The sequence below is a fragment of the Gopherus evgoodei genome, chromosome 1, assembly GCF_007399415.2.
Source record: "Gopherus evgoodei ecotype Sinaloan lineage chromosome 1, rGopEvg1_v1.p, whole genome shotgun sequence".
Taxonomy (NCBI): Eukaryota; Metazoa; Chordata; order Testudines; family Testudinidae; genus Gopherus; species Gopherus evgoodei.
The window spans coordinates 356,351,000-356,559,394 of NC_044322.1; the positions used below are offsets into that span (position 1 = coordinate 356,351,000).

General features: G+C 41.3%; 2 protein-coding genes across 7 annotated transcripts; both read right to left on the minus strand.

Annotated features, from left to right (window-relative positions):
- Positions 1-624: 624 nt before the first annotated feature.
- Positions 625-34,226, minus strand: GATA3 (GATA binding protein 3). Of its 6 annotated transcripts, none has more exons than XM_030571098.1 (6): positions 34,133-34,226; positions 23,200-23,690; positions 20,087-20,626; positions 15,399-15,544; positions 7,889-8,014; positions 625-1,841 (listed from the first exon to the last, which is right to left on the minus strand). In XM_030571098.1, exons 2-6 carry the CDS (start codon positions 23,438-23,440, stop codon positions 1,557-1,559), a joined length of 1,338 nt encoding a protein of 445 aa, XP_030426958.1. In that variant the 5' UTR covers positions 23,441-23,690; positions 34,133-34,226; the 3' UTR covers positions 625-1,556. The 6 variants fall into 6 exon arrangements, with proteins under 6 accessions (XP_030426958.1, XP_030427215.1, XP_030427038.1 ...); XM_030571355.1 differs by lacking the exon at positions 34,133-34,226 and adding an exon at positions 24,242-24,417 and having other exon boundaries at positions 15,399-15,541; positions 20,087-20,623; XM_030571178.1 differs by lacking the exon at positions 34,133-34,226 and adding an exon at positions 24,242-24,417 and having other exon boundaries at positions 20,087-20,623.
- Positions 34,227-66,408: 32,182 nt separating this feature from the next.
- Positions 66,409-205,227, minus strand: TAF3 (TATA-box binding protein associated factor 3). Its single transcript, XM_030571541.1, has 7 exons — positions 204,980-205,227; positions 196,586-196,828; positions 96,462-98,266; positions 89,964-90,046; positions 75,068-75,323; positions 69,104-69,210; positions 66,409-68,348 (listed from the first exon to the last, which is right to left on the minus strand). The coding sequence occupies exons 1-7, from the start codon at positions 205,143-205,145 to the stop codon at positions 68,234-68,236; spliced, it is 2,775 nt and encodes a 924-aa protein (XP_030427401.1). The 5' UTR covers positions 205,146-205,227; the 3' UTR covers positions 66,409-68,233.
- Between the last annotated feature and the right edge of the window lie 3,168 nt (positions 205,228-208,395).

Below are 208,395 nucleotides of genomic sequence, written 5' to 3' on the forward strand. Positions count from 1 at the left end.
CAATAAGATCCATCTACTTCTCTGAGGCTCAGCAGGAACGCAGGCTCTGTCCACGCAGAGCTCACTCTAGGATCTAGACTTTAGACTGTAAAAAATGTCTCACTGCATACGGAAGTGCTTTAGGGCAGCAATCACTAGCACAGAACATGAGGAAAGCTTATTACCATACAGGATTTTTTCCAAAGGTCTCGAGGCCTTTTTTTAAAGGCCTAAAGCAGAGTTAGATACCTCTCTGCTAGCGGTACCTTTGAAAACCTCCCCACTAAATTTCTCATTGTACATTTGTTATCATAGTTAGCACAGGGCTTGAATCTGCAACCTCAGCAGCATAAGCTTCTAAAGCATAAGTGAAAGGAATGATTCGCCTAGCTGGGAGCTGCAGCAGATTCATATGGTTTGCAAATGAGGGGATCTGTAACAGACACTGAACAGTGGGTCACTCTAACATGCACTTCATTTATTTTATTTTATTTTTAAACCATCGCAAACATTGCACTGGCCGTCCAAAGGAGCTGAAAAAGATACACATCACCCATACCCAGGAAAGCTATTTAATAAATATCATCAAAACAAAAATGAAAAGAATCCCCCTCCACACACCGCCAAGCACAAAATGCCTGTAAGTCAACAGAATTTAATCTAGTTTATTCTCAAAAAAAAAAAAGAGGGAAAAAATATGAAAACAAAACAAAACCAAAAAAAAAATAAAAACAGGTCTTAACACTAGCAGTAAATAAATTTATACAACCATTCAGTCTGTATTATAGGATGAAATAAATCTACATCTTTCTTAATTTGGTGCTTTGAATTATACATACAAACAACAATTACAGGAACTTGTTCACAATGCATATAGGCCTGAAGAATGGCTATCTGAAAACCCTCACTGGCAATATCCATATGTTAACACTGATTGCCCCAAAACCATTATTACTTCCTATGTAGAAGGCCTGGTGCCTTGAATGAATGATCTGCCTACAGCTTTTAGTTAGTTAGTTAGTTAGTTAATGCATCAAACAACTTGAGCCAGCCAGAGAGAGAGAGAGAGAGTGAGGACGTGACTGGCAGTTTGTCCATTCGTTCATTAGACCTGGTTCTTCTCAGTCAGCATTTTTATTCTCCTCCCCATCTGCCTTTAGAAAAATTTTCCTCTGAGTCGTTCATGCCTGTCTTTACAGCTTACCCAGATGCAATAAAGTCTTCCTCAAATGTACAGTATTCCTTACAATATAAGTTATATGCAATGTTCAGCTTTTTTTTTTTCACAGCACTAGAGACCCTGTTAAATAGGGAAGATGAGTCTGAATGGCTTATTCACAGATGGAGTCCAGATTCAGAGGCTGAGAATACAGACACCATAGTGAGTTCCTTTTAAAAGTGGCAAACATCACTTTTTTTTCCTTTTTTTTTCTTTTATGCCTTCAAATAACATTTTTTTTTAATTTTTATCCATTTGTTTTGGGCTTCAAATGGATAACCACACGCCTGCAAAAATGCAAGTATATAAAGTAAATCTCATTTTGAGACCGTAAGCATTCAGCAGGGGGAGTCTGTCTCTAACCCATGGCAGTGACCATGCTGGAAGGATGATGAGGTCCGAAAGAGAGGCTGGATGGCGGGTGCATCGGTGTCGGCGTAGTCAGCATGTGGCTAGAGTGACTAAAAGGTGAAATGTGGCTGATGGAGGACATGTGTCTGGAGAGGGCGGCGGGGTTAAAGGAGCTGCTCTTGGGGAAATCTTCCAGGCTGTCATGGACCTTTTTGCACTTTTTGGATTTGCTAGACATTTTTCGGTTTCTGGTCTGAATTCCTTCTTTCTTCATAGTCAGGGGTCTGTTAATCTAAACAAAAATCAATTATTTTTTTATTGTTTTTTTTGCTGCTGTCCCTCCTCCCCAGATCACCACGGAACTCATCACCGACACATCATTAAGACTTTGGAAACAGCCAACCAAATTCCAGATCCGAACGAGTCTTTTGGGGGCATGTGCAAAAAAAAGCTGGTAGGGTTTCACGGTTGCCAAGATTAATGTATGTAACTTCCAGTGACCAAAAGGTTTAGGTTACCATGTTCCAGGACACTAGGTAACTGGAGTGCATCTGCAAAACGAGCTAGGGAGTATCAACTCATATAGCCCTTAAAGGCACTATCTCAACCCTCAAGGCCTCTTGTTAAGGCAAATTTAAAATCATTAAAGCTAATATCCAGTGAGATAATTAAATCTCAATCTTGTCTACAAAGGAGCTAAAATACTCTTGTCACCATCATAGAACTGGGAAAATACTGCAAAACATGAGCAAAAAGTATTATTGGTATTTTTTTTTAAACAAATTTGCTTTCGACATGCTTACTCCTTTTTGTGTGTTCCTTTTCTGCAGACATTTCCTTGATCTGAGTTTTATTGGCAGGAAGCAAATTTAAAATTCACACACACAAATATTTGCAGAAAACCCAAACATTACATTCTCATGCATGAATATTTGCACCAGAAGTGAAATTCGCACATCCAATCAGGGAAGAGAAACAATACCATGTGACTTATCGAACCAACCACAACTAAGCACAAGAAGGAAACGTTGAATATCTAATTCTCACAGGCTGAAATTCATCTCTATTCAGAGGCCAGTATCAGACACATGTCCCACTTAAGTCCCACTTACGGCTTAAGGGCTTAGCTGGGACTTAAGTGATGCAAAGGCCTTTTCCCGACTTCTCTGCACAGGGATGAATTTCACCCACAGCAAACTATGCTCTATCCAGAGAGTTCAACAAAACCCTCAAAATATTAACCAGGTCACTTTGAATATTACTATTAATAGTATATTTGAGGGAATCACAATCAGCTGGTGGATATCATGCCAGCGGGAAAAGAGGCTAAATATATCTGATAAATTATCCATCGCAAATTATTCTCTCACCTCTAGCAAATGATGACAAATAAAGGTGCAAAAATATCATTCCTGCACCACTGTGACCATTATTTATGACTATAGGAAAATGTACCTTCTTGTTTGCAGGCTATCGCATGGTGCTCCCCACCATAGCATATGAGTTATTAATTAATGTATGCAATAGTCCACTCAGGTAGGGCAAGTATTATCTCCATTCTATAGAGGGGGATCTGAGGCCCAGATCAGCCAGGAAGCCTATGGAAAAGCCAGGAAAAGGACCATGCTTACATGGGTCCCAGTTTAGCACCTTTAATTACAAGACCAGCCTGCTTCTCAATTGCCTTTTGTAACTCAGAGGACTGGAACCTCTGAGAGATGAAGCTTTTCACCTGCAGAATGCTGGCTCAAATCCAGCCCAGGTCAGTAGTAATCAAAAGTTGCTATCATCCGAGTCTGTTTGATGGCCTATTTCAAATGAGTCAGTGGTGTCACCCCCAGTTCCTAGCGGAGAAGCATTCCCATTAGATTGCTAATGAGGCTGCCAATTGAAAATGGAGAGGCCTGGGACTGAACAAGCACAGAATGTGAGTTACCCATTTAGTTCTAAGGACACTCAGGTTTGAAGGGTATTGGGGACAGTTTGCACCATTCCTGACCACACCGTACGTGTTCGGTAGATATACAGACCACTGCCGTCAAGGTGGTCAATTCTGTACTTTCCACCAACACTGGGTGGGGGACACTAGAACATGTGGCCCCATTTCTCCCAGCAGAGTGAGTACTCATGAGTTCCTTGCGGCAAGATCATATGCAATATGCGCCATGTGGAAGCGCTATACACAGGTGCCCTCGGTGACCCGGCAAGGGAGAACCGAGGCTGAATTTTGCTGTGATCCCAATGGCAGGATAGAAAGAGATTTTGGTTTTCCACTGACTTTAAAATGTAGTTGCAGTATAATTAAAAGGTCACCCATAGGAACTGAACCCACGGATCTTTCTCTGTTTCCACTGCACATAAACATGAGGTTAGGATCCGGCTCCCTTTTCCACAAAATTACCTCTGCAGAAAAAGCTAAACACATGCTAAATAAGAGATTATTTCAAGTAGCATAATAACAGAAATGGGCCAAACACATGTACATGAAAAACATTCATTTCAGATGGATCCCATTAATAATGGGCAGGCCTGCAAGGAAATATGTTCTCTGCTTTAATTCTGTTCTTGGGACACACTGTTCTGCTGGCCTGTAGCTTCCACCTATTGCGAAATAAGGGTCAGAACTTGCGCCTTTTGAAGTCAGTGGCAGCTCACACATTTAAAAGGGTGCATGCTTGAGCTCTGTGAGCCCGATCCTGTGAGATGCAGAGGGCCTCCTGCAGGGTGCTCAGCATCCTCCACTCCCTTTGAAGTCAATCAGGCCTAATCCTACTTCTAGGGAATATTGCATGTAAGTTCAATGCGGCAAGATCGGCCCCAAAAGCCCCAAATTCAATACGTCAAACAGATAGAATAGTCAGAGATGACCCATGCCTGCCCATAGTGGGGGGGCAAAGTGAGGGCGGACAGCTTCAGCACTGTTACTGAGCATGCTCAGTCCATGTGAGCATGCTCAGTACAAGCCAAGCAGCAAACCTGGGGGGGTGGGAGGGTGCTGTGACTCTGCATGCTCCCCTCCCCGCACCTCAACCCCCACCTCCGCGCGTCACCTCTGGTCAGTCTTATATATTATAGGTCTGATCTTGCTCAGACTGAAGACAGTGGGATTTTTGCCATTGACTTCAATGGTGCTCTGTGGCTGCAGCAGATTTAGTCATTATAATGTTTAGTTCATCTCTAGGAGTCCCGGTATCTGAGAAAGCACTTGAGGATCCCAGAAGGATCCTATAAATGTGTAATATTAGTAATTATTAATATGATTGTTAATGGGTCCTATTAAAGTCAATAGGACATTTGCCAGTGACTTCAACAGAAACAGGAATGAGTCTCAAGACTATTATTACTAACATCCTCCAGGCAATTGGGTTTGCTTTACCGGCAGAAATCTAGTGGGACACTAAAAATAAATTAGCATAACCAGGAGGGTCAGGGAATAGCATCAATATTATTCCCTTGCTGTATTAGCCAGGACGCAGCCCTGCCGTCACGCCAGCCATGGAATTGGTCTCATTGAGAGTTTTCCCTACAGGTCATTTGCAGGAGTGGGCTCTAAACAGACAACAGTTTAAAGGTCTGAATGAAACTCATTAATAAAAACAAGAAAATGCAAGAACAATAAAAAACGTATTCCATATATTTGATCCATTATATTCTGTGACTATTCCTCAGAGTGCCCACACTAAAAGATGTTAAATGCTTCTTTGGAGGGACAGAGGGCCTTAAATTCATATTGATCACCACAGCTTACTAGAGACTCATAGCACCGGTTAAGAATGGACTTATCTGATGAGACCCAGAGACGTACAGACTTCTGTCTCACCACTCACTGGAAACTAGTGCTGGTTTCAAAATGCACATGGCCAGAATCTCAGCCTGTGCAAACTGGTGTTCCTACATCAACTTCAGTGATGTCCCTTTGCAGCACATGAGGATCTCTACACTTTCTTATAAATATATTTGCCTCTAGAGGAAGCCTGCCCACCTGCCATAACTGGCCCCCTCTGTAGCAAAGCATTGACTGAAGGATTAGTCTGGTGCTATTCACAAGACAGTTAACACAATCTTATCCATCCTGCCTCCCAGAAAGACCAAAGGAGGTGGCCTCCGCTTGAAGGCAATTCAACAAAACTCCAAATGCTTTACAGCACATCATGGAAATCAGTCACCACACAGGATGCTGCCTTCCTGCCCTCTTCCTCACCACACTCCCAGGTATCTGCTTTCACAGCCTGCCTTTTCCCACCTATGTTCCCTCTGCTTTGGTTTCTTTGCTGGTATTCACTTATCTCCCTAACCTCCACAACACGCTAGGGCCTTTGCAGTCAGAGGCTCTTACATTGTCTGGGCAGGAGAAAGGTGTTAATAAATAAAACCTTGATCTTTCACCTCGCAGTCAAAGATCTTTAGATCTGGGAGGGGGGGTGGTATTTTCAAGTGAAAAGCAGTGCTGGGAGTTGCTACCTTCCCTTTCCCATCAGGGCTAAAGACAGGAGCTGCAACTGGACATCATCCACAAGGAAAGAGGATCTTATTCATTAACAGCCAGTTTTGAAACTCTTGTTGGTCACTACTCCACTGGTCATCTTACTCCACCTACTCCACTGGTCATCTTACTCTTGCTGGTCATCTTACTCCACCAGCAGTCCCATTTAAGCCAATGGATCCACTGAGAGCAAGATGCCACTCGACTTGAGTAGAGGGTATCCGAATCTGGCCCATGTACTATAGCCACCACCTGGGTTGTTGTTGTCACCAGCTGAAGATGTTTTTAAAGAATGTGAAAGTGGTTCTAATCTGCTCAGCATGAGTGATGTGCCCCATGTCACAAATTTCACAGCTGAATCTGAACTTCCCCAAAATTTGGATCTGGTGGGGATGGCAGGGGCTGGATCAGGTCCACAACACACAGGATACATAGTCATAAAAAAATGAAGGGGTGAGTGAACCAGCAAAAGCCAGACAGGTTTGGATAGGAACCCGAGTGTTCAGATACACGTGACTGAATTGGAAACTTTGCAAGAATGAATTCTCTCCTGAGATCCCTGCTACTTTCTGATCCCTCTTGGACTGGAAATACCATGGGACCGTTCAGTGCTTTCACTCCAGATTCCTGGAGCCAGCTGCCATCGGAGGCAATGGAAGAAGGTGGTGCCCTTCATTCACTCCTTGAGACCAAATGAGGGTGGAGATACGTGAAAATGAAGATGAAAGGGGAAAGTTCACCAAACTTTGTTCCATGCTGAATAAGTGGGGCATGGCTAGGCTTCGGCAAAGATTTTGGTCATTTTTTATTTTACCCAAACTGGTTCTCTCATCTCTAAAGACAAAACAGCTTGAATATTAAATAGAAATGATGGCCCAGCTAATGCCCTCAGCTACACTCGGCTCAGTATTTCTAAATGAAACATACAGCAAACAACCACTCCAAAAAAATGTGACATCAAAGCAAAGCAATTGTAAGTCTTTGCCTTCTTTCTTACATTGTTGTTATTAATTTATTATTATTATTATTCCATGTATGTAATGAATGTAACCGTGTGACTCTTAAGAGTCTATTATTAATTAATAAAATAAAATAATAATAATAATAATAATAATTGGTATAATTCTTTCCAGATCCCTTTAGCGCTTTCCTTAGGGCATGCATCCCTGGTTTAGGTGAGCTGGCTTTGCATGAAGCTATTAGATTAAATCTACCAGACATTTCATTCATTTCCCCTTCCCTTCCACAAGCAGCGCTTTAAAATTCACAGCACAGGTTTAGCAGACTCTTCATCCCTCTAACTAAATCAAATCCTCTTCATTTTAGGAATTGAGTGTACCATCCCGACAATTATAGCTACCTTTTTGAGTGGGGGGGTTGGGGAGAAGGAAGCAAGGAGGGGCCTAAGAAATAATGTCTGGTGTGTTATTTTTGTCCTGAGTTCATATTTTCTCAAGGAACCGGACTTAGCATCCAAAGCATATCAGTTTGCAACATGGCATGTTGTCTTTTCCAGTGTGCGGAGTCCAACACAAAGTAGATAATATCACTCTGTGTTGATAAACTCCTCCTTTCTTGGCTTGAGCACGGGAAAGGTATATCGTTACTGATCTGTGGGCCTGTCTAATAAGGCTTCAAACCAGGTCCTGTTACACCAATTCTATTTTAATCAAAATCATTAAGGAGGGGACAGGGAGTGTTTCCTCATCCTGGCTAATGGTCCGATCCTGGCAGGTCCCAAAGGGATAAGCGGGCGTTCAGAACCTCTCAGGATGGGGGCCCTTTAAGTTCAGGAGAATTTTTAATGTACGTGCCTGAAACAGAAGCTTCCTTACAAGAGTTACAGTTACACTTACATTGTGCAGCTTGTAATAGAGCCCACAGGCGTTACAGACAGGATCACCATTGGCATTTCTCCTCCACAGCGTGGTGGTGGTGGTCTGACAGTTTGCACAGGATGTGCCGGCCCGTCTTGCTGCAGACTGAGGTAGGGTGGGAGAAAAAAAAAGCCCCCGTATTAAAAAGATTCAATCAGCAAAACCACTGAGCCAGCAAACAGAAACTGGACAAAACTATTGCATGATGCTAAATGACTCGTGAGAACAAATAGTAATTCTGAAAATCCCCAAGGTGCGTTCATCCCAAATTATATAGGAAGGGCACTGGGGGCCTACGATGAGTGCCAAACCTCCAGAAGAAATCATTCAAAACAGCAGCTCTAGCAGCTCACGTTTCAGAGGGGAAAACATTACTTAAATGCCATCAGGCTTTTCCATTTTAAAACTTTCAGGCGCCCATGGGTCTGATTCTGCATATAGGGCCCAAACTAACAATCACTGAAGTCAACAGAAAGCCTCATGTTGACCTCACTGGGTACTAGATCAGACCCTAAAGCACATTCAAAACTCAGACGTCACTGGGCATTTTGGATATGCAAAGAATGCAGGATGAGGCCCCAAATAATGCTCTGTCCTGTAGACTTAACTCACATTGAAGCACACAGAACTATTGCACAGGCTCCATCTTGTAGCTCCTATTTCAGCTAAGGGTGGCAGCAGCTGATTTATCAATCACGTAATTTTAAGCCAAACATTTCAGTTCATCTGAGTATTTATAGATCTGAAATAAGACTTCACCATTTTATAGAAGCCATATAAGAAAAGGAAAAAAAGAACCATTTTCATTACCTGTAAAATAAGAATGTAGAAGGACATTTGGGAATGTACTCCCTCTTTTATACATATGTTATAATTAACAATCACAACTTTTACCACTTTACTCCACTCCATCCATCTGCGATGGATAAACTGAGCTCCTTACACTTTGTCATGGGTTAGGGTATGGTTACACTATCCGCCAAATTGGCTGGTAGTAATCGATCTATTGGGGATCGATTCATCGCATCTAGTGTAGACACGATAAATTGATCCTCGATCAGTCTGCTGTTGACTCCTGTACTCCACCGTGGCGAGAGGTGGAAGCGAAGTCGACGGGGAGCGGTGGCAGTTGACCCTGCGCTCTGAGGACGCGAGGTAAGTCGACCTAAGATATGTTAACTTCAGCTACGCTATTCTCGTAGTGTAGATCAGGCCTTAGGCTTTCAAATAAGATCTTTAAAGCCAAAGTCCTTTCTACCCTCACAAACATTAAATGGTTACTGGGCTCTGATTCCACAATTATTCATTGGCTTCTAGGGGACTACTCATGAACTGAAAGTTAAGCATGTGCTTAAGTGCTTTGCTGGAGCTCGGCACCACTCAGCACCTCAAGAAACTGAGTTTTAATTCTCTTCTTTGTGCCACTAATCTAGCCATTTACCCCACTACCCACTCCAGCTGTCTATCGCAGCACGTGCAACATTTAAAAACCACTAAATTTCTGGACATTGTACAACAAATCTAAAACTCAAACGTGGACTTTAGGGGTAGTGTTCACTTTATCTGTGAATTTCCTGGCTTTTGGTAGGTCACGTTACAACTCAAATAATTGGGGGGAGTCAAGGGATGGGGATGTCCTTTGTTTATTGGCTGGTTGGGATTTTCATTAGTTCACTATTTAGACAAAAGAAGTGTGAAACATAAAGTAAATACACACACACACACAATAACATGCTTAGAACACTCGCCGTGCTTGAATACAAAGGAGCTGCCACGATCTGGGCCAATGGGAGCTTAGGGTATGTCAGGAATGCAAGGATCAGGTCCTAGTTGTGTATACAAAGTAGGGAAGATATGCAGCAATTTGTCTGTAGTTCAAGCTATTTAACTGTTAGTCTGCATGTGATGGGCTATAACTGGAAAAACACTGTGGGTGAAATCCTGGTCACATTGACTTCAAGGAGTCTTGACGTCCTCAACCTAGACTTTGCTCAGTGGAAACTCCCACAGATTAAAGAATCAAGCTCTGAAGACCTCATCCAAGCACCGAAAAGTTTCCAATTGGCTTTAGTGGGTTGTGGATTGGGACCTAAATGTGCTAAAACTAACACGCAAACATTACATTTTCTGCCAAGTCCAGGCTACCAAAAAAAGAAAAGAGTGAAGCCAAGGTGGGAGGCAAATATGGCTAGTGAGCATGATAAAGGAAAGGGTAGTTTTGCTCTGATCTCATTAAGGAAAATGAGGATTAATTAAGAGATCTGACTGGCAAACTTTTAAACAGGGGAGCCCATGCAGAGTAGTAGTATGTTAGGCAACATGTGAAGTAAACAATCAGTTGCAGTCTAGGGCCTTGTCTACACTACAGGGGGAGACCAATCTAAGTTGAGCAACTTCAGCAACGTGAATAATGTAGCTGAGGTCGACATACTTATATCTACTTACCGCGGGGTTCACACTACATAATGTCAACTGGAGACGTTCTCCCATCAACTCCCCTTGCGCTTCCCATTCAGGTAGAGTACAGCAGTCGACGGGATAGCAATCTGCTGTCAATTTAGCGGGTCTTCACTAGACTCGCTAAATCAACTGCTGATGCATCAATCGCCATGCATTGAACCCCCCGGTAAGTGTAGACAAGACCTAGGATTATTTTCTTAATGTGGGAATTCTCTTTAGCCCATCCTAACAGATTTTTCAATGCAAAAATTGCAAAGAAATTAAATGTTAACACTCCAAATCGTTTCAAAAATTATCCCAGGTGTCTGCATGCTCTGAAGTGAGTATATTCAGATTTACAAAAATATGAACTGCAGACACATACTTGCTAGGCAAAGGGAAAAGCGTGTGTGTGTGTGTGTGTGTTTGCGTGTGCGTGTGTGTTGATTTCTGATCCTGCAGTCCTTTCTTGGGCAAATCTAAAGCCCCAGTCCTGCAAATACTGAAGCATATGCTTAACTTCAAGCATATGAGGAATCTCACTGAAATCAAGTCAAGTTAAGCGTGTGTCAGCATTTGTAGGATCAGAGTTGAAAACTGACGTGGGGACTGATGCTTCTGTTTCTGCGTAGGCTCATTTCCCATTCTCTTCAATGGCCGTTCCATAAGTGGAGCAGGAGCAGCACCAGGCTCTAGGCTTTCAGCGGGAGTTTTACCCTTGTCAGGCCTGAAGTATTGGGCCCCTGGGAATATGTAAAACCAGTGATATTTGACTCAGCCCACGCAAGAGGAAATGTCTCCCTTGGAGACATTTTGCGGTTTTGTGCCCTATGCCACTGATGTTCACAATCAGTAATTCCACACGACACAAATATCCTCATGATAAATGTAATTTAAAGGCCAAAAAAAGCATTATTCTTGGACAATTATCTCTTTCTGAAAAGAAATACTAAAAAATAACAGAACTAAGGGTCTTATCCTACTCTCGTTGATGTCAATGAGAAAACTCTCACCGATTTCAATGGAAATGAGCAAGCTCAAAATTAATTGTACGTATTACAACTGGAGTGTGAGATTACCATGTCATGTCCTGCAGATACAAATCCTCCCTGGCAGAATGCACAACAATACTTTGCACTTATAGAGCTTCTCCTGGGGGAGGATCTCAAAGCGCTTTTCCATTTACTAGTGAATCCAGCTACCCTCTGAAACTAAGTAGATCTGGTTTTAGGCGCTATGGCTCACAAAGGTGATTAGTCTGATCCAACTCTCATAAATGAAGCCTGTATTTATTTTAGTCAGAGCTGGGTGGGGGTGTTCTATCTTTGCCTTCAATGGGCTTTAGATGAGACCCTCTGAAACTAGCCCAGGGTCATACAGGAAGCTTGCCAGAGCGAGAGAAATACATCCTAGATCCTGTGCCTTAACCACAGGCCCAGCCTGTCTCTCTCACTCTCCTTTTGAAAGTTAGAACAAATCAAGTTGAGCCACAGATGCCTTTTTTTTTTAAATACATGATGAAGTGCAAATATAAGTGACAGCTCTGTTGACATCTGCCTTCTTGGGGAAATTTGGCAAAAGCAATGTGGTATCAAATGGAGGCAGAGTGCTTACTTTGTTCAGTTTATACAGAAAAGGGAAAGGCAAAAATCTAGAAATCTAACATTTATAAATGTCACCAGTTAGTACAGACCGTGTTCAAACTGCAGGGACTTTTTTTGGAGGGGAGGAAGGCGACTTCATTTTAAGGGCACAACACAGGATATATATATATTTTTTTGTAAGTGCAGCTTTGGGGTGATTCAGAGCGGTCTTTGATGTGTGATCACACTTGCTTTGAGAGCACACCTTGCAGCTGCCTGGGGTTTTGTTTTGGGGGTTTTTTCAAGCCCCCCTTCTCCTTCTAATACATTTAATCTCCTCAGTGTTTGGGTTGGGGAAGCAGAGCTGTTGTTTATGGGTTATCTCCAGTGCTCAGATATCCGGCAGCTTTTTCCTAGGAAGTTAGCTTTACACATGAAGAGAGAAAGAAAAAAAATAATAAAGACAGAAAAATATGTGTGTGTTTAAGACAGGGGAATGGAAAGGGGGGAAGGGCATGGAGGCTGGAGCTTCCCAAAATCAAAAGCCTACAAGCACTTCCCTCCCTAGAAAGTTTTTCCTTTTTCTAATAAGGGCAGGAAAGAGACTCCATTAAGTAGGACCAACAGTTTCTTTTAAGGGAAAAGTTCATTGTAAGCAGTGGAGCAGTATTGCCTGTACTGTGCAGCATTTGAGAGAGGAGGATATACTGGGGAATTTACCCCTTCGTCCCCAAACCTACACGTCCAGTCCAAGACAACTGCATTTCTCCTTGCAGTCTTATCTTTCCTCTGGTCATTTAGAACTTGATCCCAAAAAAGACATAGTATTTGCATATGTGAACAGTCCTATTCACTTCAATGAGATGAGTCATAGGCATAAAGTTAAGCAGCGCCTTAGGCCTTCTCTACACTATGGAGGGGAGATCAATCTAAGTTACACAACTTCAGCTATGTGAGTATTTACCTCGGGGTCCACCCTACCCCATGTCGACTGGAGACCCTCTCCTGTCAACTCCCTTTGCGCTTCTCATACAGGAGTCAATAGGAGAACGATTCGGTCAATTTAGCGGGTCTTCACTAGACCCACTAAATTGACCACCGATGCATCGATTGCCACATGTCAAACCCCCAATAAGTGTACACAAGGTCTTAGCGTTTTCAGGACTGGGGCCGTAGGTGCGTGTGTAACTCTACTCATGTGAGTAATCCCACTGGAATCAATGGGACTAGTCACTTGAGCAAAACTACGCACATGCCCTGCACAGACCCATTGGCTTACTCGCTGTGCATAAAATTAAGCATGATTTGCAGGATACAGGCCCAAGTGTTTGCAGGATCTGGGCTTTAAGGAGAGTTGTATTATTCTGTCTGTTAATTCTGCTGTTAAGTACCATGGGGCAGGAATCACACTTTCCTCTGTGTTTTGGACAGCAGTCAGCATACTGTCAGCATTTTTAATAATAATAACGAGACTAAATGTTCCTTCATTCTAAACATGCAGTCACTTCCCAGGGAGGGAACATAATTTTGTCCCACTCCCCCCCGCCAGCCTTGTTGCTTGCATGATCATTAGCCATGCCTTCCAGACTTTTTGTGGCTTCCCAGGAAATCCACAGACAGATCACTGGGGATGCTAAACATATGATGTGTATTACAGTTACAAGACCTGAAACCATTATTTAATGGAATGATGCATTTATTTAGGTGCCCTCGGAGGGGGCAGAGGCACAGACTTAACTTTACACACACCATTCACTTCAGTGCCATTACTCACAGATTCTGCCTTACACCCTGCATCCTCGTTTACACCCGTGGGTGTAAAACTCCTACCGGACTGGAACGGTAGCATTTTACACCCACACTTTACTGATGCAAATGACTATTCCAGGGCGGTGGAGGATGGGGCCCAACTTGAAGCATGGGTGCAATCCTTTGTGGGATTGGGGCCTAATTTATGCAGGATTGTGGTGGATTCTCCATCACTGACCATTTTTAAATCAAGAGGGGTTGTTTTTTTCTAAAAGATTTGCCCTGGGACTTCTTTTGGGGATGTTCACTGGCCTGTTTTCCAGGAGGTCAGACCAGATCAGTGGTTCCCAAACTGGGGTTCTTGGGAAAAAGTTCCCTAATGGCGGACAGAACTGTCCCTAGGGACCCCGGGCAGCATGGGGCCAGCAGCACGGAGTCCCTGGACTTCCAAGAGTAAGCAGATCAAAGCAAGTATATCTATCACACTGAAGAGATTTAAATTTCAAGACTTCTTATAAGAAATGGAAAGGGAGGTGGATATTTTTTGCTGTTTTTTAAATTAAATAGGCAGCTACTATTGTTTTTAAAATTATTATGAAGAACAAGTTTAAGCTTTGTTGTAACGTGCGTTGTTTGCCTGGACTGCTCAAGACCTGAATGCTTCAGTAGGAGGAACTCTTTGAATTGGCTTCTTAAATACCTTCATGCTGTTTCATCTGATACTCCTTGATGAAACATAGGAGCCTTTTCTCATAACAGGCTTATTCAAAGTGATACAAGCTATGAAAGTGAGCTGTGGAAGAGTGTTGCCGTTTTCCTAATGTAATAAAAATACTGTAATTATAAATAATAATAAATAGTGTGTAATAAGCATGTCATAAAAACAAATTTTATATTTCCAAGATCACCGCTTTTACAATTTATATTCAGGTAAAAGAGAAAATCCCTGGAAATATTCATTTTTTAGGAGAGGGTTCGCGAGACTTGAAATTTTAGTGAAAGGGGTTCACAGGTTGTTAAAGTTTGGGAACCGCTGGACTAGATGATTGCTATGGCCTCTTCCAGCCTTAGATTCTAAGAATCTATCAGTGTCAATTACCAAGGCGATCTGTTGTCCAACCAGCAGAAGTTGACCATAGTGGATAACATGCTCCATCCTAAATACCGCAATAAATAAACTTGAAAACTCTTTTGAGTTCAGAAAGGGAAGGAAGGAAAGGATAAGTCCCTGTGTTCCTTTAAAACCCAGCTGTCCCTGTAATGTCTCTTGGGTGGAGGAGAAAGAAACGCACAAATTTCCCCCATGAGGGTTTCAAATTTTAAAAAAAAATGGGTTTCAAAATCTCACTCTTTCAAGGTGAGGCCTCTCAGACCTTGTGCTCTGCCACACTTCTCCTCCAGCCGCTATTCCCAACCCAAGACCCATGTAAGAAAATCAACATCCCTTAAAGTAATTCCTATACATAGAGATTTGTAAAGGCACAAATATAAAAAAAAAAATGGTACGTAACTTGGCAGGCACAGTGTAATGTGGGGGATGGGCTGAGAGTCTCTCTATAGCTCGTACTTTAAAACCCCTCTTCAGTACAGACTGACATGTCTGTGGGCTCTCCTGCCCTTTCCCTGCAGAAAGCTCGCCATCCTGGGCTGAGGAAATCAAACACAACAACGACAGAAAGTTAGTGCTGTCTGGCTCGAAGCTCCGGAAAGGGACTTACCAGCCTTCTCTTGGGCTTAATCAGGGGCCGGTTCTGCCCGTTCATTTTGTGATAGAGTCCACAGGCGTTACACAGATAATGCCCGGTGCCATCTCTCCTCCACAGGGGGGTTGAGGTAGCGCCACAGTTTACACACTCCCTGCCTTCTGGAAACAAGAGGGCACATAGTTCACTTATGAAAAGCAAAGGGGTGGGGGGCGACAAGTGTGAAAGGCCTCTGATCTAGCTCAGCTCCCTTTCCCCCAAGCATCACCTCCCCCCAGGCCCTCTGCAAAGCCCTGGACATCGCTTTGGGCAGGGCTGTTTGTTCATTATTTCACACGCGAGTTGTCGTTCTGGTGGCCAAACAAACCACAACCCCAAAGCTTTAGGGGCCCGATCCTTCCCCACCTTCCCCATCACTGTAGGCAGGATCAGCCCCTTGCTTGTTTCGTTTGCGCCACTGGAAACTGTTCACTAGCCTGCTTGGAGATCATTACAGTTAGCAAGGAAAATAAAGAGGGGCCTGATCCTGCAGGACTGGCGAGCACCAGCTGCAGTGAGTTACATGGGACTGCTTCTCTCACACGCTAATGTCAATCAAACCACAGGGGGCCCACCCTGTAACTCTTCCTCACATTAGAGGGCCTTACTTAGGGAGCGGTTCCATTGAAACTAATGAAGCTAGTCCTGCCAGCAAAGGGCTAATTACTCCTTTGAATAAAGGCTCCATAGAATTCCTAACTCCCTCTATCCCTGGCCTCGGCGGGCAGGCCAGAAGGTTTTGGTATATTCCAATGAGTTAGGGCTTCGGCGAAATCATGTCGATTTGGCTTGACAACACCAATCGATCTTTAAAGTCTGAATGAAAGCCCTAGCCCAGCCTCTGTGCTGCCTATGCCTACGTCCACACTACAGCTTTAAATCGATATTAGTAAAATCGATTTTATAAAACAGGTTTTATAAAATCGATTTTACACATCCACACTAGGGCACATTACTTCGTTGGTGTGCGTCCATGGTCCCAGGGTACCATCGATTTCCGGAGCGGTGCACTCTGGGTAGCTCAGTAAAAGAATAGGACCAATAACTTCGATATCCGTCCACACTAACCCTAAATCGATTTAGTAATATCGATTTTAGGGTTACTCCTTTCGTTTAGCTGGAGTACAGAAATCGATTTTAAGACCCCTTAAAATCGATTTTAAGTGCCTTGTAGTGTGGACGGTTACAGCGTTAAATCGATTTAACGCTGTTTAAATCAATTTAATGCTGTAGTGTGGACCTGGCCTATGAGGAGTTCCTAGAGGGCTATATTTTCTTCTAAGCCAGGCAGCAAAGCAAAAGCTTCAGCAACCGGTTCAGTGAAGAGAGAGATTCTGTCGATTTCTGGCGTATTCAATTAAGAGGGACAGTATTTCACTGGACCGGTGGAAAACAAACTCAGATTCGGTGCCTCACCCCCACAGGTGCTTTGTAACTCTCCCCTGTTGATGAGGCTTTTAATTAAGCCTTCCAACAGAGAGGACCCCGCAATGCACATTTGGGGCCAGTGCTGTGGCTCTAAAATATTTTGTTTTCTCTCCTTCTTATCAACCTGTTTCCCAACCTGTTTCTTTTCTTTCTCAAGCGGGGAGGGAAAGAGGTTGTCAGCTGTCTACTATTTTAATGTTGATCCTGTATTACTGCCATTTGTTTAACCTAAATAAGCAATACCTTTAATATTGGCCTGGCTTACAGTCTCCATTGCCTCCTTTATCCCCGCCCTGCTAAAGTCAGGATGAAATTAAGACAAGAAACATTAGGCTTTACTGCTGGCTTTGGTTCAGACAAACCATTTTTAAATCTAACCAGGCATCCCCAGAGCTTTCAATAATAAAATATCCTGGTGATCGTGCTTATTAGTTTGGTTAAAGATGATCGCCTACAAACTAATATATGTGCTCAGAGAGCAAAAAGGAGGATGATCGAAGTTGATCACTGCACACAGAAGGGTTATGGCCCAATGCTTACTTTTAGGCATTTGGGAACAGGAAATATTTGGGTTTTTTTGCTACAGTCACAGGAGTGGTTTTTGTGCTAAGGGCTTTGTTGAACCAACCCAGCCACTAACAGTACAGGACCCACCCTCCCGCACTGAAACAATTCATTTCCATTCGTTCTTTGAAAGAAAAGAAGAGCTCGTTTGTAAACCTCAGAGCTGCTTGCGAACAGAGCCCCGGACGGCTTTAAACGCCTTCGATTTCAAAATCAAACGCGTTGGGGTTAATCACAAAGTAGGGGCCCGATCCTGCCATCCACACAGCAGATCCAGAAAGGGGCAGGCGCTAGCCCGCCAAGGGGGTCCTGCCCCTGGGGAAATGGCTGCGGGGTTCAGGTCCTCACCGAGAACTCAGCTCAGGCAAGCCGGCAGCCAGGGCGAGCCTGTGGGGATCCGATCGCGCTTAGCACGGGCCCCAGGGTAATTAACTCGCGCTTGTGCCCGGCTACACCGCGTTCTAGGGCCGCGCCGCCACGTTCCAAACAACCCGTCGCCTCCCGAGCAGGGCTCGAGCCCGTGGCCCCGGCCCGGGCCCAGCCGTGGGGGGGAAGCGTTGCGCTCCGCGGCTCGCTTGCTGAGAGGCCCCGCTGCAGGGGGAATGGGAAACGGGGTCTTTGCGGGAGCCGAGGGGGGTGGCTCGCTCTGTGTAGCCACCCGGGTGACAGCGTGACAACCTTAAACATGGCAGCAGCCGCTTGCAAAGCCCCCAGCGCGCTGCTCTAAGGACACTCGCTCCCTGAGCAGCCAGGCTGGACTGGGGGCCGCTGGCGCAGCGAGGAGATGCTGCCGGCTTATTTGATTCACACCGTGCCTTTGGGGCCCATTACAATCCGTGCATTAAAGAAAAAGAATTAAAAAAAAAATGAGGCATCCGCACCCTAACCACAAACTTCAACCGTTTTTCCAAAACGCTGCCGCCTGGTCTGCCTGTTGTAGAGCATTTGCAAACAGCAAAACCCCACAAAGGTAGCAGCCGTTTCTCCCTCCTTCACCTGCGCCACCTCCAGTCCCTTTGCCCACCCACCTCCCCGGCTTCCCAGCTCGCTGAGGTTGAAATGGCAACCCCACCACAAAGCCGGCTCTGCTTTTGGTGCTGCAAACCGCAGCTGCCTCTCTAGAAGTAACAGAGAATGGCAGCAGGACAACAAAAACAAACAACAAGGGGGCGGGGGGGAGCTTTGGAAATGACGGGTCGGGCGCGCACAACGGGCAGGCGGGTTGCGGCACGGCTGCTGCTGCAAACGCCACCTCTCTAGCATCTCCTGGGCACCCTCTTTCCTGAGCTGCCGGTCCGGGTCTCAGGGCTGGGGGCTCGCCTTTCAGAACAGGTAGGAGGCGCATGGGCTGTCTAAAATCAAGCCAAGAATGAACCGGACTTGGTTCCCCTTCGAGTCCATTTGCTTTCCTTCCCCCCCGATACACGGATCAGTTTGTTCCCCTTAACACTGGACATCACCAGTAAGTTCCCTTTCCTGTTCTATTCTCTTTCCCTCTCTTTTGTTTCACTCCATCTCTCTCTTTCTCTCTCTCACCCGCCGCCCCCAGTCTGCTTTCATGTACAGAACATGCAGGTCTGGGGTTTTTTGTCACTCTAACCGCATCCGGACCCTATTAAAGTTCCTGGCGTTGGATAAACAATGCAACTGTCGCGTGCAGCAGTCTGAAAATAATTGGATTAGCTCGAACATATCAGCTAAATAGAGACAGTCCCTGCCCAGACAGTCAGAGTAAATGTCACCCTGGAAAAACCCTGAAAACGGATCGCGATCCTGCCAAGCAGCAGCCTCCACAGAAGGCGGGGTGGGAGCTTTGACTAATCGTGCCCTGCTGCACACAGAGGGAGAGAGCATGGGATATATTGGTTTTCAAAGTCCAGCTCTGTGAAATCTTTGGGAGTGAGACCCCAGCCGCCCAATCTAAACAAAACTCCCTTTGCAGAACGCTTTCCCAGCGCTGCTACAAACTGGCATCTGGGCTGGTGGGGGGGATGAGCCTGGGAAGTGGGCTCTTTGTGGGGGGGGGGGATAAATCCTAGCTGATCTGTTTGCCTCTTTGCCCAGCAAGTCACTGAACCGATATATGCACGTCAGGGTTCTGTGACAGCTCCCCGGGAGAAAAAAAGTAAAGCTGAAGTCCCCTGTTGTCCCAGGCCACTTCAAGCCCACCAGTTACAGAGCCCCTGGTTTTAGCAGCTTTGGGGTGGATTGAGAGCTGCAAACGAGACTGGTACAATTCCTTCTAGTTCTCCTCCTTGCTGGAAGCAAGGAAGGGCCGGGACTTCAACCAGATTCATGTCCACGAACTGGTAGGTAGATTCGCCGCCCTCCAATTAATCTCGGGATGCAAACTTCGGCTGGGACTTTGTACAGCCTTTAGGGCAGCTGTGATGTCCTGTCCACCCCTTCACACACACCTTTGTTTTATTACAAAGTCCTGTTGCATATGGCTTCCCACCCTCCTCTCCTAACTCAGTGTTTCTTGTGGGGGGGGGGCTGATCTGGCCAGTAGGGAGGCCAATATAATATGCCCCGGAGGAGATTGAAAACACGGTCTCCAGGGGCTGCGCGTGTCTGTAGGACTGGACACAGCTGAGCCTTGATCACGTAAATTCAGGGCCTCTCCCAACTTCACCTCCCTCTCCCGGGGGTTAATAATCCAAGAACCCTACCTGTACTGGAGCGCGCTTTTGGTCTTGATTTGCACCCAAACCCGGTAGGCGAGCCCCCTAGGAGGCTGCTGGGGGGGAAGAGTCCAGAGCCATATTCTGGGACGTAGGGCGGGTAGGTGGTGATGGGGTGGTGGGCGGAAGAGGAGGCCCCTCCTAGCGATGCCATGGTGCTGCGGGAGTGAGAGGACTCCAGCTTCATGGTGTCAGCCAGGGACACCTGGTACTTGATGCATTCCTTCTCGTCCTGCCGGCTGGAGCCGGTGGATCCCGGGGTGGAGATGGAGGGATCCGGGGAGACATCTTTGGGAGGGGTCGGAGGGAAGGTGAAAAGGTGCGGACTGGAGTGACCGGCGGATAAAGCGGAGGAGGAAGCCGGCGGGTAGACGGAGAGGGGTCCTGGGGAGCTGTGATGGATCGAGGTCTTGGAGAAGGGACTCAGGTTCCAAGGAGACGCGCTGTGGTGGCCCCCCAGGGGTTTGCTCCCATCCAGCCAAGGGAGAGATCCGTGGAGAAGCGGTGGGCGACACACCTGGCTCCCTGCTAGGAGAGAACAGAAGCAGGCCAGGTTACATTCCCTCAGGGATGGGCCAGCACCTGCAGGGCCCCCAGACTAGCTCTCTTTGTCTCTCATCGAAGCCCTCCTGGTGATAACCTCAAGAAACAGCTCACACGGCGCTCTGCTCCCGGGTGTCAAACCAGGAGAGAAAAGTGCAGCTGCCAGGGACCCGCTGGCCTGAGCAAAACTGAGCTTAGAGCCGCGATCCTGCAAAAAAGTACCCACTGGTTTAACTGCACACCCCGCTCCCCAGTCCCTTTGGCATCAGCCCTATGCCTAAAAGTAAGAGGCTATAAGTAAAAGCTATTGCCGGATCGAGGCCCAGAGCGGTGCTCAGGTGTGGTTGGCTGGATGGCAAAAGGGATTCAAGTCTTCGGATATTGCTTATGGATTTGTCAATCCCTTATTAAATTTCCCTCTCCAATCAATCGTACAAGGCCTCTCCAGTGAAAATCCCACACGAAACTGCAAACCCTCGAGGAGAATCCATTCTTGCGAGTTTCGAGCTATCATTGGGTTCTTCATTCCCTGCTCTTAAGTAACCGTGAACTACGAGACACGGAGATATTCTGTCCACACGAAGAGAGCCAGGAGAAGACACTGATGTGTTAATAACCTGTTTTTTTTTCACCATTAGTCTGTTTTCGCACATGGACTTGTGTGTCTTTGACTCGGCCAGCTTCATAAGGACAATATCACACACACAACGTGTCACTGGTTCCAAAACATCTTTACATTAGATAGGTTCAAACCTTATCTTAAAATATACAGCTACACTTCCTAATATTGCACTGGAGTTTTGCAGTTGACGTTGATCATTTTATCCTTTTATGTGCTTGCAAAAAAAATGAAATTTACATTTTTTAGAATATGATGGAAAACACTGAACCCAAGGAGAGCAGCCAAATTTTGCTTTTTGAGATATTTCTAACGATATATTGATCTCTACAGGAGGCATTCAAATCTATAGCCAGATATTTTTATAATTCTAACTATAGAAAGCTACAGAGATCGACATAGACACAGATATTTAGAGACACAGATAGCTAGCTAGAATGAGATACAGTCTCTCTCTATATATATATGATCTCTATGCATGTGTCTGATCATGTTAGCCATTTGTGAACAATATTGAAAGTCAATGTGCTAAAGGAAGGGGAGGTGGATTAAATGAACATGAACGGTCAAAATTCATTATCTTATCCAGGAAGTAACGTAGTAAATAATATTCAGGCTACATCCGAGAGACCGCATTTCCACTTTCTGCTGATCAATCGGGGCGGGGAGGGGGATAAAAGCTGCTGATCCTTAGCAATAATTATTCTACAGACTTTAAAAGCAGAACAATGCATTTACTGAACAGCGAGTAACGCTTGGCAGCTCACTCAACAAGTAGGTGAGGTCCTGGGCGCAGCTCAGTGAATCCGGACTAGCTCCGATGCCGTTTCCATTCCGATCATCCCTTTCCAGTCAATTTTGTTTTATTTTAGGGTGGGCTTTTTTTCCTAATTAATTTCAAATCTAGGGCTTCTGCAGAGTGCGCCACAACGGGGATCGCTCCCAGGCTCACGAGGTTATGCCCTGCTTTTTAATCCTAAAGAAAACTCCAGGGCTACAGGCTGAACCGCTTGAATTATTCTTTTTAAACGGGGGTAAGCAGATGATTCATCCTGAACTGTATTTAGGCCCCGTAAAAACAGTACATGTGTCTCTTCGGCATAGCTGTGTACGAGGCTATGTGTTTGAATTATGATCTAGACAGTAAATTCCCATTATATACGGCTACATACATGATTACATGTATGTGATGTATCATAACCCAACACGAGATGTATACGTATATGGACAGTAATATATAAAATACACTATAATGTGGCACAAGGTTAGAAAGCCAGGCTTTAATATCAAATGTATTATTTTCACATCCAGGGTGAATTTAACATCCCAGCTGTGAACACACACATATGTCACTCTTCCATCTCTTCCCCCCCCCACCCCTAATATTAACTGATAATGCTACAAAGAATTCTAATGTAAAGGCAAAATCAAATTAACAAACAAATCCAAATGGCGTTTAACTCTTGAGAGTGGGGGGAGGGGGAGACTTGCACCGACTCCTATTTCTTTAGCCCTTATTTGGGACAAGCCAACTGGAAAAATCAGCAGCGGCATAGTTTTGCCACCTATGACAACGAGGTTGGGATTTTTATTGTATGGGTTGGTTGGAGAAATAAATACAATCTCGCTGCTTCTGGCAGGATTTATCAGTAATAGATAGCTAGTAATAGGCCCGTACCAAAAAGGCCATGCCTGCGTTTTACGCAACACGAGGGCATTTTGCAGATGACAGTGCTCCTGGGATTAACTCAAGGCGCCCTTGTTAGTTGCTAACAGCTACTGGCTGCCTGCCCCTGTTGCTTATACTGCTTTAAATGAGCAGTTTATACGATGAGACACACAAACGCAGCCCTGTTTCCGGCGCGAAAGCCTGCCCACTGTCAGCCTGAGCGCAGCTAGCGGGGGTCCCCACACGAGGGCAAGGCAGGGGAGAACTCACCGTGATGGGCCGGCGGGTACCTCTGCACCGTGGCTCGGACCGAGTTGCTGTAATAGGAAGGGACGTGATTCCCTTGTCCGTCGATGTTAAAAAGTACATCCACCTCCTCGGCCAGCGGGTACTGAGTTGGATCCATGTAGGAATGACCGAGCCCTGGGTGGTGTGAGTCCGGATGCTGCCCATTCAGCACCGCGGGGTGATGGTGGCTTACCCACCGCGGCTGGTCGGTAGTCACCTCCATCTGGGTGCGGGGCTGCCTCTCTTCCTCCTCCCCAAAGCTGGGCAGACTTTCAACGGGAAGGTTGGCGGTGAGTTTATACACAGAGAGATATTGTCGTGGGTTTTTTTTAAAAAAAGATAAATAAATAAAATAATAATAATAATCGATTCCAAAAAGATGAAAAAATAGTAGGGAAAACAAACAAAAATCTGAGAAGCGAGATCCGAACAGTATCTTCCGCTCTTTGCAGATGTTTCTCTTCTTTGATCACCTGCAGTGAGAGAGAGGAAAGGGGAACGAGAGAGAGAGAAACTTGTTTGAGTACTTCTCTGCTTTATCACCTGACTTTTAGGCAAGCGAAAACAAGCCCCTCCATAAACGGCGAGCTCTTTGAAAGCCCACCTATTGTCCTAGGCATAGACCCACCTATTCTACCAGGACACACACACTCCCTTTCTCTTTCGATCTCTTTCGAGTGCAGCGGGGGAATGAAACAGACCAGAGTTACAGAAGCAGGCGTTGCTGCGGGCTTGCTGCTGCGGCGGCGCTTTTCCTTTTCTTTTCTTTTTTTAAATGTTTGGTCAGTTTCACCAGCGATGCGCCAGTTCAGAAGCAGAGCAGATTGCGGCCGCGGAGAGCCTGAAGCATTTTCAGGGCTTATTCATTATTGTGCAATCGAAAGAAAGAAAGAAAGAAAGAAAGAAAGAAAGAAAGAAAGAAAGAAAGAAAGAAAGAAAGAAAGAAAGAAAGAAAGAAAGAAAGAAAGAAAGAAAGAAAGAAAGAAAGAAAGAAAGAAAGTTGTTAAAGAAATTCAGCACAAACCTTGGTGGAGGAGTATGTGACCCAGGCGAGATGAAGCTGAAACTGCTTGATCAGATCAGATTGTGCTTTCTCTCTCTCTCTGTCCCCCCCCCCCTTTTTTTCTTTTTTTTTACAGGGAAGGCATTCTTTCTGAAAGGAGCAGGATGGCGCCAGCCGGCTCAATGCTCACAGACAGCTGTGGCGAGACGCAACTTAAGGAGGTTCTACTGTCATCAGCACTGGAGTGGGAGGAGCCTGTCATGGGATAAGGAGGGGACAGGGCACGAAACACAAGGAAACTGCAACCCAGCTTTACTCCTGTCTACTTTACCCCCCCTCCCCCAATATCCCTTCACCCCCGTGACCGGAAAGTCTTTGAAAGCATCCCCTCGTTAGGCTGGAAATACTGAGAAAGGGTTAACACGACTTTTTAAGGGGGATAATATTCTAATGCACGTGAAACAGAAATATTATTAAGGGCGTATCCAATACGTGTGTCTTATTATATGATGTTATCAATTATTATTATTTTCTTTCATTCCTATGCACCATCCCTACTCTTACTTACAGTACTTACTTTGTTCAGGAGATAACACAGAATCTGAAGACACAACCCGGTCATCAAGAAATGATTTTCTGTGGTGACTTCAGGCCACTCTCGGAAGAGTTTCAGAGAGCAGGTGAAAGATCCGTGTAGAACTCTACGTTCTTTGCCGAGCTACTAATGTATCATTTTAAAGCATTACCCCTTCCAGGTCAATTAGTTAATTCTAAGTAGGACTAATCTGGGGAGACAGTTGTACTTTAGAATGTGTGTGAGAGGGGTTTGTTCCTCCAATGTGTCAACGTGCTGGAACAACACGGAGACACATTTCAAAAATACCCATTCTTTCGGAGTTGTTCCTTTCTTACATCCGATTCCATTCAGTTAAGAAGAAAAAGAGATCCAGGAAACAGAGCTCAAGCAGAGCGTAGTTTAACGTACCGTTAAAATAGTGAAGGAGGCTTGGGGGGTGTTGTTTGGGGGAGTTTTGCTTTTGTTCTGTTGGTTTGTTTTCTGGTTGCGAAACCAAGCTACAAAGTTGCAGCTGCACATGCCTGCTGCGATCTCCTCTCTGGGGCTCGAGCTCCACGAGCGAGAAGGAGAAAGTTCCTGTTTCTGTCAGCGCTCATCTGACCACTTTCATTTCCACAGCCGGCACAAATCATAATTAAAACATTCATGCCCCATTAGGACCCATGCGGCCCGGGCGTGCAAAGGGAGCGCCCAGAGCCAGCTCCGGGGGTACAAGAGGGCTCACCATTCATGCCCCATTAGGACCCATGCGGCCCGGGCGTGCAAAGGGAGCGCCCAGAGCCAGCTCCGGGGGTACAAGAGGGCTCACCATTCATGCCCCATTAGGACCCATGCGGCCCGGGCGTGCAAAGGGAGCGCCCAGAGCCAGCTCCGGGGGTACAAGAGGGCTCACCATTCATGCCCCATTAGGACCCATGCGGCCCGGGCGTGCAAAGGGAGCGCCCAGAGCCAGCTCCGGGGGTGCAAGAGGGCTCGGGGCGAGCCGGGCAGGGACTGGCTCCTGCCAAGGGGGGGTGCACCAATCAGGAAGGAGCAGGACGTGGGCGCTTGTGAAAGCCTTCCCTGATTGGCTGGCAGCTTTCGAACCGGCTCTGGCGCTTCGGTCTATTGAGCCATTGCATCCCCTAGTGGCTCCGAGGCAGGCGCAGCCTCTGGCTTTTTCAAGTCTGTAGCAAGTCCCGCGGCTTCCCCTGTGGAGGTTGCAAAATAGCAACGGGTCGAGCAAATAAATAATTTAATGAAAGTGCGCACGGATCGGGAGGGGCTTCAAAGGCGAGAGCGCAATAAACCAACACTATATGCAGGGAGGGATATACGTATGGGCAGCAGATTGATCCTGTAGTGTGAGTGCAAGCCCCAGCGCTTTAAGGAGCCTTTCATTCATGCAAAAGGCGACCCGCGCAGTCCACTCCCCAGCGCTACACGGCTAGCTGGCAAACGGCGTGCTGTTCAACGGATAGTCTCTTCATGCAGCCTTGCGCACTGTCCCGGCTTCATTTCATCAGGCCAACACCTTGATCTGGGCCGCAGCAGCAGCAAACGAGGCATAAAAACATTCCGCACACGTCAGTCCTCCAAAGCTTTAATTAGTCAGCCTTATGTTTAATATGCAAACTGGAAATTGCTCCGCACAAAGCCGACAGAGAGAGAGAGAGAGAGAGATTTAATGATAAAATAGTAATGGGAATTTATTATGCGCATATCTGCATGTAAGCCAATTGAATTGTTTTTATTACAAAAATGCTATATTCTAATTTGTCTAATTTGGACCAACTCTTCAATCTCTTCGTAGCGATAAATTGCTATCTACATTCAGTTACTTTTCTGAGTTGGGCAGTTCTGAGGCGTAGAGACAGAAAACATACCGCAGAACTGTTGTGCTCGCCGGAGTAAACGGATAAATATCGGTTTATCCATGCAGGTTTGAAGATGAACTGTGGGGATGCCAGACTTTTAAAAGAGGGGTGGGCGGTCACAGCTATAAACAAGTCCAAGGGCTTTTAACTAATGCAATAAAACGAGATGAGCTAATCACTCAATAGCTAATCTCCCGGGCTCTCATTCGGATCTGCTGAGTGTACAGCTCCGAGCACCGCGCTAGTGATTTCTGGGCGCGCTGGCACGGCTTGTTTGTTGCCTACAGGAAGGTTGAGCGTGCCCTCGCTGCAGTCAGGTAGCTACCTGGGCTGAGTTGAAGGGGGTGCTCTGTGTAATGAAGCGGGGGCTGCAAGGAGGGGTATTCAGTGTCTGCTTCCCAGCTTCTCCCCCCGCCTCCCTTTGACTCCTGGATTGACAGGGCGTAATTGGGAAATGGGAGGTTGCTCTTTTGATGCTCTCTGCATTGCCCTTCGCTGGCCAGCCTAGCCGACGCCACTGGGCATTGACGTCAGGGGCCGAGCTCAGAGCCATGCTGCCGATGGAAGCCATGCTGCGTGCCAGGGAGCCCATTAGCGGGGCAAGAGGCAGGCCGGCAAGGGGCTGCAGAGAGAGAGAGAGAGAGAGGCGCTACTCGGGGCTGGAGGGGGGCTTACGCACACACACACATTCGACACGAATCAGGCGCTCAAGGAGCCCCGGGCATTAATTAATCTGAGACGCATTAGGTTTGGACCAACTCTTCCATCCTTATGCAGAGTAACGGTGCCAGTGTGTCCACACTATTCTCTTTTCCTGCTGATCTTTCTCTCTCCATCCCCGCTTCTCCCCCCCGCCCCCCCTTCCACCTCGCTCTGGACTGGGATGGAGGGAGGGACATGGGCAGGATCCCCCCGTAACATTTGCTGGCCTCTCGGGTTCTCTTTCTTAGCCTGTTTTCTACATTAGTCAATTTCACCATCGAAGAGTGGATACTGCAAAAAGCGTGGTCTCTCTCCCCAGACACACAGCTGTCTCCTATAGGTAAGAGAGATTCTACTTTTTTATTTACTGTCGTTATTTATTGCTTAAAGCGATCTCAGAAGGGGGAATCCTGCCGGACTCCATCAATTTCAAGGGAAATTCTCTTTTGGGGGCCGAGGGGGAGGCGGGCAGAGCGTCATTTTAAAGGCAACCCCTTCTCCCTTCTCTGTCTGAACAATGTGGCAGTGCGTCTTATGATGAGACAAGGAAAATTTTATGAAGATCCCTTATACAGACCGAACGCCCTCGAGGGAAACACGAGATTTCTAGAGCAGATTGCCTTGGAAGTTGAACCCCCAACCCCCCGCCAAAAAAAAAAGTGAATGAAGATGAGAATGAAAACGATTCGTTCCTTGTGGTTATAGGATGATCATCAAAGCGCAGATGTTAAGATGCCATGACAGCTTAGGTGAGATAAAACTGTATTTAGAAAGAGTTATAGCCAAGCCCACATAAACTTGCAGGCGTTCAGCGAGACAGTAAGAACGAATATCCATGCAGAAGTCGTAAAGTTACTATTCCCAGCAAAGAAAACTTGTGTTTCTGGGAGCTTTGGGCGATCATTAAAGTGGTTTACATAAGTGATTTGGAGAAGAAATGTTTCAATTTACTGCAAAAACATAAATATGTGCGTTAGGGCAAATATGGATCATATCCGGCACGAGGCTAGAACTGGAAATATGCACTTTATGGCACAGTTTTACACTGATTAGGGCATGGACCAGAATGGCCTAACAGATATATAGCTCTAGGACCGATCTCTGCTTTGTAAAGGGCCCTGGACTAATTCCACCCGCATCCCCCAACCCTTCTGTTACAAATCTGTCACTTTCACTTCAAAATGTCTGTCTTCTCTGTGCAACTCTTGAGACAGAGTACGGAGGGGGTGAAAACAAAAGGTGATCGAAAAAACGCTGGGGATTTGGGGCTGGTGGGTTGAAAGCAAACCCCTCTGAGGACACGTGTATTAGTGGTTATGCTGAGGAAAATAATCATGACGTGTTTCTTCATTAGTCCTAAATACTCCGGACACAGTGCGGGGATAGAGTCTAAGGACAGCATCAATAACAAAATAACAGCAATGATAATGACACGACGATCTAGTCATCGATGGTGGCTCCCTGAATATTAACATCATCCTTATCATTACTGGGGAGCTAGGAGAGTTAGGGTTCCCCTTTGAAACCCTTAATCGCCCCCCCCCCCGCGTCCAGACAGCACTGGCTACAAACACGTTAGACTCAGCCTGGACTGTCCCTTCCCCATCCTTGTCCAGCTGAGTACGGTGCAGTTGACATAATTCCTCCCACCCCAGTGGGGGCCTTAATTGACAGCTCGGCTCTGACAGGGGCCCATTGTTGGAGCAATTAGCAAAAAAACTATAGAGGTTGCGTTGTGGGGGGGCGTTTAATTCGATTTGAAGGTGAGGAACATGGCACTGAAATCATACAGGGCCGGCTGTATATCTTTTCCAGCTGAGAGAGCGAGAAAGGAGCCAGAAATCACAGGTGCTTGGGGCAGGCAGGAACTGGAGCGGGGGCTGGGGGGGGGAGAGGCAGTATTTTGGGGAGGGCTCCCTGGCTGGAAAAGGTCCCTCACACACAAAACAGGCAAACCAAAAGGTCCCCCGCGCGATCACAACCCCTCCCTTCCCCTCCAGAAGGTTTCTCTAATACCCCATGCTCCCCAACCAACCGGGGATGCCCGCCCCAAAGCCACCCGTGTCTCTGCAGGTTGCTGGGCCGCTGTAACCGGAATGGAGTTCGCGGAACAAAGCCAGACCAGTCCCTGTAACCGTGTGAACAGCTTGGGAGAGTGAGATCCAGCCGTTAACAGCTGGGAAACCACTTCCCCGAAAAGTCTCTCTCACTCTCGAAGCCTCAGTGGCGTGGGTTAGGTCGGTGCCCATCATTATTACCAGCACCTGGTCCGAATTTCGACGTCTCCTTGGGACAGGGAAAGGAAGAAGCAGCCCCACCACCCGCCCCTTTAAATTGACTACAATTGACTGAAAGCGGATTAAATTACGTGCGCCGGGTTGGGATTTTTACAGGGAACGAGACGAGTACAGGTAAAGCTGTCTAAACAGCCTGAGGCTACAGATCGGAGGGTTATGCAAAGGACACGGCCCAGGGCAGAGCTCAGAAGACTTTTTCCCGTGTAAAACAACTTGGGCTCTGTCCAGGTGGGTGGGGGCGGGGAAGGGGGGAGTGGGGGAGCCCCATCTTCCAGCCTCCGCCGGGGGTGGGGAAGTAGAAAGCAGCCTAATGTCAGTTCTGCGTTGTTACCCCCTAGGATGAAGACAACTGAAGACACAAGCTCTTAAAGCGAAATAAATCAACCCCCTAAAGCCCGGCGTGTGAGCACTAGAGAGCTGGGGATGAGGCTGGATTTGCTGAACTGTTCTGTTTAAACAAAGAACTAGAAAGGGGAAAGCTCCCCCCTCCCGTCCCCTCCCGCAATGAATCAGCCAGAAATTATCTGGTCTCCCCCACCCGCTTTATCTGCGAAAAGGAGCCATAAGCAGGAAGCGTTGCTCGCTTAAGATTTTTTTTGTTTTGTTTTATTTTATTTGTAAAGCAAGCCTGCCCTAAATGGACACGGAGCTGCTGCCTCGCGTCCTGGGCTCTGAAAGGAGCCACATGGTTTCTCGAACAATTTCATCTCTCTTTTGCAAACAGGGAGGAAACACAGACACACACCAGACAGAAAGAGAGAAACGATCAACTGCTGATTACACCGTTTCCCATTATCTTTCCCCTTCCCCTATCTGATCCTAACCCCACAGCCCACCCCACAAAGAAAAAATGAATTGTAGCTGGGTGGGTGGGTGAAGAGAGGGGGAAATCCCTCTTCTGCCGTAGGAAAACAAATTCCAAGAATGAAAATTGGGGGAGGGGTTGGGCCTTTTCCTGCGGGGGGGAACCCCCCCTCCCGCTTTGAAGCTGAGAAGAAGGGCTACTGCCCCGGGACACAAAGTCTGAGAAAGGATCAAAACCGGCTCCGCGAGTCCCGGAGGCGCCCTCTTTGCCCCTTGCACATTCCCAAACTGCACCGCAGAGACAGAGAGAGAGGAGCCCGGGGAAAGAAGAGCTTCTCCTGTCAGGGTTAGTGGTACCCCTGGCTCCGCTCTAGGACGGGTGATGACACCCACATAGAGCAGGGCTTGCTGTCCAGGCAGGTCACTTTCAAGCTCCGACCTGGTAAGTTCCACTTCCGTTTGTTCTTCAGCATCTCTCTCGCACACGCACACACACATACACACATACTCTCTCTCTCTCTTATAATATTATTATATAATAAACCTCCCCCCCATCTTTCAAACGTAGCTGCTTCGAGATTTAACACGAATCAGTCCATCTTTTGGAAAGATGTCTGGAGAGAGAAAAGAAATCCGAAGATACAGCAAGATAATTCACTGCCCTGAGCAAATGTCCGAGACAGTCTTGCAGCAAATAAAGCGACCTTCTCTCTTCGAGTCATCACTTAGACGTAGAAAAAAACAAATCTATCCAACCCCTGCCTCCCCACCCCAGCTCATCCGATTGATCTTAATGGCGAGAGTTGAAAAGAAGTTAATTTACAAACGAGTCCTGCATTAAACCCACTGACCCTTGCTCGGGTGCTATCGGGGGCTCCATTCGCCTTGAAAGGGGAGTGAATGCTCATATCTAGTTAGGAATCCATCGTTTCCTTTTAAGCAGCCAAATATTCCCTGTCCCCGCCACCCCAATGAAGTCTACGTGCGTAAGGGTGGATTTATCGCCTCTCCATCATTCATCGTTTAGGACAATTTGGATCTGTAGATTTAAAGGTGAATTTAAACGACTCTTGAGGGCAGCTAGGAACCCGGCGGGTTTTTAATTCCAAACGACACATTATTTACCCTGGGAGTCTCATGAAATGGCTACGAATGAAACTATAACCAGGTTTAAAAACTACAAAAATACTCTTGTCAGCCCCGCATCTGGCCAAGGGCCCACAACGAAGCAAAACACAATGAAAGTACACGGAGGTAAGACGCCAGGGCAGGAGGACACACGAATGAATTAGCAGCACAATTTCCTTGTGAGGGTGAAAATATTTCGCTTTTTCCTTTACTGAGCAGAGCGTTTGGAATAAAAATAGAAGCGACCTTCTTTGAAGGAACGGCTCATTCTCGCTACTGGAAGAGAATCAAGAGCTGTATGTATCCCCTAAGCTAAACTATGCATTCCCTAAAATAAATCCCTATGTCCTTCTATGCATATATATTCGGTGACATGGGTGGGTATTTTTGGTGTGACATACACAAAATTGCAGACACCGCCCGATGCACACACACACACATCATACACTTCTCCAGATACACACACATCGATCCGTACGGACACACACACATAGCGAATGGGTTCTTTTTTTTTTTTTTTCATTAAAACAGAAGCTGAAATCTGGTTTAATTTGTCCTTTGCTAAATGTAACCTAGCTGCGGATGGATCGTTTAATGTCCCTGCTCTCGAGACAGCTGTTTTGTCCTGTGATGTTCCATTGCTGTCCCTGTTCGGTGGGACGCTGGATCTGAAAGAGATTGTCAGACTGAAGACATATTATCTGCCCTAGTTAAACGCTCTCACTTGGGGCTTTTCCTCTCCAAAATCTCCCGGACAGAAGCGGGCGTTTGCCAGATAAGTCCGTAGTTCTCGAGGCCGGTCATTGCTGCGAAGTGATCTCCGGCTGGTGTCTAAACAGCGACTCTCCTAAGGTCTCTTCGGGCCTTTTAGGGGATCTTGAGAACATTTGAGTTTCATTGGATCGATTCTGTCCCCCTATCTACGGGCCCCGCAACTTAACACAAAGACTGAAACACGGACACCCAGGCTGCAGAACGAACCCGCTAACACAACACAAAGCTGACACACGTTAACACAATCCCCCTATTAAACTACACGCTAACACGGCCTGGGAATTGAAAGCCCCATGGGAACCGAAAGACACACAAGCTCACACACTACACAGTTGACAACACACATTAACCACAAACTCATACAACACAGAGAGGGAAACACACATTAACAATGCCCAGGCTCGCACAACACACGGATGGAAACAAACTTAATATCCTAAGTAACGCAGTGAAACACAAGTAGCATAAAGCCTAATTAACAACACACACATAAAGGCATAAACCTCGAAATACTCAAACTTCACATTCTCTCGGACAGGTCTACAGCTTGAAATACACACACACCCCCCACACCAAATGACACGAGCCTTTCACAAAAGACCCGCTCTATCTAGATTTACAACTGCCGTTCATAAATAATGAAGAAAACAAGTATATCCAAAGAGTATTAATTATCCGGTTACAGTAAAATCCATCGCCTAATGCTCCCGCTCCTATTTATGGACAAATGAAGGTAAAAGGAGCTGACATGTCTGAATGAGCTCCATTACAGCTAATGCTCATTTCTTAACACTCAAATACAATTCCAAGGCACCCAATTACTAGTTTAAATACCCTACATGAGCTAGCGGATGGCTAGTTTGGGGAGGGAGGGAGATGGGATCCAGACACGCCTTAGGATGTAGTGAAATCATCATTCTCCATTATATAGGTACCAGTCCCTTCAAGAAACCTGTCTTCAAACACCCCACACGTCCAGCCAGACCCTCTACCGTTCTTTAGAAACCAGAGAGCAGGATCTAAATGGATCGTCGGTGCGCTCCGAATACAGCCACGGAGATTGTGGAGTGACAATATGTGTGTGGAGGTGAGATCTGATGCAGTCTGGTAGAAAACAGCGCAGGATTTTATGTATACGCACATGCAGACGTGTGTGACAGAGATGGGCTATTTCTGTTCCTGGTACACGTATCCGTAGGTGTACTTTGATTGCTACCTAATACATGCAAGTGTGTGCGCGAGAGAGATTAGATATATTAAAAATAATCTATATTTAGGGGAGAGTGTGTACACACCTCTTCGCTCATTCATCAATTACAGTCTAGCAGTCTGTCACGTCATTATTCGCACATACCTGTCTAACATCATTACCCACGCATCTAGAATACACACCGCAGTAAACACTTCTCTCATGCCCTCCGTCTACACATGCCGATGTGCGATGCCATCTGTGAAAGCAGCCCCTGTCCCCGGCTACCCGGCTGTATGCTCTAGCACCTACAGGCAAAGCAGTTGTTGTCAACCTCTTCCAATACTTTGCCCTCCCACCCCCAGCTTTGAGAGGTAACACGCTCTCGGGCAAGTTGTGTCTTCCCCCAAGGTCACTGAGAAAAATCCAACTCGCTCCAGGGACTGAAGGCAAATAAGAGCGGGGTCGTGTTACATTTCAGCCAGCGCCTGCTGCCCCTGTGAGCCGAGATCCCTTCTAATTCTCTCCACGTGGAGAAGGGAACGAGTGAGGGGCATGGGGGGCAGAATCTCAATATTCACTGACCTGGGCAGCTGCTTTTTATTTTTTCCTCGTCTGCTGAAGATCTAAAGGCAGCAATGACAGGCAGACTCGACTGCTCCGGCTGCTGCTGGCATCTCTCGAGCTCCCAGCGAGAAGTAAAACGTGGGTGATCCACATCCTCTGAACACCCACCCAAATCTCTGACCTCCTCCTCTCCTCCTCCTGGCTGTCTAGAGATCAGAGCTCTTCCGGGTTGGAAAAGGGCAGAGAAAGAGTGAGAGAAATATGATGGGCAAGCCACTACACACCCAGCCTGCGAATCACATGGGATGGGGAAGAGGGAGGGTGGGGGGAAGAGGCAGGTATCGGGGCTGGAAATCGATTGGAACGGGATGTAACCTGTGCTAGGCACAATTGTCGTCGCCTATAGCGCCTGTAAAGCTTGTGGGTTTTGTTGTTGTTATTTTGTTTTTGTTTGGTTGTTTTTTTGTTAAGGGTACCGTGGTATAAATACCACTGGGGTTTGTTCCATTTAGATCAAAAGCTTTCGAGGAAAAGTGACCACAGTCACCGCGTTGATTCTTGTTGTTGTTGTTGTTGTTGTTGTTGTGTGTGTTTTTGGTTGTTTGTTTTTGGGTTTTTTTTGTTTGTTTTTTTTTGGTGAGGCACTTATGAGCACGAGTCAAACACCTGGAGAGAAAATAAACACGCACCGATCTGGAAAGAAAACTCTCCTGTCATACAGAACTAGAGAGAAAACACAAATCCTCTAACACGCTCATACGTGGAGATCTGCAGAGAAAACGCACACACACACACAGAGCTCTGCAGAGACAACACAAAGACGCGAAGAGAAAACACACACTTTCACACGAAGTCACAAACACACCATCCCGCAGAGAAAACTCTCAGGCGCACACTCCCAAACCGATGGCGGATTTTTAATTCCACAGGCACCTTCTCATGAAAACTGTTCAAAGGGGGAAACAGACTTGCTAAAGTTCTTTCTGCCGGGAGGAGAGATACCTCAGCCATTGTCAAAAGCCGACGGTGAACTTCCTAAAAGGCAACAGGGCCAGATTCAGCCCCCGTCCACAGCAGAGGAGGGCAGACAGATTTAGAATCTAGCTCTGCACCCAGGAAATTAGACTATGTAAACATTAAAAGATGCACGAATCACCTAGATTTTCCTTCCCCAGAACGATACAGTCAAATGCCGTCTCTGGTGATTTTTAAACATGGTGTGTGTGTGTGTGTGTGTGTGTGTGTGTGTGTGTGTGTGTGTGTTGTTAAATAGACCTCTGTTCTTGTGCCAGTTAGTTAGTACAAGACCAAAAAAAAAAAAAAAAGACTCTTGATCTTAACTCAGCTCTGAAAGGGGGACGCGGGGAAAGCACCTTTTGCATTAATCATACCTAGGAAAACATGCAGCTTCTAAGCTGGTAGCTGCATTTCAAACGTAACCGTGGGCTCTCCGTGCCCAGAGAGCAGTAAGTAGCTAATGCAGAGGTGCAGCATTACTGTGAAATCCTCCTTCACTGCTGCAGTTGTTGGCCAGGTTAAAACCCAGCAATAACCCACTGCACTAGTCCACTTCCATGCCCTCCTAGTTCGGGTAGTTCTGGGAGCTACGAAACGTGCTAATGTTAACCCTAAACCTTCGGACAGTTAGGAACCATCACGTGTCTATTTCAATCAGGCGCCTCCCGAAAGATCATGTTTAGAATCGTTTCTGTTTCTCCGAACTGGGGAGGGGAGGAGAATCGTTTACACCTTGGGAGTGGGTGCACAGCTTTGGCCACAGAAAGGCTCTGCCCGGGCGATCCAGCTGTAACGCTGGAGATCACGTAGCTGGAGCGTAGTTTAAATGGAGACTGAAGTGAGGGTCCAAATCGGATTGAGAAAGGAGAGCACCGGGCCATTTTCCCGGGGCACGTTTTATGTCCCTACAATCCAAACCTCACGGGGTGAGGGGGAGAGGAGGAATAAACAAAAGTAAAACCAAGTCGCCGATTTCTGCTCCCTGATGCAACTGATCTGGCCAGGCAGCGGCTCAGGGCGGAAGGGAAGGTTATTCTCCCGTCAGAGTATTTGTACAGAAGAGAGCGAACCCCTCGCCCGAGATGCTTCTTTTGTTGGTGGAAGGATCATAAGGAATCACTTGAGAATGTTGCTCCTAAAAAAAAAGCCCAGGGCAGCTAGATTGTATTTTTTTTCCATGATTCCTATTTCAGTTTTAGTATCAGAGAACAGAGGGCTGGGGGTGGGGGCAAACCTCCACTGGAGTTTCGAGGTAATCGCTCGGTGCTACACTCCACCACATGATCCGGTGCCTACGAGGGTGATGTGGTCCCCTGTATAGTTTGGTCATTGATTTCAACGGGCTTTGGCTCCAGTCTTATGTCACCGGACAGAAAATGCACCTTTCCTGCTCTGCCGCTGGCTCTTCAGCCGAGCAAGGGTGCCCGGCCTGACCGCTAGCAGTGGGGCGTGAGAGAAGCGGGTTTGGTTTAGTTTTACCCCAGCTGAAGTAAATCAGGGGTAAAACTAAACAGGGGTAAAACAGTTGATCATTTAAAAAAAAATCCACTCCAAGCTCTGGGCTATTTCTTTCTGCTGACGCTGGCAATTTGCTGTCTCCCTTTCTAAAGTGACTCTTTGTAAGGAGAAAAGTAACCTGATCGCTCCCCCAGTTCCATCCTTGGCGAGCAGATTCAGTTAAGGCGATAAATTAAAGATAATTAGGACGGCGGAGGGGAGTCGCTTCTCAATGAAATACAAATAAAAACAGGCAAGCGATCCCGCTGGCATTGTTAATTCGGATCCCGTAGAAACGGATGGAGAGCAGGTAGAGGGAACACAGGAATATATGGGCTCGCTGTTCAACGTCGTGTTAAAACCACAAGGCGCGCGAGTTTTAAAAAGCTCGTATTAAGCCGATAGGAAGAGCCTAGGCTAAATTCTTGAATAATAATAATAAAGAGCGAAGTGGGAATAAACTGAATGAATGGATCGTTTCCCCCATTATTAACCGGTAGAATTATTTGCTGCGGTCTATTTGGGTTCTATTGTGGTTGGTCAAATGGTTGTAAGTTCAACAATTAAAGCTGGTGTCTACAGAAGCTCGTCCCAAACTAAGTTGTCTGCTTGGAAATAGGTAGGCACAAGGAACATGACGGTGCAGTACTGTGGGGCTATCCAGGACTGCAGATATTACGGGAAGGGGGTGGGATTTTGAGCTTCATTGGATCTAGCTGGATCCGACTTCCCATGGGCAAGTGAGCAGCCTGCGAAATTGTCAAAGACAATCCAGAGACCTTCTCTTTTGTTTCAATATTCAGCCTGTATCAAGCCCTTTTCTGCAGCAGGGACTGGTAGCTAGACACACACACAAGTTCATTTCCAGAGAGGCGGACCGGCGATTCAAAGGTTAAACATCACTAATGAGGTTTTAAATGGCACGCAGGGTTTATCACAAATATCGCAGCCCTCGATGTCTGCAGTTTCCTTCTCAAAATACATGAGCGCAATATTCAGCTAGCGAAGGGTTTTTTAAAATAGGAATTGTATTTTCAAAATAAGCCAGCGTTCAGCGATTCGCAGCTTGCAGCGTGTGTCAGAAAACCATACAAAAGCAGGCCTGGGATACAGGTGTAGATCCACCCGTTTTATATTCGTAGCCATAGGAATCAAGGACCTAAATAAACAAGATCTATCTAGGACCCAGCAAAACAAAGATTTGCAGTCGGTTCCTCAGTAAATACAATCTGCATGGCGTGGTTATTGATAGCCACTCCGCCCTAAGGAATGGGGTGGTTAGCAAAGCGCAGGAATGTTTTATTCTCTATAATTCAAGTTCCTTCTGCTTCTCTTTTTTAAAATGGATCTTTCTCGCCCGCCCCCCAAAAATCAATAACACCCCAAATGAAAGAAATATTCTCATCTGATATTTTTTAAAAAACCATCATTAGGATCTTTATTTTCCAAACTGAACAGCTTCATCTGATGTTGCCAAGCCAGACGCTTCGGCTTTGATTCTGTGCTCTGCGTATTCCCTTTAAAACGATTCTCATCCGCTTTAGCTTTATACATTCAAATGATCGACCTAATGATATCGTGTTAAAAGTGGAGAGGGGAAAGCTTCGGAACTGAAAATTCAAAGTTCATTCCCGAATCAAGGGCTTCGGGAGTAAAGTCAGAGCTAGAGCCCAACAAATAACCCCGATTGCAAATTCCTATCAATTATAGACGCCATGGAAAAAAAAATAGAAACTATATAAAGCACGTGGAAGTGGAGAATTTTAATTAAATCTTACAGCGACTATAACAACGTAGAAGTGATTTTTCATTCGGAGCTCGCCTCTTGCTTGTGTTTTATAGCGGCTTCTTGCCTCTGACTTTATTTTAAAATATTAGACGAGGTGCAGAATTATAAATGACTCTTTCCTTATCTGTGCTGCTCACATATCCAGGATCAGAGGAGCTGATTAAGAAAGAAGTCAGAGGCACCGTTGGATTCATAATGATTCGGAATAATGAATCCTTATCTCTGCTTTCCAGATTATCAGCCTTTCAGCTCTCAATGTTTTGTTACACGGGATAATTTATTGCATCTAATACATCACAATGAATCTGATGGCAGAAAGCGATGGGCAATGTTGTGAAAGGGGGGCTTTTTTTATCCTGGGGGCAGTGCAACTGCCTTTTTTAACAGTTTTTAATTGGGAAAATATAAGGTAGATCTGATAAAGAAGAAGAAGGAGAAGGGTGTATGCGGCGCTTTAATTAGTGTGTCAATTTCAGGCTGAAATTAACAAAATCGACCTCAAACTAGGGCTTGCTTATTTTCTCATAAGCAGCGAGATCCTAATTTTACATGATTTATTTTTTATGAAAAAAAGGAGATAATTAATCATAGACATTGAATAAAGCACGGAGCCAAGTTAAGATAAAACGTAATTTGCATCTTTTTTTTTAAAGAGGGAGCCGCCAATAACATTCAATTCTGTCTCCGCCCCTTTTTCCAAACAAACACACATACAAGAAAAAAATCGATTAGACACTTCTGTTATCAATCGCCTTGCTCGTTTAAAAAAAAAGGAAAGGAAAAAAAAAGCATTTATCATAAAGTGGAGAAACACTTCTGGTTTCATTGTGTGCAAATGAACGTTGAATTGTGTTTGTTTCTCATTGCAGAAATTAAGGGGGGGGGTGTTCACCTGAAATTATTTCTCTGTTTGTGGGTGTGTGTTTCAGAAGAGGGCAGGATCTGATATTTTGTTGCAGCTGAAGGTGTTCGTTTTGATCCTTTAAAGACATAGCCATTCAAATGTCTGCCTCTCGCCCTCCATACTGATAGGATGGGATGCAGATCTGATTTCCTGCAGGCTGCCGCAACTCACCTTCTAGTGCCAGGGGCTGGGAATCACATTGCAATAAAAACGCATCAGAAAAATGCATCTCGGTTTAATTTGGCTTTGTTCTAGCGAAGGAACCAGCCCAACTACTCTCATTGGGGCACCTAGATAAGGTTGCTCTGCTAGACTTGACGTTAGATGATAATTTGATCTTGATTGCTTGGATCGGATCAGAGAAGATGGTGGCTAAAATCCACCCTCCCTCATAGTCCATTTAATATGAGGTGGATGTTTCTCTGCATCCACTTTTATTATCTTTTTATATACCCCGTGGGAGTTGTATATTAGCCTCAGCATTTAGAAAACACAACTACTTTGGTGCTCAGCCTTCTGCTACGAGGTCTGAGTTGCTCCGGCCCTTTCAGTGTCTAAACATGAATCAGGTGGAATATGGTCCTTTTCCCAGGGAAACGCTTCTCAAATGGGATCGAATGATAACTCACTCCCCCTTCCCATCGCATCTCTTAAGGGAAACGGCCATGTGTCTTTGATGCCTTCAGATGGACAGGGGGCTCCCTACACCGGTTCATCTGCTAAACATCTGATCATAGTTTTCTACCTGGTGGTGTTTTCCTAGCTACCTTCCAACGGGAATCTCTGTTTCCCTCCTATTTCTGCACAGGGCATTTCGTGCAACGTTTGTCAAGAGATTTCAAGTATCAATCATTTCCCAGCACCCAACGTGCAGCTGATTGGATAGGAATATAGATCTATGTATCCACAAACCGGTTCTGCCCTAGATGAAACAGGGTTGGACCAGGTCCCATGGCCAGATGAACATTCCATTTGCCAGCATTATCTCCGCACTTAAACTCGCTTTCCTAGCCGCGGTGCCAAGAATAATTTGCATAATATTTGCAGTTGTAATTAGCTGATGAACATCTTCCAGCCTTCTCCTTTGTTTTCTCTGCGTTTGGTCTTCCATTGATGCCAGTTTTGATCTTTAATATTACAGTATCCCGATAGAGTATTTTATACCTGATCTGCAGCGCATGAAAGTCTCACAAAAGGGGGGGGAGGGGCTGAAGACGAACTGAGGGCGTCGGGGAGGGGGGGACGACAGGCAGCTTTTAACTAATCGCAGTTTCAAACGGTTGCTTGAGAAGCCGGAATCTAGAGCTGCAGAGCAAAGGAGATAAACATTGGGTCCGATCCGTTTCAAATAATATTGGGCTTGCTCAGCTTAAAAAAAAAAGATCCGCATTTGTGCATCAGATAACAAACTGCAGTTGGCGATGGCTAAAAATCTAGTCTCGCTCCTTGGGTTCCCTTCCCCTGCCACGGCAGCCCTGGGAGAGCCTGCGAGTGGAGGCGTCGCCCGGTCCCACCAGCAGATTTGGGGGAGGGAGGGGAACAGACAACAGATCTAGTTCGCCCCTTATTTGGGTGACCCCCCCACACTGGATCTGGCTGCTGGGCTGAAGGTTTGGGAGCAGGTGATTTCACCTGGGGGGGGCACACTCCTCGATCAAGCTGCCTCCTGAGGGCAGATCGCGACTGCGCCCCCAATCGCCCCAAACAAACGGGGGGGGGGGCAGCGCACACACCCTCTCCAGGGTGACCAGACAGCAAGTGTAAAAAATTGGGACCCAGGTTGGGGGGGTAATAGGAGCCTATATAAGAAAAAGCCCCCAAAATCAGGACTGTCCCTATAAAATTAGGACATCTGGTCACCCCTACCCCCAAGCCCTGCGAACTGCCCTGACAAGGGCCAGGCAGAAGCCTGGGGAAGGCAGCTGGAGAGCTGACTGCTCAGTGGGGCGGGGGCCAGGGGGTCCTAGGGGTGATTAGCTGGAAGGGTTATTAAACCGCGTAATGAATGAGGGCCTGTGGGCCGCTGGAAGGGGCCGGGGGAGCGGGGACTCGGTTTTCAGGCCGAGCCCGGGAACAAATAGCGACCATTTAACGTTTACACCCTGCCTGGCGACGAGCTGGCGCTCCACGGCCGCCTGATCCGGGCTAAGAGCTCCGGCGAGCCTTTGGAGAGACCGAGTTTCCAGCTATCAGGTTCTCCCGATCTCGCTCCCCCTTTCACCGGGCTTCGGTTTCAGGCTGGGCTTGTCCCGTGGCCGCTTTACCGCTGCGCGCTCCTAAATGAGTGTCAAGGAGGCAGGGATCGAATGGCAGCGGGGTCAATGCGATTTGGTTAACCAGGCGCTGGGCTGGTGGCTTGAAACTTGGGTGGGACCCAGCCAGGCAGGGAGGGGGAGCAAAGGGCTGAATGGAGAGGAACTAAACCGGTAAGAAAGGAAAGGAGGAACAGAAATAAGAGGAGACCCCAGGAAAAGGGACAGACAAGGGGCAGCTTAGCCCAGGCCTGGCTCAGGCAAAGCTCCCTGGGTCTCTGAACTGTTTGAAAGTGGGTGGGAGATGGGAAAGCTCCCCCCATGGCCCCTACACCCAGGGCTGGGACTGTGTGTGTGTGTGAGAGAGAGAGAGATGTAGGGGGGTGGCATTTGTGTGCACATGTTAGGTAGGGAAGATGTCAATTGTGTAGAGTGTGTGCCCTGTGTTATATAGGTGTACACACATGTGGTGGGTGGGCGCTCTATAGGTGTGCATAGGTGGGGTGTTATGGGGGGGGTGTAGTGGTTTGTGTGATGTGGTACATAGATGTATATATATGTGGTATGTGTGTTATATAGGGCATGTGTTGTGGGTGTGTTATTAAGATGCCTGTGTGTTATACAGGTGTGCATATGTGTGGTGTGTGTGTTATATAGGGGCGTTTTATTCAGATGCTTGTGTGTAATATAGGTGTGCATATGTGTGGCATGTGTGTTATATAGGGCGTGTGTGCAGAGCTACAATTCATTTGCAAACTTAACTCCATTAATTTGGGCTTGAATAGAGACTGGGAGTGGCTGGCTCACTACAAATGCCACTTTCCCTCTCTTGGTATTGACATCTCCTCATCAATTATTGGGCGTGGACCACATCCACCCTGACTGAATTGGCCTTGTCAGCACTGGTTCTCCACTTGTGAGGTAACTCCCTTCTCTTCATGTGTCAGTATATTTATGCCTGTATCTGTAACTTTCACTCCATGCATCTGAAGAAGTGGGTTTTTTACCCATGAAAGCTTATGCCCAGATAAGTCTGTTAGTCTTTACAGTGCCACCGGTCTCCTTGTTGCTTTTGTGGATACGAACTAACACAGCTATCCCCTGATACTTGTGTATGTGTGGTGTGTTATATAGGGATGTGTGTGTGTGGTATTTAGGTATGTGTATGTGTGTAGTGTGTTATACAGGTTCATGTGTGTTATGTAGCTGTGTATATGTGTGGTGTGTGTGTTATATAGGGGGTGGGTGTGTACATGTAGTGTGTTTTATAGGGATGTGTGTAGTGGTGTAGTATATAGGTGTGTGTATGTGTATACAGGTATATAGGGGTGTGTATGTGTGTAGTATGTGCTATGCAGGTACATGTGTGTTATATAAGTGTGGGGGGGTGTGCTACAAAGGCTGTGCACATCATATAGATGGGTGCACTATACAGGAGTGTGTATTACATAGTTGTGTGTGTTATTGTGCAGGTGTTATAAAGGCATATATGTGTTATATAGGAGTTTGTGAGTTAGCTGGGATATGCGTGCTATCTAGGAGTATGTACAGTGTGTGCGAAAGAGGTCTGTGTATTAACCGAGGGTGTGTGAGCATGTGAAGGGAGTGTGTCTGTGGAACAGATGTGTTTGTATAAGTGTAATGTGTGTCAGCGGCAGGGGGTATGTACAGCTCTATAGTGTGTGAGTGTGTAGGGAGGGTGTGTTGTGTGAGGGAGGCTTTCAGGTGGCGCAGAAGGATCAGGAGCAATGCCCAGGTATATTGTACAAGGGTGTTCAGCTGGGAGCGTGTGTGTGAGAGACGGCTCTGTGTAGGGGCAAGGCATGGGAGACAGGGGTGGCTATGGTCTGTATGGATGTGTGAGAGAGAGGTGTGGATGGGTGTGCGGGGGTTCCAGTGATGGAGGATGTATTTGTGTGTGCGAATAGGTGGAAACTGCTGGGGTGCCTGTGTCTGTATCTGGGGTGTGCACGGGGGTCGTGAGTAGGTTGGGATGCATGGAGCCTGTGAGCTGTGTGTGTATAGGGCGTGAGTACAGAGTGTGCGTTGTGCAGTGGGATGCGTGGACAGGGGTTGAGTGTAGGCCATGAGTGCTGTTCGCGTTTATGTTTTGAATTGGTACTTTGGAGACGTGAATTTTCTGTTCCCGCACATGACGAGGGTCTAATCTCCCAAACTCAAAGCAGGTTTGAGCCAACCTCTCCCCACATGTAGAGGCCCGGCTGGGTTTGATTTTTATCACAAGGATCACTGGATTTTTAAAATGTATTTCCTTTAAGAGAAAGTTTCCTATTATTGAGTGGTCAAGGAGCAGCATTCAAACTTCTCCACTCAGATTCTCCACTCCTCCTTCCAAAGAAATGCTTTATACCACTCACCTTCTTCTTCCAACATTAGGAGAAAAATCCACATGAATCCCCGGTAATGTAAACCTTAGAAAGGACTCACACTAAGAAAGTGAATGGACACAGAGAGCTTTGTAATTTCTGGATCGCTTTCCGATATCTCAATTCAAATGCTGTTAAAATGTTTTTAATGGCCACACCCCAAACTTTTGTAAAAGCAGCAAAGAATCCTGTGGCACCTTATAGACTAACAGACGTTTTGGAGCATGAGCTTTCGTGGGTGAATACCCACTTCCTCAGATGCATGTAATGGAAATATCCAGGGGCAGGTATATAGATGTGTGCTAGCAAGCAAGCTAGAGATAACGAGGTCAATTCAATCAGGGGGGATGAGGCCCTGTTCTAGCAGTTGAGGTGTGAAAACCAAGAGAGGAGAAACTGGTTCTGTAATTGGCAAGCCATTCACAGTCTTTGTTCAATCCTGAGCTGATGGTGTCAAATTTGCAGATGAACTGAAGCTCAGCAGTTTCTCTTTGAAGTCTGGTCCTGAAGTTTTTTTGCTGCAGGATGGCCACCTTAAGGTCTGCTATAGTGTGGCCAGGGAGGTTGAAGTGCTCTCCTACAGGTTTTTGTATATTGCCATTCCTAATGTCTGATTTGTGTCCATTTATCCTTTTCCGTAGAGACTGTCCAATTTGGCCGATGTACATAGCAGAGGGGCATTGCTGGCATATGATGGCGTATATTACATTGGTGGATGTGCAGGTGAATGAACCAGTGATGGTGTGGCTGATCTGGTTAGGTCCTGTGATGGTGTCGCTGGTGTAGATATGTGGGCAGAGTTGGCATCGAGGTTTGTTGCATGGATTGGTTCCTGAGCTAGAGTTATTATGGTGTGGTGTGCAGTTACTGGTGAGAATATGTTTCAGGTTGGCAGGTTGTCTGTGGGCAAGGATTGGCCTGCCACCCAAGGCCTGTGAAAGTGTGGGATCATTGTCCAGGATGGGTTGTAGATCCTTGATGATGCGTTGGAGGGGTTTTAGCTGGGGGCTGTATGTGATGGCCAGTGGAGTCCTGTTGGTTTCTCTCTTGGGTTTGTCTTGCAGTAGGAGGCTTCTGGGTACACGTCTGGCTCTGTTGATCTGTTTCCTTATTTCCTCGTGTGGGTAATGTAGTTTTGAGAATGCTTGGTGGAGATTTTGTAGGTGTTGGTCTCTGTCTGAGGGGTCAGAGCAGATGCGGTTGTACCTCAGTGCTTGGCTGTAGACAATGGATCGTGTGATGTGCCCGGGATGGAAGCTGGAGGCATGAAGGTAGGCATAGCGGTCGGTAGGTTTTCGATATAGGGTGGTGTTAATGTGACCATCACTTATTTGCACCGTGGTGTCAAGAAAGTGGACCTCCCGTGTAGATTGGTCCAGGCTGAGGTTGATGGTGGGGTGGAAGCTGTTGAAATCATGGTGGAATTTTTCCAGAGTCTCCTTCCCATGGGTCCAGATGATGAAGATGTCATCAATGTAGCGTAGGTAGAGAAGAGGTGTGAGTGGACGAGAGCTGAGGAAGCGTTGTTCCAGGTCGGCCATGAAGATATTGGCATATTGTGGGGCCATGCGGGTGCCCATAGCAGTGCCACTGATCTGGAGATATATATTGTCATCAAATTTGAAATAGTTGTGTGTAAGTATAAAGGCACAGAGCTCAGCAGCCAGTTGTGCTGTGGCATCATCGGGGATAGTGTTCCTGACAGCTTGTATTCCGTCTGTGTGTGGGATGTTTGTGTAGAGAGCCTCTACATCCATGGTGGCTAGGATGGTGTTTTCTGGGAGGTCACCAATGCATTGTAGTTTCCTCAGGAAATCAGTGGTGTCACGGAGATAGGTGGGAGTGCTGGTGGCATAGGGTCTGAGTAGAGAGTCCATATATCCAGACAGTCCTTCAGTGAGAGTGCCAATGCCCGAGATGATGGGGCGTCCAGGATTTCCGGGTTTGTGGATCTTGGGTAGTAGATAGAATAACCCTGGTCGGGGCTCTAGGGGTATGTTGATTTCTTCTGGTGTTAGTGTAGGGAGTGTCCTGAGTAGATGCTGTAGTTTCTTAGTGTATTCCTCAGTGGGATCTGAGGGAAGTGGCCTGTAGAATTTGGTATTGGAGAGTTGTCTGGCTGCCTCCTTTTGATAGTCAGACCTGTTCATGATGACAACGGCACCTCCTTTATCCGCCTCTTTGATGATAATGTCAGGGTGGTTTCTGAGGCTGTGGATGGCATTGCGTTCTGCACGACTTAGATTGTGAGGCAAGCGATGTTGTTGTTCCACGATTTCTGCCTGTGCACGCCGGCGGAAGCATTCAATGTATAGGTCCAGGCTGTCATTTCGACCCTCAGGAGGAGTCCATGTGGAGTTCTTTTTCTTGTGCTGTTGGTGGGAGGGCACCCGTGTATCAGTGCACTGTTCAGTGTTGTCCTGGAAGTATTCTTTGAGTCGGAGACGGCGAAAGTAGGCTTCCAGATCGCCACAGAACTGTATCATGTTGGTGGGGGTGGCAGGGCAGAAAGAGAGTCCCCGAGATAGGACAGACTTTTCTTCTGGGCTGAGTGTGTAGTTGGATAGATTGACGATATTGCTGGGTGGATTAGGGGTACCACTGTTGTGGCCCCATGTGGCAGGTAGGAGTTTAGACAGCTTACAGTCCTTTTTCCTTTGAAGAGAGGTGAAGTGAGTAATGTAGATCTCCTGTCTTATTCTAGTGAAGTCCGTTTGTATAGAAGTTTGGTTATTAATGAGAGTCTCCAGGTTGGAGAGCTCTTTTTTGATGTTTTCCTGTTGCTGTATAGGATGCTGATCAGGTGGTTCCTCAGTTTTTTTGATAGAGTATGACATAATCTCTCACTGTGGTCTGTGTAGTATGTAGATAGCAGTGGATTTTTTACCTTTAGTCCATTTGGTATGATGTCCATCCGTTTGCATTTGGAAAGGAAGATGATATCTGTCTGTATTTGTGCAAGTTTCTTCATGAGGTTGATGGATTTCCATTCCATACGGCTAAATGCAGTGCCTTGCATGGTGTCAAGTATCAGAGGGTAGCCGTGTTAGTCTGGATCTGTAAAAGCAGCAAAGAATCCTGTGGCACCTTATAGACTAACAGACGTTTTGGAGCATGAGCTTTCGTGGGTGGCCTTTTGTGTTCCATGAACTAGGATAGGAAAAGTGAGCCAAGAGCTGTCCAAAATCACCAAGGTTATCCAAGAGATGTCATGACATTGAAATGTCACAATTATGCATGTATAAGTTGCCATAGGGGATCAATTCCCTATATTGGCCTCCTATGGGTGCTGCACACAAATGACTTCATTTCATAGATGCTACTGTACTTACAAAAGGTAATTCACGTGTTTGCGCTGCATGGGACACTTAATGACTCCCCAGATAAAGCACAATCAGGGGCATTTGCACATTAGGTGCGGGAGAAAGTGAATAGAGAGGAAAAGGAGTGTGTGGGTCAGTTAGGAGATTTAAGAAATAAACACACAGAATCATTTTGGATTGTTTTCATTTGCACCATGGTATTCTGATAATGAGTACAATGTTTCTCTCTAGTGTGTGTAGGTGTACTTGTGCTTTTATATACCTATGCATATATAGAGGTGAGCAGAAGTGTGTGCATTTATATGTATGGGGTGAGAGTTAGGTGTGAGGTATGTATGTATGGTGTGTGTGAATTAATAAACTGATGTGTACGTGTGTATATATGTGTGTGAACATATAGGCTTGTATGCACATTGCCGTGTTTCAATCTATACCTACGTATATATTACGTAGCTATATTTTCACGTGTGTGTGTCTCTCTCTATATCTCCACTAAGGCTGTGTTTCCGGAGAAATTCTCAAATAGAGCAGTGTAATTTCTCCGCTGCTTTTGATTGACATGCTGTCCCTGGGATCATGTGTTAATCCCTTCTTCACTCAAGCCTTTTCATAACTCATTTCTCTCTGCTAGATGGAGACTCTGATGGTTACCGAGGCAACGATGATAGCACTAAGCCATTTCCCTCTCTGCAAGGAGACCATTATTCCGCATGCATAGGCCATTTGCAACAAAGGTCGCCACAAAGTCATCCACAACCCAGCACACGTTTATTAAACTTTTATTCTTTTTTTCCCTCTCCCCAACAGGGAAACTCATCGGCACGTGTACATTTTGTGGGAGGGGAGGGGTAAATCATTGTAATATAGCTAATAAGAACTGGAGCAGATATTATTGTATCCACGCTGCAATATCATACAAATCAGGAGCTTAGAGCTCCTGCTCCAGAAAGATCATGTTTAGATGGTTAGGTTTTGCATCAATGATTTCTATTTGTCTTTTGTTCTCCTCTCAGATAGCAACTTTTATAGCTGTTGGAGAAAACACACACACGGGAGAGCTGGATGTGAATGTTTGATATAAAAGCCACATAGAGATTCAAACCTCTCTTGAGCTGTTTGTTAACTATCTTCCTCTCTATACATTGTGTATATATCGTAGAAAGAGCTCACTCCATCTGCCTATCGCTCTTTCTACAATCATCTTTCCTCCAACATGTTTGTCTTTTAATTAAATACAAATTCCACCTTGGCTCCATACCTGTGTTCACTGGAGCTGGCTATAAATAACTGGGGAGGAGTCTTCTCTCAGTCTTACCAATTGCATAACAGTGGTAAAGTGTCCCCTGCTTATAATAGAACAGTATGTTAATATAGTACCTGAGAGAGGCCCACTGGGAGCTGATGCACTTCACTTTTGTCCAGCAAGGCATTCAGGTATTTCCATTTTACATATGCTGTCAAGCTCTTCTCTTCTATTGCTTGCTAGTTCTTTGCAGCCTTTCAATTCGACTTAGAAAGATGTTCCTTAGCTTTTATATAGCTCTTTCGCTCCATAGATCTCAAAGCACTCGATAAAGGCAAGTTAAAATTATCAGTCCTGTTTCCCAGATGGGGAAACAGAGGGATGGAGAGTTACCAAAGTGGTAGGGCCAGGAAAAGACCCTAGATCTTCTGAGTCTCAAGCTAGCTGCCTTAGCCGCTTTCCCATGCTGCCAACAGGAAAAGATGCTGTTGCAAACCTTAGTTTGGAAATGTGGAAGTAATTTTATGTACACATATAATGTCACCGTTTTTATGTCTTTCTTCCAAGAGAGTCTTGACTCTAATCTCAAATTCAGCAAATAGAAGGAGCAAGGTGTAATATAATCCACAGCGTATCATTCAAGCTGATTTTTCTGTAGTTCACAAAGTTGATGGCTTTGTTCAAACAAGTTGGTGAAAGTTTTCTGCCCACTCGTATTGGCTTTCTGGACATACTTCTGCATCCCCATGTACCTGATGTGACGTCTTCACCTCTGTCTCCTTTATCTCACTGGATACTCATCAAGATTTATCAACAGAGACCAACATCTAAAAATGTCAGGCTGATTTCTATAACCACTGGCCATCAGCTTTACGTATCAGTGACAGTAAGGCCTCAGATGGCAGGTATATACCATCTCTCTCTGGCTCTGTTTTAAGATTATTATAAAATTAGACCTACAAAGATTTTATCAATCTCATGACCCTTTTTCCCCAGAACAAAGGGCTCTTTATGGCTTCGGTAGTTTTCTATGTAGCGCCATCCTTGAAATAATCCACTAAAACTTTTCGTGGTTTAGGAAGACAACATGGTCATTCCAATAGCTGCCTTGAAATCAGCCTCAGTTCAAAGGCGGGACGTAAGTGTGAGGATGTGCACAACACACATTACGCACTGAATAGGAAGAACAATCGCCCCATTTGCACTCCCTGCTGAATTCCTAAGATAATTCCTTTTCTTTTTGTCCAGATAGCCACAATACCAGTCCAGGACCTTCTCCTTTCTCATTCTGATTCCTGCACCTCTCTGGCCTCCCTCCCACTCAGCTTCATACACAGCTGCTAAGGCCATCTGTCTGGCCCATCACTCTGACCACAACGCTCACCTATTCAAATCCCTCCACTAGCTGCCTGGATTTCACAGGCCAGAAGAAATGACCAGATCATCTAATCTGACCTCCTGTCTAGCACAGGCCACCAATGCTCCCTCAGCTCCCCTAAACCCCAGCCAACAAAATGAGACCAAAGCATTACAGCCCATAAGAGCTCAAGCTATGGTGTGCCACAGGCAATGACTAGGCAGGACCGAGGCGCACAAGTGTCTGAGGCCCCCTCAACGACAAAGAAATTGGTTGCGGGAGACATACCCAGCTGACCTAGCAAGTGGCCCACACCCCGTGCTGCAGAGGAAGGCAAAACTACCCCAAGGTCACAAGGTTTCACCGTATCCAGACCGAGATTTTGGTCCTCATCTTCAAAGCTCTGCACAGTTTGTCCCCACTCGTCTTGTCCTGCCTACTCTCCAGCAGTGATGACACTCTCATGGGCCTGTGCGTCAACTTCTCATACAAACACCTCTGCGCTTTCTTCCCTAGCCCAGGGGCGGCTCCAGGCACCAGCACGCAAAGTGCGTGCTTGGGGCGGCAAGCCACTGGGGGCACTCTGCTGGTCGCCCCGAGGGCGGCAGGCAGGCTCCCTTCAGCAGCTTGCCTGCGAGGATCTGCTGGTCCCACGGCTTTGGCGGACTACGGAAGGTCCACTGAAGTCGCGGGACCAGCGGACCCTCCATAGGCAAGCTGCCGAAGGCAGCCTGTCTGCAGTGCTTGGGGCTGCAAAATGCCTAGAGCTGCCCCTGCCTGGGCTGCTGTGAACGGTCACTACCCTCTCCTCCCAGTCTCTGCTGGGCTTCCTATGAGAAAGCAGCCAATTAATGGTGGCTTGAGGGGCCAGCGGGATGAGTTAATCTGTCTATTTATAATGATCAGAAAGGCAAAGGTATACGAGTACATTCTTACAAGTGTGTGCATCTGGTTATAGCCACCTCCGCTGACTCTTCATATATCACTAGATATCTTAGACACCAATCCTGAAGCATGTGAGACCACTCACGTATTATAACTTGCTGCTCCCAGGCCCGCATGTCATCGGAGGGGAGGACTCTGTTCCCATTGAAGTCATGGGGTTTTTCCATTGTCGTCGGGGAGAGTTGAATCTGGCCTGTAACATCACATTCTATTGGGAGCAGCTACCAAGAAGACACCCATATGACTTGGAAAGCAGTTTCTAGCTTCCCCAGCACCTACATCGAATCCAAATCCTAAACCCAAATGACTTGAGGATCATGATCATCAGGGGCTGTCTGCGTCCAACTGTTTTGGTTTGTAAATGGAATGAAATAATAAAACAAAAATGATGACTCATAATGCGTTTTACTTACACGCCAACCATGAAACATAACCCCATTTCTTTTTCCTCTTCTTGCTTTTAGTTTGCTTTGGAATTTTTAATCCAGAAAATCAACAGTTTAATAACAGCAACGTCTGCTTTTTCTTCTGCCACCGTAGGTCCTGACTCAGCAAAGCCCTAAAACAAAGTGCTTATGTCCCATTGACTTCACATTACGTAAGGGCTTTAAGTACTTTCCTGAACCTGGGCCTGTCAGAGGAAAGTCACTTCAAGAGTGAGGTGAAACAGGTTTAAAACAGGCAATATATTTATTTGCAAAGGAGAGTCTGTTTTGCAAGTTCTAAATTGCCCCCTGGGGTAAAGAAATCCCTTGAGACAACCAGAAGTTTGGGTTAAACCTTAAGATTTGCCACGTACCTGAAGAATTTCCATCCCACAAGCTAATTTAGGATTCCCCCACTTTCTGCTGGAGAGGGGGAGTGGGTTGATCCATTTTATAGATGACACCTTGCATCCCAATTTACCTCTTGGGATCAAATGGGGCCTGCACTGCGATCGATCCAGTTGTCTGAAAAAGCAGCTTCCCAGGATTCTAGATGCCACTGCTAAAGAGTTGGTGTCTCAGCCTTTCTCGGGCTGAGGTGACACTAGTGAAAGTGAGAATCGCTGCTGGCAGCGTGCACCCACTGTGGAAGGTGGGGGAAAGCCTGTTATTTTAAACTATGGGGGCGCCCCTGCGGAAATTGTGCTGCTTTGCTGGCTAGTAAAAATCGTCTGCAAATGACGTCTCTGCACAGAACAGCAGGAAAAATGCAGCCATTCACTGGGGAGTCTAGCTGTAGCCCCACAGCAATGGCTCAGGGCTTGAAAACAAAAATTTGGGCCTGACTCCCTCTCCCTCGGGCTTGATTGTCAGTATGCCGAGATCTAAGCTCCAAAGGGGGAAGCAGGGGAACGTTCCTACTAAGATCTTGAGCCATTAGAAAGAGAAAGTTTCCTGATAGGGGAGCAGTCACTGGATAGCCAAGAGCCAGGTAGCCCTGCAGACACTGAGAGCTGGGAATAAAGAGAGCATGAGCAGGTGGGTGGGGAGAACAAAGAATGAAAATTGCCCCTCCTAAAGCTAGGGGAGGTGACTGTGCTTGGGGAGAAATCCAAGGCAGCAGGTATTTAGTAGCTATAGGGCCCACCAGAGAGGAGACGAGGAAGAGACAGCAAAATCCAGGCCCAATGAAGGTCATTAGCAAAATTCCCGTTGACCTCACTGGGGCTGGCATTTCACTGCTGGTGTCAACTCTGCTGTATTATTGGTGCATGCTGATGACTTGAGATTTCCAGGTGTGTGGGGTCTACTCCTTAGTAAACGTCATCATGGGCCAATTTGGTCCTCGCCTCATAACACTCATGTGTTACTATGTCCCAGGACTCAGAACAAGCCTGCACCCCAGGACACGCTTACCTGACCTACTGGTTCAAAGCTGGGAACATTTTCTCAGTCTGGGTTTTTATTAACACGTATTCGTCATTCCTGACATTATGATGATTAAAACAGGATCTTCTAGCTCCAAACACAAGTAGCCGAGGCCCATAAAATGCAGTGATATCATTCGTGAAATAAGCCAGGGAAGCAACTGTGGGTTTGGAGAGAATATATGGCAGGTATCTACAAACCTTTTGCACTAATTGATGGGTTCTCTATATATCATCCTAGATAAAGGGCTCTTGTGCAGTAAATGCTGATGTTTAGAACATCCTGATAGTGTTTTGTTAACAAGAAGATAACAGAAGAGCAAGATACGTTTGTTTAGCTGCCTATAGATAAACCCAATAGCGTCTTTGTTAAGTTTTCATGACTGATGGCAAGCACTAAATGCGATAAAAAATACCTCAGATCCTGATTGGGTACTACTGTAATACAAATAATAAATAACAGTGTCGAGCCAGAGAACTGACCTTTTAGTGCATGGGATCGAGGGGGAGGGCGAGAGTTTTTGATTCCTTAGATTGAAGGCTAGTGATTTTATAATATATATAATAACCCAAAGTTTCTACACTCATACTGATCTTATAAAAATTTTACATACATACACATTTTATATGTAATATACACACTGCATTTCAAATATACTATACACATGGCATATTTATCCACTTACAGCCTAAGATTTTAATAATCCAGTTGTTACTGGTGTGTGTTTGTGTGTGTGTGTGTGGGGAAAAACCTGTCACAAATATTTGGCTGCCTTTTATAAATGACTGTCTACTAATCCACCAGGAGAAGTAATGTAAAGCTTTAAACTAGAGAAAGTGTCTCCCCAAACACACAGAAGCAAGGAAGAAGATCATTTACCTCCTTGCAGGCAGACAAGTCCAAACATTAATGTTTCCCCCTAAAGGGAGAAAGCTGAGTCAAGGAATAGCTGAAACTCCCTTCTCTGACTTTCTTTAGCTAGCGTGGTTATTATTTCTCATATCACAATTTGCTAATTGCCAGGGCTGTTGTATGGGACCTGTTACCAACTGAGTGTTATTATTTAAAGGGTCAAATTGTTCCCTGACTCATTTCCAGTGCAAGGCTGGTAAGTTGCAGGTTTTTCTGAATGTGTCTGTTTTACCTTCAAACACTTCCACCATCTCCTTTTTGCAGGGTAAATAAGCAGCTCTTCTCTGACTTGGTTGGGACTAAACAGGAAGGGGGAAAAAAAGAGCTGATTACAAGCGACCAGCAGAGGGAGGCATGCCCAGAAAAGACCTGTCCCGGTCCCTCAAGGTTGCAAACACATCAAGCTTCTAGAGTCAGGCTGTGAAACACCAAAACTCCTTTCATTTGTTGCTGGGGGTCGTAATTATGACAGTCACAACACTGGGATCTTTTCCAACAGATCAGTTATTTGCATTTATTTTGTGTGTTTATTTTTGATCTGTTGAATGAATAGAAGGGAAAGTTCACTCCATCCAGGGCACTCACACTTACCCTCCACCCCAACTGCCACCAGGAGGGATATTAAAGGCCCTAGCAAGCCAGGGGCTAGCAAATTCCCAGGCAGAGAATGACAGGAGGTTTACCAGATAGCAAATGGAATACATGCTAAAAAAGGGGAAATAACTAGCGGCAAATAGCACAGGTTAAAATGTGCCTTCATTGCCTTTCTTTTCCAGCACTAAGGTTGGAGGGGATCAGTAATTTCTTTTTGTCAGTTTCTTGCCTTAAGTAAGTCCTTAGATTGTCAGCCCCCCGTAAGTCTAGGCAGCCCCCTCCTATTTAGGTTCCCGGGGTTGAATCATGAGAAAGCTGGAGCAGGACCTGGATTTGTGATCTGCTCCTACTGAAGTACCATAGGGTTGGCCGTGTCAGTGTTTGATCCAGCCACCAACAGACTCTGCTGACTCTTTTTTTTTCTCTCTTTTCCAGTGGTGGCAAAAAAAAAAAAAAAAAAAAGTGGCTGCATCCGAAGTGTTTCTTTGCTCTGTTTGCAAGAGAACTGGTGGCATGAGCTGACGTTATGTTCCAGCTGTTGAATTACCGGCAGTGGCTAAAGTTAAGATTTCCACAGTTCATGTAAAAGAGGCCTCACCCTGAGACAAACTGGGTCTTTTAGGGTTTTTACACCAGTTATTAGTCTATTTTTTTCTTTTTACAGAGGAGTGAAGAGCCAGGTCTCTCAGTGGGAGAGAAAAGAGCAGAAAATGACAGCAAAGACACCCAAACCCCTGGGTTCTGAATTGTTTGCTTTAAGCACAGGGATTATCGCTGTTCCTCTCTCCTCAAGGAGATGTTGAAGGAAAGATGCACCCTGTCAGCTCTCACCTCATTATTGAAGCATTCCTCTTCATATATAGCCAAAGCATTAAACATCAAGCACTCTGCCAACCCCTCAAGCCAGTTGGGCAAAGCTCATTCAGTGTGTAATAACGATAAAGATCTCACACTGGGATCCACCTGGATGAAAGGTGTCAGAGTATTTTACATCCTGAGTCTGTGTGTATTATATATTTTTTACACACACACACACACACACACACACACACACACACACACACACACACACACACACACACACACACACACACACACACTCTTCCATGCAAAAGTAAAATGGTATTCGTGCAACCACCAGCGCTGAGAAAACAAGTTCTTCAAAGTGGAGTTGGTTGGAAAATTTGGAACTAAAGAAGCAGAGATATTTCTAAACACAGGTGTTTGCAATTTAAAAAAAAAAAAAAAAGAAAGGAATTGAATGTTTTCTGATCAGTTGGTTGGAACATAATTGTGGAAGAATGCCCTCATCTTCTGACCAACTCCACTTAGAAGTCAGGAAGTGCAGTTGCAGGACTGAGAACGAACCTTCCTCTTGTATTGATGCCTTAAATCTCTCTGGGCTATATGGACACTATCTCTGGGTCTGCTGTACACTTCAAATTTTGGTCAACATAACTATGGCCCTCAGGATGTGAAAAATCCACACCCTTGAGTGCCATAGCTATCTGAAATAATCCCCAGTGTAGACACAGCGAGGTGGATGGCAGAATGTTTCCATTGACCACCTGGGGAGGCAGGGGTGGAGTTCCTACAGTGATGGAAAAACTCCTTCGGTCACTGTAGATTGTGTCTACACTATGGGGTTAGGCCGGGATAGCTGCAGTGTCATAGCTATACCACTATAGTCCCTGTACCGTAATCAGGGCCTTAAATTTAAGCTTATTTCAATCTCTGGCTTCTCTCATACTGGAGAGATTAAGAGAGGAGATCACACACTAATCCAGACTCTGGATCATTCAAATTTAAACTTGAAAACCACTGAAGTGGTCTTTTCTCCCCTACCCCCCTCAAATCTTGGCTTGTTTTATAGATCTCATGAAGACTTTTTAAAAACCCAATGAAGCTCGAAGACTGTATGTGCCCTACTGTATTTTAAGGCATAGAATATAAAAATCCTATTCTCTCTTGCGCTGACATCACACAATAATGACAAAGATTTCATATGCTAAAGCACATGAGGGAAAAGTGTTAAGGCTGACCTTTCAATTCTTCATTTCCTGACTTCTGAGTGCTTGATTCCTCCCCTCCTACCCCCAGGAATTTAGTTTCAAAATAAAATCAGGAAAAGGTGGAGTGAGTCATGAAACTTGTAAGTTCCATGACCTGGAACTATTTGGCTTGATGGTACTTTAATCCAGCGAGGCCTAGATTCTTTTCAGGTCATTCACTGGGTTCTGCAAACAGGCCCTGAACCATCGGTACTACTGCTTATTTGGCCCCTTACCGTCTCTCCCCAATCGTCTAAGGCCTGTTGGAGGGGATCAGCTTAGGAGCTGCTCTGTGCCTACACCCATTCTGGTCCAACCTCTAAAAGCTCAGCAGAGGATCTCACCCCATTTCTGAAAGGTCTAAGCAGGTTCCAGAGCCTCCTCTTGGCTTCTTGGCTACTATTGTCATTCGACAAAGGCTTCCTCCACTTGGCCTTGCCAAGACTAAGTGTTGCTTTTAAAAAAACCTTGTTTGCTAACATTTGAATTAAGTGCTTTTTAACATCAAATCATAGAAATGTGGCTGGGAGGGACCTTGAGAGGTCATTTAGTCCAACCGCATGCGCTGAGGCAGGATCCAGTAAACTAGACCATCCCTGACAGGTGTCTGTCTAACCTGTCCTTAAAATCCTCCAATGACGGGGATTCCACAGTCATAGACTTGTAGGACAGGAAGGAATCTTGAGAGGTCATCTAGTCCAGTCCCCTGCACTCAAGGCAGGACTGAATACGGTCTAGACCTCCCACTCTCTCTTGGAAGCCTAGTCCAGTGCTTTAGATCATTTGGCCTAATATCTAAACTAAATCTCCTTTGCTGCAGATTTAGCCAATTATTTCTTGTTCTGTCTTCAGTGGACATGGAGACCAATCGATCATTGTCCTCTTTATAATAGGCCTTAACATATTTGAAGACTTATGTTGCAACTCAGTCATCTTTTCCCAATACAAAGCAAGCCCAATTTTTTAACCTTTTCTCATAGGTCAGGTTTTTTAATCTTTCATCATTTTTGTTGCTCTCCTCTGGACTCTCTCCAGTTTGTCTATGTGTTTCTTAAAGTGGGGCATCAAGAACTGGACACGATATGCCAACTGAGGCCAAGTCGACTGTAACAGTTACCTCCCATGTTTTACATACAGCACTCCTGTTAATGCACTCCAGAATTATATTAGCCTTTTTCCCAGCTGTGTTCAAGGCATATGACACAAAAACTATTAAAGAAATTTTCATGCGGCTGAAAAACTCATCTCTGGGCAGAGATTAAACAGAGAAACTGAAAACAGACATTTGTGAGTCTGTCTATAACAACAGTGGCCAGAACTCTAATTAAAATAATAGCTTTACTTCCAAAAGCTATTAAATATAATTATATTAATTTAACATATTTTTGGTCTGGGAATACATTAAACTAGAGTTCAGGTTGAGTGTAAATATAAGTAATTTAAGGGTAAAAAGATCAGGAATGTTGCAATTTTCCCATAAACATGTGTTATAAATCTGAGAAAATGCACAGCTAAGGTGAGACTTTTAAAAGAAATCCAAACATGGTAGATATGGACATTAAAAGTGGAAATGCAGCCAAATGACCTTTACTGGTGTCCCGCTGGGAAAAAAATGGAGGGAAAATCAAATGTACTTTTAAAAATCAAGTTTAATATGATCTGGGATCACAAACACTGAAATGCTACTTAATTGTATGGCTATTGAATGGCATCACTTCCAGCAGAGGTTAGTAGCAACTAATCAGGGAGCCTGCACCTCCATGTGAAATCATTAGATTGAGGCTTTGCCCACTCACAAACTTGCAATGGATTTAGTTAATCTGACACAACTCCCAAGGTGGACCCTTATTTTGATGTGTGTGGTTTATTTTAAATCTGTTCCAGTCAACTTAAACTAACCTGAATCACATCTCAAAGTACGCTGGTACAACTCTGTATGTTGGCAAATCCTGAATACAATCTGGCCATCTGGGTAAGTTCTAGCGATGACATTTTACTGCGTCACAGAGCTTTGGATGGATCCTTGAAGGGATTCCTGAGGGCTGCACTGATAAAAGCTGAGACCGCACATTTAGGCTCAACACTCTGAATGTGCGAGAAGGAATCCTTGATGTTCCGTTAATAATAAGATGCCTACAGAGGTAACACCAGCTTTACCAAGCAGGAACATATAGCTAAAACCAGCAACCGCCATCACAATTAAAACAGTTGTTAGCTGCAAATATGGATATGAAGGGCCAAAAAAAGCAGAACCCAGTTTTTGGATGGTTAACATTTCAGAGATTTATTCTGGTTTTGGATACGGTTGAACTGCAAATGCAAGGCCATTATTTTTACCTAAAGCTTTTCCAGGACTAGAATAATCTGGTTAGTTTAGAGACCAGTCTGGAAGTCAGAAGCTCTGAACTGTAGCCTCGACTTTGCTACCTGGGACAAATCACATTAGAACTTCTGCCTCATTGTCTCCATTTGTAATACACGTATTAAACAAATTAGTCCTTGGTCATACAAAGTAAGCAATTCTAATGGATTCCCATGCTCTCTACAGGTGGGACTGATGGGAACTATCATACCTTTAGAGTTCTGAAGCCATTAAACTAACACAAGGGATGGCAACAGATCCTTGCCTTGCTGAGGATATAGCAGCTCTGACTGCCGCTAACCACCAGTTAATTTGTTGCAATAAGTTGGTAGCAAGCAAAGAATTACTCAATGGAGCTCCACTTCTGTGGAGATAACTGGGTGTGGAATGTAGTATGGTAGCAGATAAGCAATGTTCTTTTCTTCAAAAAGGTATGACTCACAATAGAGCCCATTCTAGGACACCGAAAAGCTCGAAAGGTGTCTCTCCAGAAGATGACTAATTGTAGTCCGTTGTGTTTCACACAAAGGAAACTGGCAGGTCTCAGACTAGTAAACGTGTGCTACTGGCAATCTTTCACAGCAGCAGCAGTAGCAAAGAAATAAAGTTTTGATAATGATAAGCAGACACAGCTAAATTGTACAGTCATCCCAGAAAATTAAAATAGCTAAGGGGAGAAAAAGTTACGAGCACACAACTCAAACAGCTTGTGCAACCTATGAGGCCAAAGCTGGATTAACGCCAGAATTCTAAGCAATAACATTCTGTAAGTGTGTAACTTCACAACCAACATATGCAACCCAAAAGTTGCAGAGCGCATAAAGTGAAATAATGCAATCAGCCAGCCATTTAACCATGGCTCTGGTAAAGACAGACCTGTTGGACCAAGGTCAAGTGAAATGAAAAGTTGGATGGACATCAAGATCTGCAGCCAGCTGCAGATAAAGGCCTGGGGATCTTTGGTAGCCTCAAAATTGCAAACCAAGGTCTTGCAACAATGGGCATTTGGGCGTGGGAAAAAATTGGCAGGATGATTAAGTCATTAAGGTGGAGTTCTGTCACCACCTTGGGAAGGAATCTTGTCTGAGTCCACAGTGCCATCTTATCCTTGCAAAATTTAGTGTAGGATGGATCAGACACTAGACCCTGAGGTGCCCTTGCTCTACAAACAGAAGCCACAGCCATTGGAAAGAAAAACTTTCCATGCAAGAAACCTGAGCTGGCAGGAATCAAATGGCTTTGAAAGAGGCTTCAGTAGCTTAGGTAGACCACAATGATACTCTATAACTAGGGTGACCAGATGTCCCGATTTTATAGAGGGAGTCCTGATTTTTGGGTCTTTTTCTTATATAGGCTCCTATTACACTCCACCACCCCCTGACCTGATTTTTCACACTTGCTGTCTGGTCACCCTACCTATAACACAAGGAGCTTCTGGACTTGAAAGGGGGATTTGAAATACAAAAGGCCCCTCATGAACCTGACCACTGTTAAGTAAAACCTGCCCTGCCCTTGAACATGGGCACCAAAAAAATAAAATAAAACCTATATTAACTCTGATGAATTAAGAGTCAAATTTTCAGAGGTGCTGGGCACCTGCAGCTCCCATCCACTTGAGTTGGAGTTGTGGGTACTGAGCCCTTCTGAAGAGAATCAGGTCCTATATCTGCAACTTAGACTAAGACAGGTGAAGGGGAACTCCACTTGGGAATTATTTGCTTCAGCAATCTCCGATCCACAGGGTCTTTTAGTAGTTGGCCCATCTTTTGGGATCAGCCTCACCCTTTCCTTGCTAAGTGAATAATGACCAGGAAAATCCTTGCTGACCACTGCTTGAAATGAGAGAAATACCAGCACCCCACTACTTGTTGTTGAATAACAATGATCTGAATTTCATCAGAATTGGAGCCACCATTGGGATACACAGCCCCTGAATGTGAGCTCAATCCTTGAGGGGGTCATAGGGAACTGGGATAAAACTCTGTCTGGGGATTGGTCCTGCTTTGAGCAGGGAGTTGGAATAGATGACCTCCTGAGGTCCTTTCCAACCCTAATAGTCTATGAATTGGCACTGGGCTTAGAAGATGATTCAGGGAAGCACTGTCTGTCTTTACAATGCTCTCACCTATGTACCTAGCAACTCAGAGTGCTATCTGAGAGATTACACAGCCAACAGAGCCACAAAAGGCAGCGATCATGCTCATCTGTGAGGGATATATTTTGACAGACCTCACAGAAGCAACCGCAGGCAAGGAGCAGCTTTTCAGATATGCCTCAAAAAACAAAAAAATAGCAGTGGAAGATAAAACCATCACTAACAAATCGAAGAGCTCAGTGTGGAGCTTAGTCCTACCTGCCTTATTCCACACAAAGTATCTGAATAAACAGATCTGAAGCACAGGGCCGGCTCCAGGCACCAGCTCAGCAAGTAGGTGCTTGGGGTGGCCAAGGGGAAGGGGCGGCACGTTGGGCTCTTCAGAGGCAATTCGGCGACTGATCTCTCAGTCCCTGCAGCCGAAGAAGAAAGCGGCGCGGTGGAGCTTCCGCTGATCATGATCGCAGCTTTCTCCCTCCCACTCCTCACTGCTTGGGGCAGCAAAAACCCTGGAGCCGGCCCTGATGAAGCAGCAGGACTGATGGATACAAATTCTGAGGAAACCTGATGGAAGATGTCCAGGTATAATCTGAAAAGACACAGGGTTCCACTACCATCAGAAGTGAAAATGGAACTAACAACACACCCAGTGATGAGCTGGTTCAGACACAGAGTTCTAAAGCGAGGCGAGTTCCTAACAGTCACACAAACAGGGAGCCAGAAGGCATGGGCATATCTAACTGAATATTGTACCCACAGGAGGCTTTGGGCATCCATCACAAATTTGAGATCAGGGCTCAAATGAGTTAGGCATTGTACAAACACATAGTAAGAGCCAGTTCCCAATCCTGAGGTGTTTACAATCTTAGTAGACAAAACACAGTGGGGACAAGGAAATATTATACTCTGTGCCGGTGTGTCCATCCCACACAAGGCCTGAAGGGGTTAAGGTGGCCAGCAGGCCAATTAATTGTCCAGGCTCCACCTGGAGGAAAAGCCAAGGAGCAGGGATTAATTAGATGAGGCTCAGATGGATGGGAACAGGAGGGAATTGTATAAAGTCCAGAAACTGAGAGCAGTTAGGGGCTGCAGAGAAGGAGTCTGCAGTCACTCCCTGGGAAAACGGTGGTGTTTTGGGGACTACAGAGGGTAGTTTACAGTTACTTCCTGGGAAGAGGGAGTTTGGACTGGCAAATCCAGAGAAAGGAGAGCTGGAAAGGCTCATGGGAAAAGCAGCAAGGCATAGAGTATACAGATCTTGTCTGCTGCTGAGAGGTCCCTCAGCTAAAACCCCAAGTAGAGGCGTGCCCAGGTTCCCCTACCAGTCATGGAGGAAGTGACATAGACCAGGCAGAGGAGAGCAGACTGCCTGGGACAGTTTGCCCCAAAAGGCTTTGTTAGTCCAGAAGAGGAGGAAGCACAGTGACCTGGCTGGAGGGCCAAGTTGCTAAGGAGCTCCAGACATTGCAAAGATGGGTGGAGAGACTGCCAGAGGATGGTGCAGCACCTCTGGAAGGAGCTAATCCCCAGATCTGCCAGGAGGAGGCACTCTAGCCTTGTGGGCTCCATGACATCCCCATTCTATAGATGAGGAAACTGGGGAGCAGAGAGATTACGTGCTACGGTCACCTGTAAATCTGTAACAGAGGCAAGGATGAAGTCAGATTTGCTGAGTGCTATCCTTATGAAATAATATATAAATAAATAAATAAATAATTGGCAATATACCAATCTCCTAGAACTGGAAGGGACCTTGAAAGGTCATCGAGTCCAGCCCCCTGCCTTCACTAGCAGGACCTTCCTCCTCTGTAGACACTGCTAAAAGAGAACATTTACCAGCAGTCACCACGTTTAGTATTAAGATAGAGCTTGTCCGGTAAAAGAAATTTGGATTAAAAATGGGAATAATTTTGTGCAATCCCCTTCCCACTCCTATTTTCTTTCCAGCTCTTGTATCAGGAAATATTGTGGCGGTGCTGCTGCATTATTTGGCTCCCACAGATAATGCAGACATTAAACTGAAAAATCTGAAAGTTTAATAAAACAAACATTGATTGGTCCTGAACATGTGGAAGGATGACCCTGGTAACACACCAGGAATTAGTTTAGTTTTCTTATTAGCAGAGCCACTGCAGTTAACAGTTGTGTATCCAAGACCTCTTGCACACAACCCACTACCAGCACTGCTGGAGTTCTTGGGTTACAACAGTACAGTGGTCCAACAATATGCCATCACACATCTCACCACAAGAACAGTAAACAACGACAGAGGGGTAACAGCTTGTAATCTAATATGTTGTTAAAACTACATTTTAAAGGAACATTGCCAGGCAACGGTTTTTACTTTATAAAACAAATCCCCTCACATTTTATATTATTAAAACTGAAGTTTAAAAATAAAATTCAATTTTCACTAGTCAGACTGGTTATTTTTTGTAGCCTCCCCCCAGTTTAGGCAATATAATAGGCTCATTAATTTAAAGTTTTTTTTGTTTGTTTTTAGTCAGTTTCTGCTGATTTTGCTTTCAGGTTTCTACGTAACAGCACAACACTGAAAAATGCTTCAGTTGACAACACAGCAAGAAAATATCTACTCATTAGTAACAACTTTCAATTTGAACTTTTAAAAGGATCATAGAAAATTTTCTGCTTACATTTTCCCAATAGCTTTGTTTTACGAAGCCTGTACAGTGGGCAACATTTTGACATCCCATTACATCTTGAGCAATGCTAACATCCTTGAACACAATCATCATTTGCATAAGGTACAAACACAGGTACAAATCCACAATATCTCTGAGCCCACTGTAGGCTTGTGCTTATGCATCAGCCATGAGTGTTTAGTCATCAGCCACTAACAAAAATGAAATAATATTTTACATATGTTTCCAGGAACATAGAATTCCATATTCAAAATCAATGTTCCAGGAAAAGCAAAATGAAGCCTGGGGGATTTAAAGTAATTATAAAAGTAATAACCTTCGTGTACAAAAAGCCCAGTCCTCAGCAGGTGTAAACAAATATAGCTCCATGGATTCCAATGGATCTATGTCACTTTACATCAACTGTGGATCTGGCCCAAAGACTGCATCCCAGGGACAGTTGTATGAAGAATCACAGCTGCACCTTGGCTTGTCCCAAGTGAAAGAGCCAAACTGCCAGCTGAAATATTTCATATTTAAATGAAATGCCTCTGCTTACACCAATCAAGTACAAGCTGTTTGGCTGTCTTAAATCTCCCATTACAGCATCCTCTGCTGTACTCCACACTTGGATTAATAGATGCTTTATACTTTTTAGGATACAGCTGATCTAAGATTCCAAAAGAAGAAAGAGAGTTTCCTAAATAGAATGACTGACACGATTGTGAAGAGACTTTATTCAGAACATTATCTAATTCATTCTACAGTCAAGGAAACGCAGCTACTTTGAGACAAACTTCTAAAGAGAACTGCTATGAACTAAAGAGATTGGCCATAAAACTATTTGTATTGAAAACTTAGTCAGCATGCCTTTAGAGAACTTCATTCATTAACATGCTTTCTGGCAAGGTTTCCATATATCAGTGTTCATTTTATACTTTAATTTGGTTAGTAGGTCTTTGTTTAATCGTCCTATTGAAAGGAGAACAAAGAAGGTTTAGGTGATACAGTGAAGTAATGCTGTATATTTTATCTCTGGAAAGCCCAGGACAAAGTCACAAGCTCTGATACCTTCACAAATCACAACTCAGCTGCGGCGCATAAAGATCCTCACTGTACTTAACTGCAGACACCTTCAGAAGAGAAACACCTTGTCAACCATAGAAATTATGCTGTGTGTGCTAAATACAGTTCTGAAGTTAGATTATCTGGGTACAAGAACGTCTATATAAATCCCCTTCAATAAAATTGCTAGGCAAGCATTTTCTTCATACAAGCTTTTCCACAAGATCTTGCTACTAGGTCACAGATTTTTCTGGGTGCAAAATGTGATTACACAGTTAATGAGTGTGGTTAATTACAAACATCCTGGGAGCTAGTTTTTCAGGATTCTCCACTAGCTTTCAGGCACATCTTACATTACTGATGAACACACTACCCACCTGAAATATTTCTGTGTGACTTCATTCAGGTAGAGATCCAAAAAGTGGGGCTTTAAAGCACAAAAGGGCAGGTTCTCAGCTGCTGTAAGATGAAACAGGCTCCCTGACTTAAGTGGAGCTCTGCAGATTTACATAATATCAGCACCTGGCCCAGTACCGGCAGTGAGTCTCAATAGGTTTTCTCCTACTACCTAACTTTTATAAAGTTTTCCTTAATTTTACTCTTAGTATTCCCTGCAGTGGCTTAAATCTATTACCTGTTCCAATTAATGGAAAAAATAATACCCTCGTCTTGTTTTTTACATACACCTCTACCCTGATATAACACGAATTCGGATATAATGCAGTAAAGCAGCACTCGGGGTGGGGCTGCGCACTCCGGTGGATCAAAGCAAGTTCGATATAATGTGGTTTCAGCTATAATGTGGTAAGATTTTTTGGCTCCTGAGGACAGCGTTATATGGGGGTAGAGGTGTATATGTAGAGTTCTCATTGTCTTCTCTATATACTGAAAATTATTTCTTTCTTCATAGGTCCTTACTTTCCAAACCTTTGGCTATGTTTATTTTGTACTCTGAATAGTCTAATTTACAAGACAGAAACTTGTCCTCCAAAGACAAAGACCAGCAAACTTTCCTTTTGATAAAGTCTTTCCAACATAACACGACATTCACCACATGGACACCTCTCTATCAATAGAAATAAAATTGAAAGCCCCAAAACCACAAGAAAAAAAAAATCAAACTACAAAACACAGCGGAGAAGACTCCCAAACAAACATACAGATCAAACACCCAACTTAAAAAAAAAAACAAACGAACTTCACACCATTAGAGTTTCTATATCCTGAAAAGGGATAATAGCCAGAAATTCCATGAGGTCTATTTGAGACTTTGCTATTGTCAATCTCTTACATGGAAGGAATTAAAATAATCCATTTAGGGGTGGACTACAGAATGCTAAAGTAGGTAATTTTAAAATGGCCACTCAACAGCAGTCAGATTGTAGCCATTTTTGGATCCTGATTCTTCTCTTACAATCAGTACTAACGCCCTTGACTTCTGATCTAGTCCAGAGCAAATGAAAGGAGAATCAGGCTGCTCATTTCTACTGTCCAAGGCTGGATTCAACCTTGTGACCTGGTGAAAGGCTTTATCTCCCCTTCTTAAGCTCATGAGCCATTCAAGCCTCCTGATAATGATTCTTTGATGATATTACTGCAAAGATAATTCATAAAAAAAATGATCCGAGTTTAGGAAAACAACCCTGAAATAGCAATGAACAAACACACAAATTCCTGAAATGCAGGAGAAGTGGCAAATGTGAGACTTTTCCATTTGTATCTGAGTTGCATAATTTAATCATTTAAATGTGAAAAGTTCTGATTCACCGAACACAGGGGGTAAATGATAAACAAGTTACCAAAAGCTAAGTTCTTTATTGTGCACCCAAAGCGAAGAGACCAAAGACAGTATATTTTGTGTGCGTCTATGATACAGGAAAAACAAGAATAAGTTTTAAAACATCGAATGATCCAAAATTAGAAATTAAAACCAAGAACAGTCTTGGCTAATGTGTTGACTGGTAATTAGGGATAGAATATAAATGAGGTGGCATGGAACAAAGAAGGTAACAGTGCACTTTTAATAAACCAATTTCATCCATATCTCCACTGATTTGCAATTTAACAGTCATATCAGGAAAACCTAATTTCTTTAACTAGACAAGAGGTTTTAGAAAACATGACTAATTCAGTCTCATTAATATCAATTTAGATGGCATTTAAAAAAAAAGTAATTTGTAATATCTGTGCAACAGGTTAAATGCTTGCATTCTAAAACTCAAGATGCTTATCACTGTCCAGAGTAGGAGCACCCGAGAATTAAATGATGACAGCTGGATTTATCCTATAGCTTTTGAAACGTAAGGCATAATACTTAAGATGTAATGCTATATACTTGATTTACCTCTCAGACACACTGTACTAAAATATCTCATACTGTCACAGTTCCGTGGCATTCTAGAGAATTATTCCTTTGTTTAAAATGGAGAATAAAACATACATTTCCATAGCATACTTTATTTGTCTTTGCAAGGTAATACTGATTAAAAGATACACTAAAAGAAAACATCACAACAAACACAAAATGGCACAGTATGCTTTCTAGTCTTTATGGAATACGAACGACACTTCCTTTTTCTAAATGCGAGCGCAATCATTTTGACAAATACAGAAAACTTGCAAATAAAAGGAGCCGCTCCAGCTATAAATTAAAACTCAATTGCTACCATTAAAACTGGTTGAGCCCATTGCCTTAGGTCCCGATTCAGAAAGACACTTCAGTACCTGTCTCACTAGGCATAAGAACAGTCCCAATTCCATGCACTGGGATTACTCCCCTCTTAGAGTTACACGTACCCTTAAGTACCTTCCTGAATCAGGGCCTTAAGCAGAAGGTTGGTTGGTTTCATTAGTGGGCCACTTGGAAAGCTCCTTTTGGGGGTGAGTCTATCACGATCCTTTAAAGCCACAGTAATGGCCATAAATCATACAGAATTTTCACACCTGCTAGGATTAGACACTCAAAAAAACCCCAAACCCATAAACCTTAAAAAAAAAAAACTTTATAAATATCAGGTATTTACATGAGAGAACGTCTTTTAATGAGAAGTGTTTTTACACGCTGATGAAATATACAAGCAATGAAAAGGTACACTGACACTGACTAAAAACAAAAAGTATAAAATATATTACAGGTCCACTGAAAACAATTCACATGGAAGAAAAAAAAACCTGACACAATAGAAACTTTCTTTTAAAAAATAGAAGATATTTCACAAAAGCTTGAACATGTTTATTTTATGTTAGTACTAAAAATCAAGGAAAAAAGCTTCATATATTCTTATCACAAAAATATTTACCAGCCACTTGTTTGATGTTCATGTTATGATTATCTGGCTATGCAGGGATAGAGCTTTGAAAACTGTATTCTGACTACAGACATCATTCCAGTAGGCCTCCTTAGATTACAGTTACTGCAATTTACATATTTCTCCTCTCTTTTAACACCTTAATGCAAAGGCTCAGGAGAGAATAAAAACAAATAAAAAAGGACAGATGAGATATCTTTATTTACAATATTTGCCGTTGCTGATGCCGATCTGCAAGAGCGGGAACTGTATCGTTAACTATTTAACCCTCAGTGAGGGTTTCCTTCAGTAAGTGAAAGCCAGTGACAGAACATACTAAAATCTAAGCCACTGCGGCTCACGCACAGTTTGGAAAAAACAACAGTCCAGAATGGACAGTGTATTTTTGTTCCTGATTCATTCAGGAGTCAATCCATAAAACCTGATGACGGATGATGAGGCAGAAGCACAATAAATCCGTCTACCAAGGCGTCAGGGCAGAAGTGCTGAAGTGACTGTACAACTTAAATCCATCACGAAGACTTCAATGTGCTCTGTGCTTCCGCTTCTTATGTTTTTTATCTTTCTTTTTGCTGGCACACTTAGAACAGAACCACTGCATTTCTTCTGGGGGTGCAGTCGTAATTCCAACACAAAGCCTATAAATTTGACAAAAAACCCACAGGCTCTCAGTAAATCAACACGTTACTTTTCTTTCTTATCCATACAGGATGAACTTTTCAGACAGGAAACAGAATCTGACTAAATTTTTTAGCCCCAAACCCCACAGCTTGGAAATTTAAACTCTCCTGTTTTGAAACAATGAATTTCTTAGAATGCCACTTAGATAAGAAACTGTTTTTTTTTTTGGTAAAATAATATGAGAAGTCTACTGCTTTGGGGTGTAATAGGCCAGATTTAAAAAGATGCCACATCATCGTTTAAATCATTTGTGGAAATGCCTTTTGATTTTGTTTAGCTGTCTCAAAAAATACCTATAGTGATTCACTTAAAAAAAAAATTACTTCAAAATGTGTTTTTTTCCATATAATAAACCCATAACTTGAAACTTTATAGCTATGTTCATGGTGTTTACAGTCCTATTGTTCTTAGAGTATGTACTTGTATCTGACATTATAACAGTTTCAAAACTATTAGTATTGGTTTTAGCAGAATATTTTCCTATGAATTCTAATGGTAACAAAGAAGAAAGATGGGCACCCTTACAACTTAAAATTTACTTTTGCAGACTTCCAAAGTAACAAAGATAGAAGTAAAATCTTCCAAATTACTAGCTGAAATGAAAAGTAACTGCCCAAATACGATTCTAGCTTTTTGTGAATAACTAGGTGGTTTCTAGGACAGCAGCAAGGTGTGAAAGAATGGCACAAAAGAAGAGGTTACAACAACTTACCAGTGATACCAATCATCACAGTCATCACAGCCTATCATTGGACTGCCATCATCAGCTTTGTTGCAGCCAGGACAGATCCAGATCTGGTTACCCCATTCATCTCGGATCTGGTATAAAAAGAGAGGAAAAAGTTGATTCTTTTTAATGCCAAGTAAGCAAACATAACTGATTTCCTTAAAGTTACATTTCCTGTTTATCAGTCAAAGCTATCTAATGTTCTCTCTACTCCTAGAAAGTATACCTAAGAATACTCTAACAACAAGTGCTTGGCAATACCATTTTAATTGATTTTGCTATACTGGATTCAGATGGTAAAAACAAACACTGTTTTTACACTGCTCTATAAACCAATAAAGCCAGTTAAACCTCTTGACCCAAGAGAATAGTCATTCACTTATAGCAATCACCATGGCTTAACAGTACACAGTCTTAGCTGTTGATACTCTCCCAGTGATCTGAAGACTGATTTCTTTTTTAATTTTACACTGCTTATGGATAGAACAATGGTAGCCCATATGATAATACTCTTACACGTATGTAATAAATACAGCGCAACGTGCATATATTGCCTTATTACTTATTAGCCAAACTCAACTAGCTGATAAGATCAAGGATATAAAAAAGTTGTTACTGAGTAACTTTCCATTCCTTTTATGACATTGATGTCACAGTACAATTTACTAAAGGGTAAATGCAATGAGAGAGGCAGATCATTTACAATATTAAGTAATTGTTTACTAAATTCATCTCATTCAATGTCGTATGATGAATTTTTGGGGGGTATTATTTCCAGTTTAAACCACATTTAAAAATGGTAATTTCAAGATTGTTTCATTAAATAGGTCTTTTGTATTGTTTGGTAAAATCTAAACATTCACAAAACCAATTTAATAAAATGCAATTTAATAATAATAAGTTCATATGCAACTGTCAGAGGATCTAGACTGATTTAATCACTTCTGTGACTTAAAAGTATTTAGAACAGGACTTCACGTATTTTCCTTTCAGTATTTGCCAGAAGACATGGTCATATATCCTGTGTAATACAGAGAATAACTTTTCTTGTTACCTGCAAGAGGCTTATAAGGATGACATTAAAAATAAGTCGTTTAAAAATAACAAAGGGTATTAAAAAGAAAAACTAAGCACATTTTGGTCTGGAAATCTCAGATTCACCATCCAAGGAAATCAGTGAAAATGCACAAGGGCTGCATTCAGTTTATAATTCATGACTGACATGTCTTAGCTTCTAGGAAAGCCCTGTAGTTTTTTGTCATTCAAAACTAGATTGCAGAAAGCACAGGGAAATATGAGGAGGGCACTATTCTATACTGACAGAGAGCTGGAGTTTGGTTTGAATGATTGTAATGATCATCCAGCTCTATGTATCAAATCCTACTCTGAAAAGTCATTTCGTGTTGGTGCAAAAATGTTTGCTTCTCATGTAAACTGGCTGTTTGGACTTTTGGATGTTAGGGTCACACAATATATTTTCTCTGAAGGAATCAAAGCTAAGAAAGAATCACACACCGTCACTCTGCTGCAAACAAACAATGCTACAGCCTACGGGAATGCAGATTACAACCAATTATAACCTGGCTGACCAGTCTTGGCAATAAAATGCCTAGCAAAAGTAGCACTGCCCTTCCAAGATAGGCACCAATTCTTTGTAGGAGTCTAATCTGGGAACTTCACTGTCTTCTTATATGAATCACCACTGCGATCACCTAGTGTGACCTCCTGGATAATACAGGCCATAAGATTTCTCTGAATTAATTTCTCATTGAACGAGGACACACCTTTTAGGAAAACACCCAATCTTGATTTAAATTTGCCAGTGATGGAGACAGCACCACACCCTTTGATAAATTATTCCAATGGTTAAATACTCTCACTGCTAATAATCTATACCTTATTTCTAGTCTGAATTTGTCTATTGTCAACCTCTATCCACTGGATCTTGTTATATTTTTGTCTGCTACAATGAAGCGTCATAACCTTAGTCCCAGATTTGGACCTTAGCGTCCAAAATATGGGGGTTAGCATGAAAACCTCCAAGCTTAGCTACCAGCTTGGACCTGGTACTTGCTGCCACCACCCAAAAAATTAGAGTGTTTTGGGGCACTCTGGTCCCCCTGAAAAACCTTCCCTGGGGACCCCAAGACCCAAATCCCTTGAGTCTCACAACAAAGGGAAATAATCCTTTTTCCCTTCCCCCCTCCAGGTGCTCCTGGAGAGATACACAGACACAAGCTCTGTGAATCCAAACAGAGTGACTCCCCCTCTCCGTTTCCAGTCCTGGAAACAAAAGCACTTTCCTCTTCACCCAGAGGGAATGCAAAATCAGGCTAGCAAATCCAACACACACAGATTTCCCCCCTGATTTCTTCCTCCCCCCAATTCCCTGGTGAGTACAGACTCAATTTCCCTGAAGTAAAGAAAAACTCCAACAGGTCTTAAAAGAAAGCTTTATATAAAAAGAAAGAAAAATACATACAAATGGTCTCTCTGTATTAAGGTGACACAATACAGGGTCAATTGCTTAAAAGAATATTGAATAAACAGCCTTATTCAAAAAGAAGACAAATCCAAGCACTCCAGCACTTATATTCATGCAAATACCAAAGAAAAGAAACCATATAACTTACTATCTGATCTCTTTGTCCTTACACTTAGAAACAGAAGATTAGAAAACAGAACTACTTCTCCAAAGCTCAGAGAAAGCAGGCAGCCAGAAAACAAAGACTCAGACACAAACTTCCCTCCACCCAGAGTTGAAAAAATCCGGTTTCCTGATTGGTCCTCTGGTCAGGTGCTTCAGGTGGAAGAGACATTAACCCTTAGCTATCTGTTTATGACAGAAGAGCCCTCTATTATCATACCCATGTAGGTACTATAGATTGTGATCAACCTCCTCTTTGTTAAATTAAGCAGATTAATCCCCTGGAGTCTCGCACTATAAAGTATGTTGTCTAATCCTTTCATCATTCTCGTGGCTCTTCTCTGAACCCTCTCCAATTATAAACATCTTTCTTGAACTGTGGACACCAGAACTGGACACAATATTCCAGTAGCCTAATACAGAGGTAACAATCTCCCTATTCCTACCTGATAGTCCCATTTATATATCCAAGGATCACTTTAGCTCTTTTAGTCAGCATTGCAATGGGTGCTCATGTTCAGCTGATTATTCACCATGACCCCAAGTCCTTCTCAGAGTCAGCGCTTCCCAGGATAGTCCTCCATCATATAAGTGCGACCTACACTCTTTGTTCCTAGATATATGACTTTACTTTTGGCTGTATTAAAATACGTATTGCTTGCTTGTGTCCAGCTTACAATATGATCCAGATCAGGCAGCGTCAGTAACCTGTCCTCTTCATTGTTTACAACTCTCCCAATCTCTCTCATCTGCAAATTTTATTAGTAATGATTTTGTGTTTCTTCCAGGTCATTGATAAAAGTGGTCAGTAGTGCAGTGATTTTCAAACTTCTGTTCTGGCAACCCAATTGAAGAAAATTGTTGATGCCTGCGACCCAGTGGAGCTGGGGATGAGGGCTTTGGGGTGTGGGAGGGGCTCAAGGCTGGGACAGAGGGTTGGGGTGTGGGGATGAGGGCTATGGTCAGGAATGAGGGGTTCAGGGTATGGGAGGGTGCTCAGGGTTGGGGCAGGAGCTGCAGGCTCTAGGGTGGAGCCAGGGATGAGGGGTTTGGAGTGAAGGAGGCGGCTCAGGGCTGGGGTAGGTGTGTGGGAGGGGGTGCAGGCTCTGGGGTGGGGATGTGGGGTTTGGGGTGCAGTAAGGGCTGCTCAGGGCTGGGGCATGGGGTTACCTCGGACGGCTCCTGGTCAGTGGTGCAGCAGGGGTCTTAAGCCAGGCTTCCTGACTGTCCTGGCACTGTGGACTGCGCTGCACCCCAGGAGCAGCCAGCAACAGGTCTGTCTCCTAGGCGGAGGTGCACAAGCAGCTCTGCGTGGCTTTCGCCTGCAGCACCCGCCGCCCCCCAGCTCCCACTGGCCTGTTCCTGGCCAATGGGAGTGCGGAGCCAATCCTCAGAACAGGAGCAGCGCACGGAGCCCCGTGGGCCCCCCGCCTAGGAGCCGGACCTGCTGCTGGCTGCTTCCAGGGCGCAGCATCGTGTCAGAACAGGCAGGGACTAGCCTGCCTTAGCCAGGCAGCACCACCGATAGGACTTTTAATGGCCCTGCCAGCGGTGCTGACCAGAGCCACCACGACCCAGTGCCTTACATTCCTGGGTTGCGAACTGCAGTTTGAAAACCACTGCAATAGTGTATAGCCAAGATCTGATCCCTGAAGGACCCCACTAGAAAAATGCCCACTTAATGATTCTCTGTTTACAATTCCATTTTGAGACTTATCCATTAGCCATTTTTTAATCCATTTAATGTGTGTCATTTTGCACCATTTTAGTTTCTTAATCAAAATGTCATGCAGTACCAATCAAATGTCATGCAGAAGTCTATGTATGTTACATCAGAACAATTACCTTTTTCAACCAAGTCTGTAATCTCATCAAAAAAAATATCAAATTAGTTTGACAAGGTCTATTTCCCACAAGCGTATGTTGACTGGCATTAATCATATTATCCTCTTTTACGTCTTTATTACACTGAGTCACGTATCAGCTGTTCCATTATTTTGCTTGTGATCAGTGTCAGGCTGACAGGCCCATAACATCCTGGGTTATCCCGTTTAATATTGATGCAACATTAGCTTTCTTACAGTCTTCTGGAATTTCCCCAGTGTTCCAAGACTTAATGAAAATCAATATTGACAGTTTACAGAGCTCCTTGGCCAGCTCTTTAAAATTCTTGAATACAAGTTATCTGGACCTGCTGATTTCAAAATATTTAACTTTAGTAGCTCTGTTTAACATCCTCCTTAGTTACTGTTAGAATGGAAAGTATTTAATCATCTGATATGACTACAATATCTGGCTTTTCCCAAAGAGAGAACAGAAATATTTATTGAACACTTCTGCCTTTTCTGCATTATTATTTATAATTCTGCCATTTCCATCTATTAATGGCCTATTACTGTTAGGATTTCTTTTGTTCCTAGTATACTCGGGCAAATCCTTAATGCCTTTAACAATGCTGGCCATAGTTTTTTCCTTGAGTCCTTTTGCTTCCCTTATAAATTTTCTACAATTCCTAGCTTCTGATTTATAGTCATTATCATCAACTTCTCATTTCTTCCATTTGTTATATATATGTATTTTTAATATCTGATTTCACTATCCCCTAAGCCAGGTTAGTTTTTTAACATTCTTTCTTGATGGTGGCTTTTGAGCATATAGTAAAATGTTCTTAAGCAGTTGCCAATTATTCAAATTTTTCTGATTGTAATGGGAACACTTTAAGGAACATTCAAGTTTTAACCCCAGCTGAGATATACCAAGCTCACAGCACATGCTGGATTGGCTACAAGCCATATGCAGGAAGTGTGCACAGCTTCAGAGTTGCACAAGTATCTGCAACCTTGGTACATTGATAAAAAAAATTAGTAAATAATAGTGTACTGCACAAACTGGAAATTACTGCTAAGTGCTAATTCTAACTTCTGCTATGTGAGCAGTTCTTTTCTTCACTGAAGGCTTGATCTATGGTAAGCATTAAAAGAGAGTCTGAAAGATCTCAATGAGAAAAATATTCATGCTCAGACAACTAGAAAATACCCATATGGAACTGTAGTAGACGTTCCAGAAGAGAGACAATCTTTGGCTGAGAATAAGCATAAGAAGTTTCAGTACAAGCAACTTTTTGAATAAGTTATCAACCCCTGAAAATAGGTGCACAAATAAAAGGGGCCGTATACATGTGACTAACACATGACACTCTATTAGCATGGCACCTTTACTTTGAAAATGAAAAGTCGTCATAAAGAGTTCTCAAAAGACTGATCTCAGTAGCATTAAGATACACACTGAAGTATATCACATACCACGTAGGTACTGACAGTCTCCGTCACCACACTTCTGACTGGCGCTTTGGAGCCTCCTGCTGCAGAGACCGCAGGAGAAGGTGGTGGAATTAGAGCAGGCGAGATGGTAGCTTGTGGAGGAGGAGGAGCTGGAGCAGGAGGAGGGGTCACGTGGACAGGAGCTGGTAGTGGGGATGGCACGGGTGGTGGTGTTTTGGGCCGATTCACAGGAGTAGATGGTTTAACCTCTGGGGCTGACACCACTTTGCTGATGACTCTGCCAGACAAAAAAGACCGACACAGATGAGTTGTTATAAAACAGTAAAATGTTATCGGCTAAATATAAGAAAATACAAAATGGACAATTCACTTTGCCTTTCAAAAAGCAAAAAGGTTGCTTCAGCACAGCATTAGGACAGTTTTCATTGCACATCGCTGCCTATCAAACAGGTTGAAATAGACGACGGCCATTACAAACTGAACTTCAGTGCAGGACACAGCCACAACTGCTCTATAGCTCACGGTATAGAAATACTCTCTATGGCTTTACAGAACCTAAGCTCGCTAAAGAAATTGGGATTCCCAGTTAGTGGCAAACATTAGAAAGGGAAGTTAATCGGCTGTGGGCAGCACTGGTTTTAATCTTCAAGCTGAGGGACAATACCACTCTCTAGGAGTCTACATTAGAGGTTCTACAAATATTTGAACATTTGGTACTTCTTTTTTCAAATGTTTACAGAATGAGTGGTGGTTTAAGTTAAGATAAATAAATGAGACCCACATAATATTCTTAGCGGCTAGCATTATCTGCTACCTTCTTTAGTAGTTGAAGTAGTAGACAGGATGTGGCTCTAATAAATATACACTAGGTGACAATCATGCAGAGGCAGGAGGATGGACTAGATAATCTGATTATTACTGAGTAAAACTTGCTTATAATGCTCTAAGAGTGCACGGCATTTTACAGAAAGACTAAAGACAAGGTTGCTGGTGTAAGAATCTTACAACCTACGTTAGAAATGAAGTAAAGTTGAAACAGAAAGATGGTATCATGAAAGGGAGAGGGGTGGTTCATGCAAAAAAGGTTACAAGACTGCTTGTTTTCACAAGGGCACATCTTGTTAGATCATTTCTTTAATTCATTTTTACTTTGCAAGGTTAGTATGGGAATGTGGGCCACTGCTGGAGAGACTGTGCAAAGAAGTAGGTTTCGAATAAAGAAGGTCACATGGCATACAGGATCAAGGTGAGCATTTCAGGTATGGGGGAAGCAATGGAAAATGGAATGGAGATATTTGTGACTGAATACAAGAGCAGGGCGGTGGCTGGAGACAAGAGACAAAGGGCGAAATCCTGGCCCTACTGAAGTCAAGGGGAGTTTTGTCATTGACGTCAATGGGCCTACAATTTCAACAAAAATTCAGACAACTCAGAGATGAGTACAGCCTCAAACTCATCAGGGGGAGCGACTCCCGCACTAATTTCCACAGTAATAGCAATAGGAAATGATGGTAGATCATCACCTGATCACCAGCACAAACAGAGACAAAAAGTAGCGACAATGAAAATATCTCTTTCTAGGAAATATGTTGTTAAAAAATACTTAGCATCCTACACTTAAACATTTTCATTAAAAGGGGATAAAGCATTCTTTAATGTCACAACTGATTCCTGTTGACAAGAATGCCCTAAGAGTACACTGCTGCTATTCTCCTGCGATCGTCAAAATGCAGTGTGGCTAGGACTGGGGCCATGTCTGCATTCAGCGCATAATCAAAGTTAAATTGTACAAAACGAATGAAACTGTAAAATATTTAATGCTATGCTGAGGTATTAAAACAAAAAGATGTATTGTTCTTCTATTGCGATAGCCTATCTGCAATACTAAATTCTTGCAATTATTATGACAAGAATCACAGTAAAATATATATATAGCTCACAAAACTAGTTTTGATCTAATTAATTACCATACCGACTATATTACTATGTATTGTATTGCCTAAACGTGAGAGGCAATACAAAAAGGAACAACCAAAGAGGAGAAACATTAGAAAACTAGCAACAAGGTAATGACGTGGGGTTAATTCCTCCAGCATCAGTACTATGGTTTACAGCTTCAGCCTCATGACTGTATTTCTGATGTAAACAACCTGACAATAATAAAAATGAGATGAGAGACAGAGGGCGAATCAACGCAGAAGATAAATTATTTGGCACAGCAAAAGTTCTTTGGCTAGTCCACTGGAACATCTTTATTCTTCCTTTTGTAGGTTTTTTTTTAGTCATATTAAAAGCTCTTCAGGGCACCACCTTTGCTCTAATCTGTTCTATACAGGTTTTTATATGAGGCTCATCACCATAGCATCTAAGACTATTCCAGTAGTGCATCAGCAGCGTGACTGCACATCTGTCCTGTGCCGTTTGTTCTCTCACCTCTCCCGTAAGGGAGAAGCACCTGCAGTGGAAGGCCTTATTTTGGTAAGGTTTTTATTATTATTAAAAATATAACTGTTGTTATGTGTTTATATTAGAGAAGGCAAGGTCAAAGAAATGCACCTTACGCTCGGAGTGGGAAGTGGTGAGGGTGTTGTGATTGTTCTTAGGTCCTGGGGGAGTTCATTCCAGTCTCATACCACCCCTGGAGAAAGTTCTGTCTTTGGACTTGTCCAGAGAAGCAAATAGGTTGCATTTGAAAATGGGAGAGCTAACATGATTTTAAATACAGCTTTGCACCTAACATAAACAAAGTTTAGCCACTTTTAATAAATGCATTAGCTGGTCATGATCAGCCTTACTTAAAATTGTGTTAGCTCACCTGTTTCCAAACAACGTATTTCCCTAGTGTACACAAAGCCAGGCGATGACCCGGAATGGGGCCGTAAGAACTACTATAATAAAACTAAGTAATAATAATACTGCAGAAACTCATTACATGGGTATGTGAGGAATAAACCAACACAACTTAAAATATTCACTGATGAGTGCCAAATATTAATCAATTTACTTATTTGTTTGAAGTGTGTCATCAGAACATGTACCTAGTACAAGACTGGCCTCTATGTCTTGGCACAAGTGCTCAGGTATTACACAGAAAAGCTGCATTCTGGAGCACACTGGGGCTTACCACTCCCTTGGGCTAATGAAGTTCAGAGGCAGAAGAGAAATGAATTTTTTAGGCTTATGCCACTTGAAGAGATCATAAGGTAATTTCAGAGAGGGTGGAGAGCCTTGTCCTCCCATATGAAGACAGGGCTGCATAAGTGGCAATATGTAGGTAGGGAGAACCCAGGGTAAAATGACAGCCCCAGGACCTAATAATTAATATTGCTTCAGACTTATACAGAACCATAAACACAAAGATCTCAAACCACTTTATAAATGAGGGCAAGAATTACCGGTCCCATTTTACAGGTGAGGAAGATGCTTGTGAGGGTCACACAGCAAATTAGCAGCACAGACCAGAATCAAAGCCAGTCCTCCTGGTAGTCAGGTCTGTTCTCTTAGACACTAGAGCACACATTAGGCCATCATAAATTGGAAGATAATATTTCACTTTAATGTGTTTACCACATAATTCCAAATAAAGTAGGACTTCATAAACTACAATGTACCCTTAGTTTCAGGATTAAATTATTTAAATGTGAATGATTCTTAGCAGGACTCAGATCAAAAGGAACATCAGCCAAGTGAACAAAAAATGCCTAGAGCCTTGAGATCAGAGTTACGTTTCTCTGTGGGCTGCTCTCCTGGCAACATGTTATCACAATTATTTTCTATCTTAAAAGATAAAAATCAATTGTTAAAGGTCTTAAGCAAATGGCTGCACCAGAATTAAGAAGTGTGAGAAAACCCTTCGACTAGATGTGGTAATGGGAGTCTACATCAACCACATAAATATAAAGTAAAAATTATCACCATTCCCTTCCCCAAAGAAAGCAGAATTATTGCAGAGACTTTGTAGTACAGCTGTTTTTACCCCAAGTTTAAATATTCTTTCCACTCTTTTTTACGCCAGCAGGAAATATTTTTCTTACAAAATGTCATAATGTATTTATAATGGAATGGAATACACGTATTTATAACTGTAATACTAGAATGTACTTAAAATATGCAGTGGAATCTTTTTATAAAGGTAGATTTGGTCAATCCCCACTCTGATCATTGCTTTGGATTGATCACTACATTCAGATCACAAAACTAAACTTCCCAAACCAGACATGTGCACAGAAGCAAAGTGTTGATCTTGCAAACACAGAGCAAGTTCTACCAGGCTTTTTAATGCCAAGGCAGGTTGGTCAGGTTATAATTGGCTCTAACTGTCACAAGTTGTAACATGCTGCATCTGGAGCACAGTAAGACTCAATGGTGTGAAATAATTTCCTATCTCTAGAAGTAATTGATTTGATTTCAATCTGTTCCTTACAGATGAAAGCCCCATTGACTGATTAGTATAAACAAAGGGAAACCAAAAGGAAATGGCTTTTAAAAGTATGATTTGAACCACAGATTGCTCCAAGTTCCGATCACAAAAAATGTCATTGTACTGAGAGATATAATAGTCTAGTCAGAAATCACAGTCTGATGATCTTTGTTTTTATAGAGGGTACAGTTCCAAACATGCAGTCCCCTCAAAAGCCCTGTCTAAAAACTATGGGTGATATTTTCAAAAATTCTAAATAACTTAGGAACTTAATTCCCATTTTCAAACGTGATGTAGGAACATAAGGTCTTGCCTATAAGGGAAAGTTGGGCCACTTTTAACTATACTGATATAGTATCCTATAAATAGATACATCTAACAAAGTCCCTTCCTAGAAAAATGCACATCTAAACAGATTTTGAGAGCTCGGACACAAAAAACTGTATAATAAAAGTATTTTCAAATAAGCAAATATTTCCATCTGTCTGTTCTCTCCGTGTATGTCTACACTGCAATTAAACACCCATGGCTGGCCTGTATCAGCTGACTTGGGCTCGTGGGGCTCAGACCATAAGGCTGTTCAATTGCAGTGCAGTTCTGGGACCCCGCAAGCTGGGGCCTCTACACTGCAACTAAACAGCTCCACAGCCCAAGCCCTGTGAGCCCAAGCCAGTTGACTCCAGTCCCTATTGCTTTCCCTTGTTTTAGCAAATATACCCAGATACTATGCTCAGGAACATCTTACAGGGAAGGGAAAATTTCTGTTCCATCATCTATAATGGGAATCAAAATAGGGCTTTAAGTACCTACAGCTATCAGAAAGTGACCCTAGTGCAGCACAGGGCTTGTCTACCTTTACAGTGCAGCTGTGCTGCTGTAGCACCTAGTGAAGATGCTACCTATGTTAACAGGAGAGCTTCTCCTGTTGGCCTAGATAGTCCATCTTCCCGAGAGGCGGTAGCTATGTTAACAAGAGAAGCTCTCATGTCACCTAGACTGGGGCTTAAGTCGATATAGCTGTGCGGCTCAAGGGTATGGATTCTCTGCACGCCTAGGGCGACCAGAGAGCAAATATGAAAAATTGGAACAGGGGGTGGGAGGCAATAGGAGTCTACATAAGAAAAAGACCCCAAAATCGGGACTGTCGCTATGAAATCGGGACATCTCGTCATCCTATGCACGTCTGAGCGACACAGTTATACCGACATAAGTCTGGAGTGTAGACCAGGGTGCAGACAGGCCTCCTCTTGAATAATGAATATTATTTCCACTTTGTCACTGGCTCCTATCTATGCCAAAACTGAGTGATGTGGTCTGTCCGAAACCCTTATCTTTTGCCCGATGATACACTGAGCTATCAGATGAACTACTTGCCTAACAACTTTACTTAGACTGCAAGCTTTTTGGGGCAGGGATCACCTTTTTGTTCTGTGTTTGTATAGTGCCTAACACAATGGCCCTGGACCATGTCTGGGCTCCGAGGCACTAAATAATAATAATACCTCAAATTTTTGGCTCTATGCAAGCTACTTATTTTTGTTTTAATTTCATTTTGAAACAAGTGAGACTTTGGTAACAAAACAATAGGTATATTTAAGGGAAAAACTGAGATATCAAAGTTCTTTTCTTTTACACTAATTTTGTGGCAAAGCCAAGCCTTTTTGTGTGTGTGTGTAATGAAGAAGCACTTGCCTTCAATTCTGTTGGGTACATTTGATCAGTTTCTGTTTTGCCACAAAGGGAGACTGCCATTTCCACATGCAACCCTGCTGAAGCAGATGTGTGTCTAAATCTGCCTGAAGTCCCCCCCCCCCTTTTTAATTGAGGTACAAAACACATGCATTTTTACTCTTGTGCAACAAACGGCAAAATAAAAATAATTTCACATACAGTAGGTGGTTTGTTTTTTAATGACTCAAACCTTTTTATAGATTCACATTTGGAGTCACCATTGAGTGTGATTCAAGTGCAAAATGAAAATAATTTTGCATGAACCTTCCAACAACCAAAACCATGGTGATTAATTGGTGGGGTGGCTTCTGTAATTAAAGGAGAGGCTAGGACTAAGCTTGAGGTTTGAACTAACTCTTACGCTCAAGGAAAAACAATTCTAGGTCAGCTTTAAAAGCACACTGGAAAAAGCAACGTTTCACCCAATCTGGCAATGGGGTCTTATTACCTTCAGAAGCATAGATACTTGCACACAAGGGCCTCAACCCTACAATTAGGTAGACCCTTGTGGAGCCAGAACAAAATCAACAGGACTCTGTATGGATGCCAGGGTCCAGGTATGGGGGTTTGAGTGCAGGACTGGGGCCAAATATATTATCCCTTTGCCAAATGTTCCTTTGAGTATATGAACCACACCCTAGACAATGTCTTCAATAAAGAACACACCCATTCTGCATTTAAAAAAGAATAGCTTACTGGAGAAGTCCTCCAGCTCTTTATTATAATTATAATTTAAATGTAGCGATTCCAGGGAAGAAAACATATAAAGAGGTAGACTTGGTCTACTCTTAAAAGTTAGAAGGGGTGTGAAAAATGTTTCTGTTGATGCAGCTACCGTCATTTGGGGAACTGGTGTTCCCAAACTGATGGAATACCCGCTTATCAGTGTAGGCTATGAGGATATGCTTGCATAGCTACGGTGACATAGCTATGCCAGTATAGTCTCCATAGTGTAGACATATCCTTAGCAAAACTGTAAAGTTCACTGGAGTTCCTAAATCCTACATTACACTTATTACTTGGCTGGAAATTAGATAATTTTTCACTTCTCTCCCTCCTCTCTCTTAGGTGGTCCATTAATTATATCAGGAGTTGATTTAACCAGCGTATGTTCTTTTTGGTTTTGTAGAAAAAGTTGATGGAGCAACACAAAGTGTAAATTCTAGTATCACACTGTTAACATATAGCCTTTCACTGCTAAGTGCTACATTGTAAAATAATTGGGATACCCATTAGTACTGTAATAAACATAGACATTCACTGCCAGGACTCTATTGTTTGATTTTCCAAACAGTGGTTTACCCTTCTACATTTTTCTCCCTGAAGTATCACTTTTTCCCTCCTATTTAATTCCACAGTAAGTTCTCCTCCAGAGCTTTCTGTTGAATAAGCAACGTCTCACAGGGTAACCAACACCGCCCACAGCTGTGTCCCACAATAGCCCCATGCTGCTTGCATTACATCTTTTGGAGGATTTGGTCACGGTGCCTTAACTGCTACAAACACTGGACTCATTCATAAAAACGTGCAGAAGGAGGGGCTTCCAGCAGGATTCCTTTACCTGTTTCCCCACCACAAACCAGTGAAATAAATGGAACGGGTCATGAGCTGGTTGGCCTGTAATGCAAACCTATGGCTTGACAAGTCAATAAAGAGCCAATCCTTCCCTCCTCAGCCACACTGAGAGCCAAGGTTAAAGGCAAACACAATTTGGATATACCTACACAGGGAGTTTAATGATCCCCATTATTCAGCTATTGTGGGCAAACACTATGAAGCCAGTAATCTAAATTATCAACGTTTGAATAACTTGCCACTAAATGGCACACAAAGTTCAAAAGTTCCTTCACAATGGCTTACTTATTTATCATTAAAAGGAGAGCAACCATCCTTAAAAAGCCTACACATTCCATTAAAGAAGATACCATGTAAAAATTGTAAGTATTGTACAAAATTGTATGGGGAAAATCGTAGTCTCACTGAAGTCTGTGGCAAACTCCTATTCTCTCTCTCTAGGTGCTTTTACAACTCCCATTGCTGTAGTGTTTGAGCATCTGACATTTAAAAAAAATGTTTATTTTACAGTAGCAATTAGTCTCAATCGAGATAAGGGCCTCAATGAGCAAGGCATTACACCAACACGGAGACAGTCCCTGTTTTCAAGAACTTCCAGTGCTGGCAGGAGGGGAAAAAATCTGTAGCCTTATTTCTACGTTTCTCTTTTGGTTCTCTGATTTCTCTCAATTCTCCTACTTTTTGTGCAACTTTTCATAGAGATTTTGACTTCACTTGGAGGTCATGTGAGCTCAGCTGATTTGTAAGTCAGGCCAACACTTAGGAGCCTAACTGTATGCACCCCATTTTTGGAAATCTTGACCTATGGTAATTTTGGTACTTGTCTGTATGCTGCATGACAAAAGATGAAACCATATGAAAATACAAAAGCTACATAAATATATAACACAGAGGTATTCTAGTGGGCATTAATATGCTAATATATATGTATTTAAAATAATTTACAAGTGAATATGTATACAGATTGGTAGGAAAACCCCCCTCTATCTTTGCTTAAAAATGAATTTCGGCGATAATCTAGCTGTGCTGCAGATAGCCACGGTAGGTTTCCACTTGTTGATCCTTGTAGTACTCCACCAGAATGTTTTCCCATCCATGCTATCTCATTCCTATGCCTTTTCAGGCAGATGCCATTTGTGCCAGTTTACATAGACGTGAGTGTGTTATGTGAGCTTCTCGTGGATGGTGTTGGACTGACAGTCATGGAACATGAACAGTAACAGACTCGAAAATAGCAAAATAGGCTTTCCCTCTTTGTTCCACCAGCATGCTTCCAGGTCACCACTGCTTGGCAGAGAGATTACATCTAGTGGTGAGTGAATAATTCAGTCTCTACTGCCAGTCAGTCCTTAGCCTCTATTGAGATTTCCTACCAGGGTGTCAATCAGTGCCAGTTATGGCAGTGGGTTTGGTGATATGGACATTTATCCATTACGCTAAGCAGTGGAATGAGCCCACCAACCATTTTAGTTAGGTCACTGAATGTCTCTCTGACAGTATTTGGGATGAAGCTTCAGTGAATCAACAAAATACCTAGGGGCAAAAATTTCTTCTTTTCATCCATCAATTCTTTTAAGATTTTAGTTCAACAAATAATACTCTTAGATGATATACATACACATTTATATTCTAAAAAAAAAAAGTCACATCTACCCACTTCAAAAATTTCAAGATAAATGGCAATTTAATTAGACTGGGCACATCAAATTACAAGTTAAATCAGTGCTAAAACAGCTATCTTCCACTCACGACTAGCATCAAGGTCCCCTACTGAAAGTAGAGCTAAAATACAATACTGTAAGCCTGGAGTAAGAAGCCTGACATTTTAAGATACAGATTAAAGACTTGATTTCACAAAAATATGTGCCTTGCTTCTAAACCACAGAAGCCCCGAAAAAAATCAGTTGTACATTGTTGAAGCCCCGCACTGAAGCTACATGTTGGTATTTTTGTTTTTTATTTGGCTGTAAACATAAAATGAATTTATTGCAAATATCAGGAATTACAGCACATAATTAATTTGAAGTTCATGTCAGTTGCATCAGTAAATAGCATGTCAATGCATCATCAGTAGATTAGCATTCTTAGACACCATAGCCGTGAAATATGATTTTGTTTGGGAAAATAACTGGACAACGGACGAACAAGCCACCACACGATGATTCAACAAAACAGCTAATTACAGGAGACTTAAATTCAGGAAGGGTCCACACCAGCTTTCTCTACATGACAAATTTTAAATGCCTTCCTACACTGACTCAATTAGCGATCTTGTGCCTTGATAGCACTGCAGGAAAACAACAATAACAACAACTTTCCAACTTATCATTCAAATCATCACTAAAAAGGTGGTCATAAATATTTTAAAACCCAAGCAAACTAATAAGACCTAGGCCCATTAAGGATAAGATCTTTTACAGCAAATTAAATAAAACAATTTATTGAAGTCTGTACTCAAGATAAACTAGATTTACTAGCTGACCTTTTATTCATTTAAAGAACAAAATTAGCTCTAATTGCATTAGAATGGAATCCACTAAATTTCTTTTAATGTGGCATCCATGCAAGTATTGCTGCAATTGTTTACTACTAAGATGGAAATGTTTTGATTATAATCTACTTTCCACTTGTTTTATTGTGCAGTTAAAACACTTGCAAAAACCTAACGTATAGCAGCCTTTCCTACTGTTCTATTTATCCTTCAGTAATGGCTACATTTTAATTTGTACTACCCTGACATTATACCCCATATTTATTTAGGGTACTATGAAGACCTGTATTCTTGGGACTGACAACATATGCTTATGCAGGGCAAACATGAAATGCAGAGATCACTTTTATATCTAGGACCAGCCAATATTAGCATTCACAGAAATAGAAAGAATTAAAATTCACTGTCACAATTAACTCTGACTTGCATCTTGACTGTCAATCTCAGCAGAGACTAAGGACTGAATAGGTAGAGAGAATGAGATAACTTCTCACCCATACAGGTAAATCAGGATTAAGGCACATGAGTGAAAGCTTGCACAGCTACTGTTTTGCTGTACTTGCTCTGTGCATAGAGTTTCCATTCCAGCAGATGACTCAGCAGCCACGCCAGAAGCTGTCTTTACATCACAGCCTGGCCTCACCACCTCACCCTCAGTGGGGACGAATGTTGAGGTGTCTCTACTCGGGGCATGTCTACATGAACACTTACCGTGTGGCAAGCTGAAGTGTAAATCTACAGTGAGCTCCAGCTAACTACTGTATGGACACTGCTGTTGTGCATGTGCCTCAGCAGGGTCCACATGGACCGTTAGTGAGCAGCTCGCTGGAGTGCTGTAGATTTACACCCCAGCTTGCTGTGCAGTAAATGTTCGGGTAGACATGCCCTCAGTATGTGAGCCCCAGGAGAGGATTACGACGGGACTGGTCTTAGTGTACCATTCTTCATGGGCCTATACCTTCTGCTCCTTCTGTCTCTGAATGAACATAGCATCTAACTGCTTCTTGCTGGGAACAAACAGTACCAGTGTTCCAGGATTTGCACTGGCTGCCCATTGGACTCTAGACAGACTTTAAGGATGTTGGTTAAGGCTTAGAACTGCTCACCTGAGGGATCGCCTCTCTCCCTGTGACATACTGTCAAAGATGCGGTCAGCAAAGGTGCTGAAGAGGCATCCCCTTGTTATAAAAGAGGGGGTGGCTGGCCAGGTATTCTCTGTGGGGCCTCCAAGACGATGGAACATGCTCCTCCTTGTTCCACAATAGCCCACATTCGGAGACTTTCCAGGCATGCTGCAAAAGTCACTATTTGATGGTTGGGGTCGTTGGAGAAAGTGGAGAGTATTCTTCTGAGATGCTGAAAGGGATAGCTGGCTGGCTGGCTGGCCAGCCAAGTACCTGTGGAACGTATTTCAATGCTGCTGAAGTTCAATTTAATGGTGTTTACTATATGATTAACTACAGTGAGGTGCACAGACCTTGAACAGGCATCATATTTAAAAAAAAATTCTAAAACAAAACAAAAGAAAGTCCAGTGGCATATTTCCCAAGCCTTATTTCTTTATAGCCCTATCTCTTTCTGAAATTACACCCATTCAACATAGTATTTTATATAAAACTTCCTCAAACACACACCAACTGTTAACTGTTACAGAGCTAAACTGCTTGTATATCTCAGAAAGAAAAACTGTAAAAACCAAGATAGCAAGTAAGCATCTAAAATAATTCAAGACCGTGTCTACTTATCACTCACCAGTTCCCCTTCTCAACCTGAAATAAGTCCCTTGCACATTGTGGCTCATGGTGTCCCCTTCTAGTTGCTGGAGAACATAGAGGCTGATGTGCCTCCTGCAGCCTTTGAGCTAACAGAGCAGAGCGTTTTATCTCAGGCGGTAGAGACTTACAGCTTTAGACCCACAGATCCAATCTCTGCTACTAGGTGACTGAACATAGAACTAAAAACATGGTCTGAATTAAGACTAAATATTGTTCTTCAGGAGGAGGAAAGCGGTATTATTTGTATTGGAATAACTCCTAGAAGACCCAGTCATGGACTGAGGCCTCACTGTGTTAAGATGCGGAAGAATACAGTATACAGGGGTGGCTGTATGTATTTTGCTGCCCCAAGCACGGCAGTCAGGCGGCTTTTGGCGGCGCGCCTGCGGCAGGTCCGCTGGTAACGCCAATTTGGTGGTGGTTCTGCAGGCTGTCCGCCGGTCCTGTGCCTTCAGCATACCCACCTCCAAATTACCACTGAAACCGCGGACCTCCCACAGGCACGCCGCCGAAGCCTGGAGCCGCCCCTGACAGTATACAAAAGACAATCCCATGCCCCGAAGAGTTTACACGTGTGCTGTGGAAGGGAGATTGTTGAAACTGAATAAGGATAACAGTGAGTGGAATGTAAATGGAGTGCTAATTTTTTTTTTCTTTTTTTTTACTTAAAATCTAATGTGGTTTACATCGATGGGACCAGCAGTCTATAGGAACCTTGACTAATCAAACTTAGTATATGTATGAAGAAATTGCCCAGGTTTTTAAATATCTGCGTACCGGCAATGATAGTTACTCACAAGGTTAGCTATCAATACTAATACTGTACGCACTCCATATAGGGTTAGGGAGGAATGAAGGAATATTTCCCCTCTCCCCCGATAAGTTTGGCAGAGACCCTGGGGGCTTTTTGCCTTCCTGCGTAGCATGGGGAATGGGTCACTTGCAGTTTAAACTAGTATAAATGGTGAATTCTCTGTAACTTGAAGTCCTAATGATCTGAGGACTTCAGTAATCAAGCCTGAGGGTAGGGGTCTACTACAAGAGTGGGTGGGTGAGGTTCTGTAGCCTGCAATGTGCAGGAGGTCAGACTAGATGATCATGATGGTCCCTTTTGAACTTAAAGTTTGAGTCTAAAATCATCTTCCTTGTATCTATAAGGAAAGTGCATTGGTAGACTTTAAAAGGACATTGTGTCCAACTGTCTTCAGTCAAGTCATACTTAAGGGGATAGAGAATATTTTTGAAAACATAATGCCTGTCATAAAATATGACATGACACATGAACTTTGGGTCAGATTCAAACATTATGAAGGGAAAAAAGGCAGAGAAGATTAGGGAACATTAAAAAGTAGAGGGGAAAATATACTACGTATAACTTTTTAGGTCCCATAGGAACTGAAATTACTTAACTCAAAAAAATTCCCACAGCAACTTCATAATAAATTAGCTCCCAGCTAACATAACCCCCACTCTTCCAGTATTAGAATAAGCTTTTGTCTAGGCTTTTCTGGTTGAGGGGGAAACACTATCAGGCTGAACTCAGTCTTTCAAGACTGCAACAGGTAAGCTTCCAAGTTAAAATAAATCTTTCAGGGCTGGAGCAAATCTTTCAAGTTGGGAAGGCCCCTACCTAAACAAGGCATCCAGACTGAAGGCCTCTGACTAACCCAAGCTTCCAGGATACATTGATTCTTTCAAACTATGGAAAAGCTTTTTAGTTCCTTTCCTCCACCCCACTGAGTCAGCAATCATCTCCGAGATAGACCACTCCATCACAATGCCATTTTGTAAATGGATGGCAGGTAAGATGACACATTGAATACTGTGTTCAGCACAAGATACCCCATCTCAAATCAGATGTGTCAGAAAAGGTCAAGTAAAGGACAAAGAAAATGACAAGTGGCATGGAAAGACTGGCATACAATAGTAATAATAATAATACAACTTAGCTCATACATCAAGAGAGATTAAAAAAAGATTAGACTATTTAGTTTGGCTATGACACAAAGAAGAAGCAACATGTCAGAGGTACATAAAATAATGAGTGGCAGGGAGAAGATCTGTTGGGCGCTAATATTTACCATTTCTTAACGTAAGAAACCTGTAACTAAAAAGCAACACATTTTGAAAACTGATTAAAGAAAATACTTTCACACAATACAAAGCCAACCCATGGAATTTGATGTCACTTGTTCCCCCCCTCCACACACTCTTTTCCCGCTTGTGCTCTACACCCACCTGTTGCATCTTGTCCTTATTTAGATCATATGCGTTTTGGGGCAAGGATTGTCTTATTTATTTATGTTTGTACAACACCCAGCACAAAAGGACTATTAGGTCCTTTTGTATTACTGTACAAGTAGTAATAATTAGTGAGCTAATGAACAAAACCAGGATTTAAAAAGGATTAGGCACCTAGATGAATAACCACTACCAACAGTTTATACTAGCTAAGATAAAAATGTATAAAGGGATGTCAACCATCATGTTTCAATGCACAAAGCTGCTAACTGCCTGGGGCTTTGAAACTTCTCCCTGGGGTACGGTATGGATTATGAAAGTTTTCATTGGCTACTGTTGAAGATTGGACATTACTCTAAATTGACCAGTGATTTAAGACTATGTTCCTAGAAGAACATTAGTGGGGAATGCAGCAGGACAGATAATGGAGCAATTCAGAGGGCTTTCCTTGGAAATGCTGAGGTGTTTCGTTAAGAGATTAAGAAATAAATTGGGTGAGATTTCTTTAATGGCAAGTATTTTGATTTATACTTTGTAATATTGGGAGTAGGTTTCACAGATGCACACCTTTATCAGCCAATAATTTTTAAAGTTTCCTTTATGAAAACAGGATTTATTAAAAGTGGTAAGCAATGAATCTCTGACAAGCATGCACCCCTTTCCACTCGATTTCTTTGTACTTACATCTTGTCTTGGCCAGCACCCACTCTCAGCGTCAGCCTGGGAATAACCGGTGATGGAGCTGGAACAACAGGTTCCACTTTTATCTGTTCAAGGGAATACATTCAACAATAAATACACTGCTTCTCTAAACAGAGATTTAACACTTCTTTACTAATTACACTGGAGCTGAGTTAAATTGACAAAAGGAAGTTTAGATTATCACTCTTCCCCATATTACATGCCACAGCATGTAAGGACACTGTTTGTTGGGGGAGTCCTGCAATATCTCATCACAAATCAGTTATGGGCTGAAAAGTCAATTTGGAAGTTCATTGTGTTTGTAAATGTACGTGAAGTATGTTAATTACTGCTTTAATATTCTTGTAGAGTTATGAAAAGATTAAGTTGGTCTCAACACAATGAGGTTATCTCTGCATTGTGCTGCAGTATGGACTACAGAGGTGTGAATTGCAGAGCACACCAAAGTGTTGCAATCTAACTGGCTGCTGATGGTGTGAACTGAAAGGTACCTTGTTTGCATTAATGCTTTCAAACTACACTATATTAATGCGAACTAGTTATCTTTCAGTTTGCACCAGCAGTGTCCACATGCGGCAGTTACTGTAACACTTTAATGTGCACTGCAATTCATACCATAGTCCACACTGTGATGCACTGTAGACAAGCCCCGAGACTGATACGATATGACAAATGTGAACTGTGAGTCAGACTCTAACATTGTACAGATATTCTCATTGTACTCAGTAGGCCCTCAAGAGAAGCATCTTCACACCCAATTATTACGAATCCATCTCGGTATTGGGGCATACTTCACATAGTTTAGATTAAAGCAAATATTTCCCAAAACAGCAAGCAAACACACGACCCCTTGCGGAATCAAAACTTTGAACATAGAAAAGGGAAAAAACCTAACTAAGACCCTTACCTGCTAACACTTAATTATATGGTTTCAACGGGATTACTGACATGTGCAAAGTTAAGCACATGCATAAGTGTTTGCAGCCTTGGGACCACGGTCAGGATGCTCTGCAATATTGTGAAGAATGAGTTACTAAGGACTAGTGTCTGTTGTGCATCCTAAATTCCAAACCAATGGCAGTTTATGGTGCTCAGCGCCCAAGAGGATCAGCTTTTCAACTCAGTTTTTAGAGGGGGAGCTACAGCAACCCCTATATTTAGGCTGCCCAACACTTCCCACAATAAAATATTCTTGTGATTTTTTCTTGACGAGTTCTCACTTTAAATGCATGCTTACATCCATCACTGTTCAACAAAGCACTTTAACACAAGCTTAAGCACTGTGTTGATTTGGGGCCTTGGAATCCAAACGAGAAAAAACAGTTCACACAACAATTCACTGCACAATCAGCTGGACTGATTTAAAGAAAAAGCGCCACAATTCTTGAGGGAAGAAGCATGTTTTAAAAGAAGTGTTTTAAGGAGGAAAGAGGGGACTAACTGTCAACATGATAAGAGGGCAGGATGGAAAAAGGCAAAGGCCAGAGTAGGAGGACTTGGAAGGGCAATTAGGTGTAATAATCATATATTCCCATATATAGAGACACAGAGATACATGACTAAGAAAGTTGGACTATATATAAAAAGCTGCAACTTCCACCAAAAAAACCCCCCAAAACCAAAACCAACCCCAGCTAAAATCTGACTCTACATTTCGTTTTTTTAACACTGATAACTAAGCTATACCAAAGAGCTCTCCATGGACTAGCTTCAGACTAGATGATCCTTGCGGTCCCTTCTAAACGCTATGATTTTATGCTTCTACCTCAGACGTCTCTCCATTCCTTTATATACCACAAATCTCCTTTCTGCCATTCCTCACAAGTTGGTACAAGGCATTTTCTTCTCTGCAGTTCCTGCTGTGTGGAATGGCCTTGCTCTCTCTCTCTCTCTCTCCCCCGTATGTCTCTCTTAATTGCATTTTATCTGTCTCTGTTAAATGCAATTTGGTCCAGTGAACAGGGAACTGGACTGGACTCAGGAGACTTGGGTACTGTTCCTAGCTCAGCCACAGATTTGCTGTGTGACACTGCATAAATCATTTCACGTCCCCCATGCCTATCATTTGTCTGTCTTGACTAGTTAGACTGTAGCCTGTTTGGGGCAGGGACTGTCTCTGTGTGTGCACAGCATCCAGTACAAGAGGGTTCAAATCTTCGTTGGGGTCTTTGGGTGCTACTGTAACAAATAAATAAGGGCCAAATCATGGCCTGGATTCTGTGACAGCATGGTGGGGCGAACAGAGTCCCCTTACTCCTTTGTGCCAGCTACCAGTATCACAGGTAGCTGTGAGGGAGGGGAAGCAGGCTCCACAGAGCTCCACCTCCATACTACATAGATCTGTTAGTGTGCAGGATCCATACACAATGCAGGTTACTCCTAGGGTGACTAGATGTCCCAATTTTATAGGGACAGTCCTGATATTTGAGGCTTTTTCTTATATAGAAGCCTATTACCCCCACCCCCTGTACCAATTTTTCACACTTGCTGTCTGGTCACCCTAGTTACTCCTCCCTCGAGCAGTGGGGAAACTAAATCACAATCTCCCTCCTGGGTTACTCCAGGGGTAAAATAACAATGCTGCTGGCAGATCCAAAGTCTCAATCTAGTCCTGAATAATCATCATCATTCCCCCTCTTCCTCTTAGGTCTTGTGACTGAATGCCTTAATTTATTAAGCATGCCAAGGTTTCATGCTGCGACTTTTTTTGTGTCCTATATGCACTATATTGTGGACTGCCCTGCATTTATCTGCCAACCATTTTGGCATACAGTTGCAGGAAATACATCAACAAAACATATTTAAAAACATAAATCAAAACTAAGGTATGAAATCACACTTACTTAACAGAACCTGGTCATAACAAAACAGTACTCTAAATTAGAAATGTTACTCACTGCCACATATTGTCTAGTGCTAACAGTGTTTTTCTAAACACACAAACATTCACTAACTTCTTTATTACATTATCTAACACATTTGACATTTAAAAAAAAAATCAAGTTTATAATCTGGAGAGACTTCCTAGGACCACCACTTATCTTTCAGGTTATTCTTATGTCTCTTAAATTGACACGTCATGGAATGTTAAGTGTCCAGGCAGTAACTTGATCATTTGCACTTACAGGACAACTGCTGGTTAAGTAAGCCATTGTGTGATCTAAAAGCTAAATTAAGGAAATGTGCTTTTAGGGGTTAAAATGAAAAAGCAGCATTCTGGAGTAATACTGGGAATTGGGGCCAGCAGAAGAGTATTTACAGTGGATTACTAAGCTTCCCAAATCACCAAAGAGGTAAAGTCCAGCAATATAAGACTCCTTTGTAGCTAACTAAAAATACATTGTCAGTGGATTTGTCCAGTTTTATGTATAAGCAATACTTCTTTCACCTGAACTAATACTAGTAGTCATATAAGCCCCTTATTGCCATGTGCTGCATTTTTTTTGCTAATCTTCAAGGATTTAGCTTCTTTGCCACATACCTCAGGGCACCAACTGATAAAGCTCTAACTCTCCATTTTTCCAGGACACCAGCAGTGCGGCCTTGCAAAAAATGAAAATCGCTCAAGAGATTTAAAGGGGAAATTTATTTTTAAAATCCTGACTTGTAGCAAAGAGGTGGATTTAAAAAAAGCTTATCTATCAAAAATCAATTTAAATTTTAATTCTATCTAGGAAGTCTTTCATGCATTCTAGCTTTAAAGTTTATCTTCTGACAGGGACTTTTTGCCAAGGTAATGGGCAGCTTTGTCAATTTAATCTGACCAAGTTTTTATTACCATTGAACTCCTTTCATTAAAATATATATTATATTTGAGACTATAACAAATCTTTAATAGTTCAGACTCCTTTGTGTATACATTCTATTGCTCTAAAGTAAATTAAGAACAGAAATAAGCAGAAAACATAATAGTTATGCATTTATTAGACCATGTAATGTGTTAAGAATGGTCAACATCTTTTTTGTCTGCGTTTGACTCATTAAAATCTTTGGGGGCAATAGGGCCAAAATGTCCCAGATTTACAGAGGAAGAGGTGTCATGCACACAGACTAAAGAATCCATGGAATGTATTCTGTGTATGTTGCAGTAGCCCGAACGTCAGATAAATGAATATGGACAGGTAGAACAAAACCGTGACCATCATCAAGTACTCCATGACGCAGGGGACTGGACTAGATGACCTCTCGAGGTCCCTTCCTCTCCGATGATTCTATGAGGGAAGTTAATTCTCCAGAATGTCTGGGGTCTAAACTGAGAAGCTATGTTTGCCAATTTTTGCAAGATTTATTGCTCAAAAACTAGACAGAAGACAACAGACTATAATCTCTTGCAATGGAAGGGGGTGGACTCCCAAGATCACGCATTTATGCTGACTGTGTATTTGCTGCAAAGCTGGGCACATTTAAAGCTAGTCAGTGTAGACAAGGAGAAGAGCAAAATTAATTGTGTGTGTGTGTGTGTGTGTGTGTGTGTGTGTGTACATATATATAAAATCAAGAGTAGGCTGTAACCTGATCTACATCAATTAGCAAAACTAAGGTGGGTAGAAAGTGGCTTTAATGGGGCAGTGCCCTGCATTTCTATGATTCTATAGACTTTCCTAAGTCAATAGGAGGTGTGGGTGCTCAGCCCTTTGAAAATCAGGCTCTAGTGACTAAAATAAAGCACTCAAAATGAGGCTACTTTTGAACATTTAGGCCATAATGACTATGTTTTGAAAAAAAATATATTACTGTGCTTGATCAATGGGGAAAACAAGTTTGGTGTCTTGCTAAGAGAGAAACTTGTGGCCACACTGTACAATTGGGATGATCAGTAGGAAGGAACCTGAGGCTTATTTAGAAATATTTTTTGCCTTCAGAAGAACAACTAGAGCTTGGATAGGTAAGTAATGACTAAATCCATAATTCAAGCTAACACTGCTTATCATTATATCTTATATCTACCAATTTTTCCAGCAAGCTGTGGAATTTTACTAACTCCAAAAAACAAAAACTGAATTTAGAGCGCATGAGAATGCTGTTGGATTGATAGTCCTACAACCAGAAGTCTATTCATCTGTAGAACAAATGTGCAGCAATGACTATATAAGCTTCAAAAGGAATAGGAGTATTAGTGGCACCTTAGAGACTAGCAAATTCATTGTAGCATTGTCATAAACACATTGTTAAGGGTTAATGTCTCTTCTAGCTGTAAAGTGTTACAAGCAGGGAACTGGATACCTGACCAGAAGACCAATCAGAAGACAAAATACTTTTAAATTTGGGTGGAGGGAAGCTTTTGTGTGTGTTCTTTGTCCGTTGTGTCTTCTTCTCTTGGAGGGTCTGAGAGAGACCAGACATTACTACAGGCTCTCTTAAGTCTCTTTCCAAATAGTAAGTAAAAACAGGCGGTTTAGGCTTTTTGATTGTTTTACTCTATTTGCAATTGTGGATCTGGCTGGTTAACGTTATATGTGTAGTTGCTGGGAATATTTTGATTTGTACTGGTACTGGGGGAAAGTCTCTTTCTGGTGTCTGTAAGCTATAGGACCCTGTAACAGTTACATCTTGAAATTACAGAGATAATTCTTTACTTTTTCCTTTCTTTTATTAAAAGATTTCTTTTTAGAGAACCTGATTGATTTTTTTTTCTTGTTTCCCTTGTTTTATTCCAGGGGATTGAGATAACTCACCAAGATGGGACGGGGGAGACGGGAAGGGGGAGAGATAGAATCTCTCTCTCTTTTCCTTGAATCTGTTTGCCTCTTTGTGGAGGGGAAGGGAGATGCTTCTCTGTATGGTGATTTAAGAGGTTGGATCAGTATCTCTCAGGATAGCCCAGGGAGGGAAATTCTGGGAGGGGGAAAGGTGGGGGAATGGTTTATTTCTCCTTATTTTAAGAACCCAAGGGATCTGGGTTCTTGGGGTCCCCAGGGAAGGCTGGGGAGGTCAGAGTGCCCCAAACCACTACATTTTTGGGTGGTGGCAGTGCTATCAGATCTAAGCTGGTAATTAAGCTTAGAGGATTCAGGTGCTAGTATCTCATTTTCTGAACTCTAAGGTTCAGATCTGAGAGGGAATGCTATGACATATAAGCTTCCTTACACAGTGCTGTAAATCTGTCTAAACTCTGACCCTAGAGGAGTCACCTTTATCAGTGAAGGCCAGTTAGTCAATGTTGGAACCCTGTTAGCTCAGGTGGGTCAGATGTAAATTGATCTCAGACAATCCCAAATTTCAGTTTTGCAAAACTGAATTCAACAAACATTCAGCAAATCTAAAACTAAAGAGGATCTGTCTGGTACTGTTGGACAAACCCAGAAATTTACATCACACTCTGTTTTAACTTAGGTGTCTTGTCATAAAATAAAGCCAGGTCATCTATTAGCACTTTTCCATTACATTTTCCTAGAAAGCAAAATTTTGTGATGAGAAGTGTGAGAGCAAATGTAAACAATTTCTTACATGTAACATGTTAATACCATCTAAACAGCTTACTTTGTCATGTTTGTGTTTTTCTTTTTCTTTGTCTTTCTTTTCTTTCTCCTTTCTCTCCTTTTCCTTCTCCTTCTTTTCCTTTTCTTTGTCCTTCTCCCTTTCCTTTTTCTTCTTCTTCTCTTTTTTGTCTTTCTTCTTCTCTTTAGGCTTCTCTTTGTCCTCAAACAGTTTTTCAGGAAGCATTGTGGACAAGGAAGTCAACATGGTAGGAAGTCTCATGGCGGTAGGGGTGCTAAACAAAGGCAAAGGCATTTCTTTGGGGGGCAACAGAAGAGGTGCTGAGGGACCCTTTATCTTATCTTCCCTACCTTTATCTTTAATTTTCTCTTTGTCTTTCTTATCTTTATCTTTCTTGCCTTTTTCTTTATCTTTCTTCTTATCCTTATGCTTCTCTCTCTCTTTTTTGGTATTGCCATCTTTCAACTTCATTTTTGTATCAACATCATCAAAGTCCTTCATTTTGAACTTATAGGGATCGAGGTCATCATCTTTGAGTAGGTCTTTCCATTGAAACTTTGCTTCCTTGGTTCCTATGTCTTTATCCTTCTCCTTGTTTTTATCCTTATCTTTGCTTTTGTCTTTATTTTTCTCTTTGTCTTTTTGTTTTTCTTTCTTTTTCATTTTTGTCTTCAGCTCTTTTTTCAGCTTCTTTTTCACTTCTACTGATGATGCCAGCTTGGTTTTCTCCTCATAGACTTTGAGTAGAGGTTCCGGTGTTGGTGGTGAAGCAGAAGGAGAGGAGAAATAAGGAAAGTTTGGAGGCGGATTAGAAGGTGACCCCATCTTTGCTTTTCGAATGACCTCATCAATTGAGTCATCCATTGTCCATGAAATGTCTGAGCTTGAAGTCCCACCCGAGGGAGGCATTGGGGTGGCTCCTACCTTATTTAGGCTGTTAGCAGAAACAGAAGCTTTAGGAGTTGGAGTTTCTGAAACAGAAAGTCTTTTAGGGCTGGTAAAAATTTCCCCCTCTGATTCTGAACCAGACGAAAACTCAAATGGATCAGGTTCTCGTTCTGCACATGCACGGGCAATCACAGCATCAATTGAATCATCAATAGTCTTGTCCATCACTGCCACTTTCTTAGATGGATTTTCACAATTTTGTTTCCCAGGCTCAGGTGGTGTTTGCCCTTGTTTTACTTGGATGTTCTCTTTTCCCATCTTTTCACTTAATGCAGCCAAAGGGGTTCTACTTAGGGTTTCGGGCTTGACTGCCACTTGGGAAACATGAGCGGGAACCTTTGGACTTTTCGGACTTTTGGGACTTTTGGCACGACTTGGTGATTTTTTCTCTTTGGATCCAGTTTTTGGTGAACGTATGGGACTTCCAATAACTACTGGTGCTGGAGGAGCTTTAGGCAATTTAGTCTTCTGTCCTGGAGAACCACTTTTGGCCTTTGTTTTAGGTGCAAATGGTTTTGATTCTAATGTTTTAGGAGCTGGCGTTTGTGATTTTGCAATGGGAGCCAACATCGGTGGTTCTGGTGAAGTAGGGGCTAAATCTGTACTATCTTGAACATGAACTGGAGAAAGCATTGGTGGCACCTTTTGAGTGTTTATTGAACTGAGAGGTTCACGTGGCTCCAATGCTCCATCATTGATGTCCCCTTTAGTGATAGCTAGTTTTGGTCGTTTCATAGCAGGCATTTCCTCAGCTTCAGGACTTTCTAAGGGTCTCTTGCTCAAGAAGTTTTCATCATTAACTGCCTCATCCTCTTCCATCTCTCCTTCCTCTTCCAAGGGAACCTGCATGGCTTCTGCTGATGTACCTCCATCAGTGGGTACCTGTTCCTCTTCCTCCTCTGTTATAAGAAATAAAAAAAAAAGTTACTGGAATACTTTAAAAATATGTTATACAGGAACAATAAATTATTGGAAATTAATAAGCATCAAGACAGCATTCAAACTTTATTTGGCTCAATATTATCATCATCTGCTACCTGTTCAGTGACCTACATGAAGCGACTGAAGCAATTACATTTAGTGACTGGCAGACGTCTGTCTGCAATACAAAATCCATCTTCACAACTGACACTAACTGGAACCCTTGTTGGAAGTCTAAAACCAAGGATCAAATGGGCTTGAAGGTATGTCTCACCCATAAAGAAAGACCCTCCAGAACAGGTTTGAGGCACATTGACAGGGCACCAAAGGGAATTTCTCCTGCTGCTGTAGTTTGCTTCACCTGTTCTATGACTAGGACTTGGTCAATTTGTCAGGACTTTGGACATTTCATGAGTGCTAAAAGCTCACCCAAAAATATAGTGAAATGATACGGGCCATTTAATATGAATGATATTGCATCCAAACATTTTGTATACCATAAGAGGAAAGTTCTCAATCACATATTAGTCTCTCTCACTCTCTCGGAATCTCACTGTAACCCATTCAAGTTGCTTGGGTTACAAACACACACAAGCACCTGGCTGATTCATTTTAAAAAAAAGTGAAGGGGAATAGTAACAAGGTTTTCTATTATAATAAAATAAATCATAAAGTGTACATCCAATTAAATAAAATGTGGTACATTTTAAATGTATACCTTATTTGTACGCCCACAGACTTCTGAGTGTCAGTTAAATAATAAGAGTAACATATGATTTTCTTTCATACTTTTAGAGAAACTATTTGTACACTTCTTGTTCATCATGAATACAGCTCTCAACATGAGACCTTTTGTCCACTTAAACATACTTTCTCCATGTTTTTCTTGCAACACCATAGCCTAATGGTTAAAACAGAGGACTAAGCTCTACCCATACTGTTTATTGTTCTTCCAGTAAGGGTTTGTGTATATGGGGAAATGTTACCAGCATAACTATACTGATATGATTATACATTTACAATTATACCAGTATAACACGCCAGGTGGACACTCTTAAATAAGTACATTTTCCCCATGTACACAAGCACTAAGTCACTTAACCTCCATGCCTCAGTTTATGCACCTGCAAAAATGGCACATTTACCTTTTCTCACAGGGGTGTGGTGAGGTTTATATTATATTTGGAAGGTATTTTAGAACTCTTGGATGAAGGACACAGTACAATAGGGTGACCAGATAGAAAGTGTAAAAAATCGGGACAGGAGGGGAGGGGGGGTAATAAGTGTCTATATAAGAAAAAGTCCCCAAAATCGGGACTGTCCCTATAAAATCGGAACATCTAGTCACCCGACAGTACAAATTGTTTGTTGTGAGCAGGCTGTCTTTTTAATAAATATTTAAAAACTGAAGTAAAATGAGGAAATTGTTTAAAGCCATTTAATAAGATGCTCTTAAAAAAAATCTTTTGGAAGAGTTTATTTTCAGGTTTTCTGAGCTGATGTTTCTCTACTGTAATGTGTCAATATCCTGATTTAGGAGAGTTGAGTCAAGAGTCCTGGGCTGAAGCTTGAATCTTGCCAGCATCACAAATTAAGTAAAATAAGCTGGCAATTCTGGCTTTTGCCAGGGCCCAGAGGATTTACAGCAGCCAGCCCAGAGTGGAAACTTTGCTCGAGTATAAAGCCTTCCATGAAAAACAGAAAGTGTTAGGAGTTAGGTTTGCTTGGCTGGGCATTCACATCCTATTTTTAAAATATTAGAAGGGAAAAGTGACAGATCACTGTTGACTGAGTCTGCACCGGCTACAAATAGATCTAACTGATGGTTTATGTTTCAGGATCATCAAATCAGTTTCAATCTTGGTCTGCCTTGCTGTATGAATAAGCTCTGCCCTTATGTTCCAAACTGGCATGAGATGAATGTGGGGTGCTGTGTCTATTTCCTCCCAGCCTTATTATGCATGGGTCCCCATCAGCAGTTTATTTTTGTTTTAAATACCCTAAGTAAAAAGAAAACAAGATGAAGTTCAACAGCACCATTGCAATTTAAAGTCAAAACTATCTACTTATCAAGGTTACAAGAGTGAAAACACAACACAGCCAAATCCAAAATGATATGAGAGGCAAGGAATGTTATCATTCTCCTTTTAGGGTGGACATAAAATGTTTTATATGGATAAAATGAGGTATGTGGAGGTATATTTTGAATTAATTAAAAAGAAGAAAAAAAGCTGCAGTAACCAACATTGCTCATAGTCTGAAAAGGGTTTTGAAAGATATTTACATTTACTAGGAAAACCAAACATTCCCGTGCCAAAGATTTCCACTCGGTGCCCCAATTAAACAGTTGATATAGCATGCCCTAACAGAGAATAGTGGAATATTTTACATTGACAGAACTTCTTTCATCCCAGGCACCTCTCACATTATATCCATACAGCACCATGGAATACAACAGCTTCTGGAATTAAAGGGAATAGTCATGCTGCACAGGGTTCTGCATAACATTTTAGGGAATGTAGGCAGGAATTTTGTACAATGAGCAAACCCCTACTCCTACAAGACACATTAAGTCCACACGCAGCCAAAGGAGCTTCCGTTTTTGAAATCCTGTCTGGAAAGCCAATAAATGGAACTCAGATGGAGATGAAGGTCTGAGACAACCTACCCATCTTAGGGTCTTCTTTAGCATACATCAGAGCAGTACCTAAGCATTTCCAACCTTCTACATATTGAATTTGAATCCTTCAGTCCATCACATCAGATATCTGGGATCTAGCTAGAGCTTTCTATGTGTCCTTGTGTGACTCACTTAACCCCTTGGCACTTTTGTTGCCTTATCTGTAAAATAGGGTGATGATATTTTATCGCCACTGGGGTTTGAGTGACATCTCAATAAATGAGGTTTGGGAAGTGCAGACTATTAAAGCTCAGTCTGCAAAAGCAAGACTAGAACTGAGAGCCTCTTGGCTCCTAGCCTCATGCACATTGTTGTAAACCACAAAGCCAACTTGGTAACAGAGTAACCCACCAGCCTTTTTAGAAGAACCATTGTAAGATTCCCCTGGAAAATTGTACAGGCAAGTTCACAGTCCCCTGAATTGTTCTGGAGGTTCATAACCATTTAACTAATAACTCGGGCTGGTTGGGAATTTTTCTGACAAAAGGTTTCTCATTGGAAAATACTGGTTTGTTGGTATCGGAGGGGTAGCCGTGTTAGTCTGGATCTGTAAAAGCAGCAAAGAGTCCTGTGGCACCTTATAGACTAACAGACGTTTTGGAGCATGAGCTTTCGTGGGTGAATACCCACTTCGTCAGATGCATGTAGTGGAAATTTCCAGGGGAAGGTATATATATGCAGACAAGCTAGAGATAACGAGGTTAGTTCAATCAGGGAGGATGAGGCCCTCTTCTAGCAGTTGAGGTGTGAAAACCAAGGGAGGGGAAACTGGTTTTGTAATTGGCAAGCCATTCACAGTCTGGATTGTTGGAACAATCTTTTTGTGGAAATGGCCAGTTTCAACACAACTTTTCAGGAAGGTTTCTCAGATACAATGTGGAATTTCTGGTTAGAACCAAACAGAGAGAGAATGATCTCCACCCCGGAACAGCCAGTAGCCAAATGTTTATGGCCATTGCCTGGGATGTGAGAGTAAAAGATTCAAGTCCCTGCTCTGCTTGATTTGGAGTACACGTTTGGACCTGGGTCTCCCACATCAATGCCTTAACTACTGAGCTATTGGCTTTCTGGGATGGGTCAGTCTCTTTTCGTGAACATTTTAAAAAAGCTCTCATTTTTGTTCCACCATGGAATAAAAACTTATGTCAGAACCTCAAATTTTCTTTTGTAAAATGGAAGTGTGGTTTTCCAGCCAGCCCTACTATTGACACACACAGTGATCTTTGGATATGCTCAGGTCGCAATTTGGAAACACCCATATTTCAAAGAAAATAAAACCCAAATTTCACTTGGAACAAAGCCATCTAATGATCCTCCATAAGGGCTATTTTCCTGCCAGTTGGCAACTTTCAGACCTGAGCCACTTTACTGTGGGCTGGTTGGAAAATAAGCTATGATTTTTTTTAATAGAGAAAGTCTGATCTCTCAACTCTCCTCTAACTCAAAAACTACTGGACCATTTTCCTTCACACAAATTCACAATGGGGCAAAGACCAAAGTATGGAAAAATGTCACCCTGAAAAGGTAATTTGCTTGACAATATTATGAGTATTTGAAAATGTGGAGGGATGGATTATAATGCAACTATTTTTCACCCTTAGCTATATCAGTCACTACCAGGCACATTCACTGTGCAATCCTTTGTAAACTGAACTGCTTTTAACTCTCTTTCACTGTGATCTCCCCCTATCTTCAACCACCTTATGAACGGTACTACTCCTGAGTCAGCATCTACAGGTCAAATGGATATCACCTCAGCCATCTGCCCTAATAACTCTCTGCTGCACTGAAAGGAGACTAGAGCTGTTTGGGAGGTTTTTCAAGATTACAGATATTTTTGTAAGTCAAGGGAGTGCTGAATCAATATTAGTACACACATTACTAAGGCTATACTGAGAAACTGTTTATTACACTAGCTGTTCACATCTATAGTATCTTGGGCCTGGTCTACAGTACACGTTTAAACAGATGTTAGCAGCGTTAAACTGATTTCATGCTGCACCCGTCCACACTACGAGGCCCTTTATATTGATATAAAGGGCTCTTTAAATCGGTTTCTGTACTCCTCCCTGACGAGAGGAGTAGCGCTAAAATCGGTATTACCATATCGGATTAGGGTTAGTGTGGCCGCAAATCGACGGTATTGGCCTCCGGGCGGTATCCCACAGTGCACCACTGTGATCGCTCTGGACAGCAATCTGAAATCGGATGCAGTGGCCAGGTAAACAGAAAAAGCCCCGCGAAATTTTGATTTTCATTTCCTGTTTGCCCAGCGTGGAGCTCTGATCAGCACGGGTGGCAATGCAGTCCCAAATCCAAAAAGAGCTCCAGCATGGACCTTACGGGAGATACTGGATCTGATCGCTGTATGGGGAAACAAATCTGTTCTATCAAAGCTCCGTTACAAAAGACGAAATGCCAAAGCGTTTGAAAAAAAATCTACAGGCTACACAGTGCTGCGTGACAAGCATAACGGGAAGCCAGAGACTCAAATGGATGCTCATGGAGGGAGGAAGGGGGTACTGAGGACTCCAGCTATCCCACAGTCCCGAGCAGTCTCCGAAAAGTATTTGCATTCTTGGCTGAGCTCCCAATGCCTGTAGGTTCAAACACATTGTCCGGCATGGTTCAGGGAATAGCTTGTCAATTTACTCCCCTCCCCAATGTGAAAGAAAAGGGAAAGAAATTGTTTCTTGACTTCTTTCAATGTCACCCTATGTCTACTGAATGCTGCTGGTAGACGTGATGCTGCAGCAGTGAAGAGCAGTATCCACTCCTCTCCCCTGCCCGGTGGCAGACGGTGCAGTAGGACTGGTAGCTGTCCTTGTTATCAACCCGTGAGTGCTCCTGGCTGGCTTCAGGTGAGGCTGGCCGGGGGCGCCTGGGTGAAAATAGGAATGATTCTCGGTCATTCCCAGTAGATGGTACAGAACGGCTGGTAACCGTCCTCATCATAGAAACTAGGGGCTGAGCTCCATCGGCCCCCTCCCTTTTCTGTGTAAAGAAAAGATTCTGTCCTGCCTGGACTGTCACAGCACCGGGAGGCTGCCTCCCCCTCATTTTATCTCACTAACAAGTCATTGTTTCTTATTCCTGCATTCTTTATAACTTCATGACACAAATGGAGGGGACACTGCCACAGTAGCCCAGGAAGGTTGGGGGAGGAGGAAAGCAATGGGTGGGCTTGTTGCAGGAGCACCCCCTGTGAATGGCATGTAACTCATCATTTCTGCGGGATCTGGCACAGAGCAGCTGTGCTCTTTGATACACTGGTTCTCTAGTACACTTGCCCCATATTCTAGGCAGGACTGACTATTTTTAGAAACCATAAAGGAGGGATTGACTCGGGGAGTCATTCCCAGTTTTGCCTTTGTGCCCCCGGCCAATCTCAGCCGGGGCACCCATGATAGCAGCAGACATTACAGGAGGACAGATAACCGTAATCTCATTGCCAATTTACACCGGCAGCAGACGGTACAGAACTACTGATAATCGTCTCTGCTATCATGCAAAAGCAAATGAATGCTGCTGTGTAGCGCTGGAGTATCGCCTCTGTCCGCGGCATCCAGTACACATACGGTGACTGTAAAAAAAAAAAAAAAAAAGCTGAATGGGCTCCATGGTTGCCGTGCTATGACGTCTGCCAGGGCAATCCAGGGAAAAAGGGTGCGAAATGATTGTCTGCCGTTGCTTTCAAGGAGGAAGGAATGAGTGATGACATTTACCCAGAACCACCCGCGACAATGATTTTTGCCCCATCAGCCACTGGGCTCTCAACCCAGAATTCTAAGGGGGGAGACTGCAGGAATTATGGGATAGCTACGGAATAGCTACCCACAGTGCAACGCTCCAGAAATCGACGCTAGCCTCAGACCATGGACGCACACAGCTGAATTAATGTGCTTAGTGTGGCCGCGTGCACTCGACTTTATACAATCCATTTTATAAAACCGGTTTATGTAAAATTGGAATAATCCCGTAGTGCAGACGTACCCTTGGTTTAAATGTCGCTTAGTACTCTCAGTCTGACTGTGAATGTGGATTTCTCCACTACCCAAGTCAAACAATCAGACAGCAGTCAGCCCACCACTCTTGTGAAGTCCACTATTAGGACAGCAATTCTGAATGTAGTGTATTAGAAGATGAGGGAAGCTTGTGCAGTGCCTGATCCTACCTAATGTGGTCAGTCTCTCACACTCATGAAAGGTAAGGATGGATTATCTTTAGTTTAAGGAACATGGAAGCCAGGGGATCTGAGCTCTATTTTGGCTCTGCCACAAAACTGCTCTCTGACCTTGGGCAGGTCACCATCTCTATGTACCTTGGTTTCCCCATCTGTAAAATAAGGATAATTTCACCTACTTCCCAGTCATGTTGTAAGGCTCAGCTTAAACGTAATTATCTGAGATCCTTGGATAGAAGGTACTAGAGAAGTGTCAGTACAAGCAGTAAGAATGTGTCAACATTTTTACATGGTGGTCTCATTTACTGAATGTTGGCATTTTTTATTTAAGTTGAACAGTTTTAAATCAACAAAAAGATGAAAGCTGCTGAACCTTATCTAACAAAAGCATTTAAAGAGGCACAACGTTTTTTCCTTTGTGCACCATGTTTCTGTACAGCAACATGGACTATTAGGATATGTCTACAGAGCAGCTGGGGGGAATGCTTCCCAGCATGGGTAGACAGACATGCATTGGCTCAGCTCAAGTGAAAAGAGCAGCATGGCTGGTGGCTTGGGGTAGTTGCCCACGTACAAATCCCTCTGGCAGCTAGCTTGTGCTGCTGCAGCCATACTGGTATTTTTAGCACTTAGCCTGAGCAGAGCTAGCATGCGTCTGTTTCCCTCTCAACTGCTGTTTTGACCTACTCTTAAAGGCCAAGTGGTTATTGAATACATAACTTGGTAATTTGGCTGTGGGTCGGTCGTAGGACAGCAGCTCTCAGCACTTCTATGATGAGTTTCCAAGATCACGGTAAAGTTAGGACTATTAGTCCTTAAAGTTGACACAAAGGCACAGTAGCACCGAAACTGCCTTGATTTCTGAGACAGGGCTAATGGTAGGGCTAGTTGCATTCCTCTTTCAGCAATCCCTGGCTGCCTAACACAGAGAAGGCAGAGTTTTATTCTTTCAGGTGAAGGGAAGATGAAAAGGTGGCAGGCAGCTATCAAATGGGGAGGCAGGAGATTGAGGGGAGAATGCACTGAACTCAGGAATTAAGAGGTATGCATCAGCCTACATTCATACTTCAAGTAGAGAAAATAATTACATGCATATATAATTACCATACTTTTGGACATAACCAGCTATTACACTTAGGAACTCCAGAGCTCAGAGCACAAGCTCACAACTTGAAGACAGGAGAATCTAGTGGACATACCACTGGACCGGGACACAAGACTCTGTTCAGCTCCTGGCTCAGTTACATACTTACTAGGTGACAGTGGGTAAGTCATTTAACCTATCCTGTGTCTCAGTTCCCTTTTCTCAAATGGAGAATCAAACATCGTTCAATTATTGTGAAAAGCTCAGATATTGTGGTGAAAAAAGCCAAATAAGTACCTATGTAGAACAGAAGGAAGTCCCTCAGCTGAGAGCCGTAGCAGAGTCATATAATCTGAAATTGGCTCAGAGGTGGACAGACAATACACTCTGAACAGAACATACCCACAATGCTTTTACTATTTTACTATTATGAACAAAAACAAACTGATGCAATGTTACTGTTAAGATATTAAATGCAAAAAGGCCAGGTGGTTAGTTTCCACATAAACTAACACTGCTTATTTGCATGAATTTAATATTTTGTCTTATTGTATTTAATGATAGCTTTAAACTCCCAAATACCATACCAGCTATAATACCAGACCCAGTAAGATAAATTAAAATACAGTGAAACTCTGCTATAACGCGATGTTTGGGGTCCAAAAACTTTGATCGTGCTAAATGCAGGGTCGCAGTATAGCGGGATTTGTCAGTGGTCCCCAACGCGGTGCCTGCCGGGGACAGAGAACTCCAGGACTGCAGATGCCGGTTCTCTCTGTCCCCAGCAGGCAGGGAGCCGCGGCTCCTCTTGAAGCTGGAGAGAAGCCGCGGCCCCGCGTCTGCCAGGACAGAGAGCACCGGCGCCCGCAGCCCTGGAGTTCTCTGTCCCTGGCAGGTGTGGGACTGCAGCTTCTCTCCCCTGCCATGGTGTTAGGGACCACTGGTACAGTACCATACTGGATTATACCTTAAAGGGGAGCCAACCTGTGATCGCATTATATGCGATTTCACGTTATGGCGGGGTGCATTATTGCGACGGTTGACTGTATGTTAAAGAGATCAGATAGTTTCTATGAGATCGGTAAGTGCTTGTCTTTTTTATATTTAAAAACTTTACCCACAACATTTTAGCAGAGTTTGCAAAAGATGTCAAATAAAGGCACATTTATTTTACATACTGGACTGTTCGCTGGGAGTATTTCCCACTGCGTAGTGCACTCTGGGGAGCACCCAAATGTTGAGATTGCAAATGTCAGAGTTTGGCAATAAGGCCTTGTTGAGCTCTTTCTGCTCCTTCTTTCAAGGGGCTACATAGGAGGATCAGCTGGCTGTGTGCAGGGAGTCTCAAGGTTGAAGCAGCATGCAGCTCTATTCAGAGTTGCACTTTGATTAGTAAGGTAGACAGCAGACCCTACATGTCTGGATTGCTATTTTCACTTGAACATTTCTTAATTTTCAGTGAATTTAGTATTCATGAATGGAGAATAATTTAGCAGACCTGAAACAGAAACACTCACTATCTATTTCCTAATCATTTTCCTTTAACCTGACAAAGCACACATTCCTCACTGAGGACCAGATACAGGTCAAGATTTAAATCTTATATTCTGAAGCAAGAGCAAGAAAGAAGCTGGCAATTTTTCCTAAAAAGTGAAAAACATTTTTTCATGCCCTGACTCAACAATGGCTGAACGATTTTCTTCAAACTCATGCACGTGCGCACACACACACACACACACTCACCTATTGCCCGAGATAAAGCATGAGATTAAACCAAAAGATAATTTTGGAGAAAAGTTTTAAGCTATTGAAGACAAGGACTTCGAATGAATTGTAACTATAACATCCCAACCACTATATTATCTAAATCGAAGAACCAGACTTTTGTTAAAAGTTGAATGTTGTTTTCTTATGGCACAATAGCTTTTATCTAACTTGTAATAAGTATGGCACTTTCCCAAAGTAACTAGAAAATGTGCTTGTACTCACTAAGAGAAATTGATAGAAGAGTAGCAAAATAATATCCTGACTTCCTAAAGGCATATTAAATCTAAAACTTCCTCACCAAGATTCTTACTGTGCAATATGAACTTAAAATGATGCCATGTTTACTCCTGTGAATTTTGTACATTTCAGTATCTATCAAAAGTACCAAGTGACCAGAATTAAAGACCGAAGCCAACAATTTATATATAAAACAGACACACTGTTGGTACATTTCTCTCACACCACATCACTAGTGTTACTCAATCTCTCATTCCTGGGACCACCTTTGGGGGCAGGGAAGAAGGGAAGTTTGTTTTCCTTGAGACTTTGAGCTTTGTGCTGAGCCTGCCAGTAAGTTCATTCTGTCTGTGATAACAGTTGTTATAATGTAGACATATGTACACTGAACTGAAACGACACATTTATTTACAGAAATCAAGATTTTTCAAGAGTGGCTAGTGATTCTGGGTGCCTACCGTAAACAGCTTAAAGGGACCTGATTTTCAGAGAGTAGGTGCTCAACACTTTCTGTAAATCAGCCTCTCTTTGAAGTCTATCAGTTAAATAACCAAAATATTGGGGCATCCAAAATCAATAGTCACATTTGAAAATCTTGGCCCAAAATGTTTACATGTTACCTTTCTGTCACTAGTATTAATCTAGGCTGGACTGGAAGCTGTTCAATAGAGGTGACAGGCTTCACATTCCTTTGTCAATCCTCTACCCATGGTACTCAAGTTGTCAAAGCACTTCCAGGTGGTCTGAGGAGCCCCTTCTGTCAAAGTGGTGAAACACCCATCAGTCTTCAAATATTGAAGCTAACTGTAACCCAGTCCATGACTTATGAATTTCCAGACCAATTAAGATAAAAACCAGCATCACTTTTCACCCTACATGCCTTCTTTGTGTTCTCCGTCAGTCCTCTATATGTTTCTTTGGTATAAACAGAAAGAATAGATTTTTGTTGGTAAATGTCAATTTCACTGTACAGACAACCCAATTCCATCAATAATAATTGAAATTTACAGATAGGCAAAGTAAGAAAAATGCAGCTTGAGAACTTATTGGAACTCCATTTAAGGACATTTACTTTGTATATTTTGACATGTGAAGTTGACCATTTGTGTTTTAACTGTTATAAAGATTAACTTTCTGAATGTCAATGTCTATTGTAATTAAATAATTATTTTCTGACCCCTCTCATAATTTCTCGCAACTGTAAAAATTTAAATTAACAAAAGTTGAAAAAAAATGCTTAACATTGATATATGTCAAAATTATTTTAAAAAATGGAATCTGCGAAGCCTAGGAATACAATCAAGCACAATCAAATTTGTGGAGACCAAAGGAGGAGTAGCAGCAAATACACAGTAAACCAGAAATAAACTGCAATGGCTAAGAGCTTAGACCATCGGGAGCTTCCAGCTGTAAGTATAATATGTGCACGTAGTTTTTTTGAATGCCCACTAGTGGTGGTTCTAATTATAAATATTTCACACAACAGGAAATGTTTGTCAGACTACATTACCCAGACTTCTTAAATGACACACCCAATTTCCTAGTAAGGAGTGAAAAACAAAGTATGGCAGATTGTTATCAGTGAAGTTCACAATCTCTACCTAACCTTACAAAATAAACATCCTACATTTGTGCAATATACTGCAGGCAAAAATATGAGAATTTGTAATAAAAACTGAAAAGGTCCCAGAGAGGAAAGAATTTACTTTTACTTTGCCCCCATAATGTAGGCCTTATATACACATAATATATACATAATATTAATCAGGCCCATAGCTGTTATGGATTGGAAGGGAAAGGAGCCATAAAAAGATGTCTATCTTAAGAAGTGACCCACAGAATGAAGAGCTTGGGCACAGTCTCCATATATATAACATGATATTGTACTAGATTCTCTCTTTATTTTTTTTTTTGGTCTGTTTGACATCATTTCAAATAATTTTTGATAATGTTTCTTCCCTGCGATAGCCAAGCTACAGTGTACTCTGAAAGTCCCCTTGTTTGGCGGCAATTACTAAAATACACAGCATTGGAGCCAAAGGCCTCAGTGATAAATTACAAATACAAACAGATTTTGCGTGCTTTTTATAATAGCTTAATTCCCTCACTACATTGTCCTACCTATGCTCCAATAGAAAGACACTGCACACAACTCAGCATGGTATATGCACATGGGTGTACATTTTCTTTCTTTAAAAGAACATATTTGACTTTTTAAAAATGAAATTATTAGCAAAGACAAGGTAATTAGGCAATGACAATTCAGACAGTACAACCAATCAATAACAGAGTACATTAGCAGGACTGACAAAGGTGTGAAGCTGATGTGTTATAAATGGCTATATACTGACCTGTAAAAATGCAGTGTTTCCTTAACATTCTGCACAATAAAAAACTAAAATGCTATATAAGCAAGCCAACTTGAAATGACACCTAGTATTATAAATGGCCTAATCTATATGTTAATATTGTTGTATCACATAACTGCAGCAAGAGGAAGATAACAATATGACTTTGGGGTTTCTATGGCTACATCCTGGGCTAACGCGCCTGAAAGGCCTTGCTGCTGACACCACACAAGCTTTCTGAGTGCTTCTCTTTGGTTATTTATGATATGATTTATGATAACGACAACATCTCCTATTTTCTCCCCTCGTCAGATACAATAAATTGCCATCGTTAATCACCGCTCTTGGTTAAGCTATGATTACAATAGTATAATAGGGCCTAGCTATGGTAATATTGTGTATTAAGGCTTTTTTTTTTTCCTTTAAAGAAATATGCACAAGTAGATCTCTTTAGACAATGTCAATATCTGGAGTATTTTAATAATCTTCCTGTAAGTATTGCTGGAAGAGAATTCTATTACATCTAAGATTCTGTACTGTTCCTCTTGCAAAGATCAAATTTATGATCTAAAGACTTGAAACCCACAGAGTATTATTTGTATCTTACAATTCTCAGAAGTAATACCAGGGTTTTATATGTATTTTTCTTGACAAAGAGAAGCATATGGTCAGCCTTTTCACCTACATTTCTAATCTTATTGGATGAACTTTTAAAATGAGGAATAAGTATCACAGATCTCACTAAAAACAAATACACTGACTTCATATACATATTTTTAAAGAGCTTTAAACATACATTCCCTTAAATTCTCTATGCCATTGTAGCTGAAAATACAATATTTTATGTCAGACTCTTATTACTATACAGTATTAAGGATATCCATTAATTAACATTATAATATTTCATATGCAAACTTCTTATTCTTGCTAGCCCAGAAACAAATGGGCTATTCTAGCAATAGCGAAGCTAGCCAAATAATTTTTATCTGACACTGTTGAATTTCCTAGGTTTCATTCACAAATGAGTTCCTAACCTACCTGCAGGCATTCAGGTGCTCTGAATATTGAAGAGACAAACTATTATTGAATATAGCAGTAGAGCTAAGAAGCCCCAGTCAGGATCAGGGCTCGATTGTGTAAGACACTATATAAATGCATGCAAAGTCTGTCCCAAAGAGTTTATACCCTGTTAAGACAAACAGAGGGTAGGAGAGATGATACAGTCCAAGGCATGCACTTATTAGACAGTATTTGGTCCTGCCATGAGGGCAGGGGACTGGACTCGATGACCTCTCGAGGTCCCTTCCAGTCCTAGAGTCTATGAATCTATATTAAGGAACATATTTGCATTTTCTTTATTTTACTATTATAAATATTTGAAGTAAGAGTCAGCTAGGCCCAATCTGTCCTTCATCCCAGGCATCATTATTTAGCTGATTTCCTATAGGTGATATGACAGACGTGGGTCTTAAGGACAGATCTGAAGAAGGAGATGCTGGCAGCATTATCATGATCAAAAGAACAGACATACAGGGTCAGATCAATAGTCCATCTAGCCCAGTATCTTGTCTCTAACAGTGGCCAGTGCCAGAAGCTTTAGAGGAAATGAACAGACAGGATAATTTACGGAGTGATCCATCCCCTGTTGTCCAGTCCAGCTTCTGGCAGTTGGAGGTTAAGGGACACCCAGACCATGGGGTTGTGTCCCTGACCATCTTGGCTAATAGCCATTGATGAACCTGCCCTCCATGTACTTATCTAATTGTTTTAAATCAGTTATACTTTTTGCTTCAAAACATCCCATGGCAACGAATTCTACATGTTGACTGCATGTTGTGTGAAGAAATATTTCCTTTTGCTTATTTTGCCTACGTTTCAAAATTCTGCTGTCAGCACCAATGGCAAAGTGCTACAAGATCATGGGGCGATCGTGCTGAGTAATAACTCTAAGGGGCCATTTTCTTGCTTGAGTGAGTAGAAAAATATAGCATATTCTAAGATGAACTATCCCAGCCTTTTTAATCTCTCCTCATATGGAAGCTGTTCCATACCTCTAATCATTTTTGTTACCCTTCTCTACGTCTTTTCCAATTCAAATATTTTTTTTTTTGAAGAGGCAACCGAAACTGCACACAGTATTCAAGGTGTGGGCATACCATGGATTTATATAGTGGAATTATGATATTTTCTGTTTCATTATCTATCCCTTTTCTAAAGATTCCTAATTTTGTTAGCTTTTTTGACTGCCCTGCACACTGAATAGATGTTCTCAGAGAACTAGCCACAATAATTCCAAGATCTCTTCCATGAGCAGTAACAGTTAATTTAGACCCCATTACTTTGCATGTATAGTTGGGATTATATTTTCCAATGTGCATTATTTTGCACTTATCAACAACAAATTTCATCTGCCATTTTGTCACCAGTCACCCAGTTTAATGAAATTCCTGCGTAGCTCTTCAGCGTCAGCTTTGCACTTAATTATCTAAAGTAATTTTGCATTGTTTGCAAATTTGCCACCCCACTGTTCACCTCTTTTTCCAGATCATTTATGAACAGCACAGATCAGTTAAAAAAAGATGTTCCACATTTCAGGGGGAGCATGGAAGAGATCAGAATCTGAAACCACTGACCTATTTCTACACTGTTTTAACAACTAACTTCAAAATTCAGATACCATGGTGATAGGTGTGGTATGAGAACCTAGATCTAAAGACAGAATACTGGGAAGCACACCTCTACCGGATGCTCTTGGAAATTGGTAACGAAGGACAAGTTATTTACACTTATGTAAGGCTTCCTCTCACTAAAGTAAACTCAAGATACTTGAATATTAACCTATCTAAGCACAGACTTCAATAATGCAGCTTCTGCACATTGAATCAGAAGAAGGTATTCAAAGCTCTGTTAGATAACTAAAGCAACAGTTAGACCTGCACTTCACTTATCCTGAGAGATTATAAATAAAACATTGCAATACACTGAACAGTTTCTTTTTGACCTAGACCTTAAAAAATTGTAAAAAGTCGACCATATCAACTCTTCAGTGAGAGGGAAAGAAGTATCCTTATCACCGTCAAAGATTTTGACTTGGGTTCAACAATTCTCACTTTCAAGTTAATCATCTATATGTCCTTCTCCCTATTGTTTGTTATCCTCACTTGCTGTGTCACATGGAAAACTAGAAGGAAGTTGTTTGAGGGCAAGGACAACATCTTTATTTGTTCTTTAAAGCACTTGGCTCACTTTTGGGCACTGGAAGAAACAAGGACGTCCACATGCCTAGAGACATCGCCAATCCTCCAGGATTGTCCTGGACTCTCCAGGAATTAAAATTTATTTTTAATTAAAGATTATGTCATGTGATGAAACCTCCAGGAATACGTCCAGCCAAAACTGGCAACACTAGTCTCTCCATCAGACAAACAAATGAAACAATGAATAAGGTGGTACTGCCCAAACAGATCTCAAGCAGACTTCATAAAGCCTAGAAAGTCAGACAGGGGAGATTATTTTTAATATATGAATTGAATGAGACACAAAAATCAAGGACTTGATCCTCAACTCGTGAAAACTGGCAAAGCTCCATTGACTGTATGGATTAAGACAAGTGAAGCTTCAGTGCCTTTTCAAATTGCCGCAGATGGAGACATGTCATGGAAATTTCAAAAACTGTTTCCATTGACTAGAAGTTCTCATTTCATTCTCCTGTATAAAGCAAGCAAACAAGTCATCATTTTCCCCAGAGGGAAAGCAGCCTTTTATCTAAACCAAATCCAGCAGGGTTTATTGTGTACTCCAGTTGTTGGCAACAGGTACACTGAGTAGTTTCTTTAAAGACATCAGCAGCCCATCAACAACACTTTGGGATTTTTTGTGTGCCATCCAAGGCAATGTCCTTAATCAACCAATTGTCAACACAGAATTATACATGCAAGTCCAGTTTGTGACTACACACCATAGAAGTCAGTATTCTGCACCAAAAGTGATGTGTTCCTACTATGAATATGAAAACTCTTTCATTCACTGGGATGTAGCCGAAGAAGCAATATGCCCCATGAACAAAAGCAATCTTCTTGATCTGGCATAGAAGGAAATAACTGTTGATAAAGGTTTAATAAAGCTTGACAGGCCTTAAAATTAAACTGGTCTGTTTTAGGATGGGAATCCCCTTCTCAGCACTTTCAAATGGGACTTGGCCGACTAAGCGGAAGAAAAACTTCAATAAAGGAAAGGGTTTATTTCAGAAGGTTTTTTTTTAAAGTTACAAATCCTATTACCACTTCTCTCCCTGTCATTTGGTCTGCCCTCTGCCTTCCTCCCTTCCCTCTAACCCTTCCCTGCAAAGTGCCTGTAGGAAAACAATCAGGCAGTGATTACCTATACATCTACACAGTAGCACTTCTCAGGCAGCACTCAACAGCCATTTGAAACTGGATAGGAAAGCCCTACTCTAAGTCAGTTTCAAAATGCTGCTGTCAGCACCGCTGGCAAAGTGCTACAAGAGCATGGGGCGATCATGCTGAGTAATAATTCTGCGGGCAGTTTCTCACTTGAGTGAGTAGCAAAATACAGGAGGGCATGGGAAAATTTAAACCACATCCAATTTAAAACCTCTGCTTCTTATGTTGACCTTATAATTTTTCAGAAATGTCTACTACAATCTACTGTTTCTATTTCCAGGACCTCATGGATCACAGCAACACCCTCAAATAAATCTCACTTCCAAGCGAGTTCAAAGGCTGAAAATGGAGCAATCAGTGCAGTCTGTTAGACACACTCCGAGCTGCAGAGCTGTTACCAAGCACAAAAAGGTGAAAGGCCTTTGCAAGCCCACTGTTTTAGTAGCTATATTTACAAAACTATGCAAAAAATATATTCTTATACTGCTGCAGCTATCGCAACATCTTTTAACATCACAATTAAATTAACTGTCAATCAGCGGAGTAACTGGAGAAAACAGACTCAAAGATGTGGGAATCCTACCAATGCCAGGAGAGAGAAGGGGTGACAGCTGTCTGAAGCAGGATGATATGAAGACACATAACATAAAGCTACTGCATAAATGTTGTGTAATGAAGTAAAAACAAATTTTTAATATAGTGTTTTCTGGCCATGTACCTGGGAACACAGATCCACAGAAATTAATTATCTCTGTGAAAGTCTCACATATATATGCTTCAATCTATCCTCTCATTCCAGGACCATGAAAATCCTAGGTGAATAACAGCAATTGCTACAAGCCTCTCATAAACAATGTGTGAGGTTGCACTTTCTACTCAACTCACTCTTACACATGTAGCACTCAACAGTCACTTATAGCCAGCCGTCTTCATTTTTGATGCAGTGTCTGCCCCCAGTGTGCAGAATGACCTTGACAAAATTCTGAAAAAAATCTCAGGACCTCGGGCTCTAAAGTGGTTTTAGAATTAGGTTTGAATAATTGTCCCACAATATGAGTTCCTTGATTAATTGCTTAAGATAAGGTCTCCTTTCCCTTGCTGGCCTCCAGTGGCTCCCTCTACTTCCCATAATCACTTTTGTCTCATTCTTCTGTACATTGGGAACTGCTAAGAGAAAAATCAGAGATACACCAATTCCATTACTTGAGGATTAGCCAAGAGATAACCCTATGTATTCCATTACTGCCCATTATTTGAGTAATTATTCAATCAGTTTAGTCCACGTGAAAGATGCACTAATTGTTTTTTAAGGCTTGCGCAAGCTGTATATCAAACTAAGGGAAGTTAGTTATGTCCTTTAACAACAAAACTATGTTCAGGTTGCAAAAGAAAGATGAGACGTTACTTGCATTGAATTCTGTGGCTATTTTTTTTTTTAACTAATTAGTTTGCTAAAGTTCTGGCTGCATGATGAGAAAGGTGGGGGATCTATTCCGACCAGGTTTCCACTCAAACCAATCAAATTGTGAGCATAATGTAGACAGAAAATTGGCAGGAATGTGGCCCTTCCCATCTAAATTATACAAAATTGGTATTCAGCAACTAGGATTTTTGGCAGCAAATCAGAACACACATCCAGTGTGCAGTGGAAGGAGGGCTAGAGAGAGGAAAAAATAAACAAACAAAAATACTAACAAGCAGCAGGTTTTATCTAAACAAGCAACTTGCTCACATTTATAAAACACAAACGTTACTGTTCTGTGCTCCAAATTAATGCTGCATTATCTTCTAGTAAAAGAGTTTTCTTTTCTTAAACACATGGGAACATCCAGAAAATTAGGAAAATAATACACTGATTAGTAAATAATTTACCTTCACTGAGCAATTAAGTAAATCTGACTTATGGCCCAGTCTTATTTTTAAATCCTCCTCCACCATCCAGAGATTTCAGATCCCTACATAATCTTTCATTGTCTTGGCGTTGAGTATCATCCACTGACTACGTACAGAGTACCATTTACTGACTGTGTCAGAGAGATTCTGCTCTGATTGAAGTCAATGAGAACGTTGGGCCCAAGACCTCAATGGAAGCAGTAGTGGTCCTTGTTTGTAGCCAGAATTTATTTTCCTCTTGATGCGCAATAATTTTCTTAACTCACAGGTGTGTTGTGCACACAAATAACAGCCCTATATTCTCAAAACTCTGACTGCTTCACTAGAATGCATATGATGCCTGGAATCAGCAGTTTAATGCATTGTTTTCTTATAATAATCAGTGCTGTTGTTGTAGACAGAAACAACCAAAGGCTTTTCTGGTACCCTGACGGGTAGCATGGATATTCTAACCATTTTGAGAACAAGTTAACATAATTTTGCAATTTAAACCATGTTAAATTGTTTTCTAAACTCACTGAAATTTTTGCTAATGCAGATTTCACACCGGCTTCTAGAAAGCCAGTTTTTGTTTGTTTGTATACTGCACGAATGAGGGATTTATCTATGGGAGAGCGCATGAACTACTGGTATTCTCAGGATTCAGTTAGGATGAAGAGTGAATCTTCTCAGGCATAGCAAGGGAGAGCCTTCCAAGTTAGGATTAAAGCCATTGGTAGAGAAGCCTCTGTTTTAATGGATCAACTGTCGAAGAGAACACTCAGCCAAACTCCTTTGCTGCCTTACAATTGGTTTATGAACAGGACTTGAAATTCATTGGGGAGGGGATTATCTTCCCGCAGTGGCACGTAATTTTTAAGAACACTCACCCTATTTACCTAGTTACATACCAAACAGTATGCAGCCTTTTGACCCAAATCCTATTAGCAACAATCTGTCATTACTTCCTTTACCCCAAAATGAACTATATTCTGGGATGTGTCACAGAGAAATAAATTAAAATGCAGGAGAGAAAATGTATTCACAATCTCTTCCACAATTCAGACTGTAAATACCTGGGGCAGAGACCTGAGTTGTGTTTGATAAAAAGCTGTGTGCTGCACTGAGAGACACACGTGATTAACAAACCACAAACGTAAATGTTTATGATTTTCTTTCCCATTCCTTTGTTTCTTCCTCTTGTTCTGACTCTTGACATTTTTGTTCACCTTTATATTTACTTATTTCTTTTGTTTATTCCCCTCTCTGTGTATCTCTTCTTCTGAAAGGCTTACAAGCTGGTGGCTGGTTCCTGTCCCTTCCCTGTACTTCATTCTTAGGTCTCTCCCCTGCTAGGATTTAGCAGGAAGTTTAGAATATTTTAGAGACAATAACATTTTTTCTTATTCAGGCTGCTGCTGAGGATATTTTGGGAGCTACTGAATGAGGGCAAGAGTGGACAGGCAGAAGAGAGAAAAGAGTGTAAAGGACAGGAAATATTGAACAAGGTCACGATGCACTGAATCTAAAAAAGAATAAGGGAAAGAAGAGAAAACACAGAGAAGGAACGGTAAGTAAATATTAAGAGGGTGAGCAAAAGCTGGGAGAGACAGATGAGAGGAAGAAAAAATATGGAAAGCAAAAGACACAGATCAGAGCCCTGCCACGTTCAGTGCACAAAGAGCAAAACCAATGAGGCAGGAGCCCTTACCTCTGAGTGAGCACCTAGAGCAAGACAGTGGTAAGAATGGGATACCTTTGCTTACATTGAATCTGAATCTTTCCCATACTGTCAAATGCTGCTTAGGGCCCGAACCAGGCTCTGCCATCCCTATCTATGATGGGCTGCTCCTTCTATATCCTCTATGTTAAGTCCTGTATTTTCCCTTTCTAAGGGCTTGTCTTCACTACAGGCATAAGTCGACCTAAGTTACGCTATATAACGTAGCTGGAGTCGATGTAGCTTAGGTCGACTTACCCCGGTGTCTTTGCAGTGCTGTGTCAATGGGAGATGCTCTCCAGTTGACTTCCCTTTCTCTTCTCAGAGAGGTGGAGTACTGCAGTTGACCGGAGATCGCTCTGCCGTCGATTTAGCACGCCTTCACTAGACCCACTGAATCGAGCTCGATTGCAGCAGTGTTGATCTTTCTATACTGGAGACAAGCCCTAAATGTTGTGGGACCGAGGGACTGCTTTGGACAGCCCCTTTTACATGCTCCTCTAGCTGGTCAACAGCATACCTGCCATAGTGGACACTATGCCTTCATTCTTAACACACGTCCCAGACATTTCTGTCTTTTCTGGATAACTGTGGAGATAAGGAATTGTTGAAATCTCTGATAAATCTTGGCATTTGTTATAAATTAATTCCATTTTGTACCTGATATCTTCCTGAGTCATTTGCTTTGCATGGCTTTTAGTCATCTGTTTGTGGATCTTTCCCATCCACACGGTAAGGTGTAAATAACATCTGACTTGAAGATTCATAGTTTGGTCTTTATCTTGTAGATTTTTGATGACCAAATTTTACTTAAGCTAGTGAAAGCAGCTGTTGCCTGCAATTTCTTATATTATTATTTCCTTCTGGAGATCCCCACTGGCTTACATGCTACTGCCAAAGCATGTGAACTGACTCAGCTTTTGTATTCCTTTGCCTTCTAACGTAATGCTTGAGCTGGGTGTTGCTCACAACGAGTAGCACCTTATTCCACAAGTTGACCTCTTGACTTCAGTAGGCCTGCTTACCATGTAAGGTACTATTCAACAAGACCGCGGATATCATAATCTGAAGGAATGAGTTCTAGTGCCATCCAGGAAGAGTCCACACAGAACTTTGTTTTCCATTCTTTCCTTAAACCTAGACGGCATTACCTTAGAAAGTATGCACTTATTCTCCCTTTCCACTGCATGGTGGACTTTCCTCCTGTTCTCATTTATACATATATTTGTGTGTACACTGATACAGTCCTCTCCTGTGTAGAGTATGGGACTGGTGGCTTCTTTCACCAGAAAGAGAAGAGCCTTCCCTATGTCGGTTCTTCCTACAAACAGCTCTGACAGGAGCTAACTTTTTCCCTCAGTAGCAGCAGTGGATCATCTCTGTACCCTGAACCTGATCCAACAGAGCTCACTTTTCAATTTACCTTCCAACTCTTTCGCTTTCTACTCCCTTTCACGATGTTGCTCTCTAATGGAAAGGTGAAAAGAGAGGGAGTTTCCTGAGCTGGAAGTTAGGGGAAGGAAGATACAGCAGGGAGAAGAACTTACTGACTTAGTGCGATGTCCCAGCTTCTCTCCAAGAGGAACTCCCACCAATATGCGTGAGAAAGAGACCTCCCACCACCTTTCTCAAAGGCTCCTTGACCAATAAGTTTAGATCCACACCGGTGTACGCTGTGTTTAAATGGCTGACAAGTGTTCAGGAGACAGTGGGTTCCCCTCTTTTTTTTTACTGGTTCACCTATTCTTGGTTTCTGAGCTATGTATGAAAGTATGAACAAGGCTGTCAGGATATGTCACCCGTGACTGCTGCAATTTTATACAGTTTTAACTATGGAGAGAAGTAAAAGAGAACTAGGAAGAGGGAAGATGGGGGAAAATACGTTTTAGTAGGGTATTTGAGAAACTTTGTAAACAAATTACTGCCACTTTTAATGTGTAGCAGAGAACTTCAACACTCTTGTCCTTTATCTCTCATGCTGGTTCACATCAGAGTAGCAAAAAATATAAATCACTAATTTTCTTCAACTTCCTCAATTACTATAGGTAAGATGATCATTAACAATCTGTATGTATGTAGAAGAATTACACACATTTTGCAAATGAAGAGCATTACCTTCATTAGGCTAAAAATGGAAATTCATTCTTGCCCTGAAATAATATCCTCACCAAGCCATTATTTTGCCTAAGTTCCACTTCCAAGAAGTACCAGAAGCAGATGTATCAGAACAGCACGAACAATTTTTCTAACAAAGCTTTCACCAGCACAATGAATTTGCAGTCCTTCAATCCACAGATTTCAAAGTAATTTGCAAAGGTGAACAAATACTGTCCCCATTTTACGGACGGTGAAATTGAGGCTCAGGAAAGGTAAATGACTTGCCCAGGGATGCACAACAAATCACTGGCAGAGCTAGAAATAAAATCCAGATTTCCTGACTCCCAGTCCTATGCCCTGCCCACTGGCGCGCACACTCACTTATTTACATTTTGGCTAATAAGGTGTAGTTAGTATACAAGCAAACGTACTATATATAGGGACTGTATATTGCACAGGCAGGGGAAGAAGTAGATACAACAAGTCTTTCCCATTTGCCACTTCTGTGATTTGTAGGAATATGTGAAAAATCCAGCTTTGGGGGTATGAATGCTCACCGACACGTGTCCTGCATTTCTCTTCCGTAGAAGCATATGTTTTTCCTGCTCAAGAGGAAGCCATAGGTAGGGTGTTTTTGTTTGTTTGTGGAGAGTGCACTTTAAGTCCTTTGATTTATAAGCTTCTTGAACAATTTCTTAGCCACTGAGTTATGTATGATTTGGAAATGACCAGCACTCTCACTAGTACAGTTGGGTGAAGTACCACGTAGAGAGGTGTTTTCCTGAATTTTACAATTCTTTTGCTGCAAGTTTTAATAGCTGTAACATCAAATTTTTGTGCCACCTCACTTTTTTTTCTTGCTGAGGATTAGGAAGGAGAGAGGGAAGAATTATCTCTGGAGAACTATAAAAGATAGAATTGATTTTTGGTAAGAACTTTTTGGAAGTTCTTAATACCACCTTATCTTTGTGAATAGTACAGAACAGATAGATCTCCGAAACTATCCTCACCATGTTATCTCTATCAGAAAAGTAGCTTTGAGGGATGGAAAATAATATACATTCCTCATTGGTTCAAATGGAGTTATGTCAAAACCTTGTAATACAGAGTTCAGGTTCCACATTGGGTAGTTCCATAATGTAGGTGGATTCAACAGGTTTGCTGCTATGAGAAACTACCATGAAGCAAAAGATTAATTGTTCCTATGCTGAGTTATGGAATTTAATCAATACCACTTACACGTCAGTGTACTGACAGAAACCCAACAAAATGCCATCTTGCAAAACACCCAAAGAATGCAAAATCTTAGATGTTAATATTTTTATTAACACACAAGTTTTTTAAAACTATCCAAATCCTGAAATAAAAGTCCAGCATTTTGAATGATTCCTTGATGGTGGCATACTGGTTTGTACTACTTATTCAGAGTAGTTCTTTTCAACAGCCGTCAACCTCAAATTGTCCATTTGGGGTGGAAAACAAGTCCCTGGCTTATAAGGTCTTTCTCATATGACAGTCTCATTGAAATATGTATCAACCTCTGAAAAGCATCTTCTTGCCATTGTGGGGCTATTTGTATGACTAACACCTTCCTTTTTATTTTCAGGGTTACCTTGGCAACTAACAGAAGGAACATATAACAAAAGTATCCTGCAGCTCCTCAATAAAGAATCTACTGCTTTTGCTATGCCATCTCTCTTGAGAAAGAGAAGAACTTTTTGGTCAGCTGTTAATAATAATATATGGAGATATACATATCTTATAGAGCTGGGAGGGACCTTGAAAGGTCATTGAGTCCAGTCCCCTACCTTCACTAGCAGGACGAAGTACTGTCCCTGACAGGGTTTCCTCCCCCCCAGATCCCTAAATGGCTCCTCAAAGACTGAACTCACAACCCTGAGTTTAGCAGGCCAATGCTCAAACCACTGAGCTATTCCTCCCCACCTGCAAATAACTGAGGCAAACAATTCTATTTTTAGGACTTCCAGGATTTCTGCTATCTGATCGAATATTTAAACTGAGTCTGCATTCCCTCTGGTGTATTGACTAACAGCTTAGCCAGTCCACTCTGGTGTTCAATAAGCTCTTGTGTTCTGTTACAGAAGAAGCATGATTTTCTGTCCTGCTGAAAAGAGATACTTTTTCCTAGTGCTGAGATTTGAACCCCCTCTAACCAGCTCAAATAGGACACAGTTATGTTTTCACAATATCAGTAATATGCTCTTACCCAGTTGTGCAAAAGCTTACTGTACCTGGGCCAATACAGAAATAACCAAATAACAGTTAATACAGAGTATAGCAGACAGTCTCCTTAGCTGGAAAAAAATAAAGCTGAGAACATGGCACACCCATATAAGAATCTTCTCTTCCTCAGATTCTGCTGTTTGGAATAGTCTTCCTATGTCTTTTTGTGATCTTGTTTCAGCTCCTGATTAGATACTAATGCCTGGCTCTGGCACTTACCTGCTCTGTGGCCTCTGACAAGTCACTTAGCTGTTGTACTTCAGTTTCACCATGTCAAATGGGGATAATGATTCTTACCCTTTTTTATAAGTGCTTTGAGATCTCAGTGTGAAAAGCACTGGGTGTTATTAATTATTGCAGTTAATCACCTGTCCAAAAGAAGCTATGTAAATGAAGTGTGAATTATTAATTAATTCTCTTGTGTCAGACTTTAAAACATTACTATTCCATATGCCACAAATTTCTCAAAGGATTAGCACTGATGTCAATATATCCTGGAGAGCAGAGGTCTAAGAGGAAATTGGAGAAACAATTCAAAATGACTACAATTTGTTTCAATTTAATTTCTTCCTCAGATTTCCTGTATTTTTGTTTTGGTTATACTGCTTTATAGGTTTAAAAAATTATCATTAAACATTGGTCGCTAACATTTTCTTTCCCTGAAAGCTACGGGGCCCTGATTCTGTTCTCAGTATCAGTATCAAGTAAAACGTGGGAGAGCAGATGTAGACACTAAGCATCAAAATACATTTGAAACAAAATGAATAAAAAGTGGGAGAAAGAGGATGCTCAGAATTGATTTTTCTAACAAGGCATTTACAGGCACTCAAAACATGATCTCCACTTAAAACATAAAATAGTCATTGTGTTGATTTGTTACAGTATGACTTGCTAAAGTATTTGTTTCCACATTATCTGAAACTAGGTAGTTATCTGAAGTCTCATCTTCTTAATGGAATAGAACGTAGAAAAGCTGAGCATTCAGTTTAACACACGATATATTATCTATACAAATTGGTACTTATTCAACAGACAAACTTAAAAACCAAATTATGGTAGTCTACCAATTTGTTACTCTCTTCCAGAAAACACTATGTACAACTTGATAGCTTATAGAGCTTTTTAACTATTTTTTTTTTTGGTTAACGTGTCTGTGTTCATTACAGACTGTGAGGCTCTGTCTAGATCATGCCAAAAGCAAGTAAGAAAGCTCCTGTCTAAATAGAACTTTTGCTAGCCGGTCAAGGCCGGCCCACAACATTTTGGCACCTGAGGCGGGGAGCTGAAATGACGCCCCCATGTCCCCCCACTTGGGCCAAAACTTTGACAGGTCTCAATTCTGCTTTCTTCCTGTTCTACTCCTCTCATGGTACTGCTCTGCTACCTACCCCAATAAAGGAGAACTAACAACTTAAAATGCCTTGTTCAAAAATTTTAAGTAACACTTAACTTTCAAATGCCTGAACAGCAAATGTAACTTTTCTTGTCTGAATAGTAAACACTGGCATTTTTATCTGTTTGAATAATCAAAGTGGTGCTTTCCATGCCTTTGGTTGCAATGATTTCAACAACTTCTTGAAGGTCCACAGTCTGGACCAGCTCATGCTCTGCTGAGATGGTTGCAAGGCGGACTGGCCTCCCCTGTGTCAATGTGGAGAGTAGATGTGTTCTCATTAACTTCAGCTTGGAGAAGCTGCCTTCTCCACTGGTAACTGTTAGAAGAAGTGTTCGAAGTATGCGCAGAGCAACAAAAGCATTTGGAAAGAGGGTGGTCATCTTATTTGTGCACATATATTCCAGAACAGCCTTTGGAGTTGATCTTGCTGAAATGTATCTTGAAAGGGCTTTCAGTTCATCACCTAAATCACTTGCATCAATATCATGCATGTCATCATGTGTCAACACTGGCTCTAGTGCCCTGCATTGCTGGTGTAGGGCTTCAGGTATAGTGAGGAATCTTGGAATATCATACAACATCCCAAATATTGCTGTGTTCCTTGAGTTGCATGGAACGTTCTTCAACTGATTGTATTGCACAATCTAGCACCTGGTTAAAGAATTCAACTTTGAATTGTTCTTTGGGGTCTCTTACAGGATTATCCTGTGCCTCGTAATCAAAATGTCTTCTTCTTTGGTGACTCTTGTATTCTTAAATTGGTGGGAAAATAGCTTCAATGTGAAGTTCCTCCGCCAACTTCTGTGCACTCTTCAGAATGTTTTGAAATCCCCCATCTGACCAGTAAGACTGTAAGTATGACTTTGCTTTGTCCAGTTGTTCCATTGCTCCAGATATATCAAGGTCAACACCTTGGAGTCTTTTGCTTACAACATTATTTCAAACAGTTTGTCATGCCACAACCCTAAGCCACACAGAAATTTGAAGTTATGTTTGTTTCTGGTGATTCCATTTCCCGCTGCCACTGTTTTCCCATGAACAGTTCCTGTCACAGCATTATCCTCCATAACGGCAACTATGGCATCATCTATCTTCCCAATGTGGTGTTTGATAGGCTTTATCGCCACCACTCGACTTTCTCATCATGTGGCACTCAGTGGTTTCAGTGTCAGAGAGGATGTTCCCAGATGTTGCTTCAAAATTTGCCATCAATAAGAAATAATACATAGATGCTTTGAATTACATTAAAAAAATCAGCAGCCTCACTAGAAGCTGATGCTGCATCACTGACCACCAAATTCAATGAATGAGAACTGCAAAGGACAAAAAAAGCTCGAAGGTTTAATTCTTGGATCTGTGTCTGCATTCCTCTCTTCTTTCCTCTCATGTTGGCACCATTATTGTAGCCCTGACCTCTCATTTCAGCTATCGCAATTCCCATATTTTCGAGCTTTTTTAAGAAGCACATTTGTCATACCAGATCCTATAGTATCATCAATGTCAATAAATTCTAGAAAACGCTCTTTGACAGTCACCACCGCAGAGACATTTTCACTAGGGTCTGTTGTTGTTACAAAACGCACCATTAAAGTAATTTGTTCTGTATGGCTGATGTCAGGTGTGCAATCCAGAACAACAGAGTAATATCTTGCTGACTTCGGATCTGCCACAATCTTCTGTTTGACTTTTGTTGCTAGTAACTGTATGATCTCATTTTGAATTGTTTTTCCAAGGTAGTGGCATGTGTACATTTCTTGGGTGGCGACTCTTCTTAGATGCTCCTGGAGTACAGCATCAAACTCGGCCATCAGCTCCACAATTTTAAGGACGTTTCCATTGTTTGGCACATACAGCTGATCTGAAGTGCCACGCAGTGGTAGGTTTTGGGTAGTAAGCATTCTCACAGTGGCAATGAGCCTTTTCAGAACATTTTGCCAGTAAAGAGACTCTGATGCAATCGTCTCTTGATGCTGATCATCTATGGTGGCCTTTAATCATAGACTCATCTCAAGCTCTTTCCACCTATGGAATGCTATCTGGTGACTTGCTGCCTTCTCATGGCATGCCAGATTTCTAGCCAGATTTTTCCAGTCCTTTGTTCCTGCAGAATCCAATGTGGCTGGAACATTAGACTGGAAGAGTTTGCAACAAAAACAGTATGCAGCATTCTGGGTTTTTGAGTACATAAGCCATGGCCTCTCCACTTTGTCACTATTGGGGGATTTCATGCCAGTAATGTGTTGGATGGAAACTTCTATTTTAATTGCCTTTGGGGAACGTGAAGTTTTTCACTTGCTGTGGCCCATGCAGTACAAGGAAGTCCCTCAGGCTTCTGCTCAAGTGGGTCCACAGTCCTGGATCATCTAGACTGCTTAGACAGAAAAGCTTCCTTTGCTTGCTTTCTTTTTCTGAATGTTGCCTCAGAGGGGCGCTTTCTTCTTTCACGTGTGACTGCTGTTCTGTGCCAGCTATAGTGGCTCTCAACAATCAATTGAAGGGGACAAATAAGCAGGCCCTGAGTGAGGGAAGATATCAGCGTCTTAAGGGCCTAACTGGCTCCTACTACTTCAGTTGACTGCCTGTTCTCCTCAAGTGGGTTCAGGGAAGCAGCAAGAAACAGGAAGCTCCCTGAGAAGATCGTGTTAATCAATCCAGGCTCTTGGGGGTGCCAGAGAGGTACAGAAGAGGCTCCTCCTCCTCTCTCTCCCTGCAGCTCCTGCTGCTTTCTGTTATTCCCTCTCACCTTTTCTCCTGCCTGCATGTTATGTCTTTTGTGTACTCCTTCCTCCAGCCCAGCACTCCACCATCTCTGTGCATCTAGAGCAGAGAGAATAAATATGCACCAGCAGCAGACGCAATTTTCAACACTCTGGGTCCTTGTAGCCAGACTGGGCGGGGGGGAGGGGCACCTGAGGCGGCCGCTTCAGTTCGCCTCATGGTAAGGCCAGCCCTGTAGTTGGTTGATAACTTGGTTCCTCTGATCTGTGCATACAGGGATGTTATAAAACATTTTACAAAACCAATCTCCTACAGAATAGGGTCTAATAACGCAACATTCTAAAACTATTTGTGAGCACAGTGGCCAGGAAAGTCACGTCAGAAACCTGATAAAATGTCAAATTTTGACTCTTGCTACAACAGTTTTAACTGAAGGATCTCAGAAAAAATATTATGGAACTAACCTCCATTTATGGTCTTGTGGATACAGGTCTTGCAGCCAGCACTACTGTATTTTAGTCTCTCCTCTGTCACAAACACCTTTTGACCTTGGACAACTTAGTTTGCAGTTCTGCCTCAGTTTTCTTACCTATAAAACTGGGCTAACTCCTTCCTCATAGGGGTACAGATACACCTCGTCACACTAATTTGTTAAGAGTTTTGAAATCCTCTGACAGAAGTATAAATTATTTTGTAATTACGTAGCCATATTGTGTTATCTATCTATATTTACTGTATTTTAAATACTTATTCATTTTAAGAAAATCAGTCATTTTTAATTTCAGACAATTTAGAATTAACAGCTGTTAATCAAAGTATTGTTTTATATCAGGCCTTTGTCTAAATGGTTATACAGTCATTGTACATGTTAACTGAATTAAGAGTGAGATTTTCAAAAGTATTTCAGTAATTTAGGAGCAAACATCCCATTAACTTTCAAAGGAAAACTATTCCCAAATCACACAAATGTTTGTGAAAATGCCACCCTAAACTGGTCAACCTCAAATTAAAAACTGTTAAACATCCTAACTGTGATGTAAATTATATAATAAAAATGGTCCAAAACAGTGCTGCTTTTAATTGGAATATAAAAGGGACCCGATGTATATAGTATTGTACATGCTATCATCAATCTAATACACTGCACAGTGTACCAAGTTAAAAATATTCAAGCCTGTAGCTCAGTGACAGATATCTGGATGCTGCTGGGAACTGTGTGTTATAAACAAAGGCATTTCTCTTGAAAGTTCAATAAGGTTGAAAGCCAAAACAAGTGATACTGCATCAGGGATTTATCATCTAATAATAAGAGTATTTGTTCCTTTGGAGCTGCTTCTAACAAGTGGAGTTTCATGCTGAAAGAGCAGGCTCAGTAGGCATGCAAGCTTTTCAATTGCACTCCTTATTTTATGCTTAATATTAAAGAAAGCAATTTAACTTTTGAGTACAAGAAAATTATCTTGAAACTGAAGCCCTGTTTAAGCTTAAGGCCAAGCTAGAAAAGAACATATACAAATATTTAAAAGTCTTCAGTTATTTCTACAGCTAGAGTACTTGTGACAATTTATGTTGCCTATGGATTTTAATCATAACCTCCCATTTTCAGTAGCTTATAGCTTTCCTCTATCAGGCTGAAATTTATCCGGTGTGGTCTACCAGAGGGTGATTTTTTATTTAAGTTGTGCATCATAGTTCAGTCCTGTTTCAAATGAGGGGAAAATAAAACATAACCCAACATATTTTTTGAAATATTACAAGTGAATTGCCACAATGGGTGGAAGTAGAAAGATTAAATCTGGGCAAGCAATAGTCCTCACTGAGAAGTGCCTTTGCAAGGTCTGGCAAAAACTGGGCATTGGTTTAGCTGCATTTGTGCAGGTGCTGTAAAATAAATATAAAAAAATAAAAGTGGTATCTTAATGGTAGCCAAAGCCAGGCTGGATTGGCAAATAACATCCATAAGGAAGCCGTGTTGCACCTAATGTATGTACAGCTAATTTAACTGCATACGCAGATGTGCAAACAAGTTTTGCTCCACAGGTCCTTGCCTCATTCATTGTCCAGAAAAGCAGACAATGAATGAAGCAGGACTCCTCAGAAGCATTCATTCAGGGCACATTAGTTTATCCAGCTAAACTTTGTGCCAAGACAAAGTTTCTTCACAACATTGAAAATTTCTGATCAGTGAATAGAGCTTTCAGTGATGCAAGATACACACTCGGTAAAGTAAAAGAGAAACCACTTTGCTGGAGTGTAGACAGATTATGGAATGTCTTTCTCTTTTAAAATAACCTAGGACATTTAATCAAAAATTACATTAAAAGAATGTTAGGATAGAGGAGGCATATGTCTTCCCCTTGTATATTTTACAGTCTTATTTATGTGATCTCACGGTATCTTTTACACACAACATACAGTTTTTGTCAACAACTCTGTAAGGTGTGCAGTGAATGAAGAAAGGGTGCTCTTGCCTAATTTACTGTACACCTTGTACCTGTATTACTTCCATGGGTTGTGTCTGGCGCACACACACTGTAGTACAGGATGTTAGGAGTTAATCTAGAACTAAGTTAAATACTAAGTCTGATATATCTGATACCATAACCTTCTACCCATTCAAATCTATCCTGTATAACTATTTCTGCTGTGACATCGACAAAACTAGCTGACCGACAATGGCAAGGACAGTCTAGCAAAACTGAAATACTATTATCAAGACACAGCCAATCACTACTCTGGCCATTTTATTTATACGCTGTGCCATTTCCCCCTTCATTTGTGGAGCACTGAAAACCAATTAGTAATATATTGTATTTGAGATGTACACAACAATCACATAATTAAAAACCACCATAAAGCCTATGCACAAGAAGTGTAAGTGTAAGATTTTAGATCCAACTTCAAAGATGGAATTTCCTGAGTTTGGGGTAATTAAAAGGTGTATCCTCAATGGTATCTTAATATAGCATTTTTAATACTGTAATGTAATACTTGTTTACAGGAGGGAATTTATGATAATTTGAATTAGAGTAGCGTCTAGAGCAGGGGTGGGCAAACTATGACCCACGGGCCACATCCAGCCCATCAGTCATTTTAATCTGACTCTCAAGCTCCTGCCGGTGTGGTCTGTTCCGCTCCAGCACTCCAGCCAGGGATCGGGGTTGGGGGCTGGCCCCACTCCACATGTGCCGTGGCTCCGTGCGGCTCCCAGAAGCAGCAGCATATCCTCTCTCTGGCTCCTATGTGTAGGGGCAGCCAGGGGACTCCACACGTTGCCCCAGCACCAGCAAGTTCCGCTCCCACAGCTCCCATTGGCCAGGAACCACGGCCACTGGGAGCTGCAAAAGCAGCACCTGCAGACGGGGCAGCGCGCAGAGCCGCCTGACCGCGCCTCTGCATAGGAGCCGGAGAGGGGACATGCCACTGCTTCTGGGGGCTGCTTTAGATAAGCGCCTCCCAGAGCCTGCACCCCTGGCCCCCTCCTGGGCCCCAACCTACTGCCCCAGCCCTCATCCCGCTCCTGCACCCCAGCCCCCTGCCACATCCTGAACTCCTCATTTCTGGCCCCACCCCAGAGCCTGAACCTCTCACTCCCTCCTGAACCCCAACCCCAATTTCATGAGCATTCATGGTCCACCATATAATTTCTATACCCAGATGTAGCCCTCAGCCCAAAAAGTTTGCCCACCCCCGTCTAGAGGCCCCAAATGAAATGGGTGCTTCATTGTGCTAGGCATTGTGTACATAGATTTAGTAAAAGACAGTCCCTGCCCAGAAGCACTTACAATCCAAGTAGACAAGACATACAAAGGGTAAGAGAAAAGAAGAATTATTATGCTCATTATACAGACCGAGAATTGAGACACAGAGTATGTGACCTTCCCAAGGAAGTTTGACCCAGATATTCTGAATCGATCCAGTTCTTTAACCACAAAGCTATTCTGAATCTTGCATACAAAGCAAAAATTGACAGAGCAATTCGAATGTGATATTAACAGATCTGTTAATTATTCAGGGCTAACATCAAAGTAATAAAATATCCATATTTATGGTGATAGGCAGTAATTGGGATTCTCCTGGCTCTTGGGAAAAAAGACTCTCTTTACCCTCCCCCTTCCATTGTCATACCATGTGGTCTACATCTCTGATAACTGCGGCCCCAACTCTTCTCATTCCATGGGGCAACTGGGTGGCTCTCAAAGGGATTCCCATTGTGGTGTGGGCACTTCCATGGTGGACTGAGAATTTTGTCCCTGAACAACACCCAGAAAAAATCATGCATGCAAGACACGACTACACTGCATCTCCTCTACTTCTGAGTGCCTGGAAACCAAAATTCCAGGATATACAGTTCTCTCTAGCACACAGAAATAAAGTTTCTTTGCCCTTAAGGTATTTTATAGAAGGATCTCAAAGCATTTTACCATCTTGAATCAGTTAAACCCAACAGCCCTATCAGTTAGTTATTACTTGTTTTACCTGTATATAAACTAAGGTACAGAGGTTCAATGACTTGTCCAGACTCACTCAGTGCGTCAAATGTGGATCTGGCAAGAGACCACAAGGAGTATTTACTTAATTACCTATTACAACAACAAAGTTGAGCCAAGGGACCCAGGGAGAACGCCCTCAGGAACTTGACCACATTTTCTAGAAAAGAATCACCATGAAAACACTGACACTGGAAAGCTGTGTCTGATTTGAGTCCTCCCCCCAGTCTGTAGTTGCATCAGCCTGGGTTGACATAATTCAATGTGAAAGTTAATGTTAACAATTCAGTGAAATGGATCATTTACGGACCATTACAGAAATCAACACATAGACTCATAGGTCAGAAGGGACCAATATGATCATCTAGTCTGACCTCCTGCACAAGGCAGGCCACAGAACCCTACCCGTCCACTTTTATAACAACCCCTAACCCAGGACTGAGTTATTGAAATCCTCAAAATTGGTTTGAAGACCTCAAGCTGCAGAGAATCCACCAGCAAGCGACCCATTCCCCACGCTGCAGGGGAAGGCGAAAAACCTCCAGGGCCCCTGCCAATCCACCCTGGAGGAAAATTCCTTCCCGACCCCAAATATGGCAATCAGCTAAACCCTGAGCATGTGGGCAAGACTCACCAGCCAGCACCCAAGAAGGAATTCTCTGCAGTAACTCAGTTCCCATCCCATCCAACATCTCCCCGCAGACCATTGAGCAGACTTATCTGGTGATAATCCAAGATCAATTGCCCAAATTAAACTATCCTATCATAACATCCCCTCCATATACTTATCAAGCTTAGTCTTAAAGCCAGATAAATCTTTTACCCCCACTACTTCCCTCGGAAGGCTGTTCCAGAACTTCACTCCCCTAATGCTTAGAAACCTTCGTCTAATTTCAAGTCTAAACTTCCTAATATCCAGTTTGTACCCATTCGTCCTTGTGCCTACATTAGTACTAAACTTAAATAATTCCTCTCCCTCCATAACGTTAACCCCCCTGATATATTTATATAGAGCAAGCATATCCCCCCGCAGCCTTCTTTTGGCCAGGCTAAACAAGCTAAGCTCTTTGAGTCTCCTTTCATAAGGCAGGTTTTCCATTCCTCGGATCATCCTAGTAGCCCGTCTCTGGACCTGTTCCAGTTTGAATTCATCCTTCTTGAACATGGGACACCAGAACTGCACACAATATTCCAGATGGGGTCTCACCAGCGCCTTATATAACGGTACTAACACCTCCTTATCCTTGCTGGAAATACCTCGCCTGATGCATCCTAAAATCGCATTTGCTTTTTTAACAGCCGTATCACATTGGCGGCTCATAGTCATCCTGCTATCAACCAATATCCCAAGGTCCTTCCCCTCCTCTGTCGCTTCCAACTGATGCGTCCCCAACGTATATCTAAAGTTCTTATTATTAATCCCTAAGTGCATGACCTTGCACTTTTCACTATTGTATTTCATCCTATTACTATTACTCCAGTTTACAAGGTGGTCCAGATCTTCCTGAATAGTATCCCTGTCCTTCTCCATGTTAGCAATACCCCCCAGCTTTGTGTCATCCGCAAACTTTATTAGCACATTCCCGCTCTTTGTGCCAAGGTCAGTAATAAAAAGGTTAAATAAGATCGGTCCCCAAACCGTTCCTTGAGGGACTCCACTAATAACCTCCTTCCAGCCTGACAGTTCACCCTTCAATACGACCCGCTGGAGTCTCCCCTTTAACCAGTTCCTTATCCACCTTACAACTTTCATATTCATCCCCATCTTTTCCAATTTAACTAACTGTTCCCCATGTGGAACCGTGTCAAATGCCTTACTGAAATCGAGGTTAATTAGATCTACCGCATTTCCTTTATCTAAGTAATCCGTCACCTTCTCAAAGAAGGAGATCAGATTGGTTTGGCACGATCTACCTTTAGTAAATCCATGTTGCAATTCATCCCAATTACCATTGACCTCTATGTCCTTTACTACTTTCTCCCTTAAAATTTTTTCCAAGACCTTACATACTACAGATGTCAAGCTAACAGGCCTATAATTACCCGGATCACTTTTATTCCTTTTCTTAAAAATAGGAACTACGTTAGCAATTCTCCAGTCGTACGGCACAACCCCCGAGTTTATCGATTGCTTAAAAATTCTCGCTAACAGGCTCGCAATTTCACGTGTCAGTTCCTTTAATATCCTCGGATGGAGATTGTCCGGGCCCTCCGATTTTGTCCCATTAAGCTGTTCAAGTTTGGCCTCTACCTCAGTTGCGGTAATATCCACCTCCATATCCACATTCCCATTTATCATCCCTCCATCATCGCTAAACTCCTCACTAGTCTTATTAAAAACTGAGGCAAAGTACTTATTTAGATTTGGGCCATGCCTAGGTTATCCTTAACCTCCATTCCATCCTCAGTGTATAGCGGCCCCACTTCTTCTTTCTTTGTTTTCTTCTTATTTATGTGGCTGTAGAACCTTTTACTATTGGTTTTGATTCCCTTTGCAAGGTCCAGTTCAATGCGGCTTTTAGCCTTCCTCACTTTATCCCTACATGTTCTGACCTCACCAAGGTAGCTTCCCTTGCTAATCTCGCCTTTCTTCCACTCCCTGTAAGCTTTCTGCTTTTTCCTAATCCCCTCTCTGAGCTGCTTGCTCATCCAGCTTGGCCTACAACTCCTGCCCATGGTTTTTTTTCCCTTTCTTGGGATGCAGGCTTCCGACAATTTCCGCAGATGCGACAAAGTAATTCCAGGCCTCCTCCGCATTTAATGGACTCTTCCAACTCTGAAGCATTTTAAATACTGCCTTCCACAGACCTGAAATGTATTTTGGGCTAGTTCTGAGGGACAAGTGCACAGCCAACTCACATGGCATACTAGTGTCTTCCAGCTGCTAGAGAGTAAATGCTTACTGTTTAATTTGGTATGTGGAATATTCCTCTGTCAGAAGGTTTATAGCTTCCTTCCAGCAGATGGAGTCTGAAAAAACTGAAGCCAAGCAGCCAACAAACCTCAAGTTTAGGGACAGTGTCCTCATCACTGTTGATTTTTTCTTGTCTCCATCTACAGGACGGGAAATGCGAAGCTCCCAGTTTGGGCTGGCAAAAGATTACTACTAAGAATGGGCCTCAGTTAAAATATGATGATGATAAGAATTCTTTTAGTGGGTGTTTGTTTAGGAAAGTTTCAGGGTATATACACAGGATCTGGATAGTCTCACATGTCATATCTTAATTGCCATGCCACACCAAAATTTTATTTAAGATGGTTTCTACATATCTTTAAACTTTTAATTTAGCACATTAAAAACAATTAAGAGGTCAGTTCCTTAGAAACAGATGTCATGTTAAAAAAGGGCATTTGGCCATTTATATGGGTCACAACAAAGATAACGACTTGAACTTCCACCATCAACAATGAAAGGGAATGAGGTGAACAGTGAGAAAGTCGCAGGCAGTTTTCATATCAAACTTCTAAATGACCTGCATACTTGACACTTGTGTTTGTTATTGTTTGATAGGCAGAAAATCAGACTCAACAAGCAAAGCTCACAGGGATTCAAATAACTGCTGAAAAACCTTATGAAATACAGGCCTGAGTCAGAGCGGCTCCACTGGAAGACACTGGTATGCAGTAGGGAAAAGGGCTGTGATGGCCAGGACCCAAAGAGCATGCAAAGCCTATACTTTACTGCCAAAGGTTTGCCAAACATGCAGCTAAAAAAGGGAAGTACCATGCTGCCCCTCTAATGTCATTTGCACTAAAAGTCCTCTTGACTAGGGCCATTAGAAAACATATAATTTTTACATCCTCCAACCTGCCTTCCCACTCCTCTCTGCCCCCGCCCGCATAAAATATTTTTATCTTCTCTTTTCTCCTGTTCCCCCCTTGTCGCAGCCTGGCGCCAGGCTCAGAACAGTAAACAAAACATGTTGTAACAACTGACATTTTCAGACACGTACCCATTGATGACATGCAGCTATGAATGCCTTCTCCATTTACTGTATGGAATGAAGAGTGGTCGGGTGGCATTATTGTTTTTACCAAGTTACATCCTCAAGTCTGTCATTAGCTACAGAAGAAGCCTTTATGGAGCCGTTGTCCTGTCCCACTTCCTGGCTTCTGTCAAGCTTAACAAAACCAAGTACTAAACACATTTTATGCTGTGGAGTATCAAATGTTCTTCGCTATCAGGCGAAATGGAACTCTGTTCATTTTCATTATTGCTTCATATGAAAATGTTAGCTCTATTCATATTCCATATTCAAGATGTTTAACCTGGGTTCGCTGTATGAAAAGTCAATCATGTGTGCATAAATTCAATATTTTCCCCATTTATTTCAATACAATGAATATCTTACAGACAGCAATGTTTGTATATTGATTCAAAAATATTATCTTTTTCTTTTGCCCAAGTTATTTCATGTGTATTTGAGGTGAAGTCATGTATATTTGGGTTAAATAATAGTTTTATCATCATTCACAGTCTATTATGTTTAGCACAAGAAAGAAAGCTAGCACCACAGAAAAAAAAAATCCACCTCAAAGTCATGCCGGAGGGGGGGCATTTTGCTGATAAACAGGAAACATTTTATTTCTAAAGTTAACATTCTTAAATAAGAAAACAAACACTTCAGCTAAATTTGTGGGTTTTAAACAAACTGTGGCAAACACTAAGGGAACTAAACAGAAATCATCTTTCAAGCTGGTAAAACTAGGACAATGCGAACACAAGGTATAAAATGAGCCGTGACGAAGAAAGTACGTATCAGCCAATTTTAACACCATTTTAAAAATACCAGCCACGGGAAAGAGAGTAAGTGCACTGAGAACTCCACTTACGTTACTAAGTTTTGACACAAACTCACAAAATTATTTATATTGCAGTACTGCACAGGTGCCCTAACTAGGGTCCCATTGTTCTAGGGCTATATATACCTCTACCCCAAAATATCGAAACCAGATATAACACAAATTCGGATATAACTCACTCAGTAAAGCAGTGCTCCTGGGGGGCGGGGCTGCACACTCCGGCGGATCAAACCAAGTTTGATATAGCGCGGTATTACCTATAGCGCAATAATATTTTTTGGCTCCCGAGGACAGCGTTATATCAGGGTAAAGGTGTAACTTAGGCCATGGCTATACTACCGCTTATGTTGGCAAAACTTATGTCGCTCAGGGGTATCAAAGAAACACCCTCTGAGCAACATAAGTTGTAGTATGCACAGCACTATGTCGGCGGGAGAGTAGCTACTGCCGCTCGTGTAGGTGCTTTTATTATGCCAATGGCATAGAGCAGCTATACAAGCGATCATGCAGCTGTAAGCTCGCTAATGCAGACATGGCTTAAGTCAAAAGGAGTCCCCTGCCCCAGAGAAATCACACTCTAGGATTAAGATACAATGCAACAGATGATAAACAGATCATTGGAAGAGGGGCAAACTATGTCACAGATGATAAATTACATAAATTAGGAATCTCAGCAAAATAAATCAAATCACTTCACAGTTACTGCTGATGTTCTGTTCTAATCTTGTTGGCCTTTTATTTTTGTTCACAGCAATGTGATTTCTCTTCAGGGCACAGACCATCTCTTGCTATGTGACTGTACAACACACAGCGTTACAGGGAGCCAGTACTGACTGAGACCTATAGGTGCTAATGAAATACAAATTAATAGCTCAAGTATAGCAACTGTCAGTTTTCAAACAAAATGACTGTTTTTGTGGGTTTGTATCATAAATGTCCTGGAGATCTAGATGGAGTTTTTCCATAGATGAGATCTTGTTCTGAGAAGTAAAAACAGGAGAATAGAAAGTCTTTCATGGAAGTTTTTTTAAGGTGCCTTGTTGACCAAACAGTTTGTGTTATCAGATTTTCACTTTTTTTTTAAATTGGCTAAATACATATCTCGGAACATAAATTATATGTACTCCGTGGTGTTATTTACTCAATAGATTAACTGATCTAATATAAACAAATTTTTGGTACACATATTAATATGAAAAATGCACGAGTAGCAAATAACCTACAATAGTTTTTGTAGACCTGTTACATGTAATGATACAGTTGGTTAACTGGCAAGGGATTTTCACATATAAATATACCTTTTTGTGTGAACAAAATTAACATTTATAGTCACTGTAATACAATCCAGTATATGTGTTATCATGGGATAAACATCAGGGGGTAGCCATGTTAGCCTGTATCCACAAATAAATCTGTTAGTCTTTAAGGTGCCACCAGACTCCTTGTTGTTCATTTGATAAACACATGCCTAAGTGATTGATGTCCTTCTGACTTCAGGACCTCCTGCCGAACAGTGCGCCTACTGTAGGCATGTTATTGTACTGTAACAAATGCTTTGCATGCAGGGGTGTTGCAAGGATCAATTAAAGTGCTTTGAAGTTGAAAAGTGCTAAGCAAGTGCTAAGTATTATGTCCTGTTTTATCTCATCACGTGTACTGAGTAGGTGACACAAACATATGAAATTTGTTTCTTTTTTTCTGCCTTTTAAAAAAAAGACAACATTATGTATGTAAACAATATTTAAAAAAGTCTATGGAGATTTTAGCCCCAGAATACCTACAATGATGAGGCAACACAAATGAATTGTTTGACAATTTTCATCTTTTAAGTGCAATTCATGTCATACAGAATATGCACATCAGAGCATCTTGAATGGGTATATTATTCACTTTTAAGTGCCTCAAAAGGTAAGAAGAAAAAGAAAAATCCACTTTAAAATACTAGTCCCAAATTAGTAATTTAGATGGCTTGTTTCAGCTTGGAGCATTAAGGGAAAGTTATCAATTCTTGAAAAGAGAGGTGTTCTGAAGGAAGCAGGAAGCATTATTTATATTTTCTGTTCTGTTAGGGCTCTTATACCTATGCTGAAAAAACCTCAATAAAGCAACAGGAATATTGCACATGGCTTACCTATGGTGGGGGGGAAGATAAGAGTTTATCATGGAGCTAAACCAAGTTAAAAAAATCCCTGCTTCAAAGTAAAACTAATTATGTATTTTACTAATTACATTTTTAAAAGATACACAAGGCATTACCAACGAACCCTACAAAACTGAAAACAAAGCTATGTCTAAGGCAGCTCTGGCCTGGAAAAGAGCTCCTGAGAATTATCCAGGGATTCCAACTTCCCTCAAACACAGCGCCACTAATATTCTCCAGATTTGCTGGCCCAGCTTCGAACCATCTCGAGAAAATGTTTACATTAAACTTGGGTTCAGTTAGAAGGTTAGCTAACTTTCAGGCTTTAGAAATCAGCAGCAGTCTCGTCTCCCCAAAGGGGGCGGGGGATGGGGAAAAATTAAAAAAGAAAATCATTAACTTGCAACATCAATGAAACCTAATTTCACTATTTCAATTGCTACCAGAGGCCGGGTTTATTTTTTAACCCCCTTCGGTAAAACCACCAGCTTTACGTCCCAAAATTTTCATCTGCATTTCAAAAGCTCCTTTTAGACTCAGACACAACATCTTATGTTTTAAATCCATAATGAAATAATAAGTACTATCTCACACAATTAGCTGCGATTTTTATCCGTTTTTGGCTTTGAAACTGCACATGTATATGAAGTAAACAAGATAAGGAATTTATATTGTACATATTCAGACTTTATTCTTCAAAAATTGCTTCGGTGAACACCAAGTAGATGGCAGGAGATTATTTTCCAGTTCATTATGTACCACACAAGAATCAATACAATCTGGCTTTATTTGGGTCAGACTGCTAAGACTACATCTTATCATTTACATCTTGCAACTGATAAATGACTGCAATAAAAGTGGGGTATTCTACAGGAAGAAAGTGTGAGTGCAGATCATCTAATTGTTTAAAGTAGCTAAAGTAATCTGGGGAAGAAACAGTATTTTCCAGTCTGAAATAAATATTTTAAAGGATTTAGCTAATGTAACTGCCTGGAAAAGATGGAACAAAATTAAGTTCAGCAAAAGGGCATCAAACAAAATCAAATTGTTTTTTTTCAGATGACTGTGATATATCTGAAATATGTCAGATGCAAGTAAATTTGATAATCAAACCACATTTATGGTTTTAAAAAAAACACCTCAAAGACCTTATTTAAAAAAGTGCTACTATTGTTCTATTCTTTAAAAAACACATTTAAAAATAGCTTGCATGCTTGCAGCCAATTGTGGGCCTGAATAGGAGAAGAATTCCCATTTGCTTTTAAATGAGGTTAAATGTACACTGCTGGAGAGCAACAAGTAAGGCAACTGAATAGTGAATATCAAAAGCAACATCTGAAATATTTCTTTTATAAATAAAATATTTTTAGCAACTGAGGAGTACATTATGCATGCAGCCCACAGTGTAAAAACAGTAATGACAATGTACCTTAAAAACATTTGCTCAGCAGACGTTACTATGCATTAAAGTTGATCCAATTCTTTGAAAGTTTCAAACAGATTTATTAAGACGACGCTGTAATGAGGGTAGAGTAATATCTACATCATATTCTGGTTCTTGTAGATGTTTTCTTAAATTTATACTTTTTACGGACATGACTGTACTTTACCCGAAACAGTGTGGGTATACATGTTTAAACTACACATGCAAAATTAGGAATAAGCTCCAGCTCAGTAAATTTAGACTTAATCTGTGTACTGCATTAGTCTGAAAAAGTTAAAATCTCAGTTCCAACAAACAACAACAAATGGCATCAAGCTTATAAGGTGCATTTAATGCGGAAGATGTGCAAATTTTAACATGAGACGTACCAATTATGAATGGTCTAAATAATCTTTTAAGAAACCTGTTTTCCTGCTAAGCGAATGCACTGCAATGGAAATCATTTCCAAAGCTTTCACTCATTTCGACACAAAGGATACAGGAGACTGTTTAGACTCCTAATAAGACAGGAGCCTTTAAAGCTATGCAGCACTATTAAACTGTGGATGGCGGCAGTCAAGAAAACAATTCCTTTGAGAGGAAAATAACCAGCATGTGCCCTCATGTAGGAATCGCATACCAGAGGAAAAGAACTTTTTTTGAGTTGTGTGTGATGTGACTGTAAGATGCTTATTGTGCAAAAAAAGCTGAGTTTGTCTGTGCTTCTGTGATTCATTTGTAACTACAAGACTGGCATTAATATCAGCAGCCCAAACTGACTGCCACCTGCCATTTTAAACCCACTTTAAAAAAAATGTATTTGGCAATATAGTATTTGAATCACTTGGCATTTACTGGCATATGTCGTCGAAGTGATGTATTAACATCTTATCCTCAAAAAGTTACATGAAAAGATTTTTTTTAAATTTGGAGTTGAGCTTTAATTCTATTAGTAATTTTATGCATTTTTCCATTTTAACAGGAAAAGTAGGACACCTCCAGAGTGCCCCTTATAGATGCATACGAAATTGCCATAATCTAAAATCCTGTGATCTATACCATGACCATTGTAAGGGAAAGAACATGGTATGGAAATTAACACATCACTACTATATTTTTCCAATTCAGCAAATTTACAGCTGAAAACAATTCCATGTAACTCAATTTAATTACATTAAAAATGATGTATTTTATTAAAATGGAATTGTTTGCTCTACAAAGAATTTAGATCCAACAATGAACCTTTCTGTGTTACTTTAAAAGGTGTTCAAAAACCAATGAACATACAATGAAAGCTCTAAACCAGAAAGTAATTAGCTCACATACAAAATATTAAATCTGTTTCACAAATTATGTAAATCATATAAAAATGAGGTATAATACCAATGGCAAACTTTATAGTGCCAAAATGGAATAAGCTGTATGTATACCTGCCTTCAAATGAGCTAAAGCAATTATACTGTAAAATCATTAGCTCAAGATATAGTTTAAAGTCTAGCTTTAATAACTTAATGCTATATGCATTTTCCAGGCACAGAAACAGCATTATGTGCATTTACATTTCCCTCTAAATTTAGAGGTTATGCTGCATTAAATGCAGCAACAAATATAAAACAAAAAAAGGGAAAGCTGAAAATGTTTATTACACAAAATATGCATGTAACTAGACCAGCACTTCCTTGGGAGCTTCATTTCCTCATAAAAACAAGAACTTATTATGCTTTTTGAAACACTAGTGTGTTTACTCTAACTGCCATAGTCAAGAAATTTGTTTAAATAAACAACTCTCCTGCATGACAAGGAAACAGAATACAATTTCACATGATCCTGCTGATACTTAAAAAATACATGTTATCCGGCCTGGTAGCTCTGTGTATACTGTGGCCAACCAGTCTTACTGCTCTGAAACCAGGATGCGAGGGAATGACAGCTACTCACTGCACAAGTGCCTTTGTTCTGCAAGGAGTGTATTACTGACTTCCCAAACCCTCACAGAGGATGGCTTGGAAGCTTCAGGTATGGAATGCTCAGACACCTTGAACTCACAGGTTCAAATCCCACCAGGGATGACACAGCTCTTCTTCCTTGTAAGATAGAGTGAGTTCCATGTGGTTTACTGTGGGAGAGGATGGGGGAATTTGATAAAGACTAAAAAAAGTAGGTCTTCCTTGTTATGCCTGGCTAGTAAAGATCCTATTGTGATTTTCATAACGTTATGGAGCTTGCTCCACTCTCTTTTGTGCTACAGTTGTAGGGACAGTACGTTTAGAGAGTTGTGCTCCATCCACCTGTTCCATTCCACCACAGAGGTGACTGCACTTTACGCCTAAGTGGCAACAGGCATACACAGCTTGTAGTGATTTGGGATTCCTTCAGGAACAAAGGCACAGGAAACTGCATGTGTTTTATATGTGAGACAGAGCACACACGTGATGGTCTGGGATAAGGCTTTCCTGGCATGAATGTGGGATGACCACATTCTTTAAATGGTGAAACTAGGAGTATGTCATGGAAATCAAACTGTATATGTCACATACTATTATAGATTTTTATATATATGGTTTAGTTTAAAAATTATTGGGACTTTGTTTTTCTACCTGTACAGCCAAATTCTCTCACTACTGGCCTCCGAGGGAGAGAAAAACTCCACCTAATCAATTTTTAAAGCCTCAACAAGTTACCTAAAATAGCTTGTTTGCACATCAGAATTCAAGTCTGATATTTTAGGAGCTACAAGAGCTCAAACAGTGCTATGTATCCTATTGGGAGCCAGGAATCTCTCCTAACTAATTATAAAAGCTCCTTTTTCCAGTGCTAAAGGGTCATTAGATTGGATCTTTAACTCACCACTAGTGAGGATATTTTTGTCCATCTTTGGGCCCCTAGTCAAAGTCATTATTTTGGGGGGGGGGGTGAAGAGAGAAGGAATTCTACAAATAGATCATGTGGGAAAGAAGGAAACATTTGTCTGACAGGTGGATTTTTTAAAAAAGCATCTGTTTTGACGCGATTGAGTGGCTGAATGTTAGAAAAGGTCCTGGTGGAGATGTTCTGATGTGCATGATAAACATCACTTATATGGAAATACCACCACATATGCTGTAAATACCCCACCACACACTTATCTATAGTTATGCATATTGATTAGATATCAGAGTTTCAAGCACATGAGTACAGATGACTGTGGTCATCTATTGGGGAGAAGTATTTGGGGTGCAAGGCAATCTGAGTGGGAGCGACTATGATCCAAATATAAAATGCTGCGAGACTTTCAGAGCTGGATTTGGGCTGACCTTTGGTCAGATCCAATAATAGCAATCCACACTACCGTGAGGGAGTCATCTCTATGTGTGATCACCAAATTAAAGCTCTAATACGTTTCTTTGACTTGTAAAAAGGATTTCCTTTGTAGAATTCATCAGCAGAGTAATATACAGCAGGGGTCCTCAAAAGATTTTCACAGCGAACACATTGTAAGAGGAACTGTTTACTGGACCACCTACTGTCTTATTTGTGATGGCACAGACCATCTCCCCTCATTAGCAATCAAACAACAGCCTTGTGGCAACTATGGTGATTGAGAACATGAAAGTATTTAATACATTTTTCATTTAAAAAATTAATTTTACAGCAAAAAGCAAACCACAAACCACAATTTTGGAACCACTGATATACAGTAATATAAGTTAAAAAGACAACACTCAGGTACTTTAATTAGTTTTGTCTGCCTGGCACTCTAAAAATAAGGAATAAAGCTTCTACATGCACATTGCATATTTAATTTAACAGAATAATTCAAAATTAGATCTTTGCCATCAAAACAGGTACAACAAAGCCAATTCTCTGACAATATATTTTATCTAGGTATTTTTGACTTATTGTTTGAATCTGTACGTGTGCCAAAAGCCACAGTACCTGCTAACCACTTAATTTGTTTCCTTTGAAACTCATCATCAAATACTCATTTTGTATAGTTAATAGCAGGGAATTTGCAATGTGTTTTCTTTTAAAAATGTAAATCCAGTGTCTTGGGATGGCAGTGTTTTTTGTTTTTTTTTTAAAACTATGAAGTCCGATTCCCCTAATTAAAAAAGGTAAAAAACAAGCAGTGTTAAGTGTAACATATAAAGCAAAAAGATGCTACTGATCTGAAAATTCCTCAGAGCCAGATTTCTCTTTACAGAAAGCTCTGATATTGTTTTACATATTTTCTGAAAGAAAAATAAATAAAATTATTTCCTTTGTAACGCCTGATTAAGCAGCCCAAATATCCTCTTTATGTTTGGCTTTGAGAGACTTATATTTTTGAGGGGGAAAAACTTGGCAAACAGCCTATGAAATATCCTTAAAAAAATAGCTAAAAGAATATTTCACTTGTATATCAGTTCCAACTACCATCTATGCCACATTCTAGGATTACAATTAGGATGACCAGATGTCCCGATTTTATAGGGGCAGTCTCAATATTTGGGGCTTTGTCTCCCCCATCCTGTCTCAATTTTTCACACTTGTTACAGTGTATTCTTGACCAATGATACCCAGTCTGGATTTAGTGGAAAAAGTTTCCATTTCTGTCTATACTAACGGTGTCAATGATAAACAGGGAGGAAAACAGTGCATTTACAGTAGAACTGAAACTATGAAAGCGAATGGGCTTTTCGTTTCTTAAATGTGGAAACGCTTCAGAAAGGGTGGCATAAAAATAAATTTACTAGCAGAATGATCTGCATTTTGGAGCAGAGAGAATCTGAAATGGGACCGCAAATTTTACTTATCTATGCAGTGAACAAAAGGACATCTTGGTAAAGTTCAATGAAAAGAGCCACTAAAGCTGGGGCTACGTAACAAAAACAATATTAAAACTTCTGGTTAACACAGTTAATATTACACTGCAGCACATACATCTACAGCATCAGAAACCTCTGCAAAATTAGACAAACAAGAATGACTTACAGCAAAGCCCCAGCATGGACTAAGTTTTTTAGGTTTGTATCACCATACTGATGAGATTAAAACATTGATTGTTTTAGCCAATTCCTCACTTTCTTTTTTTCCTGCATTCTATTTAGTTGCTATTCAGATTTACAATGGAGTGCAAGTGCAAAAATACAGCACTGGAAATACATCACGTCAATGGGACATTTTCTCTTACTGGTCCCGCAAAACTACTTCCAGCTGTATGGAGAGAGGAGGCATGCCTGGAGTGAAGAAGCCAAGGAATAGCTATTTTAAGCACCATGTTCCTCTTCTATGCAAATTAAAATCATTATCAAGTCAAAGACGTTTGCCATCTGGGGCACTCAGAGTGCAAGTGTATAGGTCCAAAACCAATAAGAGCATAGTCATAGACCTGTTGTGCTAACATTGCTGAACAGGGGACCTGGAAAGAACCTTTGCCCATCTGCCCATGAAGTTGCAGGGTTTATTTTATCCTATCTCCTGCCTATAACTCATACCAGAAGTGGAGGGGAAAGAATGCAGTCTAATACCTACATATTAAACCCATACGTGCTTCTGCTTATGTTGTTTTCCACATGTATTGAGTTTGGGGAAGAACGCATTGCCTTTGTTTGGAAAACTGTACATAGATTATTCAGGTAATTTATCACAGAAAACCAGAATTATTATTTTTTTTAATGTCCTGCTAGTGTAAGTTTAAAGAAGAAACAATGGAGGAACCTGAAGCAAAGATCTAGATACAAGTAACAACTTTTAAGGTAGGTCCATTTTTAAGCCTGATTATCTTGACAGTATCCTTTTAAAATTCACATTCATCTTCCAAGTGAAGAAGTTCTGGCAATATGGAATCAACAAGCTATATTGTAACTGGGTACTTGTGTGTTCTTAAAATAAACACTTCTTCCCTTTGTGTGGAAATGTCATCCTTTGCAATTCACATCTTTAGAAACAAAAGCGTTTGGAAAAGTATACATAAAAACCTAGAGAACCCTATACAAGTTTGCACAACTCATGTAAGATATACAAAGGAAATGAACCTGCAATGCTTTTGCTGTAATGCAAACATTCACTGTCTACTATCACAATTTCATTCATATTACAGCTTTCTTTAGACCTAGACCTTTCAATTAAAGATGGTGGATATAACACATTACACAGAAAAGATTAAATAATTTTGTTTTTGTAGATAATGTTGCTACCTAAAGTCATAATATCAATTGAATTTTGTTAATAGTATATTACTATAAACCATGGTTGGGAGAGAGGGGTGGAGAAACAAAACGTATATATTTAAACATAAGTGTGAACCAGGACCCCAGATTGGAACACCTTTGAACTCTGAAGTTTTTGAAATCTAGGTCCAAATTTGTGGGGTTGAGTTTATCTCCACTATTCAATCTAAAAACCCAAAGAAATAAAACACTATGATCAAGCAATTATACAAAAAAGTTCTGAAAATAAATGGTTCTCAGAGAAAAAAGACAGTTTAGGTCCCATTGTTCATCTGTAGTATATCACTGTATATAAGCAGTTATACAGGCAACATTTCCCTATATGGTGAAAGCAGCATATTGGAATAGATCATATGCACAGTTCTCACACTGACATCGATGGTCCTTCTGTACATGCACAGAGAACAGAATATCAGGATCTGCCCTATGATTACAGCACAGAATTTTCCTGTGAGGCACTTAATGTGCTCAGTAAATAAATTACAATAGCTACAGTAAACAAGCTTAATTTCCTGTCTTTTGTGTTTAAGTTTTCAACCAAAGCATTATATTAATACACCTCTACCTTGATATAACGCTGTCCTTGGAAGCCAAAAAATCTTACTGTATTATAGGTGAAAACATGTTATATTGAACTTGCTTTGATCCACCAGAGTGCGCAGCTCCCCCACCCCCGGAGCACTGCTTTACCGCATTATATCCAAATTCTTGTTATATTGGGTGGCGTTATATCAAGGTAGTGGTGTATTGATATTTTTTTCCATTGGATTTCTCTGGGTTTAAGAAAGGCAACAAACTGCAATTGATCACCCATTTGAACATACACAGTTTATTTCAATGTGCAATGTGAGATTCAAATAAAGGCCTGAATGTGTCTGAATGTTCTCACATACATACAAGATCCCACACTGAAACAAACACAGCTGGGTTTAATTTCAGTGTGTTGAACTCTGTAGATATACGCACCACCATGCCCGGGGCCAAAGATCTGGATTTCCACACCTTGCTACATGAACAACTATTGGGCAAAGGGAAATATGTGTAGTATGTGCTTTGTAAATAAGTCATTTAGAGTTTTTGAGAAACTTCTTAACGTGGAAAAATGCCACTTTTCATGGCCAGACAATAAGTGATCAATCAATTTATCAAGCTTCCAAGAGGGAGTCACTTCTGAGTTCAGAATAAGGAAATAAAGCCCAAATACTTGTTTTTTGGCTTTTAGGGAAGTTATAAGTTCCTGAAATCAATTTACAATGAAAGGGTTTTCTCAACTATAACTATAAGGCTGTATTACTTAGGTGTAGTGGGACTGAGAACAAGGCTGCCATGGCATCACTAAAATAATCTCCTCACTAATAAATCAATCTTACTGCAAAGGTTTTGGAGTTTTCTAACTTTGTGTCGTATGTCTGGTACCAGTACAGGAAATATAGCTTGCATCTATATAGCTTTTCTATTATCCAGATATCATGACAAGCTCAAAAGCCCAATAAGGACTTCATTTAGATGATAATGTGACATACCTATCTAGGTATTTTTACTGTGCCATTCATTATGGTAATAGAGCAATAACAAAATACACACTTCACCAAAATTTGCCATCATCCACCATTATGACTATAACGCTATAGGTGGCTGTCACACTTTGAAAATTGTCAATAAATATTTATGCAAGTTAAAATACCCTGACTAAGCAGAACTTCAATTATCTGAGAGGTAAGATGGTTTACTTTAAAAGATCAATTAGGAGGCAGGGAGCCTAGAAATCTTTAGTTCTAATCCAAGCTCTGCCACTGATTTGCTGTGTGCCTCTATTTTAGATTCCCCATCTGTATATTGGGAATAATACTGAGCACATAGGTCTGTTGTAACAATGAATATTTGTGAAGCACTTTGTAAGTGATGTATTATGTGCTTGACATTACATTACCCCAAATACATTTAACACCGCACAGTATACTGAAGTCTAATGGACTAGCGCACAAGCTGGCAAATGCAGGGTACATTAAATATTATTGGGAACACAAGATTTTTGACTAGAAGCCTTGATTCTGCAGTGTGATAGCTATAATTAAAATTTTTAAGAAGTATGTTCCTGCTGCTCACAAATGAACACAATTCAAAGGTTTATATTGGTTTTGCCATGAAACCAAGTTGTCTCAATCTCATTACTAGGGTTGGTCAAAAATGTTCTGTCAAAACGGTTGACAGAAAATTGCGTGTTTGGCAAAATGAAATTCTCCTCTTCCCTGTATGGGGAAAAACAGGGAGAGGGTAAGAAGAAACATCCTTCTGATTTAAAGTAAATCTCACACAATGCTGAAAATTTATGTTTGAATTGCCTTGAAAATAATTAGAAAATTATAATGAAGTTTATATATTTATTAGAGCAGAAAATGGATTTTTTTTCCTGTGGAAAAATTCAACTTTTCCTTAAAAAAACTGATTTTTTTTTAATTTTGTTTTTGGGTTTCTCCAAAGAAACTAGAAACTTTCCATGAAAATGTTCATTTATTTGAAAAAACTATTTTCTGTTGCAAAACAGTTTAATGGAAAATTATCAACCAGTCTGAACATATATATACACACACACACATACACTCACACCACCTACAATTATCATATTGTCCCATACTCGATTTTGTGTATTAGACAAACTTCCTCTGTCTGTCTCTTAGTAGGAACCTGTAAAATGCCTAGCACAATGGGGATCAGATTTCTGCTGGGACATTTAATTATTCCCATAATTCAAATAATAATTATGAAGGCTGAGAAAATATTAGGGTTTTGTAGGCTAAAACTGCCATTTAACTTTTCTACCCCTCACACAAATATTAGAATTGTATATTATGTATAAACAAATATACTTAATCCTATTCATTTTTTTCTACAGTAAAAAAAGAGGGGATCTACCTGAGTGAGGAAATTTATGAAACAGTAACATTTGCACCACTGAGACTTAATTCTCATTAAATATCTAATTTTCTATGAAGAAATACCTTTTCTACTATCTATAAACAAATACAGTTAATTTACTTTTATTTTACTGTCACACCATGAAAAATCTCACAGAATGTAATTTGTGATCACATTAATGCACTAATATCTCAGAGCCCAAACTCTTCTTTGCCAGGTTTTCTTGGCCTATTTAAAAAGCCTAGGAAACCTGAACTCCTAAAGAATGTATTTGTCATCATCTTGCTGATATTATCAGATTAGTACTGAAGATTCAGTCTCACAAGTATATTTAGGGCCACATTATACCGTTCAGTAGTAAAACCCAAGGGTAGGAGCAGGGCCGGCTCCAGGCTTATCAAACTCCGGAGCAGGGCGGCACTTTCAAGTATTCGGTGGCAATTCGGCGGAGGGTCCCTCACTCTCGCTCAGAGCGAAGGACCTCCCGCTGAATTGCGGCAGATCGTGGCCTTTTTTTTTTTTTGGCTGCTTGGGGTGGCAAAACCCCTGGAGCCGGCCCTGGGCAATAGCTAGTGGCCCAAACTCTGCAAGGAAGGCAGCATTTTAGTGGATGCATCCATGTCCCATAGATTCCTGAGACATGCAAAGAAAACCAGCCTCTTTCCAGCGAAGTGCTGGCTTCTCTGCTATACCACCTGGTCTCCTCCTCTCACCTGGCTGCACGACTCCATTTGGCTGTTCCCACTGTGTCTGGGCAATCCAAGGGATGTGCAGGCACAGAGAGGAAGATAATCCTGTTAAGAGTAGCTTTCACTTCCACTGGATAGTCACACTTGTAAGAAAGTGACCTACTATGAAGAGTGACTGCTCCTTGGCCCAATCCTATCTGCCCCTAGAAACTCAAGGAGCCCCTACAGCATGGTGTTGCCATGAAAGAGATTGTGGGAGCCTGGGGAAGATGCTGTTTGGCTCTGCTCCCTCCTCCTGCTGCTGCTTTTCCAACTCATTTCACTTTCATTTGTTCCCCTCTGTGCCTGAGTAGAGGGGAGCGGAGGAGCCTGAACCTACATTTAGGTCACTACTTCAAAGAGCATCCACAAAATAAACAGTTATCAAACACAGCTCTAATACATTTCAAGCTGTGAAAATAATTAGTTCGTGCTACGATTGTTACAAAGAATCATGAGAGAATAACTGGCCAAATATATCTATGCAATACATGGTGCTCAAATAAATGTAATCAGGGAAAATGCACTATTTATAGTCCTTAATCTAGCATCATTTCACCAGAAGAAAAGTCAAAACTGTGTGCCTGTTAAACATTTTTAAGTGTAAGGAGGAAATAAGCTCCATTGAACTATTTATGTTGTCATGTTCTTCCGTAATGAAGTTATTTTTGTTAGATTAAAAAACCCTTTTTATCATCGGATCATTTAAATATCTGTCACTTATGCAAACTGAAGCAAAACAACTAGACTCAGAAATTCATAGGCTATTGATTTGCCCTGATAATTTTTTTAAGACATTTGTTAGACTGCAAGCTTTTTCAGGGCAGAATCCAAGTCTGCATGTACATCAGCAAGTAGAATGAGGCCCTGATCCTGACTGAAGCTTTAGGTACTTCTGTAATAAACTAATGTTCAGAAAGGAAAGTAAAAACTGGAAAGATTTCAATTACCTTCCAGTTTGTTGTCCAATACTCATGAGGCCAAAGGCCCCTAAAGTAATGCTAGGAACATTAAGTCAACACCAACAATATTTCGATTTGGACAGAAACAGTTATGCCTCTTGAGCTATTTGTTATCACTGCTATTTTAGTGTAATTTACTTTAACAGGCTAGAAAAATCATTTGTTGCAGATAAAGTGTTTGTTTTAATTAACAAAGGCATTAAAAAGGTCTCCCTAAGGGAAGCTCTAAGCCCACATGGCTTTTGTGTACGTGCTGTGTGCATATGCAGGGGCCTGGTTTTTCCCCTACTGGAAAAGCACATTTCTGAATATGTTTCAACTAATCTTTAAAGTTTACTTCTGTACAGAGAAATCACTAAGATAGCATTCCAGCCACTAGTGCTTCATTAAAGATCTGCTAGCAATTAGGTATCAGAAAATTCTCAGGATTTGTCAGTAGCTTAATTTTAAGATTAGAGATGGACTCGAACCAAAACCACGGATCCGAACACTTAGGCTTTGGGGAGACTTTAGATCCAGTCCCAAACTTTTCGGCTCAGGCCCATTTAATTAAAAGGAAACAGAGCTGGGGTTACAAAGGTCAGCCTTTCCAAATTGTTTATTGTATCTCAAGGCTAGAAAGCCTATGACTGCTACACATTCAGTCTTAAACCCCAAATCAAATAATTAAAGAACTGCAAAACTAATAGCACTCTATCAGTAAGTGGGAAAGTAGTGTCCACTGCATTTGGACTAACTCATTCTGGTTCTTTTAAGGTAGGGTGCTGACACCATGGTCCTGCTGAAGCAGCACTGGTATTAACTCTAGAGAAAGTTACCCAAGAGACTGGGATAAGGAGCACAACACAATGATCAAAGGGAATAGGGATGGGAGAGGGGCAAGAAGTTAGAGGAAATCAGTGGAAGAGAAAAAAACAAAAACAGATATGCCGAGTGGGTGATGCACTTACTGAAGTGGCTTCAGAGAAAAGTGATCACCATTTTTCCCCAGAAGCACCTTTAATCATCCTTGATGCAATTTCACTAAAGCAAATTCTATTTAATTTCATTGTGCCTGACCAAGCAATGCAATTCCTACTAACTGGACACTTTCTAGCCTTCATCAAGCTTTCGCAATAGCACTCATTCCCTTGAATTTATCAGTGCATTTATCACAGCATTTCCAAAAGCGACAGCTCCATGAGGCAGAACATTGAGCTCAATACTTTATTTGTATTCAGCAGATCAACCTTTGCATTCTGTACTGTTACTCTGATAATTTTCCCTGTTTCCAAGAGAACTCCTATTGCCTTGCAACGTAATCACCCCCTCAACTGAACAGAGCACTTTCCTTCACATAAGCTCGGATCACTTGCATATTTATAGAGATTTTTTATAACTGAGTCAAGCCAGTCTTAAATTTGAGCCTGAAAGATCCTTGATGTGCAGTAACAGTTTTCTTTTTGTTACAAAATCAGTCAGGATTCTAGATACTGGATACTCAGGTAACTAGATACTAAATTTAAACTCAATTAATTTTATGGAACCTTAGGAGAAAAAGAAAACTTACATTGTCACTTGAATAAAACAATCATGTGGACATCAATTTAAGAATCACTAAATATTACAGCCAATGAAGAACCAGTATATTTTGTTGTGGTGCAACATTATAGCATCATCTCAAACGACACACTAGTCAACGAAAAAGAAAATCACACAATCAAGTTTTTTCTCCTCCAATTGTTTTGGAATGGATGATCACTTGCTAACAAAGGACCACTGGATTCATGGCTAAAGAGATTATAATCTGTGTTTCTGTTACTAAACTACATTTCTATAATGAAATGTACAAAATTCTACAAAGAGCATGTTTTTAAGAAAGTCTGTGCCAAATTCTTTTATGGATAACAACTTATTACTACCAAATCATTTTGTAAGGTTGGTGGCCACACATGGTCATTATTTCTAAAAGTGAAGTTTTGCGTTTACCCCTTTATTCCATAAAATAATATAATGAGAGACTGGGGAAAATGTAGACGTAAGCTTATCTTCAGATTGGATTCAAATCAGTTCAAAAATGTTCTCCATATTTTCAGCCCAACTGACATGGGAATTAATTACAAGTATTATATTCTTTCAATGTTTTAGCACGAACTATTAAAATTAATCCAGTCTGACTGCAAAAACTAGCTAAATTATATTCTAAATAAAACAGTCAGCATATAAAAGAGCCTTCCCAAAGCAAACTACATCTCACATGCACGAGTAAAATATAACTAGTTCCACACTCAAAGATCATGGGAAAAATGTTGATGACCAGCAATAACTGACCATCTAAACAAAGTTGCAATGCAATACTGTGTTCCACTCAGGCCCAGTTTCAAAGGAAAGTCGTTCTCAATGGTTGGCTGGTCAAACACAACATTAAATAGCAAGCACTAAAAAGTTAATTGAATGTTTGCCAGGAGACGTATGACCCATTTTTATACTGGATAATTAATTTCTTTGTTTTTATAAGAATTTTAAAGAGTGACCAACATGCGCCCTGAGGGTAATTAGCTTCATTCAAGGGAGACTTCTGACTTCTTGTGACACAGGCCTTGCTTCTATTTGGAAATACTCCTAGAATATACTCACACAGGTACATATTTTAGCATTTTATTGCTAAATCTATTTTACATCATGTTATCTTAAATCACTAATACCTTAATAATAATCCTTTGCATTTATATAGGAAGAACAGATCTTTCAACCCAAGAATCTTAACACGCTTAAGAATGAATTCATCCTCTATATCCGTCATACTGGTAAACATCCCTGTTTTAGAGACAAGGAAAGTGAGGCACAATGAGACTAAGTGACTTGGGCAGCGTCACTCAGGAAGTCAGTGTCAGACCAAGTAGTCTTGTCTCCTCACTTCCAGTTCATTACTTAAATCTCAAGACCTGTCCTTCTGCATTGTGAGTCTTCAAATCCAATTTATAATAATGCAGCTTGCTGTTGACGTCAGCCACTCATTAAGATAAACTGCACTACTTCTTTTTCTTAGCAACCTCAGAAAATGTGTAATCAACCCCTGTCAAGATTAAGTTTTAAGTATACTTAAACTGCCAAGATCACCAGCTCCATGCTCTGAATCTGAAGAGAGATAGGAACTATTAGCATCTCAGAATAGATGCCAAGGCACTAAAATATCTGTAGAATTCTGTTTTATGGCTTGCAATATTACTATTTCAAAAAAAAAATCTTGAATCATCTACTACCACTATGTTGCTAATTGTACTAAACAGAATACTAAATTCAGTAGTAATTAAATAAATTAAACTTCTTATTAAAGAAGAAAACATCTGCAGATCAATACGTGTTTTGAATAATTTTTGTTGTTTCAGAAGACAAACGCTTTATTGAAAGGACAATAGATGTCTAACATATGCAAGAAATTTATAGTAAATCATCAATACTGAGCCTTTTTGGTACAAAAAAAAGTCACTCTCTTCAAACACTCCCTTGGATAATCTTATAAACTGTAAGAACAACATTTTTAAAAAAAGAGAGAAAAATATATCAGTTATGTACACAGCATGTAACTTCCATAATCTTAGCATTAACCACCACTAGCCATCACTAGCATCCATCACTGGAATGCTGAACCCTTAAACCTGAACTCTTAAATAAAACAGACTAAGATTTAAATAATTTTAAAAGTAGAGCTATCAAAACTGCTGTACAAACTGAGAATATAAAATGACTCTAGTCGGCATAGGTAAAAGGTCTTGAAACCTTAAAAAGGGAGCTTGAGCAATAAGAACGAGCAAATGCCAAATCTGGGGAATACAAGGGCTCAGGCAACAGGACAAATCTCGTTTTACTCGTAGCCTCCTGTGCTATCTTTAGGACTGGTTCCTGCAAAACTCATACAGCTCCACTCTGAATTAATTGAGTGGAGTTGTGTCTGCATGAGCAGGCCCAAAGGAGGTTTTGTGGCCACCACACTATTACTAGAACATTTTTAAAGAAGCGTTTTTTAACTGCCTGCATATCTACAGTGGTGGCTTTTTAAATCACAATATGCAAAATTATTCAAGATGTATTATACATCTGGGTACAATGAAACTCAAGGGCAGTCTAAATAGCTGTGAACAGCTACAACAACAACAACAAAGTTATATAAAGTTTAATTAAGTTGAAAGGAGGAGCAAAAGCCCTCTCAGTACCTTAATCTGACCATTATGAAGTCAAGCATTCAATAGGGAGGGGGAAAATGTGCTAATTCCCGGGACAGTCAAACAAAATACGCAGACAATATTCCTGGTTACATGTCCATCATACTAATCTTTAGATTGGTACTAAACTCCTTGATTTTGAAACCAGCTCTCAGTGAAAAAATATGTATATTGCTATACAAAGCACCCACAGACTATGTAAACAAACTGCAAAACAACAAAATATTTACTGTAAACATTGCCTTAAATACTGGAATAAACAAGATAAGGTAGATATGCACCATGGCCCTCTACTGAACAGCATTAGAGGGGCTTATTTTTGACCCTATATACTGACCCTATATACACCTCCACCCTGATATAACACTGTCTTCGGGAGCCAAAAAATCTTACCACGTTGTAGGTGAAACCGCGTTATATCGAACTTGCTTTGATCCACCAGAGTGTGCAGCCCGGCCCCCCTGGAGTACTGCTTTACCAAGTTATATCTGAATTCATGTTATATCGAGTTGCGTTATACCAGGGTAGAGGTGTACTAAGAGTTGATATATTCTGCTTAGTTCAAGTGGTAGAGTCTATACTTTTAGACTTCACAACATCTCACGGCAATAAGTTCCACAGGTTGTCTGTATGTTGTGTGAAGAATACTTTCTTATGTTTGTTTAAAACCTGCTGCCTATTAATCTTATCAGGTGACCACTGGTTCATGTGTTATGTCAAGGGGTAAATAACACTTTAGTACTCACTTTCTCCATACTATTCATGATTTTATAGATCCCTATCATATCAACCCGTTAGGTTCTAGGATGAACAGTTCCAGTCTTTTTGATCTCATTTCATAGGAAAGCTGTTCCATACGCCTAATCATTTTTGTTGCCATCCCCTGCACCTTTTCCAATTCTAATACATCTTTTCTGAGATGAGATCACCAGAACTGCACACAGTATTCAAGTGGATTTATATAGTGACATTATGGTATTTTCAGTCTTCTTATCTATCTTTTCCTCACAGTTCCTAACTTTCTGTTAGTTTTTTTGACTGCCGCTGCACATTGAGCAGATGTTTTCAGAGAATTATCTACAATGATTCCAAGATCTCTTGCTTGAGTAGTAACAGCTAATTTGGACCCATAATTTTGAATGTACAGTTGGGATTACATTTTCCAATGTGCATTACTTCACACTTATCAACACTGAATTTTATCTGCCATTTTGTCGCCCACTCACTCAGGTTTGTGAAATCCCTTTGTAACTCTTTGCAGTCTCTTTGTATCATGTGCAAACTTTGCCACTTCACTGTTTATCCCCTTTTCCAGATTATTTATGAACATGCTGAACAGCACTGGTCCCAGCAGAGATCCCGGGTCCTGATGGACCCAGCTATTTACCTTTCTCCATTGTGAAAACTGGTCATTTATTCCTACTCATTGTTTCCTATCTTTTACCCAGTTATTGATCTGTAAGAAAACCTCTATCTTATTCCATGACTCCTTGCTTTGCTTAACAGCTTTTAGTATGGGGCCTTATCAAAGGCTTCCTGAAAATCCAAGTACACTTTAATGACTGGATCACCCATGTCCACATGCTTAACAACTCCCTCAAAGATCTCTAATAGCCGGGTGAGGTATGGTTTCCCCTTTACAAAAGTTACGTTAACTCTTCTCCAACATACTGTGATCATTTGTGTGTCTGATAATTCTGTTTTTTCCTATAGTTTCAACCAATTTGCCTGGTACTGAATTTAGGCTCACTGGCCTATAATTGCTCGGATCATCTCTGGAGGCTTTTTGAAAAATCGGCATTACATTAGCTATCCTCCAGCCATCTCTTACAGAGGTTGATTTAAATGACAGATCACATACCACAGTTAGTAGTTCTGCAATTTCACATTGGAGTTCCTTCAGAACTCTTGAATACCATCTGGTCCTGGTGACTTATTAGTTTTTAATTTAGTAATTTGTTCCAAACCAACCTCTACTGATGTCTCAATCTGGGACAGTTCCTCAGATTTGTCACCTAAAAAGAATGGCTCAGGTGTAGGAATTTCCCCTCACATTCTCTGCAGTGAAGACTGACTGATGCAAATAATTCAGTTGGCTTCTCTTCAACGGTCTTGTCTTCCTTGAGTTCTCCTTTAGCACTTGGAGCATTCAGTGGCCCCCACTCAGGGCCGCCCAGAGGGGGAGGCAAATGGGGCAATTTGCCCCAGACCTGGCAGGGGTCCCCATGAGAGTTTTTCAGGGCCCCTGGAGCGGGGTCCTTCACTCGCTCCGGAGGCCCCGGAAAACTCTCGCGGGGCCCAGGTCCCGCAGCTTCTTCCGTGGCCGAATTACTGTCAAAGCGGGACCCGCCGCCGAAGTGCCAGGTCTTCTGTGGTGATTCAGCAGTGGGGGGCCCCCACCATGGGTCTTCAGGGCACTTTGGCAGCGGGTCCTGGAGCGGAGGGACCCCCCACCGCTGAATTACCACCGAAGTGGGGGCCCCCTGCTGCCGAAGACCCCAGGCCCCCTGAATCCTCTGCGCGGCCCTGGCCCCACTGATTCTTTGGCAGCCTTCCCACTTCTGATGTACTTAAAATAATTATTGCTGTTAGTTTTTGTGACTTTTGCTAGTTGCTCTTCAAACTCTTTTTAGCTTGCCTTCTTATACTTTTATCCTTGACTTGCCAGAGTTTATGTTTTTTTCTATTTTTCTCAGTAGGATTTGACTTCCAATTTTTAAAGGTTGCCTTTTTGCCTCTAACCACCACTTTTACTCTGCTGTTAGCCATGTGGCACTGTTTTGATCCTCTTATTGTTTTTTATTTGGGGTCTGTACTTAGGTTGAGCCTCTGTTATGGTGTGGTTAAGCAGTTTCCATGCAGCTTGCAGGCATTTCACTCTTGTGATTGTTCCTTTTAACTCCTGTTTAACAAGTTTCCTTGTTTTTGTGTAGTTTCCTTTTTGAAGTTAAATGCTACTGTGGTGTGTTTCTTTGGTATTTTCCTCCCTACAAGGATATTAAATTTAATTACATTATGGTTGATATTACTGTGTGATTCAGCTATATTCACCTTTTGGATCAGATCCTGTGCCCTGCTAAGGATTAAATAAAAAATTGCCTCTCCTCTTGTGAGTTCCAGGACTAGCTGCTCCAAAAGGGGTCATTAATAGTGTCTAGAAATTTTATCTCTGCATCCTCTCCTGAGGTGACATTTACCCAGTCAATATGGGAATAGTTGAGATTCCCCATTATTATTGGGTTTTCTGTTTTTTGTAGCATAATTTCCCTGAGACTTCACAATCATTGTCACCATCCTAGTTAGGTGGTTGGTAGTATACTCCTACTTCTATACTTTTATTATTCAAGCATGAAATTTCTATCCATAGTGATTCTACGGCACAGTTTAATTCATTTAATATTTTTACTATATGGTTGCAAATGGCCATAGTGTGCAGCACAGTGACAAGAGGAAATCTTTGGTGGCCACAGATTTCTTTCTTTACCTCTTGGGTTTAGCTCACGTCAGGTACCACTACCAGATCCTTCTTCTAATTCCCCATCTATGTCTACTTTGGAGTGGTAGTAATGGTGAGGTGAGTTTCTAGGAAAATTTATGCTGTCATCCATCTCTGAATGGATGCTTTCTACCTAGGGGTATGTCTTCACTACAGAGTTAACTTGGGTGACTGGCACCTAGGTCTGAGCATTCAGGTTAGTTTAGCTCAAATGTGAGCAGCTAAACTGCAAAGCCCTACCCAATTTACTATCCTCACTGGGTGCTGCACTCAGTGTTGCTAAGACTTCTGGGAGCACATCTCATGGTTCTTTGTGAAGCAGTAAGTTAAGTCACTATGATTCTTTCCCAGTGAATTGTTGAAGAACTTGTCTGTCCTTCTGAGCACAGAGGGGGAATTATGGGAAAGCAGTGAAGGAGGACTGTCAGCCCCACAGTGGTTTAGCCTGCATCTTCACTGCAAAGTGAATACGTTACAAAACCAAGTGGAAGCTTTGCTCAGCCTGTTCTTGCCTGAGAATCCAGTTTCTTCTTCACAATGCATGCAGCCTAGCCCTACAATAGGAACTTTTTTTTTTGTGGCTCTTTCCTGGATTTGTCTTTGTTGACAAAGGAACTGCAACTCTCTCCTTTAGAGGCAGAAAGATACATGTGCACATATAGCGATGACTGGGAGTGGACAGAAAGCAAGTGACAGAGAGCATCTGTAAAAGGAGCCTAGGATATTGTACCGAAGTGCTCAACCATGATATGCTCTAGTGCCTGTCAGTTTGGCAAGAAGAAGGAGCAACCCGCAACCTACCAGCCACAAGCTGATGTCCTGAGGTTGTACTAAATTCAACACTGTATGTTACCTTCTGTTCTAAAATAAAGCATACGTTTATTGATCAAATATGAATTATGTGGCAGCAAAAGGTTTTCATAGCTGTATTCTGTACATATACTGGACTACCATGTAACACTGCTGTAGTCGAGTTAAAACTGATATTCCATTTATACTGGCAATTTTCCACCAACAAAGTCAAGCCCAGTAGATGCAATATTTTCAAAATGCATGTAAACTACTTAGATGAATTATTTTTATTGACAAGCCCAGGGGAATGGAGAGAAAATGATTTGTTTTACCCTCAGAGCTCAAAGCTCTCTTGGGAGGTAATTCAATTGAAATTTCACATTCAGTTTAGCCAGACAGTGATAAACAGATGCTTAAATTAGCTGCATTACACCATAAGCAAATATCTTAAGAGGGGAAAAAAGTTTCCAATAAACAATACGGGGGGATGGGGAAGCTTCCTGATATTTTTAGACAAAATGTTTTTCACACCTCTTTCAATGCACTCTAGTGCAGCTAACATACCATTAATACAGAAACATCCAACAAACCATGCAGAGTATATATGCACACCTACAAACATACACATGTCTGGCATTTCGCTAAACTATCTGATAAAGATTTAGTGGGACACAGTCAACTTAAAATCTAGTAACTTTCAAAAAGTATAGAAAATTTCTACACATTTTCTACTTAATGACATTAGAAATGTAATTTCTAATACTACTTGTGCTTCTGAGATTGTGTACATATATTGGAAGTTTACATTTTTTTCAAATGAGTCTCCTTGCCCCTGTAGCTGTCTTGAGGGCAGGTCTACAGTACAGCCAGGATCAACACGCTGAGCTGGATCCACTGGCGGTCGATTCAGCGGGGCTAGTGAAGACCTGCCAAACTGACAGCAGATCACTCTCCAGTCAACCCATGTATTCTACCTCTGATGAATAAGGTAAGTCGACAGGAGAAAGTCTCCCGTCGACCCCCCGCAGTAACTCAACCAGAAGGAACAGTAAAACTGACTGTATCAGTGTTGTTATGCATCTTATGTCACCTTGTATACTTGGCAGCTCAACACCTCCCTGTCCCTGCCAGAATGTCATACATCCAAACAGGGCTGCATGGATTCTTCTACAGTACCACTTACACCAACTCAGCCACAGGGAGTTATGGTACTTGCCTTGCAGGCTGTCAGGTGGCCTCTTTGCCTCCCCACTGCTGAATTTCTGACAGATAAGAAGCCAGCAAGAGTGGGGCAGGAGCTAGACAAGGTGGGAAGAAAGCATTGCTCCAACAACCCCAGGCACACTACCCAACCCAACTGCTCATACAGCTGCCCCAGCTATGCTCCAGATACCTCTACCATCTCTCCCCAGAATTCCGTTAACATTTGTATGGAGGGGCCCTCCATCTGCTTCTGAGTATTGAAGAAGGGGACACAATATACCAAACTCTCAACCAAACTTGCTCCCATTGGCCAAGAAACTTGAGGGCGCAATCAGAAACGGCAGTATACATCAACTGAAGAACTGTGTCAAAGGCAAAAAACAGGAAACCTGAAAAGCAGAGGAACGATCCTCTTGTACTTCTGTTTTTTAAAGTTGACTATCATTTTCACTAGCCAGTGATGTTCTATCAGCCAGCTGGCCCCTGAAGATCTCCACCACAGAAGTTAAAGCAAGCATGCAACTGCTACAATGGGGAACAGCACAAAGTACCACACAACATTTACAAATACAAATAAATTGGGCGCCAGTTACTAAGCTCAATACAGGTACGTTGACTCCTGCTACATTATTCACGTACCTGGAGTTGTGTAACTTAGGTTGACTTAGCCCCATAGAGTAGACCTGCCCTAAGATGCAAGAATTGAAGTCCCTCTATTTTTGTAAAGCTTTTATTCTTTTTAATTTGTTTCATTCCTTTTTTCAGTAGCAAGCAAATTTAAATATGTAATCTACAGCTTGTTGTGGTTTGGTTTTTCTGGGGAACTTACATTTTTTTTTGCTTGGTTGGTTTTTAGATAAGTTGTTGTGTCCTCCTTCCTCTCAGTTCAAATACAATCCTCATTAACTTATCCACACTAACTAAAAGGTATCTCTAATTCTCACTCTCGGATAGCAGGTATTCTCTACTGGGGCCACCCTATGAAATTGCTGGGAATTTCCCAAGCCTTAGAATTCAGAAGCCATTAACTTTCTTGTCAATAAGGGCCATGGACCTGTCTTTGATTAAATAGGTATTGTATATGTATTTATACTACCTTCTGAGCATACGCTGCTCAATGGATGCACACCTAAAAGCAATGCCAGTGGCACAGAGTCTTACAAAAAAATTTTGTCCATAGAGAATAATTTCTTATCTCAGCTTCTTTTACATTAAATTAAAGGAGTCTAATTATTTCAAAACATACACTTGAAAAATAGGGTGATATCCCTTGTGGACTAAAAGGATGCTCTTTATTTGGTCCTTAATTACCTTAATCTATATCCTAGCAGAAGTTACTAAGCAGCATTTGATCAGATGAAAAAATGTTTTCAAGAGATAATAATACTACACAAGATTTTATATCGTGTCTCAAACATTGCCATAGGGGTGGGAGTTTCTTAAAAAGAAGCTGTGTCAGTCTCTCTCTCTCTCTGTGTTTATTTTATATGTTCTATATACATACATAATTCTGCCTAAATTTACCAAGAGTGAACAACAAATCTGGATGCCCAGCATCAGACATCTTCCTAGGACCTTGTTTTAAAAAAGCACTGAGCACAGCTATCTAAAACATCAGGTTCCTTTAAGGCAGTGGTTTTCAATCTCTCTCATATGCAGACCCCCTAAAACATTTTCAATGGAGGTGCAGAGCCCTTTGGATATCTTATACATAGTCTGCAGACCCCAGGGGTCCAAGAACCACAAGTGAAAACCACTGTTCTATGGTAGTGACAACCTTTTGCAAACCCCTTACACATAGTCTGCGGACCCCAGGGGTCCAAGGACAACAGGTTGAAAATCACTGCTTTAAGGTGTCACAAGGTGGGCACCCAAAGTGACTACTCACTTTTTGAAATGTAGGCTGTTAGCCTTTATTTCCTTGAAACACTAGCTGTCACCATAAGTGCAAGTATCAGAACAAGCAAAATATTTCAATGTCATCTTTGGTCAGAAGAAGCAAACAATGAAAGCTTGTAAGTTTCATTAGTTGACATTAATACATCTATGATAAAAGCAAATATACAAATATATTAAACTGGCATCATAAGGTAAACGTGTCATGCCTAAAATATATTTTCCTTCAAATCACATTACTTCTCATTACAATAGCTCAGACAAGGCTCAAAATTCTAGTGAAACAAATACAGCCCCTTCTGACTATAGGACTTGAAAATTCAAGTCTACGTACAAGAATAACCTATTTCAAGTTGGATGTACTAGGAAGCAGCTGCTATGAAAGCAGGGTAGCCCAGTTAGAACAAAGTTTCACTTAAAACAAGCAGTGTACAAGCCACAGTCAGTAGCACAGAAAGGACCACTTCACAGGAAAAGCTTGATAGACAGAGTGACAGACCTAATGCTATAGTTCAAGTTCATTTGACCCTCAGGTTACTACCACACTGCAGGCTGCTGCTGTGGTGCCTCTCTTTTTTTAAACTCAATGAATCAAAGATAAAACAGGATACCTGCAGTTCCAGCTTCATTTACGTATAGGGCTGAGGATATACAATAACCACAATAGACCAAATACTATCAAGACAAGGACTTGAATTAATTTCTCCTCCAGATCCCACACAACAAAGAGCCAGACCTTCAAAAAAAATACCTTCTAGTCTTAATATTCATTTCTAAAGAGAATATACTGTATTTTTAAATAGCTCCATGAATTGGAACAAAGCCCTTATGACAATTTAACTAAAGCAATAATTTTTAAATGGATTCTTATACTCAACGAAAGAGACATTTCTTGGTGTTAACTACTGACATTTTTTTCTGACCTTGTACTTAAGTACATATCATTTTTGTGGAGATGATGGGCTATTTAATGTGGGCTTTGAAGGTATGAATGCACTGAGAGGCAAATTCCAGACTCAGAGAAGTCAATGGTAGTTTTAAAAGTAATCTAAACAGGTCTGAGATTTGACCATTAGAGAACTCTCAGGAATTGTTTAAGCACAATGGAGAAATCCAACCAAAACAAGTATTCAATGAAAAAGTCCAACAAAAGCTGTCCAGTAATCCCTGTGGTTTTCCATTTAAAAGGCTCAGGAAAATTTAAACTTTTGCATTTGAGAAAACATAGCAGTTACATACTGAACAACTTATCCCAGGAGCTAATTAGCTGCAGGAGCAGAACTCAGGTGACCAAAGTTGTCACAATATCTGGTCAGTTTAATGTTTAGTTTAGAGAGCAGAGAAATAAGTAAGGACTTGATGGAGGTACCCGAAATAATGAGAGGACAGTCAAAATTCTATGCCAGCCAATTTAACACTGATAAAGAAATATTCTTCCACAATGCACATTTAATCTGTGGTATTCATTGCCATAAAATATCATTGAGGTGAAGCACATAATAGAATTAAAAAAAGAATTTGATATTGTCATGGCTAATGAGACCATCCACAGTTATATTAGCTAAGGATTTTTCTTTTCTTTTCTTTTTTTTTTTAAAGGAGTGAATATAAATCCTCATGCTTCAGGGCACAAGCCTAACAGCTGGGGCTAGGAAGAAACTTTCCTTGTGGGCAGGTTATTTCACAGTTGTTCATTGAGGGACTTCTTGCACCTTTCTTGAAAGCATCTGGAATTGACCACTGTCAGACACAGGATACTGGCCTGGATCCTTTATTAGGATACTGATCTGATATGGCAATGTCTGTATTCCTGGGTTCTTAAAGGGATTTAGATATCTTTGTAATTCTGACACCCTGCCAACTCTGTTATTCTGACTTTTGTTGTAAAAATGAGCATAAGAAAATGAATTCTAAAGAAATATTCATGATCTTATGATTCACCATGTCACACAACTTCCTTCTCCTCTTAAATCCATTCTTAAAACCTTTTTGCAGTCCTCCAAAATTGATTTACCATGCCTACTTCTATTGCATTGCTCTGAATTGTACTTGTCTAAATTGTAAGCTCTTTGGGCCAGGGACCCATTTATGTCTGCACAGAGCACTACATGCAGGATAAATAACCATATTTTCATAGCAGATTCTAAAATTATTTAAAGGTAAAAGGTCCATATTTTCCCCATAGATTACTTTTAGAGCAAAATCTCAAAGCAACAAAGCCATTTTTAGGTGTGATTCCATACTTGAGAAATATTTTCACCGGAAATTGGGTGACAGAGTGATGGTGAGGCTTCAAGTAACATGCATAGGAGCAGGAAGTATATATTCAAGAGGGTCTGCATGACATAAGATCATTAACACTCATACACATATTAAATATACGTAAGTTTCATTAAGCTTGAATGATCCTTCTTGTGGGAGAAAAAACTTCTAACTAATATGCATTTGTAAACTTCTTTATTTAGCAATTCTTTTGTTTCTTCAGGAAATCAGTTATTTAAGGAACAGCAATTTTAAATCAATTTTTTGGAACAATCAGACTATTTTAAAATCCATTAAGAGTTGAAACGGTTGAAGATGGTGGGTCATCACTTTTTCCCATGCTGTAGTATGTACCTGTTAAGTCAAAACACGTCTAGCCTGATGTCAATTGGACAAAAGTTGTCTTGGAATTGCAAGGCTTAACACACAAACTCCTGTATTTGTACTCAAGAATGAATGTACAAAGGTCTTTCAAATGTAAGAATACAGGAAATTTTCCTCTCCCCTGCTTAGCTGATTTATGGATTTTGAGATTTTTAATTTTACAAGGTCATATTATCATGAGTTGTTCTAACCATTTTAGTGGCAGCAATTCATTCATTGTATTACTTGGAACAACTTTTGACCAATCAAGATACAGGCACTTTTAAAAACCCAATTTATATCGCTTTTACTGAAACCTGTGAGAACACTAGCACACTTTTGCATCACAAGATAAAAATCTACCATGAAGAAAAAGAATACAATGCAATTTTTTTATATATACTGTCCTTCATGCAGAGCATCACAAAATGCTTCCACTGTATAACCATAAGCTCCAGGGAAAAAGGAGGTCATAAGGTGAGATCAGAGAGAGGATGAGGCTCAGTGGGATGGAGGGAGGCAGAGGGTTCCAGCTAGCTGGGGCAACACAAGTGGCATATTGTGGAATCAAAGGAAGGGGAAAGACAGGAGGCTAGAGGTCTGATCCTGAAGTCCTTCTGCATATGAAAAAATTACACTGAAGTCAGTGGGGCTTGTGTGCGCACAACTAACAGCTGCAGGATCAGGGAGTGAACAAGTGGCTACAAGGTTAGAGTGGAAGAGAAAGAGGAGAATTTTGAATTGAGTATGATATGGAAGGAAGCCAGTGAAGGTGACAGAGGAAGGGAGGGTGAAACAGAAGAACATTCTGAACCCCCAAAGTCATCACTGCAAGAGCCGACATAGGAAGGGAGTACTGAACAAATAAGGACAGAATGAAGTTTGACCACGTTCTGGGGTACGGAAGAATGAAATCCGAAGAGTCTAAGTACATTTGTATCCTCATTAAGATGTAAACAGTAGAAACGAGAAATCTCATCTTGATGCAGTGGCAGTTATGCACGTAAATCCCAATGCAGTGAGCAAGATAAGTCCAAAGAATGTAGTTACCACCACCAAACATATTTAGCTTTGTGCACAATAGTGCAGTTTTGCTACCATAACCATCAGGACAAACTCTGCATAACTGAACAATCAAGTGGGCAATGTATTTGGCTTCTGCCAAATATGCATAAAATATAGTCCCACCCATTCCCATAATTTAGAAACAAATATATTAAAAGTAGTATTAAACTTGGATCAAAAACAAAAACAATTTTTGTCCGCCTGAGGCTCTCCTTTCTGAACCAAGGACAGCAGAGAGACATCTGAAATGACAGCCCCACCTGCACAGTGCAACATGAACCTAAAGTCTCTTTCTCTGGTGGAAAATAAAGTTTATTTTAATAAGATAGGCCCATGGCATGTCCTTTTAGGAGATGAGTACTGTAACAATGACAGTGTTACTTAGCAACCTCTTCTTCCTTTCTCTGCCTCATCTTTGCTAGAATTTGTCCACAGTTACTCAGGCAGCAGCAGAACACAGAAATCTACAAACACCAGAACACTAGGCTAGTTATCTAGATGCAAAAAAAAATTAATTTTAACTATTAGTAGCAATTATGAGGCATCTCCTTTGAAAGGCCATAATTAGGGATGATAGACAAACAGTGGATGTGGCAGAAAAAGATAGTACAGGTTCTTTGATAGTACAAAGCAAACAACCAAGGCAATATGATTGTACTAGTTTCATTCTTTTTGGAGTTCATCAGTTGTGAGCGACTGAATTCTGTCTTATGACTGATAAATGCATATTTTGATTTGTTTCCCCTTGAAAGCCAAGTATTCTTTTATTGGCAGGCTGATTAAAGTGGAATTAAAATGTTCTCCAAGGAAAGAGGTGAAAACTTGTCACCTTTTCTGCAATGCTCTTTTTTCTCCCTTAGTAGATAAGAGTTTTTCTGAGTCACAGACACCAGATACTTTGGGGTAAATTAACCAAACTAGTAACATTTTAAAAGGATGATTGTTCTATTTTTAATGCTCTCATTTTCTGAATATTGGATAAGGGCTGCATTACAAAAGATAACTTTTTGCATACAGTCTGGTCTTTTTTTTCCCCCTTTTTAATTTCACATTAGATTTCAGCTCCAGTTCAGCAAGCCCCATCATGACTCCTTTCTCCACAGAGGTTTCCTTACTGTAACGATCTCTGCAGGGTTTTGTCACAGCAGAGTTCAGCTACACCAACAAACAGGCAGCCAGCAACCCAGAGCCCCAAGTCGAGGTGCAACTAAGCTGGAAATAAATACAAATATTTAAAAACAGAGAAACTATTAAAAAATTAAACATTTACATGATATAAAGCTACTAGACTAAAATGAACATGGTCCTTGTAATCTGCTGCATCAGAAGTTTATGTTTCCATCAATTTAAAATTTTAACTAAAGAGACTAAGTACAAAACTCTGGAGAGAAAAACAGTAGAAAGTAATATAATTATGAGAGCAACATCAGCTATTGTGAGTGATATTGTTATTCTCCATCAAGGCAGCAATAACTTTGATGAATAATTCCCTTAATGAACCAACAAAATGGGGTTCTGCCTCCTTAATTAAATTAAATTAAAAGTGTCAGGAATCAAACCTCAGTGGTAAGGATGAACAGAAACCTCCTAACATAGTATTAACAACAATGATTTTGAATTTCTGAGAATTAAAAAACCATGTATCTTTGTGCACTCATTAAAACCACAGCGGGGAAGACATCTATAGATGAAAACCACAGGGTCTGATTTACAGATGCACAAATAAGCAAGCTGTGAGTAAAGGTTGAAACTTTTTCTTTAATTTAGTCCCAATACAGAGCAATCTTGGCACATGCTGCATGGTTTAAAAGATCAACTTTTTTAAACAGAGAAAGCAGGATGAGTAACGTAGGGCTATTCAGTCTCACCTATAAATTATCTCTACTTAATATAAAACAGATATTCAAAATTGCTTTAATAGTTTTTTATGGGTTAATTTCATTGCTCTCCATCTGATACAATAAAAGATACAAAGCCCAACGGAAAATAATCCCTTATAATTTGCATTTTAAAATGCCTATACATAATGTACATATTTAAACAGATACGTCATAACAGATGGAGCCATTAAGTTACATAAGTATTAGAAGGATTATGAAACACTTATTGATTTTATTGCATAAATATATACCTTGGGGAATTCGTAACAAAATGCAACTGGTTTTAGCAACTCTACAAAAGCAAAAATCAAAGAAAATTGTGTGTCAAAGAAAATAAAAAAATTCTAAAAATTGTCAGCATGTAAAAAAACAAAGTAATTTTGCAGACATATGGGGCAATCACACCATGATTACCTATATCTATATTTCTGACCGTCTGTCCTAGGAATTTGTAGAGTTTTTATGTTTTGTTTAATACCAGAAGGATCTAGTCCAATTTAAAAAATAAATGTATATAACTTTACAAATAAAAATTACAGGTCTGTAATTATAACAGCAGTCACCATTATAAACAAATATTTATAGAACTCACACACTTTAATATGACAATCTCACAAGCTTTAAAAATTCATTAGGCTCTTGTAATAAATATTGTCAATATATTTTACTGTAACTGTATTGATCCTAATGCACTTTACTTATCTATAGAGATAAAACTTATCTTGACCTTGTCAAATAAAAACAGTCTGGACTAAAAACCTGCGATAGCCTCTCCTGGGGAAAATACACAGAGATAACAGCTACAGAGATGATACCGGAACAGTACATCAGTACTAATGTTTCCGATTAAATGAGAATTTACTTTAATATTAGCTTACCAACTTGATATAAGGAAATGCTAGTAAATAGAGGGATGTATGAAAAAGCTTTGAAGAACAAAGCTGTACATTTAACTAGAGTATACTTGGGGATTATATTAGTCCCCTTTAGAAAACCTACAAGACCAGATCTTTGCAGCCTCATGCACAGTTATGCTGAGTATGTAATTTTATTTTGTAAGAAGTTTCCCCTTTTTACTTGTACAAGGTAACTTGAAAACAAAGCAGCTCTTCAACTTTTGTCTCTATTTAAAGTTCTTTAGTTTTCACTCACAGCTCTGATGAAAATTTTAAACAGTGCATATTGGTATCCCGGCACTGAAGCTGCTGTCCATGTACAGGCAATCTATGGGCAGATCCTGCAACGGTTCTGAGCGTCCTCAACTCCCATGGTGCCTATAGTGGAGGGCACTCATGAACTTGCAGGATCAGGCCCTATTTCTGGATTTTCCGTAGAAGCCCTGAAAGGTGACAGCCTCACTATACGCTTCTGTTTTCAAACCTCCTATGTCATTCCTTTCCTTGAAAGCCTGCCCCTCATTCCATACAGTCCAGGATGACAAAATTAACATTTTTAACAATTTAAAAAAATTGAAACCATCTTTTTCTAAGCACACACACAGACTGTCTGATAACATCTTCCAAGCCTTTCTTTTTTTAAATCTTGGTGTTTATATGAAAGAGATGCTTGCTATCTGAAGGCTGTGTACATCAATTTCTAATGTCAACTTCTCTGGGCATTCATAGAACTCAACTATTTTATAGGCAAAAATCTAAGAGATAGTTGAAGCAAAATTAGAGCCCATTTTCATAAGTAATCCTGTATGTAGTTACCAATTCAAGAGTCAGCTGTAGCAGAAACACAATTAACAGATCTCTGACTTCCAAAGATCTTTACTTTGCATCCAGTTAGAGCCTCCTGAAGGTAATAAAAGTAGTTTTAAAATTTTTTGTTACCTTGGGAAAACATTTTCTTTTTGTGTGTGGCCCTAATATATCAGAAAAGTTTACAGGTTCTTATATGTTATATATGAACTATTTCTAGGTCATAATTCCTTTGCATTTATGCTTGATCGTTGTGTAATTAATATTTCAATATGCTAAACAGTACCAATGTTGTATAACTTCTCTCACCAAATTGCAGCAGAAACAAATTAGACAAAAAAAAATAAGCCAAAAAAATCAATAAATATTATGAGTTTACATATATATTTTAACAACCTGCAAGTACTGCTCATCCACCAATATTATCCTGTGTGTTTGAATACAAAGGTAAAATTACTATGGCACATTAACTCTGTTATTTCTTGAACTACAAGCAGGAAATTTTAAAGATTTAAAAACATTCTATTTGTCCAGAATGAAACCCACAATACTGTATTATATTTCCACCTTTAAATATTGTTTAGCTTTGATAGATAAAAATGAAATGTTCTACATTTTGATAGGTAACGATATTTTGCATTGACTGAAGGCAAACAGAGACAAAAATAATACTATTCACAGCAATGGCACAAAGAATAAGGCTCCATTGCTAATTATGCAGGGAACTGAATTCAATTACATGGAGAACATTAAACACTTTCCAAAATAAAAATGAAGAAAACTGAAGACAAGACTTTCAAGGGCCTTTAGTGCTACAACAGTGCCCTCTACTGATACACTAAAATACTGCTCAGCTTCTACAGAAAAACGGCAATCGGACATAAAACCAACCCTCTATATTTTGGGATCTTTGCTGCTTAAAATAGAGCACCTTCACAATACCTAATTAAGGTGACTTTCCTTAGAATGAACAAGCAAGCACAGCACTATTATATGCATGCATTTTGCAAAGAAATTAGTTAAAATCTTTTTTAAACGTTTCTGCAGTTCAAAGAAATGTAAATAATTCAGAACTTCAGACATTTATTTTTAGTTTGCTCTCACAGAAACATCAATTAGGATATTCTTAAAGAACAATCTTTCAGGATACTTACATTAAGCAATGCTTTAGTTAAGATCTAACTTTGACTGATTGCATTATTATAGAAACAACTAGATTGGAGCATGTCAAAAATAAAGCTTTCAGAATCCACAGGCTATAAAATGAGCTAAACTAATCCAATCCCAAATTCAACATGTTGCTGTATGCATCAAGACACAAATTCCCATGTAATAAATTACTCCCAATAGTAAAATTGCCTACTGGGTGCCAATTCAATAATCAGGATGGTGCTTGTTGAAATTTCCTAAATTTTAATTTTTTGACAAATTATTCAACATCAAAGATTGTCAAGAAAAATTTGGAATATAAATTTTTCAGTTATAACTTCTTTGACAGCTTCCCTACACATTTTTACCAGTTTTTTTTTACCAGCTCTATGTTAAGATTTTTTTTAAATCTACATTAACTCTTCTTAAAATAGCATATGTAAAGCTCATGTTCACAAACAGGTTTAGTTGTTATAGAACATATACAAAATAATGTTTCCTATAAGAAAACTCTTTTCAGTATGTATAAAAGCGGATCCTCCTTCTAGAATGGATCTTTGCGGACAAAGTATATGCCAATTCTCCCCCTTTACTTCTCTTGGTTTCCCAGATTAAAGAGGAATCTCAGCTTTCATGTTTTTTTACTTTGAGAAAAGACTTGAAAACAAATCAATGCAAACTGATCACCGGGATTAAAAGCTTAGCACTGATTTCTCCTAAAAGTCACAAGTTATTCAATGATCCCCTCTCACAGCCACCTAAGGCTGGCCTTTAGGGTCCATGAAAACCACAGCCATAGGCCCCCAGATTTTGGGGAATACCTCAGAGTCTTACATCATGCAGGCAGCAACGATGTGAAAGCAACCACTGAGGGCATAAGCAAGCTCCCTACCAGGAGCTGTCTGCAACTGAGCCAACTCCTCTGTTCAACTAACTCTGTGACATCTGGACACAAGAAGGGGCAAGCGCAACAGCATGTGGCACAACATGATCTAAATCAGAGTTTCTCAGCCTTTTCAGGTTGGAGACCACTTATTCAAAGTCAAACATTTTCATGAACCCCTTATATTTTCTATAAAGAAGTAAAAAGTGTACCAGTAATAACAATCCATCTCTATAATGTATTTGGACGTGTGGTTTGAGAGGATGACAGAAAACGCCCCTTGACATTGAAGAGGAAGGGTGTGCAGGGAGTGGTGGCTGGGGGACAAGATTTTCTTGGCCGTAGATCATAAGTAAATATGATGAACGGGTATAGTTCAGATACACTGGTCTAAATGACTATTCTAAGGAATGAGAAAAAGGGACCAACGCCAGCTTTGAGACTGATTTCATCTTCAATTACCTTTGTTAAGTCTCAGTGCAACAATATTTTCAATTATGGGTGCCTCAAACTAAGCACTTACTTCCAGAGGTGCTGAGCATCCATTGCGCCCATTAACGTCAGTGGAAGCTATGAGTTCTCAGTAACCCCGAACATCAGGCCATCTTATTTAGGTGTCTAAATATGATGTTGTGCATCTAACTTTAGCCTTAACTTCATTGTTCCTTATCTATAATCTTGGGATAAAACTTCACCCTCATGTGCCCTGCAAACCAAGATGTTATCCATTAATGCAGAGGAGGGGTGGGATCACAGTGGACAGAAGTAAATCTTTTTGAGGAGGGGGCTGGTGGCACAATATTTAGCAGGCCTGCCAGCCCTGCTGATTTTGATAGCTATCCCATGCTATATATAGGTCGCACATTAGGGATTCCAACAATTTTATTTTTTTTAACTCCAATGTAATTTCTTTCACACAGAGAGGCTGTCCCGATGAGTTGCTGTATTGTTTCTGGTGCAGCACTGGCTCGTGCTGCTAGGCACTGCAGCACAAGTAACTTCTACCTTACCAGGTATTTAAAAATAAAAAAATAAAAAAGCACCCAATCACTGCTGTGTCAAGGTGTTAAACTTCACTTAAGCAGCCCTGGTGGCAGAGCAAAAATGTCACCAACAATACAATGTCAAGGATGTGTAACATTAGCTTGCACATATGGCATACATTTAACAAATTGGCAATTGAAAATAGTCCACATGAATGGTGGACGAATTAATGTTGGTATTGACTCATACATTTTCTATTTCCTGACTATTTAAACCTGCAGCCTTAACCTAATGTAGGGAGATATAGATTACCTTTCTGGCTCTTTGAAAAAGAGCGAGAGAGAGACAGACAGACATTATTTGTATACTATGGTGTTGTGCAACTCTATATTTTTATATTAGACACCACTATCCACACATATATTCTCCTAGCTGCAGTTCTACAGTTGCCCAATTGTGTTTTGCACAACTCTGTAATACCACAGGTTATTATACAACTTAAGGTAGTAACTTTACTTCTGAAAGCAACTATTTAAAGTCATTTATAACTTCATAATTCCTTCCATCCCTAATTCTGAAGAGCACTTTAGCATGTGACTTCAATAGAACTCAAGCCTGTGCTTTCCGATTTCCTGAGTAGGGCCATAGGGACTATCCTTCACTGAGGACTAGCCACCTGGGAAGACTGAAGTTCTGAAGGTCAGATGCTTTTGAGTTACATATACACACATGCACATACACCCACAAATGTCTGAAAAACATTTTCTTCCCCACTCAAAAACTGCTGAATCAATTTCATTCAGATTTCAGAGACTTATTAATCAGATCAAAAAATGCGAGGTTTCAGCCAAACCATTTTTTTCTCTGCCAAAAATTGAAAAACAGGAGGTGTTAAAATGCATATGGCAACCTTAAATAAAGCACAGAAAGTTACATATGTTCCTAACTTACTACAGGCCTATCACTTAGCTACTGTTGTGGAAGACCTCTATAAATTCACTCTCTCACGAGTCCCCCTCTTAAACTGTATCCCCCTCTTTTTGAAGCATTTATGGCAGATATTCCAGATGCCAGCCAAGGTGCAGGAAGATGGTGATGCTGACTGCTTCTCCATTCAACTGACCTAGAAGATCAGATCATCTCCTATCAGCTGCCAGACTATTTACCACTGGGGGTTTGGTCCTGCTGACTGCATTACTACAAAAACCTGCAGGGCTAGAATCTGGGACCATGAGGATTCCAGGCCACTGATGCATCCACATAACCACAGGAAACTTAGGCTGGGCTCCCACAGGAGAACCCTGTGAGGCTGGGCTCAGCAGGAAGTACCACCCAGCAGGACCGGAGCTGTCTGAGCAACAACACAGACTGCCTCCCTGTCTCTGCTTCAGGTTCCATGTGCAGGAAACCCCCGACTCTGGCTTCCAACTCCTCCCCTCTCCTGATGCCTGGCCGGTCTTGGACTCTGGCCTTCTGATACCCAACCCAGCCTGACTCCACCTCTGACCACTAGGTCTGACTGCCCATGTCTTGGTCGTGACAATCACTTAGCATTAGCACTGTCTTTAAGAGAGGAGGAAGCTCTGTATTGAACTCTGTGACTGCAGTATTTCCTCCACTCCTGCAGGTGAGTGGTCTCTCTTTAAACATCATTACTGATTTCCTCTCCCAAGTCTGTCTGCCTCTCAGAATAGCCAGGAAGAAGGAGGAATGAAACTAGAGAACCAGGAGAAGAGAGAAAACTAAAGTAACAAGGTAGGGAAATGCAGTACTGCTTGGAGTAATCCTTGTCTCAAGTCTATGGTGAGAGTTGATTAAATACTTCCTGTATGAAGTAGCCTGACTAACTAAATGGATACTATCAGGGAGTCTAAAAGAACCCTGTGCCAGAAAATGATCTTCCAAACAAGAAAGTGATACTAGTAATAATTACCCTAATAAGCAACTTCAGTCCTAATAAAACAATGGAATATTAGGAGAAAAACAAACAAACATTTAGAAGATAAGCAATTAAAAGGTGTGGGGGGGGGGTAGATGGAACAAATATCAGACAAACTCGATAGCTTTTGAGGGAGGAGGGGACAGAATTACAGAGATAGTAGATGAATGGAAATATAACAGACCTTTTAATAAAATTCAGATAGATCAGCATTTGAGTTTCACAGAATCTTATTTGCAAATGTAATTCAAATTGCCGTGGATAAAATACAGTGAAACTTGGTGAAGAGCAATATGGTGAAAAAGGTAACAAGAAACATCAGTGAACAAGTGGAGAGAAGGTGTCTAATAAGGTGCCATAGGGATTGAGGTTAGAACTATTCTTAACTTGATTAATGTCCTTGAAGGAGAGTTGATCACATTAAAAAAAAGCTTGGTGAGGACATTAAACTGAGTGATGGTGCAAATGCTAGTGAGAACAGAGGACTGACAGATAACAGAAATACAGTTAGGAAGTAACAAAAAGATTAAATTTAGAAAAACGCATACTAATCCCCTGGTGGGAGAAAAATATAAAATGGATGCAATAGATCCTTTCAATTAGGAAGCAGAATCAGAAAGACTTAACAGTGATGACAGAGCAAACTGGACAGAAGTTTGCAGCGTGAAATGGCAGCAAAAAAGGGTCAATAAAATTTCTGACTGGATTGCATGGCAAAAGAACAGTCCTCCTCATGCATAGTTACACCCCCATACACTGAATACCGTATTTAGTCTTGGACACCTCAGTCCTAAAAACAGAACAACTTGGAAGTTCAGAAAAGAGCAAGCGAAATTATCAACATGCTGAGGGACTGGTTTATGAGCAAAGATTAAAATGGCTAAAATTTAGCTAAGTAATTACATTTAAGCGTTGAGATGAGGAGAGTGTGTGTATATAGGTAAAGTTTTCAAAAGCGCCACGTGACTGTTACCTAAGTCCTATTTTCAAAAGTAGGGAAGGGCTTGTCTATACCACAGAGCCTTTGGCTGCATTACTATGCTGGCAGAGCCACCTAGTGGAGACGCAGCATAAGACAACAGGAGATCTGCCGGCACAGCCACCCCATCTCCTCAAGAAACAGCAGTCAGGCTGACAGAAGCACTTTTCTGTTGGCACAGCTGCATCTAGAATGGGATTTTTCCGGCAAGGCTACGCTGTCTAGGAGGGGTGATTTTATTCACATTCCTGGCCAACATAGCTATGATGGAAAAACTCTGTAGTGTAGACTAAGTCTTGCTGGAAGTCAATTGGATTTTGGCTCCTAAAGCCTGGTCTACACTTAAAACATATACCAGCAAAGCTATGTTGGGGTGTTGTTTTACTGACATAGCTGTACTGGTAGAAACAGTAGCGTAGACACACTCACACCATCACAGAAGTGCTTTTGTTGCTATAACTTAGTGACTCAGGGAATTGATATATGCTATACTGGCAAAAGAACTTTTATGCTGATATAAACTGTCTACACTATGAGGGTTTGCTAGTATAGCTATGCCAGCAAAACATTTTTAGTACAGACAAAACCTACTAGTCACTTTGGAAAGCGGGGCTTAAACTCCTACATCACTTATGCGCTTTTAAAAATTTTACTGTATGCCTACAAAATCTGAACAGTGTAAACACCAAGCAGGGATTTAAATTATTTATTGTGATTCCAAGGAATGTAACTGGGATAAATGGTTGAAAAATCAAGGCTGTTACAAAATGCTTCCTGACAAGGTTGTATTAGTTTGTTAAAAAGTTTCCATAATGGCAGTGGTAGAAACTAGGACTGTTGATTAACTCAAAAAAATTAATCATGATAAAAAATAAATCGCCATTAATTGCACTGTTAAACAGTAGAATACCAACTGAAATTAATTAAATGTTTTTGGATGTTTTCAACATTTTCCAATATATCTATTTCAATTACAACACAGAATACGAAGTGTACAGTGCTCACCTTATATTATTTTTTATTACAAATATTTGCACTGTAAAAATGATAAATAAAATAGTATTTTTCAATTCACTTCATACAGTGTAATCTCTACCTTGAAAGTGCAACTAACAAATGCAGTTTTTCTGTTACATAACTGCATTCAAAAATAAAACAATGTAAAACTTTAGCGCCTAGAAGTCCACTCAGTCCTACTTCTTGTTCAGCCAATTGGTCAAACAAGTTTGTATACATTTATGGGAGATAACGCTGCCCTCTTCTTAATTAAAATGTTGTAATTCTGTACTGTAATTGAAATCAATATATTTGAAAATGTAGAAAACATCCAAACTATTTAAATAAATTGTATTCTATTATTGTTTATCAGCGCGATTAAGCAAGATTTTTTAAAATTGTAATTAATTTTTTTAATCGCTTCACAGCCCTAGTAAAAACCCCATCACTTAGGCCATTTAAAACTAGAGTGGCTCAGAACTCAAAAATATACTGTAAGGAACAACTCTACACAGACTGGCGATAGACTAGATGACCCAACTGTCCTATTGTAACTAACTTCTGAGATTTTAAAATTTGAAGTTACAGGGAATTTTCCATCAGAGAAACTGTCAACGTTAACTTGGTTCAGTGTTCATCTATTAGGGAGGTAGAAATATATATGCTTATTTTTGCATTAAAAGTGAAGCAATGTTTTAAGAAAGGATGGAGACAATACTATCTGACCACCTACTACTTAACCTACTTTGTTTCTCCAAATTGTTAGCAATGTGGTGCGGACACTACAGTTAAGGCTGAGATGCTACTTCTATTTTAGACCTCTATCTTTAGATGTTTATAACTTTTTCAGGAAAAAGAAAAAGCTTACCTCTTGGAGCTAAAATTTCATGTGACTTGCCTCTGCCCAGAAGTGCAATTTGTGCGTGAAAGAATTGGCATAAAAATTCAGCCATTCAAGTTAAATGGGCATAATATTTCCCCCCACATGCCTCTGATGCTTTTAATTGCATTTTGCTAAACCAAAACTGTTTTAAAACAACACAATTGCCTTGCATGTAGTTGCGAATGTGAACTGGTGACTTTGTGGTGTTTGAAAGAATCGTGTTTAAAAACAAAGAAAATTGTAGATGCTTGAAACTGCATGCTCAACATTCATAAGCTGTATCTTCCCTTAGCTTAAGGCTTGCACTGAAGTATCCTGCTAAAATCTTTGCTATATATTGTATTTGAGGAAAGTGAAGTGGTTTGGATCTGAATCTTTCAGATCTGGAGATTTTTTTTAGCTAATGTACAGAACATGTTACACACTTTCAAGAGTTTGAAACTTTCTCTTCCTCACTGCTCAGCAGTGACCAACAGTTTTTCAACTTGCCCACTGTTGTAGTGGTTTGCAAAACAGGTAAAAGCCAGCAATGCAAAACCAGTGATGTAGCATGTGTAAAAGTGCAACTTGAAATGAGTAAGTTATGTGATTCTCAAAAAGTCGAAACTGAAAAAGTATCATCTTGATTCTTGAAGACCATGGCTGCGTTAGTGTGAATATACTTAATTTCATCTGGTCTCAAAAACTAAGTACAGCAGAGCCAGATACCTACTTAGTTGGGGCATCTGGCAGGGGTTCTCAGAACAAAAATTTTTTGGTGGACTCAGAGTGCGGCCACGAACTCTTGCTGGTGGCCACTCTGACAATTTTTCCTAAAATACTTAATTAACTTTAGGAAAAGCAAATAAATATGCACATACACATGGTCCAAATCATTGTAATTTATTTATGTAGGATTTTTTTTTTGCAGACTAATAACACACAGTTGTCTCTATTTTTTAGGGACCCTAAACAGAACAGAAACACAAATAAGGTGCTTTGCATATTCTTATCTTGTTTCTTGTTATGCTTTTGCTCTTTTGGGTGCCTTTTTAAAAGACTTCTTAGTTACTAGGTCTGCTGTGAAAAGTGGTATTAACAAACATACAAATATCACAGCACCACAGCAGTCTTACTCAGCCCTGGCAAGCCTGGGGACCAATTAAGCCCTGGATGGGGAGGTGGATATGGAGGCAGTAGGAGCACTGGGAGAGGCAGTAAGGACCAAGGGTGGTGATGGGGTGGTGACCTTAGGGCCAGAGCCTGCCACCATACAGCTGGGGAACAGAGCCTGGAGTCCCATGGCTGGAGTCTGCCACCCACCACCCCAGGGCTGGAGCCTGACCCCACCAGCAGTGGGAAGGTGGTGAACTCACTGGCTGTCTGTTCCTCCAGCTTTTGTGTCTCCAGAGGTGGGCAGGGCCCAACCACGGCTAGAGGCCCTGGGGGAGGGGGCAACTGCTTTGCCCCCCGCCGCCCCCAAATCACTGCCTAGAAGGCTGTGGCCGCAAGAAAAATCCATGGTGGCCACTTGCAGCCACAGTGTCCACTTTTGAGAAACGCTGATCTAGAGGGCACAAAAAAGGAATCTGTGGAATACTTATTTTCTGTGGAAAAAATAGTCATTCACAGGCCTCATTATTGACAGAAACAGCCTTTAGCACAAGCAGCCCTGCTGCTTTTAGTTACAGATGTTCTCATTCAATTTAATGGCAGAACAGATTCATCGCTAACAACGATAATCCTTCCCTTGATTGGTTTTTTCCCTCCCCTAGAATATTAGTAAGAGCAACAGCAACTAGTAACACAGTGGCCCTTCTTTAATGTCTCGGGACCTGGACCCCACTGGAGAAAAGCGGCTCGACTCCATGGTCATATTTGTGACAGCAATTTCATACACTGCTTCAAACTCTGTCTTCATTCCTCATAAACGAAATAGAGACGTTTCCTACTTCTTAACAGAAATTGCTGCCAGTCATTGCCAACTACTAATACTTCCAAGAGAAGTAACATCACTGCAGTTACTTGTGACTTTCACTGTGCGGAGCCGTCTGAAATGTCATGCACCTGTGGACTGGGTGTTTTTCTTATCATTATTGTCACAATGGCACCTCCATTCTAAACACCTTAGCTTGGGGGATAAGAAGCCATTACCTTTGGAGATACATCACGGTTGTCCTCAAACCAAAGGTGAAATTTTGTGGAATGAAGAAAACCTGCTTAGCTATATAACACTAACATTGAAATAAATAAGCATTTTTTTATTAAATACATTTTATTTTTTTTAAATAAACCATCATATTAATGAAGCATTGAGACTGAGTAGCAATAAAGTTATAACAATTAGTTAAGATGCTCACTTTAATCTTAATTCTTCCCATTCATGCATATGCGTTTCTTTGTCACCGAACATGAAGCAATGCAAAATGCTACATGCATCTAAGATTACAGAGAAAGTGCAGTTCTTTTCTAATATACTATTTACCAAATAGTATCAGATTACTTAGCTGTATAATCTTACAACATAGGAAAAGAGACCCTACTATAAATAATGCATACCCACAAAAAACTGAGTAAAAGCTTGTGAGAAACAACCCTAAATTTCTTAAATTTTATGGCATTCTAATTTCAACCATGATGCAGCATAAACACAGCAAAGGTACTGTATTGTATAGCAATTCGAGTCAAAGAAGATCTAGAAGATTAAAGAAATTTAAATCCTTGACAAGAAAAGGATAACCATGAAATTATTCTAATGTGCTCTGGAACAGTAGAACACTGAAAAAAATCTAGAGTAAATATGAATAGTGCATTTATAATTTTCCATCCATTAAGATGTAAATATATTACATTTGGGATCTAATGTCTGTAAGGTATGAGCTGCAAACTGTATTAATTTCACTGTTTTGTGAGTCACAATGTTTGGTGACCAAAACTAGCCCAAATTTCCTTTGCTAGATGCTGGAATGGCCAACGTAGAAGGGGAAGCAGAAAATCATTCAGTGCACCACAGTATTACTGTACTACAGTATAAGTATTTCTGATGGTTAAAGTGTCCTCAACATTTTAATGTGTCCAATAAAAACAACAAGGAGTCTGGTGGCACCTTAAAGACTAACTATTTTGGGCACAAGATTTCGTGGGTAAAAACCCCACTTCTTCTGTGTCCAATGTATTTTACTTCTTTAAACAAAATTAAAGGTAGCTTGGAGAAAAGATGCATCACATTCAGAATATGTCTGCTAATAAATTAGACTATAGCAGAAACCTCTTCAGTTCTTTAACACTGAGAAATGAAAAAGCATTCATTTATCTTCCATGTAGTTAGGAAGCTAGAGATTCTGGAAGGTTGAAAAAAATGTATAGATTAGAATGATACACAAGTACTTCTAGGCTGATTGCTTTGAAAGAAGAAAAAAGAAACCAGTTTTTTCCAGGTGGGATGGCAGAATACTGAAGTCTTCCAGTCCTGACTTCCTTTCCTCTGGATGAAAGCTTAGAGGAATGAACACTCAGGAGATTAGTGTACATGCTGGGTAACTCCAAAAGTTTTAGCAGAATACATGGCCCTTTGAGTTTTTGTGCATGTGTCATGTATAATGTGCTTTTTTTGATATAATAAGAAAGTTGCTAAATTGTCCTCAAGCTGGAAGGGGTTTTCCATTTAGATAAACCCAGTAGCTGCCACATATTCTGACTTCTCAGTATAAAAGCAAATGGGGTATCATTGCATTGTAAAACTAGACCAAATGCTAACCATTTTACTGGGGACTATCTAAATTCAATTTTACAAAGTTGATACTGTAAGTTATTCAACCTCAATGTGTATCCCTTTGATCACACATAATCCTCTCCCGCCATCACCTTCCAGGTCTTCCGACACCACACCTCCTTCTCGCAGGCCAGACTACTTTATAAATATGTATGCATCTACCTTGGAATTTGTACTGCATGCATCAAGACATTTGAGCACTTGATACAAATACACTGATGAAAATACTGTATAGGAACAGGTATTTGCACAGTGCCAGAAAATAACCTTTGGATGTACGTTAGTGAAAGAAGAAAGCTGTGTTTAGGTAAAAGAATCAACATTTATGTTGTTTATTTGCAGTTCTCTTTTCAGAACATTAGCAGCATCTGTGTATCAGGTACAGTTCTCTTGTTCTCAAATATGTGACTTGCCTGTGGGTTGGAATCCTCTGCCTGAGCTATGTCCCCACTCAAGAGAGCATACAACAGAATATTCCATATATATAACTATTTTTATCCCAAATGCTTTATAAATATAGGACAAATGCTACCCTGGGAGACATATGCATTACTCGCTTCGAGTCAAAAAGGCCTGTTGCACACATTCAATGGGCAGAACATGGCCCCCAACTAAGAATCACTTCAGTCACTGCTGAAATGCAGCCACCTCAGTGGGAGGATGCAGCAACTGTTTAACAGCACACAACAATACCGGATAGTTTAAAAATACTCTATGAATTTGAAACTGGTAGGGATATTTTAGCAGGCTGAATTCTTAATCTTCCTGGATAAAATCCAGTTTAACATATTACTCCTGAAAAATGAGTCATGGCGCCTTTAGTAACCACAAGAGGTAAGAACTTAAGGTTTTCATTTTGTTTAAATGAGTCAGTCAACAGCACACCTTGCTTCGCACAGAGAAGAGTACTACCCACTAATCAACACTACCTCTTGCAGCACTGGAATTCTTCCCTGCACGTCTTCTGTACAAGAATTGCCCTGTCTTATCCTGCTTAGCCCATAATCTGACAAGATCTTAGCCAAAGGTGGCACAGCTACAGAGCATGGGAGCATATAGATAAAGCCTCCAAAGTAAAGGCTAAACTGATAAAATACTGCAGTTAAAAGTTTATTTGCACTGATCAGAAGTTCAATTTAAATTTAATAGAGTAGGAAGCTTTATGCCAAATTTCTTTTTACATTCTTTTATACTACACAATGGAGACATTTTAATTGTTTTGTTTAGTGCTGTCAAGCGATTAAAAAAACGGTGATTTATCGCGCGATTAAAAACAATAGAATACCATTTAAATATTTTTTGATGTTTTCTAGATTTTCAAATATACTGATTTCAATTACAACACAGAATACAAAGTGTACAGTGCTCTCTTTATATTTATTTTTGATTATAGTATTTGCACTAAAAAAAACAAATAGTATTTTTCAATTCACCTAATGCAAGTACTGTAGTGCAATCTCTTTATCATGAAAATTGAACTTACAAATGTAGAAGCATGTAAAAAAAAAGCCTGCATTCAAAAATAAAATAATGTAAACTTTTAGAGCCTGCAAGTCCACTCAGTCCTACTTCTTGTTAAGCCAATTGCTCAGACAAACAAGTTTGTTTACATTTGCAAGAAATAATGCTGCCCGGTTCTTGTTTACAATGTCGTGTGACAGTGAGAACAGGCGTTCTCATGGCATTGTTGTAGCCGGAATTGCAAGATATTTACATGCCAGTTGCACTAAAGATTCGTATGTCCCTTTATGCTTCAACCACCATTCCAGGGATAAGGTGTCCATGCTCATGACAAGTTCTGCTCGATAACAATCCAAAACAGTGTGGACTGACGCATATTCATTTTCATTTTCATTATCTGAGTCAGATGCCAATAGCATAAGGTTGACTTTCTCTTTAGGTGGTTTGGGTTCTGTAGTTTCCGCACCAGAGTACTGCTCTTTTAAGACTTCTGAAAGCATGCTCCACACCTCGTCCCTCTCAGATTTCGGATGGCACTTCGGATTCTTAACCCTTGAGTCGAGTGCTGTAGCTATCTTTAGAAATCTCACACTGGCACTTACTTTGTGTTTTGTGAAATCTGCAGTGAAAGTGTTCTTAAAATGAACAACATGTGGTGGGTCACCATCCAAGACTGCTATAACATGAAATATATGGCAGAAAGCAGGTAAAACAGAGCAGGGGATGTACAATTCTCCCCCAAGGAGTTGAGTCACAAATTTAATTAATGCATTTTATTTTAAAATGAGCGTCATCAGCATGGAAGCACGTCCTCTGGAATGATGGCCAAAGCATGAAGGGGCATATGAATATTTAGCGTACCTGGCATATAAATAGCTTGCAATGCCGCCTACAAAAGAGCCATGAAAATGCCTGTTCTCACTTTCCGGTGACATTATAAATAAGACGAGGGCAGCATTATCTCCTGTAAATGTAAACAAACTTGTTTGTCTTTAGCAATTGGCTGAACGAGAAGTAGGACCAAGTGGACTTGTAGGCTCTGAAGTTTTACATTGTTTTGTTTTTGAGTGCAGTTATGTAACAACAAAAATAAATCAACATTTGTAAATTGTACTTTCACAACAAAGATTATAGGACAGTACTTGTATGAGGTGAATAGAAAAATAGAATTAATTTTGTTTGTCATTTTTACAGTGCAAATATTTGTAATAAAAATAATATAAACTTTGATTTCAATTACAACACAGAATGCAATATATATGAAAATGTAGAAAAACATCCAAAATATTTAGTAAATTTCAATTGATATTCTATTGTTTAACAGTGCATTTAAAACTGCGATTAATTGACAGCCCTAGTTTTTGTTGTTTTTTTTTAAACAGAGTGGTGCCAACCAGTTTTTAGGTGACTGAGCTGTTAGGATAGCTAAGTACTCTATTCAGTTTTAATATAGTAACTGAGCTCTTCCTCACACAAACTCAAGTTTTATTAAGTACAGACTGTTTTATGTCAGCAACTCTTGCCCATTTTCTTCCCCCTCCCACACCACCAATAAATAAATATAGTGATTAATGCATATGGAAAGGGAGGGCATTAGTTCATCTATCTGCTATTTTAATGTCCCTTTAAGAGAAGTTACCTGCTTAGGGTTCTACTCATGCTTTTTTGGGCGGGGGAGGTTGATGTGGATGTCTCTGGAGGGGTCTCTCTTTAAAAAGGAGAAAAAGTAGGATTCCCCTGAGTTTTTGGAGAAATACAGGGGTTCATCCTGAATCACAGTAGGTCTTAAATATTTGGCAGAAACAAATCAGTAAAAGAATGTAATTTGATAAGGAGAGGGCTCTGAACTGCAAAGTAAAACATTAAGGGCATCTCTTCAAAACTTTAGTTTGTACACACTTGTAGTTTAATTTTTCCCAGGAATCATCTACATGTCAACTGATGGCAAAGAGGATCAACCCATTGTGCTTAAGTATTGTCTGTGTTTGAGGTCAGCATGAACCATGTTATCTACCACAGAGGTTGCAATTTCTAGGTACAGCTAAGCATGTTAAGAATTTCATGGTAGCAAGAAGCAACAGAATTTAAACTTTAAATTTGAAATGCCTTCATTGGTCAGCTTGCCATAGCTTCAATGAAATTTAACATAACTGTGTGGAGGGCTCTTAAAAATATTAAGGCTGCAATTTTCAAAGGAGTCAAAAGGAGTTAGATGCCCTAATCCTAATGAATTTCAGTAGGAGGTAAGTGCCTTACTCCCTTAGGCTCCTTTGAAAATCCCAGTACAAGTGCATTAAATAGACTGACAGGTGCTCCCATACAGATTCATATTTAAATCTTCTTATAAAACTACACTTTTAACTTGTTACATACTACTATAAATATATACATATATACATATACAAACGAGAGAAAACGGCAAACTAATTTAAAAAAGCATTGTGATTGTGTACTGTAGTGCTCTGAACATGTAAAGCACTAAGTAGTAATATGACAACTACGGATTTTTATCAGTTCTCAAATCTGTAAATTCTCTCAAAATACAAGAAACAAGTCAAACTAGACAAAAATCACCTTCAATAGGTCTGTGGCTTTAAAATATTTGAAACAGAAATAAAGCCTCTTTAATGAATGCTTTAAAGTTTCTCATGCAAAACCAAGTGTATCCTTGTTTCATATTCAATTTGCAATAGGATACCCCAGCAACTTCGTTATGAGAGCTTTTTTGACTGGTCACTAGATGCCTGCTGAGATGGGCTCCATACATAGGTAACATTCTACTGGAGACCAAACCCTCAGAGCTGCATCTCACTCCCCTTTAAAGTTAATCTGAACACACTGGACTCAAAAGGAAATGAAAAGTGAGTTTCTCTCCCTTCCTATGGCACTGGGACTTCCTGAGTTTTACTGATTGGTCAAGAACTATTATTTCCTCTATGCTATTCCCAATTGTGTCTGTCAGACATAATCAGTGTTTCACACATACAAGTAAAAAGTGTTAATGTTTAAATATGCCAGGAGCATATGAATATGTAAAAAAAAATTGAAAAAATGTACACACATTTTAAGATAAAATAGATACAGGAACACTGATGTGCATAGCTTAAATAGCAAAAGGCAAAGTTCATTTGCTACTGTGAATGTCCATGAAAATACATAAAAGATGATAAGAAGAACTACAATTATTCATGATTCTGTACGGGATAAACGGATTATGTGGCAATTCCATTAAATAAGATTTCTCGGCCACAAAAAAGCAGTGCCATCCCCACAGCTACAAATACTTTTATAATATTTGAAGAACAGCACCTTTCATCCCCATGATATGAATATACAGATATTGATCCATCTGCTATTGAAATATGTTTCCCTCTAGAATGGAAAAGCAGCAGCCATTTACCACCAGTGTATTTAAGAAGGAAAGAGCAAAAATGTTTGCCAAGGAAAATGGAGGTTATGTAACGTGTAACAAGCTGTAATTTGCCCAGGGCAGTGGAGCTACAAAGTCTCTCTCATTAGCTGCCATAGAACCATTAAAAACAAAGTGGTCGAACACTGGCTTATCTTTTCATACAAAATGATACTTCATAGTGTATTAACCTAAAACCAGATATCAGTTTGATTATAAGAGAAAGTTATGTAAATTATTGCTGCATCAACTGGACGTCCTATGTTTTTCAGGGTTTGTCTACACTACCTCGAGGGGTCGATCTAAGATACGCAACTTCAGCTACGTGAATAACGGTGTCTTCATTGCGGTAAATCGACAGCTGACACTCTTCTCTCAACTCCGCTTGTGCTCCTCATTCTGGTGGAGTACCAGAGTCGACGGGAGAGTGCTCAGTCGATTTATCGCATCTATACTAGACACGATAAATCGATCCCTGCTGGATCAATCGCTGCCTGCCGATCTGGCGGGTAGTGTAGAGAAGCCCTGAGTCTTGATCTAAGTACCAACCATGCCCAAGTTGCTTAGGTCTGATATCACATTGCAAAGTAGTATGCTTGTAGGTACGCTATACCTATTGAAAAGTCTAATTATTTGAGCCTTTAATCAAAATATAGATATAAATGTGTACCTATGAAATCAAGCAACAGTCTCAGCTACAAAACATCTCATCCATAGGAAACAAACCAATTCCGATATTTAGTTTCAGGTATCAGAAACCTATAACCGTGCCTAATAGCATAAACTACAAAAATGAACCATTCAGAAACAATTATAAATTTGATGTGAACTTCAGTCATCCAAAATCTCCTGTTATCTGAAATGGGGTCATGTCTCCCTCGGCCTATTAATCTGAAAATTCCCTACTTTTCCAACTGAATTTACAACACCTTTCTCATAATGCATTGAGATAATTAAGGAGAAACTGTCTATGCATTAAATTTAATTAATCCATTCTCATTTATCCAACACACTAAGATTCTCTTTATTTGCACAAAGATGAAAACTCGAAGGTTGAGGTTACTCAAAGTGAAGACATGGAGAGGACACTGAAATTACAGCCAAACTAGCAAATTGCAGTGCTATTACACACACCTTAGTGGCAAGAGGCAAAGAGCTCAAATGTCTAAAACAGGACTTCTTTAGGTCAGAGACTAAAATACTGGGAGTCAGGATTTGCCACTGATTTGTTTGTAGAGGCATGTGACAAGCCATTTAACCACTTTAGCCTTGTCTACACTGGAAAAAATGGGGCCTAGAATTCACCACTGATGTTAGCACCAGTGGAATCTGCGGTTTAGATCAAAAATGGACAACATGATGATACCTAAGCCTACCTACATGAACACCTAAGCCTACCAAAAGTCTGTCCACTCCAGCTAGTTGTTAAGAATTCCCATGCAAATAGCACAGCCATTGCTGCAGCAACATGAAGACGTTTCATGTAACAAGGGAATCCTAGCCCCAGACTTCTCAAAATCAGGTATATTTATGTGATGCTGATCTCCACCCCACAAAAATAGAGCAATCCTTCAGCATGTAAAAAAAGATTAAATTTGTGCATTGGCATAAGTACGGAAAAAAATATTTTATTAGTAGATCCAGAGCAAGGCTTGTGTCACATGGACAGTTTTTAAAAAGATCATGATGATGCTGAAGTCTTTTAGCATTACATTAACACACACATCCTGAAAGAATAAAATCTGCCAATTTCTGTTCAGAAACAACCCGGCTACAAAGAGGTACACGGAGTAATTATTTAACAAAGAAGAGACATTTTTCTCACAGTGGCTATAAATCTGTAGTTTAGCAGCAATTTCTGACCTTTTACCCACTGGCTGAAGCATCAGAATTAAATATTTTGGGGAGAAAATTGAGAGCATTAGGAGTGAAAAGGAAAAGGTCCAGCATGCTGCAATGACTCTGAAATTAATGAAATTACAAGGTCAGCCCTTAAAATAGGTTAACTGCACCTTTCATTTATCCTGTTTTAAACTGTGGCTAGATTTTCCACTTTTCCCCCCCTGGAGTCACCAAAAATATTCTGTGCAGGATGAGGAAAAAAAAGCCTGAGAAGCTTGAGACCAGTAACATACAACTACCAGACAATAACCTAATTTGAAACTTATGCTTTCTAAGCCACAAAGGTGTCCGATGCTCCAGATGAAATAAAATCCTCAAGTATAGCAGCAGTACACAGTTTAGAATGCATTGGGGGTTCTAAACAAAGTCGGATATTGTCAGCAAAAGGAAAAACTGATACCCCATGACAAGCCAAGGCAAGTGACCAAAGTTTTACTGAAAAACAACCACTAGGAAATTAAAATAATGACAGCGTTCTGCATTTAAAGTATCCACAACAATGGGAGCCTTTTATCATAAAGTCTTAGTTTCTCCCCGAAGAATAATTTCGCTATAGCCAAAATTGCAATTTGCACATTACAATGCATTGAAACAATTGAAGACTTTCATTCCAATTCAATGTCAATTAAGTCACTTTAAGATGGCATGACATGTGAATCATTACTTTTACAGTACACAATTTTAATTTTGAATCCTCAAGAAATGTTAACAAGTTGCAAGTTATTGAAATAGGTCTGGAAAAAAACAAATTCTTTGAGAAAAAAATTTAATCTCCATACTGAAGCTTTAAAGGGGCATAGTTAACTTTAAAAAAACCCATTTCTGTTTGAAAACTGTTTACTTACTATTATTACAAGTAACACAAGACTACTATAACTGAAAAAATTAAAAAGTATTTTCTCTATTTTTCACTTTACTTTGGACAGGACAGCAATTTTTGTATATGCAGTTTCATGGTTTATTCTGCAGAGACAGTGTTCTCTTTTGTTTGCACAGGTCTTTCATAATAGAGGCAACATTTTTTTAAATTAATAAATCCATTTTTATAACACAAGTTGGCAGGAATATTCAGAGGCAGTGAAGAACCTGAAACTAGTTTTAACTGAGTTTTTTTAAAACTGATTTGAAGTTGGTTTATCATCCTAAGTATTTTCTAATATTGTACTTCAGTTTTACCTAGATCTGCCGAGGAAAAGAACATGAACAATATTTCTGAAAAATCACAAGTATAGATGAAGACTTTTTCAAATCTATCTATGCCATTCAAAGAGCCTACATTGCCCTTGCAAATACACCTCAAGTTTGACTCCCAAAATCCTCATTACAAACTTCCCTTCAGAGGCAGAGAGAAATTTTCGAAGGTACAAAATACAGTTAAGCACCTAACTCCCACTCACCTTAACTGCGGGGTGTGCCTTTAACTCCCTCCCCCGCCACCTCCAAGTCTACACAGCCCAGCTGTGTGATTGGGTTTGTGCTATGGATGAAGTTTTCCTGCAGTGCCCACTAAACTGAATTTTTGCCTGTGATGCTCACAAAATGAAGATCCTTAGATGAAAGTCTATTTGGCCTCAATCTACATGTTTGGTTTTTTTTTAATCTACTGTTTCTTAAGGAAAGATAAAGATATATAGTTATAATTATGAAGACAACTTCATTATTCCAGACAGGAGTTATTTTTATGGTTGTCTAATGGTAAGAATTAAACCACACATTTTCTGTACTTTTTTGTTGCCATCTCATATTCTCCTTTTCCTTTGAACCTGCCTCTCCTACTGGCTCTTTCCCAATGGCTTTCCTCTGTCTGCTTCTTATGCTTGGCTGCCTTTCTCATTTTGTCTGTTTCTTCTGTTGCTTCTTCCTTGCTAGACTGATGCATACATAGAGACTCGTTCGCACAAAAGCAATCAGTGCCTGACACTTAAAGTGCATGGACTCCTAAAGCCACTTGACACAGAGCTTGCAATACTCAGCAACCAGGCATGGTTAGTAGCCAGGAGCAAAGTGTTCCAAAGTTGATCCTCTACCAATGGTTTATACTTCAAATTGGTTGATTACACAGTACCTGTCTGCTGATATGTGGTGGTGTTTTGCATAGCCTAGTATACTAGGCTGAAAAATGCCATTGCTGCTTTTAAACCACCAGTGCAGTTTACTGTGGGGGGTATATAATAAAGCTATACACCATACGATTAAATGGGAGGGGGTGGAAGAGAGTAGAAAGGCTGCAAACGAAGTAAGAACAATGACAGAGAAAGTCAGTTTATCAAATGGCAAAGTCAATATCCAGATATTTCTTTTTAAGCATCTGTAAATCCCACCACACGCTGTTTAAAAAGTCATTGGCTTTGTTTAACCCTTGAGGAAACCAGGGATTGAAATTACAGTGGTTTGAGATCCAAGACTTGCTATATTCAGTTCTGGAAAAGAGCCAAAAAAAGCACTGCTAGACTGAGAGGCCAGTGACAGTTTCAAAATCTGATATATCAAATCACTGGAGCTAGACACTAATGCTTTATACCACTGTGAAGCTTAATGCTTTATACAATTACACTTCTAGCACTAGTCAGTCTATGATATCATCAGACTTGAAAATCATACTATTTTGCTTTTCCATACCTCTCTTCAATTCCAATGTGATTTTTAGCACCTAATATCTTACAAACAAGGAGAGAGAGTTTAACAAGCTATGTAATTTGACAGCTGGGTTTCCATGCTTTCAGGTGTAATAAGCACAGGTTTCTGGTGGTTATTAGGGTCTAATATCACATCAGCATTAAAGCAGGAGAAAAGCAAGACTGTAATCAGAATGACATTTTTATGCTCTGACCTGCCAAGGCAAGATATGTCAGACAAAGTTACAAATAAATCAGGACAAGTAAATTGTGTCCAGAACTGGTCCGGGATTAATGATGAGAAAAATGAAGCTAGCTCTTAAGTAATGCACTATCAAGGCTGAAAGGCCCCAAAACTTAACCCCTAGTACAATTTAAATTTGTTTTAAAATAATCTCTAATGGCAGGGTTTGAGGAACAAGATGCAGAAACAGAGAAATATTCCAAAGCAAGAGCTAAAGTGGTTGCTCTCTCTCTCCAAGGGAACCACGAAGAAGCACTAAGACTGCAATTGTGCCCAGAACTTCCTGTATCCTCCCCTCGTGCCACTCTAGTGCAACCAGGCACAATCAGGCTTCCAGAAAGCAATAAATGAACTGGTCCCCATTAAGGCTGCGTGATCATTAAAGAACTAACAAGATGTCCCTAAAAACTAGAACTGATGCAAATATAGTAGAATGTTAAAAACTGATGCATACCTAAGAATATAGTATATACATATTTCCCTCCCTCTCATCCCAATGCAAGAGCTATACAGAGTCCATTATTGTGTGTGCCTTAAAAAATCTGAGGAGGAAAGGGGGAATGGAGGAAAGAGGAGATGACATAATATAGAGTCATAGTTTTTAAAAAAAAAAGACATGGACCAATCTACACGGGAGGTCCACTTTCTTGACACCATGGTGCAAATAAGTGATGGTCACATTAACACCACCCTATATCGAAAACCTACCGACCGCTATGCCTACCTTCATGCCTCCAGCTTCCATCCCGGACACATCACACGATCCATTGTCTACAGCCAAGCACTGAGGTACAACCGCATCTGCTCTAACCCCTCAGACAGAGACCAACACCTACAAAATCTCCACCGAGCATTCTCAAAACTACAATACCCGCACGAGGAAATAAGGAAACAGATCAACAGAGCCAGACGTGTACCCCGAAGCCTCCTACTGCAAGACAAACCCAAGAAAGAAACCAACAGGACTCCACTGGCCATCACATACAGCCCCCAGCTAAAACCCCTCCAACGCATCATCAAGGATCTACAACCCATCCTGGACAATGATCCCACACTTTCACAGGCCTTGGGTGGCAGGCCAGTCCTTGCCCACAGACAACCTGCCAACCTGAAACATATTCTCACCAGTAACTGCACACGGCACCATAATAACTCTAGCTCAGGAACCAATCCATGCAACAAACCTCGATGCCAACTCTGCCCACATATCTACACCAGCGACACCATCACAGGACCTAACCAGATCAGCCACACCATCACTGGTTCATTCACCTGCACATCCACCAATGTAATATACGCCATCATATGCCAGCAATGCCCCTCTGCTATGTACATCAGCCAAACTGGACAGTCTCTACGGAAAAGGATAAATGGACACAAATCAGACATTAGGAATGGCAATATACAGAAACCTGTAGGAGAGCACTTCAACCTCCCTGGCCACACTATTGCAGACCTTAAGGTGGCCATCCTGCAGCAAAAAAACTTCAGGACCAGACTTCAAAGAGAAACTGCTGAGCTTCAGTTCATCTGCAAATTTGACACCATCAGCTCAGGATTGAACAAAGACTGTGAATGGCTTGCCAACTACAGAACCAGTTTCTCCTCTCTTGGTTTTCACACCTCAACTGCTAGAACAGGGCCTCATCCTCCCTGATTGAACTGACCTCGTTATCTCTAGCTTGCTTGCTAGCATATATATACCTGCCCCTGGAAATTTCCACCACATGCATCTGAAGAAGTGGGTATTCACCCACGAAAGCTCATGCTCCAAAACGTCTGTTAGTCTATAAGGTGCCACAGGATTCTTTGCTGCTAAGACATATTGTGTATCGGTCATATTAATTTAGAATTGGGTTCTAACTGGCTAAGAACCAGGGTTACTATGGCATATGTAGAATCAGTCTTTGGGACAGGTAAACTTTTTACAATTTTGGAGAACTACACTGTAGTGTCTAATACAAATGGGGTCTGGCTTATAGGTGCTACCACAATACAAATACTAATTTATTATTATTATTCACTTTGGTTAAGTATCTAGATATTTTTAAGTGCCTAATTTCTCTTTATTACTTTAACTGAAACACCAACTTCATAGAAACTAGTTGATATTATTGCAAAAGTTTGTGTTCTTCTACATGAAAGCATGAGAAATAAAGCATGACCATCATGTTTTGCAACCAATTTATTTTTTTTTGTCAAAAAATAATAATAATCTATTTTACAAGTTCACCATGACATTACAGTGACACCAGCACTAAAACAATCTGTAAAAACAAAAGAGGGAATAACTAAAAATAGGCAGAAAGTGAACATCAAGAGACTGGCATAAAATTTTCCCCGAAGTTTTAGTTGTAAAAAACACCACTAAAACTCCAACATCAAACATGGTAATGATGAATCAGATTGTATTATAGAAATGTGTATTTATACATAGATCCATATAATTTATACACTTGATATATATGCCAAGTCTTCTAGTCAAAGTTAATGAAACATAATACTCTAGATTTAATACAAGGAGCCACATTCTGCTTTCAGTTAAAAGACTTAGAGGAGAATTTGGCCCAAAGTACTAACCTCACAGCTAATGCTAAATGGCAGAGACAGGTCATGAAAATCTGGGTGGCTTTTCACTGCTCGGCACATTACTATTAAGCACAGCTGTAAAGAGTGCATGTTCAAATTCCAGCATTTCTAATGAGTGAGGCATATGTGAACAGAACAAAACAAAAATTTGTCTTAATGACTTTTGGTAATAAGATTGACAAAACAGTTAAGTAATCAGGCAAACTATCTGAACAGAATGAATACCTTGTATGTCACACCATTCTAAAGAAAGTGGCAATATGTTATTTGCTGGCACAGAAAACAATTGCAACTTGAGTTTTAAGAAGTGGGCTAGCAACACCTACTGGTCATGGTGCATATTTAAACACAGTTTTTGATGCAAATGTTCTCTAAAAATGAATGAAAAATTTAAACTTTGTATTATGACAGAGGTGACTAATTACAATGACATAATATTTAGTGGTACTGTTAATTTCTGAATATCCATAAAAATAATTTAATCAAAATCTGAATGAGCTCAGCCCTAGGCCTTAATATAAAACTAAACGTAACCGTACAGTTTTCAAATACTGCCTTAAAATGAGTAATATTCAAGTTTCATATGATTCATGCACATTGCCTCACTTCATCATTGCATGCAGCTATATCTCTGTCGCTACATGAAATCACTCAACACATTAAACTATTAAATGTAACTGTCAACACAAACAAAAGTTTTACACTTCCGTAAAATCAGCTGACAATGTAGTCAACGGCTATATGATGTGATTCTTAAGAGAATGTTTTTGAGGGATAGTTCCATAACATTTCAGAGAGGAAATTACCTCCAAATTTTATTTGCTAATAAAGTAGTACCAGATGGTGAGAACTGATCCTCCTGATCCATTTCATGTACCCCAAAAATATTGGTCTGAAAACAGTTATGAACTTTTTTTTTTTTAACAACATATATGTAATCCCACTGAATTCAAAATTTCAAATTTACTGTATTAGGAATATGCCCTAAACTATACTTAAGTATAGTATAGCAATTATAACAAGTGTTATTTTCAACATAATACTTGCTTAAATTTATATCAATTCATTTATTGACTTAAAAAAAACCTGTGCTTGTGGTCCCTCTGATACACTAGCCTTGGGCATTAGAAGTTTTCCTGGTTCCTGTCCAACTCGGGAAATAGTATCTTCTTGCTTCAGGTGTTTAAAGGATTCCTACAATATTTATAAGGACTGCTCTAATCTAACTCCTGGATCTAACTTGCAAGAGAAAAAAAAAATGTAGAAATTACTTACAAAGAAAAGCACAATTGCCGCCATATAAATATTTAGCTACAATGCCATACTGAATTTGTAATATTCATCACGTCCTTTCCTATATACTGATATTCCACTACAGCTACATTGAGTTCTCTCTTGGACTTGATCTCTCTACTACAATTTAAAACCAACATTTACAAAAGTGGCAAGTGATTCTGGGTGCCTAATTTGAGACACTTTAAAGTAACCTGATTTTAATGGTAGATGTGAAGAACCATCTGAAAAAATCAGGCAACTTTAAGATGTCTCAAATTGAACCACAAATTGAAGTACACAAAATCATTATTCACTTTTGAAGAGCTTGACATAATTCTATGGCATGTCCTTACAATTATTTTTCAGCTATGCTATGGTTACCTCTTGCTTTGTATTTTTCAGCTCTCTTTGAAGAGTTCTTTTAAAAAAATGTTTTAAAAAGCAAATCTTTTATCAGGCCTCCCAATGAAGAGATTTTAATCCCTTTAAGTCTTGAAAAATATTTCTGGCTACTATTTAAATTTTACTTTTGGTCAAGTTAAGTCAAGAAATATTAAAATATTTTTCGTGTGTGTAAATAATTGCTAAAAATGTCTGGCTTTGAGGAAATGAAAGTAAATGTGAAGACTGGAGACCTGAAAAATACATTTTTAGAGCATTCTTCTGATTTCAGAAAACTGTTCCTTACCGCCACTTTGCATAGTATATGATACATAGTTTAATTGTGGCACATTATGGTTAAATCAACAGAAAATAAACCTGCTTCCCAAATAATAAAATTATTTTATTTATCATTTGTATTACTCTGGAGCTTAGGAGCCCCCGTGATGGACCTGGACTCTTGTTGTGCTGGGCACTGTAAATATCAGTAATAGAACAACAATTCTGCACATTATTTGTGGCAGTACAGCAACAGGATTTATTCATGTTGTCAATAAAGATAAATCGTCTTCTGATTATTTTTATGTTGTAGGGGTTTTCTGCCTACATAGGGGTGTCTCAGGCCTTATAGACTAAGTTCTTCAGCAAGCCATTATGTATACTACACAGCATATCCCCCGTTATTGACTTCAGAAGTAGTAAATGCCACATTAGAATTAGAATTCTGTTTGTTAACTGTACTGTTCATTCTTCACACCAAGCATTTTGTTCTATTTAGTATTTCTCTTCCTAATCCACAGCACTACATACACTTAGAAAATATTGTTATTATTTGTAACCGTCATTAAAAGACAGCCAATTTATGTTACACTTGAGATTTTTTTTTAAACCTTCTATTGTTGGTTAACATCTGAGATTCTTGTATCTGAAGAGATTACAAAAAAAATTCCTCCGCTTACCTCCTTTCAATTATTGTTATAATTAAAACAAGATTACTGTAGCTGACAGAAAAAAATGTCTATTTCACAGCACTTTCTGTACAGGTATTTTCACTTTCTTCTACCATTGTTATGAATCGTTCATTCAATGGGCAAAGGAAGGTATTTAAAAATAGAAAAGTGTGACTGTAAAACTATAAAAATTAATAGAGACACTCAGATGCAAGCGTAGTACCTGAAACTATTTTTACTTCAGTTTTTTAAATTGCCAACAGCTTTTTAAACATTAGCTTGAAGGGAGAAAGAACGGTTTTGTCACCTGACAGAGATGTTGTGAGGCTTAATTCATTAACTTAATGACCTGAGATCCTCAGATAGAGAATACTACACAAATGCAAAGTGTTTTAACACTGAATTTCTCTGATGCAACGTGCAGTAAAAGTGGAAAACAGAAATATAACTTAGACACGCTACTGCTCTCTTTATTTTGTATGATGATTAAATATTATCATGATTGTACTTCATTATTTGAGCAGTGCCCTAACAGGTGCTTTACAAAACCACTGTTACTGGTAGCACAACTTGGACTGCTTAAAGAAAATGTAAACAAATATGTAAATAAACAAATGAAAACAAAAAAATGTTAATTTCTCACCTTCTTGAGATGAGACAATAGGTGGCATGTAATCAGGAATGTACTCTTTCCTCTCTTCTGCATCTTTGCTTCCAGGCTGGGGAAACTGTAGGACATTGTTCTTGCTGACAGGAAATGAAGGGATTTGATGTGGGAAAGTGACAGGTTCAATATTGTGTATGTAATCTTCCAGCTCATGCAGGTTAACCCCCATAAGTGCGAAGGCTTCACCTACATCATCCAAAATTGGATCTGTACGGCCATCTGCAAACAAAAAGGAATTTTAGTAAAAATCTAGTCTGAAGAACTTTGACTTTGTTTTGTAATGAACAATATAAGCACATTTAGTACACAGGAAATTTCCTTTTGTCAGAAGTAAAAAATTGATAATTTAAACTTTTATTAACCCAACAGCAGCTTACATGTGGCTAAATGCAACATATTTGATTAAAACTAAATATATTACTTACTCACAGTAGTGCCTTTTGTTCAAATGGAACCTCTAGTGCTTTATAAACTAGAACTACAGCATTCACTTCACCCACCAGCCAAAAGCACATGGAGGGGGAGGAGGGGTGACAGAGCAATAGCTCAAAAGCATGCAGTGCTACACAACAGTTTAGGTCAGAAGAGAAGTATAATGTATTTCACACATATTGAATGGTGAATTTTGGTAAGGAGAAAGTAATTCCCCGAGCTGCAATTTCTGTAGGACACCATGGCTAACACTTCTTCCTTGTGAAAAGTATTCTGAGAATTTTACTGGCCAAGTGGTCAGGACCTTGGTTTAATACCACATCCAAAGATAGCAACCCAATGTCCTCCTACTACTATGCCAGTACCTACCACCTACTGACTCACCAACACCACTTCCAATAACTATTGTGTTTTACCTCTAGGGTTCTCCCACAAGTATTAACCCAGCATGCCCCTTGCTTCACTTATGAAATTAAAAAATAAAGGACAGTACCCTTTTAAAATGGTGCAAGAGTGTCTATTTAACATCTTAGTAACACTGACTGGTCCACATATTGATAGGAACATAGGAATTGCCATACTAGATCAGATCCAAAGTCCATCTCATCCAGCATCCTGTCTCAGTAACCGGGACCAGATGCTTCAAAATAATAGGTAAGAACTGTGCAGTAGGTAGGTGTTGGATAGTCTCTCTCTCATTATAGGTCTCATGCCAATCTCTAACAGTCAACTATCAAACACCAAAGCATGACATTTAATGTACCTTTCAAAATGTTTGTTAACAAGCATATCCATAATTACAATAATGCTATCTACATAAATGTTCATAAATTATCTTAAAGTGCAAGTCTCACCAAAGTTACTATTTAAAACTAGCACTTTCTCACTGAAAAATATGCTTATCGGGTATATTCAGAATCATAGCTACTACTGGTGGTAATGTAAATATTGGTTTAGTGTGGGGTGTGTGGTTTTTTTTGGTGTGTTTATTCTTTTTTATTGTTTTTTTAAATGACTTTTTACTCCTGTTTCAAACAACAATCTCTGTGTTCCAGCTTTCCCCATCTATAAAATGGAAGTACTAGATTTCTTCTTCTCTCACCTTTTGTCTTGTTTATGCAGAATGAAAGCTCTTTAGGACAATGGCTTTCCCTTACCATGTGCTTGTACAATGCCTAGCATAATGGGACCCTAATCACCGATGGAGCCTTTAAATGCTACTGTAATGCAAGCAGACAACCACCACAACCTCCAATTGCTCAGCTTTAAGTTCCCAGGGGAGAGGGATAGCTCAGTGGTTTGAGCATTGACCTGCTAAACCCAGGGTTGTGAGTTCAATCCTTGAGGGGGCCACTTAGGGATCTGGGACAAAAATTGGTCCTGCTAGTGAAGGCAGGGGGCTGTAAAGGTAATAATTTCCAATTATTGCCTTTCCTGAGCAAATGTGACCTAGCAAATTACTGACACAATAAACATGAAATCTTGCAATGCTGTTCTTTATTCATTCTTCAGACAAGAAACATGTTAATGTCAAGTAAGGAACGGTAGATGTAACTTTATCAAATGATTTACTGAGCTCAAAGTGTCAAAATCTAATGGATAAAGCAGAAGAGTGGTAGTCACGGCTCAAAACAGGTAATGGGACAATGCTGGGAGTCAGTCATGAACCTATACACAGGTGGGTCAAGACACCACAGATTGGGCTTTATACAGATACGACCTCCTCTACATTATCATTGCTACTAGAAGTCTACTCCATTTCATGGTGACTGACGAACGTCAAGTAGAAGGACGAATCGTCTCTCTTACTGGGAGCCAGTAAGAAATTAGATATCCTGAAAGTAACAAAATCTGGGAGGTATAAGGATGTACAAAGCTACACCTCTACCTCTATATAACACAAAAATTGGATATAACGCAGTAAAGCAGTGCTTGTGGGGGTGGGGGCCTGCGCACTATGGCGGATCAAAGCTAGTTCAATATAATGTAGTTTCACCTATAACAGAGTAAGATTTTTTGGCTCCCAAGGACAGCGTTATATCAGGGTAGAGGTGTATTTATTTAGTAAGGGCTTGTCTATACTTACAACGCTGCAGCTGCACTGGTGTAGTGCTTAGTGAAGATTTTACCTATGCCAATAGAAGAGTTTCTCCCATCGGTGTAGGTAATCCACCTACCCATCATCCTCCATCGACACAGCACTTTCTACACCGGGGGTTAAGTCAGTATAACTACTTCGCTCAAGGGTGAACCAACATAGTGTTAGCAATGTAAGTTTGTAGTGTAGACCAGAACTAAGAGCATCAACAGCAGAGCAACCTTTTTTGGTACAAATCACCAAGAGTATATAACATGTGGCCATATTTCTCAAGATCTAATAATTTTAGGATTTCTCACTTCTATTTATCAAGATGTGCTTATCAGGCTCTGTTTCCCATGCATTTTTAATACAAGTCTTTCACTTCTACAAAAAAATGCAGTCTTAAGAACATGGGAATGATCACTTTAGATCAGTGGTCCCTAACCTTTCTCGCCATGGAGGATTGTGGCGGCAGATGAGCATCCGCTGAAATTCCGCTGACAAGTGGCAACGTCAGTAGGCATCGCCACTGAAATGCAGTCAAACAACGTTATCCAGAGGCATCGCCGCCAAAATATTGCCAAAAATCGGCGGCAACGTCTCTTGATGATGCAGCTTGCCGGTGGCATTTCAGCGGATGCTTGTCTGCTGGCCAGAACGCAGGCACACTTAGATGCCATGGCGCCCGTGGGGACTGCATTGCGGACCCCTGCTTTAGATCAAACTAATAAATTCCTGTTCATCTGGTATCCTGGCTCCAGCAATGAACATATTTCAAAAGAACGTAAAAATTCACTCAACAACACATCTGGTCATTGTGTACAATGCTGAACCTGTGATAAAAGAGTACTGAAAACCAACTCCTTCTACAGATAATCTCCTGACAACTTGAAGCAGGTGGCTTAACACCACATTACACTATTCGTTTTAACAACAAATACTCAAAACTGCCCTCATTTATTAAACTGCCACTATGCCAACCTTACCCAGCCTGATCTCACTCTCTCCACTGCCTCAGTTTCCCCTTCTGGACACCTCAAGTACTTTCAAAGGCTTTCACATGTCCAAAAATAACCCTTCTCAGTGTCTGGTTTATTAACAGAGTTCAAAAGGAAAATAAAACTTCCAGCTGGGGCTTTACTTTAGCCAACTTGTTCTCCACACGCCAGCCTCTCTAGCCAGAATTTGTTCCTGTCTTGATGACCTGACCCTCTGTACATGTCTCTCTAGAATCCTATCCCTTCCAGGTTACCACTGTCTTTATCAAGCATCGAACAGTATCTTCACCTCAGTTTCAAACTGGGCCCAGACTCTGCTTCTTGAGGGAACGGCTTTGGAGCTATGCTTCGGCTCTGCTCCAGTTCCAGGCAAAAACCTGCAGCTCCACCACTCCGGAGCTGCTCCGCGCTCCAGCTCCAGGCTCCGCTCCAAAACCCTGCTTGAGGGTCTGTCTTCTCACCTCAAGTTTCATTTTAGCCCAGCTAAATAGCCCTTCCTGAGCATCTCTCCATGCCCTTTACTAACCAGCAACTCCCAAGGCTTCCTGGAATCTTCTCTCTCACTAGAGAGGACCTAAGGCTTCTTCTCCCTTCAGTTTTCTGGCCTTCGGCCTTGTCATAAACAGACAGTTAAGCGTTAATGCCTCTTTAACCTGTAAAGGGTTAAGAAGTTCACCTAGCCTAGCTGACACCTGACCAGAGGAACCAAGGGGGAACAAGATGTTTAAACAAAGGAAACTTCCCTCCTTCCTTTTGAGAGTCAGTTTCAGCCGGAGTAGAAAAGATCAAGGAAGCACCCTCTTAACAGAGTAATAAGTTTTAGAAAGGAATAAATAGGTTTATGTTTATTTTCTTTTGTAACTTGCCTTTGTGCAATTAGGGGAATTATCAAATTGGGTATTCTTGTGTGTAGTAAGGTTTTGCCCAGGGGAACATCCTGTGTTTTAAATCTGTTGTCTGTGAGATCAGCTTGTATGCTATCTCCCAGAGGTTTTTTTCTTGAATTAAAAGCCTTCTTTTTAAGAACCTGATTGATTTTTCCTTGTTTTAAGATCTAAGGGGATTGGATCTGGACTCACCAGGGATTGGGGGGGGGGAAGGGAGGGGGAAGAAGTAATTCTTCCTTGTTTTTTAGATCCAAGGGAATTGGATCTGGACTCACCAGGGAATTGGTGGAGGAGTCTCTCAAGGATACCCAGGGAGGGGAAGGTTTTGTGGGGGAAGACCTAGTTTTCCAGAGAACTCAGAAATCTGGATGGTGGCAGCGAGACCAGATCTAAGCTGGTAGTTAAGCTTAGAGGTGTTCATGCAGGTCCCCACATCTGTACCCTAAAGTTCAGAGTGGGCATGAAACCTATGATAGATAGGCATCTACCCCCAAGACCTGGTTTAGTCACACAACCCTTCTGTCGTGGTATTATTCATTCTCCCACCTGGAGAAATGAGTTAAGTTTGTCACAGGTAAGACTAGGACCCAACATCCCTTAAAAAGACCAGCCAATCTCTGACACACACAATTTACTCAGCTCAGCTTACACACATTGAATCTATTTCCCCATGTTAAGTATCCTCACAGCTTCTTGTCAAACTATCTTCAATGAGCCCTCTTGATTATCCCTACAAAAGTTTTTTTTTCTCCTGCTGACAACAGTTCATCTTAATTAGTTAGCCTCTTAGAGTTAGTTGGGCAACTCCCACCTTTTCATGTTCTCTGTATGTATATATAGCTCCTCATTATATGTTCCATTCTATGCATCGGATGAAGTGGGCTGTAGCCCACAAAAGCTTATGCTCAAATAAATGTTAGTTGCTAAGGTGCCACAAGTACTCCTGTTCTTTTATTCATAACAATCATCTTAAAATTGCCACAGAGATTGCCTTGTGAATCACCTTGTCAGAAACCAGGGTCTGCAGCTGAGGCAGGGCCTGCTAGCTGACCTGCAGCTGAATGCCATGAACAATCAGACTCCTGATTTGCTAAGAGGCATCACAAGTGTTCTCTTAAGCTCAGCAGCAGCAGCAGGCCAGTGGCTGCTCAGTGCTTACACCCAGTGCTGCAATCACTCCTGTTCCTGTGTCCTGCTCCAGTCCACTCCTGCCCTGCTTCTTCCTTACTTGGTCCCTGACTCCGGCTCTGACTCTTGATTCTGTCCCTGGCCTCTGACCTCTACTCTGACTGCTGGGCCTCATTGCCACTGCTCCAAGCACTAGACATGACCACCCATGCACCCCAATTCGTAATACATCTCCCCTCCCATTTGAAATAGCAGTAACTACAGCTATTGCATACCTAGAAAAGAAACATTAGGAAAGTATTGAGTGTATTTATAGATGTCTTTTAATGTGATATAGCAAATGGAAGCAAGGAAGATAATCTAGCACAGTTAGAAAAGCCATCATTTTGCTTAACTGAGAAAATGTGGACCCATTATGCCATTTTTACAGTTGTTATTCAGAGCAGAACCACAGTATGCAGTTTATTGTGTCTCAATTACTGACGATCAAATCTGTTCCATTTACAAGTGCAAAGATTCCACCCCTCCCCCCTCCAAATAAACATCCCAACTGCCAACCCTACTAAACCAAACTGATCCAAGGGTCAAACTGGCTAATTTCTGGCTAACACATCAACAACAGAGCCTCTACAACTGGAACTTAGTTAACAATTCTGTTGATTATGCAAAAACCAGAAAAAAATCTAGTTTATTCTTCCAGAGATTAATTGGTTTTGTTCAGTGAAAGGTTTTAGGCAGTGACAAGCAAACCCAAGTCTAAATACACTTAGGGAGGAGATCGGTTGAATAATAGGATGTGCTTTTGACAATCATATTTGAGAGAAAAAAAAATCAGTGTGAGGTTGATAATATAAGAGACATTATACCACAGATGTAATGTTTAACTCTTCATGCAACAGCATATGCCTCCATAAGGAAGAGATTATGCTCCCTTTGCCTCCATTCATTTGTCAAGAAAACATGCCCTTTTCACAAATCACAGTAAATGCTTCACACCCCATCATGCAGCCTAAATAAGAAGGTAAACTACAGTGCCCCCAACTCCCAGTCACATACATATATATCATCCAAAGGCCTCACAAATCTCACAATAGCTGTGGAAAATACAGGCTAAACCCTGGAAGGTAATTGTGTTTTCAAACTCTCAGCACTTCTCAAATTTCTCAGAACTCTCTCAGTGGCAACTCTGGTCCCTCTGAGAGTAGATCATTGTCCCCCAGTAATACATCTTCCCCACTCCAAGTTCACATGGATCAGACTACTGACAACAGGTCCAACCCAACTTCTGTGGGTAACCCAGTCCTCTCTTTTATTCCGCAAACTGATGCTCCCTAGTCTCCTAGAGTCTACCCTATCATAAATATTTACACAGGAACATTCATCTTAGCATTCAGATGTGAAACTTACACGTATGATAGCTGCACTGGTCAAGTCCCTGCATTGGTGGTACATATGGGTTACACTGACATTATTCCACCCCTTCCCCCCCCCCAATCTAGACTCATACTTCCTCTCATGAGTACTAGTAGACTCAGTCCAGCCCCTACAGGTAGCCAAAAAAATACATGGTTCTCAGGTTCCCCTGCAACTAAAAGTCCTCAGATTAAAAAAAACTCAGAGCATGACAATAACCACCCTCCCCATATCCTCCTGGACTTACAGCGAGGTTGGTATTCCTGGCCTCTCTGCTCCATGATCTCAATGGACCCTGGACTCAAAGAAACAGTAGTACTCCCATCAACTCTTATTAGTATTTTTGTCAGGCCCCAAGTAATCAGGATTTCCAGACTCAGCTAAAGTTGTGCCACCCACAACTCTCAGTGGCATCTCTGGCCCCCAGAATCTCCCCAAATCCACTGAGCTTACCCTATGGTGACACCTCAGCCCTGCAGTTCCCATGGCTCCCAACCTCTCTGCACTCACAGAGCCTGCAGTTGCAGTAACAACCCCCACACTCCTCGTCTCCCCACATTCAGAGTGAGCAGTGACAGCTCTATCTCCACCATGCTGATAGCTCCCCAGTCCCCTAGACTCACAGAGCAGACAGCAGGGTGGAATCTCCCCTCACCCCCAACCGCACTGTGCTCCCAGCACTCAGCTGGCAGTGGCAACCCCAGGCTGCTCCATCCCTCCACCCCCACGCACAGAGTGGGCAGCAGCAGCCCACCGAACCCCATCACCCCTACACTCACAGAGCGGGCAGCTGCAGCCCCATCCCCACAACTGCTCCCCTCACAGGGGCAATAGCAGCCTTGGACCTCCAGCACCCCATCCATCTTCTCCCCTCCATTCGCTGATCTTGCAATACTAGAGACCCCTTCTCACCTTTTCTCTATGGTTCCTATCAACACACACTGCCAGAGAGGGCAGTGACAGCCTCAGCCTCCCTCCCTCCATCTCCATGGCTCCCATCCCCTCCTCCCCCCCACTGACAGAGCGGGCAGTGTCAGCCTCAGCCGCCCCCCATCTCCAGGTCTCCCATCCCCCTCCCCCCCCCCCGACAGAGTGGGCAGTGTCAGCCTCAGCCGCCCCCCATCTCCAGGTCTCCCATCCCCCTCCACACACACAATGACAGAGCGGGCAGTGTCAGCCTCAGCCGCCCCCCACCTCCAGGTCTCCCATCCCCCTCCACACACACACACACACTGACAGAGCGGGCAGTGTCAGCCTCAGCCGCCCCCCATCTCCAGGGCTCCCCCCACACACACACTGACAGAGGGGCAGTGTCAGCCTCAGCCGCTCCCCCCCACTGACAGAGCGGACAGTCCCCCCCTCCACGGCTCCCATCCCCCTCCGCACTGACACCGCGGGCGGCGGCGGCGGCGGCGGCGGCCCCGGCACTCACAGAGCTCGCAGTAGCGGTGGCAGCCCCGGCCCAGCCCCTGCAGGTAGCGCTGCAGCACGTCGGTGAGCAGGTCGCAGGCCGAGATTTGCACCGAGTCCCAGCCCAGCGCCTGGCAGATCTGAGCCACCGACACCCGCAGCAGACACCGCGAGTAGCTCTCGCACATCCCGGCCGGCTCAGCGCGGCCTGGGCCCGGAGCCCGCCATGGCCCGGGGGGAGGCTCACGCGCAGGCCGTGCAGCCCGCCGCCGCCAACGCCGCCATCTTGGGGTCGCGCCGAGTCCCAGCCGGCCGGGACCAGGCCGCGCCGCTCCACCGCCGAGCGCATCGATGGGGCGGGCGGGCGGTCTATCGATTGCTCTGGCCTCCAGCGGGGCCTGGCTCTGGAGGAGAGAGGAGCTGGGGAAGAGACAGAGCTGTAGAGGGGGACTGGGGAAGTCAGCAGTGGGGGGGCAGGGGGAGAGAAATATAGAGTTAAGTGAAACATGGGGGGAGGGGAATGAATAGCCTCGGATTAAAGTGGGAAAACACCAGTGAATACCTTTATTTGGGAGTGACCAGGCAGTGGGGTGGGGAGGGGGGAGAGACATGGGGAGCTGCAGCCCTGGTAGAAGCGTCCCCTGGAAAAAACGGTGGATAGCGAAGTTTGCTCGAGTTTGCCCGAATACATTGGTTAGTCTCTAAGGTGCCACAAGTACTCCTCATTCAAAGGGCTAGTGCCACTGGAGGATGTCAGTGCAACATTAGCATGGTGCTAGCAGGGCCGGTGCAAGGAAGTTTCATACCCTAGGCAAAACTTCCACCTTGCACCACCTCCCACCCAGCTAACCCAGCCCCCACCTGGGGAGCCTCCCCCTGCAGCAGCTAGCTCCCCTCTGCAACTAAGCCTGTCCAGGGAGCCCCCCTGCAGCAGCTAACCCCGCCTGGGGAGACTCCCCCCCGCAACAGCTAACACCAGCCAGGGAGCCCTCTCCCTCCTCCAGAGCAGCTAACCCCGCCTGGAGAGACCCCAATGGAAGCTGAGCCCACCCCAGCTCACCTCCGCTCCACCTCCTCCGCTGAGCATGCTGGCGCCGCTCTAATTCTCCTCCCCTCCCAGGCTTGCGGCACCGATTGGAGGAGAATTAGAGTGGGGGCTGTGTGCTCAGCGGAGGAGGCAGAGTGGAGATCTGGGGCAGGGAGCGGTACCCCTGTGCAGCCCCCCGTTACTGAGGATGGCCCTCTCCATACCCCTCCCGCCCCAGCTCACCTCCACTCTTCCTCCTCACCTGCGCAGGCTTTTAAGTGCCCCCTACCACTAGGCGCCCTAGGAGGCCACTTAGTTTGCCTAAATGGTTGCACCAGCCCTGGGTGCAAGGAACTGTAGCACCAACCCCAAGCGTTAAAAACAGTCTTCAGTCTGATCCTCAAAATCATTGCCTTTTAAAAAAGAAGGCATTTTGGATTTTATATTCGCCTTATGGATTGGGGGTGTAAGCCAGCCATGGGTAGGGTGAATGCCAATCGTTAGAGGTAGCAATTTTATTTTTCTGAAGTGAACAGATTTTCAGGTAATCAGTTGACATCAGGAGCTGCTGGAACATCACTAAAGTTGTCAGTGCTGAAGGATTGCCTTGGTACTACAACTGCACCCAAGTTCGTGTATTCAGTTCCAGGCACCACATCACCATAATTGTATTAACAAACTGGAGAGAGTTCAGAGAAGAGTAACAAATATAATTAGGGCTTCTGTTTTTTCAGTTCAATTTATTTAATTTTGGGAATTACCAATTTTTGCATTTTATGTAGGTATCCAATGTGTACTGTATATATTACTCAATACTGGAGTATATACTGTAATGAGTAACCTTTGTAATGTTTCCTAGTGTGCTTTAACAAAGTACTGTTTCAAACAGCATTATACTACAGCATGTCATTAGGGTCTAGATGGACCAATTAGTGCGCTACAGATATACCCTATACTTGGCATAACAACACTGGGTAGATTAAACCTTAGATACAAGTAACCATTTCCAGTGTTTTCTTGGTCTTCATTGGATAAATACTGATTTTTTTTATTGGTTAAAACCTAAAATCAGAAGCAGTAAAATAATCAAGGGGCTGATGGAGGTCTGTTGACATATTACCGTGGCTCTTTGGTATTGGTAAATTCTGGCTCCTTCTCAGGCTCAGGCTGGCAACCCCTGATGTAGATGCTTACAGAGTTCCGTCAACATAAGCTGCCTTGCCTCAGCCTAGCCCTGTAGAGACCAGGCCTAAGACAGCCCCCTACAACAGCTCTTTGTTATTCCTTTAGTAGTGCTGCCATAGAACCTATGGCACCTACCTCATCACCACCACCACATCTTAGCGCGCACTGGGATTTTCCTTGGTGGTCTCCTATTGTGAGCACTGACTTTCACTTGTGTGATTTAACAAGATCAGTTAGAGATAACTGCTGCTAAGGAGGCAGCATGGGGAATTACAGAAAAATTCAGATTGAGTGGAAGATATACCCCCAACCTAGTGCAATATATGCTTATTGCAATGCGCTGTTTAGTTTCTTTTCACTTAGTACTGTGTTCTAGGTGCTGTGAAACACCATAGTAGGATAATTCATGCTGTTAAATGTTCACTGTTCCTGTAAGCAAGCCATCATGTCTTTTTATGACAGATCCAACTTATACAGTAGGGGACATGAGGGACAAAAGCAACCCCCTCAATCTTACTGGAAAGGAGATAGTGGATGGTTAGAAGCCTTAGAGCCCTATTCCTCTCTGTTAAGTATATAGGGTTCTTCACAAAGCAGCTGAAGTGGTCAGGTACAGGGCTGCTTTTTGTCCTGTGCTCACTGGGTCTGCTACACCCACAGAAATGTACAATCAGCTAGTTTAGGTGGCTGGTGGTGGCAGAGCATTCTACAGTTAATCATCAGTGAGGATTCCTTCACATCCCTCATCCACCAGAGACCGAGTTTATTAACCTTTCAGTCATGCTGCAAGGGCTATTTGCTTACCAAGGTTTTGATTTAGTAGGATGTGTGGTTAGGGGAAATAGAATGGGCTAGTTTATAGTCCAAAGGGAATCCAACTGAAGGCACTAGCTTTGAGAGGTTGGTCTCACCCCGTGCAAGTACCAGAACAGCAATTACTTCCATTTTTAATCTCACTAAGGCCTCATTTTGTAGGCACTTTCTAGAGAAAATAGAGTGGAAATTACTGACCACTAGGTTTGTGAGAACAGCACAAGCCCTTTGATCATGGCATAAGCTTGCACAATTAAGATTCTTACTATATCTTAATTCTTGTATTTGTTTATTATAAACACAGTGCAACAGAAACATTAAGAACAAGTAAAACATTGTTTTTGTTTTTAAAAATCCCATTCCTTCCAAGTTTCTTCAGCGAAACAGGTGCTCGTGGTAGAAGAATTTTCATA

Coding starts and splice junctions, on each gene's coding strand:
- GATA3 (XM_030571098.1), bottom strand. CDS start 23,440: ATGGAGGTGACTACCGACCAGCCGCGGTGGGTAAGCCACCATCACCCC. Junction 15,545..20,086: donor AAAAGCGCGCTCCAGTACAG/GTAGGGTTCTTG, acceptor TCTTGTTTCCAG/AAGGCAGGGAGTGTGTAAAC. Junction 8,015..15,398: donor TTAAGCCCAAGAGAAGGCTG/GTAAGTCCCTTT, acceptor ACCCTACCTCAG/TCTGCAGCAAGACGGGCCGG.
- TAF3 (XM_030571541.1), bottom strand. CDS start 205,145: ATGTGCGAGAGCTACTCGCGGTGTCTGCTGCGGGTGTCGGTGGCTCAG. Junction 90,047..96,461: donor AAAAACACAAACATGACAAA/GTAAGCTGTTTA, acceptor TCCCTTGAACAG/ATAAAAGTGGAACCTGTTGT. Junction 75,324..89,963: donor GGTGCTGGCCAAGACAAGAT/GTAAGTACAAAG, acceptor TTTGTCTGGCAG/AGTCATCAGCAAAGTGGTGT.